The 219,406-nt window shown below is 45.5% G+C and overlaps 2 protein-coding genes across 9 annotated transcripts; one reads left to right on the top strand and one right to left on the bottom strand.

The window, feature by feature from the left end:
* Positions 1-18,208: 18,208 nt before the first annotated feature.
* LOC141083684 (histidine--tRNA ligase, cytoplasmic-like) lies at positions 18,209-96,956 on the bottom strand. Of its 5 annotated transcripts, none has more exons than XR_012230790.1 (15): positions 96,791-96,943; positions 94,944-95,150; positions 86,972-87,055; positions 85,322-85,441; positions 76,055-76,150; positions 74,077-74,196; positions 58,642-58,749; positions 54,774-54,872; positions 32,865-32,958; positions 30,416-30,543; positions 30,076-30,321; positions 29,206-29,310; positions 23,319-23,465; positions 18,875-19,883; positions 18,209-18,735 (listed from the first exon to the last, which is right to left on the bottom strand). XR_012230790.1 is itself a non-coding variant. In XM_073568078.1 (14 exons), exons 2-14 carry the CDS (start codon positions 95,052-95,054, stop codon positions 19,830-19,832), a joined length of 1,512 nt encoding a protein of 503 aa, XP_073424179.1. In that variant the 5' UTR covers positions 95,055-95,150; positions 96,819-96,956; the 3' UTR covers positions 18,209-19,829. The 5 variants fall into 5 exon arrangements, 3 of the variants coding, with proteins under 3 accessions (XP_073424179.1, XP_073424178.1, XP_073424180.1); XR_012230791.1 differs by having other exon boundaries at positions 18,209-18,732; XM_073568078.1 differs by having other exon boundaries at positions 18,209-19,883; positions 96,819-96,956.
* A 378-nt stretch (positions 96,957-97,334) lies between these two features.
* Positions 97,335-169,556, top strand: ZMAT2 (zinc finger matrin-type 2). Of its 4 annotated transcripts, none has more exons than XM_073568073.1 (7): positions 97,335-97,428; positions 101,417-101,510; positions 103,046-103,172; positions 126,369-126,442; positions 141,537-141,682; positions 163,207-163,286; positions 166,192-169,556. In XM_073568073.1, exons 1-7 carry the CDS (start codon positions 97,411-97,413, stop codon positions 166,358-166,360), a joined length of 708 nt encoding a protein of 235 aa, XP_073424174.1. In that variant the 5' UTR covers positions 97,335-97,410; the 3' UTR covers positions 166,361-169,556. The 4 variants fall into 4 exon arrangements, with proteins under 4 accessions (XP_073424174.1, XP_073424176.1, XP_073424173.1 ...); XM_073568072.1 differs by lacking the exon at positions 97,335-97,428 and adding an exon at positions 97,521-97,565; XM_073568075.1 differs by lacking the exon at positions 163,207-163,286.
* Positions 169,557-219,406: the final 49,850 nt, after the last annotated feature.

The following is a 219,406-nucleotide window of genomic DNA, read 5'->3' as shown; positions in this document are numbered from 1 at the left end:
AAGCCGCTAGGGCTATACTAAGCAACCAAAAAGGGATAACAAAGTTGTCCTCGCAGGGACTCAGTACAACCAAAGACTATTTGAAAAGAACACGACTAACCCGGCCAAGGCCGGTGACTATGGGGCCGCGGTATGGCCGTCTACGAGTCCTTATACTTTATAATGTCACTTATCCGTCCCTCCGCGTCTCTGTTGGAGCTGCGTTGCGGATGAAGCTGCTTTGGCGTCTTTGGTGAGGCTGCTTTGGCGACGCAGCCGCTGGGCCCAGCTGCTGAAGATTTGGAGTAGTCTTCGGGCGCCCCAGCGCCCAGGAGGAGTTTGGGCACAACAGGCCCTGATGGAGTCTTGCAATGAAGTAACCCCCTGACAGCGAGGTTGCGCTTGTTAGTAAGTTCAATGGGACTCTTGTACTCAAGCAGGGTTGTGTCACAGTCTTTAAGAGTGGCGGTTTACATGGCCACGCGCACAGCCTGGGGCTGTGTGCAGAGTGTCTCTGTTGACGAGGAACAGGCCCCAACTGCCGAGTGCAGCGGGGTAAAGGCGGCTGTGAGCGGTGATATACAGGCCGCAACCACGGGCTGAAGTGACACGGCAGCGTTCGCGGGTGGCAGCAGGCAGGCCGCAACCGCGGGCTGAAGTGGGACGGCAGTGGCTGGGAGGGGCAGCGGACACGCCAAGGCGGGTTCAGGCTCAGCGGTAACGGCAGAGGGCGACCGGGGGCAGATCATGACCCAGGATTGGGGTGAAGAGGCAGTCCCCTGTCGGTAAGCTCGGCGCCTCTCTCCTGAGGGCCACTGCGTATCTACCCTCTGCTGCTGGTCTCCTCTCTGAACTGTCTGTGTCCTCCTCGTTCGCTCACGCCCCCTCCGCCTCCTGCTCCGTGTCTCAGGTATCACCAACTGACTCCCCAGCGCGCTCCCTGTCCCTTTTATACTCGCCCCTCCCCTTGCTGTCCTGTCACTCTCAGCAGTCCACTCTCCTCCTCTGCTCCCCGGGTACTGTTTCCTTAGGAACTCAGATGGCGGTCCCCTTGGTTCCGGCCCAGACACTCTGCGGGGGTCCTCCTCCCTACACTCTTCCATCCTGTAAGCTCGCCAGTCCTCGGGTGAGGGCCTCAGTATGCTTGAGTTGATCTGCGGGGGTGTCAGTTTTTGTTGCCATATGAACTGGTCCTGTTCGTATCGTTCGGGGGCTTTGCCGGCTGTTGACCGCTCGGAGCGTCTTAGTTCGACTAGGGTGGAGTCTTCTGGGGTGGTGGTCTGTGGTGGGCTAGCTGGTTCAGGCAGGCTAATTATGTCAGTTGGTTTATCATTGAGTAGAGAGCCCCTGGTTATTGTGGGGAAGTCTTCTTCGTCGTCCAGGTCCCAGAACATGGGCAATGGTTCAGAGACCTGAGAAGCAGGTTCAGGTTGTTTCGGGTCAGTGGAAATACAGGGGCGTTGCATATTATGATGCACAATGCGGGTAGGCAGTGTTTCATGTTTCTAGGGTCGTATTTCGTACACAGGTCCTTCAGGGTTTATACGACATAGGACCCGATAGGGTCTCTCTTCCCAGCGTGGCTCTAATTTGTTCTGGGGACGTTGGTCTAGTACGAGTACTCGGTCTAAACTTTGGAGGTCGGGAGGTAGAGATGAACTCTTTCCTGGGTGTTCTAAGTCTTGAAGTTTGGCATGTACGATTCGATGAAGAGTTTGCAGCCTGTGCCGGTGATTTCGGACCCATGATGATACCCCAGTCCAAGGCTGAGGTTCCTCTGGGTCCAACTCTACCTCCGTGATCCCTTTGCCCTCGCGTCCGAACAACAGGGAGTAGGGGGTATAGCCAGTAACTCGATGTACTCGTTTGTTATAGACCCATACTAGTTCAGGGACATATTCGGGCCAACGGGCCTTCTTGTCACTCTCCAGAGTACGCAACATTTGGATTAATGTCCAATTAAATCGTTCGCAGGCCCCGTTTCCCTGCTGGTGGTATGGCATGGTCCGGGATTTGTCAATACCATAGAGCCGGTGTAGTTCCTCCATTATTTTGCCCAAAAAACATGCTCCTTGATCAGAATGTATCCGCTGACGGCAGCCGTAAACTTGTATAAAGTTTCTACAAATTGCGGAGGCGGCCGACTCCGCGGTCTGGTCTCGAATGGGGGTGACCACAGCGAACTTAATGAAATGGTCCACTATGGTGCCCCTGAGGGTTCAGTCGCCACAGAGGTACTGCACCTCCTCCTGAGGTATGGTGCCCCACCATCCAGGTAAGGTGGAGACGCCTGACCCCACTCCAACACCTGCACCCCACACCACAAAGTAGTGTAGCAAAGCACCTTCGGCGGCTCCCTGCTTGGAGTGTAGCATAGCACCCCTTGGTGGCTCCCTGCTTGGAACACGAAACGTGCTGGGAGGTGGGTGGAGTTTTAGTTCGCACAAAAGAGCGGGAAGAGTTGAGTCAGTCAGTCTTTCATTCAGTCAATGAGTGAGGATGTAGAAGGACAGAGTGTGAGAGAGAGAAGATCCCCGGGAGAGGGATGGAAGAAGGAAGTGCTGCAGCAGGCCACAGTGATCTGGGTCTGCTGGCACAGGAAAGAGACACAGAAAGGAAGCTTGATTCTCTATTGGGAAAAAGGATTAGCACAGAACGTGAGGAGAATAAGAGAACAAGGACCAGGGTTAGAGGAGAACCCTTTTCAAGTTCTAAGCGCAAGGCCGGGGTCCGGTCCGGTCCTGCAGCAGACATAGAAGTAGTGACCACTTTATTCTCACTCAAGACTTGGGGGCACAACAGCAACATATTATTGAGCCGGGACTTAATAGCAAGGAGTCCCCGAAGCAGGCTACAGCTGTTTGCCGTACAAGTAGAGTTCATAGGAACATCTGACAGGAGGAACTCCAGTGTAACTCAGTACTAGGGGTACTTCATTCAAAGGCACTATAAGAGGAGACGTTCAGAAAAGGCACATATGTTGGCGGAGTGTTGGAAAGGAGTACTTCATCTTGCCTGGAAGTTGGCTGAGCTCCTGACCCGGAGGACACGGCACGGATACGGGCACCTGTACCTGCAACAGACTGTGAGTAAAGCTTTGGAACTACATGCCCTGGTGTCCTCCACTTATTCCTGCGCCAACCTGCCCAGCACTGCTACATCCCTTGCGCCTGACACTACACCATCTACGTGTCACTTCACCTACACTGCCCTGGGACTACAGCCCTGCCTGTGGAGGGCTATGACATCACTGCTGCACCACACCATCTTTCCCAGAGGATCTGCCTGCAGCGTTGGCTTACATCTCTATTGCCGAACACCACAGGTGGCGTCACAAATCACTTATAGACTTCCACCACCATAAGCACACTGAAACATAACCCCTTTTGTAATGGAGCCCCAGGGCCACGGACTGGGTCACTGCTGCCGTGACAAACCCAATTGAGAAGATCAACCGGCCCGGTACCGAGTACCCTACGGCCCTGGTGAGTGAGGGCGCTCAGCTACCATGATGAGGCAGTGTTCATACCCCTGGAATGAGGGACCAATGGTCAGGTAATCCACCGTCAGAAGCTTGAGGGGCGCTGAGGTCACTATTGTTTGTACTGAGGCTCGCTGTGCGGGCGGTTTAGCTAATTCGCATAGGCGACAGGTCTGGCAAGTCTCATCCACAACAGCATGCAAGCGTGGATGGTAAATTTTCTGTTGTAACCATTGCAAGGTCTTTTCAGCTCCGAAATGAGCCCCTTTTTCATGGGCTTCTCGAGCCAGTTCGTTAAGTTGTGCTCCGGGGCGTAACTACCTGCCAAATCGTCATAGAAGTTGTTTGTGATGTCATTTTACAATATAATAGTCCCTTACGGATAACCAGTCTCTCCCATTGTCATAACATCAGCGACATGTCCTGAGTCAAAGTCTGTCTTTGGGAGTCAGTGGGCAATTTGCCAGCGGTTACCCATTTCCGGAGAAGCCCAATTTCTTTGTCTTCTTGCTGCTGTTGGATCCACTTATCCCAGGATTGTTCCAGCATCCCCCTTAGGGTCTCCGTGGGAGGTACTTCCTGGGTGGCAGCCGTAAGCACGGCAGAGGTGAGGGTGAACGGTATTTCTTCTCCTTCTAGTTCGTCGTCTCGACTCTTCCCTGGGGTTGTATGTCGAATCCTGGAGAGAGCGTCAGCGTGTACATTCTCGGCCCCTCTTTTATAGATAATTTTATAGTTGAATTTCGCCATTCGGGCCACCCATCTTTGTTCCAGAGCTCCCAGTTTGGCGTTTTCCAAATGGGCCAGCGGGTTATTGTCGGTCCGCACCACTATCTCGGAGCCCGCCAGTTACTCTGCGAACCGCTCCGTCATGGACCACACTACTGCGAGGAGCTCGAGCTTAAAGGAGCTGTAATTGTCAGGGTTGCGCTCGGAATCATGGAGTGAGCGGCTTCCATACGCGATCACTTTCTCCCGGCCATCTTGTACTTATGACAACACAGTCCCCAGCCCATTAAGACTCCAGTCAGTGTGCAGGATGAATGGTTGCGAGAAATCCGCATAAGCTAACACCGGAGTATCCGAGAGCGCAGCCTTAAGGTCTTGGAAGACCTCTTCTTGAGGTTGCAGCCACTGGATTTTTCATCCATTTGCCCCAGCGGGAGCCCCCATCAGCAGGTCTTGCAGGGCTCAAGCCCGGCATGCAAAATTCTTTACGAAACAATGGTAGTATCCGGCCAACCCCAGGAAGGCCCACACATCTTTTATCGTCTCGGGGGTAGGCCATCCCTGAATGACATGAACCTTTTCCTAGGACGGCCTTACGCCCTCCACCGAGACGACATGGCCCAGATATTCGATCTGGGTGCAAAATAGGTGGCATTTTTGGGGTTTTACCTTCAACCCGTACTTTGCAGCTGGCCGAGTACCTGCCCCAACCGCTTCAGGTGGTCCTCAAACGTGACAGCATAAATGATGATATCGTCCAGGTATATCAACGTGGCCTCAAAATTGAGATCTCCCAGACACCGCTCCGTCAACTGCTGAAAGGTCCCCGGGGCGTTGGCCAGTCCAAACGGCCTTCGATTGAACTCAAATAGTCCCATACGAAGTATGAACGCCGTCTTAGCCCTGTCTTCTTCTGACATGGGCACCTGCCAGTACCCACTGGCCAGGTCCAAAGTAGAAAAGTACATCGCCTTCCCCAAGGCGGACAAGGATTCTACTATTCGGGGCAGTGGGTACGAGTCTTTCATGGTGTAAGCATTCAGCTTTTGATAGTCCACGCAGAATCGTAAGGTGCCATCCTTTTTGCGGACCAACACAATGGGAGCCGCCCAGGGGCTTTGGCTTTCTCGAATCACTCCCTTTCGTAGCATTTGGGCCAGCAAAGTTTTCACCTCTTGGTAGAGTTGTAGAGGAATCTGTTGATATCGTTCACGGATGGGGGCTGCTCCTGCCGTGGGAATTCCATGGGTGATGGTGGTGGTACATCCAAAATCTTCCTCATGACTAGCAAATACCTCGTGGTACTGTCCAAGCAGTGTTTTTATCTGAGAGAGCTGGGCTGTAGTTAGTCCGGAGAGCTTGGCCTGCATTTGTTCCAGGATATTTCGACCATTTTCCTGAGTTGAAATTTCGGTAGCCTGTAGAGTCCGGATTGTTACTGCCCAAGGGTCCTCGGACTGCACTCTCAATTGAACCGCAGGGGCCGGTAGCACTTCTTCAAAAGGCCTTACTAGCTTGGCCAGTTCTGTCCGGGGCTTCAGGACGGACAATGTCTTGGTCTTCGAGGTTGACGCAGCGCACCAGGACAGTCCCCTTCTGCACTGTGGTCAGGGAGCGAGCCACCAGTATGCCAGGGGGTAAGCGCTCCGAGTTGCATGGCTCCACCTGCATCTCCACGCCTTCCAATGGTATCAGGGCTCAGATGGGCAGGGCCACCACTGTCTGTCCAGGGGGCAGTACAAGCAGGGGAGCCGCTGGCGCGATGACTTTGCCCAGGGCCTCGCCCTCCTGGCAGTCCTGGAGGACTCGTGCTTCCCGTACCAACTGCTGGAATACCTGTCCTTGGGCCGTGCGGGAACCCCACTGTTTCAAGGTCTCATGTGTGGGATCATTGAGGAGTAGGTTGCAAAACTCCCGCAGTATGTTCATGCCCAGAATGACTGGGTGCTGTTTATCAGTTTCTCTGTTATGAATGAGTCACCGGAGGAGGAGAAAACAAAAATACAAGCTAAGTCCAGAAAACCGGAGAGGTTTGTAGCCATCGGATTGCAGACCCCTGATCCTATTCACCACAACTAACAGTAGCCGTGGGGGGTTCCTACGGTGCCCTAGACCCCTCGTCACAGCCGGAGAACTACATAAGCCTAAAGAAAGAAAGGGGGAATCTAAACTGCCCCAGAGCAGACCCCAAAGCAATACACAGCCCCCAACATGTATTGTCGGTGAAAAACAGATGAAAACACAAACACAGACAGAAAGACAGGCTGAGCAAACGATGGGGCCCAACTAACTAGATAGGACAGGACAGAAAAGATGCTGGCTGCAATCCGTAAAAAACCCTACAAAAATGTCCCAACCGTCTGATAGGAAAAAAGGCCCTGAAGTCGCTAGACTTCAAAATCACTATATCAGCACTCAGGTATATTCAGAAAACAGAGCAAAGAGATCAACTGATCAGAGACAAAAATGGAATTCAGCCAGTCCCAACCAGGACTGGCTGAATACAAACACTAAGGAAACCAGACAAAATCTCATGGAATAATAGTAGGGCAAAAACTTAGCTTTTAGTAGACAGGAACTAAAACTGGATGCCAGAGCTCAGAGCAGAAAGGATCACCAGCAAACCCTGCAGGGCGTCAGCTGCCTTATATCCACTCAGAAATTCCAGATGTCCAATCACACTCCGCCTGTTCAGATAACAGGTTCTTCCCATCCCAATCAATTTCACTACCTCTCTTCACCAGCAGAGGGAGTTCATCAGACATCAAAGGTGAAGGGGAAAATGAACTCACAACATTCTCCATGGGTCAGAACCACTCCTCTGCGGCCGAGGAATTTACCGCACAGCGTCACCTGTACCCACACCACCCCGGCAACAGGGACCGGTAGTTGATTGGCGGCTACCAGTCTGATCATGGGTCTCCAATGGGGTCTCGCTGCTTCGGGGAAATTTTCCCGGAAATAAGTTGCAGGCATAGTTGTCACTTGTGACCCCGTGTCCACTAGGCACCGGACTGCCCGGCCCTCTACTTCTGCCCATACCACCGGACATTTTGCGACCAAATCTTCGGGACTTCCACCACCCCTAATCGTGGTTTCTGGCTCAAGCGGCGTCCCCCCAGCCCAGAGCCCTCTAGTTTAATGGCCGCCGAGGTGGGTATCTCCCACGGACACTCTCGGGGCGAAGTGGCCCGGCTCCCCGCACTCATAGCACCGGGTCTGCGCAGACCGACCGCACTGGGGAAGCGGGGTCCCCAGGGACCAGGGTTGAAACTAGACCATCCAGTCCCGGACTCAGTCCTTCTTTTCACTTCAGCCAACTCGCCCTGGATGTTCTTCATCTCCTGTTTAATTTCCTCTACCCATTGAGGCTCCTCAACTGCGTTCAGGGAAGCCTCCAAACTCCGGTCCTTCCCCATGGGGACCGCCATTCCCTGCTTCTCTCGAGCGCGTACTTGACTTCCCACCTCAGAAAAGTCTATACGTGGATTCATTCTAATCTGTTCCCGTAATGCCTGCCTTGTAATGTCAACAGGTCCTACCCCTACGCCGTCCTTTCTTTCGATGGCCGTGTGTAACTCTTGGAGGACATTCATATACTGGGTGATGGTCTCTCCCTCCCCCTGCATCCGACTGAACAACCGGGTTCTTAACTCTCCCACGTTGGCTTGGTCCCCATGGGTCTGTTCTAAAATCTGTAAAGCCTTATCAAAGGTGTTGCGGTGTCCCGAGGGCCTCAACATCACTGAATTCCGAGCCTCCCCGTCTAATGCCATGAGAGCTACTTCTGCTTCCAGGTCAGGAGTCATCGGGTGCATTCGAAAGAGCCCCCGCATTCGCTCTATCCAGCTCCATAGCATGGTATTGGAGCCGGAAAATCTAGGCAGGTCGCTCAGCATAGCCCCCAACAAAATGCTGGGACGAGGGCCCTCGTCAACTGTTGAGTTCACGGCCCTGCCCTGGTCCGGGGCATCGTTGTCCGCGCTCGGAGGAGACTGCATCCTGCCGACTACGTAGTTAAAAGCAGGTTCGCAGGATGCAGTGACGAGACGCGAGACTGGTTGAACTTTGGAAAGCAAACTTTTATAAATTGAAGCCGCTAGGGCTATACTAAGCAACCAAAAAGGGATAACAAAGTTGTCCTCGCAGGGATTCAGTACAACCAAACACTATTTGAAAAGAACACGACTAACCCAGTCAAGGCCGGTGACTATGGGGCCGCGGTATGGCCATCTACGGGTCCTTATACTTTATAATGTCACTTATCCGTCCTGACGTCCCTCGGCTTCTCTGTTGGAGCTGCGTTGCGGATGAAGCTGCTTTGACGTCTTTGATGAGGCTGCTTTGGCGTCTTTGGTGAGGCTGCTTTGGCATCTTTGGTGAGGCTGCTTTGGCGACGCAGCCGCTGGACCCAGCCGCTGAAGATTTGGAGTAGTCTTCGGGCGCCCCAGCGCCCAGGAGGAGTTGGGGCACAACAGGCCCTGATGGAGTCTTGCGGTGAAGTAACCCCCTGTAGTAACAGCAGGGTTGCGCTTGTTAGCGAGTTCAATGGGACTCTTGTACTCAAGCAGGGTTGTGTCACAGTCTTTAAGAGTGGCGGTTTACTGGCCACGCGCACAGCCTGAGGCTGTGTGCAGAGTCTCTCTGTTGACGAGGAACAGGCCCCAACTGCCGACTGCAGCGGGGTAAAGGCGGCTGTGAGCGGTGATATACAGGCCGCAACCAAGGGCTGAAGTGACACGGCAGCGTTCGCGGGTGGCAGCAGGCAGGCCGCAATCGCGGGCTGAAGTGGGACAGCAGTGGCCGGGAGGGGCAGCGGACACGCCGCAGCGGGTTCGGGCTCAGCGGTAACGGCAGAGGACGACCGGGGGCAGATCGTGACCCAGGATTAGGGTGAAGAGGCAGTCCCCTGTCGGTAAGCTCGGCGCCTCTCTCCTGAGGGCCACTGCGTAACTACCCTATGCTGCTGGTCTCCTCTCTGAACTGTGTCCTCCTCGTTCGCTCACGCCCCCTCCGCCTCCTGCTCCGTGTCTCACGTATCACCAACTGACTCCCCTGCGTGCTCCCTGTCCCTTTTATACTCGCCCCTCCCCTTGCTGTCCTGTCACTCTCAGCAGTCCACTCTCCTCCTCTGCTCCCCGGGTACTGTTTCCTTAGGAACTCAGATGGCGGTCCCCTTGGTTCTGGCCCGGACACTCTGCGGGGGTCCTCCTCCCTACACAGTGACGAGACGGGAGACGGAATGAACTTAAGATGTAACTTTTATATATACAGTATATGCCTTTAGGCTAGCTCGAGCAACCAGCAAACTAACAATGGTTATCCACGCAGGGATCAAACACAAAAATACAATGGCAACACGAACAAGACTAATCTGGTGATGACCGGTCACTATAGGGCCGCGGTATGGCCGACTACGGGTCCTAAGTCTTAACTAAGTCTAAGTCTTAACTACAACGTGTCACTTATCCTCTCTGACGTCCGGCAGAGTGATGGTCGGTGTTGCTTCGGCGTTTCAGCCGCTGGGCCGAGGATCTGATGGAGACTTCAGGCGTTCCTACGCCATGGCGAAGTGGGGGCACAGCAGGCCCCTGAAGACTCCCTCTGCATTGCAACTCCTGATGGAGGCGGGTCAGCGTTGCCTGGGGATCGGGATGTGCCAGTCGCAGCCACGAGCTGGCAGCAAACAGGGCCGGCTCCAGGTTTTTGGGGGCCCAGGGTGAAAGAGTCTCAGTGGGCCCCCGCCTTTAACACATACCACGATTCATGCCGTGTGATATCCGTGTTGCCGGCCAAAAACGGACTTGTCTCCGTGTGGATCACACAGACATGCATATGATCCACACGGACACTCGATCTGTGGCAAAACACGTTCATGTGAAGGAGGCTACGTATGAAGGAAAGAACAGAGAGAGCGAGAAAGAAAGAAAGAACAGAGAGAAAGAAAGAGGGGAAAGAAAGAAAGATTAGAGAGAGAAAGAAAAGAACAGAGAGAAAGAGAAAGACAGAGGGGAAAGAAAGAAAAAAGAATGAAAGAAAGAAAGAACAGAGAGAGAGAAAGAAAGAAAGAGGGAAAAGAAAAGAACAGAGAAAGAAAGAACAGAAAGAAAGAAAGAAAGAAAGAGGGAAAAGAAAGAAAGAACAGAGAGAAAGAAAAAAGAAATAAAGAAAAATAACAGAGAGAAAGAAAGAAAGAGTGGACAGAAAAAAAGAACAGAGAGAGAAAGAAAGAGGGGAAAAAGAACAGAGAGGGAGAGAGAAAGAAAGAACAGAGAGAGAAAGAAAGAGTGGACAGAAAAAAGAACAGGGAGAGAGAGAGAAAAAGAAGGAGGTGAAAGAAAGAACAGAGGTAGAGAGAAAAATAAAGAGGGGAAAGAACAGAGAGAGAAAGAAAGAAAGGGGAAAGAAAGAAAGATAAATAAAGAAAGAGGGGAAAGAAAGAAAGAACATAGAGAGAAAGAAAGAGAAAGAACAGAGAGAGAGAAAGAAAGAGAAAGAAAGAACAGAGAGAGAAAGAAAGAAAGGGGAAAGAAAGAGAACAGAGAAAGAGAGAAAGAAAGAAAAGAGAGAGAGAAATAAAAAAAGATTAGAAAGAAAGAACAGAGAGAGAGAGAGAAAGAAACAGAGAGAAAGAAATTTTCTATAAAAGATACCCTAGCAGCCCGGCTCCCATTGTAGTGCCCACCTGAGCCTCCTGGTGCAGGACATATCATGATCCGCTCACATGGCCAGCATCCCAGATTCCAAGGCGATCCCGCTGTCCGCGCTGTCAGAGGAGAACACGGTGATGGATCTGAAGCATTCCCAGAAGTGGTTCCGTCACAATCTTCTCCCGAAATTACCTCATTTCTGGTCAGCTTCCAGCACGTCACTTCCGGTAGAACGTCACATGCGAGTTTTAAAATGCTCCTTGGGGCTCCGCCGTGTACTCCTATGTCTGCGGGAAAAGTAAGCTCCCGGCTGGGGCAGTCTCTCTCAAAATCGGGACTGCCTCGCTGGATCCGGGACGGTTGGGAGGTATGAATGCTCCCCACCATACACCTCGTACACGCACGGCTCCGTTTTGTTCATATACACACGGCTCCGCTCTGTATACTTTGTACACACGCTGCTTCACTCCATACACCCTGTACACACACGGCTCAGCTCCGTACACCTCGTACACACGGCTCCGCTCCGTACACCTCATACACACACGGCTCCGCTCCGCACTCCTCGTACACACACGGCTCCGCTCCGTACACCTTGTACACACACGGCTCCACTCCGTACACACGGCTCCGCTCTGTACACCTCGTACACACACGGCTCCGCTCCGTACACCTCGTGCACACACGGCTCCGCTCCGTACAACTCGTACACACACGGCTCCGGGCTCCACTCTGTACACCTTGTACTCACACTGCTCTGCACCGTACACACACGGCTCAGGTCCGCACACCTCGTACTGTACACGGCTCTGCTCCGTACACTTCGTACACTCGGCTCCGCTCCGGTACACCTCATACACACATGGCTCCTCTCCATACACCTCCTACACACACAGCACTGCTACATCCACGCTGTAAACCCCTCCTGAACCCACACAGAATCTTTACCTCATCCAGCACCATGATGACGACAAGTACAGCAGAGTCCTGCAGTGCAGTCACAGAGGCCCCTGATCATGTGACTCCTGACTCCTCCCCTCCTGTGACCTCATCAAAGGTCCTGTGCCGCACACAAGAGAACAGTCGAAGCGATGACTGCTGGCTGAGATGGAGGGGCTGCGTGGATCCCTTGGGGAGGGCGAGGATGGAGTCGGTACATGGGGGGTGTGACGGTGACGGTTGGGAGCTATTGTATGGTATCCCAGACAGCGTGAGTGAGCCCCCCATCTCACCAGGGCCCCGGCACTTGCCCGGGTGCGCCGGGTGCTGACGCCGGCCCTGGCAGCAGAGGCCGCAGGCGGACGCGGACAGGCCGCAGCCGCGGGCGGTAGTAGAGCGGCAGTGGCTGCGGATGGCAGAGGTCAGGCTGCAGCCGCGGACTGGAGACAGGCGGTAGCGGCCGCGGGTGCTGGAAGCATGGTCGGGCGGCCAGTGTCTGTTCACTGAGTGGCTCGGTGTCGTCCCCCTTCTGTCCATGGGGAGTCTCCCTTCAGCCTCTCCCATTGCTGTGCTCTCCTCCTTGCTTTGGCTCTCGCTCTCTGGCACCCTCCAGCTTCCTGCCTCCTTCTCTCCTGTTCTGGCATCTGACGTCTCCTGGTTCCCTCTGCCCCTTTTATATTGGCTCAACCCCAGCGGTTCTGGAATCCTCTGCGGTCCGTCCTCCAATTCTGTCCCCCGGAAACAGTCCCCTTAGGAACCTTGGTGACAGTCCCCTTGGTTCCGGCCCGGACACATAGCGGGGACTCCACCTCCTACAAGGGAGCCAGGGTAGTAGTCATGGCGAGGAGCTGTTGCGTCTCCACACCCTGTTACCCCACAAAGGAAACACAAAGTCCTGTCTGTTGTGTGTGATAGATACCAAGTAGAACATTCACATTAGATTCCAGGGTTCTTTCTGATTCTGCAATCTCAGTTCCAGATCCATGGTTCATACACCAGACTCCATGTCCATACTTAACAGTTCAACTTTACTTGAAAACAGGGTTCTTGATACACATGTAGCACAGTTCACATACATTGGCATTCCTTGAGCTTTCCCTGCCTTCTCTGACAACTTCCTTCCTGAAGACACTTGTATCCCTGTCTCTTCCGACAATCTCTGTCCCGCAGATACTCCTTCCTCTTCTTCGGTGTCCGTGCCCCTAGGTCCACCAACTTCCTCCCAATCCCCTTGTCCAGTTTCAATTGGAAAAGGTAAAAGGCTCGCTCAGCTCTGCCTAATCCTAGCCGTAGGCCCCGGATCCCCTTTGGAATGGTTACTTAATTAGATGGTGGCCACTTGCACGCTGCTCAACCTGGGGTCCCTTATTGTCTCAGCAAACTTCACCCCCACGGATGTTATGATCAGGTCCCCGAGGAGGATAGCCGGGGAATAAGCAAGACAACCAGAAAACCAGAAAGGTTGGTAACTAAGCGGATTTCAGACCCCTAAAACTAACAACACAACTAGAATTAGCCGTGGGACATACCTACGATGGCCTAGACGCCTTGGCACAGCCAAAGAGTTAACTAAGCCTAAAACAAGAAAGGGGAGAGCTAAACTGCCCTGGAGTAGAACCCCAAAGGAATAGATAGCACTCAAACATACATTGCCGATGAGACAAGATGAGGCACAAACACAGGCAGAAAATAGAGTAAGCAAATGATGGGGCCCAAACTGTTTAGATAGAACAGGACAGGAAAGATACTGTCTGCAATCACGCAAAAAAACCCTAAGAAAAATCCAACACGTCTGATATACAAAAATACTGAGGCTACACGACCTCTCCCCCACTAGATCAGAATTCTGGTGTGAACTGGAAGCAAAACAAAAGATACTGATATAACAGGGGACTAGCAATACTGAACAGACTGACATAAGCTGTGGCATATGGAACGGGGTCCAGCACTGGTCCCAGCAGGGAACAATGCTGAACCCACACAGCAAAGCAGAAAGCAGAGAAAGGCAAAAACTGGAACAAATGCAAAAAGATTCCAGCAAACAAATAACTTATCTGAACGATGCAGGCCCAAGCAGGGGGCAAGCGGACTTCAAAATAAACAGGAAGAAAACCAAATCACCAGCAACAACTGAGGGAAGCTTGCTGACTTAAATCTTCCCAGTCTGTAACACCTGACCTCCAATCATCCTCTTCAGGTGATTGACTTCTGTCAACCCGACCAGCTCCATTACCCGCAGCAACCTCCAGAGGGAGCCCAAACTCAGAAGTCAGGTCAAAAGTGTTCACAGCACACGGCTATCTGCCTGTCCTCTCTCACTGCTGCATCACTACTCCTCATTAAAACAGGAAGTGTCACACTATAGCTCACTGCACTGCACTTACACCTATCTGTAACTCTTCCCAACCTGGAACCCCTTATTGATCTAAGCTTATCCTGGCCTCCCATTTCCTACCTCTATTGTGCCCCACTAATCTATTCCCAATATTGTCTTATCCTACTGCTACCCTTCTTTTATATCTTCTATAGCTTTCCCTACTCCTGTATAAAGTAAATGTAAAGTACATACACAATATAATAACATTAACATTCATAAAACTCAATGAAGCAAGCTCATATTCCATGCTAACACTGTTTAGAGAGGGGGAGGCATATGGCAGCCTCTGTCACCCCCCTTACATAGTGACTAGGTACATTGTATGGTACCCTTGTTGCATTATTTGGGCACTGTGTGACAGTATTAGGCTATGTTTGATGATTATGGCTTACAGCTAATGAAAACCCAAAAGTCATTATCTCTGTAAATTAGAATACTTTATAACACCAGCTTGGAAAATGATTTAAAATCCAAAATGTTGGCCTACTGAAATGTATGTTCAGTAAATGTACTCCATACTTGGTCGGAGCTCCTTTGGCATCTATTACTGCATCAATGTCACGTGGCATGGAGGCGATCAGTCTGTGGCACTGCTGAGGTGTTTTGGAAGTCCAGGTTGCTTCGATAGCAGCCTTCAGCTCGTCTGCATTGTTGGGTCTGGTGTCTCTCATCTTCATCTTGACAATACCCCACAGATTCTCTATGGGGTTAAGGTCAGGCGAGTTTGCTGGCAAATCAAGCACAGTGATACTGTTGTTTGTAAACCAGGTATTGGTACTTTTGAAAATGTGGACAGGTGCCAAGTCCTACTGGAGAACGAAATTGTGACGTTCAGGAAGAGATAACGTGCGAGAGTGGACCCTCTGGATCGTGGATCCGGAGCCCCTGGGTCGAGCGCACCAGGTGATGACCGACCCCTGTACAGGGATCATTAGGGGCAGGACCACAGAGGGCAGAACCGCGACTGCTGAAACCGAGAGGGACGGCTCGAGGGACTGGAGAAGGCAACCGGCTGGCGAGGCTTACCAAGGCCCGGAACTCCGTGCAGGAGGATGAGGACAGAGGGCTGGATGCTGGGCAGGGAACAGAACGGACACCGGAGGACGGAACAGAGACAGGAAACCGGGAAGACGAAGGTAGAGGCACTAGGAGTAGGCAGGACAGATGACGGGCAGCAAGACAGGGCAAACGCCAGAGGTAGACAGCAAGACTAGGGAACGTATGAGACGAAAAGAGACCTATAGGAACCTATAGGCGGCCAAATTAGAGCAGGTATGGACACACAATAATCAGGCGTCCTCCCCTTGTGGGAGACGCCTGATATATCCCCTGCCGGTAGGCGATAGGCTGGCCACTAAGGCCTGTTTCACACTTCCGTTTTTGTGTCCGCCAAACGGATCCGTTTCCGTTTTTTTGACGGAAACTGATGCCAACGGATCCGTTTTTTTAAAAACGGATCCGTTTTTTTGACGGATCCGCGGTAACCGTAATGGAAGTCTATGGGACAAAAAAAAACGGATCCTGCAAAAAATGGCGGATCCGTTTTTTTACGGAAAACAACGGATTTTGACGGATTTGAAAAAACGGAAGTGTGAAACAGGCCTAATCGGTAGATATATTTGTATTGTCCCCTTATAAACTTATACATGGTTATTAGATCGCCCCTCAGTCGTCTTTTTTCTAGACTAAATAATCCTAATTTTGCTAATCTCTCTGGCTATTGTAGTTCCCCCATCCCCTTTATTAATTTTGTTTCCCTCCTTTGTACCCGCTCTAGTTCCATTATATCCTTCCTGAGCACCGGTGCCCAAAACTGTACACAGTACTCCATGTGCGGTCTAACCAGACCAGACTTTGGTCTTGATAAAACACAGTGGACCTACACCAGCAGATGACGTGGCTCCTCAAACCATCGATTGTGGATACTTCACACTAGACCTCAAGCAGCTTGGATTGTGGCCTCTCCACTCTTCCTCCAGACTCTGGGACCTTGATTTCCAAATGAAATGCAAAATTTACATTCATCCGAAAACAACACCTTGGACCACTGAACAACCATCCAGTTCTTTTTCTCCTTGGCCAGGGTAAGACGCTTCTGGCGTTGTCTACTGATCATGAGTGGCTTGACACAAGGAATGCGACACTTGTAGCCCATGTTCTGGATATGTCTGTATTTGGTGGCTCTTGAAGCAATGACTCCAGCAGCAGTCCACTCCTTGTGAATCTACCCCAAATGTTTGAATGGCCTTTTCTTAAGAATCATTTCAAGGCTGCGGTTATCCAGGTTGCTTGTGCATTTTTCTACCACACTTTTTCCTTCCACTCAACTTTCCATTAATATGCTTGGATACACTCTGTGAACAACCAGCTTCTTTAGCAATGAACTTTTGTGGTGTACCTTACTTGTGGAGTGAGTCAATGACTGCCTTCTGATATACAATCAAACAAATAAAGGCAGCACTGTGTAGCGCTATAGCATGCAAACATGAAATATGAAAATTGAATTGCATTACTGCACTAGAAATGAAAAATTGAGAATGCTTAGCACATAAATTGGCCAATTCATGTGTACCTGGAAGCCACGTTAAGTCGATTCTCATTTCCAGGACATAACTTAATGCCAATCCTCTCTTAGACAGTCTACAACTCTATGGGAACTTAATGTGAATTCTCTCCTAAAGTCTATATCTCTGTGCAGGGGTAGGATCCTGCTCTGATTAAAAACGCCTGAGACTAAGGGGCGGAGTGCTCAGTCAGAAGGCCAATGCATACAAATAAGATATTTATAGTAATACAATTCACTTTTCATATTTCATGTTTGCATGCTATAGCGCTACAGTGTGCTGTCTTGTCTGTTTGATTGTATACGAGATGGCCACTCTAGGTAAGCACCTGTGCACACCTAATTCATGTTTGGATGTGACAGTCATGTTTTTGATTTGTATGCACCATTACAGCCGTTGTATGCACCATTACAGCCGTTGCACTAGTGCAGGGGTCCCCAACCTGTAGCTCGGGAGCCACATGTGGTTCGCGGTCCCATGAACTGTGGCTCGCGACTGTCTGCCAGCTTGGTGCATTAGGTCCAGGTCTAGCAAACAGGTATGAAGAGTACATCTCAAACTGGTGAATTTTGTGTGTAGCCCTGCACAGAAGTGCAGATCTGGATGCACATTTACTGGTCTTAGGGTTTTAGAGAAGTTTTAGGTATTGTACGCTGGAGGATACTACCTGTTAGAGGAGGTACTTGAAGCTGGATGTGACAGTGTGTTGGGAGCCCTTGATGGGAGAATACTGAATTGGGGTATTGTGGGAACTCCCTGGATCTCAGTGTACTGCTTTGGAGTCATTTGTGTGGAAAAGATTTGGCTATCAGTATACCTGTAATGGGGGCTTTGGTTGACACTACTAAGGGGTGGGAGCTGAATGTGGCTCGCGACCCTCTCTCTAAGCTGAATGTGGCTCTCAAGGTCAGAAAGGTTGGGGACCACTGCACTAGTGTGAGGAAAGGATGCATTCCACGACGCACGTCCATAATCTAGCACTTCACCAGCAGCACAGATCACCAGCTTCCTTTTACCAATGATAACCACGCTCGATCCTACAACTGGTGGGGGTCGAAGCAGCTCAAATTATGGATTTTAAAACTTGCATCCTTTGTTGTGGGTCACACGACCTCACAAGGTGAGCAGTTACCATAATTATTATACCCTATTATTCATCAATAAGACCTTATTGTGCTTGTATTGTTCCTCTTTACTTCTCATTTCATATTTATGCCTTTTCGAAATCTGTTATGGTATAAGTAAAGGGGCTTTCCCTTTAGGAAATTAGGTTCACAATTAGATGTGTTAAAAAAAATGTTCCTGTGCTGAAATAAGCTCATAAATGTGTCCCTGCTGTGTACTGTGTAATGGCTGTGTCTGCCCGTACAGAAACATGGTCTGATCATAGCACATCTCCTCGGCAGGGTGGGAAGCAAAAGAGAATATACAGACAGGACAGCAATTTTAGGCAGATACGTATCCATCATACAATAAAATCAGGAAAGTATCAGATTTTCTCCAAATTTATTATAACTTATCTCAAGGAAAAAGTGCAATGCTAAAATGACAATTTAATACAACAATTGCACGCATGGAAAGTTAGAGAGACAACTCGGGGTAATTAGATAAAAACAACGAAACACCGAAAAAATGTCCAATAAGTAAATTTATTTATTGATAATTATCATACAAATGAATATATATATATATATATATATATATATATATATATATATATATATATATATATATATATATATATATATATATCCAATGCCATGGATTAGGCACTACTGGGGACCAACATTTTCCCACAACATGCAGCGTCCGCTCTGGCAGCCTGTTATGGGCGACTTGTGAAGTCACAGCTATGAGCCGCTGGTGACTGGCATGCCGACGGCACCTACTGGCGTGTATGGTGGTGCAGGGACTCAGCAGATCTCTGCGCCGCAGTACGTTTCAGCTGGATGCACACCGAGCTTAGATGGGGGACCCCTTCTCGCACCCTCTGTGACCGTGATTGTTACACCCCTGCTAAAAGGAACAGAATAGTCTAAGTGTAAATTTACTGTGTAAAATACGAACGACAAATTAAAAAAAAAAAAAAAACAGGAAAATGGAATAAACAAGAATTTTTCTCATCACATAGAACTATACTAATATACATTCACACCTGCGTGTCACGGCCGCATTCTGTCCGTTTATTTTTGCCATGGAGCTTTATTAATCCATATACACATCGGTTTTCATAATGGGTCTGTGAGACTCAGAGCGCGTCCTATTTTCATCCGCTTTACAGTCCAGACTCTGATATTAAGGTTTATGGCTATCAGTGTGTAACAGATAAGTCGCCAAAGACACAGACCCCGCTTCCTCATTGCTGTGTCTCCACGTTTCTGGAGTAATTTCTTTCTTTTAGTGGCCTGACTGATTGTGCCTTATTCTCTACACTTTCTAAGTTGTCTTTCTTGTTAAGACTAACATTTTTCCTCAACAAGTTTGCTTATGCGGATGTTATAGACAAATTGCTTTTTCTAGATATCACTTTATTTGGCACATCTTACTCCAGTCCCTGCTTGGAATAAGGTTTCTGGAGGAGTCTTCAATTTGTCACATTTTTGGAACTTTTTTTAAGGAATTATGACTTGCTACTAAAAAGTTCCATGAACTGGATAAAGAGAGAATAAAGAACAATGTTGAGCCAAATTCATGAACCGCAGAAGTCATTTTGCAGAATTGAGTGTGAAAGAAATGTCAGTTAATACGACAAGACAAAAAAAAAATAAAAATGAAAAAGTGACTTCAAGAAATCGCCAACAAGGATTCGGGCCCATACTTTGTTCTTCACAGTCCATCTCTTTTTAGCTGATTATTAACAATGTATCAGGGGATAATTAAAGTTCTACCTGCTTCAATAAAAAAGGAAGAGAAGGAAAAAAAAGATGACACCTGAGAAAACAAAAAGCGGACTGTTTCTCTCGGTTGATGGAAACACACTAGTGTGTGAATATAGTCTTACAAATGGTCACAATATAAAAAAAGTGTCCTGATGGAGAGATTGCACATGTTGTCCTCATTGTTCTATGACCAGCTGAGTCTCTGTATGAGCATCTTTTAGAGAGTTATTGTTAACTGGTCCGTTTTTGGATTTCTTCTACTAAATGTTCCCTTGCGATATTAACCTGTTTAAAAAAAAAAACAGTAAGATTATGGTTAAAGGTAAAAAATGGCGCTCTGATTAAACATGCACAGACTAATACTATTTAGGCTTAGCTGGTAATCCATGTGTAGTAATCCCAAAATGTTGCTATGTGTCCCTGTTCAAGTGTTTCCATAGGGACTAATGAAATGGTTGGCGTGAACCGAAAGAACGAAGACTGTATATTGTAAGCAGATTCTGGCTATTTAAATTTTTTTCTCGTTACGCCGTTTACCTATCGGATTTATTCTGTTTATATTTTGATAGATCGGGCGATTCTGAGGAGACTTGAAGCTGCATTTATCTGATCGCTTGTGCTACACATAGCAAGACTTCATACCTGCTATATGTAGAATTGATCATCTCCTATGAACGCCGGGGCCAAGGGGCGGTGATCAATGACAAACACGGAGGTCTCCTGCAGACCCCGGGTGGTCATTACAACCTACTGGCACCCCGTGATCATGTGACAGGGGCGCCGATAGGTGGAGCTGGTGACGCACTTGTGGCGCGATAATGTTAAATGCCGCTGTCAGAGATTGACAACGGCATTCAACATGTTAACAGGCATGGGTGGGTCACGATTCCACCCGTGGCTGTTAGGGGCACATGTCAGCTGTTCAAATCAGCTGTCATGTGTCGGAAAAGATGCGGGCTCAGTGTCGCAGCCCGCATCAAAAGGGGAGACAAGTATATATACGTCCTATGCCGTGAATTGGTTAAAGAATCGCTCCTATCAAAGTTTTTATCCAATGAAAATATTGCAACCATCATATTATACAGCAATGTGTACTTACAATTGCTCATTTTGCCCTTCTACCAGCCTTCTTTTTTCCATTAAGTCTATAAAAGGGGTCGACTGGGTATATGGGCCGTAAATTAGAATATTGGGGGGTCACATTCTTTGTAGGAAAAAGTGACATTTTTCCTATACACCTTTTCAATTTATTTTTTTTTAAACATTTTTGCTGTGTTTATTTTTTTAAATGACATTTATTGTATGGGGTTATAGTAGTTTTATAGCACTTTTTTAATTTACTTGTTTGATTTCTGTATAAAATACAATTTTGTTTCCCACAATTAGCCACATAACCATAATACTGTCTTACAATTAGCAACGTCTAGCAATTCTGGCAAACATCTTAGTAATGTCTCCAATCCTAGTCCTCATCTTGCAATAATGTCCCCTATCCTGGTCCTCATCTTGTAGTAATGTCTCCTATCCTGGTCCTCATCTGGTAGTAATGTCCCTATCCTGGTCCTCATCTTGTAGTAATGTCTCCTATCCTGGTCCTCATCTTGTAGTAATGTCCCCTATCCTGGTCCCTATCTTGCAGTAATGTCCCCTATCCTGGTCCCACCTTGTAGTAATGTGCCCATCCAGGTCCTCATCTGGTAGTAATGTCCCTATCCTGGTCCTCATCTTGTAGTAATGTCCCTATCCTGGTCCTCATCTTGTAGTAATGTCCCTATCCTGGTCCTCAAATTGTAGTAATGTCAATATCCTGGTCCCACCTTATAGTAATGTCCCTATCCTGGTCCTCATCTTGTAGTAATGTCCCTATCCTGGTCCTCATCTTGTAGTAATGTCCCTATCCTGGTCCTCATCTTGTAGTAATGTCCCCTATCCTGGTCCTCATCTTGTAGTAATGTCCCCTATCCTGGTCCTCATCTTGTAGTAATGTCCCCTATCCTGGTCCTCATCTTGTAGTAATGTCCCCTATCCTGGTCCTCATCTTGTAGTAATGTCCCCTATCCTGGTCCTCATCTTGTAGTAATGTCCCCTATCCTGGTCCTCATCTTGTAGTAATGTCCCCTATCCTGGTCCTCATCTTGTAGTAATGTCCCTATCCTGCTCCTCATCTTGTAGTAATGTCCCTATCCTGCTCCTCATCTTGTAGTAATGTCCCTATCCTGCTCCTCATCTTGTAGTAATGTCCCTATCCTGCTCCTCATCTTGTAGTAATGTCCCTATCCTGCTCCTCATCTTGTAGTAATGTCCCTATCCTGCTCCTCATCTTGTAGTAATGTCCCTATCCTGGTCCTCATCTTGTAGTAATGTCCCCTATCCTGGTCCTCATCTTGTAGTAATGTCCCCTATCCTGGTCCTCATCTTGTAGTAATGTCCCCTATCCTGGTCCTCATCTTGTAGTAATGTCCCTATCCTGCTCCTCATCTTGTAGTAATGTCCCTATCCTGCTCCTCATCTTGCAGTAATGTCCCCTATCCTGGTCCTCATCTTGTAGTAATGTCCCTATCCTGGTCCTCATCTTGTAGTAATGTCCCTATCCTGCTCCTCATCTTGTAGTAATGTCCCTATCCTGCTCCTCATCTTGTAGTAATGTCCCTATCCTGCTCCTCATCTTGTAGTAATGTCCCTATCCTGCTCCTCATCTTGTAGTAATGTCCCTATCCTGCTCCTCATCTTGTAGTAATGTCCCTATCCTGCTCCTCATCTTGTAGTAATGTCCCTATCCTGCTCCTCATCTTGTAGTAATGTCCCTATCCTGCTCCTCATCTTGTAGTAATGTCCCCATCCTGGTCCTCATCGTGTAGTAATGTCCCTATCCTGGTCCTCATCTTGTAGTAATGTCCCTATCCTGGTCCTCATCACTGAGAGCGAGATGGCATGTGAGCGCCACAGGGAAATGAACAGAGAATGGTGCTGGATTAGCAGTGTTCAAGCAACAGCGGATTTATAAGGTAAGCAATGGCTATTTTGGAGTATTATTCCACCCTACTGTCCTAGCCTAAGGGCTCATTCAGCCATCAGTTTTTCAGGTACGAGTCTTCGCCCTCGTACCTATGACAGTCTATGGGGCAGTTCACATCTGTGTTTTTTTGGATCAGAGTGTCAGATCAAACTCAGCAATGAAAGTCAATGGGCCTGTGAAAAATATCGGACAAGCACTCAGATGACATTCATTTTTCACTGACAGATAGAAGGAGATGGAGTAACTTTTTTCTTCTCATCAGTGAACAAAAACTGATGAAAATCGGTCCGCTTATCTCATAAAAAAACCCCTGATGTCTAAATGAGGCCTAATTGTTAGCTCATGGCTACAGAAGAAGACAAAGAAAAAATACTATAAAAGGTTAGACCCGTGCACTGGAGGAATTATATTGTTAGAAAGAATGATCTAGAGGTAATAAAAAAAGTAGAGAGGGAAACAAAACATCAGGCCCATGTGCCTCGGTGATCCACGTTAAGTATTTGATCCAGAATTTGGGTAAGAAATGCACACCAGAGTACTGTACTGCGTCTTTCATTAGAATTCCACATCTATGTCCATTACAGATTGTGAAGCGAATATTCAGGATGATTCAAAGTGTAGTGTTTTTTTTTCATATGTCACGGTGTGTGAACCCGGCCTTAAGTAGCAAGTAATGTGATGGACCATATTCCATAGATGTATACCTCCTCTCGCGTTGCAGTATCTCTCAGCTTCACCACTCCATCGTTAAGTTCTTGCTCCCCAATAATGGCCACCAGTGGAATGCCGGTCTTCTCGCAGTACTGCAACTGGGCGAGTAATTTAGGGTTTTTTCGGTGAACCATTTCTGCCTACATTGGACAAAATAGAAATCAACAACAGTGAAGAACCAGTGATTAACTGAAGAATCAATACTAATGCTGATTGCCACAAAAAAAAAGAAAATCCCACTACAAATGGTTGTGAAAACTGTTCTCTAGATAAATCCATGGCTTCGTGCACACATTGCTGTTCTGCACGGACAGAGCAGAAAGCCAGAGGCCACAGTGTGAGAATCCAAGGGGGACACTACTACACGGTGTGCAAAATTATCAGGCAATTTATATTCAGGATGATTCATTTTATTATTGATCAACTACAGCGCTGCCGGTCAGTCCAAGAGAGGTTAATAAACCTGTTTAGGAAGGTAATAGTGAGATTTAGTCTTTCTTGAGGGAATAGCTGTGTCTACAGAATTATTGGGCAACTATTAGTGTGAAGAATAAGTATGCAACTAAATGAAAAATGGAAATTTTTCCATCTCGATAGAGGAGACTGTTTACCTTCACCGTAAATCTCTCACTTAAGAAGGGCCACAAGCTCTCAATAGGTCTTAGATCAGGTAAGGAAGGGGCCCTGGCATTCTTTCGTTTTTAAGGCCTCTACTGGCGGCCAAGCAGTGGAGACTTCGATGCATGTGAAGGAGCATTGTCCTGCATAAAGATCATGGTTTTCTTCAAAGACGCAGACTTTTTCCTGTGCCACTACTTGAAGAAAGTGTCTTCTAAAACTGGAAGTAGGTTTGGGAGTTGACTAGGAGTCAATCTTCAACCTGAAAATGTACAACTACGTCATCTTTAATACTACCCACCAATAGAAGTAGCCGACAGCCACCTTGGAGGTGTTCGAGTTGAAATGGAGGTTGGTGGCCGTTACCGATCCAGCCACGGGTCCATCAAGAGTCAATCATCTCATCAGTCCATAAAACCTTTGAAAAGCCTGTCTTCAGACATTTTTTGGCCCAGTCTTGACGTTTCAGCCTCTATCTGGTTCAGCGGTTGTCGGGTTTCAACCTTCCTTACCTCGGCCATGTCTGAGCACTGAACACCTTATCCGTCCGTGTCTTGTTCAGTGGTGGTCGGTTTCACGGTTTCAGCCTTCCTTAACTTGGCCATGTCTCTGAGCACTGAACACCTTGTCCTTCTGTGTCTTGTTCAGAGGTGGTTGGGCTCAGCCTTCCTTACCTCGGCCATGTCTCTGAGCACTGAACACCTTGTACTTCTGTGTCTTGTTCAGAGGTGGTCGGGCTCAGCCTTCCTTACCTCGGCCATGTCTCTGAGGACTGAACACCTTGTCCTTCTGTGTCTTGTTCAGTGGTGGTCAGGCTCAGCCTTCCTTACCTCGGCCATGTCTCAGCAATGAACGGCAATGAGAAAAAACTTTGTCCAGCTCCACGATGTAGTGAAAAATATTCTTTATTCACTCAATAGAAATGAGGTTTAAAAGCCAGCATGAATTACAAGGCATGCGATCGATCGCATGCCTTGTAACTCATGCTGGCTTTTAAACCTCATTTCTATTGAGTGAATAAAGAATATTTTTCACTACATCGTGGAGCTGGACAAAGTTTTTTCTCATTGCCTTGGATTGTGCGCTTTGACACAGCGGTCTCGTGCTCCGATGTTGGAATGCTATGTCTGGTGAGCTGGATTTGTATCCTGACTCAGCAATGAACACCTTGTACTTTTGTGTCTTGTTCAGTGGTGGTCGGGTTTTTGACTTTTCAGTCAGTAAAATCTCTTTTTTAGCCAATTTTGCCTGAAGAAAACAAACTACTCCGGGGATCGTATCAGAAAGCCCTCTCAAACATGGTGATAGGCCGTCGGTACCTTTCATTGTCATAAATCTGTAAAATCGTCTAACTCATCACAGATCCCTAACTCACCTATCCAGAGTGTTAGATTTTGGTTCTGGGAAACAAAGGGGTCCTAGATAACTATGCCTAAATGCTGTGATTACCTGTATTTTGGTGCAATACACGTGGCATTAATTTACAGTTAGGTCCATATATATTTGGACAGAGACATTTTTCTAATTTTGGTTCTAGACATTACCACAATGAATTTTAAACAAAACAATTCAGATGCAGTTGAAGTTCAGACTTTCAGCTTTCATTTGAGGGTATCCACATTAAAATTGGATGAAGGGTTTAGCAGTTTCAGCTCCTTAACATGTGCCACCCTGTTTTTAAAGGGACCAAAACTAATTGGACAGATTAAATAATTGTAAATAAAATGTTCATTTCTAGTACTTGGTTGAAATCCCTTTGTTGGCAATGACTGCCTGAAGTTTAGAACTCATGGACATACCAGACGCTGTGTTTCCTCCTTTTTGATGCTCTGCCAGGCCTTCACTGCGGTGGTTTTCAGTTGCTGTTTGTGGGCCTGTTTGACGTTTAGTCTTTAACAAGTGAAATGCATGCTCAATTGGGTTGAGATCAGGTGACTGACTTGGCCATTCAAGAATATTCCACTTCTTTGCTTTAATAAACTCCTGGGTTGCTTTGGCTTTACGTTTTGGGTCATTGTCCATCTGTAGTATGAAACGACGACCAATCAGTTTGGCTGCATTTGAGCACACAGTATGGCTCTGAATACCTCAGAATTCATTCGGCTGCTTCTGTCCTGTGTCACATCAATAAACACTAGTGACCCAGTGCCACTGGCAGTCATGCATGCCCAAGCCATCACACTGCCTCCGCCGTGTTTTACAGATGATGTGGTATGCTTTGTATCATGAGCTGTACCACGCCTTCGCCATACTTTTCTCTTTCCATCATTCTGGTAGAGGTTGATCTTGGTTTCATCTGTCCAAAGAATGTTCTTCCAGAACTGTGCTGGCTTTTTTAGATGGTTTTTAGTAAAGTCCAGTCTAGCCTTTTGATTCTTGATGCTTATGAGTGGCTTGCACCATGCAGTGAACCCTTTGTATTTACTTTCATGCAGTCTTCTCTTTATGGTAGATTTGGATATTGATACGCCTACCTCCTGGAGAGTGTTGTTCACTTGGTTGGCTGTTGTGAAGGGGTTTCTCTTCACCATGGAGACTATTCTGCAATCATCCACCACTGTTGTCTTCTGTGGGCGCCCAGGTTTTTTTGCATTGATGAGTTCACCAGTGCTTTCTTTCTTTCTCAGGATGTACCAAACTGTAGATTTTGCCACTCCTAATGTTGTAGCAATTTCTCGGATGGGTTTTTTCTGTTTTTGCAGCTTAAGGATGGCTTGTTTCACCTGCATGGAGAGCTCCTTTGACCGCATGTTTCCTTCACAGCAAAACCTTCCAAATGCAAGCACACCTCAAATCAACTCCAGGCCTTTTATCTGCTTAATTGAGAATGACATAATGAAGGGATTGCCCACACCTGTCCATGAAATAGCCTTGGAGTCAACTGTCCAATTACTTTTGGTCCCTTTCAAAACAGGGTGGCACATGTTAAGGAGCTGAAACTCCTAAACCCTGCATCCAATTTTAATGTGGATACCCTCAAATGAAAGCTGAAAGTCTGAACTTCAACTGCATCTGAATTGTTTTGTTTAAAATTCGATATTTTTCACAAAAAAATGATCTGATTGGAAAAAAAGAAAGGACAAAAAGAAAGGACAAAGAAAGAAAGAAAAAGAAAGGGGAAGGAAAGAAATGAACAAAGAGGGAAGGAAGGCGGGAGGGAAGGAAGGAAGGAAGGCGGGAGGGAAGGAAGGAAGGAAGGCGGGAGGGAAGGAAGGAAGGAAGGCGGGAGGGAAGGAAGGAAGGAAGGCGGGAGGGAAGGAAGGAAGGAAGGCGGGAGGGAAGGAAGGAAGGAAGGCGGGAGGGAAGGAAGGAAGGAAGGCGGGAGGGAAGGAAGGAAGGAAGGCGGGAGGGAAGGAAGGAAGGGAGGCGGGAGGGAAGGAAGGCAGGGAGGCGGGAGGGAAGGAAGGCAGGGAGGCGGGAGGGAAGGAAGGCAGGGAGGCGGGAGGGAAGGAAGGCAGGGAGGCGGGAGGGAAGGAAGGCATAAAATCCAAAATGTTCACCATCAAAACAAAATAAGACTTCACTTGTTTATTTTCCTTGATGGTAACATTTTTGGATTGTTTTTTTCTATTATTCATGCTTGCTTGCTTGCTTTTCGGGAAGGAAAGAAATGAATGAAGAGTAAAGGAGGGAAGGGTAAAGCAAGGAAGGGTAAAGGAAGGAAGGGTGAAGGAAAAAGGGAGAGAAGGAGGGAAGGGAAGGAAGGAAGAAAGAAAATCCAAAATGTTCACCATCAAGCAAAATAAGACTTCACTTATTTTCCTTGATGGTAACATTTTTGGATTTTTTTTTTCTATTATTCATGCTTGCTAGCTTTTCAGGAAGGAGGGACGGAAGGAAAGATTGAAAGAGGGCGGGAAGGAAGGAAAGAGGGCGGGAAGGAAGGAAAGAGGGAAGGAGAGAGGGAGGGAGGGAAGGAAGGAAGGAAGGAGAGAAGGAAGAAAATCTAAAATGTTTACCATCAAGCAAAATAAGACTTCACTTGTTTATTTTGCTTGATGGTAACATATTTGGATTGTTTTTATTCTATTATTCACGCTTGCTTGCTTGCTTTTCAGGTTGAAAGCAAGCCAGACAACCAACTCGTCTCAGCTGAACTCGACCAACTCTGCAACATCTTCTGTGTGTGCGCATTTCTTTTATCTATGTAATCTATTCAATCTCTTCTTTTGTGATGGCCGGCCAGACAGGGATTTTGCTGCTGGTGAGAAGATGTACATAGATATACTGTACCATTTGCTAAAATTTTGCACACACCCCAGCTAGCCAAAGCAGGTGTCTGCGGTGTACGGCACTCCCTTTAAGCTGTTGTTTCTGCTGTGACATTGCTTTTAAGCCGGTGTTTTCGCTGTGTGACATTCCCAATACGTGCGTGATTACTCCAGGGAGCAGCATGACTAATATAAGAGCACAAACTGGACACTTTTGACCTGGTGACAAATTCTGAGAATGAGTCAGTACGATAAACCCTCCTGAGCCATCTATATGGGCATGTATGTCATAGGAAGCTGACTTAAGTGACACCTTGATATCTGTGATCCGATGTTTTATTCCATAGAAATACACGTTTTTCTTAATATGTAAATGAGCTGCTAAAATCTCTGGGCCGGTCATAGATCTCCCAAAGAATCTGCCTCCAGAGATTATTTAAAACGAAAGGGAAAGTTACCAGTGTGAGACACGTAATAACTGACAATAGGCTTTGGGGAATAGTGTGGGCTCACCATTCCCCATAGCTCCTGAGCCTGCTCCTCCCGACAAGCGGTGTACATGTATGGCGTTTATCGAGATTACACAAAATAAAAAAAATATACAATTGTTGTTTTTTTGATCATTTTGCATCCATAAAGTAATCAAAAAGCAGCATCTACCATAAAATGGAACCAATGAAAATTAGCCCTCATACAGCCCTGCTGATGGAAATTCTAGCTGTGACTCCACGAGGTTATTGTTAAAAAAACAAAAAAAAAATAAAGACAAAAACCTCAATAGTTAATTCTGTATCTGTTTGTGTCACAAATATTTCACTATTTTTCTGTAAAAAACAAAACAAAAAGAAAGAAACACACTACGGAACAGAGCTGAGCAAATACAAACTGCCACTCAAACCACCATTGAGCTCAGTTACATTCTGCTTTAATGCTTCTGGATGAGAAGATAAAACAGGAATGTAAAATGGTTCTTGTGACCCCATCTTTATCTAAAAGTGCAGGTACACACAAAATATGTATGCACAGCAAAGAAGACACACAATATACTCACTTTAATACCAGCACTCCAGAGCGCAGTAAGAAGTTTCATCCTCTCTTCTAGGAAATGAGGCTGTGCGGACGCCACCAGCACTTGAGTTTCTGTAGTTCGGATATTCTTTAAAGATTCATACAAAAAAGTTGTAGCATCATTTATATATCATCATTTCATGAAGCATCATTTCTAAAGATTAAAAGGGTTATTCCCACAATCACATTCTTTTTCACAAAGCCCAGTAAATGTATAATTACACCCAGCCTAACATAGACTATTATTTTTTCCCTATCTGCCGCTTTGGGCATCCACTTTGACATAGCTGAATGGGTGGTCTGACTACACTGCTAAATCTACGTTTCCCAGCACCACCCTGCTTCTCCTGAGTGCTGCTGAACCCTCCCCATCTTGTGTGCTTGCCACTAGCTCCATCTATCTGCATTGGTGACTGAACTGACTGATGAATGTATAGAATAGGCCAGGCTTCCAGGAGCCGAATTCTGCTAAACTGTGCTCAGATCAGATGCATCCACCACAGATATTTGGTACATTATCAGCTATTCTTAGAGTACAGTCTGCTCCTCTGTATACTGTAATGGTCCTGTATATGGACAAGCCCGTGAGAACAAAATGACTGTTCATACCAAGCACAGATACTCAATGTAACCTTCTTGTGGACCAGAAGTTCTGTGCTCTGAACCCCAACAATTCTATCACTGGATAGCACATAAACAGTGCTTTACCTCTATTTTCTGTGACATACACTGAAGGGTTACTCCCATCTGTTATGCCCGGACAACCCCTTTAAATATAAAGATGCTGCGGGAGGCTGTGATGGTCGTCAGTAGTATTGTCAATGTTCATACCTCTTCAGGCTTTTCTCCTTACCTCAGCTCTCTTCTCTGCTATGGACAGTATTCTCTCAATTCCAATGCTGATCCCCACACATGGTACTTTTCTGCCCTTGGCATCAAACATCCCCACCAGGTCATCATAACGCCCCCCTGCGGCTATACTACCCAAACCAATATGGTCAGGGGTCTTGGTGTCTTTAGGGTCTTCAAGCAGTACAGCTTCATAAATCACCCCTGTATAGTAATCCAAACCACGAGCCAAGCCCAGATCAAATGAGACCTAATGAGAAATTACAATAAAAAGGCGCTTAGTTGACGGCTAATGTCTCAGACTGGTAACTTCTGCCACAGGGTAACGTATTTTATGTTCATACCTTATCTGCCACGCCAAAGATTTCCAGGTAGCAGTGCAGTAGTTTGAGGTCGCTCAGTGCTTCCATTGCAATGGAGTTCGAAGAAATCAATGGATGGTTCCATAATTGTTCTAGAATTGCCAAGCCACCTAATCAGAAAACAATTTATCTATACAGCGATGTTCACACAGCAGAACCAGCGACGGAGCTATAGAAGATGCAGATATGTGGTACTTGTGCCCTGGGGCCTGAGGAAGCCCAAAGGCCATGTATGGAAAGATAAAAGGTAGGTGAAAGAGGCCAGCTACAGATGATTCATCGTGGCCCATCCTTTCTTAATGGGACTACCAGAAGTAGCTGACTGCTGCGGCACTCCTATAAGAATGACGGGAACAGTAGAGCACATGATCAATCTCTGTTCCATTCACACGGGGTTCTTCAGAGCACAGGTTGTCCGCAAACAGTGGAGGTCCCAGTGGTTCGAACCTCAATGATCAGGAGGTTGTTCTCCATCCCATGGGGATAACTTTCAAACTTGAGAATACCGCTTTAATTAGTCTATGGATAATCGTTAAACATGCTTTGAAGGGGGCTCTCCTGGATTAAACTTAGATTGGATCATCAGTGTTTGATGAGCATAAATCCAATCTTGCAAAAAAGGGCTGAATGGGGTGGAGATGAAGTGCCAAGCAGAACCACCAGCATTAACCCCAGCTTGCACTATCAGCAATTAAGCATTAATAGTCTCGTCTATGCACAGATCATCAATTCATAGAATGATAGGATTCTAAGAGTTGGAAAGGACCTCCAGGGTCAACGTGTCCAACCCCCTGCTCAATGAAGGATTCACTAAACCATCTCAGACAGATGCTGCTGTATCACACTGTTGACTCATGTGCAGTCTGTCATCTATTCGTATACCCAAGTCTTTTTCACATGTGCTGTTGCTCAGTTCAATTCCTCACATTCTGTAGATGTAATTTTCAATTTTCTTGCCCAGACGTAGAATCTTGCATTTCTCCCTGTTAAATACCATTCTATTAGTCGCTGCCCATTGTTCAAGCTTATCCAGATCCTTTCTCTGTCTTCAACTCCTAAATCCTGGAGAATCCCTTTATTTTAGTTTGAAAATCTTTATCAGAAACCTTAAAGTGACCATTTTTTTTTTTCAATCAGGGAAAACAAAAATGCAACAGAATGAGCGGCTGTGAAAATCCGCAGCACGCTTGTTTTTGTGAGCAGAAAATCCCTGCAGCATGTCAATGATTCGGAAGCTCATTTACTTCCCCTGAAGATTACAACATCAGGCATTTTACCTGTGAAAATCTGCAGGCAAAAATCGGCCACAAAAGGTACCATACATGAAAACTGTATGACTGTCGGGAATCCAGACCCCCTGCTAATTCTAAAAATGGGGGGCTCAAAGTCCTCTGTTTAAATAAAACATTACTAAGCATGTGTGACCTCTGCTCCATTTACTATCTATAGGAGCTTTAAACAGTTAAAAGGAGTGGTCAAATGTGCTCAGTAATGCTTTATCTAAATAGAGAACTTCAGACCCTCATTTTCAGCATTAGCAAGGATCAGACATTTTACTTGTGATAAGCAATATATGTTGTAGACTCTGAGACCCCTGTACTGATGAAACAGCACAGTGACTCAGTGGTTAGCACTGTTGCTTTGCCGCACTGGGGTCCAGGTTTCAAACGCCATCAAGAACATCTCCCAGAAGTTTGTATGTTCTCCCCGTGTTTGCGTGGGTTTCCTCCGACACTCCAAAGACATACTGATGGGGAATCTAGATTGTCAGCCCCAATGGGGACAGTGATGATGTCTGTAAAGCGCTGTGGAATGTGATGGCGCTATGCAAGTAAAAAATAACAAATCTCTGGTCGGACTCCCAGCAATAATGTATCCTGTGGATAGGTGACATGTGTTATTTATACCTTTGGCTTATTTTATTGTTGTGCCTTTAAGGCAGAAAATCCAAAGGCAAAAAAACACTAAAAAAGCAAAACATATGAATAAATAATAATCCTGTATTAGAAAGCGGCTGCATTCCTTACTCTGCATGTAAGTGAAGGTAAACGCCAAGAGGAGACCATCATAAGGCAATTTTACACAAATGAAGCGGATCCTTTGTATGCATTGCATTTTACGTTCTGTGACTGTTTTGCCGGGGATCTGATATATTTCCCCCCCGACCAGGCTGAAGCATTTCCTTATTGGATCTATAATTTATGTCTGCTTCAATGTGCTGGGACTTTTCTGATGTATTTCCACCGGCATAACTACCCTTTAATTAGCTTCCACCAGATACAATCTCTCTGCCAGCCGGAGACTCAATTATTCTGTGTTGCAGCGTATGCAAAAAAAAAAAAGAAGCGCTGAAGATACACAAAGTGCCCTTTGCTCTCACAGTACGCCATTTATCACGGGCACCTTTATGTACAGCTCCCATGCTTCATACCGTTAAGTCTGATGTATTCGCCCACTCGGTCGACAGTCTCCGGACTCAGAGCCTTCTCTTCAATCATCTCTCTTCTGACCTTGTCCCAAGGAATCTGAAATAAATCTGAAATACATAAGTTACTTGTTCTCTCCATTATAGGCGTCATAAGAAATCCATTCGAAAATCAGGTCGGAAATGAATGGGAAAAAGTCAACCGAAGTGTGTGACATCAGACAGTTATACATAGAGGCTGACGCCTCCTGTATCCAGCCACATGCCGATTTCTGCAGCTCCGAAAACTTGTCTGGCTTTCTGTAAATCAACCCCAGACCTTACGTGCCAGCACAAGGCCAGACATAAGTGATATTCCTGCTCGGTCGCAGATGCATTCATCAGACAGGACGAATCGCGTTGTATCCTTGCATATGTCCTGTTATATCATCAGACGTGTAATAGAATTCATAATGCAATGATGTCCTCCGTGCCTCCATTACCGATCTGATATTGAAGCATGAGCCATTAGAGAAATGTCTCCACTCAGTAAAATTACCCATATTACCTGGAAACACAAGACCCCGGGTCGGTCACTCCGCAAAGTCTGTGAATATTTCGATTCAGTCATTGCTTAGCTATCCACGTCTAATGGAGAAAAGTAAAAAGGAGCCCAAAATAAGCGCCAAAAACAGTCAATCGGCGCTCGTTCAACCCCATGAAGCCAGCACTGATTGGCCAAGCAGAGAGACGCCAGCGCTGATTGGCCAAGGCGAGAGAGTGACGCCAGCGCTGATTGGCCAAGGCGAGAGTGACGCCAACGCTGATTGGCCAAGGGGAGAGTGACGCCAACGCTGATTGGCCAAGGGGAGAGTGACGCCAACGCTGATTGGCCAAGGGGAGAGTGACGCCAACGCTGATTGGCCAAGGGGAGAGTGACGCCAACGCTGATTGGCCAAGGGGAGAGTGACGCCAACGCTGATTGGCCAAGGGGAGAGTGACGCCAACGCTGATTGGCCAAGGGGAGAGTGACGCCAACGCTGATTGGCCAAGGGGAGAGTGAAGCCAGCGCAAATGAGAATGATGATCTCTATGCTGTGACATCCCTGCAGATATTTGTAGACAGCTATTAAGTCTCCTCTTAGCCTTCTTTTTTTGCAAGCTAAATATTTACGGATCCTTTAAATGTTCCTCGTAGGACATAGTTTGCAGTCCGCTCACCATCCTGGTTGCTCTTCTCGGAACTTGCTCCAGTTTTTAAATGTCTTTTTTAAAATGTGGTGCCCAGAACTGGACACAGTATTCCAGATGAGGTCTGACCAAGGAGGAGTAGAGGGGGATAATTACTTCACGTGATCTAGACTGTATGCTTCTGTTAATACATCCTAGAATTGTATTTGCCTTTTTTTCTGCTGCATCACACTTATGTACAGTCTGATCTATTTGTATACACAAATCTTTCAAACATGCTGTTGCTTAGTTCTATTCCTTCCATTCTGTAGATGCAATTTTTATTTTTCTTGCCCAGATGTTGAATCTTGCATTTTTCCCTGTTAAATACAATTCTATTACTCACTGCCCATTGTTCAAGCTTATCTAGATCCTTCTGAATCTTTTCTCTGTCTGTCTAATACAGCCTAGAACTGTGTTGGCCTTTTTTGCTGCTGCATCACACTGTTGATGCGCCACACGTGTGACATATCCTCACTTTCCACCTGAGAAATGAACTGTGAATCAAGCTCCTTATTGCTATTAAAAATATATTTATTAAACCTATTTTTATTGGTTTCTCTAGGCCAGTGTCACGCTCACGCCTTGGCTGAATGGCGTGAGCCGGGGGGTTGTAGCCCCACTGTGCCACAAACCAGGCTACCCTGGAAGGGACGTGACTACGACAGCTACCTAGGTCTTCACTGGAGCCTTTGATGGTGAGGTCAGGCTTGTGCGGCAGGTAGCTGTCGGGTGCCACTCCAGGGTGGTGTCTGGCTGTGGCTGCTGATCCCACTCGGGGACAAGTCACTTGGACAGGTGTGACTAACAGGCAGGCTGAGACACTGGGCAAGCAGGCACGGCTTGGAGACACAGAGCAGGTAGGTGACGGCTTGAGACACAGGGCAAGCAGGAGTGGTATATGAGAGAACAGGTTTGGACCTGTTCACACAGGAGGTGCGGGCCGGCAGAGCGCCTAGGGGAGCCGGGCAGGCAGAGCGCCTAGGGGAGCCGGGCAGGCAGAGCGCCTAGGGGAGCCGGGCAGGCAGAGCGCCTAGGGGAGCCGGGCACTGATAAGAGCTGCAAGGGTGCAGATTCACAGACAGAGCTGCAAGGGTGCAGATTCACAGACAGAGCTGCAAGGGTGCAGATTCACAGACAGAGCTGCCAGGGTGCAGATTCACAGACAGAGCTGCCAGGGTGCAGATGAAAAGATAGAGCTGCCAGGGTGCAGATGAACAGACAGGGAGGACACAAGGAAAGACACAGACAAGGAGAAAGGGAGATTAAGGTAGGACAGAGTACAGACAGGGTACTGGAACCAAGACTCAAGGGCCAGGATATTCAGCCTCCTGGCAGGCAGACAAGGTACAAGGCAAGACAAGAAGTATTCCTCCAGAGAAGGAGGAAATACACAGAACAGGGCCTGGCTTCCTCAGCAGCAAGATACTAACTGAGATTAGACATTGCACAGGCCAAGGTCAGTGGGTGTGGCGAAACTAAATAGTCAAGGGCTCTAGGTGATTGGTAAGGGACATATTACACAGGTGCATCCTGACTGCATAAGAACCAGAGAGTTCAGGTGCCGCCCCCCTATACACACAGTCAGGAAATATGGAGAGCAGAGGCACAGAGCTGGCAACAGACAGAATTCACAGCATGGCTTGAAGCAGAAAGTAAGTTGGTGTGCGGGGGATGGGAGGCCATGCAATGATGCCAGCAGGGTTGTTACAGCCAGCATCTTCACCATGAGCGCCAACATGACAATCAGCTGATCTTCTCAGAACAGGCAACAACTTCATCAGAACTAGTGCCACTGCATGTTAGCGGGTCCCTCCTCTGTCTCATAACAGGGTTGTCATGTGATGTCCTAAATGAGCATAAGAACAGGGGTTGTCCTTATGAGAAAACCCCTTAAAGATTATCAGTCTGTTTAATTTTTTCCATGAATCAATAGAAAATATGAAAATAACCAACTTAGTAACATTTCTTATTAGATAAATCTGCTTCTTTCTCCTCCTGGACTGATCATTCTAAATTAACAGATAAAATCTGTCTTCAGTAAATGCTGACTTTACCAATACTGAGATAGGAGCCAACAGTTGGTGCTCATAAAATTCTATGGTGAACTGTAGCTGTTTTCCAGAGAACTCGCATCAGGTTGTCTATGGCTGCCTCTAGCTCCTCTCCTCTGAATAGAAATTTATGAGCACTAACTGCCATTTCCTATCTCAGTAATGGAAAAAAAACAAAAATCTATCTTCATAGAGTACAGATTTTATCCATAAATTGAGAGTGAAAGAAGCAGATTTCTCTGATAAGATATGTTACAAAGTTGATTATTCTGATGTGTACTATTGATTCATGGAAAAAAAAATAAAACGATGGTTACTCTTTACGCTCGATAAGACACCTGGGGGCTCAAAGACAACCCACCTGAAATCAAATGGTGCAGCAACACTACTCACAGTATCATAACTTATCACAGACAAAACTTAAACCACTTTACCCCTCTATGGATGCTGCCATCTTACATACATTGCTTTCAGTTACTTAATCCACTGGGGTTATAATGTTACTTTAACACCATCCAACGCAGTTCTAGGATAGTATGCATCTTTTATCTGGAGTTATGGCTGATTAGGCCTCTTGTGGCCCAATGTGCTATAATTTGTGCCCAAAATTAAAAAGTAGCACCCTCATCCCAACAACAATGTCTCCAGAATGAACTTGGTCTATATCTTACTGTACTCTCAAAATAAACACCCCTGCCCATGGACACCCTTCTAAATTTTCTGCCTGCGGGGACTCCACTGGCAGACAAAATCTACAGCCGTCGTAGACAACTTAATGATGAAACGCAATGAAAATCCTCCATGGTAAAAGCAGATCTGTTACCACATTAAAAACTACATGCATTATTAAATAGATTTCTTACACCTGATGAGGCTGGAGTACTTATTGTAAACAACTACGGTATATCCAGAGGCGTAGCTAGGGTTTCGGTTCGGGGGGGGGGCGAAACTTCTGAGTGGGCCCCTAACTAGGTAACTTTGATTAACAACTCGGTGACGCACCCTAATAGTGGATGTAGGAGATGACTGCGCTGTTACTGAAGATAATCCCTACATAAAGACCAACATGGATATTACCGCAATATGGTCAGTGGCAAATACCAGTCCTACAAAACATATAAGTTATTAGTGCACAGGTATAGTTGGTGTCTTACCGCTGACGTTCTTTCTGATGAAATCGGTCACTTTTCACGTCTTTTCCATCTGGCCCAGACCGACATGACAGCTCCTCCAGCCAGGACTCGGCTACAGAGAGAATATAACAACGACACGTTTCACTTCTCAAACTCAAGCCCCATCACCATGTATCCCCAACCTGCACAAACCCCTCATCCTACTGTTACCCCAATGCTGAGCCGCTGCTGCCATTTGTGTCCCTACTACTGCACCTGATACTCCAATGCTGAGCCACTGCTGCCGTATGTGTCCCTGTTACTGCACCTGATACCCCAATGCTGAGCCGCTGCTGCCGTATGTGTCCCTACTTCTGCACCTGATACCCCAATACTGAGCCGCTGCTGCCGTATGTGTCCCTATTACAGCACCTGATACCCCAATACTGAGCCACTGCTGCACCTGATACCCCAATGCTGAGCCGCTGCTGCCGTATGTGTCCCTATTACAGCACCTGATACCCCAATGCTGAGCCACTGCTGCCGTATGTGTTCCTATTACTGCACCTGATACCCCAATACTGAGCCTCTGCTGCCGTATGTGTCCCTATTACAGCACCTGATACCCCAATGTTGAGCCGCTGCTGCCGTATGTGTCCCTATTACTGCACCCGATACCCCAATACTGAGCCGCTGCTGCCGTATGTGTCCCTATTACTGCACCTGATACTCCAATGCTGAGCCGCTGCTGCCTTATGTGTCCCTATTACTGCACATGATACCCCAATACTGAGCCACTGCTGCGGCCGTATGCGTCCCTATTACTGCACCTGATACCCCAATACTGAGCCGCTGCTGCCATATGTGTCCCTATTATTGCACCTGATACCCCCTATACACACACGGCTCTGCTCCGTACACGCTGTACACATGCGGCTCCGCTCCGTACACCTTGTACACACCTGGCTCCGCTCTGTACACCTTGTACACACACGGCTCTGCTCCGCACACCCCGTACACATACGGCTCAAATCCGTACACCTTGCACACACGACTTCACTCCGTACACGCCGCACACACACGGCTCTGCTCCGTACACAAACAGCTCTGCTCACCCCATACACACACGGCTCCGCTCCTCTGTACACCTCATACATGCACATCTCTGCTCCGTACACCTTCTACACACACGGCTCCGCTCTGTACACCTCATACACACACAGCTCTGCTACATCCACCCTGTAAACCAATCCTGACCCCACACAGAAACTTACTTCACCTCATCCAGCACCATGACAACCAGCACAGCAGAGCCCTGTACTGAAGCCCCTGATCATGTGACCCCCTGATCCCGCCCCTCCTGTGACCTCATCACAGGTCCTGTGCACACAGGAAAGCTCAGGACAACATTGCTGGCTGTGAGGTGGGGGGCCCACTGCTGGCCAAGGCCAGGTTTCCATCCACAGACAGCTGTTTCAGGGTGTTGCCCCTCATCAGTGTGGAGTAGGATTCTGGCTAGGTGGGAGCAATGCCTAGTAGACCAACATCACGAAACAATCACTGACCTCAGGGAGACCAGTCAAAGAAAACACTGCGGCAGCCGGCAAAGGCACTCAATCAGGCCTTGGTATTTCCCTGGTCATATCTGTAAGCTCGTAAAGAGCTGGATATTGATTTAAAGGGCCACTTAATATGGTGGCAATGGTGGTTTCCGAAAGGAGCCACCCCTTGGCTGGGTCCTTCCCTGGAGGAAGATCTGGCTAGTCCCGTGTTTGAGACTCTTAAATGAGGCTCCACTGACATTATTTGCATATTCGTATTTCCCAGGGAGCATTGCACCTACGATTTCACTAATTGAGCGCCTTTGCCGGCTGCCGCAGTGTTTTCTTTGACTGGTCTCCCTGAGGTCAGTGATTGTTTCGTGATGTCATTTAACTATTAGGCAGGGAAACTTTCACAATAGATTATACAGCTGACCTGACATGGATTTTCAACATAAGCACACTAGCTTCATCAGGTCTAAGGCTGGTTTCACATTAGCGCATTTTCAGCGCGCGCACGGCCGGGGGTAGCTCCGCCCCCGAGCCGGCTCTCTGCCCGGCGTGCCCGCCCCTTCCTTGTAGCGCCGCCTCCTAGCGGACAGCGGCGCCTGCGATCGGCGCACCCTATCTTTAGCATAGGGTGTGCCGATCGTGCGCAGGCCGTGCGCTAGTTGCGCTTTGACCTGCGCTGCGCACTTTTGACGGTGCGCCGTGCGCGCCAAAATCAAACTTTTCGGATTTTGGCGCGCACGGCGCACCGTCAAAAGTGCGCAGCGCAGGTCAAAGCGCAACTAGCGCACGGCCTGCGCACGATCGGCGCACCCTATGCTAAAGATAGGGTGCGCCGATCGCAGGCGCCGCTGTCCGCTAGGAGGCGGCGCTACAAGGAAGGGGCGGGCACGCCGGGCAGAGAGCCGGCTCGGGGGCGGAGCTACCCCCGGCCGTGCGCGCGCTGAAAATGCGCTAATGTGAAACCAGCCTTAGAGAGCTATTTAAGCATTTATCTAACACTTTTTTATTTCACTGCTAGAGTGGTATAACTAATGCATGCTCCCTGACCCTAGTATTACACTCACCAGCTGCTGTCTTCTGCTCCTCCCAGCGCCGCCCTCACCACAATCTTGTGACCACAACTTCTGACGGACTTGAAGTCACAACCAACGATCACAAGCTCTCAGTGTAAGTAGTCCATGAAAACCTCCTTTTAGAGTCATTCTGCCTCTGATAGATTAAGGCCACATTCACACGTTGAGGATTTGGTGGTTTTTTTACATCAGTATTTGTAAGCCAAAACTAGGAAAGGGGGAAAACTACAGAAGTGGTGACGTGTTTCTATTATACTTTTCCTCTGATTGTTCCTCTCCTGGTTTTGGCTTACAAATACGGATGTAAAATACTGACCAAACAGTGATGTGTGAACATGGCCTTACAGTGTCGTGCGGATCACCCAAACACTGGAAACCCCCTGATAGGTCACAATGTGCAGAAGACGACCGGAGTGGCACTGAGAACAGAAGAAGACGGCGGCTGGTAAGTATATTACTAGGGGCAAGGAACTCACATTTGTGACACCACTCAAGCGGTGAAATAAGTAAAAAAAAACAAAAAAACGCTGGAGTGGTGCTTTAGCAATATGTATTGTGAAATTAGGTGACAAACCCGCTTTATTATCCATTGTATGTACAAAAAAGAAGGATTTTTGGTACTCACCATAAAATCTCTTTCTTGGAGTCTTCATTGGGGGACACAGGTAACCATGGGTGTATGCTGCTGTCGCTAGGAGGCTGACACTATGCAAATAAAGCAAAACTGGCTCCTCCCTCGCAGCATACACTCACCGACAGGCAGGAAGTACCTCAGTTAAGTGTTATAGTAGTAGGAGAAGCAATCAACAAACTCCACATATGTACCAGCTCAACAACCAAGGCACGGAGGCCCAAAGCCAGTACAAACAAATAGGGAGGGTGCCGTGTCCCCCAATTAAGGCTCCAAGAAAGATTTTACGGTGAGTACCAAAAATCCTTCTATCACTTCATTGGGGGACACAGGTAACCATGGGACGTCCTAAAGCAGTCCCCAAGGGTGGGAACAGAAAGAATGCAGAGAAAAAAAAAAAAAAAAAAAGACTGAGGCCGGCCAGTGCGTAACCACCGCCTGTAGCACCTTTCCTCCCTACGCCTGCATCGGACTAGACATAAGTAGGAACTTGTAAGACTTTGCAATAACGTGCAGAGATGAAAAGGACGCGGCCCTGCAACCTCTAAAGCCGAGGCCTAGCGAGAAACTGACCTAGGATTTATCCAGAGTATGGACTGGAGAGGGGCAAGAAGTACCAAGAGAAGAAAGGACAATGTCTGCACTAATGTGGAATGAAAAAGTAACGGAGGACAGCAGGATAATGCTGCCAATTCAGAACTCCCCTGAATTCTCTTTTTGGTAGCCAATAAGGCTAATGGAACCAAATAGTTGTACTTACGCCACCTGAATCAGATCTTCAGAAACTGTCATAGAAACTTGAGGATGCAGGTTCTCTCGCCCAAAGCATGGTCAGAATGACCTGATGGGAAAAACCCCACTCCCTGTCAGAAGTAAGCTTCAAAGGCAATGGCGTTAAACGACTGTGAAACAGTGGCAGAAGAGTGGCCTTGTGGAAGAATATCCGGACGGTCCGGAAAGCCCCAGGAGGCGTCTATGAGCATGTACGCCAGCTCCAGGTACCAGGTCTGACTAAACAGCTTGTAGTTGTCAGGACTACTGGAAATCCTTCAGATTCTTTTTTTTTTTTTGACTCTTGTGATTAAGGGAAGAGGCATCTGAAACTGGGACCACGGAATCACAAGTGCATCGCATCCGACAGCTATCAGAACCTGGAACCTGGTAACGTACTGGGTAACGTTTTTGGTTCGTTCAAGAAGTCATTATGTGGGCATCCGGAATGCCCTACCTCCGACAAATTTAGCCGAAGACGCTAAACCCCGATGATAGATGTGTATATATATCTTATCAGTAGTCTACCCCTGGAATGTGGACGGCTGATATGGCGGGGACATGGCCTTCCGCCCAACGCAGGATCATTGCTACCTCTACCCTGATTGTTGTGTTGTGAGTCCCATCTTGGTGGTTTATGTTCAAAAGACATACTGATAGGGAATTTAGATTGTGAGCCTCATCGGGGACAGTGATGATGTGTGTATACTGTAAAGTGCTGCGGAATATGCCAGCGCCATACAAAAATAAAGACGACTACTACTGCAACTACAAAGTCCGACTGACTGTGGACTGGCTTGCCTGCGAGGAGAGACTGCCAGCGGAGGAGGGCAAGAAGAACTGCCTTGATCTGCAAGAGATTGATGGGGAGGAGGGTCTCCTGAACATTCCAGCAACCCTGCTCTGTGAGAATGAGGAAGCCCGCTCCCCAACCCTGAAGACTGGCATCGATGTTGATGATCTGCCAACATAACGGGAGAGATGACCTCCTGCGCAGGGCAGAGACGGACAGTGTCCACGAAGAGAGGGACTGCTTCACATTGAGAGGTAAAAGCACTGGCCGATCCAGGCAACAGTCCAGTGAAACAAATCTCTTGTCCCAGGTAGACCGGAGGGCCAAGTGAAGAGGGCGGGTGAGAAGCTGGGCATAAGGCACAGTTTCCATGACCACCGCCACAACCTCCTTGAAGAAAAAACAAAAAAAACTGAACTGGAGTAGACTTGAATGACATGCATGGTGAAAAAGCATGCTCACACTGGCCATAAAAGCAAGCAAAACCAAAAGGAAAAAACAATGTGTGTATATACCCTAATGAAAATAAATAAGTAAAAAAGCAAGTGCATTAAATAACATAGGGTACTTGGTAAACACTATTTTGATCAAAAAAGTATAAAGCTGTCCCACCACGGCAAGGTGTACCCATTTGAGACAGTAACCACACTAATGTTGCCACTATTCACACTAGGTATGTTTTAACCGTTAGTAACTACACTAACGGTTAAAACATACCTAGTGTGAATAGTGGCAACATTAGTGTGGTTACTGTCTCAAATGGGTACACCTTGCCGTGGTGGGACAGCTTTATACTTTTTTGATCAAAATAGTGTTTACCAAGTACCCTATGTTATTTATTGCACTTGCTTTTTTACTTATTTATTTTCATTAGGGTATATACACACATTGTTTTTTCCTTTGGTTCTGACCTCCTTGAAGACCCTGGTAGCGGACGCCAGGCTGAACTGGGGTGCCGTGAACTGGTAATGGAGGTCCTGTATCGCAAAACCGAAGGAACCACCGATGCTGTACTCAACAGAAATGTACAGGAAAGCATCCTGAATGTCCAAAGAGTAAGTCCCCCTGCTCTATGGATGGGATCACCGAGCACAAGGACTCTGTTCTGAAGAGGTGAAACCGAAGGTGGCAATTCATCTGCTAGAGGTCTAAGATCGGGGAGAAACTGAGCTTAGGCAAGTGACAAGACGGCCTGGAGAACCCAGGAGACAGTTGAATTGGCGGGAAAGAGAAATGTCTTCCTGGGGGCAAAGAAAATTCCATCTTGTAGCCGGGTGTAATGATCACCCTGACCCAGGCGTCGCCGACAACCAAGTCTCTGTGAAAAGAAGAAACCTGCTTTCCACCCTGGAAAGAATCCCAGGTAGAGGAGAATCTGTGATAGGGGAATCCAGAGGAATAAGAGACGGGTCCTAGGTCTCCAGTGAGGAATAGCTTGAAGGAAGGTTTCCTTCTTTCCCCTTGTGCAGAACAGTCCTGCTGGAAGGGACCACCAGAGGAAAGAGAGAGAGGTGCTTTCACCTCTGGTGGCGTCAGAAGAGATCTGGTCCAGCTTGGTCCAAAAGAGCTAGATATGCTAGTTCCTCTGTAGGAACCGCCGCCATAATACCCAATCGAAGAATCTTGTCCCAGGGCAATATGGCTTTCAGCACTCAAGTAAAGGTGAAATTAGGTCAGAGAGAAGTGTATGACGCCTCTAAGGCCAATATAGTTAAGGCCACAATCTGTCTATCCGTAGCGTCCTTGAGAGACGCCGCATCAGGGCTGGACAGAACAGTTTGAGAGGCTAAGAGTGAAAAAAGGCAGATCCACCTTAGGGGGAGTCGGACCAAATGCTGACAAGGTCTGAACTAAAAAGGTCTAGAATGTCCAGACGTTTTTATGGCTGGATGAGAGCCATGACTGGGCGGTTAATTTACAGGGCTATAGTCTGTTCAGAAATGACCGTACAAATAAGCGAGGGGGAGGCGTGTGTTTATATGTAAAATCATCCTTAAAACCCATCCTTCGTGATAATATATATGAATCTAATGAAAATGTAGAGTCCCTGTGGGTAGAGATAAGGGGAGGGGGGAAAAATAATAAATTACTGATAGGGGTTTGTTATAAATCTCCAAAAATAATGGAAGCTACAGAGAATATCCTCATAAAGCAAATAGATGAAGCAGCGACTCAAGGAGAAGTCATTATTATGGGGGACTTCAACTACCCTGAAATACATTGGGGAACCGAAACCTGCAGTTCCAGCAAAGGTAATAGGTTTCTGACAACGATGAGAGACAATTACCTTTCACAACTGGTTCAGGACCCAACAAGAGGGGGGGCACTGCTAGACCTAATATTAACCAACAGGCCAGACCACATATCAAATGTAAGGGTTGAGGGTCACTTGGGTAATAGTGATTAAGTTTTCATGTATCCTTTAATAAGATGTGTAGTAGAGGGGTTACAAGGACACTAAACTTCAGGAAGGCAAATTTCCAACGGATGAGAGATGATCTTGGTGCAATTAACTGGGACGATATCCTGAGACATAAAAATACACAAAGAAAATGGGAGATGTTAATTAGCATCCTGAATAGGACCTGTGCACAATATATACCATATGGGAATAAACATGCGAGAAATAGGAGGAAACCACCATGGCTAAATAGAGCTGTAAGGGGCGCAATAAGAGATAAAAATAAAGCATTTAGAGAATTAAAGCAAGTAGGTAGTGATGAGGCATTAAATAAATACAGAAGATTAAATAAATTCTGTAAAAAGCAAATCAAGACAGCAAAGATTGAGACAGAGAGACTCATTGCCAGAGAAAGTAAAAATAATCCCAAAATATTCTTTAACTACATAAATAGTAAGAAGCTAAAAAATGATAGTGTTGGTCCCCTTAAAAATAGTCTGGGTGAAATGGTGGATGAGGATGAGGAAAAAGCCAATATGCTAAATGACTTTTTTTCAACAGTATTTACACAAGAAAATCCCATGACGGATAACATGATCAGGGATAAAAATTCTCCATTAAATGTCACATGCTTAACCCAGCAGGAAGTACGGCGGCGTCTACAAATCACTAAAATTGACAAATCCCCGGGCCCGGAAGGGATACACCCCCGAGTACTGCAGGAATTAAGCACAGTCATAGATAGACCATTATTTTTAATCTTTAAAGATTCCATAATAACAGGGTCTGTACCACAGGACTGGCGTATAGCAAATGTGGTGCCAATATTCAAAAAGGGGACAAAAACTGAACTTGGAAATTATAGGCCAGTAAGTTTAACCTCAATTGTGGGTAAAATCCTGGAGGGTTTTCTAAGAGATACTATACTGGAGTATCTGAAGAAGAATAACCTCATGACCCAATATCAACATGGGTTTACAAGGGACCGTTCCTGTCAGACTAATCTGATAAGCTTTTATGAAGAGGTAAGTTCCGGACTGGACCAAGGGAATGCAGTGGACGTGGTGTATATGGACTTTTCAAAAGCTTTTGATACGGTGCCACACAAAAGGTTGATACATAAAATGAGAACAATGGGGATAGGGGAAAATATGTGTAGGTGGGTTAAGAGCTGGCTCAGGGATAGGAAACAAAGGGTGGTTATTAATGGAGCACACTCGGACTGGGTCACGGTTAGCAGTGGGGTACCACAGGGGTCATTTTTGGGCCCGCTTCTTTTTAACATATTTATTAATGACCTTGTAGGGGGCATAGAGAGTAGAATTTCAATATTTGCAGATGACACTAAACTCTGCAGGGTAATTAATACAGAGGAGGACAATTTTATATTACAGGAGGATTTATGTAAACTAGAAGCTTGGGCTGATAAGTGGCAAATGAGCTTTAATGGGGATAAATGTAAGGTCATGCACTTGGGTAGAACGAACAAGATGTATAATTATGTGCTTAATTGTAAAACACTGGGCAAAACAGTCACTGAAAAAGACCTGGGTGTATGGGTGGACGACAAACTCACATTTAGTGGCCAGAGTCAAGCAGCTGCTGCAAAGGCAAATAAAATAATGGGATGCATTAAAAGAGGCATAGATGCTCATGAGGAGAACATAATTTTACCTCTATATAAGTCACTAGTGCGACCACACTTAGAATACTGTGTACAGTTCTGGTCTCCGGTGTATAAGAAAGACATAGCTGAACTGCAGCGGGTGCAGAGAAGAGCGACCAAGGTTATTAGGGAACTAGGGGGTCTGCAATACCAAGACAGGTTATTACACTTGGGGTTATTTAGTTTGGAGAATCGAAGGCTTAGGGGTGATCTTATTACAATGTATAAATATATGTGGGGACAATACAAAGACCTTTCTAATGATCTTTTTACTCTTAGACCTGTGACGGGGACAAGGGGGCATCCTCTACGTCTGGAGGAAAGAAGGTTTAAGCATACTCACAGACGCGGATTCTTTACTGTAAGAGCAGTGAGACTATGGAACTCTCTGCCATATGATGTTGTAATGAGTGATTCACTACTAAAATTTAAGAAGGGACTGGATGCCTTTCTTGAAAAGTATAATATTACAGGGTATATACACTAGTCTCCTTAACATTGCGTTGATCCAGGGAGCTAGTCTGATTGCCGTATGTGGAGTCGGGAAGGAATTTTTTTCCCCAATGTGAAGCTTACTGTTGCCACATGGGTTTTTTTTGCCTTCCTCTGGATCAACATGTTATGGCAAGTTAGGATAGGAAATGGGTTGAACTAGATGGACTTAAAGTCTCCCTTCAACCTTAATAACGATGTTTTCGTCCTGGGAAGCTTTTGCCGAGAAGTTCCCAGTGTCTAGAGGTGGTAGCCTCAAACTCTTTGGGAAAAAATGCTGGAGGGATGTTTCACTGTCTGAATGAAACAGAGATGTTCTAAGCAGCCCCATGCTCCAATTTTACTTCAAGGGTTTGAACAATAGCCGAAATAAGGCTACCTACCATGTCCAGCGTCCTAGAAGTCTGAACCACATCAGAGTCAGACTCTGACTGAAAAGCTACATCCGACCCGACATCTGCCTCCGAGGAGGGGGAACGGTTAGAGAGGGGCATTCTGGATGCCGCAGAGGGGCCCGGTGACTGGATGAGGCTAGATAGAGTCCGCTTCCTAGATCCTTCTCCTGATCTGTCCCTGTGAAGGTCGTGGTCGGGTGCATGCGAATCACCATGGCAGGTGTTCAGGGCACTGGTGGCAGCAGACAGATGCGGCATACATACCAGGACCTGTGAAATTTCTAGTCAGGTCCGAAACTGCCTGAGACCTAGCAACAGCCCACTCCGGAGGGAGGGGAGTGCTTTCATCCCGGAAACTGAATCTTCTGTCCGGCTAGAGACCGGCTGGGACATGGCAACAGCCCACTCCAGAGGGAGGGCAGTGCCATCCTCCCAGGCAGATGCCGAGGGACCTCATCTCGCTTCCCTTGTTCCGTACCAGATATGTCCTTGTGGACATAGACAGGTGCGTGCGAAGCACCATAAAAGGTGTTCAGAGCACTGGTGCAAAAGGTGCTCCAGGATCTGGGTCGTGGACTATGAAACCTCTGTCAGGTCGGATATTGACAGACATGGCAGCCCACTCCGGAGGGGGGCGAGTGCTCTCGACCTGGGCGTTAGGGGACTGCTATAGGGCAGACACGGTGGAAAAGCTGTAGTACGGGCATAAATAGAGCAGACTGGTTAGAAGGCTACTGCTGTTAAACAGAGGGTGGCCAAAGGGAGAGACGAAGACTGCTGCCGGGAATAGATAAGTCCCTATGAGTTAGAAAAAGACAACCAGCCTGGGCTGGTCCTACCTGACCCTAGGTGGCGCTGTTGCTGCTCAGGCTGCAGTGTCTCCCAGATCCGGTACAGGATAGAGATGGGTGCCTGCTGAGCCCAGTGGGGATGTACGAATCTTCGCCCGCTGCTACAGACAGACACACTGCCTGCTGTACCCTCTGGGTCCTGCTGCAGATGGTGACAGACAGTGCACAAAGTGCATGATGCCAAACTTGCAGGCCTTGAGACGCTATACTGGGGTCGTGTCTCGGGTGACAGGGAAAGAGGGCTAGAGAAGCACACTCACTGACTAATCAAAAACAAACGTGGCCATCGGGAGGGGGCGTGGCTAAGCCCAAAGCGCACGCCGATTGGCCTGTAATGCTCAGGGCGCGCAATGATTGGCCGAGGGACACTGACTGGCTTGAGGCTGGCGAGAGAGCATGGCTACGTGGAGACCGGTAGAGTAGGCCCAAAGCCGGGGGCTCAATTAGCAGAAGGAACCAGATAGCCTGAGATGGCGCGGCCTAATGTGCGGGCCGGCGAAAAAACAAAGAAAAGAGCCCGTACTAATGGCTGACACAGGGGGGGCGCCAGTAGTGACCGGACCTGCCAGGGAGAGAGAGGTACAGCGTCATGCTGCGGAGCGGTGGGCGTGATCCGGACGAAGCTGCACTGGGAGGCGTGTCCTGTACCTAGTCAGGATTATCTGACCCAGCGCCGCCTCCCCTCGGGCACGAAAGAGTGCGAAAGATGAAGCCGCAGCCTGCCAAATCGCCAGCGCCGGGGGGGGGGTGACGAAAAGAGCGACATAATAGGATGGCACGCCAAGGGCCGAGTCCAGCATAGAGGATGGCTAGGGCATCTAAACACGCCAAGTGGGGGGCGTCTGGTCAATAAAGGCGGCTGATAGGAGACATGCCGGAGAGGGGTGCGTGCTCCTGACTTAAAATGGCAGAATGAAAGAAGAAAGCCTGCAAAATGCCGGGGCCGCACAATATGAGATAAAGGCGTGAAAATTGAACCTGTGGACCTGGGAGGAAGAAGCTGTCTACTGCGGAGACTTATGCACCGGTAAACGGGGGAGCTGCTGCCGGAGGGAGCTGCTGCATGGGGGGTGGGGAGGTGGAGGGGTCCGCTGGTTTACCACATGCTTGAATCCGGCTCCTTTTGATAGAGGAGGATCGCATCAGGAGCCCTCGGAAGTGAGAGGGTCCTGGAAATGAAGATCCTTCTTCCCGCACAGTCTCCGGACGGTGCAGAAGACTGTATCGACCCCTTATTAAAAAGGGGGAAGGCCATACCGGTGACCACAGTCTTCCTCTCAGGAGAGGGGCGAGGAGGGGATAAGGCAAGGACGGGCCACCAAGAGTCACCCTGAAACACCCCAAAAGGGAGACAGGGGACAAAGTCCTGCCAACGGGTCCGAGAGTGGGCGATGTGGGTGACACCACACTGCTCTCTCGGTCGCTTAAATGTGGGAAAACAATGTGAGAATTCTGCACCCTGTTACCAGACGAGCTGTATCAAAAAAAAAAAAAAAAAAAAAAAAAAAAAAAAAAGGGAAAAAGATTAATAAGTTCACGCAGAAACCCGTGAATGAAAAAACACTGCGGATCTGGTGTTAGATCCAGGTCCGCCTCCTACAGACACTAAGCTTAAACTGAGGTTCTTCCTGCCTGTTGGCGAGTGTATGGCCTGTTTCACACTTCCGTTTTTTCAAATCCGTCAAAATCCGTTGTTTTCCGTAAAAAAACGGATCCGCCATTTTTTGCAGGATCCGTTTTTTTTGTCCCATAGACTTCCATTACGGTTACCGCGGATCCGTCAAAAAAACGGATCCGTTTTTAAAAAACGGATCCGTTGGCATCCGTTTCCGTCAAAAAAACGGAAACGGATCCGTTTGGCGGACACAAAAACGGAAGTGTGAAACAGGCCTATGCTGCGAGGGAGGAGCCAGTTTTGCTTTATTTGCATAGTGTCAGCCTCCTAGTGATAGCAGCATACACCCATGGTTACCTGTGTCCTCCAATGAAGCGATAGAGAAAAACCCAATTGGATGAAAGTGAAACATCATATTAAATGAGATGATTATTAATTCTCTAACATTCATCTGTTACCTTAATTGCTCCATTTACAAGAGCGACTGAATCAAGTAGTAATTCTGGATTGTCAGAAAGAGATAAAATTGCACTAATTTCAGCAAAAAACAGATACTACTAAAAGAGTATTTTTGCCCTCTTCACCAACTGATGGCACCAGGGACACAGCCTTAGGAATTTAGACATGAATAAGCCTCATATTATGGCTCAGTAAGCCGGAAAAATACAATATTTGTAAATGGCAAAATTGTAATACCAGACATAACCACAAGGTGGTGATCTAACAGCTTGTAAAAAAACAAAATGCGATGGCTGAAACCGTTCTTTAAACCGTATAAACAGCATATTTTTAGTTATGCATTATTTATACAGACTTTACATATTCCTCAGCCTGCAGTGTAGTGGTCTCATGTCCTTATGTTGTGAATAACATCCGTACAATCGACTATCTTGGCAGCCTTAGTCAATCCTAACAGGGCGTTTATTCGTTTTAACATGTAGGTTGCTTTCCTAATACAGCCAAGTTTATTAGGCAATTAGGAAAAAAACTAACAAAACATTTTATTGCAAAGTCATTAAAGGATTTGTGCACCAATAAAAAAAAAATAAGAAATTTTATATTGTAGGGATCATACTCATCTGCAAGAAAAAAAACGGTCCGATTTCTGGATCGAAAAAACGGACAAGTGCCATGTGATTGTCATGCGAGTGCAATGCAATTTTAACTTGAGCTTTTACCTTACAGCAGTTCTCTGTCCTTCACACTTTTTTTTTAAATTCTTCAACACGCACACACATATATATATATATATATATATATATATATATATATATATATATATATATATATATATACACACACACACATACACATACACACACACATACATACACACACACCGTATAGTGTGTGCAAAATTATGGACATGTATTTAATTAATAAATGATTATTTCATGGAAAAAAATGGTGTGGGGTCTCCCTAAAATTTATAACCAGCGATAGCTATGCAGAAAGCTGAGAGCTGATATTTGTAGCCTAGTAAGGGGCCATGGATAGTGCCCCCCCAGCTACAAACACCAGCTCTCAGCTGCCCCAGAAAAGGCGCATCTGTTAAGATGCGCCAATTTTCGCACATAGCCTTGCTCTTCCCATGGCCCTGTAGCGGTGGCATATAGGGTAATGGGCGAGCATGTACTAAGGGGAATGATATATTTATCATTCCGAGATCTCAATCTGCGAATTTTCCTGATGTCCACTGCAGGGAAATCAATGGGAAGTGGGCATCCGCTCACCGCCGACATTTGCGCAGTAGAAACAAGAAGCCAATGCCTATAGAAGGAGGAATATCGCAATTGCAGTGCGTCGGCGCGGGACAATCACTAGACGTCGCAGGGCTTTGTGATGCTGATGGAAGGCGACAGGCACGCAAATGAAGACTGGAGGCCAAATTTCCTTCCAGGCACCGCACACCCTGGAGCCTGGAAGAACGGATTAACAAAGGATTTAAAGAGGATTTCTGAAGAACAAGACCTCAGATAAGAGGCATACAGGTGGGTCTATTTTAAGTATTCTAGTACCTGTATGCCCATATCAATAGCTTAGGTACGTCCAAGGGGGCGACAGATTCCCTTTTTTTTTTTTTAAATCATTTTTACTTTGCAGCAGTTTTTCCTACACTTGCTTAAAACTTTTGCACAAGATTTTATACATATGTGGAAGATTAAAAGGATCCCGTGTCAAGACATGGTGCTTATATGGATCCGTCTTATTTTTTTCCTCGTCTGCAAAAATGTGTACATCTTGGCCCTTAATCACAACGCTTTCGACACGCCACACTCTTGAAAGCACCGCTCCCACTTCAGCCCACAAGTGCTGCTTGAATATTAGCATGTCAATTCTCTCTGGATGACATCTTTGTTCACATTGATGCTGCCCGAACCCCAGGCAATCACCGGACTGATTCCCTTTAATAGCTAGGGTGAGGCCGCAGTGGCTGCAGGAGCCTGATGGGAGTGATAGTTTCACAGCGGCAGGAGACCTACAGTCTGCAGGTCTCTGCTGAAGGAGAAGCAGACAGCTGTGCTGTGAGCGATGCACCATCCATAATGCTAGGCTGCCGGGTTATTCATAAAACATCAGATTCTTATCGCTCACATGATAATATCACTTTCTGCTCTGCTATTCTGCGGGGTTGGTTCAAACACCAGAAAAGCTTCTTATGACACTGATGTATCAGCTCAGACAAAAACAGAGCAGCGGGTGTTATCTCGCGGGAGATTATATCAAGAGATTGATGAAGACACTGCTCGGAGTAAGAAAGAGATCGGGACGAGACTTTGTAGCACAGATCAATGTGTACTTTATCACAATGCAGCTGATGGAATATTATGCATCTCTTGCATCATTACAGGCGCGCTCAATCATTACACACTTCAGCCGGGCGGCTCTGGAGATTAATATCTGCCCCGCACAACTTATTCCATACCTGGCAGAACTGACATTAATTTGTGGCATGCCTACTTTATACTGAGTAATAGTTATGCCTTATAATGATGAATTTGTGATCGCTGTCCTGTTATCAGGAAAGGTCTCCGCAGTCACCGGGGATGATTTATTCCGGTGACACACTTTAGGATACGGTGTCGGAGCATATATAGGAGGATGTGCGCGGTACTAATCATTGGATGAGATTTTCGGCATATTCAGATTCTCCTCCTAAGCCCTCGCTGGCTTCATGTATTGTAATTATACATGCAATTATTGATTCATCCACCAGCGAAGTACAGCGCTATTAGGCCAAACATTTGTTATTTTTCTCATTTTTATTAGTGTTTTTTTTTTGTTTTGGGGGTGGCCATCTGGCCTAAGGGTCTGTTAAAAGCATTCAGTCATATAATCTACAGCAGCTACATGAGCATAGGAAGCAATCAAGTTTAGTGACTTCTATGTGATCTGTGCAGAGGCCACTATGGAGGTAGGAGGAGGAGGGAAGCTGTGACCAGCACAGCTCACCTCCTCCCTCTCCCACAACAGTAAATAATGTGTTAACTACATTCAGGGGCTACTACAATACAATGTATGTAACTGTGGAACTTCCCGCGCACTCTAGCACCTTTAACCCCTTCACACCAAGCTCATTTTCAGCTCTCTTGTTTTCAGTTTTACCTTCCCTTCTTCCAAAAGTCAGAACTTTTTCATTTTCCAGTCAATATAGCTGTATGAAGGCTTGTTTTTCGCAGGACAAATTGTACTTTTGAATGACACCATTCATTGTAACATGCGATGCACTGGAAAGTGGGTGTTCATCAGTCAAAGTCAGGGAGCCGGCGTATAACGCATCAGAATGTCAGTAAGGGCTTAAAAGAGGATCTTTTCACCAAATCTTTCATGCTTGAACAATGAAATAGTGACTGCAGAGCAGGGTGAAACTTTTTTTTTTTTTAAACTTAGCTTTCTGTTGCGGAGATATTAGCAAAGTATTTGGCGCCTTATGAGTCAACGTTCATTTATTCAAGTGGGTGTCATCAGATAATTTCAACTAGGGGAGAGTACTTCTCTCTCTATAATGCTGACCAATGATAAGGGGGCAGCAAAACAGCAGAAAAAGAGCAAGACCCCAAAATAGCTTAGAGAAAGTTTCTCAGTGTGAGAGCTGTAATGATACATACCTGATCTCCTGGTCTAACCTGTAGGATTAGAACGTGATGCATGATTACAGCACAAATGATTCGCACCTTCCAGATAAGGTCCTAGTTGGGAAAGGGGCAGCACAACTGAGTTTAGCTCGGTCACATTACAACCCATTCTATCAGCTCTTCTCTCATAGCATTGTCAGCTCTCCTTTACTGCCCTCCCCCCACACACATTGCCTAAAACTTGCTCTAACCTATGATGGGGACACGTTGCTTTCTTTGGGGGTTGCGGCCTGCTTAGAACTGGTTAGCATAATACAGGGCATCAACAAACTGGAGCAAGTTCAGAAAAGAACGACCAGAATGGTGACCGGTCTGCAAACCCTGTCTTATGAGGAAAGGTTGCAGGATTTGGGAATGTTTAGCTTGCAAAAGAGAAGACTGAGAGGAGACTTAACAGCTGTCTACAAATATCTCAAGGGCTGTCACATTGTAGAAGGATCATCTTTCTTCTCATTTGCACAAGGAAAGACTAGAAGTAATGGGATGAAACTGAATGAGAGGAGACACAGATTAGATATTAGAAAAAACTTTTTGACAGTTAGAGTGATCAATGAGTGGAACAGGCTGCCACGAGAGGTGGTGAGTTCTCCTTCAATGAAAGTCTTCAAACAGACGCTGGACAGATATCTGTCTGGGATGATTTAGCGAATCCTGCTTTGAGCAGGGGGATGGACCAGATGGCCCAGGAGGTCCCTTCCAACTCTACGATTCTATGATTCTAGGGTGAAGTACACATCCCTGGTGAAAAATTAGTTAACTCATTAGGTGCCAAATACTTTGATTGCTAAAATCCCTGCTACAGAGGGAAAAAACAAAAAATAAAAACAAAAAAAAGTTGCATTCTACTATACTGCCACTACTACATCATGTGTCCAGTTCATTATGAAAATTTTCGTGAAAGATCCTTTTTAAATCAGCTGACTATTGGGGTGGCGGGGATGGACCTCAGCGATCTAACACGGATGTTCCATCAAAAGGAAAGGTTATCAATCATGAAAGTAACGTAAAACCCTTTAATATAGAAAATGACAAATTATTAATTAAATGTCTATATTTAAAATAAATAAATGTATATTATACATATAGGTTTAATAAATAAACTTGATTCAAACAGCGGATAATTATCTTAATGATAGGTAGTGTGATCCATAGCAGACATTTACCTTTCCCAGCTTGTCAATGGAGGTACACACAGTCCTGAATTTGTCATCCGGAACGCCACATGATGTGAGAATCCCATAGAGAAGTCTTCTGTCATTCACCTTGTAGAACCCAGAACATCCACTATAAGTATGGCGGCATAAATCATGTACGAGTGCAATAAATCAAAGCAGCTAATCAGCAAATAGATTTTCTTCAACCTTATTCCTGAGGTTTACCACAAAAAGTCATACTTCCCCCTGAGCCAATAATATTTATTATGGGAATGCTCATTGGTTAAAGTCAGTCGTAAATCTTAACAGGTCAACATGCTCCTGAGATATGTCAGCAGAGGTCACTGGTCTGCAGAGGACATCAGGTCTGTGCTTTAATACAGGCGGGTTTTTCGTTTTCTGGCTAAAGTCTGGATTTTGGAGTTGGTTTTTGGAATGTCCTATTTATGGTAATAGGACTGTAATAAAATGCAATAGAAAAAGGTTTGTTCATTTTCATTCCAAATGAGCACCAGGCCTGCCACAGGTAGTGCCTCGTATCGCACGTCAGCCTCATTCACTGCTTTGCAGCCATTCTCCAATACTACCAGTCACACTTTGTGAAAGAAAGAAGAACGTATTGGAACTTACATGGAGCTTCTGGTTTGGCTTCTTATTAGTGATGGGTGAACATGCTCGGATAAGGAGCACGCTCGGGTGTTATCTGAGTATCTTGGGTGTGCTCGTGTATTATGTCCGAGCCCTTACAGCTGCATGATTCGTGGCTCTTACACAGCAGCAACACATGCGGGGATTGCTTGTTTTAGGCAATCCCCAGACGTTGAGGCTGTCAAACAGCCGCGAGACAGGCAGCCGCCGGGACTTGAACATATTAGTTGAGCACACTGAAGATACTTGGATAACACGATATCCGAGCAACGCTCACTCATCACTACTTCTTATCCCAAGCCATGAGGTAGAGCTCTTTAAAGGGTCGATATTGACTAATAGGATTGCTAAATCCAATAGGCAGCCTTTAGGGTTCCTGTTCTCTTCTTCTCTGAAGATAGCAGTGATGTTTTTCTGACAACCTCACTGAACCAAAGTTGGGTTTAGACAATTCCAGAGCCCAATTCCTCACTCCTCTAACTTGTCTAGGAAACGAACACAAACACTCATCCCGTCTCAGTTACATTTACAAGCCGTGGCATCAGCATACAGCCAACACGGTGCCGACATACAAAAGGCATCATTTTTAAAGGGAACCGGTCACCTATTTTTTGGCCTACCAGCTAAAAATATCAGTTAATTGAGTGTCAGCTATACATTCCACAACTACTTCTGAAACCCCGACTCCCCATGTATCACCCATAAAAACCTTTACCATACAGCGCAGGAGCAATAGAAATGTGTTTGTTCCCATAGTCCTTGATCAAAATTGGCTGAGTCACTTCAGAATATGTTATTATGGTAATGTGTTTGGTCCGGTCCCACGGGCGTTGCTTCAGTTCTCACTCCACCCCTCCTCGGCTTGCTGTATGCATTCTTTGTCATGAATATCGCAGATCGCATAGAGACTTTGCACGTGCACAGTATGCTTTGCCCAACTGCGGGCAAAGCCGAAAAGCAGTACGGCGCATTCATAACTTGATGTCAGCAGAGAGCTAGAGATGGCTTGATACATACACACACACTCAACATATTATAAATATATTCATATATATCTACACATGCCAGTAGAATCTATTTTGGCATACGTTAAGGTGGCATATTGGCATATAGTTATTCAGACAAATGAATGCTGAGATTGATGTATACCAACTAGTATATTGTTCACCAGTCAATGGCAGATGTATGAATCTGTGCAGACATATCGTCATTGCCACTGTTCAAACATATAGCTAAACCACAATTGCAGCATTCACTTCGTTAAAGGGAATCTGTCAGCAGAGTTTTCATGTGTAATAAGAGAGCAGCGTAACGTAAAGGATCAGATCCAGATTCCAACGATCTTTAACTTAGTAAGATGTTCTGCCATTTTAATACAATCAGCGTTTTTTCAGCAGTAAATCACTGTAGGACTAGATGTCTCATGCCTCCTAGTCAAATGCTCTGTATAGCCTGCCACCATCACAGAAAACTGCCTGTGAGTGCTGTGAGCAGTTATGCAGAGCTCAACATTCAAAGCACTGCTAGATCTGCAGCAGAGAAAACAGTGATTTTATCAAAACTACACCATTAAGTGATATATTGCTGCTCTCAGGTTACATAGCAAGAACTTGGTGAAAGATTCCCTTTAAAAGGAATATATACAGTCGGCTGGATTGCAAAATATATTCACATCAGGAATGATTACAAAAAATTATTTTAGAGCATGGGTGGGGAACCTCTGGCACATAGGCTGTAAATGGCCCGCAACGTCATTTCTTCCGGTCTCAAGTCACTATTAACTAAAACTTGAAAATAAAGATTAAACAACAACCACAAGACGGATTTCATCAACCGTTTCAATGTAAGCAGTATAATGGCGCCGACCTGACACTGTCTGTAGGTTACGGTGCACAATCCTGCTGACAGGTTCCCTTTAATTCTTCCTTCACCATAGGCATGAATCATTCACTACTGAACGCTATGATGCATACAACACTGGATTATGTCCTGTCGCTGGCCAATGCCAGCACAGGACGTTCTTTGAAGGCTGAGTTAGCATGCTCTGCACTCTCATCACACTCCTATGAACACAGCAGTCTGTCTCAAATGTAATGCTTACAGCAGTGTCTTGTTGTATCCTGTGTGATGTGTACACAGCAGGTCCAGTATATACTATGTGATGTTTACAGCAGTCACAGTGTCACCTACATGACAGCAGTCTCAGCGTCTCATATGTGATGTATATACAGTAATCTCGGTAAATCCTCTGTGATGTATACACAGCAGTTTCAGTGTCTCCAATGTGATGTATACAGCAGTCTCAGTGTCTCTTATGTAATGTATACAGCAGATTCAGTGTCTCCTATGTGATGTGTATACAGCAGGGCCTCTGTGTGATGTGCATACAGCAGTATCAGTGTCACCTACATGATATAAACAGCAGTCTCTGTCTCCTATGTGATGTATACACAGCAATCTCGGTATATCCTCTGGGATGTATATACAGCAGTTTCAGTGTCTCTTATGTGATGAATACTGCAGACCTCACACTGCTTGAGTTCTATTAATGTTACATGAGCAGTGATGAATTTCCCACTTTGAGGAGACCTGTATTGAAATATACATCCGAGTTCGGAACAATTTACTGCTGTGAGTGGTGCTTTGCAAAACTTATCATCGGAAAAAGTTGACTGTGCCTCAGACCGATGCAAACCTGGAAAAGCAGCTCCGAGTAGCAACTTCATTGATACACATCACCTAACATCACACCTGACCAAAGAGAAGCAATTGCAGCCATTATATTACGGGTGAATTAAATGTTTCACCAAATGCAGCAAGATAAATTTTAAGTTGATAATTTTGCATGGCCAGTGAAGGAGGTTATTAATATCCAAAAGGTCCATAGAAGAAAAAAAAAAAAGGTTTCCTACCTCTGTGTTAGAGCAAAGATACCTTGTAACCAAAAGTAAAAACATCTGTTCTGTCCAAATATGAGTCGGTCCTGTGTCCATGAAAAGTCTATTAATGTAACATAGTAGTTGGGAGCATTATCAGAGGTGGTGATAATGGCTCTTGTAGAAGGTGCTGTGTCAAATCGCTCCAAGGAAATTCCATTTATTACCAATTACACATTCCCCAGAAAGAGCAGAGGATGCAAAAATGTACCAGAATGCACCAGACGAAAATCATATGTATTTAGCTTCATTCCATTACGTGTGATTTTTATTTGTTTCAGATCAGCACTTACCTTAATGAGAAACCCTCCCAGTTCCAGCTCGCTGAGGATCTCATACATAATCTTCAGACACTCGGCGTCAGGGAGCAGGGGGTCGTAGTGTCCAGCAATGTCAAAATCCTGGCATGAATATGCATGGTGGGATCAATAGAGACAGGCCAAGCGATACATGATAGATGGGGTCACATTTTAAAACTCATACATTTTTAAGTAGGGAAGAGTATTACAAACATTGGTTATATAATGTCGGGTGGTGAGAAAGTACATTATGTACAGAGCTCTACAATCTATTCACTTCTAACAGGGGCCTGTATGCCGTGCAGGAGCAGAACGGACCCCGAATACATGCACGTCACTATGTACTCAGCCTACATGGATCTATCTAGCTAATGGCTCTCCTTCACTTTATGGCAGTTTCGTTAAGATGCTAAATATGGAATGGAAGCGGGGCATCGGCGCTGCAGAGTCCATATAACCATTATAACCAATATATATTATACAGTTAGGTCCATATATATTTGGACAGACAACATTTTTATAATTTTGGTTCTAGACATTACCACAATGAATTTTAACCCCTTCACCCCCAAGGGTGGTTTGCACGTTCATGACCGGGCCAATTTCTCTTTCGCCTCATTGGGGGACACAGAGATCATGGGGAGGTATATGCTGCTGCCACTAGGAGGCTGACACTATGCACAAAAAAGGTTAGCTCCTCCTCCGCAGTGTACACCCCACCGACCGGCAGAAAATTCCTCAGTTTAGCTTAGTGTCAGTAAGAGGTGGACACGGGTCTTTCATTAGACCCCTATCTACCTCGATGTGCGTCGTTCCCTTTCAGGTTTACGGAGGGATACAGTGTGAATGGTCACAACTGTACTCCCACAAAGAGACTGAGTACGGCGTGTACTGCCACCCCGTATCCTCATAGCTCTCAGTGGCGGGATCACAGCTTAGCACGGGTGCGTGCCAGCGATCTGGAGAGTCCTCGCCCCCCGCCTTCCACCCACTCGCCTACCAGAGCCTGTCGGTCGGATGAGGCGCGGATACCACAAAAGACGCAGACAGCGTGGGATATATCAGGTACCTTTATTGCAAACGGAGGCGAGTATGCAGTCCAAGACGCGGCCCCTGGCGGTTTCAGGATTCTTGGGAACGGTCGCCGAGGGAGTACTGTGGAGTCTCTGCGTCGCCCGCGCCTCCCGGGCCTCTCCACTTCCTTCTTTCTTCGGCGTTCGGCAGGGGATCCAGGTCATAGGTAGGGAGGTGGCTGCGGCGACGCTGCAAGACCTCCACGCCGCCCCGCGCTAACAGGCGGCAGCCGCCATTAATTTAGTCCCCAGCTTCATTTCGGGCCTTCTCTGACGTCGCGGCCACGCCCCCCGCTCTCTCTCATAGGCGGGCTTTTCTCCCGCCCGTTCTAGGACCACCCACTGCCTCTCAGAGCCTGCGGTGGGCAGCGGGCGGTACCCTCTTTGGCTCAGCGGCTAGCTCCGCCCATCTTCGTTTGGAGGCGCGCATTTATCCTGGTTCCCTCAGGCTGCCGCCATTTTATCAGCCTGTCAGCCGGACACAGAGGGATTCCATGTTCTCTGCTGGGGCCCTGCATCTTCAGACGAGCAGTGTATCAGCACCTTTGGGGACACCGCATCGTGAGTAACACTGCAACTGCAGACTGACACCCTTCTCTGCCTTCTGTCCCCCAACTTTCCGGCATTCTTCAGGGTTCTTCTTTTCTCCTTCATTATGCCTAACTCTAAGGCTGAGCGTGGCCGTCTGCCTGCCCCCACGGGCACTCTAGTCCAGTTCTTTGCATGCTCCTCTTGCAATCGCAAACTTCCCTCAATGACCCCGTCCAGGAGCCACCTATTGCGCCACGTGAAAGCGAACCCCCCCATTCCTGGTTGGGCCTCGTCTCTTTCACAATCTGTGGCAGACTTCACCAGGGTTTCTCAGTCCCTAGTAGCCGTCCTTGATAAGTTGCCCCTGGACACTTCTGCAGGGTCCAGCAGGTCACAGGAAGCTCCATCTGAGCCAGCCAGCAGAAGCCGCAAAAGGCCCAGACAGGATCTCCGGCCGGGATCCCCTCCTGGCCTCACATCCCCACGTAGTCCTTCCCAGCAGTCGCCCTCCCGTGCCTCCTCACCCGAGTAAGGTGAAGCGTTCTCGGATGTGTCATCCGAAGGGATCTTAGAGCTGGACTCGGACCAGGACACGGACATGAAGGTTACGGTACAGAACCTCATTGCTGCGATTAACCACACCTTCGAAATCTCAGACTCCCCTGCGAAATACTCAGAACAAGAGGTTTCATTCAGACGGGCAGAAATACCTTCCAGGGTCTTCGCCTCCCACTCTTGAGTTTGGCAAGATCCTTACCAGGGAAAGAGAATATCCGACCAGGCGATTTCAAAGAGGGAAGCGCCTCGGCGTGCTGTACCCGTTTGCCAAAGAGCTCACCGACAACTGGTCCGCTTCCCCCTCGGTAGACGCACCCGTGTCCAGACTGTAACAACACGGTCCTCCCGATTTCAGGTGTGGCGTCACTAAAGGATTCTAATAATAGGATTATAGAATCTTTAGCAAAGTCAACATTCGAAGCAGCTGCAGCGGTGCTAAGCCCAGCCTTCGCTTCCTCTTGGGTAGTGAAGGCCATAGCCACTTGGGCAGAGGATCTCCGCAAGGGCATCCTAGATAAGGCCCAACCAGAGCAATTGGCCGAACTGGCCAACCAGATCTCCCATGCAGGGGATTATCTGCTCTCTGCCTCCTTGGATGCAGCGTCTTGCGCAGTTCAGGCGTCAAGCAATGTTGTGGCAATCCGACGTACAACTTGGCTCAAGGCTTGGCAGGCGGATTTGTCTTCAAAAAAAAAAAAAAAGTCTCTTACCAATCTGCCTTTTCAGGGAGCGCGTCTCTTCGGATCCCAGCTGGATCAGATTATTAAGGACGCCACTGGAGGCACGAGTTCCCTCCTCCCTCAGTCCAAGCCTCGCAGACCTCCGCTAAAACGTCAGTTTCGGCCCTTTCGGACTTTCCGCCGCTTCAATACGGCAGACAACTTCTCTAACCAACAGAGAACGCAGGCACGCCAGGATAAAAAAAAAAAAAAGGTGTCTTTTAGACCCACTCCCTCCTGGCGATCTCACTCCTCCCAGGGCAGATCCTCCAGGACGGTCGACATCAGCATGACCATCAACGAACCCCCGAGGGTTCTACCCAATTGGGAGGTCGACTTCTTTTCTTCAGAGACGTCTGGCTTGCTTCAGTACAGGACGCTTGGGTCAGGGAGGTTGTATCATCAGGATACAAGATAGAGTTCATGTCTCGTCCCCGGGATCATTTCTTCGAGTCCCAACCTCCAAGAGATCCTGCCTTAGTTCCGGGGTTCTTTGCGTCCATCGCCTCTCTCCTCACTTCAGGAGTGATCGTGCCTGTTCCTGAGTCAGAACGGTTCACAGGGTTTTACTCAAACCTGTTTGTGGTACCGAAAAAAGGGCGGTACAGTTCGCCCCATCTTGGACCTCAAGTTACTCAACAAGACAGTCCGACTGCGTCATTTCCGAATGGAGTCTCTTCGGTCGGTAATCGCTTCCATGGAGACGCAGGAGTTCTTGTGTTCAATAGACATTCAAGATGCCTATCTACATGTTCCCATATTCTCCGGCCATCAGAAATTCCTGCGTTTCGCCAGGAACATTACCAGTTCGTGGCACTGCCGTTCGGTCTCGCCACCGCACCCAGAGTATTTACGAAGATCATGGCAGCGTTGATGGCCTTGTTGAGAATCAAAGGTCTCGTTCTTTTTCCGTACCTCGACGACATTCTGATCAAAGCTCCATCCTTTCATCAAGCTCGCCAAAGTCTTACCATCGTCCTCGACACCTTGTCCAATTTCGGGTGGCTCTTCAACAAGAAGTAGTCCTGCCGTGTTCCGACACAACGTCTTGTGTTTCTGGGTCTATTGATCGACACTTGTCGATCGAAGGTTTTTCTCCCACAAGAAAAGATTTGCTCCCTGCAGCGGGATGTACGATCGGTGCAGATCTTACGACTTCCATCTCTCCGGACAACCATGAAAGTCCTGGGAAAGATGGTGGCGGTGACAGAGGCGGTTCCCTTTGCCCAATTTCACTCCAGACCTCTCCAACACGCCATACTGTCTCGGTGGAACAGGTCTGTTCTCTCCCTGGACCGCCCATTTCGTCTTTCATACCGGGTCAAGCACTCCATCAATGGTGGCTGACGTCTCCTCTCATCTCCCTAGGACGGTCATTCCTCCCCATTCACTGGCAGATTGTGACATCGGATGCCAGCCTCCTCGGCTGGGGGGCAGTGTTCCGCAATCACACTGTTCAGGGTCGATGGTCGACTCAGGAGTCAGCTCTGCCGATCAACGTCCTCGAGATACGAGCGATTTAGCTGTCTCTCGTTCACTGGGAGTGGCTTCTCAAGGGCCTGCCTATCCATATTCAGACAGACAATGCCACAGCGGTGGCATATGTCAACCGCCGGGGGGGGGGGGGACACGGAGTGTCTCAGCCCTGGCAGAAGTGTCCAAGATTCTTCATTGGGCAGAGATTTCAGTACCGGCAATATCCGCAGTGCATATTCCCGGCGTGGACAACTGGGCCGCCGATTTTCTCAGCCGCGAGGGTCTCACGGCGGGAGAGTGGTCCCTACATCCGGAGGTATTTCTTCAGCTTTGCAGTCGTTGGGGAACCCCGAACGTAGATCTGCTAGCTTCTCGCCTCAACAGGAAAGTCCCACAGTTTGTATCCAGGGCTCGAGATCCTCTCGCAGTAGGCGCCGACGCTCTGGCCATTCCTTGGTCGCAGTTCGAGCTCCCTTACTTGCTCCCTCCCCTGCCTCTCCTTCTCAGGCTGTTGAAGAAAATCAAGGCGGAAGGAATTCCAGTCATCCTCATCGCCCCGAATTGGCCCAGAAGGTCTTGGTTTGCAGTCATCGTCAACCTTCTCGCGGACCTCCCCTGGAAGCTTCCAGACAGGGCAGATCTGCTGTCTCAATGTCCAATTTGCCTCCCCAATTCTCGCCCGCTCAATTTAACATCGTGGTTGTTGAGACTGAGGTTTTGAAACGATCAGGCTTTTCGGATCGAGTTATTCATACCATGATCCAGCTCCTTAAACAAGCTGGACTTGGTCAGGGCGATGAAGGTCTACCTAGCTAGGACGACTCCTTTGCGGAAGACAGACTCTCTCATCATTCCGGATGGAGCGCGAAAGGTCAGCCGGCCTCCAAAGCTACTATTGCTCGCTGGGTCAGATTGGCAATTTTGGAGGCCTACCGGGTCAAACATCGAGTGGCCCCTCCGGGAATTAGAGCGCACTCTACCCGGGCAGTACGTCACAGAGCTTCCGCGCTGCAGCTTTGCAAAGCTGCAACCTGGTCATCGGTTCACACGTCTGTGAAATTCTACAAGGTCCACACCTACGCTTTGGCAGACGCCAGCCTAGGTAGAAGGATCCTGCAGGCTGCGGTAGGGAGTCCGCTGGCCTGATGGAAGTTTGTTTTTCCCACCCCAGGGACTGCTTTGGGACGTCCCATGGTCTCTGTGTCCCCCAATGAGGCGAAAGAGAAAACAGGATTTTTGGGTTGCTTACCGTAAAATCTGTTTCTTGGAGCCTTCATTGGGGGACACAGCACCCTCCCATGTTCTACAACTCCTGTTATTATGTTTGTTGGTTGTTTAGAGTTGAGTTGTTCTGTTTTCAATCTATTCTGTTACTTCTCCTACTGCTTTCTCACTAACTGAGGAATTTCCTGCCGGTCGGTGGGGTGTACACTGCGGAGGAGAAGCTACCCTTTTTTGTGCATAGTGTCAGCCTCCTAGTGGCAGCAGCATACACCCATGGTCTCTGTGTTCCCCAATGAAGGCTCTGAGAAACAGATTTTACAGTAAGCAACCTAAAAATCCTGTTTTTTACAATTCTGACCACTGTCCCTTTATGAGGTAATAACTGAAACGCTTCCATGGATCCCGGTGATTCTGACATTGTTTTCTCTAGACATATTGTACTTCATGTTAGTGGTAAAATTTCATTCAAATAACTTGCGTTTATTTGTGAAAAAAACGGAAATTTGGCGAAAATTTTGAAAATTTCGCAATTTTCCACCTTTGAATTTTTATGCCCTTAAATCACAGAGATACGGCACACAAAAAACTTAAGTAACATTTCCCACGTTTACTTTACATCAGCACAATTTTGGAACCAAAATTTTTTTTTGTTAGGAAGTTATAAGGGTTAAAATTTGACCAGCGATTTCTCATTTTTGCAACACCATTTTATTTTTACGGACCACATCACATTTGAAGCCACTTTGAGGGGTCTATATGACAGAAAATACCCAAAAGTGACACCATTCTAAAAACTGCACCCCTTAAGGTGCTCAAAACCACATTCAAGAAGTTTATTAACCCTTCAGGTGCGTCACAGGAATTTTTTGAATATTTAAAAAATGAACATAACTTTTCACAAAAAAAAAAAAAAATTCAGGTTCAATTTTTTTTATTTTACCAAGGGTAACAGGAGAAATTGGACTGCAAAAGTTATTGTGCAGTTTGTCCTGAGTACACTGATACCTGATATGTGGGGGGGGGGGGGGGCACTGTTTCGGCGCATGGCAGAGCTCACAAGGGAAGGAGCGCCGTTTGACTTTTTCAATGCAAAATTGGCTGGAATTCAGAACGGACGCCATGTCGCATTTGGAGAGCCCCTGATGTACCTAAACAGTGGAAATCCCCCACAAGTGAACCCATTTTGTTTGTGCATTTTGGAAACTAGACCCCACAAGGAACTTATCTAGTTATGTGGTGAGAACTTTGAACCCACAAGGGCTTCACAGAAGTTTATAACGTACAGCGGTACAATTAAAAAAGGGTTTTTTCACCCCCAATTTTTATTTTCCCAAGGGTAACAGGACCCTAAAAGTTATTGTGCAATTTGTCCTGAGTACACCGATACCCCATATGTGGGTGTAAATGACTATTTGGGCGCATGGCAGAGCTCAGAAGGGAAGCAGCGCCATTTGACTTTTTTGGCTGGAATTGAGATCTGACACCATGTCGCGATTGGAAAACCCCTGATGTGCCTAAACAGTGGAAACCCCCCACAAATGACACCATTTTGGAAACTCAACCCCCCCAAGGAACTTATCTAGATGTGTGGTGAGCAGTTTGAACCCCCCAGTGCTTCACAGAAGTTTATAACGCCCGGGCGTAAAAATAAAAAAAAAAAAAATCGTATTTTTTCAACAAACATGATCTTTTAGTCCCCATTTTTTTTACCAGGAGAAAATGGACACCAAAAGTTGTTTTGCAATTTGTCCTGAGTAGGCTGATACCCTATATGTGGGGGTAAAACACTGGGCGCATGGCAGAGTTTGGAAGGGAAGGAGCACCATTTGACTTTTTCAACGCAGAATTGGCTGGAATTGAGATCAGACGCCATGTTGCATTTGGAGAGCACCTGATGTACCCAAACAGTGGAAACCCCCCAATTCTAACTCCAACCCTAACCCCAACACACCCCTAACCCTAATCTCAGCCCTAACCCTAGCTCTAATGGGAAAATGGAAACACTTTTTAATGTTATTATTTTTCCCTAACTAAGGGGGTGATAACGGGGGGTTTGATTTACTATTTATGGCGGGTTTTTGTTTGGCAGCTGTCACACGCTAAAAGACGCTTTTTATTGTAAAAATAGTTTTTGCATCACCACATATCGAGAGCTATAATTTTTCCATATTTTGACCCACTGAGTCATGTGAGGTCTTATTTTTTGCGGGACGAGTTGATGCTTTTATTGGTATTATTTTCGGGCACGTGACATCTTTTGATCGCTTTTTCTTCCGATTTTTGGGATGCAGAATGAACAATAACCAGCGTTTCATGAATTTCTTTTGGGGGGGTGCCTTTACACTGTTCCGCATGCGGTAAAATTGATAAAGCGGTTTTATTCTCTGGGTCAGTACGGTTACAGTGATACCTCATTTAGGTTTTTTTTATGTTTTGGCACTTTTATGCAATGAAAACAATTTTATATAAAAAATAATTATTTTTGCATCGCTTTATTCTGCGAGCTATAACTTTATTTTTTCTCTTATGATGCTGTATTGCAGCTCGTTTTTTGCGGGACGAGATGACGTTTTCAGCGGTACCATGGATATTTATATGCGTCTTTTTGATCGCGCGTTACCGCTGAACAAAAAGTGCAATATGATAAATCATTTTTTGCTTCGTTTTTTTAAGGGGTTTGCTACGGACGCGGCAATGCCAAATATGTGTACTTTCATTGTTTATTTTTTTCTATTTCCAAAAAATAAGTTTATTAGGGAATATATATATATATATATATATATATATATATATATATATATATATACACATATATATACACACACACAGTGCCTACAAGTAGTATTCAACCCCCTGCAGATTTGGCAGGTTTGGCAGGTTTACACAACATTCGGAATTAACTTGGCATTGTGACATTTGGACTGTAGATCAGCCTGGAAGTGTGAAATGCACTGCAGCAAAAAAGAATGTTATTTCTTTTCACAATTTAAAAAAAAATTAAACAAAGTTTATTCAGAGGGTCATTTATTATTCAACCCCTCAAACCACCAGAATTCTGTTTGGTTCCCCTAAAGTATTAAGAAGTATTTCAGGCACAAAGAACAATGAGCTTCACATGTTTGGATTAATTATCTCTTTTTCCAGCCTTTTCTGACTATTTAAGACCCTCCCCAAACTTGTGAACAGCACTCATACATGGTCAACATGGGAAAGACAAAGGAGCATTCCAAGGCCATCAGAGACAAGATCGTGGAGGGTCACAAGGCTGGCAAGGGGTACAAAACCCTTTCCAAGGAGTTGGGCCTACCTGTCTCCACTGTTGGGAGCATCATCCGGAAGTGGAAGGCTTATGGAACTACTGTTAGCCTTCCACGGCCTGGACAGCCTTTGAAAGTTTCCTCCCGTGCCGAGGCCAGGCTTGTCCGAAGAGTCAAGGCTAACCCAAGGACAACAAGGAAGGAGCTCCAGGAAGATCTCATGGCAGTGGGGACATTGGTTTCAGTCAATACCATAAGTAACGTACTCCACCGCAATGGTCTCCGTTCCAGATGAGCCCGTAAGGTACCTTTACTTTCAAAGCGTCATGTCAAGGCTCGTCTACAGTTTGCTCATGATCACTTGGAGGACTCTGAGACAGACTGGTTCAAGGTTCTCTGGTCTGATGAGACCAAGATCGAGATCTTTGGTGCCAACCACACACGTGACGTTTAGAGACTGGATGGCACTGCATACGACCCCAAGAATACCATCCCTACAGTCAAGCATGGTGGTGGCAGCATCATGCTGTGGGGCTGTTTCTCAGCCAAGGGGCCTGGCCATCTGGTCCGCATCCATGGGAAGATGGATAGCATGGCCTACCTGGAGATTTTGGCCAAGAACCTCCGCTCCTCCATCAAGGATCTTAAGATGGGTCGTCATTTCATCTTTCAACAAGACAACGACCCAAAGCACACAGCCAAGAAAACCAAGGCCTGGTTCAAGAGGCAAAAAATCAAGGTGTTGGAGTGGCCTAGTCAGTCTCCTGACCTTAACCCAATTGAAAACTTGTGGAAGGAGCTCAAGATTAAAGTCCACATGAGACACCCAAAGAACCTAGATAACTTGGAGAAGATCTGCATGGAGGAGTGGGCCAAGATAACTCCAGAGACCTGTGCCGGTCTGATCAGGTCTTATAAAAGACGATTATTAGCTGTAACTGCAAACAAGGGTTATTCCACAAAATATTAAACCTAGGGGTTGAATAATAATTGACCCACACTTGTAGGTTTAAAATTTCTTAAAATTTAACTGAGCAACATAACTTTTTGGTTTGTAAGATTTATGCATCTGTTAATAAATCCTGCTCTTGTGTGAAGTTTGAAGGCTCTAACTTATTTGCATCTTATCAAACCTGCTAAATCTGCAGGGGGTTGAATACTACTTGTAGGCACTGTAATATATATATATATATATATATATATATATATATATATATATATATATATATATATATATATATATATATATTTTTTTTTTTTTTTTTTAATTTATTTAGCGATTTTTTTAACGTTATTTTTACACTTTTTTTTTTTACTTTATTACATTGTCCCAGGTGGGGACATAACTGTCATGTGACAGATCGCTTCAACGGATCCTAGCAATTCTAAGATTGTCTTGTCGTGACATATTGGGCTTCATGTTAGTGGTAAATTTAGGTCGATAATTTTTGCATTTGTGAAAAAAAAAAAAAAATGGAAATTTGGCGAAAATTTTCGCAATTTTCATATTTTGAATTTTTATTCTGTTAAACCAGAGAGGTATGTGACACAAAATAGTTACTAAACAACATTTCCCACATGTCTACTTTACATCAGCACAATTTTGGAAACTTTTTTTGTTAGGGAGTTAAGGGTTAAAAGTTGACCAGCGATTTCTCATTTTTACAACAAAATTTACAAAACCATTTTTTTTTTTTTTTTTTTTTTTTTTTTTTTTTTTTTTTAGGGACCACATCACATTTGAAGTCGCTTTGAGGGGTCTAATGTATATGGCAGAAAATACCCAAAAGTGACACCATTCTAAAAACTGCACCCCTCAAGCTACTCAAAACTACATTCAAGAAGATTATTAACCCTTCAGGTGCTTCACAGGAACTAAAGCAACGTGGAAGGAAAAAAAAATGGACGTTTTAATTTTTCCAACAAAAATTCTTTTAGCATCAAATTTTTTTCATTTTCACGTGGGTAACAGGATAAAATGGATCATAACATTTGTTGGGCAATTTCTGAGTACATCGATACCTCATATGTGGTCATAAATCACTGTTTAGGTGCATGGCAGGGCTCAGAGGGAAGGCGCACCATTTGACTTTTTGAATGGAAAATATGCTGGAATATTTAGCGTTTGCCATGTCGCGGTTGGAGAGCCCCTGTGTGCCTAAACATTGGAGCTCCCCCACAAGTGACCCCATTTTGGAAACTAGACCCTCCAAGGAACTTATCTAGATGTGTACTGAGCACTCTGAACCCCCAAGTGCTTCACAGAAGTTTATAACGCAGAACCGTGGAAATATTTTTTTTTCCCTCAAAAAATGATTTTTAGCCCGCTATTTTTTATTTTCACAAGGGTAATAAGATAAATTGGACCCCAAAAGTTGTTGTCCAGTTTGCTGTGTACATGTATTCCCTTAAAAAAACCTTTATTGATAATATAGATTAAAAAACACCTATTCCCGTGAAAAGAATATTGGATACAATATGATATGCTCTTTTCCTATACAAAGGGTTTTTTCTGCATTCTTTATTTCCCTTCCTTCATCCCCTTTCTATTTGAACATTGTTTTCCCACCTTTTCATCTAGGGTGAGATAGGGTGAGTCGACGTTGAGTGGGGGCGCCAAACAATTGTATCTTTTAGGGTGCCAACCTTCACGGTAAGGAAGGTGTGCAGATAGGTTATTGTAGTCCTTTGGAAGGGCTTTATTTTTATGGTCTATTTTGATATTTTTGTGGACTTTGTTCCATTCTTTTCACGGGAATAGGTGTTTTTTAATCTAGATGATCAATAAAGGTCTTTTTAAAGGAATACATGTAGACAAAAAATTATGGTTATATTCCTTTGATTATTTAATGAGTAATTGTTGTCCAGTTTGTCCTGAGTACGCTGGTACCCCACATGTGGGGGGGAGACCACTGTTTGGGCACACGTTGGGGTTCGGAAGGGAAGTAGTGACATTTTGAAATGTCGACTTGATGGAATGGTCTGCGGGCGTCATGTTACGTTTGCAGAGCCCCTGATGTACCTAAACAGTGGAAACCCCCCCACAAGTGACCCCATTTTGGAAACTAGACCCCCCAAGGAACTAATCTAGATGTGTGGTGAGCACGTTCAACCCCCAAGTGCTTCACAAAAGCTTATAACGCAGAGCAGTGAAAATAATTTTTTCCCGCAAAATTTTTTTAGCCCCCAATTTTTAATTTTCCCAAGGGTAACAGGAGAAATTAGACCCCCAAAGTTCTTGTGCAATTTTTCCTGAGCACACTGATACCCCATATGTTGGGGTAAACCACTGTTTGGGCACACGTCGGGGCTCAGAATGGAGGCAGCACTGTTCGACTTTTTGAATGCAAAATTGGCTGGAATAAATGGTGGCGCCATGTCGTGTTTGGAGACCCCCTGATGTGCCTAAACAGTGGAAACCCCTCAATTCTATCTCCAACCCTAACCCCAACACACCCCTAATCATAACCCCAACACACCCCTAACACAAATACCAACACTAACCCTAATCACAAACCTAACTCTAATCCCAACTCCAACCAACCCCTAACCGTAGCCCTAACCCTAGCCCTATTTCTAACCCTAAATGAAAAATAAAAATATTCTATTTGTCCCTATTTTGATCACTGTGAGAGTTTATCACAGTGATCAAAATAAAAATATAATCTGCTGGCGGGAAATGCCGGCGGGCGCACTGAATCTTCCAAGATGGCGGCGCCCATGGACCGGGACGGCCAGGGGGGTTAGTGAGTATCGTGAGGGGGGATATCGGAGGGAAGGGGGAGGGGGGCAGATTGTGACAGCGGCTGCCGATCGCCGCCGTCAGTCGGCGGGGGGGGGGGGTATGTGTGTTAACTTAGTGTCTCCAGCCATGTCCGATGCTATTTCACCATCGGCCATGGCTGGATAGTAATATTTCATCAATTTTCATTGATGAAATATTACTATCGCTCTGATTGTTAAAAGTGAAACAGCCAATCAGAGCGATCGTAGCCACGCCCCCTGTGGTGAAGAACAAAGCCCCCTGTATCTGCGGGTCGGGTGACCTTTCAGTGACTCCGGTCACCCGACCCGCAGGGGGGCTTTAAAGTCATGACGCCACATAGGCGTCATGAAAACTGGTGCCAATGTGGCGTCATTGGTCGGGAAGGGGTTAACAAGTGAAATGCATGCTCAATTGGGTTGAGATCAGGTGACTGACTTGGCCATTCAAGAATATTCCACTTCTTTGCTTTAATAAACTCCTGGGTTGCTTTGGCTTTATGTTTTGGGTCATTGTCCATCTGTAGTATGAAACGACGACCAATCAGTTTGGCTGCATTTGAGCACACAGTATGGCTCTGAATACCTCAGAATTCATTCGGCTGCTTCTGTCCTGTGTCACATCAATAAACACTAGTGACCCAGTGCCACTGGCAGTCATGCATGCCCAAGCCATCACACTGCCTCCGCCGTGTTTTACAGATGATGTGGTATGCTTTGTATCATGAGCTGTACCACGCCTTCGCCATACTTTTCTCTTTCCATCATTCTGGTAGAGGTTGATCTTGGTTTCATCTGTCCAAAGAATGTTCTTCCAGAACTGTGCTGGCTTTTTTAGATGTTATTTAGTAAAGTTCAGTCTAGCCTTTTGATTCTTGATGCTTATGAGTGGCTTGCACCGTGCAGTGAACCCTCTGTATTTACTTTCATGCAGTCTTCTCTTTATGGTAGATTTGGATATTGATACGCCTACCTCCTGGAGAGTGTTGTTCACTTGGTTGGCTGTTGTGAAGGGGTTTCTCTTCACCATGGAGATTATTCTGCGATCATCCACCACTGTTGTCTTCCGTGGGCGCCCAGGTCTTTTTGCATTGATGAGTTCACCAGTGCTTTCTTTCTTTCTCAGGATGTACCAAACTGTAGATTTGGCCACTCCTAATGTTGTAGCAATTTCTCGGATGGGTTTTTTCTGTTTTTGCAGCTTAAGGATGGCTTGTTTCACCTGCATGGAGAGCTCCTTTGACCGCTGTTTCCTTCACAGCAAAACCTTCCAAATGCAAGCACCACACCTCAAATCAACTTCAGGCCTTTTATCTGCTTAATTGAGAATGACATAACGAAGGGATTGCCCACACCTGTCCATGAAATAGCCTTGGAGTCAATTGTCCAATTACTTTTGGTCCCTTTAAAAACAGGGTGGCACATGTTAAGGAGCTGAAACTCCTAAACCCTTCATCCAATTTTAATGTGGATACCCTCAAATGAAAGCTGAAAGTCTGAACTTCAACTGCATCTGAATTGTTTTGTTTAAAATTCATTGTGGTAATGTCTAGAACCAAAATTAGAAAAATGTTGTCTCTGGCCAAATATATATGGACCTAACTGTATATCAGTAATGTGCATGAGGTTAAATACTCGGTATATGCAGCCAAACAACCACATTTCACTTAATGTAGAATATCCCCAGCAACCAGTCAATCTCAATGACTTATTAGCATTACAAGTATTCTAATACATGTGTTTGAAACAAAGGAAATCTGTTACAAAGTTTTTGCTACTCCATCTGAGAGCAGCATGATATAGAGACAGAGACCCTGATTCCAGCGATGTATGACTCACTGGGCGGGCCCTGCTTGCTGCAGTTTTGATAAAAACATGGTTTATGTGATGCAGATCTAGCAGTTCTCTGAATACTGAGCCCAGTAGAACCCCACCCACACCTATGGCAGACTTCTGCGTACACTCCGCATAGGCAGAAAGCTGCCAGTGAGGGGTTGTGGGTGGTGTTATACAGGGCTCTGTATAATCACGCCCACACCAGTGGGTTAACAGCTTTCTGCCTATGCACAGTATACACAGAAACATGCCAATCAGCAGTGGAGGCGCGATTGGACTACCTGGCAGTATGCCAAGTAGTCCTCTAGTGATAAAATCACTGTCTTGGGCATAAATTAGGGTCTCTGCCCCTAACAAGACTGGTTTATTTGCTTTGAAGCAATGTTAGATTGCCTGTGTAATCCTGATATGAAGTGGAGTCCAGCTATAGCATTAAATGGTATTGTTAGGCGTTTAGTCGATAATGTACTCGATATATAGGGAATAATGTTCGATTCTTGGAAACCCCCTTTAAGTTGTCGGTCAAAATAAATATATGTAAATGCAGGTCTTTGGTGTTCTGTTTGGAATCAGCACTATTTCCAATATTCCACCCATTGATTATTCTTATCAGGTATACAGTTATCCCTTTACGTTGCAATACGGACAATTCTAACACAAAATCCCTACTATATTGGGGTACTAGGCTACGATGTAGTGAAGTCCCTAGGTGCAGAGTCAGGAACATTATTAAAGGGGAACGATGTTTATTTTTTATGTCATCAATCAATAGTCCACATGAAAACTTTGTAATATATATTATCAGAGACATTTATGAATTGTGAGAATAATCAGTCCAGGAGAACGTCGCACATTCCTCTAATAAGAGGTGATAAAGTTTCTTATACTCATGTCTACTACAGATTTGTAAAATAAAACTGTAAATGATGGCTACTCGCTACTCATTTTGATGATAAAAATTGATAACTAATGACATTATCCATATGTACTTACACATTGATAAAACTCCCGGTAGCGGCCTCTGCCGGGTTTGTCCCGTCTGTAAACTTTAGAAATCTGGTAGCGTTTTATGTGACCGATCTTATTCATGGCCAAAAATCGGGCAAAGGGAACCTTGTTTAAATAGGGTCAAGGTAATGACATGTGTACGGACGTACAGCGGCGCCAAGGTAGGGTCGGCACCATCACACATACACAAAAAATAGTCAACCAGGCAAACATTTGTTGTTTTTTTTAAACACTTCTCATTGGACAATGCAAATACAATACTGTCATGTCACACTGCCCACACAATCTCCCTTTGTAAGTACACACTGATTTTTGGTTCACTTTGTATCATGAAGGCGCTAAACTGCAGTACCCAAGAGCATCCACTGGGTGGCGTGTACGAGCTGTGCTGTTCAGCTAGGTATAAGGTTTATATCTGGCTGCTGAAAGCTGAGAACAGCCGATCGTTGGGAAGGGGGGGGGTAGTCAAGTATACAACCAATCTGATATTTATGACTTATCCCAAGCAAAGGTCATCAATATATTAATAGTCATGGATAACCCATTTAAAGTGAAAGCTGTAAGGATTCCCTCACCCCGATATGATCAATTACAATAATAAAGTTAAAGGAAGTAATTGCTATCTAACATTCTCCCAATTCACTTTCCATACAGTCTCACATGCAATTCTCTGCCATAAAACTGGTGCGACGTTAGCCCTCTAATTAAATGAGTCCATTGAAAGCAGATGTACAATTGTAAGCTCAGATGATAATGCGCGCTACAGCAAAGCTGGGTAAGACAGGGTTAAATCCTAGCACTGCAGGTCTTGGCTGGATGCACCTGGCTAGCTTTGAGTAGGGGGGTGTCAGTCTGCTGGATAAAGCAGAGTGGAGTGTGCTGCTGGTGAGTGACCAGCCAAAATGTGAGCAGTAGATGGGAGAGACAGATACCAGGGTGTCTCTCTGAATGAGCACTGCATGGGTCAGCTGAGAGCTGCTGGAGCTCGGGCTGAAGGGGATCCTGAGACTGGTGGGATCGTGCCTCCTCTGTGTCTGGGAGAAAAAGACTAATCTTTGGGGATGAGCCCAAACGAAATAAACAATATGTGCCCTGCTAAATGACCCGTTTATGTGCTGTGATATCTTTGAGCCCAATAGAGGCTGTTTTTGGTTTTGAATCACCTGGAGTTTTATGAAAGCAATAAAACTGAACCAGTTTGGACCAAACCACATTGCCTGTGTGAACGCTGCCTAATGCGTAGGTAGCTGAGAGTGTGAATCCCAACAATGTCAGTGCCTACAAGCAGCTGCTTTTAATGTAATGTGGTTGCTGACCTGCTCCTTAGCTCAGACCCTAGTGTAGACCTGTGATCAGCGACTACCGCTCATCTACACGGACTACAGAGACGGAGGCAGTCAGACACACCACCTGTCTCCTCACTGCTTCAGGTTGTTTTCTCACCCACCACCCCATCATAAGCTGAGCTGCTACTTCTGATTAGCTGCTATGTACATAAATCCAAGCAGTTGACTGAGAATCCAGCAGCGAGTTTCTTCTGACAGCATCGTTCATAACTCTTGTCTCTATTTTTCTGAGCTCCTCAGAGCTGACTTTATGAAAGCGGAGCTCAAATTTGTGGTCATAGATCAAACAGGAGCTAAAAAGAATAAAGATGAGAGTTATATTCTCCTCTTTCAGAACAAGCTCACTGATGGATTCTAGGTTACCTCATTCTGCAGCCAGCAATAGCAAGTGAGTCAGAGAGGCTACAGAAGGATAGACCATCACTGTTAGACCACTGGGGGGGAGGATTTACCCTCTGATGAGCCACAAACTATCATGCCAATAAAGTGGCCAGAAAATTAGTGCGCCCCCATCAGTGCATCACTGTTAATGATGCAAAAACGCCTTTCAAATTCTTCCACTTTATACTGGATTGTCCGCAGCCTAATGATTAATAGAGGTTTATAGCAAAGGATACAGTCAGATCATAGCGCAGGGACAGCTGCTCCCCTCCTTGATCCTTCAGGTCATAGATGAGTTTGGAGTCTTCTCCGTATTTCCCAATTAGCGTTTCCTGAAACAGGATTGTCATGCCGGTTAGTCACCGCAAGAAATCTACCAAGAGACATCCAGTGAGCGGGTCAAATGAAAGCGTGAGAAAAAAAAAATTGGCTTGAAAAACCGTCCGAGACCTTGAGATCGTGCGCCATTATCCTGACACGGACAGCTGACACCAAAGGCTAGAAGCCTCACAACTCAGGAATATACACGGCCCTTGTGAAAGGCGAAAAGGGATCGTGTCAGGCTCCGTCCCAACCAAGGCTTAGAGAGAATCAATCATTAGAAAAAAAAAAAAAAATTAAATAAATGTATTTTTTGTTTTAAAAATACATGATTATATATTCCCTTTAAAAGGTCACATTAAGTTGTAGCCCTCCATACAATATATGCTCAGCCCATGAAGTGTGTGACTCGAACCCTCTTGTGATTAGGAACGTACAGTACGTCTTAATCTCTGAATTCAGGTTTTCCATTCTGCATGTGAGTAAAATCCAGCACCAAGCAATGCAGTCTGCCCTTACTAAAATGTATGCAAGAATGGGTAGTTTTAAAAGGGAATGTGTCAGCAGGGTTTCACCATGCAATCGTTGGGCAAGAGAGCCTGATTCCTGCAATGTGTCACTTTCTGGACTGCTTGGTGTAGTTTTGATAGAATCCTTGTTTGTCTTATGTACATGTGGCAGAGCCAAGCGTTTTGGGCTGTGTATAACCCCGCCCACAACCCTGATTGGCAGCTGCCAATCAGTGGTGGGGTTATACAGATTAGCCTGACTGCTGTGCACCAGAGATGTAGTCCTGTAGAGCAGGGTTCCCCAACTCCAGTCCTCAAGGCCCACCAACAGATCATGCTTTCAGGATTTCCTTAAGGTACTGTCACACTTAGTGATGCACCAGCGATCCCGACCAGCGATATGACGCGGTCAGGATCGCTGGTACATCGCTAAGTGGTCGCTAGTGAGCTGCCGCACAGGCAGATCTCACCAGCGACATCGCAGGGGACAGGGGTCGCTACTTACCTGTCAGACGAGGCGATCCTGACGTCCTCCCTCCCGCGTCCACGCTCGTCTCCACAGCAGAAAGCTGACGACGAGAAATGGAGCCAGCCGATCTCGCGCGATCAGCGATAATCAGCGGGGGAGCCGGTCGGAGGTAAGTATCACACATAGCGATATCGCTTAGTGTGACAGGCCCTTTAGCATTGCTCAGGTGATAATTGCTTCACCTGTGCAATACAAAGGAAATCCTGAAAACATGACCTGTTGCTGGGCCTTGAGGACTGGAGTTGGGGTACCTGCTGTAGAATATGGTTGAGGGAATCTGATGTGGAGAAACCTGACCACAGGGAGCCCGGACCTCCACCTTTAGAATGAACTAGAATGGAGACTGCGAGTCCGGCCTCTCCTCCAGCACCAATGTCTGACCTCACAAATGCTCTTCTGGATGACTGGCCAAAAATTCCCATAGACACCTCCGAAATCTTGAAGAAACCATTCCCAGAAGAGCAGAAGCTGTTGTAGCTTCAATGTGGAGACCAAATGGTTAGGGCCCATCCTGATTGGGTGCACCTCGTCACGGTGGGATTGGTCTCCCGCTCTTGGTCTCCACGTTACTTACATGTACTATTACTACTTCCTCACTGCAGGGTATTCGCTTGCTTTGTCTTTATCGTAGGCTTTGTCTGCTAATAGCCACAGTGTGAACAAGAGCCTACACACGGCACTTCCACCAACACACGCACTGGCCCATTTTTTCACATTCGTGATTTGGATTTGGTTGGGATGTGATAACAGCTCCTGGAGGAGTAATGTGACCCCGCACTTTAGTCCCAGTAGCGTATGTTTTTTAACTTGTCCTGTGCTTGAAAGACATCGGGGTTCTGACGTCCGGGCAGATTTTGGAAGAAGCGATCATTGAAGAGTGCGTAAATGTGGAGACTATGATTCATTATTCATCAAGCTCTCACTTTGGGTAAGTTGTGATCACGCCGTGCCCTTGGACTCATTCTGGATAATTATCTGTGTAATTTACTGGGCTCCGTCTCTGGGGGATGTGCCTGGTGCCTGAGCTTGTAATACATTATTCATTCTGGCTTTTTTTGTTGACTACATGCTGGCTTGTTGGCGTGTGCCAGATATTTATGCCCGTCATTCCAAGCTTGGCCTAGTAACCCTCCAAAAGTAATTACACAGAAAGAATATAAGTCTCATTGCGCTCTGCACATGGTGCAATATGCCGTCTCAGCAGACCATCTCCTTCCTTTGCCAAGCTTTGATCAAGAGTGTAAGGCTCTGTTCACATCTGCCTTCAGCAGTTCCTGAAGGAGGTTTTCCAAGATTTGGGAAGAATTTCTTTCTTCAATGCTTTTCATATTGCACAGCACATTAGTCCTGACAGTTCTCTTTTTAACATTTCGACACACAGCCCTCACCTCCATTTATATCCTTCTGACTTTGCAAGGGGTGTTCTTTGGTCTACACAAACCATAGCACGAGAGACATATTGGTTGTGAGAAAAGCAGCCAGCCCTTTTTTAAGAGCTGTCATAGTGTCTGCCATTACTACCTCTTGTGGTCGGCATTCCGCAGTATGACTGCTCTAACTGTAAAGAACCCTTTCCTAGTTAGCTGCTGGAATCGCCACATGTAAGGAGTGCCCCCTGGTCCTTTAGATGGAATAAGCCATGTGCCCGTCCTTTGTATTCACCACACATGTATCTATGAGAGGCTTCCATCCCTTGTAATAATCTAGTTGCTGCCTTTGAACTGACTATAACTTCTGAATATCCTTTTTAAGATGTGAAGCCCCAAGCTGGATCCCATATTCTAGATGTGGCCTCACCAGTGATCTATAGGGGGGTAACAATACGTCAGGATCGTGGGATTTTATCTTTTTATACACCCTAAAATCTTGAATGCTTTTGCGGCTGCTGTCTGACATTGAGTACTTGCAACCTGAATACTCAAGTAAGTCCTTCTTCTGTTGTGACTTATTTCAAGCAAATCGATAGCGGACTGAGGACAGAGAACCCCACTGATCTGCTGAGTATTTCATTTTATCAAATTAAAAAAAGTGCAAGTCCTCTTTCAGACGAGTCTTGTCCTCCATCTTTACTCTGCACAACAATTCTCCCCACATGTCCCCGACACCAGTGTCCGTGGGGTCCCAGCAGGCTTCTCCTTGCCTCCACGCAGCAGTACATGCTGTCATTTTGTGCAGTGTTGGGAGAGATGACAAGAGCGGCTTGTAGACGTTCATTGCCCGTGCCCGAGCATACAGAACACTTAGTGCATGTCTGATTAGTGATGACAGACACAAGCATGCCCGATCCTGCAGTCTCAGGACTGCCCGTACATGGACATCTACAGTGACATCCTGGGCTATGACATTCATCCCTAAAGAAGTATAAGTAGAACACAGGAAGTCAACATGGCTGATGTCACAGCCCAAGTGATCGACAATATGAAAATAAGGGGGCAGTGAGCGAATGGCAAATTTATTTAAATGGTTTTAACAGAGCTTTCAAATAATGTTTTGCTACTTAATCTGAGATTATGTAGAGACAGAGACCCTGATTCCAGTGATGTGTCACTTACTGGGTTGCTTGGTCCAGTGGTGTTAAAGATCACTGTTTTATCAGCAAGGGAATATCACTAGAGGACTACCTGGCCTACTACCAGGTATTCCACCCACGCCACCACTGATTGGCATGTTTCTGTGTATACTGTGCATAGGCATAAAGCTGGAAATCAGTGGCGTGGGTGGGATTATACAGGGTTCAGCACTCAGAGAAAACCGATTTTAGCTAAAACTGCAGCAAAATCAGCCCATTACAAGATACATTGTTGGAATCAGGGTCTCTACTCCTACATCATGCTGCACTTAGATGGTGTTACAAAAAGCTGGTGACAGAGCACTATGCACCTTTATGCAAAACACCAGAGCCACTCCTGGATTATTTTACTCATTTTAAACCATCTGTTAGCCATCAGTAACGTATGTACAGAGAGAGCATTAAATTACTAACCATTGCCGTCTGCCATTTTCAGCACCGCTCCCGTCCTCTTCTGCGTCACGTGACCAGGCGTCTTCTGTGTGGACTGGAAGTCACTTTCTCAATGTAAGTCTCTAAGACTAACATTATGAAAGGAACTAACGGTCGGCTGTAGTAACCGGCACGTGGAGCAGCGCTGGAAATGGCAGACGACAGCGAGCAGTGAATATTCTAATCTATACACTGAGCATATAATACTGATTGCAGACGGCATGGTACTATAAAAATGGTATCGACTTGCTCCTGAAATATCACCCCATAGCGCTGGTATCTCCTTTCTATGCATCTTGATGACTGCCTGTTCTCCAGTGTAATCCATCTCTAGCAGCGGAGACACAAAGCCGGATTACTAAAAGTAGTGGCCAGTGTTTGTTCTAACTACACAAGGGCGTAACAGAGAGGCAGCCTTGAGTCCAGAGCATGCCGGCCATATGAGAATGTCACTAGCCATACATGCTGGTAAGTGAGGGGAAGCAAGATCCAGCACTTCTAGTGCTCATAAGAAGCAACCAACTCAAGAAGACAGCTTCCCAAGTTACAGAGCTTAGGAACACACTGCCCTAGTCAGCCAAAGCAACGTCATCTAGTAGAGGATGAAGACAGCAAAAGCTTGTGTGTAAAAGGACTAGTACATTTTAAATACAGTGGACAAGACGTAAGGGGTTATCACCTCTCCACCAAATAGGTAATAACTCAATGATCAATGGGGGTCCGATGAATGGGACCTGCACTGATCAGCAGAACAGAGAACGGAAAAGCAGGGTCCATGGTCGACCGCAGCTCCTTCACTCCTTATAGGGCTGTGGAGCGCTGCTCTTTGCTTTTGGTCGGCAGCCCCATAGAGGATGAATGGAGTGGCCAACAGGTGTGCACGCAGTTCTAATCAGGGGGCATCACTGTGCTGATCAGTGCAGGTCCCAGAATCAGACTATCCTGTGGCTCACCCCATTAGGGCTACTATAGCTCCTACAGCCCTATGAGATGAGGCCAGAAACCTGTCTATTGCATTTCTCCAGCATTATTGCAGCCTGTTCTAGCTGAGAATTAAATGACCCAAACACCCTCAAAGGGTGACAGCCCGGAGACCCTGCAATCAATACTGCCCCCTCCTCGCTGCCGTCCAGACTGTCACTGCATGGTGATGCCTAATCACTGCCATCCCGAGCATCCATGCAGAACAACAAGTGGATTAATTGCTAGCGGATTCTGAGACTCGCCCAGCAGGTGCTCGGTCATGGTTAGAAGATAAAATATTTATAAGTAAGTTTAAGCAGAATAATAATGTGAGGATAATGAATTCTATCGTACAGCTTCAAAATAATACATGAAAAATACATTCAGATTAACGCCAGTGCTAATTACTAAGGAGACGCTAACGGCTCACGTCTTCTCGGTGGCCCACGTTACCATGCATCTGGCGCATGGGCCACATTTACGACTGCAAAATTCTTTGCTAATTAATTTCTAAAAATCTATTTCTGCCAGTGCAAATTCTGTCTTTCGGAAACAAAAAGCACCAAATCCCCAGTGCAGGGACCGGTTGAAAAGATACAGCCACCACTAGAGGGAGCTTATACATACACAGTACACCATAGGCTCAGAGGCTCCCTCTGGTGGTGACTGTAAGCAGACTTATCATCCAAGTATATGGAGGGGATTTGGGGCTCTCTTTTATAAATAAACGGAGAACAACTACATTTATTAATAAAGTTAATCGGTTTTCTGGGTGGATAAAAACTCATTTAGTAATCGGCATCTGCACTGGTAGAATATTATAAGATAGTGACACTAGATTCTTACCTAGATACCCACATAACCCAAAGGTGAGGGAATTAAAGATCATACCCTAAATTACTTTATTATGCTATGAATTAAGAATAAAGCATTTCCCATCTTTTTTCAACAGAAAATTTTAGACAGTTTTAATTCATTTCAATTTAAAGAGAATTCTGTCACCAGCTGAAAATTGACTAGTTTCTGCTCTTACTTTATTCCTGCTCCACCTGAGTGTATTTTTTTGTATGTCCACTGTTCCAGAAATATCGGCCTGTTTACGCAATGCTACTTTGTATGTTCTTATCAAGGGGGTATGGCTTGGAAGGCAAAGCAAAGAGAGTCTCACGGCTTCAGACACGTCAGGTTTTCAGGATTTTGCTTCTGCCAGAAATTCAGCTACTCACGGTCAAAAGAGCAGCAGCAGTTTCTCTGACTGCTGATAGACAGCCAGCTTCCCCCAATTAGGTGACGGAGAGCCGGCTGTCAATCAGCATGAAGTAGACAGGGAGTAGCTGAATCTCTGGCAGGAGCGGTCAACTACCAGAGCCAGGTATAACAGACAGGTGGTTGCCTCTGTTAGCAACTACATGCCATTTTTCTAAAGTCCCGGATATCCCCTTTAAGGATGGGGTATGGGAAATAGATAGATCTGTCGAAATCATATCTGTCGATAATTCTAGCAAAGTGTAGGTTTGGACTGTGTGGTGCATAACACAGGTATTGATCGTCCTGGGGCACATTTACTGGAATTTTCACCACTGACAGGCAACACAGGAGCCAGCAGATGACAGAAAACTGAGAAGTGCCGATGTCACTGAGCACACAGGAACCAGCTGACAGGGCAGAATTGCTGATGTTACTGAGCTCCTTCTGCCTTGTCAGCTGACTGTCCTGTATGCCCGTGTCATACACTGAGAAGTGCCGATGTCGCTGAGCATACAGGACAGCTGACAGGGCAGAATTGCTGATGTTACTGAGCTCCTTCTGCCTTGTCAGCCGACTGTCCTGTATGCCTGTCATACACTGAGAAGTGCCGATGTCACTGAGCACACAGGAACCAGCTGACAGGGCAGAATTGCTGATGCTACTGAGCTCCTTCTGCCTTGTCAGCTGACTGTCCTGTATGCCTGTGTCATACACTGAGAAGTGCCGATGTCACTGGGCACACAAGAACCAGCTGACAAAGCAGAATCAGGTGATTGACAGCCTGTTACATTGAATGAATATTGAGGAATGAGCATTTATAAAACCACTCGCTCACAATCATCTTTCAGTGTAAATGTCGCTTAGAGAGTAAATCATTGTTTAACTTTTTTTTTTCCATAAATCAACAGTACACAAGAAAATAAGAAACTTTGCAATATAATCTTAGGGAAATCTGCTTCTTTCGCCTCCTGGACTGATCTTTCTCTCTGTCTAAAGGTGCTGTCAACACTTAGCGATGTACCAGCGATCCCGACCAGTGATATGACGCGGTCAGGATCGCTGGTACATCGCTAAGTGGTCGCTAGTGAGCTGGCACACAGGCAGATCTCACCAGCGACATCACAGGGGTCGCTACTTACCTGTCACACCAGGCGATCCTGACATCCTCCCGCCCGGCTCCACGCGTCGCTCGTCGTCACAGCAGGAAGATGACGACGAGAAACGGTCCAGGACGTTCTCGCGCGATCAGCGATACCCAGCAGGGGAGCCTGTCGGAGGTAAGTATCAGACATAGCGATATCGCTAGCAATATCGCTATAACGTCACAAAAACCAGTGATGTTATAGCGATATCGCTTAGTGTGACAGGCTCTTTAAGGTAAGATCTATTGTCAGTGAATACTTACTTCCCCATTACTGATATAGGAGATTGTTGGTGCTTATAAAGTATTATGGAGCTTTCAGCAGAATGCCTGTGTCGGCCTCTAGCTCCAACTTTACACTCTCCACAGAATTTTATAAGCACCAACTGTCATCTCCCATTTCACTAATGGAAAAGTCTGTGTTCACTGAAAAACAGATTTTGCCAGAAATTGAGTGTGGAATAATCAGTCCAGGAGGAATATGAAGCACATTTCTCTGATAAGATATATTACAAAGTTTATTTTCATGGGTACTATTGATTTAATAAAAATTAAACTGACGGTTATTCTTTAAGCTCCACTTCGTTTTAGCCTACAATCTTCATCCCCTCACTTATTTTCAGACCCCCCTGTAATTCAGTTTGCAAAATGGCCCAAATGTCAGACTTCTTGTGTGGCTGTGTCCCTCCTGGTAATACATGAAGGATGACATGATGTCTCCCTCTCTCATCAGCCGTGACCACCCTTCTCCTCCTCCCTGTTGTGGCCTCAAATCCCCCATACACATTAGACTATTGTTGGTTGAATCCGCCGACAATCTGATGTGTACGGGGTGCCCGACGACTAATGGGAAGGAGAGATGCCAACAATCTGATGTGTACGGGGTGCCCGACGACTAATGGGAGGGAGAGATGCCAACAATCTGATGTGTACGGGGTGCCCGACGACTAATGGAAGGGAGAGATGCCAACAATCTGATGTGTACGGGGTGCCCGACGACTAATGGGAGGGAGAGATGCCAACAATCTGATGTGTACGGGGTGCCCGACGACTAATGGGAGGGAGAGATGCCAACAATCTGATGTGTACGGGGTGCCCGACGACTAATGGGAAGGAGAGATGCCGAAATCTGATGGATTGTCACCCATCGGAAGGTGTTATACTCTTATATCGCAGGTCAGTTTTAAGTTGTATTGTGGTCACTAAGGGGTTAGCAAACCTGATCTATCCATAAAAATCAAATGCCATGTAGATGATCCAAATTATATTTCATTTATTTTGCGCATCCACAGAACTGGATAGGCAAGTAACAGAGAAGAGTAGTGCATGCTGTGATTCAGTCCGTGGAAAAATACGGTCACCTGAACATCACTACTGAATATCATTGGCCCGGGTCCTGTCACTTTTTAACACAGACATCACTTTTGAGCAAAACTACGGTCGTGTGACGATGGCTTAGCACTGAGAACGGAGAGAGACCAGTGCATGCTACCTCTGCCATAGACTGTAGGACAACCAGCTATGTGAAGGAGTTGTACAGGGTTTTCATAAAAAATATACTATTTTTCTGTTGCAGATTATTTTGAAAATGGCTTCATTTTACCTTCATGATTATTATTATTATGCGCTGCTTATATTCCGCAGCGCTTTACATACATTACCATTGCTGTCCCCAATGGGGCTCACAATCTAAATTCCCTATCGGCATGTCTTTAGCTGCTAGCGAACAATATTATTCTGTTAGACAGTTTTGTTCCTTCTGTAGCTTACAAACACTGACAAATGACTAACCTTCAGCTCAAACACAGGGGTGTCAATGCCCTCCGCTCCGTGACGTCTAAAGCAATCCCGCACTATGCTGAACACCTTCTCCCGTACAGCCATTTGTTTAGGATCAGCGTCATGTGTGCCCTGTAATTGTAATGCAAATTGAATAAAAGATAAGGGCAGGTATAATATATACACAATACTGTGCAAAAGTTTTAGGCAGGTATAGGAAAAAATGCTGCAAAGTAAGAAGGATTCAATAACAGAAGAGTTAACAGTTAATAGTTTGTTTTTAAAACTAATAAAATGCAGAGTAAATGCACAAAAAAATAAACAAAAAACTAAAATCACATCAGTTGGTGTGACCAAGAGTGCATCAATTCTTCTAGGTACAAGAGAACACTGTTTTTGAAGGAAATCGACAGGGAAGTTATTCTAAACATCTTGCAGCCAAAAAGCCATACCTTCAAGATGGATCAAAGCCAAGTGACTAAACTATGTAAGAAAACATGGAAACTGAGGCGAAGAAAAATGCCAGTAGGTGCTTTACTTGGCTGTAACAGAAGGTAGTGTCTGAAGGAAACAGTAAAGCATGGTGGAAGGTTCTTGCAAGTTTGGAGCTAAATTTCGTCAGATTTGGGGATGTGGTCAGGATTAATGATGTCCTAATGGCCGAGATGTATAAGCAGATATTTATCCAAAATGCAATATAATCAGTGAGGCATCTGATTGGCTGCACATTAATATAGCAGCAGGAGAACGACCCCAAATATACAGCCAAAGCGATAAAGAAAAAACGAGGCATCCTGGAATGGATGATCCGGCCCCCACAGAGCCCTCATCTCACCATCACCAAGTCTGTCTGAAGTCAGAGACAGAAGAATTTGCACAAGCGACATCCACAGCAGATCTGGGGTTACTTCTCCAAGATGTTTGGAACAACCACCTTTCCTTCAAAACCATGTACAAGTGTACCTAGAAGAATTGATGCTGTCTTGGAGGGAAAAGGTGGTCACACCAAATATTGATTTAATTTTGAGGGTTTTTTTTGTTCATTTGTTTTGCTAATTAATAAAACTAACTTGTTTTTTTAAAGCATTCTTACAGCAAAATTTTACATCTGCCTAAAACCTTTGCACTGTACTGTCTATACACAAATGTCAACTATTGTTAATGTCCCTTTGTTCTGCCAAAAGAGCTCTGATTTTTTTTTTTTATGGGGTGGTCCAATCACACCTATTTATCAGATAGGTCATCGCTATGATATTGGTAAGGTCCGACACCCGCACCTTCACCAATCAGCTGTTATTTGCTCTGACAGAGACCAGATTTAATCATGGCGAGAAGCTGGTGGGACTGGACAACCCCTTTTATTATTAAGAGTTATGAAGCGAGGCCTTACAACTTATACAGAGGACAACCTACAAGACCCTGCCACTTTGGAGCTACCCATCCATCTGACCATTATGATTCGGTCCTGGAGAACGTCCTGATCATCCTTGCACTTGCTCATTTTTCTCGCTTCCAGTACTGACTGTTCGCTAGCTGTCTATTATACTCCATCCCTTGACAGTGGCCATTGTCGCGAGGCAAATATCTGCATCTTGGATATAATTTTAAGGCTGATTGGTGGACAGATGCAGATTTCTACACGGATCTTATAAATACAATTACTTTTGGAGTCTTGAGTAGAAAGTTTTTCTTATGATCCACACATGTTGCAGTAAGATCCTGGTGTAGGAACGCCTTTGTGGTGACCTGAAAATACACAGTCTCGTTATTCCTGGATGGTGGACAAGCCATGCATGGATAATAGACATTGTCAGGACATTTCTGCTGCACTGCATCAATAGTGAGAGTCTATGAGAAACTACGAAATAGAGGAAGCGTCCTACAATACACTGGAATATCGTTATTTTCAAGGTAACACCCAAACCTGTGTCACATATGTCAGAGATCTCTGAAGTATCGTATTTTTTGGACTATAAGACGCACCCGACCATAAGACGCTCCCCAAATTTTCAGAAGGAAAATAGGGGAAAAAAATGTAATGTGTCAAATGAGGGTCCGTCTTACAGTTCAAATTCAGCTTACCCGGGGGATGAGATCATCAGCGCTGGTGGAGCAGGGTCACAAGAGATGTTCGGTGGTCCAGTGATATGACTTCCATCACAGGCTGGTGCGGTGGCCTCCAGGAAATCCCATCCCTGGCAGGTTCGGCGGTGGTGCTCAGGCCTCCGCCAGCATCTTGTGAAAGCCCGGAGACCCCGCATATCCATTGCTGCGATGCGATGGCCTCTGGGAAACCCCATCCCAGGCTGTTGCGGCTGATACAGCAGTGGTGCTCTGTTTTGCTGGGGGCTCCGCCGGCATCTTGAGAAAGCACGGAGACCCCACACATCCATTGCTGCCTCCGGGCTTTCACAAAATGCCGTCAGAGCCCCCCCCCCGCACCATTGCCGAACCTGCTGCACCAGCCTGGGAAGAGTGTGATCATCGCCCGGCAGCGCTGCAGAATTGCCAGACTCCTGCTGCCACCACTGTATTTGTAAGCATATTCTGACTATACGACACACTCCCATTTACCCCCAAAAATGTTTGGGAAAATAGTGCGTCTTCTAGTCTGAAAAATACGGTATAAGCACACTGTGAGCAGGTGTCTTCGGATTGTCTCAGTAGTGCAGCCTCAGGCTTACAGCTTATAAATTAAAAGTAGTATATCTTAGCATTGGGGAAACAGTACAAAACATTTTTTGCATCCTCTACAGAGCATCTGTCACCAAGGTTTTGCTACTCGATCTAAAAGCAACATAATGTAGGGGCAGAGACCCCGATTCCACTGACGTCACTTAACGGGCTGCTTGCTACGGTTTTCATAAAATCAGTGTTTTTTCTGCGGCAGATCTAGCTGAGCTCTGTATAACCCTGTCAGCTCTCTGTGCACACTGTTCATAGGCAGAAAGCTGCAAAACAGGTAAAAAAAAAAAAAAAAAAAGAAAAAAAAACACGGGTAGTAGGTCAAGTAGAACTCTAGTGATACTCTCATGCTGATTAAAAAAAAAAAAAAAAAAAAAAATCACTATTTTAACAACACTAAGAAGTCCAGTAAGGTAGAAATGCGACCTTGGTCAGGGGATTTAAATATGGGAAGATAGAAGAGAAAATAGCTCTGTATGCAGATGATGTGCTGCTCGTTTTGGAGGATTCTGGAGACTCATTGTTGGGTGTGATGAACATTCTTAAAACATTTGGGAATGTGTCGGGCCTAGTCATTAATTGGGAGAAGTCCAATATTATGGCGGTTGATGGTGGGGAGGATGAACTCATGTTAAGGGGAGAGGGATTAGCGGTGGTTCAGCAACTCTAATACTTGGGTGTTCAGGTGTCGCTTCCACTATCTAGCTATATTGATCTCAATCTGGTTCCGCTGTTGGGGAAAATCAGAAATACAATAGGGACATGGAGCAGATTGCATATTTCAGTGGTGGGGAAAGTCAATGTGAGCAAGATGATTTTAATGCCCCAGCTTCTATATGTGTTACATAATGCCCCTATCTGGATACCCAGGAGGTGGTTCCGTACCATTGGTTCCCTTTTCAGAGAGCTGGTTTGGGGGACAAAACAGGCAAGGCTTCGACTGGACATTCTGCAGAGACCTAAGGATGAAGGGGGTTTGGCTCTTCCGAACCCTTGGATTTACTATTTAGCTGCGCAGGGTCAACATATAAGGGGCTGGAAAGAAAGTGATAACATGGGGTCATCACAAAGGGTTTTGGTGCATGTTTTAGATAGGAGTCCACTGATCCAGGGCCTGGAAGCAGGAGGCTTTAGGAAGGTTGGTTGGGTCTACCCCACTTGTTTACTGATTCATAAGATGTGGGAGGAAATTAAGAAGATTAGGGGGGTGGAATATCTAACGGACTTCTTTCCAATGTGGCAAAATTATAATTTACCGGAGTTTGTTAAAATGGGGGACTTTAAAATTTGGAAGGGTTTGGGAATATGTTACATTGGCCAGGTACAGGATGGGCAGGAGTTGTTACCCTTTGAGAGACTGCAGGAGGTTTATGGGCTGCCGGAGGTCTGTAGGTTTCAGTATAGGCAGTTTCACCACGCTTACAGGACTCAGAGTAAAACAATATGAAGGTTCAGGCGGATATTCTGGTAAACTATGTTTGTGCAAAAGGGGGGACGAGAGGCGTTGTTTCAGAGATATACAGGGACCCACTGTTTGCCTTCCTACAAAGATATCCAATTAAAGCAAAAGAGAAATGGGAGAAAGAGGTGGGAGATATAGAGGAAGATAAATGGGAAATAATAATGGAATATGTACCCAAGTTGTCACTGAGCGAACCGGCCAGACTGTCTCAGTTATATGTGCTCCATAGAGTGTATAGGACTCCAGATAGGCTATACAAGGCCGGGTTGAGACAAACTTCCGAATGCCAGAGATGTCGGACCGAAGGGGCTGGGATTATACACATGCTGTAGCAATGTCCAAAATTAAACACGTTTTGGGTGGAAGTGACGACTGCAATTGGAAGGGTATATACAGTTGTGGCCAAAAGTATTGACACCCCTGCAATTCTGTCAGATAATACTCAGTTTCTTCCTGAAAATGATTGCAAACACAAATTCTTTGGTATTATCATCTTCATTTAATTTGTCTTAAATGAAAAGACACAAAGAATTGTCCTAAAGCCAAATTGGATATAATTCCACACCAAACATAAAAAAGAGGGTGGACAAAAGTATTGGCACTGTTCGAAAAATCATGTGATGCTTCTCTAATTTGTGTAATTAACAGCACCTGTAACTTACCTGTGGCACCTAACAGGTGTTGGCAATAACTAAATCACACTTGCAGCCAGTTGACATGGATTAAAGTTGACTCAACCTCTGTCCTGTGTCCTTGTGTGTACCACATTGAGCATGGAGAAAAGAAAGAAGACCAAAGAACTGTCTGAGGACTTGAGAAACCAAATATGTGAGGAAGCATGAGCAATCTCAAGTCCATCTCCAAAGACCTGAATGTTCCTGTGTCTACCGTGTGCAGTGTCATCAAGAAGTTTAAAGCCCATGGCACTGTGGCTAACATCCCTAGATGTGGACGGAAAAGAAAAATTGACAAGAGATTTCAACGCAAGATTGTGCGGATGTTGGATAAAGAACCTCGACTAACATCCAAACAAGTTCAAGCTGCCCTGCAGTCCGAGGGTACAACAGTGTCAACCCGTAAGTATCCGTCAGCGTCTGAATGAAAAGGGACTGTATGGTAGGAGACCCAGGAAGACCCCACTTCTTACCCCGAGACATAAAAAAGCCAGGCTGGAGTTTGCCAAAACTTACCTGAAAAAGTCTAAAACGTTTTGGAAGAATGTTCTCTGGGCAGATGAGACAAAAGTAGAGCTTTTTGGGCAAAGGCATCAACATAGAGTTTACAGGAGAAAAAAAAAGGAATTCAAAGAAAAGAACACGGTCCCTACAGTCAAACATGGCGGAGGTTCCCTGATGTTTTGGGGTTGCTTTGCTGCCTCTGGCACTGGACTGCTTGACAGTGTGCATGGCATTATGAAGTCTGAAGACTACCAACAAATTTTGCAGCATAATGTAGGGCCCAGTGTGAGAAAGCTGGGTCTCCCTCAGAGGTCATGGGTCTTCCAGAAGGACAATGACCCAAAACACACTTCAAAAAGCACTAGAAAATGGTTTGAGAGAAAGCACTGGAGACTTCTAAGGTGGCCAGCAATGAGTCCAGACCTGAATCCCATAGAACACCTGTGGAGAGATCTAAAAATGGCAGTTTGGAGAAGGCACCCTTCAAATATCAGGGACCTGGAGCAGTTTTCCAAAGAAGAATGGTCTAAAATTCCAGCAGAGCATTGTAAGAAACTCATTGATGGTTACCGGAAGCGGTTGGTCGCAGTTATTTTGGCTAAAGGTTGTGCAACCAAGTATTAGGCTGAGGGTGCCAATACTTTTGTCTGGCCCATTTTTGGAGTTGTGTGTGAAATGATCAATGTTTTGCTTCTTGCTTCATTCTCTTTTGTGTTTTTTCATTTAAGACAAATTAAGTGAAGATAATAATACCAAAGAATTTGTGTTTGCAATCATTTTCAGGAAGAAACTGAGTATTATCTGACAGAATTGCAGGGGTGTCAATACTTTTGGCCACAACTGTAACTGTAGAATTGAAAGGGAGCCTCTGGTGTGTATCTTGGGGTATGTAGAGGATATCGGGGTATCGAATTATCATAAGCTGGCAATAGCTAGATTATTATATGTTGCGAGGAAACAGATTGCCAGATGTTGGATAAGTGAAGAAGCACCGACAATGCAGGAGTTTTATAGACAATCCGACTATATTATGGGTATAGAAAAGAGTATATACGCTAAAAGGAAAAAGGCTGGTACCTTTGAAACAACATGGAATCCCTGGGCGGAGAGGTGCTGACCTCAGAAGATCAATGCTGCGTTACTGTGTACTTTTATTTAAATAGTTGTATACATGCTTTACAGAGGGAAGGGGGGTGGGGGAAAGGAATGGGAAGTATGTTTTGAAAAAAAATTTATAACTTGTATACTCTTCACAGATTGAATATGCTGGTTGTTTTATATTTTGTTATGCAATAAAAATGTATCTGATTTAAAAAATATAAAAAAAAAAAAAAGAAAAAGAAAGAAGTCCAGTAAGGGATACATCGCTGGAATCAGGGTCTCTGTCCCTGCATCACTGCATTATGTTGCTTTTGGATTACATGACAAAAACTTGGTAACAGATACCCTTTAATTAGAGTTGAGCGACTTTGGTTGGATCGGGTTTCGTGAAACCCGACTGAAACAAAATTTGTTTCAGATGAAACTGGTCCGACTAGGGCAAAAAAAGTCGGAGTTTCGTCCGAAACTCCGACCCCAATGCGAGTCAATGGGAAATAAAAGTTGGCATTGAGCGGATGACATTCATCCACTTAATGCCGACTTTTATTCCCCATCGACTTGCATTGGGGTCGGCATACAGGGCGGCACGGTGGCTCAGTGGTTAGCGCTGCAGCCTTGGGTTCAAGGCTGGGTTCAAATCCCACCAAGGACAACATCTGCAAGGAGTTTGTATGTTCTCCCCGTGTTTGCGTGGGTTTCCTCCGGGCACTCCGGTTTCCTCCCACATTCTAAAGACATACTAATAGGGAATTTAGATTGTGAGCCCCATCGGGGACAGTGATGATGATGTGTGCAAAATGTAAAGCGCTGCGGAATATGTTAGCGCTATATAAAAATAAAGATTATTATTATTATCATTATTATTATTGGGGTCGGGTTTCGGACGAAACTCCGACTTTTTTTGCCCTAGTCGGACCAGTTTCATCTGAAACAAATTTTGTTTCAGTCGGGTTTCACGAAACCCGATCCAACCAAAGTTACTCAACTCTCCCTTTAATACACCTCACCAAGTCCTTTCCATATATTGCTCATAGACTGCAAACAGAAGCACTCAGTGAGGAGATAGCTCGCTGATTTATATAATATTGCTCTGAACTATGCCGAAAGTGGGACTTTTATTTGCGATCACCATCTTTGTAGAAAAACCTTAAGAAAGGTAACAGAATCTGACAACTCTTGTAAAGTGCACCAGTTGTTCCAGCTGAGTTAACAATAGTCATGTGTACTTCAGCAAAACCACTATTTTGGGGAATTATAGGGCGTGTGTCCTGCATTTTCCAATCTTGAATTTTTCTGTAGAAGCAGAGCTGGTGGATGGAGACTAACTACTATAGTGCCGCCCATACTCCGTATACAAAGACAAGAGGGATTCCTGCTCACCTTCCTCACTTTAGCACATACTCAGAAGGAGCAGCATGGAGGATATTATACAGCAGGTCTGAGCAGTGTAGCTGTGAATCCAGCACCAAGGTTAAAACAAAACATTTAGTAGAAAGCAGTCCTTTCATACACAGATTTTACCTCTTCCTCTGTTTATAGACTGCAATAGACAGCTGTAATCTGCCCACTAGGTGTAACTTTTTTTTTTTTTTAAAGGGCCCAAGGTGGTTTAAAACTAAAAATAAAACAATACTCACGTACAAGACAGGCAATACTCTTCCGTTCCATTGATCATCTGCCGCCTTGACACTCCATCAATGCAGTAGATACACGAGTTCTTCCAGATGGAATGTAAAGGTTGCAGCCGACATTGACTGGCTGCAGTGGTCCGGAGACAATGCATTTATACCACTGATTTATGTCATTTCTGCAGCTACCGTTTAAAAGGGTGGACCAAAGTCCAAATTAATTATCATCCTAAATCGCTATCCAGTTAATGCAAAAATCTTATCTATTTTCCAATGTACTTGAATTAAAAATTTCCTATCCTTCCCTAACTACATTTTTCCTTCACTTCCTTTTTCACGTTTCATTTGGGAATCCCAGTGCATGCCGCGATAGCCCAACGCAGCATCGTCAGTGGGCAGAGACTGTGGTCACTTCCTCGGCCTCTGCCCCCTCTCAAACAAAGCGCCATCAGTGACACTCGTTTCAATAGTTGGTCTAGTCCCTGCACGCTGTGTGATGTGCACAATGACAGCGCACCCTCTCACCAACTGAGACCAGAGGTAGTGACCCAGTAACAGAGCACGTTGTCATAATACCTGGCGTGCAGAGACTAGTGCGGATGCTCCAAGTATTAAGACACTGCTCGGTTACAGTCTCATTACTGCTGATCTGTGCCGGCAATAGAGCGTGCGCTGTGATTGTGCACATTGCACAGGGACTAGACCAACCCTTGAAACAAACATCTCTGATGACACTTAATTTCAAGGAGTTGTGGGGGGTGGATGCTGCGGTGACTGATGAGGCTTTTGTCTCAGGGAGGGGAGGTGAATGTCACGATCACTGATGACGCTTTGTCTCAGGGAGGAAGTGGATGTCACGATCACTGATGGCGCTTTGTCTCAGGGAGGGGGTGAATGCTGCGGTCACTGATGACGTTTTGTTTCAGGGAGGAAGTGGATGCTGCGGTCACTGATGACGCTTTGTCTCAGGGAGGAAGTGGATGCTGCGGTCACTGATGACGCTTTGTCTCAGGGAGGAAGTGGATGCTGCGGTCACTGATGACGCTTTGTCTCAGGGAGGGAGTGGATGCTGCGGTCACTGATGACGCTTTGTCTCAGGGAGGGAGTGGATGCTGCGGTCACTGATGACGCTTTGTCTCAGGGAGGGAGTGGATGCTGCGGTCACTGATGACGCTTTGTCTCAGGGAGGGAGTGGATGCTGCGGTCACTGATGACGCTTTGTCTCAGGGAGGGAGTGGATGCTGCGGTCACTGATGACGCTTTGTCTCAGGGAGGGAGTGGATGCTGCGGTCACTGATGACGCTTTGTCTCAGGGAGGGAGTGGATGCTGCGGTCACTGATGACGCTTTGTCTCAGGGAGGGGAGGGTGGATAAAAGTTTAAAAAAAAAAAAAAGTACAGCAGTTTGTGTAGTTAGGAATGGTTAGAAATTTTAATTCAATTATATTAGAAAATAGATTAGGTTATGACATTAGATAGGGATTTAGGATGAAAATTCATTTGGACTTCGCTCCATCCCTTTAATCTTCACTTAATAAGAAAACAAAATTATAAATAATTTAGCCATGATTAACCTCTTACCTGAGAATTCGGAATATTGCTCAATGAAGAAGCTGTGAACGCACAAACTGATATCCTCCGGGCCGCCAGGATCCTCCAGCATGGAGCTGATAAACTCTTCATAGCTGCCATTATTTGCACTGCTGAGGAGGCTAGGATTCCTAGGAATCACTTATTTCTCAGATCACGGTACATCACCCTTTAATATGTCGGAGCTTGAGCAAAGGTCTGAAAGAAAGAAAGAAAGAAAGAAAGAAAAAAGTGACAAAATACTGACGATTTCTGCAACAGAATGAGCGGCCCGTCACTACTCGGGGGGAGGCATGAGCTGGCTGTCACTACTGGGGGGGGAGGCATGTGCCGCCCGTCACTACTCGGGGGGGGGGGGGGATGCATGAGCTGCCCGTCACTACTCGGGGGGGGAGGCATGAGCTGCCCGTCACTACTCGGGGGGGGGGGCTAGAGGCATGAGCTGCCCGTCACTACTCGGGGGGGGGGGGAGGCATGAGCTGCCCGTCACTACTCGGGGGGGGGGGGAGGCATGAGCTGCCCGTCACTACTCGGGGAGGGGGAGGCATGAGCTGCCCGTCACTACTCGGGGAGGGGGAGGCATGAGCTGCCCGTCACTACTCGGGGGGAGGGGGAGGCATGAGCTGCCCGTCACTACTCGGGGGGAGGGGGAGGCATGAGCTGCCCGTCACTACTCGGGGGGGGGGGGGGAGGGGGAGAGGCATGAGCTGCCCGTCACTACTCGGGGGGGGGGGGGGGGGGGGGGGGGAGAGGCATGAGCTGCCCGTCACTACTCGGGGGGGGGGGGGGAGAGGCTTGAGCTGCCCGTCACTACTCGGGGGGGGGGGGGGAGAGGCATGAGCTGCCCGTCACTACTCGGGGGGGGGGGGGGAGAGGCATGAGCTGCCCGTCACTACTCGGGGGGGGGGGGGGAGAGGCATGAGCTGCCCGTCACTACTCGGGGGGGGGGGAGGCACGAGCTGCCTGTCACTACTCGGGGGGGGGGGGGGGGGGGAGGCATGAGCTGCCTGTCACTACTCGGGGGGGGGGGGGGGGAGGCATGAGCTGCCTGTCACTACTCGGGGGGGGGAGGCATGAGCTGCCTGTCACTACTCGGGGGGGGGGAGGCATGAGCTGCCTGTCACTACTCGGGGGGGGGGAGGCATGAGCTGCCTGTCACTACTCGGGGGGGGGAGGCATGAGCTGCCTGTCACTACTCGGGGGGGGGAGGCATGAGCTGCCTGTCACTACTCGGGGGGGGGAGGCATGAGCTGCCTGTCACTACTCGGGGGGAGGCATGAGCTGCCTGTCACTACTCGGGGGGAGGCATGAGCTGCCTGTCACTACTCGGGGGGAGGCATGAGCTGCCTGTCACTACTCGGGGGGAGGCATGAGCTGCCTGTCACTACTCGGGGGGAGGCATGAGCTGCCTGTCACTACTCGGGGGGAGGCATGAGCTGCCTGTCACTACTCGGGGGGAGGCATGAGCTGCCTGTCACTACTCGGGGGGAGGCATGAGCTGCCTGTCACTACTCGGGGGGAGGCATGAGCTGCCTGTCACTACTCGGGGGGAGGCATGAGCTGCCTGTCACTACTCGGGGGGAGGCATGAGCTGCCTGTCACTACTCGGGGGGAGGCATGAGCTGCCTGTCACTACTCGGGGGGGAGGCATGAGTGGTTGCGGACCACTGTATGACACCCACGGTGGGATTAGTTTTTGGGACAGAACTGTGGCTGTATTAGTTGTCAGCCCGTCCTGATATAACGCGCACACACACGTGGTACACTCTCCAGGTCCAAGTAATGAGCAGCCATCAGTCTGCCGCGCTCTCACAGAGCCCCCCACACGGCACACTCACAGCGGCGGCTCCGTCACTGCTCGCTGACCTCAGCAACTCCTGCCTGCACCAGCCCTGCAGGGCGCCTCAGCGTCGCTCCTCCAGCACACCCCACGTGACTCCGTCCGCGGCACACAGTGACTTGTCTACCCTCTCTGTAGCTCTTTGATATGAGCAGCCAGCTAGTGACGTCACGGGTCAGCGCAGCTACAGCAGTACGCCTCTCATAATGACGTCATATTCTCAGTACAACACATTAATCTCTTAGTGACGCCAGACATTTGCCATTAACTTTAGAAACTGATACATATAAAAAATAAAATAAAATGTTCAAATGCCCACAATAGATATGGCGCCTGGTGTTTACATAGATAACCGGAAATGTCCCCAATGTTTTTCTTTACAGATATATTTGATATCCTTTTATATTTACGTTATGATATCACGATATAAATACGTAATAAAAACGTTTTCTGTCGTTTTGAGAAGCATATGAAGGTTCCCAGACTCCGCCCCCTGATATTCTGCCCTGACCAATCACTGTCTGGAGTGGGCGGGGCTGGAGCCGTGGTCATGGAGACTGTAGGAGCTATCGTCCCCATGACGTCACTCAGCGCGACCGGCTGCTTCCAGTGTCCAAGATGGCGTCAGGAAGTGGGGTGAGTGGCTTGTGGAGCTGCTGCCGAGTGTTTCCTGCGTGGCGGTGCCCGGTTTTCTCTGTGGCCGGTTCTGTGCTGAGAGCGTAGAGGTCACAGTGATGGCTATAATGCGCAATGGCTTCCTGCTTTATTTGGGAGTACGGTGACTACAAATCCCAGACTGCTCTGTTGATAATCAGTAATGATTTGGTGGTAAACCTGCTGTCCATAAGACTGGAGCTACACCTCCCTCATGGCCGCCGGTTGGGCTGTGCAGCGGCGATAGAATGGGGCGGATGGTGACCCATAAAGTAATGTGACCGCAGAAGGAAAACTGTAGGAGACCCCCTCGCGGGTGGGCGGCTGGGACTTGTGGTACCCTCAGCGGCAGCAGTACCACCCCATTCACTTCTCTGTGGTGTAGCAGAAACTGACCAATCGTGTCTCCAGCCCTAACCCTGCAGGGCGTCTGTGGGGTCCCCAAAGGGCAGGCGGAGGGGTGCAGGGTCTCCAGCATCCACCAGCTCCGTGATGGAGGAGGGAAGAGGATCCCACTGGTAACTGGAAGTACAAGTGACCTCCATGTCCTGGAGTACAGCAGTCCTGGAAAATAGTGGTGGCCACACAAAATATTGGCACTTCGGGCCCAATTTGGTATTTACGCTCAGGAGTTGTGCTCACTTTTTTGTTTCCAGGGGTTTACATATCAATGGTGGTGTGTTGCATTATTTAGAGGGCACACCAAACTTACACTATTATACAAGCTGTACACTGACTACTTTACACTCTCTCTCAGAACCAAGTACACCCCACACATTTTTTGTAAATATTGTATATATCCTTTCATGGGATAACACTGAAGATCTGACACTTTGATACAATATATCTAGATATAAATATGTACATATATATTATACACACTAACAAAAAGTTGGCTTTCAGGCGAAATTTCAGGTTAACCGAAAATGCACTGTAACCTTTTCAGGTGAACTTAATGTGACTAGAAACGGGTGAACCAGAACAGTAAAGTTTGCCGTCTGTACCGAACACGGGCTTCACCAGGAATCCTTGCTACTGTCTGGTTCAACCCCCCCTCCCCCCTGAACAACAGGTGTTTGTCGTGTTGTCTTGTGCATGACAGCGCGGCAAACACCGCTTCTGATTGGCAGTAAAACCATCACAGACAGCCTCGGCTCCCACGCTGTCAAATAACAGCGTTAACCTGCAGCTGTGATCGGAGGTATAAAGTTTACTTTCAGTCACTGGTGTCAGCTCATGGCACTACTGCTCCCATCAGCCAATGCTTGCTGCCGTTAATTACAGTGAAAGCAGGAGCGGCGGATAGGAGTATTCATCGGCCGCTCCTGCGCTGTAAATAAATAATTAAAAAAAAAGAAACGCCTTGTGTTCCCCTGTATTTTTCAAAAACCAGCCAGTCAAAACTCAGCTGTCAGCTTCAGCAAGGCTGGTTATCAAGAAAAGAGGGGTCCCCATGCCATATTTTTTAATTTAGATAAAAACAGCGTAGGTCCCCCTATTTTGGGCAACCAGCCTTGCTAAAGCAGACAGATGGGGGCTGGTAATTTCAAGTTGGTAAGGGGCCATGGATATTGCCCCCCAACCTAAAAATAGCAAAAGGCACATCTATTAGATGCTCCAATTCTAACACTTTGCCCGGCTCTTCCCATTTGCCCTGTAGCAGTGGCAAGTGGGGTTCATATTTGTGGGGTTGATGTCACCTTTTATATTGTCAGGTGACATCAAGCCCACAGCTTAGTAATGGAGAGGCATCTATAAGACACCTATCCATTACTAATCCTATAGTTGTATTGTAAATAAAGACACAGCCAGAATAAAGTCCTTTATTTCAAATACTGGTAAAACAAAACACAGTTTTACTTTTTTATTAACCCCTTTCTGACATTAGACGCACTATTCCGCCCATGTGCCCTGGGCCTGTCTAACCATGGACGGAATAGTACGTCATAGCGATCGGCCGCGCACACGGGTGGTGTGCAGCCGGTTGTCAGCTGATTCTCACAACTGACACCCGGGGATTTCGTGTGATTGTTTCCCGAATAAGAAGTGCTTGTCACTTTGAAACACGTTAAATAAAAAAAAAAATGCAAATTTATTAAAAATACTCTTGGACTGACTTCATTAAATCAACAGTGCTGGATTTACCCACAAAACTCCTTTGAGTCAGATTTTGTGCTACGTTCACTCACAACAGATTTGTTTGCCATGAGAATCGCAGCTGATTAGGGCTCTTTGATGGACGTGCTTGATGTAGAATCAAGCATACAGGTACAATCTGTGTTTTTCACGGATAGTACTTGTACTCTTGATAGTGTATGGGGCTGTTCACATGTCCACGAGTGGTCCGTGCAAAATCATATAGACATGTCTGATGTTCATCAGAGTGTCCGATCAAATTTGGCAGAAAAGTCTATGGGTCCTGAAAAACTGGATGTCATCTGCATCTGTATTCATGGACTGGCAGAGTGGAGAAGCTGTGTGAACATAGCCTCAGAGTGAAACCACATGGTGCAGTTAATCGTGCTGCCAAACCACATCCAATGTTGTGGCCAATGGTTTAATGCTCTACTGGCAAAATGTTGTGGCCTTTGGCCAACTGGTGGGGGTGGTGTGGCCGCTCTGGTTGATGACAACCTTTGGTCTCATTCACACGCTGCATGTTTGTTGCAGCACAGATGTTTCATCCTCAGATCCACAGAGTTTGGTCTCTCGAAACGGCCGTACGTGTCCTATCCGTGTTTTTCACAGTTAGGCCACGTTCAGAGGCTGCATGTTGTTGATGCCACCCATGTGCTGTCTGTGATTTAGGGCTACACGTCTTCTGATGGCAACTCTCCGACATTCAGGTGGCAGAATATATCTCTGATTATTACACAACTATTTTACAGCTGTGATTTTTATGTTAAAATAAACAGGAAAATCACAGAACAGTCACATTCACACGCTACCTACTGTACCTTGAGGTCTATGGAGGCAAAGCTACGTGCAACCGATGTCCAATGGAAGAACACTTACAAAAATGCATGTATTATATGACCTATGTTTACCTTGGGGCTTGTTCACATGCTGCTTTTTTCCCCATGAGGTTTTCTTCCTAGAAAAAAATCTCCGCATATTACAGTATCAGAAGGGCGAACAAGATTTCGAAAATTTCACACACGCTGCTCATTTTTCACTTGCAGATTTAAAGCATCAAATCTTATTTGCAAATTTGCAGCCTGTCAATTATTTCAGTGTCTTTGCAAATAAATAGAGAGGAAAAAAAACGCAAGTTTATGTGTACACACAAGGGTTGGCAAGAAAAACGCTTTTTGACGTGTTTTCCCCCCCCCCCCCCCCATTCATTCGAATGATGCTGACTGATTGATAGCTGCAAATATGAAATAGCTTCAATTCTGCAAGGAAAAACTGTGCATCGTGTGCATGAAAGTTAAGAAATCTCATTCACTTTGTAGGGATAGTGAAATGGGACTTTTTTTTGGCAGGAAATATGCAATGTGTGAACACGCATCAAGAACGCATGGAAATACTCACCGTGTGCACATACCCTTACTTTCAAAGGAAGGTGAGGGGGAAGGCATTTAACACACCCCTCATGGTATGCTTATTGGACACCTCTCTAAACTAAAACCGTTGCTCGGGCACTACGGGGCCCCTCTGCAGCCTCTGGCTTGTTTTTGAGAAGGCAGTTATTAGAGGGGACTGTTCTGCTAACTGCATTTACTGCATCTCACATTTTCAAAAGAACTTTCTTCACCGTGATTTCACTTTTTCTTCTTTTTGCCACCCATTAAGATGTTCTCACTTCTATCATGATGGATGATGTGGTCGTCCTCCAAATTTTCTTTCTTTGAGTAGGTTTTCGGATAAGAACCTCATAGGGCAAGAACCGCTCTGCAATAGTTCACCAGTAAAGTAGCACTACCTGGACTGCCTCCTGCACTATTAATGCATCTTCCTTTCTTTTCAGTCCAAGAACACAGATTTCCGTCGAAAGTGGGATAAAGATGAATATGAGAAACTTGCACAGAGGCGAATTACAGAAGAGCGAGAGAAGAAAGATGGTTGGTGATATTCTTCTAATGTTTCGGTCCTCTCCGTGCTTTAACCAATTTCCAGTTCTAATTGATGGCTGGTTGCCGTGAGAGGGGCAGAAAGCGCGCACCCCTCAAAAAAGACGCCAGATGTATAAACTGTGTCCATGTGTTGTCTGATCACTGCTGTTTGCCAAACTGCACTACACTTGATTGTCCAACGTTGGCTAATGGGTCAGTGGACTGTAAATGGGGGACTTTTCCACTTAAAAGCGTACTCAAAATACTTATTTATGTTGCCGTATCTCACAGCAGCATATGATATAAGGAATATACAGGGAACTCCATCATATACAGCGCCATATTACTTGGAGTAGAATTTCTGATAAAAGAATAGTTGGAAGAAACCTCCAGGACTTCTAGAACAGACATTAAAGGGTCACGGGGTTAGAAGCTGAGCCGTGAAAGGATTTATACAGCTTTTTACACAGAGATCAATATAAACTTATATATCGCAGAGCTCAGCTTCTAACCCCCATTAATTATTTGGTCTCCGATAAGACCGCCAAAATCACATGACAGGTTTGCGTTAACGCCTGTTGATTTTAGTAAAATGTCTTTGGCACTGGGGGCGTCCGTTCCAACTTTGGGCTTTGAGACATGTAAGTTGTTGAGCTCAGTGATGCACCAGACTGAGCTCAATTAAAAATTCACTCAAATTGCGGACTGGTTGAGTCACATGCTTTTAAGCTAGTATGATAGAAGGAAATTAGCTGCACTCGCACTAAGAATTTTTTAAATTATCGTTTGGTGAAATTTTGTACTGTAGCTAGATAAATACAAGGTGCTGGATAGAAGAATATACAAAGTAACAAGTGATATTTTATGTTTCTAGCCGTCCCGGGTCTTTTTCAAACGTCGCTTGAATCACTAGGATAGGGTGTATGGGTCAGAACGCATACCAGTATTGGTCTCCAGCAGTTTGTGACCTGCCGGATCGCTTCTGTGTTTGCTGGAAGTCACTACTCAATGCAAGTCTATGAGACCCAGAACGAGGGTCCCGTGACGTACACTGAGGACTTGTGACTGTTACTTCTGACTTCTGGACAGTCAGAAGTTATGGTCACAAGATGGCGTTGCGAGACCTGAGCGATGTCTGTAACATCTGAAGATGGCGCCTGGAAAGTAAAAGTATATAGCTTAGATTCCTAGCACCACTCCAACGCTGAAATAGAAAAACCGCTGGAGTGGCCCTTTAAAGGTCTATTGGGGTTCCAGTATTTTTGGCCGCAAAACTAAGACTGCATCGAAAATATTGTAATCGATGTAGTCCGCAAGGTAGAACGGGGCCTTTGACATTTTACTACAGGTAATTTTGGGAATTCCCAATTGGTAAAAGTGACTTCTCCAGCTATAGGGTTTCACCAAAGCTTTGCCAAATGGCATGAAAACTATATTTAGTAAGTTGGGTCACAACAGTTAGGTTGCCTTATGGATTTATGTTGTTAACCAGTTGAAATATACATTGGTATTTGTAATGACTTGTGAAAATCTGTCTTTTGTAGGCAAACCACTACAGCCCCCTATCAAACGAGAGCTGCTCAGGCACAGAGACTACAAGGTGGACCTGGAGTCCAAGCTGGGGAAAACCATTGTTATTACAAAGACCACTCCCCAGTCGGAGATGGGAGGGTAAGTGCACCGGAATCTGGCTATGGATTTATTATTCTTATTGTGTTAATCTTTTATTTCCTCAAAAAGAGAGAACCTATACTTCCATAACATGTATATCATATTGAGGTTATCATCTGTGCTATTATTATTATTTATTTATATAGCACCATTGATTCCATGGTGCTGTACATGAGACTGGGTGACATCAAAATACAAATATTACTTACAGTAAACAAACTAACAATGACAGACTGGTACAGAGGGGAGAGAGGACCCTACCCTTGCGGGCTTACATGCTACAGGATGGTGGGGAAGGAGACAGTAGGTCTTGGGTTGCAGTAGCTCCGGTTGTGGTGAGGTGGTTGCGTGGTCATTACAGGTTGTAAGCTTTTTTTCTTTTTTTTAAGAGATGGGTTTTCAGGTTCTGTCTGAAGGATCCAAATGTGGTAGATAACCGGACGTGTTGGGGCACAGAATTACAGATGATGGGGGATTTTCGGGAGAAATCTTGGTGGCGATTGGGTGAGGAGCGAATAAGTGTGGAGAAGAGAAGGAGGTCTTGGGATGACGGGAAATTACGTGAGGGAAGGTATCGGGAGATTAGTTCGGAAATATACAGAGGAGAAAGGTTATGGATGGCTTTGTAGGTCAGTGTTAGTAGTTTAAACTGGATACGCTGGGAAATTAGGATCCAGTGAAGGGATTTGCAAAGAGGGAAAGCAGGTGTAGCGAGGAGAGAGATTAATTAGTCGGGCAGCAGAGTTATGGACGTACTGGAGAGGTGCATGATTGTTAGAAGGTAGGCCACAGAGGAGGATGTTGCAGTAGCCGAGGCGGGAGATGATTAGGGCATGCACAAGCATTTTGGTAGAGTGAGGATTGAGGAAAGGATGGGTTCTGGAAATATTTTTGAGCTGGAGGTGACTGGTATAAAACTGTTCTTTAGGATAATACCTGTCAGGCAAAAGAACCAATAACAATTCAAACCTGATCAAGTGCAGGCATGTGATTAAGGGCTCATACCAATCACCATAAAAATAAACTGTCAGATATCGGTCCAGAAAAGTGGGATGAGTGTCATGCAAATGTCATACAATTTTCATGCAAGTACAATGCAATTTTTAGCACTTAGCATCCGAATGACATCCGATTTACATGTGATTGCTATCCAATTGCAATGCGATTGTAGCATGAGCTTTTACATAGTGCAGTTCGCGGTCATTTACACATAGTTTTCCAAGGAAATAATCTTCAAGATATTCTTCTACTATTGAAACTTATTCCGCACCTTAAAGCTATCTTGGGGCATAATGACACTTTTCTGTGTTATGCTTCAATCCTCTTGGGAATTCACTGTATTTTTCGGAATATAAGATGCACTTTTTTCCTCGGAAAATGGGAGGTGCGTCTTATAGTTCGGATGTACCGCGTTTGGCTGTGGTAGGGAGGTCGGGGAACGGCATTGGCAGAGCATGGGGCCACAGAGGCAGGAGCCTCGGCTGCGGCTAACTCCTGTGCCTGCGGCTACCTCCTGTGCCTCCTGCTATATTGCAATGAATATTCACTGCATTCCATGGGCGTGGAGGCCAATGAATATTCATTTCTCTTTAGCATCCTGGTATGCATGGCCCCATCAGAAAACAATTAAAAATTTTTTTTTAAAAAACATTAACACTTGCCTTACCGGCGCATCTCTCACAGTATCCTGCTCCGTTGCCAGCAGCTGCTTTATGCTTGTAGGCAGCACATGGCAGGGATGTCATGCGCTGCTTGCAAGCTGAAGGGCAGCTGCCGGAATACTCAAGTGCTCTGCATGCCGTGACTGTGTGTGCGGAGAGCAGTGAGTATTCATTGCTTTTCAGTAGCGTGCACAGTGTCTGCCGCCAGCGGTCACGTGTGCCACTACGAAACGGAATGAATATTCACCGCATTCCACGCCCATGGGAGTGGAGAGAGGTGAATATTCACTTCTCTTAAGTAGTGGCACACGTTAACACCCGCCAGCAGCTGCAGGAAGGCACCGGCTGACACTGCGTTCTACTGAAGAGCAATGAATACTCGCGATGCAAGCTGTCAATACATAGCTGACATCCACCTTAATAGTATTACCCCACTGTCCACTGCACCAGGTCAAGTGGGAAGAGCGAGGCTAAGTGCCAGATTTGGTGTATCTTATGGATGTACCTTTTCTGGGTCGGCTGAGAGCTGATATTTTTAGTCTGGGAAGGGGACAATATCCATGGCTCTTTCCTAGGCTATTTAATATTAACCCGCAGCTGTCTGCCTAGTTTTTGCTATTTATCAATTATAGGGGGACGCTACGTCATGTTTATTTTTTGGGGTCCCCCATTTTAATAACCAGTGAAGGCTAAGTACAGCTCTGAGCTGATATTAATAGCTTGTGAAGCTCTATGGGTATTACCCCCCACCCCTCCCCTTCTCAGGCTATAAACATCTGCCTCCAGATCTCCGCTTTCCCGTGGCTGATGAAATGTCGACTTTTCAAGGACATATGTGTATAAAAATTGGTTGGCACTCGCATAGTCCTAGTGTCGTGCAATTGTATTTTTTTTTTTTTTTTTAATATCACACCTGATCTCAGTCTGATTTCAGCTTAGAAAAAAAATTGCAAATGAGCAGGGACTCATAGATTTACATTGGCATACATTAACAGTGGTCAGAGTGCAATCCAATATTTTGCAATGTAGAGGAGAAATGAACACATCTGTATTTACCTCATGTCTGCAGCCACTATTCCACGATGTGACACAGTTGGCATGCTCAATTTGGTAAAAGTTTCTCTTTAAGGGTACCGTTACACTTAGCGATGCACCAGCGATCCCGACCACGATATGACCCGGTCAGGATCGCTGGTGCATCGCTAAGTGGTCGCTAGTGAGCTGCCACACAGGCAGATCTCACCAGCGACATAGGGGTCGAGGGTCGTTACTTACCTGTCAGACGAGGCGATCCTGACGTCCTCCCGCCCTCGTCCACGCGTCGCTCATCGCCACAGCAGGAAGCGCCCGACGAGAAATGGTCCAGGACGTTCTCGCGCGATCAGCGATAACCAGCGGGGGAGCGGGTCGGAGGTAAGTATCACATGTAGCGATATCGCTAGCAATATCGCTGCTACGTCACAAAAATCAGTGACGTTACAGCGATATTGCTAGTGATATCGCTATGTGTGACGGGCCCTTTAGTCTTTGATATAGTAAATGACCATTAACTGCATTGTCACAGCGAACCAAATTAGCACCCCTGCAGGTTAACGCACACATGTTAGTTGGGATTTCAGCATAGAAAGTCTTGTATTAGGCTGACACTTTTTTTTATTCTGTAGACATCACTTCTCAGTAGTCCTCACGTGATCCTTATTATAACAGGTAACACCTCCTATAAACCATACAGCACAGAATTTATATCATTCACAATCAATGGTCACAGCTCGCCTCCTCCCGCTCCATGCACAATGTGCGCTACATAAGTCACTGAGCATGCCCACTAGGCTCTCTTAGAAAAGTCAATAAACTTTTCCTGGCTACATGTTCCTTTAGTGACTGCTGGAAAGATGGATACCTGCTCAATCTGAAAATAAAAACCTCGTCATGTATAGATATTCTATATAAAAAAATTATAGTGGTATCTGTATTTTAATTACTGAAAATTGGAGGTAATACATTCCATGAAAAATATCCTGTATTTTAGTGTATGCAGCTCCTGTGCAGACTAATGTGAATTCAATGAATATAAATCCGGTGTGCAGTCATGTGTACCTCCACTATTCGTGGACAGATGTCATTGATCTGCCCAGGTCACACATCTCATGCTCCGCATTCAGAGGAGACTCCCAAGCTGCTGTTCTTTTATCCCAGGAATCACAGCTTTCTCGATGGTGTCGGCGTAGGAGGACAACAGAAGGGAAGTGGGGACATGCTTCGTGGGGGATGCCCTGAGAGCTGTGGATCTGCACCGTTAAGTTACAGAATAGAAATCTGCCAATGACCTAATGCACATGAAACCTTAATGAGAAATTCAGATGAGCATGTATTTGTGTTAGAAATCTTATACTCTCTCTGATCAGGACAATCTTTGGGTAAAGGAGTGGGGGAGTATCGTCTCTTGAAAGTGCTGACTTCTCTCTTGGGTGCCCTACATAGGTGCCTCTCCTTGTTCCTCTTCATTCCCGCTTATGTGGTGGCACTATGCTATGGTGGGAAACTATGGGACTATGGAATATATATATATATATATATATATATATATATATATATATATATATATATATATATATATATATATGTATATGTAATACTGTGACCCCTGTGACAGCTAGGGGCGCTGTATGGGACATGTATGCAGGCGTTCCTTCATTGTCATAGGGAAAATGGTGAGCGGCAGGATTATAAATGGCCGATATATATCACAGGGGTGGGTGCCCTGCGATGGAAGCTGGAATATGTGTTAATCAGCATATATACTGCTGATGGTTTCTTCTGTTTTACAATGGGCGGCTTCCAGGTGACTTGGTGAGATGGGTGGAACCAGTCACCTACAAATCCACCCAGGGGCGTGTGTCTGAACGCTCAAAGTAAAGCCTGTGTGTATGGCTGGGTGTGTTAAAAGGACCTGCAATGAGGTCATAACCATGTGATCCATACCTCACCTGTGGGTGTGGTTATGTACCATATAATGTGCCTGAGGTCTGGTCACATGGGGGGAGGGCATGGACCTGATTGGTTTATGTGGAAGGTCCTGGAATACCTATGTGTTGGAAGGTGTGCTACCTCCCTGAAGAGCACATGGAGATTTTGGACCTGGTGAGGCCGGTGTGTTGGGAGACCCTGGGAGTAAGGGTCGGATCCCTGAACAGCACCCGGACAGGCCACGTGTGTGAGCAGAGTCTGTGATGGCCTGCATTTGGGGAGCCACTGCCCGGCTGTGGGTCTGAAACCGTGAGGCGGCCTAGTGAATAAGCCACTGTCCGGAACGGTGATCCCAGTGCGCCCGCTTCCTGAGAGAAAAGGACTAACCAAGAGTCGGCGACTGGAGCAGGAGCTCCTAAGAGGTAACCCCGGACAGGGGAAAATAACTGTATTGAGGCTATAGAGCCTGTTTACTGGACATGGCACAGCCTGTGTCGCAACAGGTCTGAGAGAGTGGAGCCCTAATATGAACACTGACCTGTCTGCTGTACGACTGTTGCATTTTATGGTTTATGCTGTGTAATAAACCACATAGACTGTTTAAACGGAAAGTGTTCCTGCATGCCATGAATCCGCTGCCAAGTGAGTGTTCCCCAACACAAACAGGAGGCGCCTGCTATATATATATATATATATATATATATATATATATTACAGACCAAAAGAGTTTTCTTTATTTTCATGACAATGAAAATTGTAGATTCACTCTGAAGGCATCAAAACTATGAATTAACACATGTGGAATTACCGTGTATAATTAGCAAAAAAATGTGAAACAACTGAAAATACTGTGTCTTATATTCTTGGTTCTTCAAAGTAGCCACCTTTTGCTTTGATTACTGCTTTGCACACTCTTGGCATTCTCTTGATGAGCTTCAAGAGGTAGTCACTGGAAATGTTTTTCACGTCACAGTTGTGCCCTGTCAGGTTTAATAAGTGGGATTTCTTGCCTTATAAATGGGGTTGGGACCATCAGTTGTGTTGTGCAGGAGTCTGGTGGATACACAGCTGATAGTCCTACTGAATAGACTGTTAGAATTTGTATTATGGCAAGATAAAAGCAGCTAAGTAAAGAAAAACGAGTGGCCATCATTACTTTAAGAAATGAAGGTCAGACAGTTCGAAAAATTGGGAAAGCTTTAAAAGTGTCCCCAAGTGCAGTGGCAAAAAACTTCAAGCACTACAAAGAAACTGGCTCACATGAGGACCGCCCCAGGAAAGGAGGACCCAAGAGTCACCTCTGCCGCGGAGGATAAGTTCATCCAAATCACCAGCCTCAGAAATTGCAGGTTAACAGCAGCTCAGATTAGAGACCAGGTCAATGCCACACAGAGTTCTAGCAGCAGACACATCTCTACAACAACTGTTAAGTGGAGACTTTGTGCAGCAGGCCTTCATGGTAAAATAGCTGCTAGGAAACCACTGCTAAGGACAGGCAACAAGCAGAAGAGACTTTTTTGGGCTAAAGAACACAAGGAATGGACGTTAGACCAGTGGAAATCTGTGCTTTGGTCTGATGAGTCCAAATTTGAGATCTTTGGTTCCAACCACCGTGTCTTTGTGCGACACAGAAAAGGTGAACGGATGGACTCTACATGCCTGGTTCCCACCGTGAAGCATGGAGGAGGAGGTGTGGTGGTGTGGGGGTGCTTTGCTGGTGACACTGTTGGGGATTTATTCAAAATTGAAGGCATACTGAACCAGCATGACTACCACAGCATCTTGCAGCAGCATGCTATTCCATCTGGTTTGCGTTTAGTTGGACCATCATTTATTTTTCAACAGGACAATGACCCCAAACAAACCTCCAGGCTGTGTAAGGGCTATTTGACCAAGAAGGAGAGTGATGGGGTGCCTCGCCAGATGACCTGGCCTCCACAATCACCAGACCTGAACCCAATCGAGGTGGTTTGGGATGAGCTGGACCGCAGAGTGAAGGCAAAAGGGCCAACCAGTGCTAAGCATCTCTGGGAACTCCTTCAAGACTGTTGGAAGACCATTTCCGGTGACTACCTCTTGAAGCTCATCAAGAGAATGCCAAGAGTGTGCAAAGCAGTAATCAAAGCAAAAGGTGGCTACTTTGAAGAACCTAGAATATAAGACATATTTTCAGTTGTTTCACACTTTTTTGTTAATTATATAATTCCACATGTGTTAATTCATAGTTTTGATGCCTTCATAGTGAATCTACAATTTTCATAGTCATGAAAATAAAGAAAACTCTTTGAATGAGAAGGTGTGTCCAAACTTTTGGTCTGTACTGTATATATAATATATAATCTATATCCCCATATTTTTCCCTTTAGAAGACGTTCCGGATTATAAGAAGCACCCAAAATTTTGTAATAATATGGAGGTGCTTCTTATAATCCATGCGTCTTATTGCTTATTAGGGGTGGTAGCTGCAGTGAAGCGGGGTCCCATGGTCGCTGCTGGAGGAGGAAGGAGTCGGGTCATGCCACAGGCAGGTATGAGTGGGTGCTCCGATGTGCAGGCTATGGCCTGTCGCAAAATGTCGTCAGAGCCCCGGGCAGTGTAGGAGACACCGCTGGGCACTGGAGAAGAGAAATGCTGCCTATGACCCAAGAACAACATCCCCACTGTCAAGCATGGAGGTGGAAACATTATATTTTGGGGGTGTTTCTCTGCTAAGGGCACAGGACTACTTCACTGCATCAGTGGGAGAATGGATGGAGCCATGCACCATAAAATCTGCAGTGACTACCTCCTTCCTTTTAAAAATGTGACATTAAAATGGGTCGTGTCTGGGTCTTCCAGCTAGACAATGACCCAAAACATACAGCCAAGACAACAGAGAAGTGGCTCAAAAAGAAGCACATTTAAGGTCATGGAGTGGCCTAGCCTGTCTCCAGACCTTAATACCATAGAAAACCTATGGAGCAAGTTGAAGCTCCGCCAAGTGTCAGCCACAAAATCTTAATGATTTAGCGATGATCTGCAAAGAGGAGTGGACCAGAATTCCTCCTGACATGTGCGCAAACCTCATCATCAACTACAAAAAATGACTGCTGTGCTTGCCAACAAGGGTTTTACCACCAAGTATTAAGTCTTGTTTGCCAGAGGGATCAAATACTTATTTCTCACTGTAAAATGCAAATAAATGTATATAATTTATACAATGTGATTTTGTGGATTTCATTTTTGATATTCTATCTCTCAATGTTAAAATTATCCTACCCTTAAATTGTAGACTGTTCATGTCTTTGTCAGTGGGTAAACTTATAAAATCAGTAAGGGATCAAATACTTATTTCCCCCACTGTATATAGTACAATATAGTGGAGTAAAAAATCCCCAGAAGATGATTAATAAAGAAGTGTCAACCTTGTTCCAATATTTAGATAAAATATCAAGTTTATTGTATATCAAAAATAGATAACTAGTGTCAAAATTAGACAATGAGGTACACTTACAATATAAAAATTAGGTCACTGGTGAGGACCCAAGGAATCAGATTAACAAAAGGACATTGTTAGTATATAATAAATGGTAGCTAGTATAGTTATTAATATGACCATTCATCTAAATTCCCAAGAGGATTGAAGCATAACATATAATAGTGTCATTATGCCACAAGATGGCATTAAGGTGCAGAAAACGTTCCAATAGTAGATCTCAGTATTTGAGAAAAAGCAGATATATGTGTAGTTAAAAGTGAATTCAACATAGTAATAAAGGAACGATCAACAAAAAATACGATTGCATGGCTCACCCAGGTGAAGAGTTGTCCCTGATGTGAATTTGTAGCTCCGACGCGCGCTTCACATCTAGCCACAATAATTTAGCGCATGCGCAATGGGTCCCCCGGTCACCGGTTGCTTCACATCTGGCAATCCTGGTGAAAGTGCAGGTCAAGGAAAAGTTTCCTGTGATGTCAGTGACCCGCGCTGTCCCTTACGGACGCCATCAGCGATGCGGGCGCATCGGGGCTCCAGTGCGCATTCGCAAGTAGCATTGGCCATTTTTGCTAAGAGAACAAATATGGGGAAACAAGACTGATAAATGTAAGATAAATACTGACAATCAGTTTAAAGGTGCAACAACAACATAATATATAAATATACTATAATGATAGAAATAGATACAAAAGATAATGCACAAACATATATTTTGTTGCACCTTTAATATTGATCATTTGTTTTTATTCTTTCTTCTTTCACTTTCCTATTTTAACCCTTTCCTTTCTTCCCTTCCACCCCTTACATTCACTATTGCATACATTTGTCACATTTCCTTTTCTTTTTATTTTTACCCACTCATATATACATCACTGCATGTTACTGTCGTTGTCAATGGTCCATGTCTTACTAATCTAATTGCATCAACTTTACCCGTAACCCACTCCATCAAATTCCAAACTCGAAAACCAGAGTTTCCAAAGTCATTAGCAAAGTATACTTTCCTAGGGACATCCATCTTACCCAGCTTTTCCTGGATGAGTTACCGTATATACAGTACAGACCAAAAGTTTGGACACACCTTCTCATCCAAAGAGTTTTCTTTATTTTCATGACTATGAAACTTGTAGATTCACTCTGAAGGCATCAAAACTATGAATTAACACATGTGGAATTATATAATTAACAAAAAAAGTGTGAAACAACTGAAAATATGTCTTATATTCTAGGTTCTTCAAAGTAGCCACCTTTTGCTTTGATTACTGCTTTGCACACTCTTGGCATTCTCTTGATGAGCTTCAAGAGGTAGTCACCGGAAATGGTCTTCCAACAGTCTTGAAGGAGTTCCCAGAGATGCTTAGCACTTGTTGGCCCTTTTGCCTTCACTTTGCGGTCCAGCTCATCTCAAACCATCTCGATAGGGTTCAGGTCTGGTGACTGTGGAGGCCAGGTCATCTGGGGTAGCACCCCATCACTCTCCTTCTTGGTCAAATAGCCCTTACACAGCCTGGAGGTTTGTTTGGGGTCATTGTCCTGTTGAAAAATAAATGATGGTCCAACTAAACGCAAACCGGATATAATAGCATGCCGTTGCAAGATGCTGTGGTAGCCATGCTGGTTCAGTATGCCTTCAATCTTCAATTTTGAATAAATCCCCAACAGTGTCACTAGCAAAGCACCATCACACCTCCTCCTCCATGCTTCACGGTGGGAACCAGGCACGTAGAGTCCATCCGTTCACCTTTTCTGCATCGCACAAAGACACTGTCGTTGGAACCAAAGATCTCAAATTTGGACTCATCAGACCAAAGCACAGATTTCCACTGGTCTAATGTCCATTCCTCGTGTTCTTTATCCCAAACAAGTCTCTTCTGCTTGTTGCCTGTCCTTAGCAGTGGTTTCCTAGCAGCTATTTTACCATGACGGCCTGCTGCACAAAGTCTCCTCTTAACAGTTGTTGTAGAGATGTGTCTGCTGCTAGAACTCTGTGTAGCATTGACCTGGTCTATAATCTGAGCTGCTGTCAACCTGCAATTTTTGAGGCTGGAGACTCAGATGAACTTATCCTCTGCAGCAGAGGTGACTCTTGGTCCTCCTTTCCTGGGGCGGTCCTCATGTGAGCCAGTTTCTATGTAGCGCTTGATGGTTTTTGCCACTGCACTTGAGGACACTTTCAAAGTGTTCCCAATTTTTCGGACTGACTGACCTTCATTTCTTAAAGTAATGATGGCCACTCGTTTTTCTTTACTTAACTGCTTTTTTCTTGCCATAATACAAATCCTAACAGTCTATTAGTCTATTCAGTAGGAATATCAGCTGTGCATCCACCAGACTTCTGCACAACACAACTGATGGTCCCAACCCCATTTATAAGGCAAGAAATCCCACTTATTAAACCTGACAGGGCACACCTGTGATGTGAAAACCATTTCCAGTGACTACCTCTTGAAGCTCATCAAGAGAATGCCAAGAGAGTGCAAAGCAGTAATCAAAGCAAAAGGTGGCTACTTTGAAGAACCTAGAATATAAGACATATTTTCAGTTGTTTCACACTTTTTTGTTAATTATATAGTTCCACATGTGTTAATTCATAGTTTTGATGCCTTCAGAGTGAATCTACAATTTTCATAGTCATGAAAATAAAGAAAACGCTTTGAATGAGAAGGTGTGTCCAAACTTTTGGTCTGTACTGTACATTTGGGAACCTAGTATGTATATGAGAGGAACACTGAGCTAATTTAGCAATCCCTGAACACTTGTTCTGTCCTTATCTCACAATCTCTTTTTTTTAAATTTCTGTAATAGGAAAAGAAATTGAGGTATCACGTCTTTGCATTCTAATAAATATTTTCTATTTTTTTTTTTCTTAGTCCCCCATTGCTTGATTACTTGTACAATACTCTTCATTTTTTTTTTTTTTTCATTGCAATGTATAGGAGTAGTATTTAACAAGGACCCTTACAACAGTTATTTGATATAGATATAGATTAAAAACTAAACCTTTAATATAGTCTCAAATAAAGGACTAAAACATCCACACAAAAACACAAAACAAGCAACCGTGTCACCTACTAAAACTTACGATGGAGTCCTGATATCACAAACTGCCTAACAACGGAGGTTGGCACCCTAAACATTATCGAGATTGGTGCCCCCGTTCCACGGCGGCTGTACCCTACAACTCCTAGATGGCCCTGAGTAAGTGCCATAATTTAGTCACTCAATTACTCAGAAAAGGAGTGTATAGGGGTTGCCAAAAAATGTAATTGGGTAGGCAACAATAGAAAATAGTGCAAAAATAGTGCAAAAAAGACAAGCCATAAAGTGACAAGTGCAGATTGACGTACTTAACTTTCTGTTCTCTATACTGGAAACCTTCCTGTCTGCGGAGGTTGGCACCCTACTGGTCAGCGGAATGGCGCCCCCGCTCCACGACGGCTTACCCTACAAAATGCCCTATTATGGCTTCTGATAAAACAGCATTGTAATGGCAATGATAATTCTAGAAGGCAAACCTATACATGTAATCCATATTATACAACATGTATGCATAATTTGTTGATAACAAAAAGAAGGGTACTCATATTTAGATGATGGATAAGCAAAACCTCAAAAGGGTCCTTGTTAAATACTACTGAAGTTATTGACCTTAGGCTGGTTTCACATTTGCGTTTTTTAGCGCTGGAAAAAAACGCATACCTGCGCATGCGTTTTTTCCCCTATATTTAACATGGGTGCGCATACCTGCGCGCTGGTAAGCGCATGTATGCGATTTTCATGCGCTGCGTTTTTTTGGGGTGTGCGTTGGTATTTTCCAGACGCAGCATGTTGCATTTTTTGGCCCTGCAAAAAAGCGCATGCGCACATATGCGCATGTTTTGCGCTAAAAATGGCCATTATAGCCTATGGATGCGCATATGTGCGCACTGGCATGCTCATGTATGCGTTTTTTTGCATATGCATTTTTTTTTTTTAACCATGGAATTTAGGGGTTTGGGTTAGAGTTAGGGTTAGTTAAGGGGGTTTAGGGTTAGGGTTATGGTCAGGGTCAGGGTTAGGGTTGGGGTTTGGGTCAGGGTTAGGGTTAAGTATGGTTTGGTTAAGGGTTAGGGTCAGGGTTAGGGTCAGGATTAGGGTTAAGTATGGTTTTGTTAAGGGTTAGGGTCAGGGTTAGGGTTAGGGTCAAGGTTAGGGTCAGGATTAGGGTTAAGTATGGTTTTGTTAAGGATTAGGGTCAGGGTTAGGGTCAGGATTAGGGTTAAGTATGGTTTTGTTAAGGGTTAGGGTTAGGGTCAGGGTTAGGGTCAGGGTTAGGGTTAAGTATGGTTTTGTTAAGGATTAGGGTCAGGGTTAGGGTCAGGATTAGGGTTAAGTATGGTTTTGTTAAGGGTTAGGGTCAGGGTTAGGGTTAGGGTCAGGGTTAGGGTCAGGATTAGGGTTAAGTATGGTTTGGTTAAGGGTTAGGGTCAGGGTTAGGGTTAGGGTCAGGGTTAGGGTTAAGTATGGTTTGGTTAAGGGTTAGGGTCAGGGTTAGGGTCAGGATTAGGGTTAAGTATGGTTTTGTTAAGGGTTAGGGTCAGGGTTAGGGTTAGGGTCAAGGTTAGGGTCAGGATTAGGGTTAAGTATGGTTTTGTTAAGGATTAGGGTCAGGGTTAGGGTCAGGATTAGGGTTAAGTATGGTTTTGTTAAGGGTTAGGGTTAGGGTCAGGGTTAGGGTCAGGGTTAGGGTTAAGTATGGTTTTGTTAAGGATTAGGGTCAGGGTTAGGGTCAGGATTAGGGTTAAGTATGGTTTTGTTAAGGGTTAGGGTCAGGGTTAGGGTTAGGGTCAGGGTTAGGGTCAGGATTAGGGTTAAGTATGGTTTGGTTAAGGGTTAGGGTCAGGGTTAGGGTTAGGGTCAGGGTTAGGGTTAAGTATGGTTTTGTTAAGGGTTAGGGTCAGGGTCAGGGTTAGGGTTAGGGTCAGGGTTAGGGTCAGGGTTAGGGTTAGTTAGGGTTTGGGTTAGGGTTAAGTATGATTTGGTTAAGGGTTAGGGTCAGGGTTAGGGTCAGGGTTAGGGTTAGTAAAGTCATGGTTTGGGTAGTGTGAGGGGCCACCTAAAAATGTTGGAAAAAAACGCAAACGCGGTAAAAACGCACTAAAAACGCATACAAACGCATAAAAACGCTGCGTTTTTTTCATGCATGCTCATAAAAATGCTTGAAAAAAACGCAGCAGTTGTATGCTTATGTATGCGTTTTTTCAATGCGTTTTTTTGCGGGAAAAACGCGCTGCAAAAAAAAGCAAGTGTGAAACTAGCCTAACTGGTGTTTTTTTCACTGCTTTTTGATATAAAAAACAATGTATAGGAGTAGAAACATTGGAGCCTTCCGTAGGCCTGGTCTGGCATAATATCCCAATAGGTTTCACTGCAAGCCCACTCCAATAGCAGCAGTTTGTCTGAACCCAAGGAATATGGAGCAAGCTCTGCTCCTAAGCCTGCTTCATACAATATGGCTAAGCGTTATGCCCAAGAAATCCACAGGATGGTGGATAACTTGTTGATTGCTCGGGGTCCGAATCCTGAGATCCTAAGTGGTCCCAAGATCAGAGCTATAAAATCCCCAAGAATGGGGCTCTAGAGCTTTGTCCTGAATGTAGTAGAAGTGTCCATGCATGGCCTCCGCTTCATTCAATGAATTTGTCACTTCCAGAAATAGCCTGGCAATGTAGTCAATCCCATAGACAATGCAAATCTCTGTTCCATTCAGAATGGGGCTGCAGAGTCCTGATTCCGACCCCCAGCGATCTGCAAGTTATCCTCTATCCCTATCCTACTTATAGGGGAATAACTTTGTTTTGGGGTACAACACTTTAAGTCGAATGTGTCATCATACTGTGCTTCTTTATGTAAGGTCAGCTTTATATGGGGACAAGTCCACTTATATTAGTAATAAAAGGGTAAGAAAGAAAAAAATTCACTAATAGAGTTGATCAGAGAATATACCAGACACCTGTCAAAGTTCCACCCTTCAGTGTGTCTGGGATGCAGTTACTGATAGCTCTGCCATCCAGTCTGGTGCAGGGGAGTGTTGAAGCTGTCGGTACTTTGCTTGACAGCTCAGCTGTCCAGTCTGGTGCAGTGGCGTGCTGAGCTGTCAATGTATTGTTGACATATCGGCCGTCCAATCTGAGACTGGGAGGCGTTGGCTGTCTCCAGGTGTTCCTTGTCCCATGTGATTGCCAGGCTACTTACCTGGGCTGTTACTCCCATACCACTACCAGACGTACATTCAGGGTAGTTTGTCGCTCTGTGCCTAGCATTCTACGTTTTGATCTTTCATTGCCTGACCTTGGACATCATCCTGACCATTCATCAGTTTAACAACCCATTCTCCTCTGATTCGCTATCCTTCTTGCATTCTAACCTCAAAACCTTACCTGACTACGCCTTTGTCTCTTCCTTGTCTTTGACGTACCCTCCTGGCTTTTGTCCTCGGGCTCCTTGACTATTCCGTCTCATGGCTTGTCCGTGAGAAGTGACTCCGCATCACAACACCTAGTTTGAGTCTTCTGTATTCATTAGGGGTAGCACTGCTCCTTCCTCTCCCCACCACCTTCAAAAGGATGAATACACTGGGCTCAAATGATGTGTCCAGTATATCCATCCATTGCTTCCTTTTGTATTGTCTTGCCATTTTGGTTGATATGATAGTGGACGTTATGTAAGACGGCATAGTCTGCTGACAGATTCCCTGTAATCTGCACAGTTCTGTCTCGCTCAGAGCAGTATCTATCCTCATTGGCAACCATGTAGAGGGAGATACTGGTCTGGGCCCCAGCACCGGATGGTAAATTGTAAGGTTATGTAACTCCGTCATACTTTTCCATCACTCTGAATACAATAAGTGAGGTGATGCCCCAGCTAGAATTAGTATAATAGATTTACAGAAACATGTTTTGCTTTGTTTGTTAACCTCGCCGGAGGGCAGAGCAGGTTGGGATTTAGCAGAAGTGCAAGAACAAATTGTTAAAGTTAGTGTTGGGGTCAAGAGATATGAAACTCACTAAGAGGACTGACAATGAGACACCATTACTGCGCCGGTTAGCGCACTTATTAAGAAGCTGCATCGAACAGCTGATGATTGCAATGTGTGCTGAGCCTGGAGATCGCGGCCTTGTGGCTCCTTCCTTCTAAGATGAATTAGGAGCCCACTCCTAACCGAAGAGTGTGTTTTCACTGGCAGCTGCGGCTCAGTGGCCGTGTTGGTAGGACATCATGACGAGGAGACGGCTGCGTTTCCTGAACAAAGACTCTGCTCCAGTATAATGCTTCATGTGATGAGAGCTCAGGAAATTATCATAGTCTGCAGTTCACGGGAACAAAGGAAAAAGTCCTCCGAGCAAAGTTAAACAGGAATCGTAAATTAAAGGGATCTGCCAACAGCTACGAAACCTAAACTGTAGGACCTTTATAACCCCCCCACAGTACTGACAGTATCAATCACTGGTTCCAGCAGTTATGCCAGAAAGGACAGCGCATGAAAGAATGACACCTGAATCCAGTGACTGGCTGCAGCAGTCATATGCCGAACAGCTTGTCATGACCATCGCAAAGAAGTGGTTAAAGAGAACTTACCACCTGTTTGGCCGCTGTAGGATGCGGCCACTGCCTTTCAGGGCTTATCTACAGCATTCTGTAATGCTATAGGTAAGCCCCTGGCCAGACCTGAAAGGTAAGTAAGAAAAATAGATTTTATTCCACTCACCTGGGGGGGACAGTCCCATGTGTTCCGGTCCGATGGGTGTCGCAGGTCTGGGTCCGGCGCCTCCCATCTTCTTGCAACGCCGTCCTCCTGCTTACTTTATCGCTCCCCGGCATCGTGCTCCTGTGCAGGTGTACTTCTCTGCCCTATTAAGTGCAGAGCAAAGTACTGCAGTGCGCAGGCGCTGGGAAAGGTTAGAGAGCCCCTGCGCACTGCAGGGCAGAGAAGTACACCTGCGCAAGAGCATGATGCCGGTGAGCGATAAAGCAAGCAGGAGGATGGCGTCGCAAGAAGATGGGAGGCACCGGACCCAGACCTGCGACACTCATCAGACCGCCCCCCGGGTGAGTATAATGAGTTATTTTTCTTATCTTTCAGGTCGGACCTGGGGCTTATCCCCAGCATAGTATGCTGTAGATAAGCCCTGAAAGCAGTGGCCATATCTTAAAGCAGCCAAAACATTGACAGGTGCACTTTAAGTCGATTATTTGTTAAATTTGATGATCCTTAGTTTCCTTGCCCTTCATTGACTTTTTGGTTTGACTTCTACTGATCTAATGTAAAGGGTAAACTAGTGTAGTAATTTTTTGGCGTATCTCTCTCCAACCCACTCTCTTTCTCCTCCTCCGAGTAAGATTTCTGGAGGAGTTTTGAATTTGGCACATTTTTTGTGGCCCAAGAGTAAACTAGTTGGTTTAATACTGTAGACCTTAGGAGTCAATGAGAACCACTCCAGGTCTGATCATACCACATCTCCTGGACAGGGGAGGAAGCAAAAAAGAGTATACAGACATTACAGTATGGGATCACAGCTCATTCTTTCTTTTAGGTACAATATTGTTTAAAAACAGGCAGTGAAACATTTTACTCTGATGTGGTATGATCAGACCATGTCCCTGCACAGTCAGACACAGCCATTACACAGTACACAGCAGGGGCACATGTATAAGATTATCTCAGCACAGGAACATTATTTTTAAACACATCCAATAGTGGAAATAATTATTATTCCCAGATCTGTTGATTAAAATATACTTTTGTTTGTGGCACAACCCCCTTAAGGGATTAGTCAGGGTTAGAAGTTGCCACTCAGAAGACAGAGCAGCTCTGCGAGTGTTTCTGGACGCCCAACAACACAGATAACAGCTGATCAGCGAGGGTGCCGGATCTCGGACCCCTACCAATCAGACATTGAAAAAGTAGTGGACAACATCTTTAACTGTCGTAATAGGTTAATGCCAGCTGTGTAACATGGCTGGCATTCACAATATGGAACAGGCTCTGCTCCTGAGCCCGCACAATACACTGGAACACAACATATGACTTACCAGTATGTCGAGAAAGGGTTGCTTTTTAAGTTTTCATCTCTGAGTTACCAGGTGTGTCCCTGTGCAGTCTGACATTGCCCATTCAGTGCTTTCAGACTATGTAGGGACACCCCATCCCCCTTCTCTCCTATTTAACGTTTCTAGGAGGAACAGCGGAAGGGTACAACACCGTCATAAGAAAAGATGCACCAGATTTGTCGTGTTATGGTAAAATACAAGTTAGGAGAGCTGACTGCGCCTCTGGTAATATGGGGGATGAATCGGTTGCCTCTTATCAGCATTTTTGTAGGGTATGGGGTGGGTCTTAATTCTGATTTCTGCCTCTGCTCTAGACACATCTCATGTATTTATTTGGAGTTGTCCATTTACTATCTGTCATCAGTCCGACTCGTCAGACTCTGAAACGACAATAATCCTGGTGGACAAATTCTATAAAAAGTAATATCATGAGGCTCCAGGAAATACTTCATCCACTTGCCCATATTTCTCATCTGGATGTGACAGCGGCAGCGGATCACCTTTCTCGAACCTGCTAAGATCCATGACTTATTGGACACCTTCCGCAGTAACTTTTCTACAGGGCCATCCCAAATCCATGTGACTCATAACTTCATTTAATTAAATAGCATTTTCAGAAGATTAAGGAGAAACTAAATTTAGTGTCCGTGAACCCAGGATGAGAAGTTCTCAGTGTGACGGAGCTGCCTTAGTGAGAAGTATTAGTAACTTATTAAAATTAAAGCTTTCGGAAATGATGTTTTAATTAAAAAAAAAAGGGGAAAAGTTTTCCCTGTTCAGCTGAGGGACATGGCTCGGTGCATTTCTAAATCTCAAGTAACTTCTTATAGAAGACATGGTCATTTGGATTTTTATTTGCCTAGTATGATTTAAGGGTAACCAGCGTTTTAATTTTTATTTTATAAATCAATAGTACACATTAAAATAAGCAACTTTTGTAATATATCTTCTCAAGTCGAGAAAAAAATTAGTTTTCACGGAATACTAATCTTCCATTACTGAGAGGAAATGGCGGTTGGTGCTTTTTAAATTCCATGGAGAGGGAGGGGCTGGAGGCAGCCATAGACATTCTGCTGCGAGTTCTCCTGAAATGACAGAATTCTACATAAAACTTTGAGCATCAACTGTCATCTCCGATCTCAGTAATGGGAACATTTTTATTTACTGGAAACAGATTTTAGCTGTGAATTGAGAATGAATGATGAGTTCAGGGGGAGAAAGAAGCAGATTCCTCTGATTAAGATATATTACAAAGTTTATTATTTTTTTAAATTCAAGGGACAGTTACTATTTTTATAGAGGGAATATCTATTTTCTGTAAACTATTTTTCTTAGATGTGTTCCCCGAGCAGAAGATTATGGGGTGCTCTGCTGCTGGGATCCCCCAGCGATCCAGTGTAATTTTAGGGGGAACCAAACAACTCCAATTCAGTTTCCCTGCAACTTCATGCCAGGGGAAATAATAAAACATGGAACCAGGGCTGTGGAGTCGGAATTAATTTTGGTGGAGTCGGTATAAAATGGACCCTCACCTGAAATATATAATAAATTGGGAACAGTAGTACAATACAGGATGTGCTGTGAATTTCTTCATAAGAATTTGGGAAAGTTATGAAATGTCCTATAAATGTCTGTTCTGTTCCTGATCTAAGGATCTTGGCTTTTAGTTGAGATGAATCTGTGCTGCACTTTATGTACATGCTCAGTAGTGAGGCCGTGCTGTGGAGTCGTAGTGGAGATGAATCTGTGCTGCACTTTATGTACATGCTCAGTAGTGAGGCAGGGCTGTGGAGTCGTAGTGGAGATGAATCTGTGCTGCACTTTATGTACATGCTCAGTACTGAGGCCGGGCTGTGGAGTCATAGTGGAGATGAGTCTGTGCTGCACTTTATGCACATGCTCAGTAGTGAGGCAGGGCTGTGGAGTCATAGGAGATGAATCTGTGCTGCACTTTATGTACATGCTCAGTAGTGAGGCCGGGCTGTGGAGTCGTAGTGGAGATGAATCTGTGCTGCACTTTATGTACATGCTCAGCAGTGAGGCAGGGCTGTGGAGTCAGAGATGAATCTGTGCTGTACATTATGTACATGCTCAGTAGTGAGGCCGGGCTGTGGAGTCGTAGTGGAGATGAATCTGTGCTGCACTTTATGTACATGCTCAGTAGTGAGGCCGGGCTGTGGAGTCATAGTGGAGATGAATCTGTGCTGCACTTTATGTACATGCTCAGTAGTGAGGCCGGGCTGTGGGGTCAGAGATGAATCTGTGCTGTACATTATGTACATGCTCAGTAGTGAGGCCGGGCTGTGGAGTCGTAGTGGAGATGAATCTGTGCTGCACTTTATGTACATGCTCAGTAGTGAGGCCGGGCCGTGGAGTCGTAGTGGAGATGAATCTGTGCTGCACTTTATGTACATGCTCAGTAGTGAGGCAGGGCTGTGGGGTCAGAGATGAATCTGTGCTGTACATTATGTACATGCTCAGTAGTGAGGCTGGGCTGTGGAGTCGTAGTGGAGATGAATCTGTGCTGCACTTTATGTACATGCTCAGTAGTGAGGCCGGGCCGTGGAGTCGTAGTGGAGATGAATCTGTGCTGCACTTTATGTACATGCTCAGTAGTGAGGCCGGGCTGTGGAGTCGTTGTGGAGATGAATCTGTGCTGCACTTTATGTACATGCTCAGTAGTGAGGCCGGGCTGTGGAGTCGTTGTGGAGATGAATCTGTGCTGCACTTTATGTACATGCTCAGTAGTGAGGCCGGGCTGTGGAGTCGTTGTGGAGATGAATCTGTGCTGCACTTTATGTACATGCTCAGTAGTGAGGCCGGGCCGTGGAGTCGTAGTGGAGATGAATCTGTGCTGCACTTTATGTACATGCTCAGTAGTGAGGCAGGGCTGTGGAGTCGTTGTGGAGATGAATCTGTGCTGCACTTTATGTACATGCTCAGTAGTGAGGCCGGGCTGTGTAGTTGGAATCAGGGAAATTGAGGAATTATAGGATTGACTTACCGATTTCATAGCCTTGAATGGCACAGTTCACACTAAAATAAAGATTTTTCTTAACGGTGTTGCCATACTCTATTAGAAAGGCACCTCTACCCTGCATTCGGTACTGTGTCCCCCGCCATTCTTGTGGCCCCATCCCGCTGGATGTTGACACCTTGTGATTACTACAGCCGTTCAGTGCTTCCCACTGTCACATGACGCATATCAGAGGTTGATACCATGAGATTGGGAGGGGGGGAAAGACACAGTACCGAATGTAGAAGAGCTGCGGAAGTGTCTGGTAAGTTTTTTTTTTTGTTTTCTTTTTGTGTTTTTTTTTTAGTTATTGTGCTCACTGGAAATAATAGACTGCCGTGTGCTTAACAGCTCCCATAATGGACATGAATAGATAAATGATCCTTACCGCTCAGTGATCGTTATCGCTGTCTGACCAGTTTGTAAAGGTCTCTATGATGAACAGTGGTCCGCGATGCTCAGGATGATATGGCAGTGCCTCGTATAACTTCAGATTTGTGCTGTGTCGATGGTGTTCTGGCCGGACTTGCTCGCTTAGACATCAGTTTGAAAAAGAAAACTTCCGCCCTGTGACGTCACCAGATGCAGGCTCTCTTCGAGGCAAAAAAAGAGTGTGAATATTCCTATCTGCCGTATTTCTGAGGAATTGTCCCCTTCATCAGGGGATTCCCTAAGATCCACTGCAATATCATCCTGCACATCGCGGCCCGTTGTTCATCATAGAAACCTTTATAAACTGGTCAGGAAGCGATCACCGTCACTGAGCGGTAAGGCTCATTTATCTATTCATGTTCATCATGGCAGCTCATTAGCGCATGGCAGTATATTATTCTCTGTGGGCAAGGGGTGCGTCAGCACATGCGGCTCTAGGCACCCATATATGAGAGAGGCAGTGCTAGTGCATATTTTCTATTATTTTTTTTAATTATTGTTCCTTATGCCAATGTGTGCCCATCACGGATTACTTTAAAGGTAGTTGGCCAACTCTGTAGGCTTGGGCTGCCCTGCAACTTTGCCCACTACCCGCACCTTAATGCAAGGGAGAGGGTGTCATTGGGATGCAGAGTGCTGCGACCAACTTGGATACTGGATAGTTTTTCTGCGACTTCGTTGTCGCTCTTCTCTTTTGCTAAAGTTGTGGTGATACCCCAGCCTTAATTGCCTCTTATGTTGGTTCAGAGGAAATCGATCTAGGTTGGTGTAGATTAAGGCCTGTTTCACACATCCGTTTTTTGGCGTCCGCCAAAGTGTGAAAAACGGATCCGTTTCCGTTTTGCCATAAACTGATGCTACCGGATCCGATTTTTGGACGGATCTGCTTTAGCCACTAATGCAAGTCTCTGGGTAAAAAAAAAAAAAAGGATCTGCCAAAAAAAAAAATGGCGGATCCATTTTTTTTGGCAAAACGGCGGATTTTGATGGACGTCTAAAAACGGATGTGTGATCCACCTCTAATGGGTCAGATCAGAGCGACTACAACGATGGAGGCTAGATTAATCATTTCTGGGGCACAGTAGCCCACAACAAGTGCATCGGGCTACGGAAAGTAGCCGGCTGTAGCCATTTCTCCCTGCTCTTTGCATACTGGTAGATCTAACCTCATGATGGGTGCACTTTAAGAAAGTATTAGAAGCGTCTTGTGGCCGGTGTATGCGTTTCTTATTTTCAGGTCGCCGTGGGTAAAGGAAACGTAAATGTTCCTGAAGTCACTTAGATATTCCAGCAGCCCTTATTATAGTAGTCATGTTTCGGGAACATTACTGGGACGACGGTGCCTCTCACTGCTCCAGACTGTGCCGCGTGCATACACTGCATTTCCAATAAAGGAATACTTGGTGCTCTCGTGGTGGCTGTTGACCCGCAGCTAATAAAAATCTATTGATTCACTCGAGAAGACACGGTTGTCCAAATATCAAACAAAAAGTAAATAGCATATGAGGAGTGTGCGAGCCGCGGCGCTGGGCTTTGCCGCCTTGGAAAACAGCATTTAGATTGTATCATAGTTATGGGACCCGGCATTTTTTTATTGAGCAAAATATCAGGTTGTGACCTCTTTACTCTTTACAAAGGGCTTTAGCGTGCCGCCGCTTGTAATAGAGCCGACACTTGTGGCTTCATAGCACAGCTGGGCAGAAAGCAGTGGCCGGCAATAACGCCGAAGCTGAGGCTGACCGGTACTGTGCATGAGTCTGAATGATGGTCCTAGCAGGGGGTTAGATCGCTTCTTAACAGGTAGATCCACGTTGTTAATCAATTGATGAGGCAAACCAGAGTAATTAAAGGAGTCGCACGACTGGGGAGTCATGTCCAAAGGAAGAAGAATCGGCAGATAAGCGGAGATTCCCAAGTCTCCCGTCTAACGGTCACAGATTACTGACCTGGCCGATGGCCCAGAGCCCTGCAAATCCGTTCTCCCGCCTCTCATCTGCATGTATAGAACGGGCTCAGGAGAGGAGCCCGTTCCCCTGCGATATATGCCAGCTATCTGCCTGTAACAGCAGCAACCAGTGCTAGCACCGATCACTTCTGATTAACCATTTAAATTCTGCTATGTTTTGTCTGTAAACTGCGATGTGCAGTCTGTGATGCAGTGTGGTTCTCATTTCTTCCCACTAGTGATCTCCGGGTCTTACGGCAGCCAGGACTTGCTGAAGCACTCCCCATTCAGTCTCTATACAGATCCAGAGATATGGGCCTTTTATTTAGTGCTACATTTTATGGTCTTTCCCGAAGGGTTGTGGCACACAGGGTAATTATGCAGAACAGCCTGCTGGTATGCCCACTGAGAATCCTGTGACCCGCTCCTCCTTGTAAAGACCATTAACGTTCACACTATATAAGAAGTCCATCAGAATTCCCAGTATTCGTGATGTCCTGAAGATGTGACCCTAGTGTGAACAGATTCCATACTTACACATTATTCTTCTGTGATGTAATGAAGCAGCGTCTTGCTTTACTTAAAATGATTTCTCTTCTGCTTTCAGCTATTACTGCAATGTCTGTGACTGCGTAGTGAAAGATTCAATAAACTTCTTGGACCACATCAATGGCAAGAAACGTAAGTCGACCAAACACAGTATTTCTTTCCATGTGTAGTTGCCTGTCTTGACCTGCAGGTGGCAGCAGTGTTTTCTGCCTTCTATGAATGACCAGTCAGCTGGAGATCAGTATGATGTTTTGCACACCTTTTCCCTTTTTTTTTCTTCCCTTTTTACTTGCCAGATTTTCGACCCAAATAGCCTCACATAGTTTGTTGACTAACTACGTTTTCTTGAATTTTGCATTATAATGCGCTGTAGATTTGTTGTATAGTGAGAATAGAGGTTGGTAACTCTGCATGTGACAGATCGATAATTTAATCCTCCCCCAAAATGGAGATTTTTCTGTTTTTGCGGTGTCGTTTTTCCTCCAAGAGCCTTACAATTTTTATTTTATTTTCGACATAGCCATATGATGTCTGACTTCCACCACATGTGTGTTCTTTTTTGTAATTTCTTTATATTCAACGGAACGGTGAGATTCAAGAACATATATAACCAAGTCACGACCGGTCCGGACGTTGTCAGCGGACCCCGGGTCATCCATTGCACTGTGGAGTGCCGATGGGCATTTAGAACAATGTTCCCCCTGTTCCGCATGCTGTTAATGTCGCTGTCACAGATTATCAGCAGCATTTACCACGCGGATGGAGCTCTGCTGCACTTGCATCTGTTAGAGGCAAATGATGGTTAAATAACTCAGCCATCATCTGCCGGCAAATATGCGGGCTCAGCTCCTGAGCCCGTATCAGTCAGGGTGCCGGCATATGATTTATAACTGTATGTCATATCGGTAAGGGATTAAAATGAAGCAATAAATGAATGTGACCAAAAGTATCATCACTTACGACAGAGGGATATGTAGGGATGCACACACTGGAGCCAAGACCCTTTTGATGGCGGATACATTACTGATGCTGATTCTTTATTTCAGTTACTATCACCAAAATGCTTCGAAAGTGCAGAACAAGAGGCCTGCAAATAATTTTCCAATTATTTATTTTTATCAGCATACCCCATATAGTGCCAATATATCGTGCAGCACTTTACTGACATTATCATTGTAGGGCAGCCGTGCTAACTAACCACTGTCAAGGTTTCGCAATACAAACGGTGTATGTTATCAACCAGATCCTGATGAAACTGGTGTACTTACTATGAAAATTGTAATGTGGTGATAGGTCCATTTTAAACGATATGCACACCTTCGGGGACATATTATTTTACTTTTTTTTTAATCAATATATTAATTTGGGCTAAAAATCATTTTTGCAATTAGGTTTCTTTAAAAAAAGTCTAATGTTTGGCTTTGTTTCCTTACAAATTGCTATCTGTAGAGCGAGTTAATTGTGAATCCATCAGTAAGCTCTGTAAGTTTATTTATCCTTTTTTTTTCTTGTACCAATTTAAAAATGAGAACGAAGGCAGAAGGTGTTCACAGACGTGGTGATAAAAATGCCGTGGGCAGCTAGATATACAGGCACTTGAAGGACACCATTTCCCGAGTAAATAAATATCACTATACAGTGTGCATAATTTGTGCCGCCACACGGTACGTATAACTAATGCCACCCTACACATAAATAACACCCAACATCTGCTGGAGCATTCTCACCGAGGTGCCAGCAGAATATTTCCAGGATTGGTGCTCCCATATCCAGAAGTGTTTCCTCCGTACATCAATGTGACATCAGAGGGTAGCAGTATGATGGGAGTGGTTATTGACTACATCCCTGGTGGTCTAGGGGAGTGACGTAGTTCGTGTTGCAGTGATTTTTAAATCCAAATCTGTGCGCACATTAACTTTTAATATGTTCATAGGACTGAGCACTTTTTTTTTTTTTCTCCCAGCGCTTCAAGACAAAATTCTGGCCTTTTGTCACTGGCCCCATTAGCAAGAGCTCATTGTATATGGGTAATGGGCGGCATAGAAATACATACACAGTCAGCGCCCTCTAGTGGAAGCTGCTGGGAAAAAGTTAGCAGAAAAAGTGCCGCCCTCCCCCTTGAGTAACCACTTCTGCATCTGCTGGCCAGCAAACACTGGACATTTCGTTAACCTCACGTGTGGCTTATTTTATTGGGAGCTGCTTCTATGTCATAAGTTTGGTGACTGTGTCTCAAAGTCCCAGCACCTGCATCTAACATTTGTAGGCCACCATTCTCCTGACTGATGACAGAAGCTTGTCCTCATTGTCATTTTTTTTGTATGTTTTTATTTTGAACTGTATAGAAATGAGTCGGTTACTTAAGTTATTGTATACACCAGCATCTTGCAGAAAACTGAACGCTGCCAGGGGAATATAGTTTATTTTCTCCCTGCAGCATTCAGCTACGTACAGGCGGCGGGCAGGTTGGTAATGCTATTGTCCTGCAGATTAACTCCATATCTACAGGTTAATATTGTTGTTTTTCCTGGTGACAGGTTCCCTTTAATGTGTACGTATCATTTAAAAATCTTTTTATAATTGCTGTATAGTGCTGGTGGACAGTGGGAGTCCAGGTTCAGAAGCCTCTAGCAATCGGTCGAAGCGCCGCTGTTTAATCGTTCACCAATTATTTATTTTTTTTGCCTATATATTGCGAAGATGTTAACAAAGTATTTGGCACTTAATGAGTTAATTTTCAATAGGTCCAATTGGACATAATCAGAGCGTTTTCACTGGGGGATTGTGCTTTTTCCCCATTTAAGACATTGCCCAATCATAAACGGGCACAGGCGAAATAAAACACACCCCACTATAACTTAGAGAAGCTTTCTCTGTGTGTGAGATGTAATGACAGCCCTAATGTTCTGGTATAACCTGGGGCACGAGTAGAAAGTGCTGGAAATAGAGCACAGATGATTGGCACATTTCAGATAAGGTCAGTGTAGGGGAGAAGAGCAGCACAACTGATTTTAGCTATATCACCATTGCAAACCCTTCTATCAGCTCTCCTAATCTCTGCTGTACTGCCCCTTTCCTGGTTAGTGCCTGTCCAAACATGAGAGCTTAAAAGTAATCACACATTTATCTGTTGTTGTCATGTCAAATTGTATTCGCTCTGCAGTGAGAGTATATCAGGCTATTATTACATTTCACCCAGGGGAAGCCTGTTCTGAGCTATTTTGGAGGCGTGTTCTTTTTCTCCTGTGCGTTGCTGCCAGCTTATGGATGGATGATACAGGGGGAGAAGTATATGCCTCTAGTGAAACTGCTCCAAGATTTTTGGACAGTAACAACACACAAAAGACTCTTGGCTGATAATACCACTGGCACCCCACCCTCCCCCACACCCAAGCAAAGGAATGGGTCAGAGACTAAAGTAACAGGAGCCCCAATGCACCCCTCCTCCGATGGGTCAGGAAAAAGCTCTGACAATCACTTTAACTAGAATTTTTTTTCCTTTTTCACCAAAAAATATCAGCAAAAGTAAAAGAAAAAAAAAAAAGTGGTGTGACTTAATAGGGAGTGTAATTTCAAGATTCAATATCGACCCATTCATTGTTTGCAAACCATTTACACAATTTAAGGGACAAATGGAAATGTTCATCTCGGACATCCTTAGGCTGTGTGCCCACATAAGCGGTTTTTTCCATGCAGAAATGCTTAAACGCATACCTTAAGCATCCCATTCTTATTCTGCAATTTTTGTGCGCATGATGCGTTTTTTTTTCTGCATAAAAAACGCATCGCGGTAAAAAACGCAGCATGTTCATTAATTTTGCGGTAAAAAACGCACTTCCAACTATATTCTATGAGACTGGGGATTCTCCGGAAAAAAAAACGCATAAAAAACGCGTTTTTCCTGGGAAGGAGTCCGGTTTTTAGTCAGGAATTTTCTGCATACGTGGGTACATAGCCTTAAAGATGCTAATACAGCAATGTCCGGTGCTCAGGCAGTGAGTGGAGTTAGTGACTCACTGACACTGCTCTCCTGTGTGCCTATGCCCTGCTGTCAGTGTGCTGAATGCCTGCAGCCGGAGGAAGGTGCTGGGCGGCCACAGGCATTCAGCACTGTCTATTGTTTGTTTTTTTTAAAACTGAACCCAGATTTGCCAAGAGGAGTCCAGGGCTCGTCCCCATCACATCGGGTGCATTGTTCTGATGGAGCTAAGGAATATTAAACTCCATGACACAGAGTGACGGTTCCCTTTTAAATCTAGATCCCCATAGGTATCTTTGTGGAACAAGGCCTTTTTATCTTTTAAATCTTTTGTTGTGTTTAATCATAAGCACTTTACAGTGTTGTTTTTTTTGGTTTTATTTTACCAACTCCAAAATGAGCAGACCTAATAGCTCAATAGCTTTTTTTTTTGTATCCCTTTCATTTTGCATTTTCCGTGAAAGCCTGGAAAACACTTTATTTTCCTTTCCATTTCGTGTATGCTAAATATAATTACGCCATTACTAAGTTTGCAGCATACCACCCACTGCTACAGCTGAGAAATTATTTCTGTTTTTTTGATGTAGACGCGCTAGAATGTAATCTTTGACTCTCGCGAGCTGCAGTCGGTGACGGTAATAACAATAAATGAATTGCTTCCATTAAAACATGTTGAATTTTTATTATGGTGTGTTTGGCTTTTGGCGTAAATTCCACTGATTAGGTGGCTATAAATGTAGATTCACAGATCGGGTCCGTATCCTCTTTTTATCGAACAGGGATAAACATCCTCGATTGACCGTAAAAAACATGTTGCGATCCAATATCACAAAAAATGTCATCCAAACTAGATCTTTATTAGAAAATCACCATAAAGATTAGGGAAGAGTCCAGGGAAAATGAACATGTGGCGGTATTGCTCGTTTCAGACTGCCGTCCATTTAAAAAATAAAGTAAATCTCGCCACATAGCGCAATAGTTTTAATTTGACAAAGTAGAAATCTGTTTTCGTTGAAGCGCCTTTATCAGCCATGTGAGGATATTGATTTTCCGGGGTCTGCCTTGCACTAATGAGGGTCTGTGTGGCCGGTCACTAGTGATGGCCTAGCATCAGAAAATGGACATTTTGACATTTTCCCTGGACGGCCGCGCATTATTATAAATGTGCTGCTCTTTATCTGAAGGAGACAGGCATTGGTGCTCTCCGCAATCAATCTGGCGTTATTTAAGAATGTGTTTCTTCTCTAGCGTCTGCAGTCAATGTGTCAATCATTTCAATGATGTTTAAAGGTTCTGTCCTATCGAGTCGCAGACACTTAAAGTTCTCCGAAAATCCACTTTCGGAGCCTCAGATAGAATGTCTCATTCCTACTCGTTTGTTTAAAGTGCCCCATATACATATATAGAGATAATTTTAATTTTTTTTTTTTTTAGCCTACTCTTTTATAGCCACATGTTTATGTAACATTTTTGGGATTTTTAATATTTAATTATATTTAAAGGGAAACTTTAGTAAAACCGCTCTAAGTGTATAAATGTTTCAGGAAATGTTGGAGGGTATGGCGGCTCTCCTGACATGTCTGTTTTAATAGATGGGACAGTAATAGATCCTCCGAGATTGCTCCTGGAAATTTAGCAATAAGTTGACCACTGGGCGCTACTATTCCCCTGCTGTGCACCTCTATTCAATCTGTCACATTTGACACAGATTATTTTATCCATACGTTTTTAGGAGGAGGGCCTGCAAAATGTAGAATATAAGGCATAGAAAGCTTGTAATTGTTATTCATCGGTAATGTAATTACCTTGTCCGGAAAAGTGACAAGAGCCGCATTAGGCTACATCTCCATTTCTTATAGTATGGCAGAGGGTTTACCTGAAGAAACGGTCAACAATGGACGCCTTTGGTTTCCATTGGAGTCATATGATCCTCCCAACGCCTGGTCATGATATTCAGTGCATAATAGTGTGAAGGTGTTGACTAGAATTGCATACTGTGAGGCAGTGACCGGTGTTATATGCGAGCGTCACTAGGTGTCCCCCAGGAGGTGCAAAGAAGCATATGTAGGCCGTGGGAGTGTACTGCAGTCACAGGTATAGTTGTGGTTGCAATGCAAAATAAAAGGGAGTATTGGTCTTGGGCATGCTATGTGTCCAAGGCAGATTTAAGAAAACCTGTTTTGGGCTTTTGTTTTTGAAACTCACTACAGGATGGCAGCGAGGGGTCTGTTTCATCCCCAGCCCCGGGTTTTCCAAGTGGCCGGTGGCCACAGGTTCCTTTGTAGAAATCCCTGCAGCAGTGGGGTTGGGTGTGTCAGTGTGGAGTTTGCAGGAAGCAGAGCAGACGGCTCTGCAAAAGCTCAGCCTGTGTGAGTAAACACAGAGCCCAGCAAAGTGAACGCCTGGCACCTCGCAATATGATACGGTGGTGCAGTCGCCCTCAGCAACCGAACGCACTTATAGACTGTCGTGTTTCCTGACTGCGATCCGGAGGATACTGTGTGCTGTGCACTGTGTGAGTGTGGACATTAAACACGTACTTTGCTGGGTCACTGCCTCATCACTGCACAGCGTGGATACCACTGCACTACAATATGTACCAAATGATTAAGACTAGTTCTATATCTTTGTTAGGGGATCAGTTGAATATGATAATATACACTTTATTGATCCCAAGGAAAATTGTAGATAAATGGCCTCAGTATGAAAATGGAGGCAAACTTGAGTACCTTGTGCTATGTGTAATTTTTTTAGTGTTGTATTAAGACTCCATACAATTCTGCATTAAAATTACAAGCAAGTCAGGTTTGCAAAATTGTTGAAATTGCTTTCTATTCAGTAAAACTGTGGTCCGCAACCTTTCAGACCTTTAGAGCCACATTTATCTCTGATAGGGTCGCAAGTGACATCCAACTCCCACCTCCCTTGAGTAGTGGCAACCAAAGCCCCAATTATGGGTATGATCATTAAAGCTTTTCCACGGAAATCATCCCAAAGAAGCATTCCAAGATCTAAGGGTTCCCACAATAACGCCATTCCATATTCTCCCATCAAGCACTCCCACCATATTGTCTCATTCAGCTTCACGCACCTCCTCTGACAGGTAGTATCCTCCTGCCTCCAGTGTACCATACTTAATTTATCTCTAAACCTCTAAGACCAGTATATGTGCATTCGGATCTGCTCTTCTGTGCAGGGCTACTCACAAAACTTACCATTTTGAGATGTGCAAATTGCCTCTTCAGAGAAAAAGAGGACTTGAACTCTATAGCGCCACCTGTTGGTAGTAGCGATCCTACAAGTCACAATCAACCCTTTAACGAGTCTTGTAATATGACATAGGATTATCCTAAGTCATATTACAAGACTCGTTAAAGGGTTGATTGTGACTTGAAGGATCTCTACTACCAACAGGTGGCGCTATAGAGTTCAAGTCCCTTTTTCTCTGAAGAGGCAATTTGCATATTTTCCCAGAGGAGCATTGCACGGCGAATAAACCTCCTTACCTTGACAAGCCAGAGCTGGCATGTCACTCTCCACAAGGAGAAACCTTACCCGTTTTGAGATGTGCTCCTCTTACTTGTTTGCTAGACCTGGAACTAATGCACCAAGCTGGCAGACAGCCGTGAGCCACATTTTATGAGACCACTAGCCACTTGTGGCTCTCGAGCTACAGGTTAGGGACCCCTGCTGTAAAAGCTTCTTGCATGCTTCCTAGCTTTGCTCCACAATAGCCACCGAGTGGCAATAGAAGCCTATATCAGTTGGCTTCCCAGCTCTGCTCCTCAGTGATCACCTATTTGGCAATGGAAGCCTATATCAGTTGGCTTCCCAGCTGTCCTCCACAATGGCCACCGACTTGGCAATGGAAGCCTATATCAGTTGGCTTCCCAGTTCTGCTCCACAATGGCCACCAATTGGCAATGGAAGCCTCTATCAGTTGGCTTGCCAGCTCTGCTTCACAATGGCCACAATGTCGCAAAGGAAGCCTATATCAGTCTGCTTCCCAGCTCTCCTCCACAATGGCCACCGATTGGCAGTGGAAGCCTATATCAGTTGGCTTCCCAGCTGTGCTCCATAATGGCCACCTAGTGGCAATTGAAGCCTATATCAGTTGGCTTCTCCACTCTGCTCCTCAATGGCCACCGATTTGGCAATGGAAGCCTATATCAGTTGGCTTCCCAGCTCTGCTTCACAATGGCCACTAAGTGGCAATGGAAGCCTATATCAGTTGGCTTCCCAGCTCTGCTCCATAATGGCCACCTAATGACTATTGAAGCCTATATCAGTTTGCTTCCCCACTCTGCTCCACAATGGCCACCTAGTGGCCATGGAAGCCTCTGTCAGCTCTGCTCCACAATGTATCATTTTCTTTGGCTGCTGACCCGTCTCTCCCTATTCTGCAGCTCATTGTGTTCATACTGGCTTCTATATACAGGCACTAGCTCGCCTGGCAAATTAGGGCTTACATGCTGTAATGTGAGTGGTGCTATATAAGCACATCCTGCCAATCTGCTCACTATTGGAGATAATATAGCAGGCTGTGGGGATGCTACTTTATTTTCTTGTATGAAGTCGAATCTAGAAACCTCTTTCTATGTCCCTGCATGACGGATGCAATAAGGAAACGCAGATGGGCCAACGCTCCTTTATGGGTACACTATTATGACTATTGTACATAACGGTCCTCACAGACATGATTGCTCTAATATGACAGCTTTGAATAGATCTGTCTCAGCATATATAATGGTAATTAATATCAAATGATAGAGAGCTGTTGAATATTATGTAATGTGATGGATCTGATACAAGTAGATGCTCTTTTGACTAGCATGCATGAACTGTGCGATTGAATGGCTTCTTCTATCTGATCCACAGTGTCACATTGATTATGTATGAGGGAGGGAGCTGCTATTGCACTCCGCTAGATTTTAATTCTGCATGAGCTCCTGCGCCCTTCCTAGGGGTCTATTTCGGCTTGTTCTTCACAATTACTTTTAGTGCAATTGCGCATATAATTAATAGTTTCTTTTAATGCCTTTTCAAGGAGGCCTCGTAGATTGCAGCCATGATGCTGAAGATCAAAATTTATTAAGAATGCATTTATCTCGCTGGTTATATTCCATTCTGATCATTACTCTACGTATCCATGAAATATATTTTCAGGCGCTCTTCCTCCTTTAACGCTGTTTTCTTTGATCTTTGTGGTTTACCAATAAAATATTGGGAACGATAAGTTGAAAAGTCCCTGACAACCCGTACGAACTCAGTAAGCAGTGCTTGTTGTCAGTGGAGAGTTCGCTTATGTAGGACTGAAATCCAAAGTGAGAGACAGATCTCAAAGTTATGGGGAAATGCTCCTAATCCTTACCCAGATTTACAAATGGGTACATCTCATTCAAGCCTGCCCGAATAATGCTCAGCAATGCTTCTGCCCCTATAGAGACACAATTAACAGGACTGTCCTGGCAACATTCCCGATTCTGCTAGCTCCCTGGCAGAATCTGGAAACATCCTGGCAGAAGCAGGAACGTTGTCAGGATGTCTTCCATGTTTTAAATGTTTTCTTGGACTACAAAATGCATGGCCTTCCTTTTTGGATCCGCTATCTCTATCAGATTATTTGATGTCTGGCTCCCAGCACCCTTGCCAGACCATAGTACTTGCTCTCTAGGACTGAGCTGCTGTAGCAAATGACAAGAATCGAGCTTGACTTGACAAACCATGAAGAGCTGGCCCTCGCTCGTGCACATGGCCTCCTTCAGTTAGCCGAACAGTGGACGAAGTCGGGGCCTCAGCAATCTGATAATGATGAGCTATGATAAAGCTAGACCAACAAGACCTAAGAAAGAACTGCAGGAGGAAGATCGGTACAGTTCATTTTGACCTTCTCATAGACAATGAATGGAGGGGAGGTGCAGATTCTCAACCTATCTCCAGTCTTAGCACTAGAACAACCGGAGGGGTCATTTTGACCCTTTTGCTATTTCTTTTTCCTATCATTTCTAAAATTTTAACAAATGAGTTCTGACTTTTTGTGACTTTTATTTATTCATGGTAGTGTATATTTTCGGACACAAAAATGAATTGTAACTTTTTCAGGGGCCCGGATGTTACAATTCATACTGAAGGGGTCAATTTGACCTCATACATAAAAGTAGTAGTAGGCAAGTCACCTAATATTACAGAGTACAGAAAATCACAGTGCTTCTCCCTAGTTGTAGAGTGTAATTGTATCTTTGCATATCAGGGATGATTCAGCATTTTGTCTAAACTTGTCTGACCATGGTTGATCATGTCTCTTGTAGCGATTTCTGTCTGCACTTCAGTAGCAAACATTACAGTTGAAGCTACAACTCTGCATGTTTGTACAGTGTCGTTTTATTACTTCTGCAATCTTACAAGTCCCTTTTTGCGACTTATATTTGAAGCATATGGTTATTATAATGATCTTTCTATGGTATGAGGCACTTCATTTTATATGTATATGTTGTAATAAAGATTGTAATTTTTTATTCAATGAGTTTTTCTATCACACTTTTTTGATCAGGTTGTAGCACATAGTCTACAATTATCAGTATGTTTCATTGATATTCAAGTGTGGGCAATCCCTTGAGAAGGGAAATGGGTTTGGGTAGTGTGCTTACCCATTTTGTCTAAACTTGTCTGAACATGTTTGATCCATGTCTCTTGTAGCGATTTCTGTCTGCACTTCAGTAGCAAACATTACAGTTGAAGCTACAACTTTTTATTACTTCTGCGATCTTACAAGTCCCTTTTTGCGACGTATATTTGAAGCATGAGTAAGCAGAGGGGTCTGACAAGTCATGAAATTTTGAAATGTCTTCAGAATTTATCTGAAAATGAGTCAGAAGAAGTGGCCCATCATCCGCAATGTCTGAACCACACAGAAAAGGACAAGAAATCCGCAAGCGTCGAAAATGTGGAGTTGGAAGATGCAACGAAAACAAAACAACGAAAACTTGCGCAAGCTGTAACAAACCAGTTTGTGGAAAATGCACTGGGAAAGTGGAAGAAAGTACTGTTTGTGTTAACTGTTGGACACCGCATGCTATGACCATGTAAAAGGAAAATGCGTGCTGTACTTGATCTTAACACTGTTCCTACTAAGTTAAACTAAATGTTCTTTAATTTGTTGGCAACAAAAAAGTTATTTTTACTCCAGAGTCAGTACTTTTGAATGGGGGTCAAAATGACCCCTAATGGTAGTTATATGTATTATGAAACATGCGGTAGTTCTAGTGTTAGAGTGAGAGCAACTCTTTAAAAGGAGTCTCTTTTTTCTATATAATCTGAGAGCAGCATACTGTAGGGGCTGACGCCTTGATTCCAGCGATGTCATTTACTGGACTGCTTGCTATAGTTTTGATAAAATCGCTGTTTTATATGCTGCAGACCTAGTAGGCCTCTGAATGCTAAGCTCAGCTCTGTATAACCCTGTTAACACCACTAATTGACAGCTTTTTGTATGCATTGGCAGAAAGCTGCTAAACACTGGAGGAGACGGGGTAACACAAAGCAGGAGGACTATATGGCACAACACAACTAGTCCTCTGTTGATAATGTGCTGATGAAACAGTGATATTATTGAAACTAAAAGCCCCGTCACACTAAGCAACTTACCAGCGATCCCGACACCGATATCAAGGTGTCAGGATCGCTAGTAAGTCGTTATGTGATCGCTGGTGAGCTGTCACACAGACAGCTTCACCAGCGATCAGCACAGCGATGCCGAGCGCCCGGCATCGCTGGCCATCCCTGTAAAAAATAGAATCAAAATAAAAAATATAGTTATTCTCACCTTCCGACGTCCCGTTCAGCCATCCTGCCTCTCTCCACTCTCCGGTCCCAGTGATCCTTTGCGAGAATGACCGCGAGATGTCACGGTCTCGAGGGATAACAAAGTCTTGCGGTCATTCGTGCAAAGGATCACTGGGACCGGAGCGTGGAGAGAGGCAGGATGGCTGAACAGGACGTTGGAAGGTGAGAATACCGTATATACTCGAGTATAAGTCGATCCGAGTATAAGTCGACCCCCCCCTAAATTTGCCTCAAAAACCTGAGAAAACTTATTGATTCGAGTATAAGTCTAGGGTGGGAATTGCCGAAGATACTGGTAAATTTAATGCTGCACAACATACAGTATGCCCCCAAAATGCTGCACAGTGAATGCTGGCCCAAATAATGCTGCACAACATACAGTATGCCCCCAAAATGCTGCACAGTGAATGCTGGCCCAAATAATGCTGCACAACATACAGTATGCCCCCAAAATACTGCACAGTGAATGCTGGCCCAAATAACGCTGCACAACATATGCCCCCCTAAATGCTGCACAGTGAATGGTGGCCCAAATATCGTAATGCTGCCCCCAAAGTGATAGGATTACCAGTAATCCTATCATGTTGCTGCCGCTGCCCCTGCTGGAATTAAAAAAAACAAAACATTATATACTCGCCTACGTTGATGACAGCTGCTCCTGAGCGTCGCCGGCTCTTCAGTGACTCAGGCAGAGGGCGCGTGCTCTCCACGTCATCGCGCCCCCTGCACGTCACTGCCGGAGGACGGGAGAGAGCGGCGCACAGAGATCATCACCGGCCGCCGCCAGGACGCTGCAGGGGACCGCAGACGAACACCGGGGACCGCGGAGACGACTGGGACCGCGGAGACGACGGGGACCAGGTAAGTTGGCACCGTGACCCGAATATAAGTCGAGGGGGGTTTTTTTCAGCCCCAAAAGGGGGCTGAAAAAACTCGACTTATACTCAAGTATATACGGTAACTATATTTTTTATTTTTTTTATTATTTTTTACACCTGATCGCTGGTCTCCCGCCTGTCACACACAGCGATGCATGCTGGCCAGCGGGAGACCAGCGACCAAAGAAATGTCCAGAGGTTTCTTCCAGCGATCAGTGATACCGGCAGGGGGGCCGCTCGCTGATCGCTGTCACACACAGCGATCTCGCTGGTGAGATCGCTGTTACGTCACAAAAGTTGTGACTCAGCAGCGATCTCGCTACCGAGATCGCTTAGTGTGACGGGTCCTTAAGACACAGTACTGCATGTGACACATCACTGGAATCAGAGTCACTGCCTCTGCATCATGCTACTTTCAGATTTAATAGCAAAAACCTGTTGACAGATTTTCTTGAAGTTGCCCTTAAGGCCCCGTCACACTAAGCGATTTCGGTAGCGAGATCGCTGCTGAGTCACAACTTTTGTGACGTAACAGCGATCTCACCAGCGAGATCGCTGTGTGTGACAGCGATCAGCGAGCGGCCCCCCTGCCGGGATCGCTGGAAGAAACCTCTGGACATTTCTTTGGTCGCTGGTCTCCCGCTGGCCAGCACGCATCGCTGTGTGTGACAGGCGGGAGACCAGCGATCAGGTGTAAAAAATAATAAAAAAAAATAAAAAATATAGTTATTCTCACCTTCCGACGTCCTGTTCAGCCATCCTGCCTCTCTCCACGCTCCGGTCCCAATGATCCTTTGCACGAATGACCGCAAGACTTTGTTATCCCTCGAGACCGTGACATCTCGCTGTCATTCTCGCAAAGGATCACTGGGACCGGAGCGTGGAGAGAGGCAGGATGGCTGAACGGGACGTCGGAAGGTGAGAATAACTATATTTTTTATTTTGATTCTATTTTTTACAGGGATGGCCAGCGATGCCAGGCGCTCGGCATCACTGTGCTGATCGCTGGTGAAGCTGTCTGTGTGACAGCTCACCAGCGATCACATAGCGACTTACTAGCGATCCTGACACCTTGATATCGGTGTCGGGATCGCTGGTAAGTCGCTTAGTGTGACGGGGCCTTTACACTAGGTCTTATTTGCTCATTTTCCGTTTACACTTAGGTTATCTCTTTTTTAAAGGGGCTGTCAGGTCTAAAGCGATAACTCTTCAGTCACTCTTTGTGACGGCAGACTTGTGAGTCCTCACACTGTGAGAATTGTGCAGTGTCCGCGCCAGGAACGGCGGTGATGTAACCGCAAGTATGCAATATACATACTCCCGGCCACATTCCCACTAGACTGTTTCTGGCCTCTCTCACTCAATACACTTGAATTGAGGGAGGCTGCACCCATCTAGTTGGAATGTGGCCGGGAGTATGTGCATCGCAAACTTGCATGGCAACCGTTCCTGGTGCCGACCCTAGAGAATCCTAACAGCGCGCAGTGAGCGCAATGTGAGGATTCACAAGTCTGCAGTCACATATAGTAGTTTAAGACCTGACAACCCCTTTTAAGGAGAGCCAGAACTGAACCCACATGGCTTCACTGGCATTGCATCCAGCCAGCAATCTTCTGTACTGTGCTCTTCTCTGAGTGGCCAGCAGCCCCTTAGGGAATGATTGGAGCAGCGGTGCAAGCGAGTGCAATGCTGCTACATTATAACTGGGATTAACGTTCCCCATCGTAATCAGTACAGGTCCCACCAGTCGAACCCATTTAAGGAGGATCAGTGCTTACCCCACAAGGAAATTACCAAATCATAGTGCACATGACTGTAAGCTGGCATTGGGATGAGTCGGCAAAGTGGCCACCACCACAGCATGCCTGTTGCCCACCGAGGTCCTAAATAATATAGTTTTTGAAAGGAGCGTATGAAAAGTTAATTGCAGACATATGGTTACATAGCACCTGAACAGTTTGCGGTTAATCATGATGTGACTTGGGGCCTCCGTAACGTTTTTATTTTTCAAGTACTAAGCACATTTGCTAAGGGATGTCACAGGGCATGTCATCAAGCACTTATGGCAGAAGCATTTCAATCCCTTTCTGACCGATCAGTTTAATGTCGCGTTTCACCATGTGCAATCAGGAAATATAAAATGTATTTTAATAATTCGTTCATGTGATTGCATTGTCTGTGAGTCACCATTTAATCATAGTAGATGGTTATCGTGCACCTGTAAAGCGTCCTAACGACCCATTTCTTGTGATTCATTTTGCGCTGTGATGCTGGAAAAAGGACTTGTGAAGGCTCAGGAGTTTTACTTTTTCTTCTCGTGGCTTTTTTTTTTTTTTTTTTTGCAAGTTCTTGCGTAAATCAGATCTGTCCATGCCATTAATTCTGCGGCCTAGAGATGAATTGGATGCCCTTCAGCACAACAGCTCAGTCGAAAGTTGTACTGCTGTGCTGGGCAGACACTTTCAGGATTTAAAGACCCTCAGACGCCTAAACTGCTATTGATTTTGCAATGACTTGTGCATTTCAGATCAGCGGAACTTGGGGATGTCCATGCGAGTAGAACGCTCGACACTGGATCAAGTAAAAAAACGATTTGAGGTAAATAAGAAGAAAATGGAAGAAAAACAAAAGGATTACGACTTTGAGGAGAGAATGAAAGAACTGCGGGAGGAGGTGAGCATATAGACCACGGCTCAAATTGCCTGAAATTGGGCTTAAAGACAAATTAAATCTTGAAATAAATAGTAAAAGTAATCAATACGTATAGTTGCCCTCTATGATTTAGGGATATGCAGAAAATGCTGCTGATTGTCACTTTCCCCGCAGCGTTAATCACCCCAAACCACCTCTTAAAGCAGGACCTCATCACATGGTGGTGCTGCGTTGACTTACCACAGCTTCTTTCACCAGTGCCCTCTGATGACCTATCAAATCAATTACTGTGAAAGAAACAGGGAGAAATAATCATAGCACCACACCATAGCTTTCTGCCACTGACCTAAAACGGATTGTCATCGCGTGCGACACTGGGATCACTCCCCCTCTAATTTTATCACCACCCTCTTCCTGATAACAATCTGTTTCAGGGTTGTGACAGAACTGTGGGGAAGTTCTAAGCTCACTTTTCCCTAGTACCTCACATCATCAGGGGCGGTGATGAAAGAAGCTGGGGTATGTGAACACAGCTCCACCCCTCCTGATGAAGATCTATGTCTGGGTGATGACAGAAGCTTTGGGGGGCGGTTCTGTGCTCGCTTTTATGGATGTACGAACCAGAATAGTAAGGTTTGGGGTCCATACCGAACACCTAGTGTTTGGGCACAGACACCGAACACTGACTTCTCTAGGAAGTTCGTGTTACTGTTCGGGTTCGACACCCTGAACATCGGGTGTTTCCCACAATGTCATCTGCATGACAGCGCAAGAAACACCGACACCGCTGATCATCCAGCGCCTGTGCGCTATAAATAAATTATGAAAAATAATGACATGGGGTCTCTTCTATTTTTAGTAACCAGCCCTGCAAAACTCAGCTGTGAGCTTTATCATGGCTAGTTATCACGAATAGAGGGGTCTCCACGCAGTTTTTATTTAAAAATTATATAAACAAATAATTTAAAAAATGTCGTGAGGTCCTCCCTAGTTTTGACAATCAGCCAAGTTAAAACAGACAACTGGGGTCTGGTATTCTCAGGCTGGTAAGAGGCTATGGATATTGGGCCCTCCCGCAGCCTAACAATAGCAGCCCGCAGCTGCCCCAGAAAAAGGCCCATTCCATTAAATTTCTTGTCCCCTGTAAAGTAACAGAAAATAATAAACAACAAAAATACTCATAATCTACCGATGCCCATGTCCCCTGTAAAATAAATAAAAAATAAACCGCCATATCCCTCACCTGTCCGAAGTGCAGCTAATCCATACTGTCCCACGACAATTCGGATGATTTGGAGAGCAGTCACATCAGTGACCACCCTCCCCGCCAGCCAGTGTCTAGCGCTTTCATAGCTGATCCCCGGTGAACTCACGACATCGCTGTGTGAGAACTTTCTCAAGCAGCGAGCGGTGCCATGAGTTCACCGGGGTTCAACGACAGCAGGTGTAGTATTTAAATATAGTACTCTTATCAGTGATGCCTGTGACTGGAGGTAAACTTTTTACCGCCAGTCTCTGCTGCTGGCTCACGCTGTCATCTGACAGCATTTGAACCGCAGCTCTCTGATCGGCGGTAGTGATCTTACCACCGATCACAGCCCATGTTTGCCACGCTGTCATGCAAATGACAGCGTGACAAACATATTTTCTCCTTCGCCACATTGGGGGACAAAGGTACTGTGGGTGTATGGTACTGCCGCCTGGAGGCTGACACTAAGTGAAAAAAAAGAGGGTAGCTCCTCCGCCGTATACACCCTCGCCCCGATTACGGGCGGAAACCAGTTTTTCTCTTTCCCCCATGACGGCACCACGGAGAGAGGGATCCGCCCTCAGGGACAGGAAACCTACAGATGAAAAAGGCGGTACCTCTCTCCCTCATCAGTTGGTTTCCTGTCCCTGACGGGGAACCTACAGCACGTACCTGCAGTCGACATGGGATGCCGGGGACCGAGCCAGTCCGGTGATAGGCAGCGGGGCTCCCTGCCTCGGCTGGGTCGAGGCCTTGCGCAGTCTCCCCCTGTAGCACCACCACCGAGGTCGGCGGGCCTTGAGGGTGAGTGGGGGAGAGGCAACGAAGATCTGTGGACGAAGCCTGCTGCTCCCAGAAGAAAGAAACAAAAAAGGGGGTTGCTGTCTCCTTTAAAAGAGTGACGGCGGTCACTCAAGGAGAGCCCCCCGCCGAGCGCCAGAGCGGCCTGCGGAGGATGGCGGCGGCCACCGGGACCGCAAAAGGTACAGGGGTCGGGGCAGAACCTGGGAGCGGCCCGGAGGGGGTGGCGGCAGCCACCAGGAGCCGCAAGGTATATGCCCGCAGGGCTTGCAGCGATGGGGGTGGCGGCGGTCACTGTGGGCTGCTGAACGCCGGTACCGGACGCGAGCGAGCAGCAGCAGCAGCTTTCTTAATGAGTCGCAATGCACTGCTGGGAGATCCCGCAGTGCGCATGCGCGGGCGTCACTTCCGGCGAGGGCTCAGACAGCGGGGAGGAGGCGCCAAATTCAAAAAAAAAAAAAAAAAAAAAGTATATAATCCCCACTAAAAGAGGAGAGGCGATCACTATGAGTGGAAAGCCTCAGAAAGAGGAGGAGACGCGGCAGCCACGAGAACAACGCCAGCACGACTCCCCGCAGCAGCGTGGCAGCAGCGGTCATACAGGATCGCGGCGCAGCCAAAGCTCCACCATGGCAGCACAGCCAGAAGTGGATTCAGCGGTGGAAATAATCCCTACTCCTGAGACGGTACCTCTCGTTCCACAAGGGGGTGAGTGATCTCCGTGAAAGCCGCTTGCTAATGTGCGATTATTAATTTTTTCTCCTCAGGGGTGCAAATGCACAGCAAAATCCAAGCACATGGTATGTGCTATATGCACGGAGGAGCTGGCCCCTACATGGCAGAAAAAGCTCTGCGCAGCATGCATAGAGCAGACTATACAGGAGGAATCTCCGAGGTTTGCTTCAGACCTCAAAACATTGATAAGGATCCAGGTAGAGAACGCCCTCAAGGGAGTTAGAACCACTAAGAAAAAACGTAGATCCAGGCATAGATCTCCAGAGTCCAGTGTTAGTGAATCAGGGAGTGAATCATCTAACTCGAGTTATTCATCATCCTCCCAGTCATCATCATCATCCTCAGAAGGGGGACGCAGCTGCTTCCCTATTGAGGAGACGGACGCACTGGTAAAAGCCGTAAGGACAACTATGAAGCTGGTGGACGAACGCCCTAAAAAAACGGCGGAAGAGTTAATGTTCAGTGGACTGGAACAAAAAAAACGGAGAGTTTTCCCGGTGAATGAAAAAATCCACTCTCTAATCAAACGAGAATGGAAAAAAACAGACAAGAAAGCCCTCCTAACACCCAAGAGGAAATACCCTTTTGATGATCCAGCCTGCTCCCTATGGAGTAAAGCACCTAAACTGGATGTGGCAGTTGCAAAGGCTTCTAAAAAATTTGCACTGCCTTTCGAAGATATGGGTACCCTGAAGGACCCAATGGATAAAAGGCAGAAAACTTTTTTGAAAAACGCTTGGGAAGCGGCAGGAGGGGGACTAAAGCCAGCCATAGCAGCCACATGCACGGCACGTGCCTTAATGGTTTGGTTAGACCACTGAGATTCCCAAATAAAAGAAAAAGTCCCAAGGGAAACAATACAAAGGTCAGTTTCCGTAATGAAGGGAGCAGCAGCTTTCCTTGGCAGATGCGTCAGTAGACTCAACCTAGGTTGGCGGCCAGAGCAGCCTCCTTCTCAAATGCCGCGAGACGCGCCTTATGGCTAAAATGCTGGCCGGGGGATCTGCAGACTAAAACCAAATTGTGCGCAATCCCATGTGAGGGAGAGTTCTTATTTGCCCCAACGTTAGACAACATCTTGGAGAAGGCGGGGGACAAGAAAAAATCCTTTCCCGGTTTCCCTAATCAGGCATACAAACGGCCTTTTCGGAACAGGAGATTTATGCGGCGAAGACCCCCAAAAGGGAACAGAGAAGGTTGGGAGGATAAAAGAAATAAGAACAAAGGCTTTATGTTCAACAAGCCCCCCGATAACAAAAAGCCACAATGAAGGTGCTCCCCGGGTCGGGGGAAGATTGTCCTATTTCTTCCAGGCCTGGGAAAAAATATCCGCGAGCCCATGGATTCTGAACATAATAAAAGAAAGACTGAGACTAAAATTCAATACACTCCCCAACCATTTTTTTGTGATAACGCCCCAAAGGACATCACACGAGCAGCTGGCTCTGCAACAAGAGGTCGCGAACCTAAGGGAAAAGTGGGTACTACAAGAAGTCCCCTACCAGGACAGAGGCAAAGGCTTCTACTCCCCTCTCTTTCTCCGCAGAAAGACAGACGGAACATACAGGGCCATAATAAATCTAAAGAGACTGAACAAGTTCCTGGAGATTCAGCGTTTCAAGATGGAAACAATAAAATCTTGTGTAAAATTGCTTCCCCCATCATGCTTCATGGCTGTATTAGACGTGAGAGACGCATACTACCATGTACCTATTCACAGGGACCACAGGAAATACCTCAGGGTGGCGGTGACAATCCAGGGGGAGATAAAACATTATCAGTTCAGAGCGCTCCCCTTCGGGCTAGCTATTGCCCCAAGAGTATTTACAAAGATAATGTCGGAAGTAATGGCCCACATAAGAGAGCAAAACATCCTGATAGTCCCATACCTGGACAATCTCTTAGTAGTAGGCGTCACCTTTTACCACTGCAAACAACAGTTGGACATGGTCATGGGATCTCTAGTGAATCTAGGATGGATGCTAAATTTGCCCAAATCCAGACTCGTACCAAGTCAGGTACAGGAATACTTGGGAATAATACTGGACTCAACCAAACAAAAATGTTATCTTCCACAGGCGAAGATTCAAAAGATGACACAGATGGTTTCACAAGTGATAGCTTCCCCAGTAACTACCCTGAGAAAGGCAATGTCTCTATTGGGGTCAATGACAGCCTGCATGTTAGCAGTACAGTGGGCACAAAGCCACACGCGTGTCTTACAGTGGGATATATTAGACGCAGACATTTCCCTACACGGGAATTTAGACAGGCGGTTAAACATCTCACCAAACACAATACACTCCTTAGTGTGGTGGACAGACCCAGCCAATCTAACCAGGGGGGGTCCCTTGGGCGTTACCAACGACAAAAATCTTAACCACAGATGCAAGCCCCTGGGGGTGGGGTGCACATCTAGACAGCCAGGTAGCGCAAGGGCCCTGGGCTTAAAAGAGTCAGTTTCCTCAAACATGATGGAGCTGCTGGCAGTGAAACTAGCTCTCGTTCATTTTCTAGACTCACTTCGCTCCCAACACACAAGGGTCTTCTCAGACAACGGGGTAGTGGTAGCATATCTAAACCACCAGGGGGGCACCAGGTCTCGAGCACTGATGGAAGTAACAAAGCACCATCTTTCACCTAGCGGAACACAATCTGGAATCCCTGACAGCCCTCCACATAAAAGGGTCGGAAAACCGAACAGCAGACTTCTTGAGCAGAACACGCCTAAAGCAGGGGGAGTGGGAACTAAGCCAGTCAGTCTTCAACCAGATTGTGAACCTCTGGGGCAGACCAGAGATACTTATTTGCAAACAGTCAGAACCGGAAATTGGAAGCCTTCTGCTCAATAGATCCCCGGGGGCGGGGGGTCCAGTAGCTCTAGATGCCTTCACGATTCCCTGGGATTACCATCTGGCTTACGCTTTCCCTGCCATATCTCTTATTCCCTTAGTACTGAGGAAAATACGGGGGGACAAAGCGATGGTAGTAGTAATAGCACCATTCTGGCCCCGGAGAATATGGTTCCCCTGGCTGAGAAGAATGTCCGTAACAGACCCCTGGGTTCTGCCAGAATCTCCAGACCTGCTATCCCAGGGACCAGTGTATCACCCACACATAAAAAACCTACACATGACAGCTTGGCTTTTGAGAGGGAACTCCTAAGCAATAGGGGCTTCTCATCAAACTTGGTAACCATGTTACTGCAAAGTAGGAAACCAGTAACCACTATGGCATATGGGAAAGTATGGAAAAAATTCATATCAATATCAGATTCTGACCCAACGGGGGAGATCCCAATAGGAAAAATTCTGGAATTCCTACAGAAGGGGTTGGAAAAGGGACTAGCTACAAGCACCCTGAAAGTACAGGTGGCGGCCTTAGGGGCTTTGTATAATCATGACTTAGCCGGGAATCGGAGGGTTAGGAGGTTCATGAGGGCCGCAAGTAGATCTAGGCCGATCCCCCTACGTACCACCCCCACTTGGGATCTAAACCTAGTGTTGAACGCACTAACCAGATCGCCCTTCGAACCCCTGGCGGAGGCTCCCTTAAAAATATTATCCCTTAAGACCTGCCTCCTCGTAACCTTAACTTCCACCCGCCGCATTAGTGATATACAAGCTTTGTCGGCCTACTCAACCTTCACGCAAGTTCTGGATGATAGGGTAGTTCTTAGAACCGACCCAGCATATCTCCCCAAGGTGTCCTCACAGTTTCATAGGACCCAGGAAATCTCCCTACCCTCCTTCTGTCCCAATCCCAAAAACAAAACCGAGGAGGTATGGCACACTTTAGACGTAAAAAGATGCCTGGTCCAGTATTTAACAACGACAAGGGAGCTTAGGAAGGATAGGGCTCTGTTTGTCTGTTTTCATGGTCCTTGAAAGGGTCAAAAAGCATCAAAGGCCACACTGGCGAGGTGGATAAGAGAGGCCATCACCCTATCCTACTCCTCCTGTGGGGCGGCCATCCCGGAGGACGTAAGGGCCCATTCAACCAGGGCACTGGCATCATCTTGGGCGGAGAAAGCCAGCGCTTCAATAGAACAGATATGTAGAGCTGCCACTTGGTCTTCCCCCTCTACATTTTTCAAACATTACCATCTAGACTTGACCTCCTCTTCAGATCTCACCTTTGGGAAAAGGGTTCTGAAAGCGGTGGTCCCTCCCTAGATGTACAATCTTTGTAATTCTCTCCGTGGTGCCGTCATGGGGGAAAGAGAAAATCGTAGTTACTTACCGATAACGGTATTTCTCTGATCCCATGACGGCACCCGTACATCCCCTCCCCTTCACACACACAGGTGTGCACATTAGAGTGAGTTAGTTAGCTTTAGTACTTAGCCACACGGTGCCTCTATTAAGCTTAAGTTGAGTAATTTGATTAATTTTGGATTTTTATAACCATTTGAGTTGCAGCTGAAAGTTCTGTGTAATGCTCTGTAAACCAACTGATGTGGGAGAGAGGTACCGCCTTTTTCATCTGTAGGTTTCCAGTCCCTGAGGGCGGATCCCTCTCTCCGTGGTGCCATCATGGGATCAGAGAAATACCGTTATCGGTAAGTAACTATGATTTTTGCTTAGTGTCTGTTGGAGGCACACATCGGTCTGTCTCAAGACTGATTCTTTTTTTTTTTTTTTTTCCCCCATGAAGATAAGACAGGGGCGACGGACCCTATGGAAAGGGACCGATCTCACCAAAGCAACAACGGGCGAGCACGTGCGAGTGTCCCTTCACGTATCCTCTCCCGCGACGTGGGATATTGTCAGACCACGGAGGTGAGATACGGGAGACGGACCCTATGGAAGGGGTCCGATCTCCCCAAATCAACAACGGGCGAGCACGTGCAAGTGTCCCGCCACGTATCCTCCCCCGCACCGTAGGACATGATGCCGGACTTAGCCATGTCCACCCTACGGTATTGAAACCTTAGGCTGCACAGAGGCACAAGCGTAGTCCGTGCAGCCCCCACTGCCCTACCAATGCTAAGACTGCAGTGGGGCAAGGTGGCGGACGGTCCCTCTCCTCACCCCTTGAAGGGGTTAGATGGAGGTGGATGGCCAGGGAGGGCGGTTGGGGGAAAAAAATCGAGGCCGCGGCTGGAAGTCCCCGCCCCCCGGCATCGTGTCACGGCGGCCCCGCCCCCCGTGGCCTGGGCGGACGACAAAAGAAATTTAGGCCCCGGCTTCAGGCCGAAACTAGGCCGCAATAGGAAGTACCGCCCCCAGGATCCCTTTTTTCTTCCGGGGGCCGGTGTGCAGTGGTAGGCGCCCAGATTTAAGCGACTCCTCTCACGCTGAGGACACAGGACTAGGGTAAGTGCTGCCCCCAGCCCCACGGAGAGGTCACGCTGACAGGAATAAAGAGCGCCCTCCCCCTGCGGTTTTTTCAGCACGGAGCCCTGACAGGTACAGCATGTCAGGAAAAGCTAAGGCGCATACGTTCTTATACGCTGCATGCATCTCCTGTCAGTCTGCTTTTCCGCGGGCGCAGACCAAGCGAGTATGCGAAGCCTGCGAGTCCGAACGCACTCAGGAGCCCTCCCCTGCGACCGAGCCCAGTGTACCAAGTCCCCCGGAATGGGCGTTATCACTGTCGTAAGTAACGCCATAGATTGTGAGAGCAATCGAGTCCCTTCTGGCCTCAGATAGGGACAGGGGCTCACCTGTCTTAGAGGGGTCCTCTAGCTCACAGGAGCCTCTGGCCTGCAGGGGCCACTCTCACTCCAGGCAGATGCGAGAGAAACGAACCCACACGGCATCTCCCGGTCCATCTGGTGCCTCGGCATCCGCGTGCTCTGCTTCTCACTCCCCGTCACCAGCAGTCGATAGCGAGCAAAGCTCGGACTACGACCCGGACGAACCCCTTGACTTAGATACGCCAGGTGGTCAGGAAACAGTTGACAGTCTCATAGAAGCAGTCAACCAGACTCTGGGGATTGAGGATGATTCCACTCTGGCTGCGGGCCATAAGGTGTCATTTAAGCGGGTCAAGCGTCCCCACAGAGTATTTTGCATTCACCCTGAATTTGAGGACAGTGCAAAGACACAGAGAATGGCCGGACAGGCGGTTCTCGGGCCAGAAGGCACTCGAGGCGAAGTATCCTTTTGCCCCGGATCTCCGTAAAAAGTGGACGGAATCCCCAGCGGTGGATCCACCTGTGTCGCGCTTGGCTACAAAAACTCTACTATCCGTGCCTAGTGGTTCTTCTATTAAGGATCCCACTGATCGTCTAATAGAGAACTTGGCTCCCTCAGTGTTTGAGGCGTCAGGATCAGCACTCTCCCTCTTTCGCAGCAACGTGGGTAGCCAAGGCCATGATTTCTTGGTCAGAAACTTTGAATAGAGCCTTGCAGGACATAGACCTACCAGCGGAAGTATCAGAAATCACAAATAAGATAGCCATGGCGGGGGACAACTTGATTAATGCATCTTTAGATGCGGCCAACTTTGCGGCACTTGCGGCCGCAAATGCAATCTCCATTAGGAGAGCACTATGGTTAAGGACATGGCGGGCCGATTCAACCTCAAAAAAGTCCTTGACAGCGCTACCATACCAGTGTGGCCGCCTGTTCGGAGAGAAATTAGATCAGCTCATCTCCGACTCCATAGGAGAAGAGCGGTTTTTTTCCCTCCAAAAAAGGTCAAACCGCCGTTTCGTCACCAGTTTCAGGCGCGTTTTCGGGCCTTTCGCGATCCCGGGTGGACAACAGTGGCTAATTCCGCTGCATCAGGGCGCCCCAACCAGAATAGGGACCGACAGGTCTCATATAGAACCAACCCATTGGGGAGAATGCGTGCTAACCAGTCCAGGTCAAGGGGGATCCAGGTCCCAAAGATCTTCAGCCAAATGACTCAGGGCATTTGTCAGGCGACACCTGCAGGGTAGGCGGCCGCCTACTCCGGTTTCACCACGCCTGGCTCAATGTCGCACACGACACATGTGTGACAGAGCTCGTGTCCACAGGGTACAAGATAGAATTTGTGGGGCGTGGCCTGAGCTATGAAGGAGTGAGGACGTGTTAGCTCGGGGCTCCTGCCTAATTACCTATTAGAAGCCACTTTGAAGCGACTGAGATCCTTCTATCAAGATTATACAACTTTATTTGATTCCTGGACACCATCTGGATAAATTTGGCACCAAGAACAACAAAATTGAACAAGAAACAAAGAAGTTGCAGCTACTGCAAGGACGGAGGGCTGTTTTCCCGCGCAGAGCAGAGCGGGAAAGTCCCTGTCTGGATCCAGCTGAAGACAAAGCAACAGCAGTGGAGCCAGCGGTCACCTGCCGTTTGTTAGAAAGAAGGAGCGGGAACAGTGTTGACCCCTGTAGGAGCGGAGGCAGAGAAGAAGAATCGCTGGAGATTTTATTGTGTGGGGCTCTCTGGACGCCGAGGACTGCGGGAACAGGGAGAAGATTAGTGGTGGCCGCTGATGAGCATACCCGCCGCGGTTTTTTAGCTGCCACGCGCGCCCACGGAGTTGGATTGGAAGGAGGCCGGTTTCTTAAGATCCAGAGGACCTTCCTGAACTAATCAAGACCGGGCACGTCGGGATACACTAAGGACTTTTGAAGATACAGGGCGGAAGCTTCGGCGGTGTCGGGAGCTGCAGGAGCTGGAGCGCGGCTGACTGTTGCAGTTGTATGCGGGGTCCCGCCGCTGTTTTAGGGATCCTGTACGTCCCTGGAAGATCGGGTCCGTGGGGATCCGCTTCCCTGGGGACGGGGAGGCCTTCTGGAGTGGATACAGACCGGGCACAAGTGAATCTATAAAGAATTGAAGATTTCCTGGACTAAAATCATCGGCGGTGCAGAGGAGAGCAGGAGACTGATTGACAGCTGAGAGCGGTATTTAGACCTGCTGCAATTTTATTTATATGAATCCCTCTGTATATTTGGATATACACTCACTGGCCACTTTATTAGGTACACCATGCTAGTAACGGGTTGGACCCCCTTTTGCCTTCAGAACTGCCTCAATTCTTCGTGGCAGAGATTCAACAAGGTGCTGGAAGCATTCCTCAGAGATTTTGGACCATATTGACATGATGGCATCACACAGTTGGCGCAGATTTGTCGGCTGCACATCCCTGATGCGAATCTCCCGTTCCACCACATCCCAAAGATGCTCTATTGGATTGAGATCTGGTGACTGAGGAGGCCATTTGAGTACAGTGAACTCATTGTCATGTTCAAGAAACCAATCTGAGATGATTCGAGCTTTATGACATGGCGCATTATCCTGCTGAAAGTAGCCATCAGATGTTGGGTACATTGTGGTCATAAAGGGATGGACATGGTCAGCAACAATACTCAGGTAGGCTGTGGCGTTGCAACGATGCTCAATTGGTACCAAGGGGCCCAAAGAGTGCCAAGAAAAAATTCCCCACACCATGACACCACCACCACCAGCCTGAACCGTTGATACAAGGCAGGATGGATCCATGCTTTCATGTTGTTTACGCCAAATTCTGACCCTACCATCCGAATGTCGCAGCAGAAATCGAGACTCATCAGACCGGGCAACGTTTTTCCAATCTTCTACTGTCCAATTTCGATGAGCTTGTGCAAATTGTAGCCTCAGTTTCCTGTTCTTAGCTGAGAGGAGTGGTACCCAGTGTGGTCTTCTGCTGCTGTAGCCCATCTGCCTCAAAGTTCGACGCACTGTGCGTTCAGAGATGCTCTTCTGCCTACCTTGGTTGTAACGGGTGGCAATTTGAGTCACTGTTGCCTTTCTATCAGCTCGAACCAGTATGCCCATTCTCCTCTGACCTCTGGCATCAACAAGGCATTTCCGGCCACAGAACTGCCGCTCACTGGATTTTTTTTCTTTTTCGGACCATTCTCTGTAAACCCTAGAGATGGTTGTGCGTGAAAATCCCAGTAGATCAGCAGTTTCTGAAATACTCAGACCAGCCCTTCTGGCACCAACAATCTTGCCACGTTCAAAGGCACTCAAATCACCTTTCTTCCCCATACTGATGCTCGGTTTGAACTGCAGGAGATTGTCTTGACCATGTCTACATGGCTAAATGCACTGAGTTGCCGCCATGTGATTGACTGATTAGAAATTAAGTCTTAACACACAGTTGGACAGGTGTACCTAATAAAGTGGCCAGTGAGTGTATATGCATCGTAATTTTATACAACAAGTGGCTGGATGTGTGGGGATTTCGGAGGCTGAAGATTGAAGGTGCAGGAGAGTGATTGACAGCGGCTGCTGGTTTTTCATCCGCTCTGGTTTTTCTTAATTACCAAGCGCCTTTACATAACCGGATCTGAAAGAGGTCAGCTCCCCGGGATTAAGAAGACTCTTCTGAACGGTTGGTGACCGGATACATCAGGATTTGATAAGGAATTTGGGAGTTTTAAGGTAAAATCTTCGGTGGGGCCTGGAAAGCAGGAGAAGAGACGCGAATGCCTACTTTGCTGATTATTCAGACCCTCCGTGATCTCTGAGTGACTGTGGGTTCTGAGGATCCTTTTCACTGTGGCTTGGAGGTCCCAAGGAGAAGTGGAGATTGAATATATCATTGTATAGGAAATGGGACTTCTCCTGATGTTAAAATTCGTCTGCAGGGGAGCGGGAGTTTGATTGATAGTTGATATAGGGAACATAGATATACTGTAGCTTTAAGTATTAGTGACATATATCACGGTCTGTGGGAATCTTGATTTTGATATATTTTGATAATAAGGAGGAAGCTTGGGGGATAGTAAATTTTCATATATTATCTGAAGGGGTGTGTATGTTTGAAGCTGCCCTGGATTTATCTTGAACTGCTTCTATACAGGAAGATTATTTGGTGTATATTGCTCATACTTTTACTACGGTAATTTTTTAGCTATCATACAGAGTAAGCGATTGTTGAGGCGAGACTAGGATAACTTTTCAACTGTCATAGGTGGTATAATTTATATTTTGAGTTGATCTAACTGACAAGATGGAGGGAGGGGGAACTAAATCCAGGCCAGCTTTTAAGATCAATGAACCCTCCTCAAATAAAAATTTAAAGGGAAACTATCCTCCAAATAAGCAACACATTAAGCCCTCTGAGGACTCCCCTAACTCGATAAGCCCAATTAAATCAAGGTCCCCACTAAAAAGAGAGACACAAATAAGTCAACGGCCTGCGATGTCTTCACATAAACCTTCTCAAAAAGGAATAGAGGGTAAAGGTTCAGCTACTGATCCCACTAATCCCCTTACACAGAATCCCATAGTTACAGAGATTAATCCTAGTGCAATGGACACCTCTAAGTCCACAAAAAGGAAGGGCCCGAATTCAAGGGATGATGAAAAAAGATCAGTTACAGCGGAATCTGAAGACTTATCGGACTATTCTTCACCTGATAGTAGTCCTAACAGACAACGACCAAAAAAAGAAAGGTCTTTATCCCCACAGATTTCCAGTCAGGGATTTGCCCCTATTGACCCAGATGAGCTCCTGTCCTCTGAGAAAGGGGTAACAGAAGGCTTTATTGCCAGATTCTGTAAAATGTTTAATGAATCTATTGCTTCAGGGTTTGAGAAGCAAAATAAGACACTGAATGAAATAACTAAAAACTTTACCCAGAGATTAGAAAAAAATGAGAATAGAATTCTGGTTGTAGAAAATAAGACAGATACCTTACTAAAACAGAACTCTGAACTAAAAACGGAGGTGCAATCACTTAAAATTAAACTGATGGATTTAGAGGATAGGAGCAGGAGGTGTAATCTCAAAATAAGAGGCATCCCAGAAAATATTGTTCAGGATGAACTCTCAAACTATACAAAAGACATATTTAAAAAAGCGTTACCAGATCTCCAAAATTCTGAATTTAGAATTGACAGAATTCATCGCATTCCTCGTCCAAGGGGCCTGTCGGCCGACAAGCCAAGAGACACTATCCTCCACATGCATTTTTATGAAACAAAACAAAAAATCCTATTTTACATTAGAGATAAGGGTTCCTTCCCAGACCCCTACGCTAATATAAAGGTCTTCGGAGACTTTTCCAAGGCAACAATGGAATTCAGGAAAACCTTTAGGGAAGTCAACGCAAAAATTAAAGATCTTGGAATCTCATACAGATGGGGCTTCCCTGCTAAGCTTCTGGTCTGGTATAGGGGAAGGACCATTCCTTTCTTTACGCCAGAGGAAGCTATGCTCTTTGTCCAATCGTTTCAGGATGGTATCGGTTGAATTTATTTATAAACAGTATTATTTGTATTTTGAATTTTTAACTAGGAAGGATCAGTAAAATATGGGGTTTTTGGTAGGAGTTTAACCACTTTTTTTTAAATCCCCAAACTAGGTGAGAATCCTTCTAGATTGGATTCCTCCAAGGAAACTCATTTGAGTCTCTATTTTTTGAACTTTTTATTCGATTTTTATTTTTTTGTTCTTTATACGTATCGTAGTTACACTTCTATTATTTGTTACTTGTTGTATTTTTGTTGAGAGTCTCACTTGGATTCGGTCTACTTTCTCTTTTGTGTTAAAACAGTAAGAGCATGAAACTTAAAATTTTGTCCTTCAATGTTAGGGGTTTAAATATCCCTTATAAGAGACATGCACTATGGAAGGAAATTGAACATAACAAAGCAGACATTGTATGTCTGCAGGAAGTTAAGTTTGCTAGGGGAAATCAACCATTTTTCCAAGACAAGAAATTCCCGCACGTGTTTCAATCTCTTAAAGGAAAAAAGAAAGCGGGGGTTATTACGCTTATAAAAAATAATATCCCGTTTGAGTTAATAGAAGAAACTATAGATCCACAAGGGAGGTACCATATTCTTGTCTGCCATTTAAACCATACTTTATGCACAATAGTCAATATATACGCCCCAAACAAAAAGACTATATCATATCTGAACAAGTTAATGGGTAAGATTGAAAAAGTCAGGAAAGGGATGATTATCTTTGCGGGAGATTTCAATATAGTCCCCGATAGCAAAATGGATTCTTCTTCTCTGGTCCGGTATAAAGCACCTTCCCTTAACAACTGGTTAGTCTCACACGAGTTTTTTGACATATTTCGCTGCCTGAACACCTCCTCACGGGAATATACTCATTACTCAGATACGCACAAGACATCGTCCAGAATAGATTTAATACTAACAGATGTCTTCGCTGTCTCCAAATTTAAAAGTATCAATATTTTGGGGAAATCTATATCGGATCATGTCCCCATTATTGCGGAATTTGAAATAGGAGCATACTCAGAAAATACATTCCTTTGGAAGGCCAATTCCTCCCTGTTTAATAACCCGGAACATAGAACAATTATCTAAGATACAATTTCCAATTTCTTTAAAGAAAATAATATTGATGATGTGAATCCGTTTATTCTCTGGAATGCTCATAAGGCAGTGTTGAGGGGTCACTTAATCCAACTTTCATCCAAATTAAAGAAAATTAGGAGACAGAAAATTACAAACCTCCAATCTCAAATAAAATTAAAAGAGGATTCTCAAAATAATTTATTGGTTCCATCCTCGGAGGTCCAATTAGAAATCTTGAAATTAAGACAAGAATTGAAAATTTTAATTATGACTGAATATGACGCGGTTATTAGGAACTCGAAATTCAAACTTTATTCATCTATTAATAAACCGACTGCCTATATGATGAGAAGATTTAAACAAGATAGGATTAGTAAGAGAATATTTAGAGTCAAATCCAAAAATGGAGATATCAAAACTCATCCTTCAGACATTGCGAACGCCTTCGCAGAATTTTTCCAGGGTCTGTACAATCTATCTTCAGATTCTGATACACCGAAACCTGATATTACATCAATAGGTGCATTTTTAGATAACTTAAATCTCCCCCAAATTGATTCTTTGGAATTAGACCATATAAATAGGCCTATTTCTACAGACGAAATTTCTGATGCAATCAATAAACTTAAGGCTCAGAAGTCACCAGGGCCTGATGGATTCATTAATGAGTACTATAAGACTTTTCAACAACTTCTGACTCCCCATTTGGTAAATATATTTAATTTGGCTTCCTGTCAGGGCTCCTTCCCAAAGGAAATGTTGGAAGCAACTATTGTTATGATACCAAAGGAGGGAGGAGACCCTGACAGGGTTCAAAGTTACAGGCCAATTTCACTTATCAATGGGGATGTCAAGTTATACTCAAAAATATGGGCCGAGAGACTAAAGAAGATTCTTCCTTCCTTGGTAAAGGATGACCAGATTGGATTCGTTGAGGGTCGTCAGGCGTCTGATGGGACCAGAAGGATTCTGAATATATTGAACGCTGCAAGATTTTCTGCTACTCCTTCAGTTCTGGTTACATTAGACGCCGAGAAAGATTTCGATAGGTTGAATTGGGCTTATCTTAGAAGGGTATTTTTGAAGTTTGGATTTAATGATACATTTATATCCTCGATTATGGCCTTATACTCAGAACCATGTGCAAAAGTTTATACTAATAACCATCTGTCAAAGCTATTCTCTATTTCAAATGGTACTAGACAGGGGTGCCCCCTTTCCCCACTTTTATTTGTTTTAGCAATAGAACCCCTAGCAGAAAAAATTAGATTTAACTCTAATATTCATGGCCTAGAAACTTCACAGCGCTCTTTTAAAATCAGTTTGTTCGCAGATGATATAGTATTGACTCTTCTAAATCCAGAGATTTCTATTGCGGCACTGATGGTGGATTTAAAGGCATTCTCAAATATATCATATTTTAAAATCAATCACTCAAAGTCAAAGATTTTGTCTTTTAATTTAAATTATCAGGAAAAGGAACGGATTGAAAGTCTCTCAAATTTTTCAGGAAAAGAAGAAGTCGGGTACTTAGGGATAATATTGACAAATAAATTCCAGTCAATTATTCCAATTAATATTAACAGACTAATCAAAACTATCACTACAGATTTTACAAATTATAGGCGCATCACCCTATCATTATTTGGAAGGATACTGGCCGTAAAGTCTTTCATTCTACCCAAAATATTATATTTATTCAGAACCCTGCCTATCAATATTCCATCAGCTCATTTGTCTAAAATCCAGGCTTTAATCAACTCTTTTACTTGGGATGATAAAAAACCCAGAATTGCCTCAAACGTTCTTTATAAAAAACAAGGAAAATGGAGGTCTGGGATTACCGAATATTACGGCATATTACCAAGCCTTGTTAATTAGAGCCAGCCTTCTTTGGTTTAAACAAACCAAGTCTCCGGCATGGGTGGTTTTGGAAGAGAGTCAGAGTAACAACAATCTACTTTATAATACTTTTTATAACAATATCCTTGGTTCTAAACAAAAACTACCCTCACACCCTATATTTCAAGCTATACTTTTGGCCTGGAAAAGTTTTATTCGGCCGGGAAGGAATTGGAATAAAACAAGACAACTAAATAATGTACCGTTATCCTTAATAGCAGTCATTTATAAGCTCTCAATTCCAGATATTTGGTCCACATGCAACATAAAAAAAATAGATTTGTATAATGGGTCTTTCCTTTCCTTCAGCGAAATTAAATTAAAGTTCAGTCTCCCCTCTTCAGAATTCTTTTTCTTCATTGTTCTTAAAGATCATATAAAAAAATTTATTAACCTCAAACCACTAAATTTGGACATATTGGCCTCATTCATGGGAAATTTAGAAAAGAGAAGCGTCTGGAACTTAAAAAATATATATAAAATTTTTAATAGAGATACAGTTATATTAAAAACGGCGTATATGAAACGCTGGGAGTTTGAATTAAATATAACCCCCTCACTAGAACAATGGCAAGATGCCCTCAAACTTTCTTATACCTCAACAATCTCGATGTCGTTACGCGAATCCTACTACAAATTAGTTGCAAGATGGTATTATACTCCATCGAGATTGTTTTTTATAAATCATGGCACCTCCAACCTATGCTGGAGAGAGTGTGGATCGGTAGGGAATTTATTCCACATATTTTGGGGATGTCCAAACGTTAGGAGCTTGTGGAGAGAGGTTTCGGTTCATATAGATACATTCTTAGGTAGGAGGTTAGTTATCTCTCCTAGTATGGCTCTCCTGCTCCTGGACCTAGAACATCTAGACTTTTCATCAAACCTTATGATAGCAAATATTTTATCAGTAGTGAAAAACTCCATAGCAGCTCATTGGAGGAAAATTGACTCTCCAAAGTTTGATGATATATTCCATAACCTTTTGGTCCATAGTGCATTGGAAAGGCGCTTTGCTTTACAAAATAATTATTTGGACAAGTACAATAAGAAATGGGATGTATGGAACAAGCTCTTTATTACTTAACTTGTACCTCTAGAAAATTTTGCCTCGGGTTTTGACGAATCCAGGTGAGACTATACTTCATATTCTATATTTTAGAGTCTGGAGTTCAGTTCTTAGATATAGCTTTAAATTAGAACTTAGCTTAAGTCTTTTGATAATGATCATACAGTTTCGTGTCATTGCCTAAATGTACCGATATTTCTTACGTTCATGCATAAACAAGGTACTCTCATCGAGTTTTCTATTGTATTTTCTTTCCCTTCCCTTCCTCTGTTCCCCCTCCCTATTTTCCCCTTTTTATGTTTGTTAAATCTTGGAAAATTCTAATAAAAATTATTGGAAAACAAGATAGAATTTGTCAGGTACCCCCAAGACGATTTTTTTCTTTCCCGTCTTCCCAAAGTGGATCCTTGGGCAAAAGCTCTACTAGGAGCCATCGGTTCGCTCAGCCACAACGGAGTTATCATTCCGCTACCAGAAAGCGAGAAGACGCAGGGCTTCTATTCCAATCTGTTCGCAGTCGCCAAAAAGGACGGGATGGTCGGGCCCGTTTTGGATCTAAAGCTCCTGAATAAATTTATCAGGATCAGACATTTCCGAATGGAGTCTCTCCGTTCGGTCATATCGCCAATGGGGCAGGGAGAATACTTGGTCTCTATCGATATCCAGGACGCCTATCTACATATCCCCATTTTCCCTCCGCATCAAAGGTTTCTACGCTTCGTCATCAACGGTCTACATTTTCAGTTTGCAGCGCTGCCCTTCGGGCTAGCCACTGCCCCCAGAGTGTTCAAAAAGGTCATGGCAGTTCCCATGGCCATCCTGCACTCCTGGGGCATAGTCGTATTCCCCTACTTAGGTGACCTCTTGGTCAAGGGCCCTTCAAGGCGGGCATGCGAGGAAAGTGTCAGCATTACGTTCGATACTCTTGCCCACTTAGGGTGGTTGGTCAATGTAAAGAAGTCGTCCCTTGTGCCAGCTCAGAGAATTTCCTTTTTAGTGATGACCTTCGACACTTGCCGAGGGTTGGTAATTCTCCCTCGAAACAAGGCCCTAACCCAGGGAGCGGGGGTACTGCGTCAACCAGTCCCTCACACCATCCGTTTCTGCATGAGTATCCTAGGGAAAATGGTGGCAGCGATGGGAGCGATTCCGTTCGCCCAGTTCCATCTTCGTCCCCTGCAGCACGCCCTCTTGTCAGCCTGGGCCAAGAACCCATTCACGCTCGATCATCGGTGCCGGTTGTCCTCTCAGGTCAGTCAGTCACTAGAGTGGTGGACAATCAGTTCCTCCCTTCTTCAGGGGAAACCCTTTCCCCCAGAGCAGTGGCTAGTGGTCACAACCGACGCCAGCCTTCTCGGCTGGGGAGCGGTTTTTCGCCACCACACGACCCAGGGACGGTGGTCGCTGCAGGAGGCATACCTCCCGATCAACTTGTTGGAGATACGGGCGATCCGGCTGACTCTGCAACGGTTTCATCACCTTGTAGCAGGCCGCCCCGTCCAGGTTCAGTCGGACAATGCCATGCCGGTGGTTTACATAAATCACCAAGGGGGCACTCGAAACAGGGCAACCATGCGCGAGGTAGGGCACGTGCTTTGCTGGGCCGAGAGGAACCGCTCGCTGATATCGGCGGTCCACATCCCGGGGGGTAGAGAACTGGGCGGCAGATTTCCTCAGCCGGCAGGGGCTTGCGTCTGGGGAATGGTCACTACACCCAGAGGTCTTTCAGCAAATTTGCCAACGGTGGGGAACACCGGATGTGGATCTGATGGCCTCCAGGGTAAACGCCAAGGTGTCCGTATTAGTCGCTAGGTCCCGGGACCCGCAGGCAATCGCCGTGGATGCGCTGGTTCTGCCATGGAATCAGTTGTGCCTCCCATACCTATTCCCCCTGCTGCCACTACTTCCGAGGGTCATCAAGAAGATCAAGGCAGAAGGGATGCCAGTGATTCTGCTGGCCTCGTCGGTCGTGGTACGCAGATCTTATGCAGCTGCTCGTCGACGTGCCATGGCGACTGCCAGAGCGCCCAGATCTACTTTTTCAAGGGCCGATCTGCCACCCGAACTCAGGTGCCCTGTGTTTGATGGCTTGGCCGTTGAATCTTGGATTCTGACGCAGGGTGGGTTTGGGCGCAAAGTGGTTGCTACGATGGTTAGCGCCCGGAAGCCTGCCTCAGCATGAATTTACCACCACAAATGGAAGGTGTTCTTTGCATGGTGTCGGGGCAACGGTTGTTCGCCACTGAGATTCTCCATCCCTAATATCTTGGCTTTTCTCCAGTCTGGCCTAGACTCAGGCTTGGCCCCCAGTTCTCTCAGGAGACAGATATCGGCTTTATCCGTCCTTTTTCAGCGCAAGATTGCTGCCAACTTGACCGTAAAGACTTTCATCCAGGGGGTCTCCCACTTGGTACCTCCCTATACGGCACCTATGGACGCCTGGGACCTTAACCTGGTCCTAAGTGTTCTGCAGGAAGCTCCATTTGAGCTGCTACAGGATATCTCTTTGTCATACCTTTCCTGGAAGGTGGTGTTTCTGGTAGCTATAACATTAATCAGGCGGGTCTCGGAGCTGGCAGCGTTATCTTGCCGAGCCCCGTTTCTGACCTTTCACAAAGACAAGGTGGTTCTTAGACCAGCTCCTCCTTTTTTGCCAAAAGTAATTTCCTCGTTTCATATTAATGAGGATATTGTCTTGCCCTCTTTTTTTCCAGCACTGGTACACCGTGTGGAAAAGGCCCTGCATACGTTAGACCTGGTGAGAGCACTCAGGAGGTACGTGTCGCGGACGGCACCCTTTCGTGAGTCAGACGCGCAGTTCATGCTCCCTGAAGTCTGCAGGAAGGGACTCGCTGCCTCAAAATCGACCATAGCCAGATGGATTCATTTGGTTATTCAGGAGTCCTACCGCATCAGAGGCGCACCGATTCCAGCAGGGATCAGAGCACACTCTACTTGGGCAGTGGGCGCTTCAGCACCAGGCTTCGGCAGAACAGTTTTGCAAGGCGGCAACCTGGGCCAGCCTGCACACGTTTACTACACATTACAATATCCATACTCAGGCTTCGGCGGATGCGAACCTGGGTAGAAGGATTTTCCAAGCAGCGGTGGCGCACCTTTAGACAGGAGGTGCATGTAGCTTGGATCGGTGAGTCAACTTCCCACTCAGGGACTACTTTAGGACATCCCACAGTACTTGTGTCCCCCAATGAGGCAAAGGAGAAACATGGATTTTTGTGATAAACTCACCGTAAAATACTTTTCTCCGAGACGCTCATTTGGGGACACAGCACCCACCCTGTTAGCCAAGTTGGCTTCTGTTTTGTTTAATATATCTTTTTGAATGATATTAGGGTGGTGTGTTTTCTAGACATGTTACCTGCATTAAGGTTGATATTGTCTGATTTTTGTTTGATCTCCTACTGCTTTTGCACCAAACTTGTTTCCGCCCGCAATCAGGGCGAGGGTGTATACGGCAGAGGAGGAGCTAACCTCTTTTTTTTTTTTCACTTAGTGTCAGCCTCCAGGCGACAGTAGCAGACACCCACAGTACCTGTGTCCCCCAATGAACGTATCGGAGAGAAGGATTTTACGGTGAGTTTATCACAAAAATCCATGTTTCGGGCCCCCCGTTCATCCGAATGGGGTCTGGATTTGGGTACCATTCAGTGACACAGTCTACTTGTCAGTATCACTTTGGAGTCCCAACAAACTGGCTCTGCACTCTGATCCTAAACTTAATCCTCCCTTATCCCTTTACAAACACCCAGAAGGGGAGGAGAGGAGTGACATCATGCATATGTGATCAGACCCCGCCATTTTTACTACATTCGTAATGTGAGCTAGTTGTACCCTAGGTTTTCATGGCAAATTTCAAAAAGCTGCTCCCCCTAGTGTTTTAAAATGGAAAATGCAAACCTTCTTGAAAGGGAAACTTTCACCCCCTGGAATGTATATAGTCTATTTCTGTGGGAATACAGGTAATAGCATGGTTAAAATAGTTTTACCTGTATGCCTCGTAGCTGTCGTCTAATTGTTGAGAAATTGCGTTTTAATCTTTTATGTTAATGATTTCTTCCAGGCTCTGGAGCGTCCGGTGCCTGGAAGAAATCTCTGCCTCCTTCATTATCATAGCAACCCCCCTCCCCTGCACGTCACACTGCCCTGTGTCGCCGTAATCGTGTAGCACTTGCGCTATATTTTATCCGCCATTTTATGGGCAATGTCTTCATCCTTCTTCTGAGTAGGCGCCGGCAAGTCACTGCTACTGCACAGTATACAACATGTGCCCCACGCTTTTGATGTACAGTATGAGCCCCACATAGCCTCATATACAGCTTGTGCCTCACCTAGCCTCCAATGTACAGCATGTGTCCCACTTAGCGTTCGATGTACATTATGAGCCCCACATAGCCTCAAATACAGCTTGTGCCTCACCTAGCCTCCAATGTACAGCATGTGTCCCACGTAGCCATTGATGTACAGTGTGAGCCCCACATAGACTCATATACAGCTTGTGCCTCACCTAGCCTCCAATGTACAGCATGTGTCCCACTTAGCGTTCGATGTACATTATGAGCCCCACATAGCCTCAAATACAGCTTGTGCCTCACCTAGCCTCCAATGTACAGCATGTGTCCCACGTAGCCATTGATGTACAGTGTGAGCCCCACATAGACTCATATACAGCTTGTGCCTCACCTAGCCTCCAATGTACAGCATGTGTCCCACTTAGCGATTGATGTACAGTGTGAGCCCCACATAGCCTCATATACAGCTTGTGCCTCACCTAGCCTCCAATGTACAGTATGTCCCACGTAGCAATTGTTGTACAGTATGAGCCCCACATAGCCTCATATACAGCTTGTGCCTCACGTAGCCTCCAATGTACAGCATGTCCCACGTAGCAATTGATGTACAGTATGAGCCCCACATAGATTCATATACAGCTTGTGCCCCACGTAGCTTCCATTGAACAGCATGTGTCCCACTTAGTGTTCGATGTACAGTATGAGCCCCACATAGCATCATATATAATTTGTGCCTCACGTAGCCTCCAATGTACAGCATGTCCCACGTAGCAATTGATGTACAGTATGAGCCCCACATAGATTCATATACAGCTTGTGCCTCACGTAGCTTCCATTGAACAGCATGTGTCCCACTTAGTGTTCGATGTACAGTATGAACCCCACATAGCATCATATATAATTTGTGCCTCACGTAGCCTCCAATGTACAGCATGGGTCTCACTTAGCGTTCGATGTACAGTATGAAACCCACATAGCCTCATATACAGATTGAGCCCCCTATACACATACAAATATCCCATACATGTGAAAAAATGCATGCTCACCTTTCTCCCATTCCGCCAGCGCTCTGACTCTCCGCAGTGCATAACTGACACGATGAAATTACGTCTTTGCGACTGTTGACTCACTCGCTGATTGGTGGAAGATGGAGCCCGCGGCGCAGGCTCTACCAATGTAGTCACACCTCTCTGCATCCAGATGATGCAGTGGCGGAGGATAGAGGGTGGGCAGGGGGGCACAGTGCGACACGTTGGCCACTGTTTCAGCCCTTCAGCTGTCTTTGTCTGTAGGCCAGACTGGAGCAGTGAGAGGGCCTGATGTGGCCTGTGGGCTGCACTTTGTCCAGGTCTACTCTATGCGTGAGATTGTCGTAGGCTCACTTAAAGGGGTTGTCTCAAGTTTGGAATTTATTCCCATACAAGGGATAGGGGGATATCTTCCCAATTAGTGAGGAACTGACTGCTGATCCCAAGAACCACGGTATGTTGATTATGAGCATGTCTACTCCATTCATTCTACACCCATAAGAGTGAATGGAGCGGCAGTGCACCTGACCGACCACCATTCCATTCACTATGGCTATGAGGAAACTTTCAAATTTGAGAATAAAGTGCCATACACCACTGTGGTATATGCAACCAGTTGGGGTCTTGTGATTTGGGCCACCTTTGATCTATATGGTGTTTTAAAAGCCTCCTATAAATCGGCGTATTTGGGTTCGCCTTTGGAAAAGAATGCATCAGTCTATAAGATGGTTAGAAAAGGGTAATTCTTCTTTTTAGTTATTATTTTGTGTATTAAAACAAAAAAAACCATCAGTTTTCCCCCAAGCTGCTATTTTTAATTTGCTCAAAATTCTTTAACATGTTGTACAAGATTGGGGCAAAGTTTTATGCCCCCTGCATACATTTAAGTAGCTGTTTAATTTTATTTTTTGTCCCACCTTTTTTCATATACACCAGTGAATTATGAACTTTTTTTAAATACTTTGTTTACTTTCTTGTCAAAATAGATTTTCTCAAATCTAGATGTGTGGCGTTCGATTGATGGCAGCGACGGTTTTGGAATAACCCCTTTTAGAATTTGTTTGACTTGACATATTTAAAAAATAAAAAATGATAGTGATATTGCTCTTTCGCTATTGCTTATAAAGTGGTGTAACCTGTGTCGTCGTCTTTTAATTCCAGGAGGAAAAAGCGCGAGCTTATAAAAAAGAAAAGCAAAGGGAGAAAAAGAGGAAGGCAGAGGAAGATTTGGGTTTTGAAGAAGATGATGAAATGGCTGCTGTCATGGGTTTCTCAGGGTTTGGCTCCTCCAAAAAGAGTCACTGATTTGAACTTGAAAGCAGCAGTCTAGTCACCGAGCAGATGATGTTTCCTCCGCCACTGTCTTTTTATATATAAGAAGAGCTTTATATATATATAAAAAAAATTTTTTTTCCACCCTAATCTAATATGCCTCAAGTAGTCAATGGTCGGCGCAGAGGATTACGGGAGTCCTAACGATGTAGCAAACCGTTGTGCTAGCCAAAACTGTGAATTGATGCCCCAACTCTTATTTACTTGCAAGCCACATAATCACTTCATAATCGTATGATTAACATCTAAACAGCGGTTTATACCTGCTTGCCTCTGCACAGTGGCAGGGTTTAGCATAAAAAAACGAGCCTTAACTTTGTAGTTTAAATGTCCTTTTTTTGGGAGGGATGGGTGCTGTCATTCTTACCTCTTCTCTGCATGGAGTCAAAGATGTCCCGCAGTGGGTGCTGGGGCCATCACTGAATGGCTACCACCAATGTAATGAAATGGTCTTATCACAAGTCCCTGATCCTGAATGTGAGAGTCCCAGTCACCTTTATCAATGGAGTGCTGGCCCTTTTGTGTATATTCATTAATGGGCAGGTGGCCCCTGATGTATGTGTAACTCTCCAGAATGATGACCATGACTTCTGTGGTCTCTGTAATACCCAGATATTTCAATGAAGAGTGGCTGATATCCTGCACCAGTTTATTGTTGGGGTGGGTGAGAGCCCCCATAGCCGGACCCCAACAATCTGTGTCCAATAACCCTTTTCAGTGCTTTACCTGGAGAGCATTTGCATGTCTATATGAAAAGGTGTTGAGGTTTAATGTGGGTTTCCCATATGGATTTTCTCTTGTAAATTTAGGGAATATTTTAAAATTGGGAACACTTATTAGTCGCCAGTATAAACAACCACTGTTCTATTTTTTATCCTTCAATTTCTCCAACACTTGCAGCGAATAACATTCCATCTACCCTTGTGAACGATACAGCCAGTTGCTTGTTTCAGCAATGATGCCTTTTTGTACATTATGGGAGTACAGAGGCAAGTGACTGGTTGCAGTGGTCACCTGGGTAGATGGCAGTGTATATATATATATATATATATATATGTGTGTATATATATATATATATATATATATATATATATATATATATATATATACATGCCTGTTTTCAGCTAAAATAAATGAGAACACAAGATCTGAGGCCTGACAGTTACAAAATGATGAAGTCAATTTGATTGCAATTTATTAAAAAGACTTCTTTTTCACTTTAGTATACAATTTCACATACTTTGATTTCACAAATTGCACTAAAGAGGATGTGCCACTTGCTAAAAAGAGCGTTAAACGCTTAAGTCTCCCTGAGCTCCCCTGATTCTGCAACTTTTTTTTACCCGTTTTATGCTTCTTCCCTCCATTGTTGAGATATTTACATTTATTGTTTTTTGGAGAGCAATATGTGAAATCTCTACTTGTAGTGCAGCTTGATGTTTGTTCAAAATTTTCACTGGGTGAGTGTGCTTTTACACCTCCCTCCCCAGAAGTTGCCAATTAGAGATCGCCAACTCATCTAGGCTTCTGAGACTGCGTAGCTGTGATTGAGGCATGAATGCGCACACTCTCAGGGAAAACTGAAAAAACGCCCATTTGCACTAGACACAGAGACTTCACATATTGTGCTCCAAAAGCAGTAAATGTGAATATCTCATCAAAACAAGAAAAAGCAGCAGACTCAGGGGTGTTTGGGGATTTTTTCTTTCAAAGTATTTAATTTTATTTATTTTTGAACAAGTGACAGATCCTATTTAAGTGAGTTTGTATGCGATTAAAAAAAAAATTTACTTCCAGAAAAAAGTGCAACCCCTGTGGCTGTGTTTGGTATTGCAACTTCTCTCGTTTTTAAGTGAATAAGCTTTAATAAATGTTTCAGTCTTTGGTGACAACAGCCATTGTTTTCTCATCTGACACAGCCGAAGGTTACACACATTCAGTATTTGGTCAGTATTTTACATCAGTATTTGTAAGCCAAAACCAGAAGTGGGTGAAAATACGGACGTGATTGTGTTTCTATTATACTGATAAATGCTGATGTAAAATACTGACCATGTGAACTTGGCCTAAGGCTATGTGCACACGCTGCAGATTGGTCTGTGGATTTTTTATCTGCGGAACCGCAGGTAAAATGACCTGCGGTTTATCATCTCTACAGTGGAGGAGATGGTAAGCCGCAGCAGATTCCGCAGAAAAGAATTGACATGTCATTTCTTTCTGCGGATTCAAAACCGCAGCTTTTCCACAGTTAAAAATCCGCAGCATGTGCACAGCAGAATGTAAATCTCATAGGATAACATGCTACTGTACACTGTCTGCAGAACTGCTGCAGATCCGCAGCAAAAACCGCAGCGTGTGCACATACCCTAATAGTTTCTCCCCTAGTAACAAAATCTCAAAGTATGTGAAGCTGTAGGCTAAAGTGTAAAATTCCATAGACTCACATGACTCTACTAACGGCAATGTATAAAATGATTTATTGATCAGTTTTTTGGGGGGTAAGTGTATCTTTAAAAAAAAAATGGCTTTTTTCATACCACAATCTGTATTTAAAAAAAATAAATAAATAAAAAAAATTAGAAATTTTGCAGTTTTTGTACTGGCCACTGGGGCTATTATACACACACTTCCTGTTTTGTTATAGAAGACTTTTCAGAAATCCCATTGTCATTTACAGTAAGGAATATAACTGGTAATAACACTGCTGATAAAATAGGAACCCTCAATCACAATGGGCGAGGTCACAGCTGACTCTGCTCCCCTTTCCTTCACAATGACTGTTGCGCACGCTCATTAGATGCTTCAATAAAAAAAAAAGATGAGGTCTGAGTCGACTTATTGCTGTGTAAAAACCTGATTTAAACAAGGTCATGTTTGATGACTTATTCTCCCGTGTGTTAGGATCCCAATATATTGAATTCAGGTATTTCTAATAACCAAAAGCTCTGCTTAATATAAAGAAACACTGTCGTTGGTAACAAATCATCTGACCATTCTGTTTAGGGGAACCGAACAGTACTGGTGTATGGGCTGCTGTTCTTCGAGCTGGCACATGTTCTCGAATACCAGCTGGGTAATGGTTTTGCTGGTAACAAGATCTGGAGGACAGTCAAAACCATTGAAGGGCTTAATACATGTATTTACATTTTTTATTTTATTTTTTCCTTTTTAATAAAACTTTATGATAAATATGATTTTCTTCTGGTTACCTCAACAGTAGTGTTAAGCACATATCGGTGATGCATCTGATTCATTTTTTTATTTTTTTTTTTTAGCCTTTTTATATGTAAAAATCTCTTTTCTGCTTTTTTTTAATTTTTCCTTCTTGTAGTGATTTTTAAAATGAGAAGAAAAGCAAAACCAACCTTAAATTAGTTGGAAATGACCCGTGTCTTTGGCATCCATGCCCCCACAAACACACTTTAAAATAAATTCATTGCCACTGTCACGCCTGCTGAATTTCATTATTGCCATCTATTGTAAGGCGTCCAGAGCGGAGCATTATTATTATTTTTTTTTTTTTTATGGGAAACAATTTTCCCTTCCCCCTGCCATGTAAATCTCCACCAGAGTCCATAATATTTGTCAGTGCTCGCATCAATGGCTTTGCTCCGGGTACATTCTCTGTTGATAAACACTAATAAAATCGAGTTCCGACTATTTTGCTAATGAGCTATGATGGCAATTTGCCTGTGACATAGGCCAATAATTCTTTCCCTTCTGTAGAGTATGTCAGCATGAAGCACCTAGGCGGAAAATTAAATTTTTTTTTTTTTTTCTATTCTTTCTTTGCTAGTGTTTATAGTTTCTACACTTTGAGACTTTGTTAGGCATTTAAATTAACCAGGTGACTCCATAGTGGTGGTAGATTTTTTTTTTTGGTGTGTTTTTTTTTTTTTTTATATAGTCTTTGTATTGTTTTATATATATGTTTTTTGCAAATAAATTTTGAATCTTGAATTTTTATTTTAACAAAAGGTTCATATATGTAATTTGGTAAACAAAGTCTATGGGGTCAATTAAAGCAGTTGTTGGACAAGGACCACTTGATGGAAGACGCCCTTGAGCTTAAGTCAACATCAATCATCTGACCCGGTTGCAGGAAAGTTTAAAGGGAACCTGACGGTAATGCATGCTGCCAAACCGTGGGCAGTATGTATCGGCCAGTTGTAAGTCACGTATGTTTGACTATGAAACGCTGCCACCGGGGACCGTAGCCGACCAAGCCGCTCTGTGCACTAGGACCTCCTTTTTAAGGGGGTAATCTCATCTCCAAGATCCTATCTCAATATATAGTTGGTGCAATAATATTAGGAAATACCTTCAATTAGAAATGTGGTGTAGTTTTTCTGATTTGCTATGTCTCTCTCCTCATGTGCAGGCATTGCAGGACCTTAGGTATCCATGGTTACTAGCAACTAGCTAACTGTCAATATATCAGTAGTTGTAACCATGGATACCTAAGGTCCATGAATGCCTACTCATGAAGAAAAAAGGCATAGTGAATCAGAAAAAATATATACTGCATTTCTAATTGGTGGTATCTGCAAATATTCATTTTTCTCTATTTTTACTGCATATACATCTTGAATTCAGAATTCCATCCCAGGATATACTACTGTACTTAGACATCGTACCTTACTCCTTAATGCTGAATATGTACACCGTTAGTGCTTGTTAATATACAATAAAAATATCATAGTGATGGGGCACATTCTGCCTTTATACACCTGCAAAATAGCGATTCCACAGTTTAACCCCTTAGATGCCGTCAATCAAAATAGTATAAAAGTTGTTAGAAAGTGGGAGGCTCTTTTTCAACCCCCCCCTCCTCCTATCCCTGTAGACCTGATTGTGGGGGTGCCAATGTGTTGTCGTGGCAGCAAAGGGGCTTAATAATGGCTCCCAAGCTGCCACCCTAATCACTCTGTTCATTAGCCACTTGGTCTTTTAGAATGCCAGTCAATGTGATGGAACCCCCATCCCCGGTACCTGTTCCCTCTGTTTGGCTTCTGCTGCAGGTCATCTGTGACTCATGGCGGTACCCCCTTGAGATATATTGGGGGTTTTAGTTCCCAACTGTTATTATAATGTCACCCAGCTGTGATCACTGGGCGGGTATACTCTTTTTAAACGCCCAAATCTCAGACTCCGATGGCCAGTTATAGTTTAATAGCAAACACGGGAGAGAAAAAAAAACGAGAGCAGGTCATGCGAGTATTTAAAAGGATATATTGTATTATTATGCTATGAATATTGTCAGCAATGGCTATGCCAAGAAACTGCAGGAGGCTCATATCACATAAGAGAGAATTCTTGAATGCAACAAAAGAAAAAAAGCACAAAAATGAAACAGAAGAAATGTATATCGATATAATCGATATACTGTATGAAAAAATTTTCTCCAATAGTATGCCTGTGTATACAATCAGTACATCAAGGCTCTAACTGTAACTCCAAATATAAAATTAAAATAGATAATTAGGTTCACCTAAAAAGATCAATGTCTGAAATGAATTCATATAAATCAGTCACCACGTACACATTTATCCATAACTTATATCTTATACGTATCAAAGGGCAAGTATACTGTGCAACATAATAACCACTAAATAGGGAAATCAATGGCAATATAATGAAAAGCAATGTCCTATATAATTGTAAAAAATCTTAATTTTTATGCAGCAATGGTACTTGTAGTATATATACTAATGGGCAAGTGCCAATGGTCATAAAGAACCGTACAAATCCCTATGTTGGAAAGCACTGGAGAGATGGTAGTCAGATGTTGACAATGAAAACCTACTACTACAAGTATACAACGCGTACCAATTAGGAGAAGTATATACCTGAGCCTGTGGCATAGCCCATATGACTTTCTGCATCCACGACCTGCACCCACCGTAACCACCATTACCCCGATTGCCACTGCTCCACTGTAATCAGCAGGAGCCGGTCAAAGCACCAGAATTGGCATATCTCATGTTGTGTGCCCATTCTGGAGCAGCTGAGGGCTTGTATTTTTAGGCTGGCAGGGACCCAATAACCAGGGACTGTCCCAGCCTGATGATATGAGCTGTCTGCTTTACTTTGGCTTGTTATCAAAAATAAAGGGGGTCCCATCTTTTTTTTTTTTTTTTTTTTTTTTAATAGGCTAAAGCAGGCTAAAAACACATGCTTTAACACACTTGCGCTTTTTTTTTTCCCTTTTACTGCGGATTTTCCACATCTATTGCAAGTCTATTGGGAAATTTCGTTCAGAAGATTGTCCGTTAATATAAGAGACTTTGACATGCTGAGGCTCGGAAACCCTCACCACAGGTAATTTAAGACAAACATGAATACAAACCCTGATATGACTATGTTAACAGAAAACTAATACAGCTATGGCTCTGGAGCACAGTAAAAAAAAAAAAAAAAAGTGTCCAACTCCTAACTTTTTATAGAATACGAAAAAAGATAAAACATTTATTAGGAAGGTTTTCAAATCATATTAATAAGCCACCATGACAGGTAAAGCTACCTGACGAGTTTCTGACACATATTACATGTCTGTAAAAAAGACAATATTTCACGGCGCTATACTGGGAAAGTCAAAGAATCAAAATAGACTACTCTCTTGATACTGCATAGAAAAGGCGTGCTGTCCTTATTCAATTAGTCACTTTTTTGGCAGCTAACTATATTCCCAAATCAAGGCGAACAGCCTGAAGAACATCACGCTCTCTCTATGTATTATCAAGTGAGTAGTCTATTTTGATTCTTTGACTTTCCCAGTATAGCGCGGTGAAATATTGTCTTTTTTACAGACATGCAATATGTGTCAGAAACGCGTAAGGTAGCCTTACCTGTCATGGTGGCTTATTAATATGATTTGAAAACCTTCCTAATAAATGTGAGTTTTATCTTTTTTATATAATTTTGCTGATGGAGACCACCTCTTTTTTCCTTTGGATTGGGATTTAGAGCACCAGTTGAACCACACTGGACATCTCCTGGCATCAGACCGCTTATGGACACTGATGTACGGTATGCGTAAAGAATTTGCATGTTTTTATGCTCTTATAAATTGTGGTAAGTTGGGAAAGGAGAAGGCGGAAGAGCAGCCTGTGTTGCTGCTGGCTACTTTGCCCAACATCGCCCTGTGTGGGTGCATACTGTTGCCCATGATGTGGGTAGTGTCCTTCCTGGGATTGTTGGGGGTACTGGCCAGAGTAATAATGAAGAGGGGCATCTTGTTGGCTCGGGTAGGCCCGTGTCTCATACCCACCAATATAGCCATATCGTCCCCAACCAGGTTGGGACCAGCCTCCAACACTGGGAAAAAGTGGCCATATTGGCGGGGTTGGCTAGAGGCAGACATATGTTGCTGGTGTTGTAAAGGTTGGGTAGGGGGAGGAAGGGGGTGAGGTGTAGGCCCACGTATTTGAGGATCCTCAGAGCCTGCTTGAGCAAGCATCTGTATGGGTGGTCTCATGCGCATTAGATTTCTGGGGGAAAGCTGCCACCTCTCCAGATATTCAAACAGCTCATATGGGTTATTGGGGGGTGTGCTTGCATCAAGCAGGATCTGAAAACATCCTTGAATACGGAGCCTCACCTCACGGGAAAGGGCATGTAGATAAAGGGCCAGGCTACGTGAGTATGCCTCCTCCCCATCATCTGTATTCACTCTAGCCAGATAGTTGAGGACCCCTGTGTCCACATTGGTCCCGGGTATCTTGGGCAGGGATCTGGTGCCGCCTTCGTCCTCGCCGGGATGTTCCAGCAGGCTGTGGGGAGCCCCGGATCTGGGCAGTTGGGCTGCTGCTCATGTTGCCCTGCTCCTCCAATATGGCTGATGGTGCAGCAGCAGACGGTCCTGGTGGTGGGGTTTGTGGCGCAGGCAATGGGTTCTCCTGAGAAGATTCTTCACCCATGCTTCTTGTAGGGGGAGAAGATGGGCCAGCCACCTCATCCCCTACAGGATCAATGATGGGCTCTGTATCTGAGCCCGTTCCTCTATCCGTAAGGTTGGACTGAGTTCTGTTATGAAATAGAACAGAGCCAAAAATGCATCAATATTTTTGGCCCTGTAAAGTATCGGTGTAATGTGGTGCGAGGTATCTACTTACGGTCTCAGATCCAGAATAGGGGCGAGGAAGGAGAGGTGGTCATAATAGATGTATTTTCGCTTTACGTGGCCCGCATCACCACTCCTGGTCCGCTGCTGACGTTTCCGCCTGCACTGATCGCGGATGCTGCGCCAGCGTCTCATCACATCTTCCACTGCAATGTGACAGGAAATATTCTCAATTTAACATATTTGATCGGTCAAATTTGCTACCAGTAGTCTAGGCATGTGGCCTTCTGGGGTGTGCTTTCTACCCAGGGTGGCATATCTAATTGGGGTATCCAGGCCAGATACACAGGGTCACAATAGTTCAGGTATCAAGTAACTACACTTAATAACTTGGTTGGCTAAGAGGATGAGGAGCTTCTGGCCTGGGCCAAATTATGGTAGTGTCAAACCATGTGTCACATCAATATCTACCCGCCTCATGAGGAAAAAAGTACAAGCACAGGAAGGGGGGAGGGGGGGGTGATTCTATATGCATTTTTTGATGTGAGGTAATTTTAATCATTTTTTGGCTTGTACTTACTCAGTGTCTGCTGCTCCTCACGTGGCCGATCACCAAAATCATGGAACATCTGGCGACATATGCGCCTCCATGACGCCTCCTTTCTTGCCCGGTTCGCATAATGGGCATCACGTTGGTCCCGGAGTTCTGGCCGCTCCTGCACCAGTACAATGAGCATCTCCACATTGAGGAAATATGGCGCCATGACGCTGCTGTACTCCGTGGAGGCGTACTTACTGGATGTCTGGAGCACTTTTTGAGCTCATTTGCATGTCTAGGCTTCCTGATGATGGATTGGCCCATTTCCTGTCACCAGCCAAAAGACCTGCGTATTTCTCGCAAGTCACACGTGTGGTCCGTGTGTAATCCGTATTTTTTGCGCACCCATAGACTTGCATTGGCATACTACGGGCGTAGTACGCTGACAATTGCAGCATGCTGCGATTGGCATGGACCGTAGAATATGGACGAGAAATATACGGCTGTTGGGAGCAAACCCATAGAGAATCATTGGTCCGTGTGTAATGCGTGCTTTTAACGCCTCTCACTCGTCCGTATTCCTCTCTAGTGTGACCCCGGCCTAAGAACACCATCCCAACCATGAAGCATGGTGGGGAAAACATCATACTTTTGTAGTGTTTTTCTGCAAATGGGACCGGATGACTGCACAGTATTGAAGGGAGGATTGATGGGGTCATGTATCGTGAGATTTTAGCCAACACCCTCATTCCCTCAGTAAGAGCACTAAAAATGAGTTGTGTCTGGGTCTTACAGCATGACAATGACCTGAAACACTGCCAGTGCAACTAAGGAGTGACTCTATAAGAAGCATTTCAACGTCCTGGAGTTGCTTAACCAGTCTCCAGACCTAAACCCAATGAAAAATCTTTTGTGGGAGCTGAAACTCAATGTTACACAGCGAAAGCCCCGAAACCTGAAAGATCTGAAGATCTGTATGGAGGAGTGGGCCAAAATCCCTGCTGCAGTGAGTGCAAATTTGTTCAAGAACTACAGAAAACTTCTAACCTCTGTAATTGCAAAGGTTTATGCATCAAATATTAAGTTCTGTGTTTCTATTGTATCTAATACTTATTTCATGCAATAAAATGTAAGTTAATTATGTAGAAATCATACAATGTGATTTTCTGGATTTTTTTAAAGATTCTGTCTCTCACAGTCGAAGTGTACTTATGATAAAAATTACAGACCTCTCCTTTCTTTGTAGCTGGGAAAACTTGCAAAATCGGAAGTGTATCAGATACTTATTTCCCGCAATGTATATGGGTAACCGTCTATAACCATCAGATGATAATGATCATCATTTTCATATGTAGGTTGAAACCCAGCCTATAACTGAAACAGTAGTGTTGAAGGCTAAAAGGGGTTGTCTGGTCTGATGAATGTCTGCTTTCACTATGATGTAGAAGCACCTGGCACTCTTTTTGGTGTGTGCAACAAGAAAATTTATTAATCATAGATCCAGAAACAAAAATCATAGATATTTCAGTCAATACAACACCTTCATCAGTCTGCTAAAAAGGAATAAGAAGGAACGTAAACTAAAGAATATCAAGAAAGAACACTGTTCATGAATTATATCATTAAATATAAGATCAAACAATACATTTACATATTACTAGTTGTACATCAAAAAAAGAGAGGAGGAAGTTTCCAGATTAGCATCAATCTGATGTCATTTGTCAATCATTCAGATAGAAAAGAACCCTAAAGAAGCGAAACAATAAAAAAAGAGTATCAGTAGGGAAATTAGTGTCCAAAGTTCCAAGCAGCACTGTGCACCAGTCGGTATAGTCATAGGGTAGAAAACAGGTGTAGCCGTAATAATTGAGATACAGTGCCGAGATGGGGAAAACTAGATTCTTTAAGGAAAATCCTGATACCTAGAATAAAGGACAGAAAAATAAAAGGAAAGAAAAGAACCAGTAATGAAGTCAAGGTCCAAAGATCAAAGTTAGCACCGTAGATCGTCACATGCAATCATAGGGTGGAAATGGAAAGCCGATAATAAATTCCTATTAGAAGTACAAAAATATTCAGGATTGAGAGTCCTCAGTAGTTGATACCTTTTAATGGCTAACTGAAAAGATGGTAACACATTGCAAGCTTTCGAGACTACTCAGGTCTCTTCATCAGGCTAGACTAATACAAAATCTGAAGTCACATATTTATGCACAATACAGCCTAGAAAAAATGCAATAGATAAGACAAGTGACGTGAAGCAGAACTATCAATATGGGAGAGGGAGAAACATAAATATAAACATTGGACCAGTTCATAGATAAGGAGTCCGGATGTTTTATGGTCCTCTGATTGGGGTCTAGTTCTGTGTTGTGATGCCCCCACACGGTTTTAAAAGGAAATTCCTTAATTGATGTAAAAAGACATAAATCCATGCGACACATTCATTCCAGCACTGAGAGTGTCAAAGGTCGTCATAAATTTGTACTCCCAAATTTATGTACAAATTTATGACGACCTTTGACACTCTCAGTGCTGGAATGAATGTGTCGCATGGATTTATGTCTTTTTACATCAATTAAGGAATTTCCTTTTAAAACCGTGTGGGGGCATCACAACACAGAACTAGACCCCAATCAGAGGACCATAAAACATCCGGACTCCTTATCTATGAACTGGTCCAATGTTTATATTTATGTTTCTCCCTCTCCCATATTGATAGTTCTGCTTCACGTCACTTGTCTTATCTATTGCATTTTTTCTAGGCTGTATTGTGCATAAATATGTGACTTCAGATTTTGTATTAGTCTAGCCTGATGAAGAGACCTGAGTAGTCTCGAAAGCTTGCAATGTGTTACCATCTTTTCAGTTAGCCATTAAAAGGTATCAACTACTGAGGACTCTCAATCCTGAATATTTTTCTATCTACTGGCTAACACGGTACAAAGATATACATCTTTCCTGTATTAGAAGTACAGTGCCATATAAGCCTGAGGTATGAGAAGTAAGATTATTTAGAGATAGGCATGAAAAGTTGGACACACCGAAAAGAGTGCCAAGTGTTTCCACATTATTGTTGATGGTTTTGGTACCCTACAAGTGTAAAGGAGAGCGGTTCGTTGGATGCATTGAAGAGCTGGAGGCAGAGAAGGGGTTACCGGGTTAACAGGATTTACTGAACAGGTAATTAAACAAGGAATACTCCACACAGGGAGGCAAGACTAGTAACGGCAACGACGGGAAGATATACAAAAACAAGGTAACTTATCGCTTGCAGTTCTTGCAGGGAGGGGAAAGGCTGGAAAATCTCAACGGCATCGCAGATCGTGGACAAAGTCTCTGGCTCTGTTATGGAGGAACGAAAAACACTGTTTCGCGACAGTGCTAATGTATCCGGTTTGGCTTGGCTTGAGTGCTCTGGAACATGGAAACAGTCCTTTGTGCAGATTCCTCAGGGATGGCGCCGAACAAGAACCGTGGGCACGCTCGCAGACCACAGCAGTGGGCGATCTGGAGTAGTCTCTAGGAGCGGAGCAAGTCGGCTTATCTGTAACGGCAGGCAGGAAAGACCTGTCCAATAAGGCAGGCTCAGGAGATAACTCAGTAGTGTAACAGTCAATCTTAGAGTCAGTACACTGAGGGAAGATTGGCGTGGAGTTATCAGACCAGAGAGGAAGTCAACCATCTCCTGTCGCTTTCTCGCCAAGTCTGACCCGTTCCCGTGCTCAATCCTATTTATATTCTCTGCACCCCCTGTTGTCCAGCGTCAAGGTCCTTCCCTCCCAGAAGAACCCTCCCCCAGCAACAATGGTGACAGTCCCAATAGTTCTGGCCTCTAAGGGCACCGGAAACCGCTGACTCTGTCTCGGCACATCTTCTTACACCACTCTTTTTCCAGAAGTGCCATGTTTTTTTCTTTACATGTAATTGCTTTCACTATGAGACTGCAGTCTTCTGAATCCTTACAGCATGCTCTCTGCACACTGTCAAGATTCTCCAAAGAGAGCGGACGGTCACGTGACCATATGTATGCGACTTGCATACATGCAATCACATGCCGACTAGACATGCTTGGCCAGAAATCTTGCATGTTTCTAGGTGACCAAATACTTATTTTCCACAATAATTTGAAAAATAAATCTTGCCAAATCAGACAAGGTGATTTTCTGGATTTGTTTTCTCATTTTGACTCTCATAGTTGTGGTCTACCTATGATGTCAATTACAGGCCTCTCTCATCTTTTTTTTTAAGTAGAACTTGCACAATTGGTGGCTGACTAAATACTTTTTTCCCCACTGTATATCTCTGATGCTCACCCACTGAATGTTTTACAGCTGCAGTGGAGATGTCATTACATCAACAGCACTGCAGACAATCACTGGGTTCAGAGTCTGGGGCCTTTAAATGGACTTTGCTAAGTGAATGGCTGCAGTGGTGTGACATCACCACCACAGACTATAAATCAACACAACTCCGCACTTGGGGTACCTACCACACGCTTGTATTATTTTTAATACCAGAATGTTATTGGAGGGCTGAATTCTTAAAGGTGAAAACCCTTTTAATGTTGCCATGTAAAGTATGGTGGTGTATGCAGATATTTTCAGGTACAGTGGGGAAAAAAAGTATTTAGTCAGTCAGCAATAGTGCAAGTTCCACCACTTAAAAAGATGAGAGGCGTCTGTAATTTACATCATAGGTAGACCTCAACTATGGGAGACAAACTGAGAAAAAAAAATCCAGAAAATCACATTGTCTGTTTTTTTTTCATTTTATTTGCATATTATGGTGGAAAATAAGTATTTGGTCAGAAACAAGCAATCAAAATTTCTGGCTCTCACAGACCTGTAACTTCTTCTTTAAGAGTCTCCTCTTTCCTCCACTCATTACCTGTAGTAATGGCACCTGTTTAAACTTGTTATCAGTATAAAAAGACACCTGTGCACACCCTCAAACAGTCTGACTCCAAACTCCACTATGGTGAAGACCAAAGAGCTGTCAAGGGACACCAGAAACAAAATTGTAACCCTGCACCAGGCTGGGAAGACTGAATCTGCAATAGCCAACCAGCTTGGAGTGAAGAAATCAACTGTGGGAGCAATAATTAGAAGATGGAAGACATACAAGACCACTGATAATCTCCCTCGATCTGGTGCTCCACGCAAAATCCCACCCCGTGGGGTCAGAATGATCACAAGAACGGTGAGCAAAAATCCCAGAACCACGCGGGGGGACCTAGTGAATGAACTGCAGAGAGCTGGGACCAATGTAACAAGGCCTACCATAAGTAACACACTACGCCACCATGGACTCAGATCCTGCAGTGCCACACGTGTCCCACTGCTTAAGCCTGTACATGTCCGGGCCCGTCTGAAGTTTGCTAGAGAGCATTTGGATGATCCAGAGGAGTTTTGGGAGAATGTCCTATGGTCTGATGAAACCAAACTGGAACTGTTTGGTAGAAACACAACTTGTCGTGTTTGGAGGAAAAAGAATACTGAGTTGCATCCATCAAACACCATACCTACTGTAAAGCATGGTGGTGGAAACATCATGCTTTGGGGCTGTTTCTCTGCAAAGGGGCCAGGACGACTGATCCGGGTACATGAAAGAATGAATGGGGCCATGTATCGTGAGATTTTGAGTGCAAACCTCCTACCATCAGCAAGGGCATTGAAGATGAAACGTGGCTGAGTCTTTCAACATGACAATGATCCAAAGCACACCGCCAGGGCAACGAAGGAGTGGCTTCGTAAGAAGCATTTCAAGGTCCTGGAGTGGCCTAGCCAGTCTCCAGATCTCAACCCTATAGAAAACCTTTGGAGGGAGTTGAAAGTCCGTGTTGCCAAGCGAAAAGCCAAAAACATCACTGCTCTAGAGGAGATCTGCATGGAGGAATGGGCCAACATACCAACAACAGCGTGTGGCAACCTTGTGAAGACTTACAGAAAACGTTTGACCTCTGTCATTGCCAACAAAGGATATATCACAAAGTATTGAGATGAAATTTTGTTTCTGACCAAATACTTATTTTCCACCATAATATGCAAATAAAATGACAAAAAAACAGACAATGTGATTTTCTGGATTTTTTTTTCTCAGTTTGTCTCCCATAGTTGAGGTCTACCTATGATGTAAATTACAGACGCCTCTCATCTTTTTAAGTGGTGGAACTTGCACTATTGCTGACTGACTAAATACTTTTTTTCCCCACTGTATGTTACTGATCAAACTAAGCGGTGCACAATACCGATCAGTACTGTTCTGTTCATCATATCATATGGACTGAAAGCACACAATATTTTTTTCATAGTTTGTTCAGCCCATTGATAAAGCCAGCAAAAAAATGCTCTGCTTGTTGTAATTAAAGGGAATCTCACTAGGTTTTGCTGTTTCATCTGAAAGCAGCATAATGGTGGGGCAGAGACTCTGATACCAGTAATTTGTCACTTACAGGGCTGCTTGTAGTTTTGATAAAGTCAGTGCTTTATCTGCTGCAGACCTACCAGATCTCTGACTGCTGAGCTCTGTATAACCTCGCCCACTGATTGGCAGATTTCTGTGTGCACTGTGCCTAGGCAGAAATCTGCCAATCAGAGGTGGGGGTGGGGTTATACATGAATATGGATGACTACATGGCAGTAGATTTATTAGTCCTCTAGTGATAATAAAATCAATATTTTCTCAAAACTACAGCAAGTAGCCTAGTACTGTAAGTGACACATCACTGGAATTAGGGTATCTGCCCACACATTATACGTTCTCAGATTAGGTGGCAAAAACCTGGTGACAGATTCCCTTTTAAGACAAAATGGACTAAATTGGACATATATTAAAGGAAAACACTTGCGCTCCCAATTAGCCTTTGTTTCCTTAGCCGCAGCAGTTAAGCCCTTTTGGTACATGGTCGCGTCAGCCAATTATTGGCTTCATTGGTGACAAATACTGTATATTTGATTTCTGTCCATGGATTACAGGGCACAGCTGCAATAACTGTAAATCAATGTGTCCATAACATGACTTTTTATAGATACTAGGTGTAGATAAAGTACCTATTAAAGGAATCTGTCACCCTTTTTTGGCCTATGAGCTGCCGGCATCGACATCAGGGGCTTATCTACAGCATTCTGTAATGCTGTAGATAAGCCCCCGATGTAACCTGAAAGAGAAGAAAAACACTGTTGAGGGCAGAGCGGAGTCCTGCAGTACGCAGGCGCCGGGAGAGGTCAGAGAGGTCCGGCGCCTGCGCACTGCAGTATTCTGCTCTACCTTCAACAGGGCAGAGCAGTGCGCCTGCACCGGAGCCACGACAGGCAGGGAAGAAGAGGACGGCATCGTATAAAGATGGGAGGCGCCGGACCGGACCGCGACACCCATCGGACCGGACCGCCACCCCCCCGGGTGAGTATAATCTAACTCTTTTTTCTTATATTTCAGATTACATCGGGGCATATCTACAGCATTACAGAATGCTGTAGATAAGCCCCTGTTGTCGATGCCGGCAGCTCATAGGCCAAAAAAAGGGTGATAGATTCCCTTTAAAAGAAAAGATTTTGACAAACTGACAGATAACTTTGTAATGGAAAATTTGAAAACTTTTTATTACATAAAGGTTAGTCTTCCTTTGCTGAATACAAAACACACAGTACTATAAGTTCCCTTCCCTAGTAATATTAAACCTCCCACCCACCTTCTTCAGCTCTTCCTGGCTCCTCTCCGTTCCTGCTCCACTCCCTCATCTTGTGACTGCTGACTGACCGAGAGTCAGAGGTAACGGTCACAAGCTCTAAATGGAAGTCTATGAGACTCTGGTTCTGTCCTCATTCTGGCTCTCGTGGACTTCAAGATCGCCCGGCAAACAGTGGAGAGATCCGGCAGATCACAAACAGCAGAAGACGACTGAAGCGGCACCGAGAACAGAACAAGACAGTGGCTGGTAAGTATATTACTAGGCGCAGGGAACTTAACTTTAGTAACACCACTCCAGAGGTGAAATAAAAACGCTGGAGTGGTGCTTTAATCCGCATGTTCTAAAGCCATGCACCCTACACACTGAAAGCCGGCTGTCGGGAGGAAATTAACTTTGTTCCTCTAGGCACTTAGTGACGGGGACAAATTTTTGAAATCTGACCAGTGTCCTTTTATGAGGTAATAACTCTTGAATGCTTCAACAGATCCCAATGATTTTGAGATTTTTTTGTGACATGTTGTACTTTATGTTAATGGTAAATTTATGTTTGTATGTTTTGTGTTGATTTATAAAAAAAATCAGAAATTTGACAAAAATCTAAAAAAAATTGCAATTTTCAAACTTTGAATGATTATCCCTTTAATCCAGATAGTTACACCACACAAAAACATTAATAAATGACATTTCACATGTATTGGCTTTACATCAGCACCATTTGTAAAATGTTATTTTATTTTGTTAGCATTTTAGGAGGTTTAAAAATATAGCAGGAATTTTTCATTTTTTTCAAGGAAATTTTCAAAACTTATTTTTTTGAAGGATCTATTCAGTGACTTTAGGAGTCCTATATATTGGAAAACCCTCAAAAGTGATACATTTTTAAAACCGCAACTCCTGACATACTGAAAACTGCTGTCAGGTAGTTTATTAACCCTTCAGGTGATGTTAAGGAATGTATGCAAAGTGGCATGACAGAAATGAAAAAAATCTATTTTTACCTCTTAAATGTCGCTGACTTCTGAACAGGCCGCTATTTGGCCAAGAATTGCCATGGCAAACATCAGGCCCACACAATCATGATCTCTTGGTGCCGATGGGGTTAAATAGGAAGTCTGCACACTTTGTTAACCATTTATATGATGTAGTAACTATTAACAGCAGCATCTAAGGGGTTAAACAGATATGGACGGTGCCAACACTGATCGTTGGTGATGCAGCAAGTTGTCAGCTATAGTGTACAGCTGACAGCTGCTGAATTGTCACCTGTTTGGGGATGCTATTCTCTTATATCTCAGGTCAGTAAAAAGACGTATTGGCAGTCATTAAAGGGTTCAGACATAGGGGTGTGGTCACTGCTCAGCAATGTTTTTAACCACTCCCCGGCACTGACTGACAGCCAGCTCTGTACTGAAACTCTGTAGAGCTGGCTGTCAGTCAATGTCGGGGTATGGTTACACTATGCACTGAGCAATGACTGAAGCTGCAACGGCCACACCCTATTACTGAAAGCCGGCGGCTGCCAGGATGACTAAAGTTCATTTCCTCCTGGTGGCTGGGCTTTCAGTGCTGCACCGGGCAGCTTTAGAATGCTGTTATCCTGCACATTAACCCATCAGTGTAGGTTAGTAGAGTTTTTTTTATATGAAAGTTTCTCCCTGGCGGCGAGGAGAGATTGGGCAATCTCGCAGTGACTGGCGGCGAGGAGAGATCGGGCAACCTCGCGGGGACTGTAGGCGAGATTGGGCAACCTCGCGGGGACTGTAGGCGAGATCGGGCAACCTCGCGGGGACTGGAGGCGAGATCAGGCAACCTCGCGGGGACTGGATGCGAGATCGGGTAACCTTGCGGGGACTGGAGGCGAGATTGGGCAACGCTGCGGGGACTGGAGGCGAGATCGGGCAATCAGGCGGTGAGGAGAGAGAGAGAGGACTGGAGGTGAGATCGGGCAATCAGGCGGTGAGGAGAGAGAGAGGACTGGAGGCGAGATCAGGCAATCAGGCGGTGAGGAGAGAGAGAGAAAGAATTCTCCAGCAGCCAGATTGGATTTAGGGTTAAATATGTAGCAAAAGGCAAAAATGCGGATCCGGCTACAAAGAAAACGTTGCATTGTCCGTCCGGTGATATCAGTGGACGCCAAAATTTTGGCGGTTCCGCAGAAATACAGATGCAACGGGCGACCGTCAGTCAAAATCCGCCGATAATGCAAGTCAATGGGGAAAAAAACGGATCCATCAAGAAAAATGGCGGATCCGTTTTTTTTTGCAAAACGGCGGATTTTGACTGATGGTGACAAACGGATGTGTGAAACAGGCCTAAGTCTCTCGTATTGGCTTGTTTGGTTATGTTTTATCGTATCTAGGTCATGTTTACAGGGAATGTTAAAAACCTGGGGTCAGTACTGATTTTAATTTCTATTTTTCATTTCTAATGTTCAAAGACAGAATATTTTGCAATAAAAACAACATTTCGATGACAAACTCAACTTCATTATTTAATATTGTAAATTAATAGTGGTCACTTTGTATAGCTTCTCTTGTATAGATTGGACTTTATAGTAGGAAATCATTTTTCGTGACTTGTTCCTTTTGTTCGGAAAAGTTATCCAGGTTCGTGCAAGGCCAAAGTTTTGAGTGATATCTCAGAGTTTTGCAGTAATGCCTACAGACTTTTCTAGAAGTGATGCTGCAATCAGAGAAATGGAGAAAAGCGTCTGTGGACCATGGTGCCTATAAGGAGCAGGTCATGCATGTCAGGGTTATTTTTTTTCACTGGTACGAAAAATTGAATTTAAGCAAGTGAGGAAGAAAAAAATCAATTGAAGTTCATCTGGTAAGAAGTGTGTGGAATAGTAGAACTAGAGGCTAATAACACAGGTCAACGAAAAAAAATTTTTTTTCTGGTGTCCAAAATATTTTAATGAATTTGGGGTATTTTTGGGGTGCTGATTCTGAATATGTCATCAGTTTTGCCAGATTGGCTCAAGTTTTTGAGATTTTTGGTATCTTATTTATAGCACTTGTTGGTAAATGCGACGCATCATCTCATTAATTTCTTTGGATTAGTACTTGAACTGAGCAGTTCTCAATATAGTTTTGTGTTAATTAGTGTTCTAAAAGTTTGTTCATAGCTTGATTTTTGCACTAACTTTATGTTGTTGTCTGTTTTCCAGTGAAAAGCATGAACTCATCATGAAGAAGTTGTCTTAACGATCCAGACTCATTCTGTTACATTTGTGGTGAATATACACTGCCAAAACATAGAAGAAACATAACACACTTCGTAAAAAAAGTGTATTTTGCCTATTTTGGGGTTATGCTTGGGGACCAAGACAAGTTTTGGGTACCACACATAGTGTGCAAAGCATGTATCGAATTATTACGAAAATGGAGCAAAGGACAAAGAAAAAGCTTCAAATTTGGTGTTCCAATGGTGTGGAGAGAGCCAAAAAATCATCATGATGACTGTTATTTCTGTGCAGTGCAAGTGCAAGGATTCAATAAGCATAAGAAACGAAAATGGGAGTAACATGGAATCTGCAAGAAGGCCTGTCCCTCATTGTGAAGATGTGCCTGTACCTGTGTTTACCATAAATAACAGTCATCATGATGATTTTTTGGCTCTCTCCACACCATTGGAACACCAAATTTGAAGCTTTTTCTTTGTCCTTTGCTCCATTTTCGTAATAATTCGATACATGCTTTGCACACTATGTGTGGTGCCCAAAACTTGTCTTGGTCCCCAAGCATAACCCCAAAATAGGCAAAATACACTTTTTTTACGAAGTCTGTTATGTTTCTTCTATGTTTTGGCAGTGTGTATTCACCACAAATGTAACAGAATGAGTCTGGATCGTTAAGACAACTTCTTCTTGATGAGTTCATGCTTTTCACTGGAAAACAGACAACAACATAAAGTTAGTGCAAAAATCAAGCTATGAACAAACTTTTAGAACACTAATTAACACAAAACTATATTGAGAACTGCTCAGTTCAAGTACTAATCCAAAGAAATTAATGAGATGATGCGTCGCATTTACCAACAAGTGCTATAAATAAGATACCAAAAATCTCAAAAACTTGAGCCAATCTGGCAAAACTGATGACATATTCAGAATCAGCACCCCAAAAATACCCTAAATTCGATGAAATATCTTTGGCACCAAAAATGCTGTTGACCAGTGTAATAAAACCGATATATTGTTCCTCTAAAATTATGGGGCCATAGGATAGCTGTAATGTAGGGTGGCATAAGATTGTGTGCCTGTAATCTTCAACAGAGTGATTCTCGGCCTGTCCACACTCCATAATATGAGATCTGCAACGTAATATATAAAACACATGCTTAGAAGAAATATTTAGGTCCTTTAGAGGGGTTATTCCAGAAGCTAATATTTCTTGCAAACTTTCACACAGTTCAGTGTGAAGGCAGCAGTCCTTCAGTGCTGCCCATGTGATCTCAGGCATCACAAGCATCCTGGTTCTTCCTCAGGTTCCTGGCACTCTCCTGTGCAAATATAATGTTCATTACTCCTACAGTTGCTTTGTGATCTAGTGGCTTTCCTTGCGAAACTGACAGGAGAAGTCATAGTTATAGAAATAGTTATTTTTTTAATTAATATTTATTAAAGGGCTTGTTTGCGATTGGGACCAAAGTGTGCAATCAACTGAATCATGACAGCATGCCATCACGAGTCCCCAGTATTTGTAGTGCAAGCAGGTGGTCACGTGCTGTAAGACTCATCCCACATCTCTCAATGTTCTATTGGGAGAAGCCTAACATGTCTTTCATTAGCTTCTGGTACCTTTCTTTCTCCTTTCAAATATGCAAAAATCACACCTATCCTGTAGAAGCCATCATTCGACCTCTACATCCAGCTATCACCCCATATTGCTGCTCCAATTCGCCTCCAATCTCCTCGAACAGCATGTTGTGAGGCAGTGACGGGTGTCACATATAGGGGGCACTGTGTGTTCCCCCAAGGAGGCACACAGAGGCTTTTTGAGGCCAGGGGAGTGCATTGCACTCACAGGCATAGCTGTGATTGCAATGCAGAATAAATGTGAGTATAGTTTTTGGACATGCTGGTTGTCCAGGGCAGATACGGGGAAAACCTGCTCTGGGCTTTTGTGTTTTGAAACAGACTACAGGATAGTAGTGGTGCAGTCCATTTCATTCCCAGCCCGGGTTTTCCATGTGGCCTATGGTCACAGATTACAGTTAAAACTCCTGCAGTAAAGGGTTTGGGTGTGTCAGGGTCAGTGTCAGTTTGGTGTTCGTAAGAGTGCAGAGCAGAAGGGTCTGCAGAACGCCACCTGTGTGAGGCAACATAGGCAAGCGGAGCCAAACAGCCAAGGTAGCTGAAAGGCCTGGCACCCACATTGTACACAGCGGTGCAGTCACCCATGGCAACCGGTCTCGGAGGTCGACTGGAGTGTTTATTGGCTGCAATCTGACGGACAATCTTGTTTCCTGACTGCAATCCGGAGGATATCCTTTTGTTTTTTGGCTTTGTGAGTACACTGAACATTAGAGACGTTTGTTTTGGAAATTTACTGTGGTCATTGCCTGTCTATCACACTGCATCAACCTCGCTGCAGTACAAAGGCCACATCAAACTTTCCTCCCACCTCTCATCCAACTCGCTCTTCGATAACCTACAATATGACTTCCTTCTCCACCACTACACTGAAACTGCCCTAAACAACATTACTAATGACTTACCGCTGAAGCTAATAGACAACTCTCTATACTACTCCTTTGAGACCTGTCCTCTGCTTTCAAAACAGTCAGCCACTCCCTTAGCAGATCCTCCCTTCACTTGGCATCAAAGACTTTGCCCTCTTCTGAATCTCCTCATACTTCACTATCCTTACATTTAGCAACTCCCATCTCCCATCCCCATACTACCGCCTCATCCTTCCTTATCTCTGTCGGTGTCCCTCAAGGCTCTCTCCTGGGACCCCTACTCTTCTCCATCTACACCTTTTGTTAGGAACGGCGGAACGCACTAAATAAAAATAAATAATAAAGTGCGTTTGCCACTCGGGGTCCACCGTGCAATAGACGTGAACACTGCTGCTAAGTAGTGACAGACGAGCAATATGGCGGAAATGCGCACGCGGGTTGAACGTCACCCAAGTGCGGTAAGCAATCTGTTTGCTCACAGAGATGTCAGCAGAGGTAAACACAAAAGGCTGAGCCTGTTAGTGTCACAGGTCTCAGGTAAAAACACACACGGTATCTGGTCACAGGAGCAGGACCCAAGACAGAGGAGCTGCATCCATCTAGACCTACCGTGCGTGCGGCGTCGCTACTGTGGACGCCAAAGAGGGCTGCAACTGCAGCGCGGCTTAGGACACTGCCACTAGTTGACAAAGCAAGGAAGCAGGAGACCGCAGAATGTGAGGCTCTGGATTCCTGCAGAGCAGATGCAGAAACCAGATGCCTAACACCTTTGGCCTGGGATAACTTAGAATTTCCCATGGCTTCCAGTATCATCTATACCCTGATGACCCATAGATTTACCTCTATGGCCCAGATGCCACCTCTCTGCCAGAATCCCAGAGTGTCTACCAGTCAAACCCTCCTTCTTCTCATCACGCATCCCATAACTCAATGTGGACAAAACTGAATGCATCATATTTCCTCCATCCCACTCTACTTCCTTTCCCGATCTATCACAAAAATGACATCACACTTTCCGCTGTACCAGAAGTCCGCAGTCTCAGAGTAACCTTTGACTCTGCCCTTTCCATCAAACCACACATCCAAGCTTTTACCATCTCCTGTCACCTCCAACTCAAAAATATTTCTAGAATCAGTTCTTTTCTCATTCATTAATCTACTAAAATGTTAGTACATGCCCTCATCATCTCCCACCTTGACTACTGCAATATCTTTGTCTGTGACCTTCCAGCTAACATTCTCACATCTCTCCAATCTGTCCTTAACTCTGGTGCCCAATTAATCCACCACTCTCCTTGTTACTTTTCTGCTTCTCCCCTCTTCAAATCCCTTCTTTAGGTTCAAATTTCCAAACAAATCCAATTGAAACTACTAACACTGACCTACAAAGCCATCCATAATCTGTCTCGTCATAACATATCTCCAAACAAATCTTTCAATATTTTCCCACATACAGTGGGGCAAAAAAGTATTTAGTCAGTCAGCAATAGTGCAAGTTCCACCACTTAAAAAGATGAGAGGCGTCTGTAATTTACATCATAGGTAGACCTCAACTATGGGAGACAAACTGAGAAAAAAAAATCCAGAAAATCACATTGTCTGTTTATTTTCATTTTATTTGCATATTATGGTGGAAAATAAGTATTTGGTCAGAAACAAAATTTCATCTCAATACTTTGTGATATATCCTTTGTTGGCAATGACAGAGGTCAAACGTTTTCTGTAAGTCTTCACAAGGTTGCCACACACTGTTGTTGGTATGTTGGCCCATTCCTCCATGCAGATCTCCTCTAGAGCAGTGATGTTTTTGGCTTTTTGCTTGGCAACACGGACTTTCAACTCCCTCCAAAGGTTTTCTATAGGGTTGAGATCTGGAGACTGGCTAGGCCACTCCAGGACCTTGAAATGCTTCTTACGAAGCCACTCCTTCATTGCCCTGGCGGTGTGCTTTGGATCATTGTCATGTTGAAAGACCCAGCCACGTTTCATCTTCAATGCCCTTGCTGATGGAAGGAGGTTTGCACTCAAAATCTCACGATACATGGCCCCATTCATTCTTTCATGTACCCGGATCAGTCGTCCTGGCCCCTTTTCAGAGAAACAGCCCCAAAGCATGATGTTTCCACCACCATGCTTTACAGTAGGTATGGTGTTTGATGGATGCAACTCAGTATTCTTTTTCCTCCAAACACGACAAGTTGTGTTTCTACCAAACAGTTCCAGTTTGGTTTCATCAGACCATAGGACATTCTCCCAAAACTCCTCTGGATCATCCAAATGCTCTCTAGCAAACTTCAGACGGGCCCGGACATGTACAGGCTTAAGCAGTGGGACACGTCTGGCACTGCAGGATCTGAGTCCATGGTGGCGTAGTGTGTTACTTATGGTAGGCCTTGTTACATTGGTCCCAGCTCTCTGCAGTTCATTCACTAGGTCCCCCCGCGTGGTTCTGGGATTTTTGCTCACCGTTCTTGTGATCATTCTGACCCCACGGGGTGGGATTTTGCGTGGAGCACCAGATCGAGGGAGATTATCAGTGGTCTTGTATGTCTTCCATTTTCTAATTATTGCTCCCACAGTTGATTTCTTCACTCCAAGCTGGTTGGCTATTGCAGATTCAGTCTTCCCAGCCTGGTGCAGGGCTACAATTTTGTTTCTGGTGTCCTTTGACAGCTCTTTGGTCTTCACCATAGTGGAGTTTGGAGTCAGACTGTTTGAGGGTGTGCACAGGTGTCTTTTTATACTGATAACAAGTTTAAACAGGTGCCATTACTACAGGTAATGAGTGGAGGATTGAGGAGACTCTTAAAGAAGAAGTTACAGGTCTGTGAGAGCCAGAAATCTTGTTTGCTTGTTTCTGACCAAATACTTATTTTCCACCATAATATGCAAATAAAATGAAAAAAAACAGACAATGTGATTTTCTGGATTTTTTTTTCTCAGTTTGTCTCCCATAGTTGAGGTCTACCTATGATGTAAATTACAGACGCCTCTCATCTTTTTAAGTGGTGGAACTTGCACTATTGCTGACTGACTAAATACTTTTTTGCCCCACTGTATACTCTCCGTTCCTAGCAAAATCTCCTTCACTCCTCCACACTCATATGTTCCTCACCCAATCACCTCCAAGACTTCTCCTGAGTATCCCTCATCCTCTGGAATTCTGTGCCCTAATGTGGCGCCCCTGAGGCTCAGTCGCCATAGAGGTACTGCACCTTCTCATAAGGTGTAGTGCCCCACCATCCAGGTAAGGTGGGAACTCATTTCCACACTCCAACACTCGCACCCCACACAACAGGGTAGTTCTGCACAACCACATTGCGGCTCAGTGCTTAGAGAGTAGCAGAGCACCTTTGGTGGTTCCCTGCTTGGAACACTGGATGTGCTGGGAGGTGGGTGGAGTTAAGATACATAAAAGAGTGGGAAAGTGTAGGATGACAGGTCAGTCTGACAGAAGGTCAGTCGGGTAGGAAGTCACTCAGACAGAAGTGAGGATCCCTGGAAGAAGGGATGGAGGAAGGAGTGCTGCAGCTGCCTCAGTGATCTGAGCCAGCTGGCACGGGAAAGGAAAAGAAGGAGAAAGACGTAGAACTGAAACCTAAGCTTCCATAAGAGAGAGAAAGACAAGTACGGAACGAAGGAGTAGAGAGAACAGAGAGGACGTGGGTTAGAAGAGGAACCCTGCCTATAGGTTCTCAGCGCAAAGCCTGGGCCTGGTCCCCGAGGTTGTATGGACACTTATGGTTCTGCAGGAGACACTGGTGGAGTAGTGGGCTGTAAATGCACTACTCCCATCTAAGACTGGGGGCACAACAGCAATTGGATAGAGAGCCAGGACTCAGGAGAAGGGAGTCCCCGAAGCAGGCTACAGCTGTCTGCCGTACAAGTAGAGTTCTTGGGAACATCTGTCAGGAGGAACTCCAGAGTGCCACGATACTGGAGATCTTCACACTTAAAGGCGCTATAGAGGAGACGTTCAGGAAAGGCACATAAGTTGGCGGAGTGTGGAGGGGAGCTTTCCATCTTGCCTGGAGGTTGGCAGGGTCCCTGACCCGGAGGACACGGCACAGAAGCGGGCACTACTGACTGTGAGTAAAGCTTTGGAACTACATGCCCCGGTGTCCTCCATTCCTTCCAGCGTCCGTCTGCCTGACACTGCTACATCCCCCTGCGCTGGACACTACACCACCTAAGTGTCTCCACATCTAGACTGCCCTGGGACAACAGCCCTGCCTGTGGAGGGCTATACCATCATTGCTGCACCGCACCATCTGTCCCGGAGGATCTGCATGCAGCGTCGGCTTAACACCTCCCTTGCCGAGCACCACAGGTGGCATCACGAACTATTCCATTCCACTTAAACTACATTACAAACTCGCATTGCCTTTTGGGCACCCAGGGCCACGGACCAGGTCACCACTGCTGTGACACATCCCCCTGACACCGGCCCGGTACCGAGTAACCCCACGGCCCTGGGAGGGCGGCCCAACTTGGCGTCATGAACAGGATGACGAGACCCGATGCCATCGAGTTCTGTGTGCCTGAGATTTGTTGGACTTTGAACTTTTGAAAATGTGTAGAAGACCTAATTTAATAGATTGTGACATGAATATTAAAAATGGCCGCTGGCGCAGAGAAGAAGGGTGTGAAGAGATAGGAGGTCCTAGGAAAAGACCGCGAAGAGTCTTGGGCCTCCCCTGCCTGAATTACTATGTAACAGCAACATGGCCCACCCCCCGAGGGGTTCGTATACTGGCTTGGTATGGAGGCGCTGGAAGAAGACGCTGCCCCCGGAAGGAGAGGCAGAAGAAGCCAGTGGCGGGAAAGGGGCCGATGCGAGGAGAAGAACGCCAGAACGTCATGATGAAGAGAAAGGAGAAGTCAGAAGGACAGGGGGAGGAGAGGCCACTCGCTCCCAGGCCACCCCTGCGGAGGCTGCGACCACTGATACACCCTCTGCAGCGGCCGCCACCACCTCACACCCGATACTGTCATTGGGTGAGCCCCGTTCGGAGAAGATATATGAGGACGCTAGCGCAGAATGGAGGCCCAGGACAGCGTCCCCGCCTGGACCGGGCGCGTCTGTACCAACCTCCAAAGTCGACCCCGGCCGAGACCGGCCTGGCCCCGGCATGGATCCAACTGCATTCCATCCCATCAGTCACTCCGGGAGTTGCGGCTGCAGCCATCTACCATCAGGTACCGGAGCCGAAACCGCAGCTGAAAATGCCAGGTACGATTACTGCCCCGGGGTTGACCCTAGCTTTGGGAGCGGAACCCATGAATAGGAATGGCCCAGTTGACCTCTGCCGACGATCCCCGACTGCAGTACAACCAACTGAAGTCCCAATGGACACTGAGGAATCAGATCTCAAGGAATTAGTGACGGCGCCGGCAGAATCGCCAAAAGCAGCAGCAGTGCTGGTAGTAGATGCGCCATCCCCGCAGGCAGTTGATGTTTCAATGGCCCTTTCCATTACCCCGACCAGTCCCTATCTCACCCTGTGGGAGGCAGAATACATGCGTTCAGCCAGAAACCAGAATCAAGATGAAGATACCACCTCTGGAAGCAGTTCCCAATCGACTTCCAGAATCCCAGGAGGGGACCAGCACTAGAAATATACAGTAATTCTCGTTACCCAGGAGGGTTTGTTTGCACCGTTGTGCCTTTTGTTTATTTTTGACCATCATGGTTAATTTTGTTTTCCCAGTGTTGCCCTGTGTTGTTGGCAGCCTTCCAGTTTGAACTAGTGATCATGAACTTGGAGTGATCCAAAAACTTTTACCTGTAAATAGTTGCACCTCTTTAGGTGCCCTCTCTTGGTTTTACATATGGACACTTTTCGAAGATGATGTCTACCTCAAAGGACACTGCAAGAGATCCCGGCTGGGAGCGGTGTCCAGCACTTACAAGAATAATTGTTGAAAGTTTTAATGTGAAGTATTTGATAATGTGTTTTATGATAGCTTTTATATAGAATGAGAAATGTTTTGATACAGAGCTGAAAGATTTGAATAAAGAGTTGAGAATGTAAATGGTGAGCCAGGTATCACAGTTGTCACTTGAAAGAAAGTAGAAAATGTGCACTAGAAAGAGAAGAAGAAATGTGTACTAGAGAAGGAAAGATGAAGAATACTGAAGTGAGAGTGAGTCACATATAATAGCACTTAGAATTACGTAAAGTATGAAAAATTGCACTTTTGACTTGAAGTTTAGATAGTTAACTAAGAATTATTTGCAACGTTCAAGAAACAATGCCTCCTATATTAGGAAGTTTAGTATAAGAAATGTTTATGCAACATTACAAAAATTTTGTATGTTCCTGTACTGTCAACTTTGTTTATCTTGCAGCCCGCGGACGTGCTGTGTTTAACGGGGGGGTATGTGGTGTCCATGAGGCTCAGTCGCCACAGAGGTACTGCACCTTCTCATAAGGTATAGTGCCCCACCATCCAGGTAAGGTGGGAACTCCTTTCCACACTCCAACACTCACACCCCACACAACAGGGTAGTTCTGCACAACCACATTGCGGCTCAGTGCTTAGAGAGTAGCAGAGCACCTTTGGTGGTTCCCTGCTTGGAACACTGGATGTGCTGGGAGGTGGGTGGAGTTAAGATACATAAAAGAGTGGGAAAGTGTAGGATGACAGGTCAGTCTGACAGAAGGTCAGTCGGGTAGGAAGTCACTCAGACAGGAGTGAGGATCCCTGGAAGAAGGGATGGAGGAAGGAGTGCTGCAGCTGCCTCAGTGATCTGAGCCAGCTGGCACAGGAAAGGAAAAGAAGGAGAAAGATGTAGAACTGAAACCTAAGCTTCCATAAGAGAGAGAAAGACAAGTACGGAACGAAGGAGTAGAGAGAACAGAGAGGACGCGGGTTAGAAGAGGAACCCTGCCTATAGGTTCTCAGCGCAAGGCTGGGGCCCGGTCCCCGAGGTTGTATGGATACTTATGGTTCTGCAGCAGACACCGGTGGAGTAGTGTGCTGTAAATGCACTACTCCCATCTAAGACTTGGGGCACAACAGCAATTGGATAGAGAGCCGGGACTCAGGAGAAGGGAGTCCCCGAAGCACGCTACAGCTGTCTGCCGTACAAGTAGAGTTCTTGGGAACATCTGTCAGGAGGAACTCCAGAGTACCAAGGTACTGGAGATCTTCACACTTAAAGGTGCTATAGAGGAGACATTCAGGAAAGGCACATAAGTTGGCGGAGTGTGGAGGGGAGCTTTCCATCTTGCCTGGAGGTTGGCAGGGTCCCTGACCCGGGGGACACGGCACAGAAGCGGGCACTACTGACTGTGAGTAAAGCTTTGGAACTAGATGCCCCGGTGTCCTCCATTCCGTCCAGCGTCCGTCTGCTTGACACTGCTACATTCCCCTGCGCCGGTCACTACACCACCTAAGTGTCCCCACATCTAGACTGCCCTGGGACAACAGCCCTGCCTGTGGAGGGCTATACCATCGTTGCTGCACCGCACCATCTGTCCCGGAGGATCTGCATGCAGCATCGGCTTAACACCTCCGTTGCCGAGCACCACAGGTGGCGTCACGAACTATTCCATTCCACTTAAACTACATTACAAACTCGCATTGCTTTTTGGGCGCCCAGGGCCACGGACCGGGTCACCGCTGCTGTGACACATCCCCCTGACACCGGCCTGGTACCGAGTAACCCCACGGCCCTGGGAGGGCGACCCAACTAACACATGCGATTATCCACCACATTAAAAACTTTCAGACGTAGCTTGAAAATCCATCTCTTCAAGAAAGCTTACAGCAAGCAATGACCACGCTGCCACCTCACCACCACTGAAACTGCTGCAATCATCCAACCTACTGTCTCCTTCCCCATTACACTGTAGACTGTTGGCCCATAAGGGCATGGTTTTCTCCCCCCTCTTTACTAGTCAGACAAAAAGAACTATAGCAGAGCGAATTACCAATAAATACAAACATAATGTAGTCAATAATATATTAAAGGGAAGAAGAGGAAAGGGGACTACAGAGCAATGTGCCCATCTAAATTTTAGAAAATTACAAAATGTTTATTGAGACAAAAATGGACATTTAAAAGCATTTAACCCCTTCCCGACCTGTGACACAGCGTATGCGTCATGAAAGTCGGTGCCAATCCGACCTATGACGCATACCCTGTGTCATGAATTCAAAACCCCCCTGCGGGTCGGGTGACCGGGGTCAATGAAAGGTCACCTGACCCGCAGATACAGGGGGCTTTGTAATTCACCACAGGGGGCGTGGCTTCGCCCCCACGTGGCTACGATCGCTCTGATTGGCTGTTAAAAGTGAAACAGCCAATCAGAGCGATAGTAATATTTCATCAATGAAATCACTTTCAGAGTGATCAAAATGAAATAAAAAGTAAATGAACCCCCCGATTATCACCCCCATAGGTAGGAAGAACTAATAAAATAAAGAAAATATTTTTATTTTTATTTTTCCATCAGGGTTAGGGTTGGAAAGAGGGTTAGGGTTAGGGTTGGAAAGAGGGTTAGGGTTGGAAAGAGGGTTAGGGTTGGAAAGAGGGTTAGGGTTGAAAAGAGGGTTAGGGTTGGAAAGAGGGTTAGGGTTGGAATTAGGGTTAGGGTTGGAAAGAGGGTTAGGGTTGGAAAGAGGGTTAGGGTTGGAAAGAGGGTTAGGGTTGAAAAGAGGGATAGGGTTGAAAAGAGGGTTAGGGTTAGAATTAGGGTTAGGCTTGTGGTTAGTGCTATGGTTAGTGTTGGGGTTAGGGGTGTGTTGGGGTTAGGGTTAGGGTTGGGATTAGGGATGTGTTGGGGTTAGGGTTGTGGTTAGGGGTGTGTTGGGGTTAGGGCTGTGGTTAGGGGTGTGTTGAGGTTAGGGTTGGAGTTAGAATTGAGGGGTTTCCACTGTTTAGCCACATCAGGGGGTCTCCAAACGCGACATGGTGCAACCTTTGATTCCAGCCAATTTTGCGTTCAAAAAGTCAAATGGTGCTCACTCCCTTCCAAGCCCCGACGTGTGCCCAAACAGTGGTTTACCCCCACATATGGGGTATCAGCGTACTCAGGAAAAATTGCACAACAACTTTTGGGGTCTAATTTCTCCTGTTACCCTTGGGAAAATAAAAAATTGGGGGCTAGAAAATTATTTTTGTGGAAAAAAAATGTTTTTTTCATTTTCATGTCTCTGCATTATAAACTTCTGTGAAGCACTTGGGGGTTGAAAGTGCTCACCATACATCTACATAAGTTCCTTGGAAGGTCTAGTTTCCAAAATGGGGTCACTTGTGGGGGGTTTCCACTGTTTAGGCACAATGACGACTGCAGACTATTCCATCAAAGTCTGCATTTCAAAACGTCACTACTTCCATTCCGAGCCCTGACGTGTGCCCAAACAATGGTTCCCCCACACATATGGGGTATCAGCGTACTCAGGACAAACTGGACAACACCTTTTGGGGTCCAATTTATCCTGTTACCCTTGTGAAAAAAAAAATGCGGGCTAAAAATCATTTTTTTTGAGGGAAAAAAATGATTTTTTATTTTCACGGCTCTGCGTTATAAACTTCTGTGAAGCACTTGGGGGTTCAAGGTGCTCACCATACATCTAGATAAGTTCCCTGGGGGGTCTAGTTTCCAAAATGGGGTCACTTGTGGGAGGTTTCTACTGTTTAGGCACACAGGGGCTCAGCAAATTTAACATGACGCCCGCAGACCATTCCATCAAAGTCAGCATTTCAAAATGTCACTACTTCCCTGCTGAGACCCAACGTGTGCCCAAACAGTGGTTTCCCCCCACATATGGGGTACCAGCGTACTCAGGACAAACTGGACAACAACTTTTGGGGTCCAATTTCTCCTGTGACCCTTGTGAAAATAAAAAATTGCGAGCTAAAAATTCATTTTTTGAGGAAAAAAAAGATGTTATTTTTTATCTGCGTTACAATCTTCTGTGAAGCACTTCGGGGTTCAAGGTGCTCACCACACATCTAGGCAAGTTCCTTATGGGGTCTAGTTTCCAAAATGGGGTCACTTGTGGGGGGTTTCCACAGTTTAGGAACATCAAGGGCTCTGCAAATGTAACATGATGCCCGTAGACCATTCCATCAAAGTCAGCATACCAAAACGTCACTACTTCCCTTCCGAGCCCTGACGTGTGCCCATACAGTGGTCATCCCCCACATATGGGGTATCAGCGTACTCAGGACAAACTGGAAAACAACTTTTGGGGTCCAATTTATCCTGGTACCCTTGTGAAAATAAAAAATTGCAGACTAAAAAATTTTTTTTTAGGAAAAAAAAAAGATTTTTTATTTTCACTGCTCTGCATTATAAACTTCTGTGAATCACCTGGGGGTTCAAAGTGCTCACTATGCATCTAGATTAGTTCCTTAGGGGGTCTAGTTTCCAAAATGGGGTCATTTGTGGGGGAGCTCCAAAGTTTAGGCACACAGGGGATCTCTAAACACGACATGGTGTCCGCTAACGATTGGAGCCAATTTTCATTTCAAAAAGTCAAATGGCGCTCATTCCCTTCTGCGCCCTGCCGTGCACCCAAACAGTGCCCCCCCCCCACATATGGGGTACCAGCGTACTCAGGACAATCTGGACAACAACTTTTGTGGTCCAATTTCTCCTGTTACCCTTGTGAAAATAAAAAATAGCGTGCTAAAAAATCATTTTTGAGGAAAAAAAAATGATTTTTTATTTTCACTGCTCTATGTTATAAACTTTTGTGAGGCACTTGGGGGTTCAAAGTGCTCACTACACATCTAGATAAGTTCCTTAAGGGGTCTAGTTACCAAAATGGTGTCACTTGTGGGGGAGCTCCAATGTTTAGGCACACAGGGGCTCTCCAAACGCGACATGGTGTCCGATAACGATTGGAGCTAATTTTCCATTCAAAAAGTCAAATGGCGCTCCTTCCCTTCCGGGCCCTGCCCTGCACCCAAACAGTGGTTTATGACCACATATGATGTATTGGTGTGCTCAGGAGAAATTGCCCAACAAATTTTAGGATCCATTTTATCCTGTTGCCTATGTGAAAATGAAAAAACTGAGGCTAAAAGATAATTTTTGTGAAAAAAAAGTACTTTTTTTTATTTACAGATCAATTTGAGAAGCACCTGGGGGTTCAAAGTGATCACTATGCATCAAGATAAGTTCCTTGGGGGGTCTAGTTTCCAAAATGGGGTCACTTGTGGGGGAGCTCCAGTGTTTAGGCACACAGCGACTCTCCAAACGCGACATGGCAACCGCTAAATATTCCAGCATATTTTCCATTCAAAAAGTCAAATGGTGCTCCTTCCCTTCTGAGCCCTGCCGTACGCCCAAACAGTGGTTTATGACCACATATGAGGTATCGGTGTACTCAGGGGAAATTGCCCAACAAATTTTAGGATCCATTTTATCCTGTTGCCCATGTGAAAATGAAAAAATTGATGCTGAAAGGAAATTTGTGTTGGAAAAATTAAAATGTCCATTTTTTCCTTCCACATTGCCTTAGCTGTTGTGAAACACCTGAAGGGTTAATAATCTTCTTGAATGTGGTTTTGAGTAGCTTGAGGGGTGCAGTTTTTAGAATGGTGTCACTTTTGGGTATTTTCTGCCATATAGACCCCTCAAAGTGACTTCAAATGTGAGGTGGTCCATAAAAAAATGGTTTTGTAAATTTTGTTGTAAAAATGAGAAATCGCTGGTCAACTTTTAACCCTTATAACTTCCTAACAAAAAAATATTTTGCTTCCAAAATTGTGCTGATGTAAAGTAGACATGTGGGAAATGTTATTTAGTAACTATTTTGTGTCACATAACTCTCTAGTTTAACAGAATAAAAATTCAAAATTTGAAAATTGCGAAATTTTCAAAATTTTCGCCAAATTTCTGATTTTTTCACAAATAAACGCAAAAATTATCGACCTAAATTTACCACTAACATGAAGCCCAATATGTCACGAAAAAACAATCTCAGAATCGCTAGGATGCGTTGAAGCGTTCCAGAGTTATTACCTCATAAAGGGACACTGGTCAGAATTGCAAAAAATGGCCAGGTCATTAAGGTCAAAATAGGCTGGGTCATGAAGGGGTTAAAATAACCAACAGCCCTGACAAAGTCCGTTACACATGTCAAATTGCATCAATAGGGCAAAACATGTGTGACCTGAGCGTAAGTGCGAACTGTGGTAAGTGTGTGACTTGAGATTCAGTGACTTTGGATTCAGGGAGTTTCCAAGGGAGGTATTACTGAATTGCTGTTATATTATATTAATACTTTTTTTTTTTTAATTTATTTTTGCTTATCTTATTGTCTGGTGCAATCCCCATTAGGATGTGCTCCACTATTGCCAATGCCACCCAGTGCATGTCTTGCTGCATGTATGAAATCCTTGAACAGCCGGTCGAGGGTGCACACTGCTGTGCAAGATGTGAGCACGTTGTGCATTTGGAAGCCCAAATACTGGATCTAAATGTGCAGCTGGCAACACTGAGATCCATAGACAATATGGAAAGGAGTCTTCTGCTCACTGAGCAGATGCTCAATGGGATAGATGAGGGGGGGGATGCTAGGTTGGAGCTGCAGGAAAATGAAGCAGCTAGTTGGGTGACAGTTAGAAGGCGGGGTAGAGGGAAGAGCGCCAGGGAGGCTAGTCCTGATCTGGCACACCCCAATAAGTTTGCTAAGTTGGCAGATGAGGGGAGTATTAGTGCAGGAGTAGCACTGCTGCAGCAAGGCATGTCCTCTGAAAGCCGGAGGAGTGTCTGCTCCAGTAAGGGGGGAAATAGGAGAGCAGGGCAGGTCAGACTGGTTCTGGTAGTGGGAGACTCATTTATTAGGGGAACAGATAGGGCAATCTGTCACAAAGACAGGGATCGTCGAACGGTGTGCTGCCTACCTGGCGCTCGAGTCCGACACATCGCTGATCGGGTTGACAGATTACTGGGAGGGGCTGGTGAGGATCCAGCGGTCATGGTGCACATTGGCACAAATGACAAAGTTAGAGGTAGGTGGAAGGTCCTTAAAGATGATTTCAGGGAATTAGGCTGTAAGCTTAAAGCAAGGACATCCAAGGTGGTATTTTCGGAAATACTTCCTGTACCACGTGCCACGCCAGAGAGACAAAGGGAGATTAGGGAGGTTAATAAGTGGCTCAGGAATTGGTGTAGGAAGGAGGGGTTTGGGGTCCTGCAGAACTCGGCCGACTTCTCAGTTGGCTACAGGTTCTACGCTAGGGACGGGCTGCACCTCAATGGGGAGGGTGCAGCTGTGCTGGGGGAGAAAATGGCTAGAAGGTTGGAGAGTGTTTAAACTAGGGACGGGGGGAGGGTATTCCTTTTATAGGAGGGGAAGACAGTGCAGATAGAGACCTGGGCACAAATAATGACATTGGGGGTGGGGGTGACATGGGGGGTGGGGTTAGAACAGTTAATAATTTAAGAAAGAATAGAGGTACAGAGAGATACATAAAGTGCATGTATACTAATGGCAGAAGTCTTGCCAACAAAATGGAGGAATTGGAGTTAATGTTATTGGAACATAATTATGACATGGTGGGGATATCTGAGACATGGCTGGACGAGAGCCATGACTGGGCGGTTAATTTACAGGGCTATAGTCTGTTCAGAAATGACCGAACAAATAAGCGAGGGGGAGGTGTGTGTTTATATGTAAAATCATCCTTAAAACCCATCCTTCGTGATAATATATATGAATCTAATGAAAATGTAGAGTCCCTGTGGGTAGAGATAAGGGGAGGGGGGAAAAATAATAAATTACTGATAGGGGTTTGTTATAAATCTCCAAAAATAATGGAAGCAACAGAGAATATCCTCATAAATCAAATAGATGAAGCTGCGACTCAAGGAGAAGTCATTATTATGGGGGACTTCAACTACCCTGAAATACATTGGGGAACCGAAACCTGCAGTTCCAGCAAAGGTAATAGGTTTTTGACTACTATGAGAGACAATTACCTTTCACAACTGGTTCAGGACCCAACAAGAGGGGGGGGGGGCACTGCTAGACCTAATATTAACCAACAGGCCAGACCTCATATCAAATGTAAGGGTTGAGGGTCACTTGGGTAATAGTGATCACAAATTAATAAGTTTTCATGTATCCTTTAATAAGATGTGTAGTAGAGGGGTTACAAGGACACTAAACTTCAGGAAGGCAAATTTCCAACGGATGAGAGATGATCTTGGTGCAATTAACTGGGACGATATCCTGAGACATAAAAATACACAAAGAAAATGGGAGACGTTTATTAGCATCCTGAATAGGAACTGTGCACAATATATACCGTATGGGAATAAACATGCTAGAAATAGGAGGAAACCACTATGGCTAAATAGAGCTGTAAGGGGCGCAATAAGAGATAAAAATAAAGCATTTAAAGAATTAAAGCAAGTAGGTAGTGATGAGGCATTAAATAAATACAGAAGATTAAATAAATTCTGTAAAAAGCAAATCAAGACAGCAAAGATTGAGACAGAGAGACTCATTGTCAGAGAAAGTAAAAATAATCCCAAAATATTCTTTAACTACATTAATAGTAAGAAACTAAAAAATGATAGTGTTGGCCCCCTTAAAAATAGTCTGGGTGAAATGGTGGATGAGGATGAGGAAAACGCCAATATGCTAAATGACTTTTTTTCAACAGTATTTACACAAGAAAATCCCATGATGGATAACATGATCAGGGATAAAATTCTCCGTTAAATGTCACCTGCTTAACCCAGCAGGAAGTACGGCGGCGTCTAAAAATCACTAAAATTGACAAATCCCCAGGCCCGGATGGGATACACCCCCGAGTACTGCAGGAATTAAGCACAGTCATAGATAGACCATTATTTTTAATCTTTAAAGATTCCATAATAACAGGGTCTGTACCACAGGACTGGCGTATAGCAAATGTGGTTCCAATATTAAAAAAGGGGACAAAAACAGAACTCGGAAATTATAGGCCAGTAAGTTTAACCACAACTGTGGGTAAAATCCTGGAGGGTTTTCTAAGAGATACTATACTGGAGTATCTGGAGAAGAATAACCTTATGACCCAATATCAACATTGGTTTACAAGGGACCGTTCCTGTCAGACTAATCTGATAAGCTTTTATGAAGAGGTAAGTTCCGGACTGGACCAAGGGAATGCAGTGGACGTGGTGTACATGGACTTTTCAAAAGCTTTTGATACGGTGCCACACAAAAGGTTGATACATAAAATGAGAACAATGAGGATAGGGGAAAATATGTGTAGGTGGGTTAGGAGCTGGCTCAGGGATAGGAAACAAAGGGTGGTTTTTAATGGAGCACACTCAGACTGGGTCACGGTTAGCAGTGGGGTACCACAGGGGTCAGTTTTGGGCCCGCTTCTTTTTAACATATTTATTAATGACCTTGTAGGGGGCATAGAGAGTAGAATTTCAATATTTGCAGATGACACTAAACTCTGCAGGGTAATCAATACTGAGGAGGACAATTTTATATTACAGGAGGATTTATGTAAACTAGAAGCTTGGGCTGATAAATGGCAAATGAGCTTTAATGGGGATAAATGTAAGGTCATGCACTTGGGTAGAACGAACAAGATGTATAATTATGTGCTTAATTGTAAAACACTGGGCAAAACAGTCACTGAAAAAGACCTGGGTGTATGGGTGGATGACAAACTCACATTTAGCGGCCAGTGTCAGGCAGCTGCTGCAAAGGCAAATAAAATAATGGGATGCATTAAAAGAGGCATAGATGCTCATGAGGAGAACATAATTTTGCCTCTATATAAGTCACTAGTGCGACCACACTTAGAATACTGTGTACAGTTCTGGTCTCCGGTGTATAAGAAAGACATAGCTGAACTGGAGCGGGTGCAGAGAAGAGCGACCAAGGTTATTAGGGAACTAGGGGGTCTGCAATACCAAGACAGGTTATTACACTTGGGGTTATTTAGTTTGGAGAATCGAAGGCTTAGGGGTGATCTTATTACAATGTATAAATATATGCGGGGACAGCACAAAGACCTTTCTAATGATCTTTTTACTCTTCGACCTGTGACGGGGACAAGGGGGCATCCTCTACGTCTGGAGGAAAGAAGGTTTAAGCATGCTCACAGACGCGGATTCTTTACTGTAAGAGCAGTGAGACTATGGAACTCTCTGCCATATGATGTTGTAATGAGTGATTCCCTACTAAAATTTAAGAAGGGACTGGATGCCTTTCTTGAAAAGTATAATATTACAGGGTATATACACTAGTTTCCTTAATATTGCGTTGATCCAGGGAGCTAGTCTGATTGCCGTATGTGGAGTCGGGAAGGAATTTTTTTCCCCAATGTGAAGCTTACTGTTTGCCACATGGGTTTTTTTTTTGCCTTCCTCTGGATCAACATGTTAGGGCAAGTTAGGATAGGATATGGGTTGAACTAGATGGACTTAAAGTCTCCCTTCAACCTTAATAACTATGTTACTATGTTACTATGTAACAAACAGGATGTCTCATATAATAACAATAGCAGTAATTCTAACGCCACTTAGAGTAGTAGTTGTAGGTAATAAATAAATGAGCCGTGTCCTGTAGCACCTACAAAAACAATTGGTCCCCAAAGGATATAGAGTATAATGAGGAATCACAACGTAGCAGCACACCAAATAATTACCATATCTGAGTAGAGAAAATGCAACTAGCTTGTTAGTGACCCAGAGAATAATAATTTGGGCGAAGCCCTGGAGATGAATGACCATGGTCACAAGCCCCTTACCTCAAGATTGAACAATAAGAAGGGGAGTAAGATGTAAGTCAAAAGCAGTATATGCATGTGCCTGCAGGCATGGAATAATAAAGTGCAGAGTGAAAAAGAGGAATCCTGTGGAGTAGGGCAGGCGAGGACATACTCCACACGTATCGCTGTTTCTAGCACGGCTTCATCACAGGAAGTGAGTCCATAAGCACTGAAAGGCTTTAAATACAATAGTTATAATCAACATAAATACCGACCGGTGGTGATGTAGTGATTCAACATATGGCAGCGCCGTATTGCCGGCGGGATCTTGGTTCCTCCACTGGCGTGTGTGCATGCTGAGTACCAGGAGAAAGTGGAAATGGCCGGGTAATGACTCACACACACATGCGCCGCTCGTCCACAGGACTCCTGGCACAGGAGGGCGGAAGTAGCTCCACATTAGACAAATGTGGCGCCCCCAGGAGTATGGCCGCCACAGTGGCTTTGCCTTCCACCAGGGAGGGTAATGCCAGGCTGGGAGGCAATGAAGGGTCTCTCTCGCAGTTAACCTATACATGCAACACATTTCCACTCCAGGCCAGCAGGGGGTACTCTGAACCGGAATTTAGGGGAGGAGTTCTCTCTGAGGGCCAAGAGGAAGGAGTGGTCAGTTAGTGTGAGGAGGGTGAAGTGTGCAGACATGTGGAAGAAGCGCGGAGATCGAGCAGAGAGGAAAGGCTCATCTCCAGTGAGAGCGCATGAACTGGTGCCTGGTCTCCACGGTTGTAGGGATACTAATGATCCTGCAACAGACACCAGAGGAGTAGGAGGCTGTAAATGCACTACCCCATCTAAGACTCAGAGGCACAACAGCACGGAGTGAGCCAAGAGAGGAATAGCGGGTACAGCTGTCTGCCATACGAGGAGCGAGAGTAGAAGAGAATTGAGAGGAACTTCAGTGTAACTCAGTACTAGGAGTACTTCACTCAAATAAGCGCTAGGAAGGAGACTGCACAGCCCATCTGCTGAGAGAGAATTCCTGAGTTGCTTCCAGGCTAGCCTGCTCCGGTACCATCTGTAATCAGGACCCTGGACTGCATTTGTCAAGTAAAGGTACAGAAACTGCACTCCGCTGTGTCTTGTCTGCTTCCTACCCTTCCGGCACCGCTACATCCCTGTGCCAACCACATCTACACTGCCCTGGGACTACAGCTTCACCTGTGGGGAGCTTTTACATCTTTGCTGCACCATACCATCAGTCCCAGCGGATCTGCATGCAGCGTCGGCTTAACACCTCCCTTGCCGAACACCACAGGTGGCGTCACAAATTATTCATTTAACCACATTCCACCATTTCAATTCCCCCATTACTTGGGCGCCCAGGGCCATGGACCGGGTCACCGCCGCTGTGACACATCCCGCTGACACCGGCCCGGTACTGAGGGCGACCCATTTTGGCGTCACGAACAGGATTACGGAGCCCGGTAACCCCAGGGTTCTGTGTGCCATAGACTGTGTTTGTGTAAAAGACTGTGTGAAATTGGCACCATTGCCGCCATTATCCCGCTGATTGGCGCGCGCAGGAAGAAAAGGGGCAGGCCTTCGTGGGTGGAGCCCCTCCGAGAGCGCGAAGCAGTGAAGTCCCGCGCGGGAAGAGGAAAAAGCGTGCGAGAGGTGGGAGGAGCTGAAGCCTACAGCCCGGAGCATCGGGCCTGCGAAGCGGCCGCCGGTAAGCTCACCCAACCCCCGGCCCTGGCTAACGTTAACTAGGGGAGGAAGAGAATGTCCGCGCCTCACAGCAATGCAGCGGCGGACGCCACCGCCAACCCCTCCGCGCCGCAAGGAGTAGCGCCCACCGCAGCGGTCCCCATAATGCCGCTGTCTATGGCCTACCTTCTGGGAGCAGCATGGCTACCACAGTATTCAGGGGAGTCACATGCCCTGAGTGAATTCAAAGAGAGACTGCGCAGTTTGTTTCAAGTATATCCCCTGTCTGAAAGCCAGAAAGTGCACATCCTTATTGGACAACTGACCGGTGCAGCACAGCGAGAGGTGAAAGCCTGGCAGGACACTGATAAAGAGACTGTTGAAAAGATTCTAGCCAAGCTGAGAAGCACCTTTGACACTCGCACTGCAGCTAAAATCAAGATGCGATTCTTTGGATGTAAGCAGAAAGCGCAGGACAGTATAAGGGACTATGCTCTTAACCTGCAGGAGGCGCTGCGAGCAGTTAAGCAAGTTGACCCTGACAGTGTGAAAGAGGAGGACAAACTGTTAAAGGAGCAGTTCATTGAAGGACTCCTATCCAGTACACACAGAGGACAGTTGCGCATCATAACCCTACAAGACCCTGATCTGGACTTTGCTGATTTCAAGGACAGAGCTATTCGGGTACTGCAGGAGCCAACTGACAGCCATCCAGCGCCCCTGAGGCACCCAGCGATCACCTACCACCAGGAAGCAACATCTTTCCCTTCCATCCCTGTGGAGGCTGATGCACAGACTCTGGATAAAGATCCAACTGAAGAACTGCGTCTTCAAGTCCAGGAGTTGACCAAAGGAATGGCTGCACTTACTAAAACTGTGCAGTCCCTGCAAGTGTCCTCCAAGGAGAAGATCCAACTGGCTTCCAGTCCAGAGGATGTCCCGTGGCTCCGGAAGAAGAGGATTCCGCCCCTTCGAGGGAGAACCAAAGATTGCTATGACCAGGATGGACGCCCCATCTGTCATAACTGTCGCAGGCCAGGCCACATCGCCAGGTACTGTCGTTTAAAAGAGCAACCCCTGGGGCAGAGGGCCAACCCCCAGGAATAGGATCCCCAGGCCCAAAGTACTGGAGAGCCAAGTATGTTGGAGGGAGACTGATCCTCCCTGTGGTGATTGATGGCATCCCCATGAACGCTTTGCTGGACACTGGCTCCCAGGTGACCACTATGCCGTACATTCTTTACAAGAGGTATTGGGTTGATTCTGAACTTACTCGTGGCCCAACTGATGAACTGACAGTAGTTGCCAGTAATGGTCAGTCTTTGCCGCAGATAGGATGTAAAGAGATTACTGTTAAAGAGCTAAAATCTCAAATCGGGTAGAGCTAAAATCTCAAGGTCTGATAGTTGTGGATATTGATCGACGTGAATGTAATCCCAAGATGACTCTTGGTACAAATGTAATTGAAAACTGTCTTTCCGAGGTTCTTGTCTTGTTGCAACAGGTGGCTGAGACTGCTGGTTCCAGTGAACAACGAGTCCTGCAGAAGGAGATCAGAGCCCTGATGCAAAGACAACAGGTAGAACTCTCTGGCGGAGAAATTGGCAGTGTCAGAGTGAGTGACCCTTTCCCCATTGCAATACCCCCCAGATGTGAAATGTTGATTTGGTGTCGGGCAGCCATACGTCTCAGAGGGAAAGATTACCAGGCATTGGTAGAACCAGTATACTTTGATAGCAGGTCCACTGTCCTGACAGCCAGAGGGGTGGTTGATGTACGTGTGGCACCCCTGAGGCTCAGTCGCCACAGAGGTACTGCATCTTCTCCTAAGGTGTAGTGCCCCACCATCCAGGTAAGGTGGGAACTCCTTTCCATGCTCCAACACTCGCACCCCACACAACAGGGTAGTTCTGCACAACCACATTGCGGCTCAGTGCTTAGAGAGTAGCAGAACACCTCTGGTTGTTCCCTGCTTGGAACACTGGATGTGCTGGGAGGTGGGTGGAGTTGAGATATATAAAAGAGTGGGAAAGTGTAGGATGACAGGTCAGTCTGACAGAAGGTCAGTCGGGTAGGAAGTCACTCAGACAGGAGTGAGGATCCCTGGAAGAAGGGATGGAGGAAGGAGTGCTGCAGCTGCCTCAGTGATCTGAGCCAGCTGGCACGGGAAAGGGAAAGAAGGAGAAAGACGTACAACTGCAACCTAAGCTTCCATAAGAGAGAGAAAGATCAGTACGGAATGAAGGAGTAGAGAGAACAGAGAGGACGTGGGTTAGAAGAAGAACCCTGCCTATAGGTTCTCAGCGCATGGCCGGGGCCCGGTCCCCGAGGTTGTATGGACACTCATGGTTCTGCAGCAGACACCGGTGGAGTAGTAGGCTGTAAAAGAACTGCTCCCATCTAAGACTTGGGGTACAACAACAACTGATTAGAGAGCCGGGACTCAGGAGAAGGGAGTCCCCGAAGCAGGCTACAGCTGTCTGCCATATGAGTAGAGTTCTTGGGAACATCTGACAGGAGGAACTCCAGGGTACCACGGTACTGGAGATCTTCACACTTTAAGGCGCAATCGAGGAGTCGTTCAGGAAAGGTACATGTTGGCGGAGTGTTGGAGAGGAGCTTTCCATCTGGCCTGGAGGTTGACTGAGTCTCTGACCCGGAGGACACGGCCCGGAGGCAGGCACCCTTGTGTACCGCAGACTGTGAGTAAAGCTTTGGAACTGCAGGCCTCGGTGTCCTCCATTCATTCTTGCGCCAACCCGCTCAGCACCGCTGCATCTGGGTACCATCCTTTACACTGCCTACGCCTTTCCACAACCATTACAACTACACTGCCCTGGGACATCAGCCCTGCCTGTGGAGGGCTATACCATCACTGCTGCATCATACCATCTGTCCCAGAGTATCTGTCTGCAGCGTCGGCTTAACACCTCCCTTGCCGAGCACCACAGGTGGCATCACAAACTATTCCATTCCACATTAACTACACCCCCCCATTACTTGGGTGCCCAGGGCCACGGACCGGGTCACCGCCGCTGTGACACCTTCCCCTGACACCGACCCGGTACCGAGTACCCAACGACCCTGGGAGGTCGATCCATAAGAAAAGGGAGAGTACCTGTACGCCTCTTGAATTGTGGAGAGGAGGAGGCCACAATACCTCGGTACGCCACAGTTGCTAAGCTGCTCGCTGTTAATAACAACTCATTGCAGGCTGCAGAGCCCTTGGTCTCATCTGATCAGGTGGAGGACAGTGGCTCCGTGAAGCAGCTGGAGGAGTGGTGTCAGCAACTGCAGGTGGGGACTGACTCTACACCTTCATACCAGAAAAATGGGGTTTACAGAGTGACACGAGAATATGAGCGGGTATTCAGCAAACACCCACTAGATTTTGGGCAGGCAAAAGGGGTTCAACATCATATCCCCACTGGAGATCATCCTCCCATAAAAGAAACGTACCGGCCTATACCCCCAACACAATACCAATGTGCTAAGAGTATGTTGAGAGAGATGAAGGAAGCTGGGGTTATCAGAGACAGTTGCAGCCCCTGGCAGCTCCCATAGTTTTTGTAAAGAAAAAGGATGGTACCATGAGAATGTGTGTTGATTACAGGAAAATTAACAGCATTACACATAAAGATGCTTACCCATTACCTAGAATTGAGGAATCATTAGCTGCACTTAAGACTGCTAACTACTTTTCCACCTTGGATCTCACTAGTTGGTATTGGCAGGTTCCTGTGGCAGAGGCAGACAAGGAGAAAACAGCATTTACCACTCCGATAGGTCTCTGTGAGTTCAACTACATGCCATTTGGGCTCTGCACCGCTCCAGGAACATTTCAGCGGCTGATGGAGTGCTGCCTGGGACACATGAACTTTGAGACGGTCATGTTGTACCTTGATGATGTAATTGTTTTCTCCAAGATGTATGAGGACCATCTGGAACACCTGACTGAAGTGTTTGAAGCTTTGTCCAATTTTGGCGTGAAGGTGAAGCCTTCCAAATGTCACCTCCTGAAGCCTAAGGTACAGTACCTCGGTCATGTAGTGAGTGCCGAAGGTGTGGCATCAGATACAGACTAAGTCACAGTCATCCGGGACTGGCCGAAACCCAGCAACCTCCATGAAGTACGCCAATTCCTTGGACTGGTAGGCTACTACCGAAGGTTCATCAAGGGCTTTACCGAAATAGCCACCCCTATGCAAAATCTTCTGGTGGGACAGTCCAAGAAGGCCAAACAGAAAAATTCCACATTTGAATGGACTGAGGAGTTGGAGAGGTCCTTCACTCGACTGAAGATGGCTCTCACAGGAGATGAAGTTCTGGCCTACCCAGATTATGACAAGCCCTTTGTGTTGTACACTGATGCCAGCAACGTGGGACTGGGAGCAGTGCTGTCACAGGCACAGAATGGAAAAGAAAGTGATCTCCTACGCCAGCAGGAAGCTGTGTCCCACTGAAAGGAACCCTGACAACTACAGTTCCTTCAAGCTGCAGTTCCTTGCCATAGTCTGGGCTGTCACTGAAAGGATCAAGCATTACCTAGCTTCAGCCAAGTTTACTATCTTCACGGACAACAATCCGTTGACCCACTTGGAAACTGCGAAACTAGGTGCACTGGAGCAGCGATGGATGGCTCGGCTGTCTAACTATGAATTTACCATCAAGTACCGAGCAGGGCACAAGAATGCCAATGCTGATGCGCTGTCCAGAATGCCTAATCTGCCGGATGCAGGAGAAGACCCTGAGGCTCTTGAGGAAATAGAGTTGCCTCCCTTCCACCGGCCACTTGCGGCCCAACGTGCTCAAGGAGTGAGAAACAGAAGGTCTGGCTTGAAAGAGGTCACCCTAAATCCATTGCTCCATCATAACTGGGCAGAAACTCAGGATGATGACCCCGCAGTCCGCTTGGTGAAAGAGCTACTGTCACAAGCTGACTCACGCCCAGAGTCGTATGCTCCGGAAGAAACCCAGCAGTTGTGGAAGGAAAGAGGTCGGCTGTTCATCTATGAAGGAAAGCTGTGTCGGAGGAATATCAATGCCCGCACTCATGAGCTGATCTGGCAGGTGATAGTCCCAAAGAGAGAGGCATCAATGGTCTTGGAAGCATACCACAATGGAGCTGGACACTTCGGATGGAAGAAGTTGGAAGCATTGCTCCAGGAGAGATTCTACTGGGCTGGTTTGAGGAAAGCCATTGAAAAGTGGTGCCGGGAGTGTGGACAATGTAACCTGCGCAGAAAGGATCGAGACAGCCAGAGAGCTCCTCTACAGCCAATAGTAACCAAACAGCCACTCGAGTTGGTAGCCCTGGACAATGGCGGATCTTAATAGGGGCGGATGGGGCGGTCGCCCCGGGCCCAAGGTTTTTAGGGGGCCCAGGGCAGGGGCCAATCGGTCGGTCGGCATCGCATATGATCTGTCACTGTGTGAGCCGCTCAGCCGCCCGCCGCCGCCCAGTGGCGTAGGAACTTGGAAGGGGGGCGGCGGGCAGTCCCAGGCGGCACGTGTGTGGGGGCGGCGCAGCACGGCAGGAGGCAGAGCAGAAGTTCCTCCTCTCTCTGTGTGCTGTGGGCGGCCGGGACTGAGAAGCGTGGAGGCGGCGGCGCCGACTGGCAGTGCACAGTGAGGAGGACTCGCTCAGCCCAGGAGATTTTGGCAGCGGCTAGCGCAGGGCAGGTGGGTCACTGACACACTCACCGTCGGCGTCACCATTTGGGAGGAGGATGCTCTGCCTCTCCCCAGCCTCCCTCCCTGGCTGCTCCCTCCGCTCCAATCCAGTGCATTATGCAATTTATGCGGCTGCCTCCAAATTGGAGGGAGCAGCCAGGGAGGCTGGGGAGAGGCAGAGCATGGAGGCAGCCACATAATGCATTGGAGGGAGGCTGGGGAGAGAGGCAGAGCATGGAGGCAGCCACATAATGCATTGGAGGGAGGCTGGGGAGAGAGGCAGAGCATGGAGGCAGCCGCATAATGCATTGGAGGGAGGCTGGGGAGAAGCAGAGCATGGAGGCAGCCGCATAATGCATTGGAGGGAGGCTTGGGAGAAGCAGAGCATGGAGGCAGCCGCATAATGCATTGGAGGGAGCAGCCAGGGAGGCTGGGGAGAGAGGCAGAGCATGGAGGCAGCCGCATAATGCATTGGAGCCGGGAGCAGCCAGGGAGGCTGGGGAGAGGCAGACCTGGCAGAGCATGGAGGCAGGTGACTGTGTGATTAATCATTAACATCCCTAACCAGTAGCCGGCCAGGCCGGCGGTACCCCCTCCCAAGCGCGGCCATTTTATTCCTTTCCAGACCCCGCAATTTGTATACCTAAAAATCAGCATATGCAGTGTTTTTGTGAGAAGAGCCACAAAATGTGGACAGAAAATGTTTTCCTGGGAAGGGGGGTACAGGGGCCCAGGTTTTATGAACAGCCCCGGGCCCATAGTCCACTTAATCCGCCACTGGCCCTGGACCATGTGAAGCTGGTTCCAAGCCGGTCAGGCTTCATCTATGCTCTTACCATTGTGGACCACTACTCAAGATTCCTGGTAGTTGGCCTGTAAAAGATCAAACAGCCAGGACAGCAGCCCGAGCATTCCAACAGCACTTTTGCAGACCACATGGTTACCCTGAAAGAGTGCTTACAGATCAAGGTCCAGCTTTCGAAGCAGAAGTGTTCCAGGAATTCTGTAAGTTGAATGGTTGCAAGAAGATCCAGACAACCCCTTATCATCCACAGACCAATGGCATGTGTGAGAAGATGAATCAGGTCGTGATTGACCTACTGAAGACAATGCCTTTGGAGGAGAGAAATCTGTGGCCCGAAAAATTGCCAGATCTGGTAGACCTCTACAACCATATTCCAGTGAACTCCACCAACTGTACCCCAGCCTACTTAATGAGAGCAAGGCCTGGCAAGTTGCCTATTGATTTGGACATGGGAGTCCTTACGCCGGAAGCAACGTCACCAGATGCTGACTGGGATACAGAAAGACAACAACGGTACAGAAGAGTACAAGAGTGTGTGGAGAAGAGTCTAGCTCAGGCAAGACAAAAGCAAGAAAGGTACTACAATCAGCATGCACCTGCAGTTCCCTTGTCACCAGGAGAACAAGTCTTAAAAAGGAAAAGAAGATTGCATAAATTGGATGACCAATGGGAAGCTGAACCTTACACTATTGTACCCTCAAACTTTGACAATACCAAGGTGTGCCTCATTAACAAAGATGGAGGAGAAACCTCAGCAGCCGTATCAAGGGATCATTTGAAATTATGCCCTGACCAGTCAAGAGAAAGAATGGAAGAACAAGATAACATCCAACCCCTAGAAGAAGAAAAGGTCAGCACTATACTTGGAAAGTTCCCTGCAAGTTGGACTAAAGTAAATGATGCTATAGTGGTGCCAGTGTTGACATTTCCCCAATTGGTAGCACAGGAAGACGTGATTCAAAAAAATCCTGAAGATCAGGAAAATCAGGGAGCAGATGCTACATCAGCAGTGGAGTCAGAGAACCCTCGCCCTGCCAGTAGTGAATCTGACATGCCCACAGTGACTCTAAGATCTAGTAGACGTATGCTACCCAGTTCACACACAACACCAGTAGTTAGAACCAGACAACCAGTCCAGTCCATAACAGCACCAGTGTTACGCAGGTCTACTCGTATTACACAAGGTATACCACCCATTAGATTCCGCATATAAAGTAATATGACTGTTAAAATGTATGTATATATCATAAACCAGAAAAGAGGCATGTAAATAGGAGGGATCACCAATAAGGTATAATGAGATACAAGATAATAAACTTTTTATTAATCATCCAAAACAAACAACATGCAGTGCAAATATAAAAACAATTAAAACCGCACAGTCGCGTTCATTTTACGTAATAACCTCTGCACAAACCCTTCATAATACTATTTATTACAAATGTGCTAACAATACACCTAGTATAGGTATATATAATCTATCAACAAATAATGAAAAAACCATACACTCCACCTTCCACCTAATATGTTAATGGATGCAAGCTACCTGGTAAGTCTAACAAAATGTTAGAACAAACAAACTGTTCAAAGAAGCACAAAACCCCTGGCAAATGAAAAATACTCAATCACAAATGAAAACATGGGGGTTGATAAGGTATAATGCTGCTGATGCAGTATAAACAGGCCAATAATCCAGGGTCCCAATTGCAAATGGCCCCCTCTATACAACCTGTTAAGAGCAAAATAATGCTGGCAGGTAAAACCCTGGTCCAGTAACCAGTGAAGGTAGGAGTGAGGAGTGGTGAGGCAGAGGCAGAGGAAACGCCCGACGCGTTACGCCAGAACAACTGGCTTCATCAGGACTGCTTTTACCTGCCAGCATGCCAGCCAGCAGTTTATACTGCATCAGCAGCATTATACCTTATCAACCCCCATGTTTTCATTTGTGATTGAGTATTTTTCATTTGCCAGGGGTTTTGTGCTTCTTTGAACAGTTTGTTTGTTCTAACATTTTGTTAGACTTACCAGGTAGCTTGCATCCATTAACATATTAGGTGGAAGGTGGAGTGTATGGTTTTTTCATTATTTGTTGATAGATTATATATACCTATACTAGGTGTATTGTTAGCACATTTGTAATAAATAGTATTATGAAGGGTTTGTGCAGAGGTTATTACGTAAAATGAACGCGACTGTGCGGTTTTAATTGTTTTTATATTTGCACTGCATGTTGTTTGTTTTGGATGATTAATAAAAAGTTTATTATCTTGTATCTCATTATACCTTATTGGTGATCCCTCCTATTTACATGCCTCTTTTCTGGTTTATGATGTTGGTCTTCAGCACGTAATTGGTGATCCCTTACAGTGGTGCCCTCCATTATCTTTTGAGGTTGCAATGTATGTATATATGTAACTGTTCTCAAGTTTTGTGTCTACAGGTAATCTGTAAGAAACCTTTTTGAAGTTCTTGTTTCACGTTTTTGCGGACATTGGACCACAGGACTTGTGTGGTCAAAAACTTTCTTTGTAAATAGTTTACTGGGTCGCCCTCGCACACCCAGGGCAGCGGGGTACTCGGTACCGGGCCGGTGTCAAGGCGGGAATGTGTCACAGCAGCGGTGACCCGGTCCGTGGCCCTGGACGCCCAATATCAAAGGTGGTGATGTTAATGGTGTTAGAGTTTATATGAATAGTTCGTGACACACCCATGGTGTTTTGCAAGTAAGGTGGTAAGCCAACGCTGCATGCAGATCCGCTGAGACTGATGGTGTGGTGCAGCAGAAATGGTATAGCTCCCCACAGGTGGAGCTGTAGTCCCAGGGCAGTGTAGGTGCAATGGATGAGGAGAGGCGCAGAATGGTATGGATGATGTTACCCAGATGTAGCGGTGCTGGAGTAACTGGAGGACACCCGAGTATGCGGTTCCAAAGCTTTACTCACTGTTTGCAGTTCACACAACTGCCTGCCTCCGTACTGTGTTCTCCAGGTCAGGGCTCCAGCCAACCTCCAGGCAGGATAGGATTCTCCCTTCCACACTCCGCCAACATGTACTTTACTGAACGACTCCTCCAATGCGCCTTTAGGTGCGAAGCACTCCCGTACTTAGTTACCCTGGAATGCCTCTCTCTAGGTGTTCCTAGTCTTTACTTGTATGACAGATAGCTGTAGCCTGCTCGGGGACTCCTCACTGCATCCCGGCTCTCTATTCAGTTGCTGTTGTGTCCCAAGTCTATGATGGGAGCAAGGTGTTAGCGGCTCACTACTCCTCCGGTGTCTGTTGCCGGACATAAAGTTCCAATCAACCTCAGGGACCGGGCCCCGGCCTTTGCGCACTCTGGACTGGAAGGGTTCTCTCTCTTTCTCAACCTGCTTCCCACCGTCCTTCTATTCTCCTTCGTTCCGATCTGTTCTATCTCTCTTATGGAATCTGTAGTCTTCAGTCTACGTCTCTTTCTCCTTCTCTTCCTTCCCTGAGGAGCTCGTTCCACTAAGACCAGTCCTCAGCCTCTCCTGACTGACTGCCTTCCTCCGCCTTGAGCTCCTCTCAGGCTGACCTGCTGTCAGCCTGCTCTCTCTTTGGGACTCACCCCAGACTGACCTTCTGTCAGACTGACTTGAAATCCTACACCTTCCCTCTCTTTTATATCTAACTCCACCCGCCTCCCCAGCACCTCTCGTGTTATGAAGCCAGGGACCACAAAAGGCACTCTCTGACCTTTCCAGCATAAAGCATGGATGGGTCCCTGCTGAACTATCCTGTGTGTGGGGTGCAGGTGTTGGAATGCGGAAAGGAGTTCCCAGCCTACGTGGATGGTGGGGCACTACACCTTAGGAGAAGGTGCAGTACCTCTGTGGCGACTGAAGCCACAGGAGTGATACATTACCATTTGCCCAGGAATGGACCATGGACATTGATGCTTGGACTTATCATCATAGGACTATTTTTGGAGCTCTTGGTTTTTGTAACTTTTTCCTTTTACAAAGCTTGTACAATTATAATTGTTCACATTGTCTAACTGTTTATATGTTTTTCATGTTTTGCTCAGCCCAGGAGTGCTGACTTGCACTAGGTGGGAATGTGGCGCCCCCAGGAGTATGGCCGCCACAGTGGCTTTGCCTTCCTCCAGGGAGGGTAATGCCAGGCTGGGAGGCAATGAAGGGTCTCTTTCGCAGTTAACCTATACATGCAACACAGTTCCCCTCCAGGCCAGCAGGGGGGACTCTCAACCAAAATTAAGGGGAGGAGTGCTCTCTGAGGGCCAAGAGGAAGGAGTGGTCAGTTAGTGTGAGGAGGGTGAAGTGTGCAGATGTGTGGAAGAAGTGTGGATATCGAGCAGAGAGGAAAGGCTCATTTCCAGTGAGAGTGCATGAACTGGAGCCTGGTCTCCACGTTTGTAGGGATATTAATGATCCTGCAACAGACACCAGAGGAGTAGGAGGCTGTAAATGCACTACCCCCATCTAAGACTCGGAGGCACAACAGCACGGAGTGAGCGAAGAGAGGAATAGCGGGTACAGCTGTCTGCCATAAGAGGAGCGAGAGTAGAAGAGAACTGAGAGGAACTTCAGTGTAACTCAGTACTAGGAGTACTTCACTCAAATAAGCGCTAGGAAGGAGACTGCACAGCCCATCTGCTGAGAGAGAATCCCCGAGTTGCTTCCAGGCTAGCCTGCTCCTGTACCATCTGTAATCAGGACCCTGGACTACATTTGTCAAGTAAAGGTACAGAAACTGCACCCCGTTGTGTCTTGTCTGCTTCCTACCCTTCCGGCACCGCTACATCCCTGTGCCAACCACATCTACACTGCCCTGGGACTACAGCTTCACCTGTGGGGAGCTTTTACATCTTTGCTGCACCACACCATCAGTCCCAGCGGATCTGCATGCAGCGTCGGCTTAACACCTCCCTTGCCGAACACCACTGGTGGTGTCACGAACTATTCATTTAACCACATTCCACCATTTCAATTCCCCCATTACTTGGGCGCCCAGGGCCATGGACCGGGTCACCGCCGCTGTGACACATCCCGCTGACACCGGCCCGGTACCGAGTACCCCACAGCCCTGGGAGGGCGTCCCACATGCGCCTAATCTCATTATCAGAAAACTGCAAATAAAGATTAAACAACAACCACAAGATGGATTTCATCAACCAAAGTATCATTGTAATCAGTATAATGGCGCCGACCTGACACTGTGTGTAGGTTACTGTGCACAATCCTGCTGACAGGTTCTCTTTAAGGGCAAGTTTTATTTTCACAGGGGAATGCTCTTTTAAACATCCGGCACAAGTTTCTTGCTGTAGCTGTACCTCTCTACCACCATCTTTCATCAGTGCCGCTTGACAACTTGTTTACAGCTTAGAATAGTGCCTTGTCTTTCCCAGATGAAGCAGAGTCCCCTGATCTGTTCTTGTCATGCAGATGTTGATATAGAATTAGCCTATGCCATTCTTCTTCATAAACCGTCATACCTCTGCAGCGTCTCTTCTGTTGTAATCCTTTATTTACTGACCTCCTTTGACAGCTGTCTTGCTGGAGACATCACTTTCTTCAAGTCTGATCTTAATCCCTTCAAGGGAAGGCATTGAATTTATTCCGCCATTGGCAGTGCCATCTGATACAACGTGTCCTCTACTCCGTGACCTCTGCCTCGCCTCATCTCCGAACACTATTCCATCTTCCACCCCAGACATCTGTCAGTCCTCTCTTGCCTCGTGTTAACTATATGTGCACATTATACACGACTGAATTCTATGTGTGCTGCTAATCGCTTTTTAATGCCTTTTCTGTAACGTCTCCAGCCGAGCCCCCATTATCTCCTGTAATGAGGTACAACTCATTAATAAAACAAGGGGTTGTGTGAGCTGTCATTTTATTAAACATTATCCCTCAGCTGTTGGCATGGTTCCCCTCTACAAGCGACTTGAATGATGCCTTGAATAGTCACATTCCCAACCTTATTTAAAGTGCTCATTAAGCCCCGTATTCAATACGGGTCTATGCCACAGGCAGAGAATGGTAGACATCCTTAAGTGAATGAGGTCCCAAGTGATTACTTACAGACTGTGCTAATTAAGATAAATTAGGCCTGCCTCTGCTTCTGATGTCACCACCATCCTACTATTAATCTTCTGCTCAGTTTCATCCTACAGCAATACTTTTAAGTCATACAGTTAACACTTTAGG

Source organism: Dendrobates tinctorius, unplaced genomic scaffold (assembly GCF_039654945.1).
Source record: "Dendrobates tinctorius isolate UK_male_01 unplaced genomic scaffold, ASM3965494v1 ptg000020l, whole genome shotgun sequence".
Lineage (NCBI taxonomy): Eukaryota > Metazoa > Chordata > Amphibia > Anura > Dendrobatidae > Dendrobates > Dendrobates tinctorius.
The sequence above is the reverse complement of the archived record's forward strand: the minus strand, read 5'-3'. Positions and strand labels throughout refer to the sequence as shown.

Excerpts from the sequence above, each read along its gene's own strand:
- LOC141083684 (XM_073568078.1), bottom strand. The coding sequence starts at position 95,054 with ATGGCAGCTATGAAGAGTTTATCAGCTCCATGCTGGAGGATCCTGGCG. Across the intron at positions 85,442-86,971 it reads TTCTACTCAAGACTCCAAAA|GGCACACATGACGCTGATCC; the intron begins GTAATTGTATTT and ends TTACAATTACAG. Across the intron at positions 23,466-29,205 it reads TCTGGAGTGCTGGTATTAAA|GCAGAAATGGTTCACCGAAA; the intron begins GTGAGTATATTG and ends TGTCCAATGTAG.
- ZMAT2 (XM_073568072.1), top strand. The coding sequence starts at position 97,527 with ATGGCTATAATGCGCAATGGCTTCCTGCTTTATTTGGGA. Across the intron at positions 97,566-101,416 it reads GCTTCCTGCTTTATTTGGGA|TCCAAGAACACAGATTTCCG; the intron begins GTACGGTGACTA and ends CTTTCTTTTCAG. Across the intron at positions 141,683-163,206 it reads TGAAAGAACTGCGGGAGGAG|TGTCAGCCTCCAGGCGACAG; the intron begins GTGAGCATATAG and ends TTTTTCACTTAG.